Source organism: Calonectris borealis, chromosome 11 (genome assembly GCF_964195595.1).
Source record: "Calonectris borealis chromosome 11, bCalBor7.hap1.2, whole genome shotgun sequence".
NCBI lineage: Eukaryota > Metazoa > Chordata > Aves > Procellariiformes > Procellariidae > Calonectris > Calonectris borealis.
In genome coordinates this window covers 21538092-21814877 of record NC_134322.1, presented here as the reverse complement: position 1 = coordinate 21814877, position 276786 = coordinate 21538092, and the positions used below count along the sequence as shown (strand labels likewise).

General features: G+C 57.6%; 5 protein-coding genes across 12 annotated transcripts in view; 2 read left to right on the top strand and 3 right to left on the bottom strand.

Annotated features, from left to right (window-relative positions):
- PTPN9 (protein tyrosine phosphatase non-receptor type 9) overlaps positions 1-4308 on the bottom strand; it is a 12722-nt gene extending 8414 nt beyond the window's left edge. Inside the window, exon 1 of the mRNA XM_075160471.1 lies at positions 3833-4308. Within this exon, the coding sequence (XP_075016572.1) occupies positions 3833-3865 (33 nt within the window). The 5' untranslated portion in view covers positions 3866-4308. The remainder of the gene's footprint in view (positions 1-3832) is intronic.
- SNUPN (snurportin 1) overlaps positions 1-16490 on the bottom strand; it is a 17405-nt gene extending 915 nt beyond the window's left edge. The window contains exons 1-9 of one of the 8 annotated variants that reach the window (XM_075160475.1): positions 16292-16461; positions 16003-16159; positions 15203-15307; positions 14978-15074; positions 14264-14361; positions 13872-13949; positions 11920-12000; positions 7572-7923; positions 5631-6125 (exon numbers count right to left, since the gene is read on the bottom strand). In XM_075160475.1, coding sequence (XP_075016576.1) covers positions 7594-7923; positions 11920-12000; positions 13872-13949; positions 14264-14361; positions 14978-15074; positions 15203-15307; positions 16003-16159; positions 16292-16443 — 1098 coding nt within the window. In that variant the 5' untranslated portion in view covers positions 16444-16461 and the 3' untranslated portion in view covers positions 5631-6125; positions 7572-7593. Of the gene's footprint in view, positions 1-5630; positions 11098-11711; positions 12001-13871; positions 13950-14263; positions 14362-14977; positions 15075-15202; positions 15308-16002; positions 16160-16291 lie in introns of those variants that run through there. The other 7 variants (XM_075160474.1, XR_012675264.1, XM_075160476.1 and 4 more) reach the window with 7 other exon arrangements.
- A 1804-nt stretch (positions 16491-18294) lies between these two features.
- SNX33 (sorting nexin 33) lies at positions 18295-22929 on the top strand. Its single transcript, XM_075160467.1, has 2 exons — positions 18295-19957; positions 22000-22929. Exons 1-2 carry the CDS (start codon positions 18517-18519, stop codon positions 22251-22253), a joined length of 1695 nt encoding a protein of 564 aa, XP_075016568.1. The 5' UTR covers positions 18295-18516; the 3' UTR covers positions 22254-22929.
- An 8792-nt stretch (positions 22930-31721) lies between these two features.
- Positions 31722-60369, bottom strand: CSPG4 (chondroitin sulfate proteoglycan 4). Its single transcript, XM_075160466.1, has 10 exons — positions 60279-60369; positions 46611-46774; positions 41913-45494; positions 41132-41611; positions 40502-40678; positions 36628-36826; positions 36294-36428; positions 35970-36124; positions 34936-35119; positions 31722-34571 (listed from the first exon to the last, which is right to left on the bottom strand). Exons 1-10 carry the CDS (start codon positions 60367-60369, stop codon positions 32659-32661), a joined length of 7080 nt encoding a protein of 2359 aa, XP_075016567.1. The 3' UTR covers positions 31722-32658.
- A 76776-nt stretch (positions 60370-137145) lies between these two features.
- On the top strand, positions 137146-273528 carry LINGO1 (leucine rich repeat and Ig domain containing 1). The gene is made up of 5 exons (XM_075160465.1): positions 137146-137264; positions 159680-159722; positions 202239-202409; positions 207661-207746; positions 271327-273528. Exon 5 carries the CDS (start codon positions 271339-271341, stop codon positions 273178-273180), a length of 1842 nt encoding a protein of 613 aa, XP_075016566.1. The 5' UTR covers positions 137146-137264; positions 159680-159722; positions 202239-202409; positions 207661-207746; positions 271327-271338; the 3' UTR covers positions 273181-273528.
- The last annotated feature ends 3258 nt before the right edge of the window (positions 273529-276786 follow it).

Here is a 276786-nt window from a genome sequence, read left to right as displayed (position 1 = left end):
AAATGTAGTACTTTTACCAGCTGTGTGGGCTCGGGGTTTCTGAAGGCCGTGCTAACGAAAGCAGCTTCGCTTTCTGCCGCGTATTGACCCCCTCTCCCGTACAGGCGCCCTGAGAGACGGGGCCGCCCGTCTCCCACCGCGTGCCGCTCAAAGGATGCGGGCAGGATGCAGGGGGACCCGAAACGCCCCGCTCCCACAGGCACACCCCAAAACGGAGGAGTTTCCATCCTCGCAAGAGTGGAGGATGACGATGACAGAGCGAGGAGGAGGAGGAGGGACGGCGAGCGCCGAAGGCCAGCTCCCGAGCAGGGAGCGCGGGAAGGCAGCGGTGTTGGATGTCACGGCGGAGTAACTGGGAGCTATTGAGCCAGAAAAGCTCGTCGGCGTTAATGACTTCCGACGGGAGGAAGCGAAGGGCCGGGGTTTATCGGCGGCACGAGGCTCGGCGGGGGCAGCGAGCCCTTCTCGTGGGACAAGCCGAAGGAGCCCGGCTCGTCCGAGGGTCTCTCTGCAGCCCGCCTGGCATCACAGCAGGCGTTTTTGGGAGGGGTACCGGCTCGCCCGGCTGCTGGGGGCCACTAAGGGCCAGCCCAGACCCCAGCACGTCGCAGCCAGAAACTCCCCACCTCGGTACCGGAGTCCCGCAGAGCGGCCGGGCGAGCACCAGCCGGGAGGGAACCCATGGAACTGGGCTGGATCTGCCGCCAACAGCGCCGGGAGGAATGCGAAAGCGGATTTCGATAGCCCAGCTCCAAGCCCTCGCAAAAATCCCCTTTAAGCACCACGAGCCCTCCCAGTGCGGCGGTGTGCCGGATCGGTCCCCCCATCTCTGCAATTGCTGGGGGCAAGGGACTGGGGGGGAGCGGGCAAAGGGGGGAGCAAAGGAGACGGGGCGTTATACACCCCCTGCCCCGCATTCCCGCCTCCCAGCCAGCAGCCGGCGGGAGCTTTTCCTGGGAGCTGTACTTACGGGATGCCTTTATCCCCACGGCTTCATCCCCAACAGCCTCCACTTTGCCAAAACACAAGCAACTCTTTCATGGCCCTAATACCTAACAATTTCTCCTCTATTGAAGAGGGACTGGAAAATCAATGGGGCAATACAGAAACCATCTTCAGCTTTAACACAACACACACATCCACATGTATGTATATAGAAATACATCCTATCCATAAGCTAAGATGGGGAACCTCAGCGGCCGTACCCCCTCCCTTCGCCAGGGAGTCCCCTGGGGCCCCCGGCCGCCCAAACGCTGGGGCTGGGCTGGAGGTGCAAACCCAAAAGAACGGCAGAGCTGCTCCTTCCCCAGCACCTGCAGGGTGGCCGGGGCCGGGGGCGAGCGCCAGGCACACACCCACCACCCTCGGACGGAGACCAGAGCCGCCGCTGCGACTGGAGAGGGGAAGGACGCCCCGCGGGGACGGGAAGGACGCCCCGCGGGGCACGGTGGCAGCGGGGAGAGGATGCAACGTGCGGTTCAGGTCTCCTTCCTCGACATCTACCCAACCACGCTTCACGCGATCCCAACCCCAGCACCCACCACGAGGGATGCTGGGTTTTTCTGCAAGGGAGAAGGCCCACGAGAACAAGCGCTGGCTTTGCAGGGCGGCTCAGCCCTGAATTCCAGCCTTCCCCTGCTTTCCTCGGGAGCAAAACGAAATCCCCAACTTACCAGTGCCGACACTCAACGGCAGGCGAGCCAGGAGTTACAGAGCTGAGCTTCAACACCAGCCGTAGCTCTGCCCCCCCTTGCACGCTCCACCGGGTCTCATCATCCTTTCTGGCCCCCATCCTACAGGGATTTATGCAGGTGTTGAGCCGAGCGCGGCAGGGATCGCTCCACGCGCTGAAAACGAAGCCCGTGACCCAGCAAGAAGCCCCGTTTCTGCAAGCAAAACGGTCGGCGGCCGGGCGCCTGGAACAATGCTGGTCTTTGGAGCGCTGGCGTCATCGAAGTCCCCGCTTCGCTGCGCCGGGGCAGGGTGGTGACAAAGCCACCGCTGCAGGAACACGGGGGCTCTTCGAGCCGTCCTCCCCCCCGGGCTGCGCAGGCAGCAAATCCACCCTCCTTCTTCAGCCCGGGCGGGGGGAATAAGTCCTGCGAAAATTGCAGCGGGGCTGAAAACCCCCGAGGAAAATCGGTTTGGCTCCTCTGGTCCCTCTGGGATAGGCTGGGGAGGGAACTGCGGAGATCCTACGGAGCGGGAGAGGAGTGAATTCCGCCCCCGGGCTTGCTGTCGGTAACGGGGGAGAGCGGAGCGAGCGGAGGAAATCCTGATGGTCCCAGGGAGGACAAAGGGGTGGCAGGAAGGGGATGTCCCAGCCCCACCAGCACTTACGCATGAAAAGAGAGAAACTTCCACTATTTTGGCATCCAGGGCAGCACCGAGGGCAGCCTTCCCCCACCCCAGCCTGATGATCCAAACCTGGAGTCATTATTGCAAATATCCCTTCATCTTCCCCATCCGGTATTCCCGCATAAACCAAACATCTCGGATCCCTCTCCCGGGACGCCGGCTGGGGGAGCCCAGCCACGGCTCTCGCTGCAAACCAAGCCTCCTTGCCAGAGCAGGGTCTTCCAAAACCCTGGAAGCTGGAAGCTTTGCTGGAAGCTTTGCCCCCCTCCGCGACGCAGGGGAAACACAAATCACAGGCACCTGGGGGCACACGGGGCACGAACACCCCCCATTCCCTGAGATTTTATTACCCCGGAGATAGCAGCGCCGCTCCCAGGAACGGCGCCGATAAGAGGGAGGTGTGGTGGAGGAGAAAGCCTGGGAGCGCCGCATTTCCCGAGCACCGGCGTGGGCTGCGGGATGGACTCTTCCAGTTCCGGGCGAGCAATCCCTATGGGGCATGGGGGTTTTGGGAACCTGCTGTCTTCGTACCAACCCTCCCAAAACCCTCCTGTAGAAATGAAGGATGTTTTAAAAAAAGAAAACCCAACGACCAAACAGAAAACTGACCATCCGGTCCCTTTCGCCTTCGCATTGCAGCCCCCCAGGCCAGCAAGGTGGCGGATGCGATGCCGTGCCCTCGGCCAGCCCGAGCATCACCGCGGGGCAGAGGGGAGCCTGGCTTCCAGGCAGCGTCCGGCAGCGTGCCCGGCTGCCGGGATCCGCTTCCCCGTCCAGCGGGGAGCCCGGCGGACGTGGCTCAGGGTGCAGATGCAGAGCTGGGTGGGCATCCCCGGGGATGAGGACGAAGGAAGGGAGAGCCAGAGGTTGCTCTCGCCACCCGACGCGCCCCGGCTGGGTTCTCGGCCCCGCTCCCCGAGCCGAGCAACATCCTCCCGCGGTGACGCAAGGCCGGCGGAGGAAGCCGGGACGTCACGGGAGGCCTGGGGCGTGGGAAGCGCGTGCACACGCATCCCCACGCCAGCCTGCCCACGGGGGGGAGGCCTGCGAGGAGAGGCCGCCGGCGCTCGGGGGGACACACGCCAGTTTGGGGGAGCACGACCCCGACCCCACGCTGCAGCACCCCTGCTTGCCCTGGCGCCCACGGCGCAGGCCCTGCAAAGGCCTTTGGGGTGCTCGCTGTGCAGCCAGCTCCGTGGACGTGGGGGGCTGTGTGGGTGGGGAGGCTTTGCAGGTGGGGGGGCTGTGCGGGTGGGGGGGGCTGCCCAGATTTGGGGGGGGGGGGAGGGGGGCTGGGCTTTGCAGTTGGGGCTTTCCTTGGGGAGAACCGCCCCGCTGGGAAAAAACAGCGCTGCAACCGGGGGCAGCCAAAAAACGGGGAGGGGGGCAGCGCACGGGGCCCTGCCCAGCCCTGCCCGGGGACGGGGAGCGGCGCAGCCCGGCCGCGGGGAAGGGGCTCCCGGCGGGGACCTACCTGCTCCTCCTCGGCGCTGAGCTCCGCGGCCATGCTGCGCGGCCCCGCTGCCCCCCGCGGGCCGTGCCGGGCCGTGCCGGGCCGAGGCGGGCTAGGCGGCGGGCGCCCCGCCGGAGCCCATCCCCGGGGACCGGCGGCGCTGCGGGCACCGGCCCCTCCCGGCCGCCGCAGGCTCGGCGAGGGCGGCTCCGCCCCGGGGTCCGCGCCGAAAGTGCCGAAAAATTTAAAATAAATTGAAAAAAAAAAAAAAAAAATTAAATCTCTCTCTCTCTCTCTCTCTCGCAGCCCCCCGGGAAGTTTCGCTCGCCCCGGGGAAGCGCCGCTCGGCTGGGCCGGGCCGGGCTGAGCTCCCCGCCCCGCTCCGCTCCGCTCTGCCCCGGCGGGGGCGGCGGCAGGAAGCGCCCGCAGCCCCCTCCCCTCCCCTCGGCTCGGCCGGCCCCGCCGGGCGGCGGGAGGGAGGCGGGCAGGCGGCCAGCGGCGGGCGGGGGACAGGAAGCCCTCCCCGGCGGGGGGCGGGGGGCGCCGCCGCCTCTCGGGCCGGCAGCAGCGAGGGCAGCGGCCGCTGCCGGGGCGGAGGCGGCGGCGGCGGCGGCGGAGCCCTGCCTCTCCCCTCCCCGCCCCGGGCTGGCTCGGCTCTGCCGGGAGGGCGTCGCGTTCCCCGGCATCCCCCGGCTTCGGTTGCAGCCTCGGCAGGCGGTAGCACCGCTGCCGCCGCTAAAATGGTGGCAGGCAGCCCTGCCCGACGTCCAGCGCAAAGGAGAGCAGGGCAAGCCCGGAGGCGAGGAAGGGGCAGCGCTGGGAAAGGGCGCCTGAAGACCCCCGGGGCTCTGCCCTCCAGCCTGGGACACCTCCGCACCCAGGCTGAGGAGGGGCCTGGGGGAAACCCAAAGGCCGTGCTGTGTTTTCGTGCCAGCCCACCACCAAGCAAAGCTCCCCGGGGCCCAGAATCACTCTTTTTGGTTTTTTATTCTGGATGTGTGCTGTACCTCCAAACCGTGCGCGCAGCGACCCCGGACAGGAGCAGTCAGCTGCCCCGAGGCTCGGCTCCCCGGAGCAGCCCCGCTCCCGCGGCCTCGCCTCTCCCGCCGGCCCTTCCCGGCAGCTCCTTGCCGGTACTTCAGCCTCCGCCTCGCAGCCTTCCCCCGCGGGCCGGAGGCGCAGGCGGGCGGCGTTCCGCTGCGCAAACGGGAGCCCGGGATTTCCAGCCCTTTCTTTGCTCTCCCTCCTCTGCAGCCCCTCCTCAGCACTCCCCAGCTGGGCACAGGTGTCAGCGCCTGGATGGAGAACCCCGATGCTCCTCCGGAGGGGCCGCCGGCCAGGAGCGGGGACCCCGGGGAGCAGGACCCTGTGCCACAAAGCAGCGACCCCACCAAAAAGCCAGGCCCCGGGACAGGGGGACATTTTGTTCAGCCGAGGAGGACTGCGTTGGCAACGTGCCCACAGCCAGAGCCTTTGCACCTAAGAAAATGGAAGAAAGGGCAGAGGGAAGGCGCTGGGCCCCGCGCTGGATGCGGGCTCGAGGGCTGGCTGGCTGTCCTCCAGAGCCCCAGGCCACCTCTACAGGTTGAGCTGCCCGCTCAGCTCTCCTGCCCCAGACTAAAACTGAGCCCCCGGGGAATGACCCCTCCTCGGTCACCACCGAAGCTGCCGCCTGTTCCAGTTGGGAGCAGGGCAGGGAACAGCCGGGAGCGGGATCGCACCCAGCAAATAAAATAGTCACAGCAACAAACTGCGTTGGCCCTGGCGACTTCCGTTTAACACCCTCTCTCCAAACACAGCCTTTCGTTTCCAACAGGAATTGTAACGCAAATATTTATTTCTCCAGCCCAGCTCATGCTTTTGAAAGGGAAACTATGCGGCATCATCTGGAGCCGGCGGAAGCTGCAGTTGCTTCCCCCTTGGTCTCCTCCATCGATCAGAGCAAGCAGCTGAAGGCAGCCCCTCTTCGGCTGCATTTTCTCTCCTGCCCACTCCCTGGAGGACCCCGGAAGGTTGCTGTAGGGCAGCAGGGAGGCGGAAACCTGAGCTGCAGCTTTCTCTGCCCTGAGGGATGCACAAATCTTACATCCAGCTGCCCACCTCCGGGTTTAATTGCCTGACAGAAGGAAAACGACGCTGATAGGAGGCTGGATGCGGTCTCTCGGCCGGGGCTCTCCCTGCGGTCCTTTGCCAGCCGGTGAGGCCGACGCGTAGGGGGAACCCGCAGCCGGAGCAGCCCAGAGCCGTCGAGGGACGGGGAGGACAAGGCAGTCCAGGTGTTCGTCCTCTTCCCCCTGGCCAGTTGCTTCACATGCTAAAAAAAAATAAAAAAAAAACACAAACAAAAAGAAACCCCAAGCAGCCGTTTGAAAAAGCCTGCAGCACGCTCGACCACATCCGAATGTTGCGGAGCCGGGGTGCTGTTTCCTCCCCTCCCGGGGAGGGGGAGCCGAGGCCAGCCCCCTCCCGCAGCCAGCTCTGGCCGCGGTCAGGACAGTTCCTGCTGCCCGCTGGTATAATCAATAGCGGCTGCACAGTCAGATGATCGCACGCAGCCCACAGGCTTGGCACAGAAACAAGCGGTTTTCTGGGAAAAATGGGGGGTGCAAGGGCAGGATACACGTGCTCCCGCTATCTGCAGCCAGCCATCCCCGCTCTCGGTATCTCCTCCTGGATACGGGCCCTCCTCCGGGGGCATTTTCATAGACGGCCAGGAGGAAACTCCCCAGCGCCGTGTTTAACCTAATATTTCATCTCCCCCCTCCATGGTGAGAGCGGTCCCGCTCTGGCCCTTTGCTTTCCCTTTGGAAAACAACCTGGTGAGTACAATCGTTTCATCCCTGCTAAAACCGGGGAAGGGCAGCAGCCTTTGTGCTCGCAAAGCGGGCCTGGGCTGGGTAAGAGGGGCAGCGGCGGGGAGGGACTGAAGCACCTCGGTGTGCGGAGGAGAATCAAACCCCTACAAGCATTTCCTCCGCTCCAGTTAACGCTGTAACCGATTTTTCAATCCCTATTTGGGAGGCACAGCACGCATCCACCCTTAGGTAGCAGGAAGACGCTCAAGAATTTGTCCTTCTGAGAAACCTTTTATTTGGCACAATCAATGCTAGCGTTTTTCAGAGCGAAACCATTCCTTCCTCCCCCTACTGAGAAAAGCCTCGAGTACAGGCTTCTGCCGCGCTCGCGCCGCACAAAGCTGTGCTCGGAGGCAGGTCCCGCTGCGATGCGAGGAAATTTAGTTTTCCTCAGTTAACATGTGGGTGTGGAAAGCCCAGCCTTTGGATTTACAGCAGCCTGCTGCAAACTTTTTATTAGTAGAAGCGGACTGACCACAAAACTTTCATTGGGAAGGCCTCGGTAAACAGCTGGATCAAAGGCTGAAATGCCCCGATTTCCAGGGCCGGGGCTGGGGTTACGAGCAGCAGCTGCGCCTCGGAGGTCTGAGCGCCGTTCCTATGCTGGAGCTTTGCCAGAGGCTTTTACAGAAGCAGGGTCAGGAGCTGAACCAGGAACCCTGCAGTGTGGGGACAGATCATTTCGTTTCCCAACGCACGACTGCCTTAGCAAAGAACCAGACAATCCTGTTAAGGCCTCACAGAAGCCCTGGCAAAAAAAAAAAAAAAAAAAAAATCCAGCGGCACTTGGAGCAAGATATTCCACTTTCGTGCCCTTTAAACAAAACCATCCTATCATTCCCTTTGCCCCCCTCTCAGGGAGTGTGAGTGACTGAGAAGCAGGGATCCTTTTGCTTTCTCCTTACCCAGCCGCTCTGTCCCAGCAGCCTAATCCTCCATCTGGCTCACTGCTTCATCCCGGCCCTCCGGGGAGTTTGCTGGCCGAGGGGTAGACAAGTGTTCCAGCTCGTAATGTCCGTTCCTCGCAGCCGCTGCGCTGCTCGGGTGACCCTTTTCCGCTGCCAGCTTTTTACTCTTCTTGCTCTCAATGATCTGCTGGAGCTGACGCCCAGCATAGTCTGGTTTGGCAGTGAGCACGGTAGCGGGCACGGCGAGCCCGAGGATTTCGGGTACCATGTAGGGCCGGAGCCAGCCCACCAGCGGGGTGCTGCCGGGGGTATAGTGGGTTTGCTTGTGATAGAAGAGAAGTCCATCAACCTGTAAAAAGGAGAGAGAGGGAATGAAAGGCCAGAGCTGGAGGCTTTTGCAGGTGGATGACAGAGCGCCAGACAACAGCACCGCTCTCCATTTACAGGCCAAAACTACCAGCTGGATCATTTTTCCTCAAGCAGTGCAATAAATAGCGGAAGCGAAAGAAGAAACCTGCAGAGCTCCTGTCCTGAAAGACCAGTGCAAGCCCAGCAACTGCCGGATGGCTTTAAATCGTCACAGGGAAACGATTTCAGCCCGATGTCGGCACGGACCAGCACTTTTCCTCTGGTTGCTATGATCCCATTCCGCAGAAAAGCCATCAGGTTTCTGAATAAGGCAGCACACTTTACCGGATTAAGGTTATTTTAAATAATACATTTGGAGAGTAATTAGTCGGAGCGCATGACGCCAAGGAGCCCTGATTCGTAATGCTGCTACAGCTCTTTCAGCTGGCTTATGCAAAAGAAATTCTTCATGTTTCCCAAGAGAGAACTTCTCCAGCAATCAATGACAGTTAAGGGCACTCAGGACTTTGAAGGTTTAGGCCCTAACTCTTGTGCTCCTATTTCCACACTCTGCAATACTGCAGCTGGCTGACGTTTTCCCCGCTTCCCCGCCATGCTAAGGGATTTTCACCCCCCTCTTCCTGCGCTTCCCAGGGGTCTACTCTGCAAGGTTAGATCCCGCTGTCAGGCTGACTATCGCTGGAGGTGGTGCTCCTCTTAGCTGAGCCTCGCAAGCTCTTAAAAGGCCATTTGCCTGCAAGTAAGAGTGGCTGAGTGGGCAGCAGAGACAAGAAAAAGAGCCCACCTCGGGCTGAATTGCTCCCAGGCCCCTCCCTGAGCCTACAGCCCCCAGAATACGTACGGCAGAACGGCACCTATATCGGCAGTGAGTTGAGGCATGGGTGAGCCAAGCCTCAGAGATGGTATCTGCTACCATGCTGGACTGGGAGCCAGGCTGAGCAAAGAGCAGCATACATCCACCTCTGCTCCACGGACGCTAACCTCCAGCAGAGAGGGTAGAGCTTCTTGCACTACTCTGTCCATAATTTTCAGTCACTGTTAAAATCTTGCAAAATAATCCCAGAAAAAGGGGGATTCCTGTGCTAGGAAAACATAAAACCAGAACAGTAAACATCATGATGAGCTTGTGTAACCCTCTTGATATCTGAAGTGCAAAGCTTCTTCCTCCCCCTGCCTCCCGGGAAGACTTGGGAAGAGCCAGATTCTGCGGCACCCCAGCACCACGCCTGCACATCCAGCCCATTCCTGTGGGTGCGCAGCACTTGGTGAGCAACGGGGATTCTCCAGCACCCACAGGAATGTTTTGGTAAAGATCAGAGCCTGGAAAGGCCTCTGCCTTCCAGACCGCTCCAAAGATCTTCCCCGAGCTGGAGAATTCAAAGGAGTTCAGCCTGGTGGAGAGTTAGGTCACGTTCTTCCTTCCCCTGATTTCTCTGAAGTCACTGCAACTCCCATATTCCTTCCAGTTTATTTAATTTGTTGGCCGGGCCCCTACCCTGAGTCACCGCACTGACACCAGCCACATCAGAATAAGGGCTGACACCGTCCCTAAACGGCCGAACCTGATGAGAAACTGGCCTGGCAGGATTTCACGTTTCACGGCCATGCTTTCCAGATTTTAGGTGCTTAACAGTACGCCCATTCCTTCACACCAGGGTTTCTCAGAGACTTTGGCTCCCCCTGCCTTTGTGGAAACCTGAACGTTGTTTTACTCAGATCTGCGAGTAGGACAGTAGCTCCTAAGATCCGCTCCAAAAACCACTTCAAATTCAGCGCCAGTCAACTGATCCAAAGTCCACTGAATTCAGTGGAAAAAATTTCCGCTGAATACAGCGGATCAGGTCCTAACTCTAAGGTTACAGATTAACTCCGAAGGCCCAGATCTGAAAGCTCTGACCACATCTATTGCCACCACATGCACCAGATCCTTGTAAGGATCACAAGATGCTGGGCCCAGGCATAAGGAAACCTCTGTTATACTGCAGTATCTATAGCAAGGCTGGATTTTGCCTTCTGCAAAGTTTCTTTCTTTACGTGCTGTTGGTGGAAGCTATTCACGGGGATTTCTTGGGCTCCCTCTTGTGGCACATCACGAAGAGACCCACGGTTCCCTTCATTCCTGGAAGCGGCACCACGGTTTCTGTGGGGTTACTGGCTGCTTTGAGCCAAATTACATCACGTTTCACTTGTTGGGGTCGCACCCCAGTGTATCAACTGGAGAACCTGGGGGCAAATCACAGCTGGATTACAAGAGAGAGTCTGATCAACTCCACCTCCCTCCCCCGGCGTTTCGCAACAGTCTCCTTCGCAGAGCGAAACGTTTGCGCTCTGACCGCAGTGGGGCAATACTCCTCAGCCTTTTCTCCTGGGAGCAGATGCCTCAGGAAGGAATGAAGCTTTCTTCAGCAAAGACGGGAATGACTGTTTCTACAGAGGCACTCAGAACATTTGTAATTGAGCAAGTCAGCTGTAGGAAACCTGGGATGCTTTCCCAACACTCTCCGATCTGTGTTCAGAGCGGGCTCTGGCATTGACCAGCAAGGGGCTGGGACTTTCCGACTCTCTCTAATGACTGTCCTGGCTTTGACAAGCAGGAGGCAAAGTCAGCCCTGACAGCCAAATTAGCGTCCCTTAAATTTAAACCTGCACTTACATTAATCGCTAACTTGGGCTGAGAGAGCACAAGAAGCACAGTCAAATCAACGTGGCTTTTGGCTTAGCGGGACAAGCAACCTCTGCAGAGGCTGTTCCTGATCTAGGGCTGAGACCGGGCACTCCGCAGGAACTGCTGCAGCCACTGGAGGAGCTTCTGGCTCCCAGATGTCTGTCACTGACGCTGTGCCGGAATGCCACCACCTCCTCCACCCTCTTCCACTTCAGTGCCAAGTCAGCCAGGAGAGGCACCGAAAGCAGCCTGAGCTGTTTTCACAAGGGCCTCGGACTCGCTGCTCCCGACCACAGACAGCTGAACTGGGTGGCACGTCGAGTTGCCTGTCCTGCCCTTCTCCCACAGGTCAGCAGAGAGGCCTGAACAGCACCCGCTTGGAAAGCTGCTGAAGCAAATGCTGGTGTCCCGTTCAGCCACTCTTGCTGGGAGAACAGCCGCCTCGGAGAGCCAAGGGCGGCAGCAGCCAAAGGCGGGAAGCCGCCGGTTCTGTACCAAAGCAAAAAGCAGAGCTCGCACCGTCCCCTCCACAAGATCCAGTGGCAGCAGGAGGGCAGACTCAGCTGAACCCTCCCACCCGTTTCTGCTACAACCATTTGCCCCCAGCTCCGGTACGTCTCAGGCGCCCATCACTAACACCTCAGAAACCGTCAGGAGCTTACCACCACCCTTCTCTTTCCTCCCCACAAGACACAGGGTAGCTGGGTGCCTTGCACACAGACAGATGGAAGTAGCTAGACTAAGGAAACACAGAGCCTGTGACAGAGGTCAGAGAAAGACACCACCCTGCCCACCTCACCGACCTCTGGAGAAACACCTCCGCAAAAGGGAGCACACTGCAGAGATCCTCATGCCTGTACCCACGCAAACCCACCCGGGGCAGCAGGCAGTACCAGCTTTAGCCCTAAAGCGGTCAGCTGTCTATCCCACTGCCACGTGAATGTGAGCTATGCTGCTTCTGGAGGCAGTCTGGGTGTCTGCATCAACCCTTTCCTCCCCAAGGGCTCTTTCAGACAACAGTCAACGCCAGTCAAGGCAGCCCAAAGACAGGGAACGCTACGGTTTAACTCTTGCTGATTAGTGTGGTTGGATGCAGCCTGTACCTGGGGACAGGGTAACAGAGCAGCCACGTGCATAAAAGGCATCCATCCCCCATACACGGAAACAACAGCACAGCTCAGCAGGCTTCCCGCAGGCCTCAGGAGAGCTCAGTTCCCAAGGGAAGGGGATGCGCCTCTCTCCAAGCGCCGGCAGATGCGCAGCGGGGCTGTCTCTAAGGCTGAGGTCCAGGCCCCGCCTGCGCGTTCTCACCTCGAAGGGGAAGTCCATAGCCAGCACCTCACACAGGCTGTCCGAGGAGCAGGGGAAGTTCTGCAGGCCCACAAATTTGTACTGAAAGAGTAAAAGAGAGTTAGAAGAGACAACTGCATGGCCTAAAGCAGAACAAGTCACTGAATAGAGCCCTGGTGTGGAGGTAGCTAAGAAGGAAGGATTTCCCCCAGAGATCCAGCATGAGAGAGACAGGGACAGGCATCAGACGAAGTAACCAGAGAGATCTCAAGCAGGGACCACATCATTAAATTGCTGGCCTTCCTGCCACAGGGTACGGGGGGCCCAAAAGCAAAAATAGGTTCAGAAGAGGATTAGACCAGCTCCTGAAAGGCAGGTCCCCTGGTGGCCATTAACTCCATGGTCTCGGTACCACCGCTGGCTGGTGAAGTCGGAGGGAACGTGACAGGTATCCCCAATACCTTACTCTTTCCATAGCGACTGGTCTCTGTGACTGCTATGGGTTATTGGGACAGGCAGACCTCTGACGCGATTCAGAACAGCAATTCGTAAGCAAACCCCAGATCTAGAGACAAAACGACAGGACCAAGCTGTCCATCGGTGCCGATCATATCCCACTAAAGTAACTGGAAGTGCCTGCATGAGAACCTGCAACACTCACCCTACCCACCAGAGAGGATGGGTGGGAAAAGTCTTTAGAGATAATGCCCGCCATCTCTCCAGCACTGCTGGGTAAAGCACGTACGTTGCTGCAACTTTACAAATCTCATTGCAATAACAGAAGATGACCTTTAAAAGACGACTGGGGGATTGCCACCATGATGTACAGACAGCATGAAATCCAGAGTCCCCAGAAAGATCTATTTCAGGTATTTTATCGTCCCAGTTCCAGATGACCCCCTCTCTGGCATTTAATGAGAGGTGCGGATGGCGGAGACTCAGCACAGAGCTCCCACATGCTCCTGATACCTTTTTTCCAAGCATCTAAGGCTGCAGGAAGGACTTTTCAGGAGAGCTGACCCCGAGATGCTCTTTTAACCAAAATAGAAAATGATGACCTCTGGGCAGGATGCAAAGCAGACAGACGTCTGCTCCAGGCTGCTGGCTCAGCCAAGCAAATCTTTCCACCCAGGAAATGAAAGCTGAAACGACTCCCCCTTCGTTAGGTAGCTGTCTTCTGGATATTCCCGTTAGAGTCAGAACAGGATGTTCTTCAAATACAGATACCTTCGCTGCTGGCAGAGGAGCGGTCATCCCCGTTTATGACCGATCTGCTCAACCCCCAAGAGCTGCTCCGCTGAGCGGTGTCTGAGCACGCACGCGGGCCGCACAGCAATCAGGTCCTGCTTTGCAAACCGTGCTCCGTAAGCCAGGCTGCCGGATCTCTTATGTCTGTCCCCAAAAATCACTTTCCAAGCTGCTGTGGGTTCTAGGTCTGACCTCCATCTGTAAGTCTTCAAAGGAAGACTTTTTATCATTGCTCAGCAGGGACTCCGGGTGGCAATCCGGCATCTATCCTGACAACTTCAATGGTTAGTTTAAGCAGGAGGGAAGGCTAAAGCTTTACGAGCATTTCCCCTTGCCTTGCGAGCCCACAAGGCTACGCAAGAATAAATCCCATTGTAGTCAGGCTGCCGACCAACGCTGCCCCTGTAGAAACCACACTGGTTTTCCATTACGTTTCAAGGGAAAGCTAAAAACGGCATGGAAGTTAGCTGACACCCTGCAGTCTGATCTCCCTCAGCACTTTGGCTGGGAAAAAAAACCCCCACACTCATTTACAATACTCAGTGGTTCTATTTACATCCTGAACGCGGCATCCCATTTCCTCAGAAGTACATTTTGAAGCCTGATCTGTGAGGGGCGGGGGGGGAAAGCAAAAAGCTTTCACTTGTGAAAGAAAGTGCTGAAGCCTGCTGAACAGGAGAGCTTACCCCCCATCCTCCTTCTCCTCCCAGTACAAAAGAACTTACTGGATTAATCCTGCTTTTCTCTCCCAGCCCTTCCTCCTCTTGGATCTTTGAGAAAAGCCAGAAGAATCTGAAGTCGGTCTGTGAAAGGAGGCAGAGACTTAATGACTATCCACCACACATCACCGACCGGCACCGGCCAAGCACCTCCATTCCTCTGCACTTGCCTTACAAACTCAGCTTCACCTGCAGAACCGGCCAGCACCCCAAACTCTGCTATTTCCCCCAATGCCCCCCAAAGATGTACCCGATTATTCCAGTCGCCAGCAGCCCGCAAGCTGTAAAGATGCTGGCGCTTAGATGAAATATCCATCCTACTGCACAGTGGGCTATGTCCAACGCTGGCTGCAAAGCAGCTCACAGAACAGGGAACAAAAGGGAGGGCAGGGCAGTACCTGGCAGTCATAAACAGGGTGTCCTCTCCAGCACATCACATCGAGGATATAGTACGTCTGCTTTGCCTCGTTATAGATGCAGTCCAAGATGCAGTACACTGCGCACACAAACACAGGGAGGTTCCGACGTGCTCCAGGGACTGCCCAACCCAACAGGCAAACGCCAGATCAAATCTCTCCTGCATTAAGCCTGCCCTGACGTAAGGCCGAGAGGTGCAGAGGGACCCTCGTCTGCTAACAGAAGCTGCGACCACCGAAAGCCTTTAGCTTGGAGTCCAACAAGGCTACAAAGGTACGAGCCAGAGGCACAGCAAGCAAAGGCATGTTTCAGACAAAGGCATTTACTCAACAGTAGCCCCTCCTCAGGACAAGCAAAGCAACTGCAAGACGTGTAAAGAAAGACTGCACTGTACGCTGCTCTCTGGTGGAAGACAGAGAGGATGTTGAGGTTTAAGAGAGTCAGTTAAGCAGGCAGCTAATTAAAATATGTTCTTATCTAGCATAGAAGTATCTGAGATTGTCTAGATAACGTCTAGTTATCCCCAGAGATACAGGAACAGGCCCGAAGCTAACTTCCCCCTGGCACCAGAAAAGGGCACAGCTTCAGGACCCGGGGAGCTGGAGGAGCAGCACCGAGCCTGCCAGCGCACACACTCACAGGGAGAAGCAGGCGGTTCCCCCCCCTCTACCCCAAAAGCCTCCTCATACCGATACCTTTCTCGCTCGTTGAATTGTGCCGGTTCCCCCCTGGCAGCAGGGATGGGAACTTGTTGACGCAGAAGCCGCTCTTGGTGTAAGCTGCTGTTGTGCCCTGTGAGGAAATGGGAGAGGCAAAAAAAAAAAAAGTCAAGCAAAACACACGGGCCAGTCTTATGTCGGCTGGGAAACAGGTACAGGGCCTTTACCAAATGGTGAGACATCACCACTGCTGCCGCTTACCCTGGACGCCACGACTAGCGCCCTTTTCCCAACGGGACACACCACTACAACCCACTCCTGCTCCAGATCCAAAGGGACATCGACCAGCCATTCAGACAGCATCAGCTATGGAGAAATCCAGAAAAAAAAAAAGAAGTTAGCAACAACTCTCCTGAAGTTATGGAAAACTCATCATCTTGCTTCCCAGCTGCTGACTAAGCTTCAGACTACAGCACGGGGCTCACAGTCCTCGCTTGGGCACCTCTGTACCTTGGTCCCCACTCCAGCACTTTAAATTTATTTATTTATAAATGCATGGCAGAGCTTAGAGATTCCTAACTACTAGGAGTAAGGAGCCCGGACAAGCTTACCTCTTCAGAGACTGTCTAGCTGTGATCACCTGAAAGGCTGTATGTCTTTTAGGACCAATATGGCAGCCAAGGATGGTAAAACCCATCAGCTGAGGTTTCCCTTCCTTCCTGGTGTCCCAGACATGTGGAGAGATGGAAGTCTTTAACCAACTGCTGCACAATGGGATACAAACGCTGCTAGCTGAGCTGAAATCTCCCAAAGCACACAGGCAACCCCTCTCTGCCTGTCCGCCATTTGAACGCCGCATGTTTCAGGGGCAGAACTGAGGCACGGTTCCCCACTGAGCACCAAGCCAGGCAGAACACGTTAGTCTCAGCCCCGCTGCAGCCATCACCATGGCTGCTCACCATGCCCGGCCCAGCCTCAACCACCCCACATCCCTCACCCTGCCCGGTGTTCACGCCCGCCCCCCGTCGCGGGGAGGGAGGCCGAGGCAGGCAGCTCCTCACCTGATTGGCATAGCGCTTGGGCAGCTTCTTGCCAGCATCCACGTCCATCTCCTCTTCCTCCGCATCTTCCCCCTCCTTCTCCTCGCCCTCGCTCTCCGCCCCTGCCCAGTCGTCCTCTGCCAGTCTCCTGGCATGGTTCACGTAGTCCAGCCGCCTCCTGGGGGGGGAGGAAACAGCCCGGCTTGCCCTCTGCGGGAGGCAGGCCACCCCCCCGCTCCCCACACCCAGGGCCCCGGGCCGCGTCTCCACAGCCCAGGCCGCCCGAGGCCCCAGCCCCAGCGGAGCTCACTCTCTCTGGAGGCGGAGGAGGCGCTGGCGGCGCTCGGCCTGCCCCGGGCCGCCGCGGGCCTTGTAGGCGGCCAGGCGGGGGTGCGGGGCCGCCGGGCTGTTGGGGGCCGCCAGGGCCACGCCGGCCGCCAGCGCCGCGCTCAGCTCCTCCATGGCAACGCCCGCCCGCCGGCCGCGCGCCATGACGCACTTCCGCCCGACCGGGAGGGGTGGTGCCGCGGACGCCCCGCGGCGCCCCCTGACGGCGCGGAGGCCCCGTGCCCTCCCGGCTAGCGGCAGCCCCCCCCGTGACTCAGTTTCCCCTCCCGGCGGGAGCGGGGCGGGGACCGGGAAGCGGGCGGGGACACTCGGGGTACAGACGTGGGGGACATACTGGGCAGGGACGCGGGGACCACCGCGGGCAGGGATGGAGGGGACGCGGTGGACAGGGATGGAGGGGCCAGCCCGGGCAGGGCTGGAGGGGACACCCCGGGCAGGGATGGAGGGGACACTGCAGGCAGGGTTGGAGAGGACGTTCAGGGAAGGGAGGGAGGGGACATCCGAGGCAGGGACGGAGAGTACAACCCAGGAGGGGATGGAGGGGACACCCCGGGCACGGATGGAGGGGACATCCGAGGCAGGGATGGAGGGGACAGCCCGGGCACGGACGGAGGGGACATACGGGGCAGGGATGAGGGGACACTGCAGGCAGGGATGGAGGGGACATACGGGGCAGGGATGAGGGGACACTGCAGGCAGGGATGGAGGGGACAGCCCGGGCAGGGATCGAGGGGACATACGGGGCAGGGATGAGGGGACACTGCAGGCAGGGATGGAGGGGACATACGGGGCAGGGATGAGGGGACACTGCAGGCAGGGATGGAGGGGACATACGGGGCAGGGATGAGGGGACACTGCAGGCAGGGATGGAGGGGACATACGGGGCAGGGATGAGGGGACACTGCAGGCAGGGATGGAGGGATGTGGGCGGGGAGGGCTGTGGGGGGCCGCCCCGTGCAGGGCTGCAGAGGACCCGGGCAGGGATACCCGGGACGATTCCCGGTCAGGGACGGGGGAGCAGCCGGTGCCAGGAGCCGTGCCCCCGCGGGCCGTGGCCGTGGGCGGGACCCGTGCCCCCCGGCCGGCTGCCTGCAGAGGGCAGCGTGCGACCCGCCGCGCCGCTCCCGCGGCTCCCCAGCTGCGAACCGGGGAGCTCGGCGCTGCCGTGCGTCACGGGAGGCTGGCGGCCAGCCCCGCCACCGCCACCGGCACCGGCACCGCCACCGCCACCGCCACCGGGCAGCAGCACCGACGTCGCGCAGCGGCAGCGGGCGCCGACACCGGAACCGGACGGCGGTACCGAGAGCGGCCCCCCGGCCCCCTGCCCGGCCATGCGGTGAGGGCGGCCCGCCGGGTCCGCGGAGGGACGGGAGGCGCCGTCCCGGCCGGGCCGCGGCTGCGCTCGGTTCCCCGGCCCCGGTAGCGGCGGCGCGGCGGGCCGGGCTCCCTCCTCCCGCCGCCGCCTGCACCGGCACCGGCAGCCGCCGGCCCCCCCCCTCGTTGCGGCGGGGGCTGCCGCCGGTACCGGCCCCGGTGCTGCCCTGCCTGCGGGGCCCTTCCCCTCCGTCCTGCGTGAGATTTGCTGATTTCTGGGGGGGGAAAAAACCAAAACAACAACAAAAAAAACCTCCACCAAATCCCGGGAAAGTCGGCCCGGAAAGGAATTGCAAAATCCCCGGGCCGGGATCACCGGGAGGTTGGGCTGGGTTTGGGGTCGGTTCCCGGCGCTTTCCCGACTGGCCGCCGCTGGCGCGAGGAAATTGGGGTGTTTTATCCACAGGAACCCCGAGAAAAGTCGTTTTGGATTTATTTCCTCGCTGGCAGCCGGATCTTTTCCTCCCGGAAAGTGAAACCGTGGGATCAGCGTCCCAGCGAGAGAAAACCTGCGTGGACATGGCAGAGCCCGGCTCTTGGCCCGGCCGCGGTCTATATCCCGTAGGAGCAAGGGAAATGCCACTCGCTTGACCAGGGAATGTTGTTTTTAGCCGGGGCGCTGGAATCGGGGGGGTTACTTGGACATACGGACCTCGGCGTCACCTCGTAGGGGATTTCTTCTCCACCTTTTTTTATTTCCCTGAGAAACCGGCCAAGCCTTTCCCCGCAGCGGGGAGCTTGCGGTATCGCTGGGGGTTTTTTTTTGGCTGCGGGGATTGCGTTACGCCGTCTGTCCCCCTCCCGGGACCGGCCATGGCGTTGAAAGCCAGAGCGCTTTACAACTTCCAGAGCGAAAACAAAGAGGAGATCAGCATCCAGGAGAACGAGGAGCTCGTCATCTTCAGCGAGAACTCCCTGGACGGGTGGTTACAGGGCCAAAACAGCCGCGGGGAGACCGGCCTCTTCCCTGCCTCCTACGTCGAAATCCTCCGCTCCCGCTCGGGCTCCAACTACACGGACTACTCCGGCAGCCCGGCCGGCTCCCCCGGGCACGACTCCTCCTTCTACACAGCCCCCCCCAACCCCGGCATCTCCTACCAGGGCAGTTTTGAGGACGACGATGATGATGACTGGGATGACTGGGATGATGCTTGCACGGTGGTGGAGGAGCCCCGGAGCGCGCCGGGCACCAACGGGCACCCTTCGCCCAGCCTGCAGTACCCGGCGGCATACGGCCACCACCAGCACGCCGGTTACCGTCCCAAGCCGGCGCTGGAGAGGCAGGACAGCATGAGCTCCTCCAAGAGGGGCAGTGTGGTGGGGAGGAACCTCAATCGCTTCTCCTGCTTCGTCCGCTCGGGGGTGGAAGCCTTCATCCTGGGCGACGTGCCCCTGATGTCCAAGATCGCCGAGGCGTACTGCATCGAGATGGGCTCCAAAGGTCCCCAGTGGAGGGCGAACCCCCACCCCTTTATTTGCTCCGTGGAGGACCCGACCAAGCAAACCAAGTTCAAGGGCATCAAGAGCTACATCTCCTACAAGCTGACCCCCAGCAACATCAACTCACCCGTCTACCGGCGGTACAAGCACTTTGACTGGCTCTACAACCGCCTCCTGCACAAGTTCACGGTCATCTCGGTGCCCCACCTGCCCGAGAAGCAGGCCACCGGGCGCTTCGAGGAGGACTTCATCGAGAAGCGCAAGCGGCGGCTGATCCTCTGGATGGACCATATGACCAGCCACCCCGTCCTCTCCCAGTACGAGGGCTTCCAGCACTTCCTCTGCTGCCGCGATGAGAAGCAGTGGAAGCTGGGCAAACGCCGGGCGGAGAAGGACGAGATGGTGGGCGCCAGCTTCCTCCTCACCATCCAGATCCCCACGGAGCACCAGGACCTGCAGGACGTGGAGGACCGTGTGGACGCTTTCAAGGCCTTCAGCAAGAAGATGGACGACAGCGTCCTGCAGCTGACCAACGTGGCCTCGGAGCTGGTGCGCAAGCACGTGGGGGGCTTCCGGAAGGAGTTCCAGAAGCTGGGCAATGCTTTCCAAGCCATCAGCCACTCCTTCCACATGGACCCCCCCTACAGCTCGGACGCGCTCAACAACGCCATCTCCCACACGGGCAAGACATACGAGACCGTGGGGGAGATGTTCGCTGAGCAGCCCAAGAACGACCTGTTCCTCATGCTGGACACTCTCTCTTTGTACCAAGGGCTCCTCTCCAACTTCCCAGACATCATCCACCTCCAGAAAGGTAAGGGTGGCTTCTTGTCCCCTGGTGGTGACCTCTCTTGTGTGATGGCCCCACATGGGTGGGAGCGGCATGGGAAGCGGGATGGGGATGCAATGAGGACATCCTGTGCAATGAGTGGTGGGGATGAGGATGGGGATGAGGATGGGGACCATTGCCTGTGGCTCCCAGCGTGGTCCCTGCTGGCACGGCTCCCTGGTCACCCCAGCCCTGGAGTGGCTGTTGGCTCCAGGATCAGGTGATGCCATGAACTCCGTAACTGCTGCCCAAAGCGCTGGCGGGGGGGTCAGCGCAGGCGTTGCTCCCCCAAGCCGTGAGCAGGAGCCGGCACCATTGCTGTTGGCTCCAGGACGGCCTGCCCAGCACCTTGTGAGCGAGGGGCCGCGTCGCATCCCCACCCACCACCACCTGTCCCTCCTCATCCTCCCTCCCCGTGGCCAACGGGGATGCTCGAGCTTGCTCCCCGGGGCTGGGACACGGCTGGGACGTGGCCTTGGGTCGGTCGGAGGGGCCGGGGGGGCGTGCAGGGCAGGGGTATGGACGTGTCCCTTCTTCCCACCAGTCTCGCTGCGTCCTCTGGCCAGGGGGGACACGCTGGACCTTCTGGGGACAACCAGGGTCAAACTCTTTTCAAGAGCACGTCCCTGCCCCTCCAAGCCCAGGACGGGTGGGTTTAGCACCCGCGGGCATCGGGGCTCCCCGCTTCCCCTTATCCCCTTGTGCTTGCAGGTCCCCTGGGTCTTTGGGGGGGCCAGGAAGGGGAGGGGGGGCGAGAGGTGTCTGCTCTGCCCTTTCCGGGGAGCGCGGCGGGCCGGCAGGGCTCGGTGTCCCTTTGCGCCCAGGCAGCGGGGAGGGACGCAGACGGGGAGCCGGGTGTGGGAGCGGGGCCGAAGTCCACGCACTCCTCCCGGCCCGGAGAGGGGATACCCTCGCCGGTGTCCCTGGATTTTGGGGGACAGGGAGTTTTCCCCCGGGTGAAGCCAGGGCTGTCCGTGTCCAAGCATCCAGGGGTGTCCGTGCGTCGCTCCGCATCCCTGGGGGAGGCTGGGAAGGCGAAGGGGGAAGGGGAGGATGCGATCCAGCCCTGGCCGCTTCCTCGCCGTTCCCTCCCCGCGTTGTTTACCGCGGCGGGTGAAGCGGGGCTGGATCCCGTCCGGAAGCGAGGCCGCGTGGGCAGAGCGGAAAGCAGGATTTGGCCTCCAACCTTTGCTTCCTCCTCCTCCTCCTCTCCGCTGGGAGCAGGGCTGGCGCGGCGGGAGCACCATAACCCCGGGTCCGGTGCTCCCGACGAGGGGCAGGGAGAAGGGAAAAAAGCCCGGCAAGCTGCGGGCCAGATCCTGTTTTCAAGCAAACAGCCTCTGTGCTAATGAGGGGGGAGGAATGCAGGGCTGGAGCCAGGCAGGATTCTTTCGAAACCGAGCTGTAAAAATAAATGGAAGGAGGGGGAAAAACTGGTGTCACAGCATCAGCCGCCTCTGGGAGAGGGAGATGCTTTCCCAGCCGAGCTCCAGCTGGCACTGCACGCCCTTCCCGCACCCCGATTCACCGCCTCCCGGGCTGGGGGCTCCCAGGGCCGCTCCTGACCCCCATCCACGGGGTGACATCGAACATTTGCAGGGCAGGCTTGGCCGGGGCGCTTGGCTATGACGGCACACGCTGCCCCACGTTAGCTTCGCGCCCCGAGCCTTGAGTCACAGCCCTCCAGCAGCCCAGACCCCCAAACCCTCTAAATATGAGGCTGAGTGCCCAGGGATGGGGCGGAAAAGGAGTTGGGGAGGTCAGAGTCCAGAGGGAAAAGGCTCCTGCTCTTTCCCTGCCTGGAGGAGAGGGATGGGGATTGATGGGCACGGGGAGATGACAGCCCGGGAGCACGCGGATCCCTCCCTTATTAACGTGGGGCAGCTCCGCACCTCCGGCGGCGGGGCTGCGCTGGTGCCCCGGCACGGAGGGCGATGGGACCCGCCGGGCGATGCCTGTGGCAGGGGCATGGGGACGCAGGGACGCACAGCTCCGTCAGCCTCTCACCCTTCCCCCTGCCCTGCCAGGCGCCTTCGCGAAGGTGAAGGAGAGCCAGCGGATGAGCGACGAGGGCCGGATGGACCAGGAGGAGGCGGACGGGATCCGCAAGCGCTGCCGCGTGGTGGGCTTCGCCCTACAAGCCGAGATGAACCACTTCCACGAGCGGCGCGTGGCCGACTTCAAGAGGATGATGCAGTCCTACTTAAAGCAGCAGATTGTCTTCTACCAGCGCGTCAGCCAGCAGCTGGAGAAGACGTTACGCATGTACGACAACCTCTAACGCCTCCGCTTGCTGCTCTGCCGAAATCACGCACTTCTCTATCCGCAGCCTTGCAGACCTCCTCTGTTTGTGATGGGCTGAGAACGAACGGGAACTCATGACGCTAGTGACCAAATACCTTCGGGCTTTCTTCCCCCTTCCCGGGCGGGCAGGCTGCGGTCCTGTGGGGAAGGGCTCGCCCACGGGCTGGCCAGGCCACCTCTTTCCCTGGGGACCTCCCACCCTGCCGCGGGTCTGGTGGGGACGCGGGGGGGGTCACGAGAGACGGACGTGGAGGTAACGGTGCCGGTATCTCTGCCCAGTGATTTTTAGCTTTCTGAAAACCCGTCCTCCTGGAGCAGAGAGGTGGGTGCATCCCAGCCCGCTGGGAGAAGAAATCAAAGCGGTCGACATTTTGCACACTAAAAGCTTTTCTGATGGAAAAAAGAGAAGAAAAAGATCTTTATTTGGAAGAGAATGAATTTCTTTTTTGTCACAAGATATTTTCAATATTTTCCATTTTTCGCAAACGTTTCTGCAGCATTTTTACCAATCAATTTTTAAATAGACACACAGAGACGAAGGGAAATCTCTTTCTCGAGCATGGCTGTTGACTGGGAAAAGGGAGAAAAAAAAAAAAAAGGCAAAAAGTAAAGCGCCCCACAGCGTTTTCAATAAAAATGTCAGTAGAAAAAAACACCCACCTCCTTCCCAGAGATGTCTGTGGAAAACGGAGCGGCTCCAGGATCCCGGGGAAGGCTCTGCATCCGAGCATCCCCCGGCTTCCAGCCAGCTTCCGAAAAAAACCCATGCCGTGGGCGGCGGGGGGCCGAGCACCCCGCTCTCCAAACAACCCGCCGAGGGGCAAATCCTGCCCCGCTTTGCCCTGCCCAGTGGGGCAGGACCCATGGCAGCGTGCCGCTGCCTGGGGAGACAGCGGGGCTGGCACGGGGGCCTTGTTTTCGAAGGGAAATGGCTGGGATAAATCACGGCGAGGAAAGTTAGGGCCGGCTTGGCGTGGCTCCAGGGTTAAAATTAGCCCTGGCATGCAGGCCAGCGGGGTATTGTTAAAATAACAGCGGCGCTGGGAATGCGGCGGGCTGCGCTCCGTCCTCCCAGAGCCCTCCCCGGCCCTAGCCCGCGGGGATGAGCATGCCGAAATACACCCGGAGGCGTCGCGCGGCCTCCGTCCAGGCAGGACGCGTTTCCTCCTGCATCCCGCAGCCAGGGTGCTGCCGTCACCACGGCCCCATCCCACTCCGGCCCCATCCCAGCCCCATCCCGTCCCAACCCCATCCCAGCCCGGCCCCATCCTATCTCAGCCCCATCGTACCCCAGTCCCATCCTACTCTGGCTGCATCCTACCTTGGCCTCATCCCACCCCAGCCCCATCCCAGCCCCATCGCACCCTCGCCCCATCCTACCTTGGTTCCATCCCACCCTGGCCCCATCTCATCCCAACCCCATCCCACCCTCACCCCATCCCATCCCATCCCATGCCACCCAGCTCCATCCCACCCGTCCCATCCTACCTTGGCCTCATCCCACCCAGCCCCATCCCAGCCCCATCGCACCCTGGCCCCATCCTACGTTGGTTCCATCCCACCTTGGCCCCATCTCATCCCAACTCCAGCCCCATCCCACCCTGGCCCCATCCCATCTCATCCCACCCAGCCCCATCCCACCCCAGCCTCATCCTACCTTGGTATCATCCCACCCCATTCCCATCCCATCCCACCCCAGCCCCATCCTACCTTGGCACCATCCCACCCCATTCCCATCCCATCCCACCCCAGCCCCATTCCTCCCTTGCCCCATCCCACCCAGCCTCATCCCACCCAGCCCCATCCTACCTTGGCATCATCCCACCCCATTCCCACCCCATCCCACCCCAGCCCCATCCCTCCCTCGCCCCATCCCATCCCACCCAGCCTCATCCCACCCAGCCCCATCCTACCTTGGCACCATCCCACCCCATTCCCATCCCATCCCACCCTAGCCCCATTCCTCCCTCGCCCCCATCCCACCCAGCCTCATCCCACCCAGCCCCATCCTACCTTGGCATCATCCCATCCCATTCCCATCCCATCCCACCCCAGCCCCATCCCATCCCATCCCATCCCATCCCATCCCATCCCATCCCATCCCATCCCATCTCATCCCACTCAGCCCCATCCCACCCAGCCCCATCCTACCTTGGCATCATCCCCCCATTCCCACCCCACCCCATCCCACCCCAGCCCCACCCCTCCCTGGCCCCATCCCGCCGCAGTCCCTCCAGCAGCAGCAGCCGCGGGAGTGGGTGCCGATCCCCCCTGCTCACCCTGCGGGGGTTAACGCCCCGGCCCCGGCCCCGTGGCCCACGTTGAGGCCAGATGCCACGCAGGACGGCACGTCCCTTCCCCCCGCCAGCCCCCTGCCGCCTGCCCTCCCCCGGCAGCACAATGGGCACGGGGTTCGAGCCTGCCACCACCGTCCCCGGGCGGGCAGCCAGCCTCCGGCACCGCACGCAGCCTCCGGAGCCGTGCCGGCACCCGGCTGCGGCATCCCGGATCCCCTAGAGCCGGCTCGGCGGGGAGATGCCCTGCCCGGGATCCCCCATCGCAGCACGGTCCCTGCGATGTCCCGGAGACGCATTTTGGAGGGTCTGGACGTGGGGTGGGGGACAAGGACCTGGGAGGGTGGGAGAGGCGATAGCGGTGTCGGGAGGGTGCGTGCGGCCCCAGCGAAGGAGTTAATCCTCCTCGGAGCCACCCTGATAAACGCTTGCAGATTTGGGCCCCAAAACCGGGCTGGTCACACCCTTGGCGAAGGCCGAGGGCTGCGAAGAGCCGCCTCCGCTCGCAGGGGGTGCAGCCGGAGCAGGGAGATGTCCCAGCGCCCCGGGAGCTCATCCCCCGCTCCGGTGTCCTGGCATGGGGACGGGCCAGGACGGGGTCCCTGCAGGCTGCATGCACCCCCTCTGAAGGCTGTGCCTCAGTTTCCCCAGGTGTGGACCTGTGCTCTCTGCGGTCCTTTGGCACCCACAAAGGTCTCCCTGCCCCACCAGCCACCCCCCTCCCTACCCCCATGTCTGGACCACGCTCCCAGGCCTGGTGCGGCACGGCAAACCCATTGGCTGGGAAAACCTGCTTCCCATTAACATTCCTGCCTTTTCCCTCCGCCGCCTGGCAGCGGGTGCCTGGGGCCCTCCCTGCCCATGAGTGGGCATTTCGGGGTCTGCCTCGGCCGGGCGGGGGGCTCGAGCATCCTCCTGCTGCCCCCCGCACCTCCGATCCCGTGAAAGCGCCGAGGTGTGGATGATGGAACCAGCTCCGGGCATCCCGGCGGCTCCCCAGTGCTCCCGCCGGTGTGCGGGCACCCCTGGGGTGCAGGGTGGCAGTGAGGAGGGGGGCTGGGGGTGCAGGCAGTGCTCCCCGTGCCCCAGTGGTTTCGGTTGCTGCCCTTATCCGGGACACAGGCTGATCCCTGCTCCTGCTCGGGGTCGCAGCAAGGAAAAAAACAAACACGGGGGCGCGTGGGGCCGAGAGGAAACTGCGGGAACAGGGGGCAGGTCCGCTTCCTCCTCCCGCTTCCCAAGGCTGCTCTCGCGTGGGAAAGCCAAGGCCAAGGCACCGCCGGCACGACGGCCGGGCGGGGAGGTGGCAGCGGGAGGCTTCCAGGCGACCTTGTCTTGCTTCCTCCCTTTGGGCTTCTCCCCGGCATGGAAAGAAAATCCAGCATCCTTGGGAGACGGGGGTTTCTGGGGGGGCTGGGCCAGCAGGCAGGAGGGGGAACCCTGATCCCCCCCCATCCCCAGACCAGCAAGGCTCAGCTCGGTGGGGTGAGCCACCTCCACAGCCAGACCAGTCCTCTGCCACCCGAGACGGTGTCCCCCCTCAGCGTGCCCCCCAAGTGCAGCCTGGGGCGGGATGCTCTGGGGTGGGAAGACCCCTTCCTGGGTGCAGAAGCTGCCAGGGTCCCGCGGGGACCCGCCGAGTGGCTGGAGGCTGGGGACATGCCGGGTGCCTCCCGCCCCGGCGGCTGGGACAAGCGGAGCTGCCGATGGGAGCCTCGTCAGCCGCACGGATACCCCCACCAGCCCCAAGTGCTCAATAATTCGGGATCCGACACCGAAGCAGCCCAGCGGCCTGAGCCGGCTCCTCCCCATGGCAAAGGGGAGCGTGGGGTGCAGCTCCTGGCAGCGCGGCCGGGCAGGATCAGGCCTGCCGGGCACGCTCCGCTGCCGGCGCGCTTAGCGAGCGTGTTGGAGAGGCACGGCTGCCGACGGGGAGCGGGGAGCGGGGTCATGCCTGCTCCTCAGGGCTGGCAGCAGCTCCGGGGCTGCTCGCGCAGGGGATGGAGCCGAGTGGGATTTTGCTGCCCGAAATGGCTGGGAGGTCCCATCCAGACACAGCGCTGCTGCGCTGGGAGGTGGATGAGCCTGTGCCTGCGTGGAGGCAGCAGGACCAGGCACGTGGGAGGGCACCGGCGCGGGGTGGCAACGAACCAGGGAGACAGCTCAGCCTGCCAGCTCAAATCTTTTAATCACTGCACTTCTCAAATATTTCCGAAGCGTGACCCTGACTCGGCTCCTCCAGGCAAGGCAATGAACACCAGCTGGTTCCCTTGGCTCTGGCTATAAATGCTCCCTCCTGCTCCCAGCCCAGGGCAATTATGGGGGCGAGCAGTGCCTGTGCCAGGGGAATGAGCTGGGAGCCACCTTTAATTGCCGCCGGGGTTTGCCAGCCCTCCTCGTTCCCCCGCTGCTGAACGCTGCGGCCCTGGAGCTCTGCAAAGCGCTGGTCCCCCCCCAGAGCCCGGGCGATGCTCGGGGCAGACCCTGTCCCAGCTCTCCGTGCCAGGATGGATAATCTCTGTGGTCCTGGGAAGGTGCTGAGCCCGGGGAGGTAGGTGCTGCGCTGCCGGGGAGCTGTGTCTCTGGGCGTGTTGTTTTTGCAGGAGGGGTGGAGAGCCCAGGCCCTGGGATGTGGTTGTCCTGCCGTCATTGTCTGCCTTGGAGTTGCTGGGTGTGGAAATGGAGGTTAGGCTCAATCTGGCTCCAATTTAAATCAGCAGCCGGGCTGGCGAGCCGGGGCAGGCAGCAGCTGCCCGGGGGATGCTTTCTGGTATCCAGGTCCTCATCTCTCCACCCTTTCCTCTGCTTGCCAGGGCCTGGGAAGCTTTATCGTAGGTGGGCAAGGTGGTGGGGGGATGCCAGGCTGCTGGGGACAGCCCTGTCCCCGCATGGGCTCCTTGTCCCCATGAGGTGCTCCCCGGGTGACGTGCCTGCAGCCTGCTCTTCCCCCCAGGCTCTGTCCTGTCCTGCCGGGCTCGCTGCCAGCCGAGCCTGTTCTGCAGGCCCTGGGCACGTAGCAGGCAGGGAGGGCTCCCGGCATCCCGGGGCGCTGGGCTTGGCTCGAAGCTGAGCGGCGGTGCTGAGCCTCGTCACACTACGCAGCAGTCAGCCTGAGGTCTGGCTCCGAGTTGCCCACGTGGGGCAGCTCCTAGGAGGACCTGGTCACCCTGCTCAGGTCCCTCACCTGCCTTGGGAGGAATAGGTGTCCTCCTGCTCTCCCAGGGAGGGTCTCCTGGAGACCTCTCCTCATCGCCTGCCGTCAGGGAGCGTGACCTGTGCCCCCTGAGGGGACCCTGCCATGCTCCTCCTGGCTCCCAGTGAAATCCAGAGCATCTCCTGGGGATGTTGAGAGCTGCCAGGGAGGTTTTGGGATGGGGGCAGGGAGGCAGAAGCCTCCCCAAAACAAAGGGGGGGCTGCCTGCATGAGCTCAGGGGCTTCATGCACTTGCTGTGCCTCTGTCCCCAGGAGCAATGTGGACAATGTTGTCACAGGGTCCTGCAGCCTGTGGTGGTCCACCGCAGCGGAGGAGTTTGGAGGCTGGGGACACGATGCTTGCATGGGTCCCAGTCTCGTGTGCTGGCCTGACGCCTGGCTGGGAATAAAGTCCCCCATTTGTTGAACCCCTTCATTTACATGGCTAAAGCTTGCAGAGAAGTTTTCAAAGCCAAATGATCCTGGGTGGGTGCTGCAAGAAACCTGTTTGGCCAATTATTTGTTTGCACTTGAATAGGTGCCTAGAAACTGGTTCATGTCACCGGAGCTGTGGCAGACTCCCGTCCTGCTCTGTGTCCACCCCCCAGTAAGCCCTGGTGTCTCCGGCTCCTGCCGAGCGCTGGCCCTCCCTGAGCCGGTACCACGGTGCTGGCATCGTTATTAACCCAGGAGAGGTGTCGGATCCAGCCTGCTGCAGGTGCGATGCCTGGGATTACAACCCTGGGGTTATGGTCCCCTCCTCTCTTCCCGAGGCAGCTACGCGTGGCCGGGGGAAGCTTTGCCTTGCCGCAGCGCTTGGACCCATGGCCAGGACAGGGCCAGGCTGCGGGGGGCGTTGGGGATCTCAAGAGGAGGTTTCCTGGCTGCTTTTAAAAGCAATGTGGGTCTGCCAAGGAAAATGGCAGGGGGAAATTGCTCGTATTCCCTTCTCCCTCCTGCTTCCAGGCTGGACCCTGCAGCAGGACATCACTGAAACATGTCCCCTCCCTGCAGCCGGGGACAGCCCGGCCCTGCCGTGCCTTCTCCCTGGGCCATGCCAGGGCGCTGCTGCCGCTGCCTCGGCTGGTCTGAGCTCAAATCGGGACGCTTACCCCAGCGCCAGGCTGAAATCCCGGCAGGGCTGCAGGCACTTCCCGACGGATCCAGCCCAGGCCACATCCTGCCTGGGATCTGGCTGCGGGGGCTTCCCAGCGGAGGAGGAGAAACTCCCTGCTTCTGGAAAGCAGGGGTGACTTCTTAATTAAGAACAAAATGGGAGTGAAACTCGTTGGCATTTTTGCCACTTGTGAGCCCCCGTGTGACTGCTCGGGCAGTCCGGTGGTCGGGCGCTGAGATGCTTTTACCCAGGTGGTCACCTCGGGGTGTCTGGAGGTGGCACAGAGGGCAAGTGACACCAGCTATCGAGTCCTCCTCGCACCTCCTGGGTGGCTCTGCGTGGCGATGTCCCTGCTTTTGACATGCCCCTTCCTACCGTTTAGGAGGTGGTGGCAGGTATGGTCTGTCATCTCCATCCTGTCACACCTCTGTGAGTCACCCCAACTTGCCCGCTGTCCTTTGGCTCTGTATCTGGGTGTCTTCTGGCTCCTGCTCTGCTCCCTGCCACCCCATGGTTTCCCTTGGTGACCTGAGGCTTTGCTTTAGCTGGCCGTGGGCTGGCTCCCCTCTTGGCCTGCCTTTTATTCCCTGATCCGGGTGTCCTCAGAAGCTGCACATAGAGGTATGGGGGTCTTGATGACCTGTTGATCCAGGTGCCCTCAGCACCTTGTTACAGCCCCTCTTCGGCCCTTCCTGGTGCCCCCACGCCTGATGTCCCCACTCCACCCCAGCCCTGCATTTCAGCAGGGACATTTCACAACAATGCCTCCCTGGCACCGGGAGCAGGGACATCTCCCTCCTGGGCAGCACCCACCCGTGACCCCCTCTTCCACAGCAGGACTGGAGGAGATGTGCACCCCAGCATGGGTGCAGGTTCCCTGCCCGCAGCTCGGGGTTGGGGTGAGCCGGGGGGTCGGCTGGTGGTGCTGCAGAAGAAATGGCTGTGGCCACGTCCTGGGGACAGCAGTCTCGCCCTGGGTGGCTTTTCTTGCTGTAAAACCCTGGATGGAAGGCGGAGAAGGGATGGAGGTTTGAGATGCCCAGGGAAACCCCGGCGGCTGCAAGTGCAGGAGGAGGTGGGGAGGTGCTGGGGGGAGACCTGGTAGCAGCTCCCCGGGAATAGGGCATGCGAGTTCATGGGCCCGTCTGTGCACATCTGGCCTGCCTTGGGGGGGGGGAACAGCACATCTGGCAGAGCAGCTGTAAGCATCTTCCCTAAACCTCTGCAAGCTTTATAACCAGCTCGGTGGGGAGGATGCAGCCCAGCTCCTCTCACCCCCAAAACCTCCCAGATCAGAGTGGTCCTGGCCCAAACTGGGGTGAGGCGGGGGGGCTGCACCTCTGCGTGAGCAGGCAGCTTCAGTGCTGTGCCCGGCTGGGCGCAGAGCCTGTGAGGCTCCGGGGAAGGCAGAGATGCTGCACCAGCTCCCGATGCAGGGAAGCCAAAGGGCCTGGCCAGGAAAAACTTTTGAGCTTGTCTAGGCTGTGGTTTAAGTCTGCTCTGCGGCTGGGCAGGAGCCCCCCGCACCCTCAGCCCTTCCCCGGGTGGGCAGCACTGAGGCTGGGCCTGATCCTGCCCCAGCCGTCCCGCTGCAAACCCTGAATAACCCAAGCGGAGCCAGCAGCTTTGTTCAGGATTTAAACCCTGCCAGCGGAGCTTGGCCCTGGAGAACCACGATCCGTGCTGCCGTTTTCCAGGTTACTGCCTGTCCTCCCCTGACCCTGGGAAGTGGATGTTTCCCAGCAGCGGGAATACAACCGCAAGCCTTAAAAATAACCTGCTTCGCTTTCAATGCTTCTAACAAAATAGGCCACGTTCCTTCTATTTAATCTCTGGGTGCGAGGCAAAAATCATTGGAAAGGAAAACACGGCGGATGCTTCCAAGGGGGCCCTCGGTGGATGCCACCGGCTTCCCTGCAAACCTCCATCCTGTGCCGAGGGTACGTACTTCGCAAAGGTGATAATAAATGTGCGTGTTTGAATGCGATGGGAAGGCACAGAGCTGGGGTTAATCTGGAGGAGGGAGGGAGGCAGGCAATGGCACTCCCTCTGCTCTGCGGGGAGAGGTTGTCCTGACCTTTCGGGAGCAGCACCGCCCCGGCAAGACCTTCCACGGCAAGCTCTGAGCCGTGGTGTGGGCAGCCCGGTCACACCGTCCCCGTTTTAGAGGGCAGAGGATGTGACTTGCCTCTGAGCAGAAGGAAACATCATTTTTCCCTCTCCAGATGGGGCCGGAGGAGGGTTTTGGAGGCGAGGAGGTTGCAGCAGGGAAGGAGGCAGCAGCGCACAGGCTTGGCACCCATCGGCACGGGCTGCCTTGGGCCAAGAGGGCTCCGAGGTGCTGGGGCTGCCTCCGCCGTGCCCCGTCTCGCCCGCGCCGTGGGGCAGGTCGGGGCTGGGGCAGACACAGCGGGGAGGGGGGGGGGCTGCCTGCCTGCACCCCGATGGCTGTGGGTGCCTGGCGGGACGTGCCGGCACCCGCCAGCTGGAGCAGGGCAGGTGTGATTTACCGCTCGGCAAACATTTGGCACCGTAAACGCAGCCAGGAAAACTGCTGGCGTGGTCCAAGCAAACATCCCGGCTCTGCCGGAGCCTTGGAGTGGGACTGCCCCAGGGTGCCGGTTTAGGGAGGGATTGTGCCTTGACACCGGGGATGGATTTTACCCTGGGTGAGAGGGGTGACGCATCCCCTGTGGTCCCTCAACACCAGTGTTGAGAGTGGGATGTGCCCGTGATGAGCTTCCCAGCTGTAGCAACGCAGGGTATTATTGTTGGGTCCCACCCCGAGCTCAGCGCTCAGTTTTTCCTCTGCTCTTCCTCAGATAATTTCTATTTAAGTTTTTAGGACTCCAGGCTGGGGAACATTTGAGCAAGAGCCCAGAATTTGGTCCATTACCTCCAAATGTCGCTCGGCAGCTCCCTGGGCTTAAAACAGGCCTGGCAAGGAGCGGCGACACGAGGGAGATGGCTTACGAAAACCATGATGCACCTCGGAAAAGGCACTTTATTCTGTTTACTTCTGCCGTACTGGAGTATACAGTGGAAAACCGCGCTGGCTCCGGTTCTCCGCTCTCCTCTCCGGTTTCCCGCTGCCCAGGTGAGCGCCTGCCGTCCCTCCCCGCCGAGGGCACCCTACCTGTTGTGCAACCCCCCCGGGGCTCGGTGCAATCTGCTTTATGAAACACACGGCAAGCACGCAGAGAAAGCGCGAGGCGGGTTTTTTCCAAGTGGGTGGGGACTCCTTAAATTCCCCTGGCATTGGCCACAGAGTTTTTTCCAAGCCTCTGCTCCAGTGTCTCAGCCCGCCTAGCCCTGGGGGATTTGGGCAGCTTCATCCCCAGCCTGACTCAGCGCGAGCCGCTCCTCATCCTCCCTCGTGTGCCGAGAGCTGTGGCAAACACCCCCGTGGTGGTCGGTGCTGCCCATGGAGGAGCCATCGATGGCTCGGTGGGGACTGGTGCCATCAGGTCCCCTCCAGCACTGTGGCCACCGTTGGGTGGCCCAAATGAGCACCCGAAGTCAGTGATCCCCAGGGATGCTCAGGCGTTCTGCCTGCCCCCACTTGCCTATGCGGTGTCCCCCTCCCCTGCCCAAAGCCACCTGGAGATTTGGGGCTCCCGGGTGGGCCGGACCAGCAGCCCCCATATCCCCAGGGTCCTCCTGCATCTGCGGGATGCCAGCTCCCAGGGAGGAGGAGGAGAGCTGGGAGGAGGTGGCCGGCAGTGCTCCGGGAGGGTCTGGACCCCCAGGTGGTCTCGTGCCCCCGCGCCTGAGCCCTTCACACCCAGTACTGGTTGTTTTTCAAGGGGGGGTTGGAAGTCCGGCAGTACTGGAGGAGCTCGGGGTCCGGCGGTGCCCCAGGACCCGTGCCCTGGGGCTGGGGACCTGTACCCTTGCCCTCCAGGGAGTTGACAGTCGTTAGGGGGATGCCTTGGTTGGGGTCCGTCCTCCGGAAGGTCTCCTGGTCCGGCACGGCCCCGTTCTTGGCCTTGGAGGAGGGGGTGCCCTGGACATGGTGCTTCCCTGTCTTGTTGCGCTTGTGCAGGTAGAAAAGCAGGGGCAGGATGAGGGCCAGCAGGAGGAAGATGAGGCAGACGGGGATGATGATGCTGAACATGTTGGCCTCGATGAAGCTGAGGAAGGTGCCCCCCTCCATGGGGCTGGAGCTGGTGGTAGCACTGTGGGCTGGCCAGGCGGTGGGGGGCATGCCCAGCTCACTGGCGTTGGGGCTGCTCCGTGCCGTGCCCTGGGGCTGGGGCACCGGGGGCGAGGGTGCCAGGGGGACTGCGAGCAGGGTGACGCTGTAGGCTTTCGAGGCGTTGTAGGGCTCAATGCTGTACCCCAGGGATGCCAGCGCTGGCGGCACACCGGCAGCCGCCAGCTCAAAGACGAAGCTGTCACTCTGCAGGGGCTGGTCAGTCTCCTCAGCGTCCAGCACCTCCAGCCCGACCAGCCCTTGCTCCAGCTCGCTCTGGCTGAAGGTCTCGATCGGGGTGGGGGGTTGTCCTGGGTCCCTGGAGATCCTCACGAGACGGCTGCCACGAGGCGCCCTGCGGATCTTGAAGACTGGGATGCTCTTGGTGCGGTTGGCCAGCTCGCTGGCATCGAGGACGCTGGTGTCCAGGAGGGCTGTGGTGCCCCTGGGCCACACACTGCCCGGCTGAGCCTTCACCAAGGCGCGGACGGTCACGTTCACCACCCCGGTTCTGTTGGCTGCCCGTGACATGGCAAGGAACTGGAAGTTGTCCTCAGGAGAGGTGAGGTCAGTGAAGGTGAACATCACCTCCCCCCGGTCCAGTTGCTTCTGCGAGAAGCCCCGTGCCGGCTTTTGGTTGACCTGCACTTGGCCAAACCTCGGCTCCCTGGTGACCCTGTACAGGGCATTGCGTGCCCCCAGCTGTGCGGCTCCCAGGAGGTGATCGTGGGACATCAAGGCCCTGTTCAGGTCTTGGGGCACCTCCAGCAGCACTGGGCTGGCAGCGGTGCTCACTGCAGGCAGCACCTCGATCTCCAAAGAGGTCAAGGTAGGCGGGTGGTTGCCATCGGAGAGGCTCAGGGCTAAGGACCCTGGGGCACGGCTCCCAGTGGCAACAAACACCACGTGGCCTGCGTTGACATCTGCTTGGGTGAAGCGGCTGATGGGCTCCTGTGGGTTGCGTGCATTGGCCAGGTGGCCAGCGAGAGGTCTCTGGAGGACACTGTACACCATCTCCTCTGGGGACCCCCATGGGTCTGCCACGTCCAGGTACTCCTGGGACAAGGTCACCACGGAGCCTGGTGGGACCCGCAGCACTTCTTGCTGCTTCACCACCTGCGGTGGCTTGCTGCTGCTGCTGGTCACTGTTATATTGAAAGCTTCGGAGATGACCACCCCTTCCTGCGGAGGACGGACGGATTGCTGCACCTGGGGCCGAAGCCAAGCCTTAAACCTGAAACGGTCATCAGAAACACCATCTCCACCATGGGCATATGCCAGGCGCCCCGTGGCCAGGTCTGACTGCAGGAAGAATGGCCGCGATTGCTCCAGGGGCACACCAGCCACCGAAAGCTGCCCGTGAGCTGGCAGCCCCGTCACCAGGAAGACAACATCATGTGCAGCCCTCTCGGGGACCGGGATTTGGCTTAGGAGGTTGGAGGCATCCAGCACCGAGGTGTTGATTTCGGCCCGTTGAGCCCTTGCGAGGTGGAGACCTGGGGGGGAAAGGGAAAACGCAAAGGTCTGTTATCCCTAGGAAGAGCCAGGATCTGCTGGAGAGGGAAGTGAGATACAGCAGAAAAAGGATTGCAAAGAATGGAGAGGGATGAGAAGGCAACTGGGACTTATTAGTTTGGTAAGATGATGGAGGAAGGAATTGCATGAAGAGGCAGCAGAAGGATGGATGCAATTTTAGATGTTGCTTGAGACAGTATTCAAGGTTGTGCTTGGGTGGCCAAGGGAAATTGCACGGTGTGTCTTCTTCAGACAAACAAGCCCTCCTGAAGTTTGCACAATCCCCCCTGTTCCGCAAACTTCAGGAGAGCTTGTTTGTCCCCTGCTTCTCCCTTCCTCCTTTACCTGCATTTCTCCATAGCTGAGTCGAGCGCTGGGGACACCTGGCCTCGAAGGAGATCAGCACGAGGAGGATGAAGGAATCTGAGATGGTTGTGGGAGCGACCACACGGAAGCGGATGGCATCTTGGGCGAGCCAGAAGGGCTTCTCTGGCATCTCGTGCTGGTAGAAAATCAACCCGCTGTCCACCTAAAATAAAAAAAAAAACCTCCATGAGCTCTGCTAAATAGCAAAATAAATAGGCAGAGTGGGTGATACCATGTGGGAGATGGGTGCATTTGTCTCATCTCTGGTGTGATGGGCCCTGTAGCACCAGAGGGGACCTTGATGCTGTGTTTAGGGCCAATGTGTGCACCCGGAGCTCTTGTCTTGGCAGCCCTAATTAGATAAGAAATGGGGATCATCACCAGCCATGGCGTGGTAGCCACCATCAAGAGCTCACCGTGCCTCTCTGCCGGGATGTTCCTGTCCAACAATTGGGGAAACTGAGGCTCAAAGCAAGGGCTGAGCTTGCTCAGCATCCTCCAAGACTCAGGCCAGGCTGCCTCCCAGGGTGAGCGCAGCACGGGGGAGCTTGCAGGGTGGGCAAACCTGCGTGCTTCTGAGGGAGGGTTAGAAATAAGCCCTTCGCCGTGCTCTCCAAAAGCCTGGCTGCGTAGGAGAAGCATGGCAGCAAGGACCGGCTTGGAGCTGGGGTGAAAGCGTCACGCTTGGCTCCTGCCTTAGGCGGCAGCCAGGATGGCTGGGTCTGCAGCAGGGAGGTAACCTAAGAAAAGGGGATTACAGCTCCCTGAGCCTCCCCCAGCACTAAAGCCGAGGCTGGTGGCTGGAGTAAAGCCGGCGCTGGGGCGGCAGCTCTTAATCCCTCTTAGCAGCCGTTGGGAGAGCTGGGAGAGTCCCGGCGTGGCTGCAGCCTTGCTCTGCCTCCTGCCAGGGATCAGGGGCCTCCGCTCGTGGTGGCAGCGGGGTCGGGCTGGGACCCCCGGGCTGCAGTGGGGGTGATGGAGGGCTTGGGGGGCTGGGGGAGGTGAAAGCTCACCTGGGCTTGGGTGAAGTTCCTGATTTCCTCCCCCCGGGAGGTGCTCAGCCTGCCCAGGCGCGGGGCTTGCTCGATGCTGTAGTACAGAGCGGTGGAGCCGGCGGGGCTGTTGCTCACTGCCTGCAGGTTCTGGCTGGTGATGGGCTGCAGGGCACCTGGAAGACACGTCCAGTATGGTCTTCAACCTGTCGCCTGGCCACCCGCCTGCAGCCTCTGCCACGGGCATCTCTTGACAGCACCCAGGCTCGGGCACGGGGTGGTGGAAGGGTCCAAAGGCCCCGTTTGCCATCGAACTGGGAGGATGGGGAACGCGCCCGTACCCACCTGGGCAGACGGTGAGGCTCTGCTTCTTGGCCAGGCTGATGAGGTGCTCTCTCTGGGCCCTGACGAGGAAGAAGTGCCCAGGAGACAGGTTCTCACCGTCCCACAGGTCGAAGGCGAAGCCCCCATCCAGGGACCCTGCGGAAAGCACAGAGCTGGGCATTCATGGGGGGCAGGGGGACTGCAGCCCCCCATTAACCTGGCACAGTTTGGACCGGGGTGCTGCGTGATGGGGTTAGCATCCGCCTTGGTGGCACAGTGCTCCCCTCCGGTGGCGTCCCCTCCCTTGGGCCAGGGGTGACGCTGGGGGGGCCGGGGCACCTCAACCCTGCCCTACCTTGGTGGACGAAGAGGATGAGGCCGTTGTTTATCTGGGCCTGGGTGAACCGCCGGACCTCAGCGCTGGGCGCCGACCTCAGCACAACCTTCCCGTTGGCCGGGGGCTGGATGGAGTAGGTCACCTCCTCCGCCGGGGAGTCCTCGTCCTCGGCGCTCAGGACGTGGGGGCCGATGGCAGCCGTGGTGCCTTCCCGCAGCTGGGGGATAGGGAGAGGCTGTAATCCCCCTGGGATGCTCCCAGCACCTCTGTCCTCTTCCCTAGCCTGCTCCGGATCCCGTCCCAGCTCAGACGGCTTCGCTGGGTGCCTGAGCACATCCCAGCCCAACAAGGGCGCTTTGTCCGTGTGCTGGGTGATGCCCCATCGTCTGGCCCCTTCCCAGCCCCGCGTCATCCTGCACCGCTGCCGTGTTTGCCGGCACGTGCCGTGCCGCTGGGTCCATGCATCTGCATGGTGTGTGCAGGACAGAGGTGAGGGTTTGCCCCTCTGTGCCTCAGTTTCCCCAAGCGCTGGAAATGGAAGAAGGCACGGCGCTGGCGCGGCTCACGGGGCTGGGGCAGAGGCTGTGCCTTTGACGTGTCTCTCCCCATTGCCCTGCAGGAGAAGGGCTTGTTGTGGGGTCCCTGAGCCCTGGACTCGCTCCCTGAGCTGCTGCTGTGTACGTGATGACCACAGCCCCATCTCTCCCGGCTGGGTGTTGCTCCCGGCAAAGCACCCGTCCCACCGCCCCCTCACAAGGCTGCAGCGAGGCCACGAGCCGGCCCAGCAAACCCTCCAGGAATGACAAGTATGCGGCCGAGCTCAGGGCCACCCCGCAGCTTCCCAGGGCCGCTTCCCCTGGCCAGCAATGCCCACCCGCCCCCCGGGGGCACTGCCACCCCAAAGCCCTGGCATCTCCCCTCTCCAGCTGGAGGCAACAATTTTTCCCGCTCCTAATCCTGTGCCGTATCTCGGTCTCGGCAGACCACAGGGATGAACCCTGCACTGCCAGACAGGTTCTGCCCACGCTTCCCAGAACTGCCTTTCACCCTCAGGATGCCCTGAAATTGTGGGGCGCGTGGACCGAGCCTTCCCGCAGCTCGTGCGGGGCGGAGGGGCAGGGTGCGCTGCATCCCATGGGATGGCAAGCCTGGCCTGCATCCTGCAAACCCGCGAGACAACACCGGGTGCTGGAGGAGCTGCTCAGCTGGCGTGCTGGGTCAGATGAGCTCTTTTCTGCTGCTTTCAGCTGCCCTAGCCCAAAGCATTTCTTGAGTGGGTGTGGGTGCCGACAGTGAAATTAAATCCTTCGGCAGTCCCTGCGGGATGACGGGAGGCAGGCTCGAAAACAGCTTTGGAGAGACGGGATGGGGGAAGCGCTGCCGGCCACATGGCCGGTGTGGGAGCTGAAGCCCTCGCAGCAGGAGCTGCTGCTCCACCACATACAGGCACCGTGGGTTTTGGGCTGCTCCCCCTCCCCAGCACCCACAGTCAGGTCACTGCAGCGCCTGGTGAAATTGCAATCACTCCCAGGGCTCGGTGCCAAGGAAAACTCCCCATGGTCAAAGCCCGGAGAGGCATTCGCAGGCAGGGGGGACCGGCAGCCCCGGGGCATCACTGCCCACTGGGGACGGGCACACGCGGTGGCTGGAGCAGCTTTGCTCACCACCGAGAGCCCACGCTGCCGGAGCTGACCTGCTTTGCCATGCTCCCCGTCCTCTCTGAATTATTAAAGCCTTCCGCCTGGCTCCTGCTCTCGCTTACTTGGCTCATTATGTTTGCTCAGCCTCCGTGTCGCCTCTGCTCTCCGGGAGAGCGCGCGGGGAGGCAGCGAAACAGCGCCGGGAGCGTGGCCGCCTGTTTTGGTGCAGCAGTGGAAGCCTTTCTCTTGGTGGCATCCAGCCATCCTTTCTCTTGATGCAACCCAAAGAGCTGCTCGGGTCCTTTCCAGGGGGCTCGGCTTCAGGGTCTGAACCCTGCCCGTTGTCTCCCCAGCCCTGCGTGGACTCTGCACCCGCGGCGCTGGCAGGCGCAGGCAGCAGAGGAAGGCTTTGTGCAATCTCTCTCCTGGACCTGACCTTTAAACGCTGAAGTCATCTCTCGTCAGAGCACAAACACAGCAGGGCCGGGCCCCTCCTCAGCCCTGCGTTGCTTTAGCCTTGCTCCTGCTCGGAGCAGGGAGCTTTTCCCAGCTCCAGGGCCCCTCCTGCGGGCAGCCGGGCTGCTGTGATTCCCCCTCCCAGGGCCAGGGAGGAATCCCAATGGAAAGGCGGATGGACCGCTGCCTCGGAGTTTATTTTGGGAACAACTTCTTTCTTTTCACCCTTTTTTTTAGCATGGTGGCTGGGAGGGAAGGACATGCTTTCCCTAAGTGCCTCGCCATCACTGGGCTAATGGGCTGGCTAAAAATAGGGCAGGGAGGGAGCCTCCCCCTCCCCTTGCACAGGGCCGGCTCTGTGCATCTGCCCGTGCCCCGGGCAGGAGTGCACGGCTCCGGGGACAGGGCTGCCTGCTCTGCCCGCTTCCCCTGCCTCGGGCCCACCCTGGAGAGCCAGCCCTGAGCAGCCCTTTCGGGATGCGCGGCTCCTCAGCAAGCAGAGAGGGGCTTTTGTGCCCCTGGAGTGGGGACGAGGGGCTGCCGTGGGCCCAGGGGCTGAGGGGTTAACATACCTCTGTCGGGAGTGGGGGGATTTCGGCGCAGCTGGGGCAGATCTTGGAGGCACCACTATAAAAGGGGTTTGCTGGGAGGGGGCTGAGTTTCCTGGGCTGGGGCTGTGACTGAGGGCAGCACAGGCAGGCACAGAGCCAGGGCTGGCTGTGGATGGGGGCACTCCCCCAAACTTTGCTGGCAGCCTAGACCCCTCTCCCTGCTTCTGGGTGGTGCCTGGCCCTGGGCAGGGCAGCCCGTACCCCTCCCTTTGGGCATCTCCTCCAGAGCGCAGGCTCCCGGACACCTTCCCAAAGCCACTGCGATGATCCTGATGGAGGGAGCTCCTTTCCCTGCTGCCAGCCCAGGAAGGGTGAGGATAGCCTGGGGGGAATGATCCTGATGGAGGGAGCTGCTTTCCCTGCTGCCAGCCTGGAAGACCCTGGGATGGGTGAGGATAGGCTGGGGGGAGTGACCTTGCTGGGCTGGCACTCCTGCATGGCTTCTAATAATTTCACTGCTGCAATTTTGCATTAATGATCCTGAACGGGGCAGGGAGGTGTCTGAAACAGAAAGTGGAACTTCCAGCAGCAGGTGAGACCTATCTGCTTCTGACTTTGCTGATAGGGGCATTAGTTACCTCATGCAATGCACGCTGCTGCAGAGGGGATAGGAAACCTGGGTAGAAGGAGAGGTGTGAAGGCTGCCTAAATAATTATTTCTAATCTGATGAAACTTGGGCAAGCTGCTCTTCGTGCTCCCAGGAATTATTCCGGGACCTGGGGAAGGGCGAGCAGGGTGCCCGTCCTCAGAAGGGGGGAGGCGAGGAGCCGCCTCCTGCCTGCCCGCCTGCCAGCAGGCAGCTGCCTGCCGCCGTGGCAGCCCGGCTCCGCCGAGCGCATCGTGCGAGAGGGACCGAGCGCTGCTGCGGGGCGATGCTCCCATCTTGCGGACGGTTTCAGCATCGGCGGCGGGGAGGGACGGGGTGAGGGGGTGGAACAGCCCGGTCTCCGCCTCCTGCAAAGCCTCGCCCCGCCGGGAAACCGCCCCCCTTCCCCGGAGCCCATCGCCCGCCTCTGATCTGCACCCCGGCTCTGCTGTGCCCGAATTCCCGGGGATGCGTGACCAGGCACGGAGTGGGTCCCGTGGAGTCCCCACGCTGGGCTGGCCAGCCCTGGGGTGTCCTAGCGCCGAGTACCCAGGGCCCGCTGGGGTGGCTGCCCATCCCCGTGGTGTCCCGCTCTTACCTGCAGCCCGGCGTTGACCCTCAGCCGGGGCCCCTTGGAGCTGCGGGGCAGGATGGTGACGAAGAGGGTCCTGGGCTGGCTCTGGCGGTCCATCTCGGAGGCGTTGGCCAGGAGGGTGAAGCTGTCGGCCTGGGCCCGGGGGCCGTCCTGCCTGTACTGGATCTGCTGGTTCTCCACCTGAGGGGCAGGGGCTGGGTGACCCTCCTGGGAGGACACGGGCCACCAGCCCCGCTGGGGAAGGGGACCTGTGCACCAGCCTGGGAGGAGGGAGGGAGCCGGGCACCTACTGCTTGCTCTGGGGCATCCCTGTGGGATGGATCCAGCACAAGGACAGGGAGTGGGATCCCCATGGGAAGCAGGCCTGGAGCCCGGCATGGGTCTGCGTTCCCACCCTGTATCCCCAGGGACATTTAAACACACTTTGGGGGTTGATGTGTTCCCTGTCCACAGGGCAAACCCGCCACCCCAAACCCCTCCATCCCGACGGCAAATATCTCTGATGGGGAGAGGAGCCCCGCAGCCCTCCCCAGCCTCCCAGTGCTGCTGGGGGCTGGAGCCCACCCCCGGGCTCTTCCCAACCCCCCCGGGAAAGCAGTGTGGTGGGCAAGCGGGCACCCTTGGCTACTCTACCTCGCTCCAGGTGAAGCTGTGCAGCCCGCTGTCCTCAGGCCGCTTGCTGTTCAGGAGGGTGCCAAACCGGGGGGGCTCGAGCACCCTGAACTCCATGCCGAGAGCCGTGAAGTAGGCGTTGGGGATATTGAGGATGCCTGTGGAGAGAGTGACGGAGCCACCTCCCGGCACTGTGAAGTTGCGGACGTCCAGGGGGACAGCGATGGGGAGCACGGCCAGGCTCACCACCACCCCCTCCAGCGGGTCTGCACCGCTGGCAGTGATGTCCACGACAAACTGGTCATGTTCCTCCTCCGGCTTGGAGTGGAGGTAGAGGACTCTGCCGTTGTTGATGTCCTCCTGGGTGAAGGACTGGATGGCGTCCAGGCTGGGCTGCTCATTCAAGTCTTGGCCGTGCTGAAGCATCGCCAGGAAGCCGGAGGCTGGGGGGCTGCTCACCAGGTAGACTATGTCTTGGGGAGGGATCTCTTCGTGGGTCACCTGGGGGTGTGGGGGAGACAAGGCATGAGTGGGGGGCTGGTGCCTGCGAGGCTGGGCTGCCCCCACAGCCCACCGCTGTGCAATCCCCCAAGGCTTTGCTGTGGGATGAGCTGCAAGAGTCACCTTCTTGCTGGGGCCATGCCTGAACCGCCCCCTCTGCCCCTGGGGAAAGCCTGACATGGGGACAGGTCCTTTGCTCTGGGCAGGTGGGAGTAAAATGGAGTCCCACTGGTGGCTGTGCTGGTTTGGTGGCCAGGGAAGTGATGCAGGCTTGGGAATGACTAGAGAAGAGAATACTCACCAGTAAGTACTCCTCCTTGATCGCAGCCGCTTCCCCCTGGAAGACGTGGATCTCCTTGTGGTTGACTATGTGCAGGGGGCTGGGATGGGTGTCCAAGAACACACTGATGGCCAGCGTGTCCTCCACTGCCACCTCATTTGCTTCTACAGTGAACTGGAGCTCATCCCGGGTGTTCCTGCTCCCGTTGTGGAGGTAGGAGATCTCTCCTGCTAGCAGGTCCCTCTGAGAGAAGGCCATGACCGGCTGCCCCCCTCTCAGCACGGTCCCCCACCTCGGGGGCGTTGTTATCAGGAACCGTATCTCTTCATCTGACCTGATGTCCATGTTGGTCTCCAGGCTGAGGACAGAGGAGTCAATGCTCCCTCGGCTGCCTTGGTGGATGACTAGACCGGTGTTGTTGACTATTTTGATGTAGGGGTCTGACGCCTGTACTTCCAGGAGGGCCGTGGTTTGGTGGAGGCCATCTGAGACCTGTAGCTGGATCCAGCCCCGGTCAGCCCCTGAATGGACAAAGAGGATTTTCTTCTTCCTCAAGTCATCCTGGGTGAACCGATAGACCTGGTGGCTTCTGTCATCAACAGACACGATGCTGCCAAACAAAATGTCCTTCCTCGCCAGCACCAGCTGTGTGTCGGAGAAGCCAGAGTCCTTGTCAGTGAAGGCAATGTCATCTGTTGTCAGCAGGTGCTGCCCATTGCGCACCACATTGAAGACCTTGTTCACCACCTGGACCGGGGTATGGTCATTGACGGGTTGGATGGAGACCCTGAAAACACCTCTAACCTCCTCTGCATCGGACTCAGCGCTGCCCTCGCCCTGCCTGATCGCTACGAAGGGGATGTCGTCCTCCAGTGTCTCAGAGTCATCATGCTGGTACAGCAGCCGGCGCTGGAGGATGTCATCGTTGGTGAACTCTGTGATCTCCTCTCTGGAGGCCCAGCCATGGGACGCAGCCCAGGCCAGCCTCCCGTGTGCTGGCCCCTCAATCACTTCATAGAGGTAGTCCATGCTGTTCATGCTCTGTACAAACAAGTGGTCCTTGGAGATAACAGCTTGCCCCCCTTCCGGCACAGTCAGGAGGACGTTGGTCAGGGCTGGTGCATCAGGGTCCCCACCAATGCCGATCGTGTAAGTATAGACAGGAGAGTGCTGCTCGCCAGCACGGACGCGAAACTGGAAGGTGTCCTCAGCTTGCTGAGAGTTCCTGATGGTTGCGCTGTAGCTCAGGTGGTTTCTTTGCAGGTCATCTTGAGTAAATCCAAAGCCTTCGGTCAGCCTGTTGCCGAGCAGCTCCAGGTTTCCCTTTTTGGGAGCCTGGATTATCACATACTGGAAGGGAACTGGGGCAGAGTTTGGATCTTCCAACATTGCCTCCAGCTCCTTACTGGTGATATTTCTGTACCGCTTGTTCTTCATCTGGAGGGGGACCATGGTCCTCATCTTAATGGTGGCTCTTTTAATCCTTATGAGAAAGGTGTTGTTTTGCAAGACCTTCTGCCCCACCTGGACTTCGAATCTCAGCTTCTCCACAACATCTTCCAGCCGGTGCTCTGGGTCTGTGCTAAAATACTGGATGCGCCCTTGCTCCAAGTCTTGCTGGTGGAAGGACTCGACTTTTTTCCATTCCCCTCCCATGCTCCCTTGCTTCTGGACCTCACCATACCTTAGGGGCTCTGTGAGGACATACAGGGTGGTGACCCGTTGTTTCACGGCGTTTGTCTCCACTGACAGGTTGGCTGTGGTAATGCGTGCAGCCCCTCCTTGGGAGATGGAGAGGCCGGTGTTGTTGCGCAGGCGGATGTCAGGGTCAATGGCGAGGATGCTCAGGGTGGCAATGGGGCTTGGGACTGTGCCGTCGCTCACCTGCAAGGTGAGCTGTAAGTTTGTCCCACTCTGGTGCACGTAGGCTATGTTGCCTGCTTCCAGGTCCCTGCAGGAGAACTCTTCGATGGGCACTCCAGGGTGAAAGTCATACTCCACATAACCCTCCTCCATCTGCTGGCCACCATGCAGCTGGAATTCGAGGTCATCACAGGATGTGTCATCATCTAGGACCTGCAGGATGTCCGTGGTCAGGTGTTTCCGTGTGTGCTTCAGGATTGTCATGTGGTTCCCTTGGGGAAAGATCACCTGTGGGGCATCATTGATGGGGTTGACCATGATGGGCAGCAGGTACATCTGCCCCTGCCGCAAGCACTCTGGGACCCCTTGCTGGGCAGTCACTGTCACCTCCAGCATCAGCTGGTCCATGGGCCCCTCGGAGCCATCGTGGACATATCTGACTTTCCGATTCACAATGTCCAACAAGGTGAACTTTCTTCTGCTCCTGGACCCAGGAATGTCCAGCTCCAGCTGGCCATGCCTAGGGTCGTTGGTGATGCTGAAGAGGACTTGGGACTGCCGGATGTTTGCAAGGCTCAAGTCTACCGTTGGCTGGGCGTGTTTCCACTCCAGGTAGGCCGTGCCCCCTTCAGAGACGATGAGGGGGCTGACGTGCAGCAGCCTGCTGATGTTGGCGAAGGCGGGCGGGAAGCTGTTGTCTGGCCGGCATGGTTCCACCACCAGGCCCGGTGCTCCTGACCAGACATCTGGAGGTGGGGAGGTGGGTGCCTCATCCTGCTCGTACACCTCGTCATAGTCCCAGTAGTGCTCCTGCTTTCCACAGCCTGATGTGATGTCCTTCGTGATCACGGCGTCTTGCAGACTCCTCCTCTGCAAGTTTATCCGCAGGTCCTCCAAGCAGCCAGCAAATGAGTTGTTGGTCATGGTCCACACCGAGATAAAAGCAAGATGGTGCTCCCTCAGCCTTTGCAAAGCTTTTTCATTCATACCTCCGATGAAGAGGTTTCCTTGAAGGTCCAGGTAGTTGTTGATGCCCCGGTTGGACGTGGATGAGGCGTAGTAATCAATCAGGATCTCAAACTTGTGGATGTCTGTGTAGACTTTGACATAGTGCTGCTGCTCATCGCTGATGAAGACATTGTTGTGCAGGACGATGATGCCGTTCCCCTTCTCAACAAACCCTCTCAGGCGCCCGTTGGAGATCTCCAGGTAGAAGAAGTCATTCTCCAGCCCTGAGTGGTAGATAAGGGGTGCCTGGGTGATGCTCGTCGTTATCACAAATTCGATGGTCGCTTCCTCCCTCGCATCCCATGTGGGAAACGCGATGTAGGAGTGTGGCCCCAGGAACCCGAAGGGTTCCTCGGGCTCTGCAGAGAACTGTGTGCTGCACCCTTCCTGGACCCGGTGGAAGGTCTTGGAGCTGCCATCAGAGGACAGTGGGGAGAGGACATCCAGGCCGTTGAATGTCACTAAGTGGAGGCAACCTCTGAAGGGTGAGCTGGCCTCGGCAAGGTACGGCAGGTCAAGGCTGCCTGTCCCACCGGCATAGAGACCGTACTGGATGTCCAGCTCCCGTACGGGTCCTGCGATGTCCACGGAGCTGTTGAAGAGACCGTCAATGGTCAGCGTCATCCTGCCATCTTCCACCAGCAGCTCCACATCATGCACCGCCAGGTTATTGAGCTGCAGCTCTGCTGGGGACTGCAGAGTCACCTCCTCCGAGCCCAGCTGCAGCCTGGCCTGCAGGGAAGGACATGGAAAGTGCTCAGCTCAAGCAGCACAGGAGACACCTCTCCGCTTGCCAGGAACGCCTACTGAAGCGTGGTCTGTTCCTGGGGGTTCACAAGTGTTTTGGCCCCTCTGTTCACTACTGTTTGTCCTGCCCTCTGGGCGTGTTCCTCACTCCCCTGTGGGCATGCCTTCTCTGTCCTGCTCTCGGAATTTCTCTCCTTTTTCACTCTTTCTCAGCAAACCCTGGTCTCGGGGCTATTTCCTTGGGGTCCTCCACCTCCCAGTCCCACTGCCCCACCGCTGGGCTTTCCCTCTCCCCCATGGAGGAACCCTGCCAGATGCTGGCTCCTCTTTCCCGGCTCCATCCTGCCCGCTGCCCTTCATCCCTGCAGCCTGGGCTGCTTCCAGCCCTTGCCCTGGGAACCGGTGGGGGAAATAGCAGGTTTGGTCCCCACAGGCAGCAGCCTGGAGCCTGCCTAAGTAGAGGGTTAGCTGATGGACCCTGGGACACACAGTCTGCATTAGGGAGACCTCCGGCCAGCTGCTCGCTTGCTCTCCTGCTTGGGTTTAGATGTGGTTGGTGGCCCAGCCCAGGCTGCAGGAGAGGCGGGACGTGCATCTCAGGCGCTCCCTGCTCTTTTCCTTCATGGTGGATGCCAACACCACAACCACAAGAGGGAATTTTATTCTTCTGTCCCTTCCCATGCCCCAGTTGGGTTTGGCCCATGGTGGGATGGGGGAGTCTGCTGATGGAGACCTCTCCTTTCTCTGGATCCTCTCGGCTCATCCCTTCTCTTCACTAACCCCTTGCACCCTGAGGGTGCTGTGCACCAAGTCTGACCGTGCAATGTCTGGGTGTCTCCATGATCTCCCCAGCATCACCCTAGGCAGTGGGTGAGGGGCTTCCCAGCTGGAGCCTCTTTCTCTGGATTTAGCTGATTCTCCCAAGATTGTGTCCCCTCTCAAACTGTTAACGTCCCCTGGCAGGGGTCTTGCCAGCTTGGCTGTCCATGCTTGGTCTGGCCCCGTGGGCTGCTGCCTTCAGGTGCTGCCCCTTCATCCTTGCACTGGATGACCCCAGCCCCATAGACCCCAGCCTGCGGGGGGGGGTGTCGGGGTGCTGACCTGCAGGGTGCCGGCTCGCAGCTGGAGCAGGAGGTGGTCGGGCTGGCCGGCGGCCAGGAAGAGCAGCCCGCTCCCCTGGCTGGTGTACAGCTGCAGGCGGAGCCGCACCGTCCGCGAGGCGTCCGCCAGCGGCATCTCCACGAAGCCGTCCCCGAAGAAAGAAGCTGGGGAGAAAAGGGAGAGGGTCAGGGAGGGAAGGACAACCCCCCCACAAGTCCTGACTGTGGGGGTGTGGTGAAGCTGGAGCCCCCCCCGAGCCTGTCCATCAGTCCTTCCCCTCCTGGGCCCCCCCTTTGCCCTGGGATGGGGTGCTGGAGCCCGGCAGCCTGGGAAGACCCTCAGGGGAGTCTGTTGTCTGATTTTCCTTGGGGAAGGGGTTTCTGGGGGCTGGGTGTGTGGAGGCAGGGGTTGTGTTTCTCCTTGCCCGTACAGCATTTAGAGGAACCTTCCTCCTCGTTACGTGGCTAGGGCAGATGCGGTAGCACGTCTCATCGGGCCGAGTTCCCGAGCACCGGGAGGCAAGCCGTTACCCTAATGAGCCTTTCCCACTTCTGCCACAGCCGTCTCCCTTTGGAGCAACACGAACCCTTCCCGTGGTGGCTGCGCTGTGCCTTGGCTGGATGCCGCGGCTGGTGCCAATGGCTGCTGAACAGAAAGATGCTGCGCGGGAGCCCTGGGGACGCCACTGGGTCAGCCAACACCGTGCTCTGCTCCTCTCCCTGTTTTACACCGCTTTCTAACTGCTCTCCATAACATCCAAACATTGCTGACGTTCACACCGAAGGTGGCTGCTCCGTCAGTGCCGGAGGAATAAATGCGTGTGCCTGCGATCCATATGTGGATGTGAGGCCGTACGGAAACCTCGGCTCAAACAGGGCGCCTGAAGCTGCAGCTGGAACGTGTTCAACGCCCAGTATACATCAGCCTTACAGGAACTCAGCGCAATGGCACGCGGTCATGAAATGAAAGACTGTGTCACAGGGCACATGCGGGAGAGGGCAGAATTAAAAGCACAGGGAGTGGCAAGGCTTGGTTTTACAGTGCTTGTTCTTTTTTCCTGGCTCAATGCACGCATGTGCATTGCACGCACATTAAATGCGTGTGTCTGCAATGCACTGCCACCCGTCCTGGTTAGCTCCAGAGCAACCCCTGGCAAAGTTAACCCTGTGCTTGCAGGACGAGGCATAAAGACTCAGAAAACCTGTAAGTTGTAAATATTTGGGGAGGATATGTCGGGGCGGGGGGGGCGAACATGCACGTTTTCAATCCGTAGGTAGTCACAGTCTGTAAAGCCTGCTATGCTCGAGTTTATACGTGACTTTTTGTCACCAGACCCACACTTGGGTTTGGGGTCCCACATGCAGTTTGCGGAGGTGCCATGGGGCAACGAGGATGAGGCTTTGCCTTCTCCCAGGGTCCCAGCCCAGCCCCGCTCTCTTCTGGAGGAGGCAGGGATGGAGCCTTCTGCATGGTGAGGGCTGGGTGGAAACACCCATGTGTGCTCTTACAGCTGCTTTTTTCCTATTGCCCAAATTTCTGTGGGGCTGACCAGGGTGGGAACGGGCGGGAATCGGGCAGGCTCCCCCTGCGCCGGCAGGCAGGCTTTGCTCATGGGGTGGAGCAGCAAGTGGAAACCCAACAAGAAGCAGCCACAGACATGGAGGGTTTGAAACAAGCCCATCGTTAGAGGTGACGGCGAGGGTTTGTCCGGCGTGGGCAGAGTTGGAGCACTCTGCTTTGGCTTTTTGCATTTTCTTCTGAGCAGAGCTCTGCGGTGTCCCACGTAGGGGATGCTCTTCTGAGCCCTTCAGGAACAGAGAGACCTCCTTGCCCAGAGCCCACGAAAAATCGTTTCCTGCCGCTGGCAGCAGAGAAAGTGCCTTGGCTTTCTCCTGGGGTCTGGGAGAACAAGGCGGGTGTTGCAAGGACCGTCACCCCACCCGCCCCGGGCAGGGAAGAAATGGCAGCACGGAAATATCTAGCGCTTGCTTTAATACCAAGCCCTTTGCTCAGCCCCGGGCAGGGCTGCCAGCGCGCCTTGCTCAAGCCCGCTCATTTCCTGGCCCTCGTGCCTGCCGTTGGCACGGGGCACTTTGGCTTCCCTGTCCTCTTCGGCCTAGCCAGTGACTCAGAGGAGCTTCGCAGGGCCGTGAAGGGCTCTGTCCTCTCCTGATCTGCTCCCTCCTTCCAGTGGTCCTTGCAAAACCAGCCAGCCCCGGTGTGCCTTGCTCGGTGGCCAGGGGTGGTGGGTGCCCCGCTGGGTGCTGCCTGGGGCCTCTCGGCACCACCTTGTCCCGGCATTTGGTGAGCGGGAACACCATGGCACATTGCAAAAGGGAATTTTCCTCTTCCTCCTTACACAGGCGGCCGTGCTCGGGCCCCAGCAAGGTGTGCACACATGCGTGCAATATATTGTGCTTCCCGGAGACGTCGCATGCACGTTATGTACTGGCTCCGGCTGAGGTTCCCCCTCGCATGCACGCTCTGTGCTCCAGCTCCCACTGGATTTTGCTACGTTTCTGTTTTGTGGCTTTCCCTAATCCCAAAAACATGCTCTTCAATGGGCACCGAGAGGCTCTTTCTCATGGGGAGGGAAAGCTTTGCCCGGGGCCAGACCCACCAGCAGCTCCTCTGCCAGCCCAGGGGCTGGGCAGCACCTCCCATGGGTGCTGGGGATCACGTTTTGGGGCTGGAGGAGCCGGGCCAGCACAGCCAGCCTGTTTTCCAGTGTGACAAGGGGCAGCAGCTCCTGCAGCCAGCACATTTTGTCCCGCCTCGGTTCTCCCAAAGCTGCCAGAGATGCTTTTCTTCTCTTTCTCTCATAGAATACTACTAATAAAAAGTTACTGAAAGCGCGGATGCCCAGGGGAGCGGTGCTGTTTGCTGGGGGAGGGAGGAGGGACCCTTGCCCGGCTCCAGGAGGCGCTGGGATTTTTCTCCGGCAGCAGAGCAGTGTGAGTTACTGCTGTTTGTCTTCCCAAATTCCTGCTTTACTTCAGGGCTGCTCTCCTCCTCTGCTCTGCAGCCCGGCCAGGGGTGAACGTCTCGACCTGTGGCATTTCTCTTTCACAAGGGTCTCACAGCTTTTCACCTCTTTCTCCCCTCTTCCTTTGCCCTCCACATTGCAAAAGACGCAGAAAATATGGCTTGCTGGATTTTTTGGGTTTTTTTCAAATGCATTTTGCCCTGGAGGAGCCTTCGTGGCACAGGGTGCACCACCCCAACTGATCACTTGGGCGGCAGCTCTGCTTTGGGCATGCACGGAGAGGGAACCCGGGTACCCAGACACATCCGTGGGCTGGCTGCGGCAGAGCATCCCGGCATCACCCCACTCAGATGCACTCCCGTGACCCAAAAGCACCTTTCCCAGGTGACCTAAGGGTGCCACCATCGTGCCATGGGCATGTCGTGACCCGAGCTGAGCCTCATCCCTGGATGGGGATGCCCAAGCTGGCCCTTCCTCCCCTGTCATGGGGAGCAGTGGGTCTCCATGTCCCGGCCGTGCGTCAGGGTGGGCATCCCGGCTGTCCTGCTTGTCCTGGCTAAAAATAATTCCAGCTCGCCATGTCCCGCAGGAAATCGCTGCCCCTGCCTTGCCAGGCCGATGGAAAGGCGTTGCCGAGGCGAGAGGGGCCTCCGTCACAGTTTCCGAGCAGCCGGCCAGCAGCCAGCAGATTATAGGCTGCAGTGTCATTTGGGGTTTTTTTTTTTTTTTTTTTGCATTGAAAAAAACAACGAGATGAGCCAAAAGCTCTGAGCAAGGGGCTGGGAGCGAGGCCCCGGGTGTGCTTGGCTCCTCCTGGGGCCGGCGAACAAGCGAGGGCTCTGTGCGAGCCGGTGCTGCCCCGGCACCCGTCCCGGCACCCGCCCCAGCCGCCGGCCACGCGCCGGGTCCGGGACGCCTTGGCCCTCTCCCCCTGCTCCTCCAGTTGAAAACACGGCGGGTTTGGCCTCTCCAACTGCTGTTTTTTGGTGTTCAGGGACTTTTTTGGCACCCCAGCCCCCGAGCGAGCTGGCTCCGGCAGCCTGGGGAGCAGAGCGCGGTGCTGGGCAGCACCGCGGAGGGGAAGGGATCCCCGTGCGCCCGGAGGGCTCCGGGCTGGGGGGCTCCCGGAGTGCTCTGGGGCTCAGCACGGCCGGTTTGGGCTCTCCTCTGTGTTTTAACATCTCGGCACACAAACTTCTTCCACCTCCTCCCCAGCACGTAGGAGGATGGAAGAGCCAACTCCCGGCCCAGACAAGGGAAAGCGCTCGCAAAGCTCGGTGCGAGGGTTTGCAGAGCGAACCGACGCGGGACGCGAGGGTTTTTCGGAGCGGGGAATCGTCTCCTGGGTGTGCAGGGGGACACATGAGTGGCTGGATGGACGCCTTCCCTGCCCGCAGGCTCCTACCCCAGCTTGGGGCATCCCCAGCCCTGCCCGCGGGACAGCTGGGTGCGTGCTGGGGTGTGCACGAGGAGGTGCCTCCGTGCGTCCCCGAGGGGCTGCAGGGACTCCCGTCGCTCTGCCCCGAGGAGGACGGTGAGGCCGAGGAGGATGGTGAGGCCGAGGAGGAAGGAGCGGAGCAAACCCTGCCTGGGGAGAGGGGGCCCGGCGCCGGGGAGGGGCCGGCCGCTCAACAAGGCTTCATTCAGGCTGTGGTGGGGGGCAGGTGGGGGCCAGGGCCCATGTGTGTTTGCAGGGAGGGGACTGGAATTCATTAAAGCAGCTCTTTAATTACCGGAGCGGGTGCCAGGAGAGCCCCATGCGCACACACGCGTCCCCTGAAAGGCTCTCTGTGTTTGCAGCCGCTTCCCGCCCCAGCCACACCGGTTTTCTGACGGTGGAAAAACAGCTCCAAGGAGTGAAGGCTCCTTGTTGCCCGAACAGCCCCGGGCTTGTGTGGCCACCGCTGCTGCCCAGCCTGCCGGCTGCCCTCTTTCCTGCCCGCCGGCCGATGCCAACAAGCGGCCCCTGTGTCGGCAGCGTGCCCGGTGCTGCTAAGCCCCCATCACCGGCATGGGGTGCTGCCGGGGCGCCCCACGGCCAGCCTGGTGCATTCCTCCTCTGCAGTGTCAGGAGCTTGTTTCGAGGCCCTCTGAGTTGTTTGGGGTTGTTTTTTTTATTTTAATGACTTTATAAGGTAGCGAGCTCGCCCGTCGCTAGCCGTGCTGCGCTGCACCCACCCACTGTGCAAACACTGGAGGAGCTGGGGGGATGCAAACACCAGAGGGGCTCGGGGGGATGCAAACACCAGAGGGGCTCGGGGGAAGCTGCCCAGCCCTGGGGATGCTGCTCGGCAGCTTGAACCCCTCCTGGTCCCCCCGCAGCATGTGCATGAGCTCCCGTCCCCGCTCCCAGCGCAGCGGGGTGGGCAGGACCAGCCCTCCTGCCTCCGCCGTGGGTGGCCCCGGGCTTCACCCTCCCTAATCCCGAGCCCGGCTCTGCGATGCCTGACGGGACCCGCAGCCCCCGCACCCCGGCTGCATCCCGGGCGGTGGCAGGGCTGGGCTGTGCCCCGTCCCTGCGCGGGGCGGAGGGGCCGGGGAAGGAAGGGGTCTGATGGGCTTTCTGAGAAAGGCTTCATTATGTTACACATTCCCTTCGTTTTACGGCGTGGTTTTATTTATGGCCGGGGAAGGAAATGAGCAGCTTGCGAGGCAGGCTAAGGCAAACACAGCCGCTGCGGAGTGGCCCTCGGGTTTGGCTGGGGCTTTGCTGGGAGGTGCCATGGGGGGGACTGGGGGGCTGCTGACTTCAGGGATGCCCAGAGACCAGAGCGGGTGCCTGGGTGCACCCGTCCGGGTCTCCGCAGCAAGGAAATCCCAGTGCAATGGAGACGGGTCACACGTGAGCCGGTCTTGGGATGCAGCGATGGCATCTGAGCCCCGCGGGGACCTGGGGGATGTCCCAGGGTCCCCCTCATGCTGGCAGGACGCTCCTCCGCAGGCAGCGCGCGGCTGCCCCAGGATAGGCTCTGGCATTTGGGACGGGGCAGAGCCAGCCCAGCAAACAGCCCCTGCACTGGGAAAAGCTTCTCCCCACTCTCCTGCTCCTGGGGTTCAGCCTCGAGATTTGTGGGGTGGGGTGGCATCCATCCCTATTGTGATAGCTCCCCGCGGAGGGGGGCTTTTTCTCTTTATCCCCAATTCCACAAGGTTTTATCCTCTGTGACTCCAGCCGGCAATTGCGGCTCCCACACCCCGAGCCAGGGCTGCGCGTGCTTTTCAAACCCCGGCAATGGGAACGAGAGCTCCAGTTCTCGCCTCCCACCCTCCACCTGGCCCTCCCTCGCAGCGGGGCTCCTCGGGGCCGGCGCTTTCCAGGAGTGCCGGCCAGCAGAGATTGCTGGAAAGCAGCGCCCGGGAAACCACCAGCAAAGCCGCGGCCGATCACCTCGGGGCTGCCGACAGCCAAGCGCTTGCCAGAAGGGGCTGTCACCCTTGTTTCGGGCACGGGAGGAGAGCCCCTGGGCTGGGGTGCTCTGCTTTGCCCCCATTCCGTCCCGCTGGCCCCTGCCTCCCGAGGCAGACCATCCGCCCCTACCTCTGGCTGCACTGCACCGCTTTGAAAACCTCCGCCTGTGTTTATTCATTCAGTTCCTCTCCCCGTTCCCCTGCCAGCTGCTCTCCCGCTCGCCTTCCCCTGGCTCCTGCCTGACAGCTTCAGGGAAAAAGAAAAAAAAAAAGCCTTTTTGCACAAGCCCACGGACGTTGGGGTCAGGGGAAAACATGCGCCCTGCTAATTCTGCGCTGCCTGGGAGGGGGGCTTGCCCTATCGTCCCATCCCCTGCCAGCCCTCGACCCCCTGCCCCAGGCGTGTGCCTGCCCCTGCCTGCCTCCCCCAGCCCTACGAAGCGGCACGAAGAAGCTGCTCTAGCCGGAGGCCATAAAGCGGGGTCCAGGAGGCTTGGCTGGAGCTCTGGAGCTCCAGCCCTCGCTTATCCAGCGTGGTTTTACGATGATTCAAGCAGCCCTAAAGCTGATGGTATTTCCTGCGCTCCCCTGCTCGGCCAGATGCAGAGCCACGGAGGGGAGGGCAAGGAGCTGATAGCTGGCACTGCCACGGCCCCGGCCCCACGCCGGCTGCGTCCCCCTTACAGAGGTGACGGTGCTCTGAGGAAGAGCTGGGGGGATGCATCCCCAGGGCGAGCACCCCCGAAGCCTGATGCAATGGGAGCAGGGACGGAGAGCTTTTAATGACATGAGGCTAAAGGGCTCCGGGGGGACTGAAGGAATAAGCCTGAGCTGGAAGTGGTGGTTGGAGTTTTTGCCCTGGGAAGCGAAGCGGGGGGAGAAAGTGGGAGGATTTGGGGAAGCGGGAGGCTCAATGGGGCTTTTGTGCCGTCCCCTGCAGCGTGACTCAGGCTCGCTCAGGCTCCCGCTGCCAGGAGAAGTTGGCCTGGAAATATTGTATCAGCCCCAGAGGACGTGGTTTCCAAACCATCCCAAGTCGGGTTTTGTTCTATTTTTTCCCCTTCTCTTTCTTTCTTTTTCTTTCTCCCAAGCCGTCTCCTTCTCTCGCTGCCTGGCAGGTTTTCCAGCTCCACCCTGCACATCCCGGTCCCCGCTCCCACAGTTTTCCCTACCCCGGCTCCGTGCCGGCTGCTTCCTACCCGGCAAGGGAAGGGCTTGCAGAGCTGCAGGGGGCAGGCGGTGGCAAAGGAGGGGACAATCGCAGCCAGCCCAGCGCTGGCGGAGCAGGGGGACCTTGGAGGAAGCCGGGGCTGGAGGCTGGGTTACGGGGGAGTGGGGCACCCAGGGCGCACATCCCACCTGCAGATCCCCAAATCCCATCCCTGCCCACCCGACAGAGCCGGTGCCCGTTCCTGAGCCGGTCCCCAGCCCTGGCAGAGGGAAGGTGCCCCTTCCCAGGAGCCGGCGGGGGGAGCGGCAGAGCCTGGCGGAGGGATGCTCACAGGCAGCCCTGGAACGGCTGGACGTTACCGGAGAGATCTCGCCTGCCGTCAACAAACAGCACGGCCACCTCTGGAGAGGGGCCCGTCTCCAGCCGCCCGGGCTCAGACGTTTCCCAGCCTCGCTCGTGTCAAACGGCTCTTGGAACGCCAAAATGGGGGGTTATCGGCCAAAGTCAAGGCGAGACGGCGAAGGGCGGGCACGAGAGGAGCGCACAGCCCAGCGCACGCAGGGAGGTGCTGAAGCTCTGCCAGGAGCTACCTGCCGGCTTTAATTTCAGCATCCAGGGGCAGGGAAGGAGCTTTTAAAACGTCCAGCTCAGGGTGACCTGGCCATAGCCGTGCTGGCAGGGCAGCACCCACAGCACCCACAGCACCCACAGCACCCACAGCACCCACAGCACCCGCAGCACCCGCAGCACCCACAGCACCCTGTGCCCTGCGGGGCTACAAGGACCACGGCCCAGTCAGGCTTTCGGTGATGCTGGGTGCTGCGAAGGGCAGAGAAAAGTGTCTCCACGGACAGGGAGGGGTGTTTGCAGCATAGAAGGGGAAGGAGAGGATATTTCTTGCTCATCTGGGGTTGACATGCTAAATGGCCTGCCTTGCAGTTCTAACTGCAAAGAAAATGAGTATTTTCTTTTTTTTCCCCTTTCTAGAGCTGAAATCTCTTCTCTTCTCTTCTCTTCTCTTCTCTTCTCCTCTCCCTCTTCCCATCATTTCGGAGGTCCCCCTCCCCATCTGCCTCCTCCTCCTCACCCCTGGTATCCCCCCGGCTTTTCCATCTATGAGAAACAAGCGGCAGGGTGATGTTTATAGAGAAAATAAAAGCCTGCTCTATTTCGAGCGCGGGGGGGACGTGGAGCTGGCCGCGTGGGGCTGTGGGGGTGTGGAAGCGGGCGCGCACATCCCCTCCCAGGGCTGCGGGGCGGCACAGGAGGCTTTTCTCAGCCACAACTACCTCGGGCCAAAACTTCCCTCTCTCCTCCCCGGCTCCCAGAGGAAATGACCCCGGTGGGCCCAGAAATTTCTGTGGGAGGGGATGCACGAAAACCTTGAAGCCCATCTGAAGCCCAGCTGGAGGCTGGGAAAGGGAACGGGAAATTCCTCCTGACCCCCCCCTCGCTTTCTGCCTGCGCACTGGGGAGCACCGGGGGGGCTTACGGCCTGATAACAGAGGGGGAGCATCCATAACACGCCTGGGGATGGCACCGCCAGCAGCCGGGGGCTCTGACCCCAACCCCCCCCGCCCACCTTCCCCCCGCCCGCCCGCAGCAGGGAGGAAAAACAACCTCCAGAAAGCCAAGCCTTGGGCCAAAGAAGCAGCAGGGATTCACGGGGGCCATCCCGGGCTGACTCACGGCCCGTGAGTCACCGTGATGGATGAATGTTACTTTTCTCTCTCCTTGGCTTGGGGGCACGTGTTGGGACCGGCCACCTCCAAACCGTGCTGTTTGCCCCGTGACTTTCTCCACTCCTGTCAATTTTTAGCAGCACCCTCCCTTCCCCGGGATGCTTTCTGTCTGCTACTGTCTGTCTGTCCGGCTGTCAGGCAGCCAAGAGCAGCCGTTGGGCGCAGGGCAGCTCCCAGCGGAGCTGCACGACTGGCGCGGGCGACACACCCGGGCGGAAGGATGGAAAATGGGAATTTATCACCCTCTTGGATCCAGGGCATGGGGCATAAATATCTTTCACCCCACCTCGCTGCCGGTTGGCAGGAGGATGCTTGGAGGCCCTATTTGGTCTGTCCTGAGGATGAGCGATGGCTGACGAGCGACAAACCGGGCGGCAAACCTGCATCCTCCCCATCCCAGGCTTGGGGAGAGCTGCAGCACTCCCGCTCCTCTGGTTTTAAGCCCGGCTTTGCAGAATGCAGAGCTGCCCTGACCCTGGGCTCTGCTTTGCAAAGCAGCTCTTGGCTTTGCAACGGGGCAAAGTGGGTTCTCTGGCTGTGGCACGTTAACAAAAAGCCTCGGATCCGTTTGCAAACTTCATGAGTAAGATGAGCATCGTGCAGGCATGTCCACTCCCACCACAGCAGCTCAGGGAGAAAGATCATAACACATTTCTCTTGACCTCAGTTTTTCTGTTATATTTACTCTAGAAAAACTCGACGGGGCATCCCATCCACGTGCAGCATGGCAACGGGCAACCAAGCACTGGGCACGATGGAGACGGCTCGGGGAAGGGCTGGTTTGGGACTGAGGGGTCTCCGACGGGCAGCCTCCTCGCTCCGCGTCTCCAAGAGGTTTGGAGGTACGGGGTGGTGAAGGGGCTGGTTGCAAACCAGGCTGCGCTGCGTGCAGCGTACCTGCTGGGGTGACTTGGGCACGTGGACATGGCGTGGGGTGCCCGGGCAAGACCCGGGAAGTGTACAAATAGGAGCCGGGGAGTTTCTAGGACTTTCCCGGCTGAAGGCTGTGGGGGTGATGCTAACGCTCGGGGAGGCTGGATTCCCAAAAAGGAGACAAGCCGGAGCCCGGCTCCTCCAGGCACCTGGAAAGGGCCGAGGGAGCAGCCCCTGGGAGCCGAGGCTGGGCTGAGCCAACGCCTGTTGCGAACAGTCTGTGCTTTGAGCTTTATTTAGGCACACAGACAGCATTAGCCTACCGCCTCCAAAGCCCTGGTACTGTCCAACCTTCAACCTGACGTTAGTTCCTCCGGGTGAGCTTAACCCTGTCCTGTGATCTTGGAGGAATGCGCTTATTATATATTTGCCCGCGGCCCTCTGTTGCTAAATATAAGGGTGAGACGAGAATATTCCTTCCCGATTCCCACGATACCAGTTTGCATTCTCCCCCCTTTTCAGCCTTTTTCCTGTTCTTTCCCATCAGCTGGAAGCTTTTCCAGCTGCTTGGAGCTATGACCTCAAAACATGTGGCGCATTCACAAAAAAGAAAGTTTGAATAAATCGGTCGGATTTCCAAAAGTGGAGGAGAGGACTAGCCGAGGCGGCTCCCTGGAGCGGTAACCCCGGAGAAGGCAGGAGGGGTCCTGGCCGGGCACCCTGGGGCAGACACCGCTCCCTGCCCCTGTACTCCGCACGGGGCGGCCGTGGACAAGCCAGGGTCACTCTCGCCTACCCGGGACCCCCGTCGCCGCTGCTGGGGGTCCACCCGAGCTTTGGGGGGACCCCTGTCGCTGCTGCTGGGGGTCCACCCGAGGTTTGGGGGTTGCCTTTTGCTGGAAGCTCGAGGTGAACACTGCTGACAGGGACCCTACGCATCCAATTCCTTCTTCCCCCCGCACCCCTCCTCTTTACAAACCCCCGGCGAGAAGGTTTTTGGGGAAGGGGGGGCTCAGCCTGCGGGTGACCTCCCTGGGAACCGGAGGAGAGCCGGACTGACTAAAAACAATTTACTAAAGCTTCACGCTCAGATGTCAAGAGGACAACTTTTACAAGAGTTTTTTCTTTTTGACATAATCTTCTATTTGCTGATGTGCACCGTGACCCCTTCCATTTGGGGCTGGGCAGGATGCCCGGGCCCCTGAACCTGGGCTTGCAGGCAACACAAACCACAGGCTGCGCCCCTAAATCGGAGCCTGCCCCAGCCCCGCGCCCGCACGCTGCCGGTGGCTGCCGTGGCTCTCCCTGACGGGGATGAGGGATGTCCCAGGGCAGGCAGCCCGTGGGAACGCCTGGCACCCGCGCTGGTGGTCTCAGCAGGGATGCTCCCGCGGGGCTGGGGCTGGTGGGAGGCCGGTGCCCAGACCCGGGGTCGCGGCTGGCACGTCTGCCTCGGCCGGGCACAGAAATAATCCCCAGCATCAGAAAATGGGTGTAAAGCCCCTTTCCTTTCCCAGCCCTGAGGGTCCGTGCCAGGCGGATGCCCATTGATCCCTGGAGCTGTGCCCCGGCCGCGGGTGGTGTTACCTGGGGGGAATGTGGGGGGGTTGGCAGGTGCCAGTGAAAGCCACGTGCTGGTTTTTGGGGTTGCTCCAGCCCATTCACCATGCAAGAGCTCGGGAGTGCCAGGGCAGCCCCGGGAGCCATCCTGGACACCCGAGCGGGAGCAGCTCCGCGTGGTGAAATCCCTGGCTGGGATGGAAAGGTCAGGGCTGGAAGGAAGAAGACCACTCTGTTCATTAACAAAAGGGATTTTTTTCCACTCGGCTTGCCAGGCATCGTCATATTTTGGTGCATGGAAAAAAAAGAAGGAACAAGGAGGGAGGGAAGGAGAGGAGCGTGTCCCTGGAGGCCACCTGCTCGCCGGGGAGGGAATGGGGACAACAAGGGACCTTCAGGGATCTTACAGGTGCTGAGGGCCACAGGGCTGGGCCCTGGGATCCTCCTCCTCCTCCTCGCACCAACACAGGATGCAGAGGGTGGTTGGGGAGCAAAAGACCAGAGGTGGTCAGTAATCCCTTTGCAAACTGCTTGGACAAAGCAAGCTCCTGCCCCACCGCTGGTCGGAGCCCCGGCACCCGGGGGAGGGTTGGGGAAGAGAAACTGCTCGGTGAGATGTTATATTATTTTGGGGGTGAGTTAGGAAAAAAAAATTCTTTTTAAATCCCCTCCACTTCTGAAGCTGTGGGTGCCACTGACCCTGTGCAAATGGTCGGTTAGACCCCGAGCGCAGCTTGGAGGGTCGGGCTAAGGCGCAGATCTGTCCTGAGCAGGATGAGACCCATGTCCAGACCCCGCAGATCCTGCCGAGGCTCGGACCATCGCAGGTACATGCGTCCCGTAGCGGGGGAGGGAGCAGGAGGCAGAAGGCACAGGGAGGAGGCGCAGGGTGGGAGCGGGGCTGCGGGATGGCCGTTGGGATGCTGAGGCAGGGAACACCGCCATGCCAAGAGCCGTGTGGTCAAACCTGGCCACTTCTTGGGGAAAAACTGGATATAAATTACCCGCTCTGCTCCGCGCCCAGCCCGTGCCCTGCAATAACCCCTCTGCCCGGCTCTGTCCCTGGCAGCCGCCAGCGTCCCCTGCCCTCCCCGCTGCCTGGGGCCAGCCTGTCCTGCGGCACCGTGGCTCCTTCTCCTGGGGGAGACCCTCAGCCCCGGACAGACCCTGTGCCCCATCACCCGAGGGCTGATCCCGCACCCCTCTGGGGCTGTGCTGGCAGCAGAGGCAAGCCCCTCGCCCCATGCGCCCCGCCACGCCGGGCGCACAGGACAGACGGACGGAGCAGAGCCGGGAGGTGACACACACCCCGGCAAAGGCTGCCCAGCTCCCTCCTTCCCACGGGCACCGTCCAAGCCCCCGCTCCTGGGATGAGAGGGGCTGCTCTCGCAGGCAGCTACTGTGGCAAGGCCAAACATGGGCAGGGAGGGCTGGCTCTCCCTGCCGGGGCTGCGGGACGCGCCCGAGCTCCGTCCCCACGGCGCAGGGCTTTGGCAGAGCGGGAAGGTGCCCTTCTCCCGCGGGCTGCCCACGGCGCAGACCAAAGCCCTGCGGCTCCTGCGTGCACGCGGGGAGCGAGCCCCATCCCACCCAGCACCGTGTTTGTGGGTGCCTCTGGGGGAAGCATCAGAGCCAGCCGGGGTACACAGCACCCTGAGAGCCACGCTGGGCGAGCAGCCCCGCTCCCTCGGCTTTCCCCGCAGGGCAACCTGGCCCGAAAACAGGCAGCTGCCTCTCCTTGCTCCTGCCGGCTTGGCAACAGGCCCCCCATACCTTGGGGAGGGACAGCCTGCACCCATGGGTGCCTGCACTGCTCCCCGCTGGGTCCCCATTCCCCCCAGCCCACCCCGCGCACCCAAAACCGAGCCTTGTCCCCCCGGGTTTCTCACCGCTCCACGCCTCGGGTGGGCTGGCGGGACGGGGCTTACCTCCGGCCGGGGGTCCCGCGCGGAGGGGCAGCGGCTGGCAGGCCAGCAGCAGCAGCAGCAGCAGCGTGGCAATGCCACCTCGGGCACCCATGGTGTCCCCGGGGCTGGAGCAGCGGCTCGGGCTCCACCAGCGCCTGCTTGCAGGCGAGGGCTGCTGCTACTACTATATTTAATAAAGCGGAGCGAGGGAGGGACCCGTAACTTCTCCCGCCTGTCAGAAAGGAGGAATTCACTCGGATTACAAAGTCAATTTTCTCTCTTAAAGGGCTAGAGGCCCCCGCCCGCCCGCCCGCCGCTGCTCAAAGCACCCTTGTTCCCGCCGGGGCGAGGCGAGGGAGGAGCGGCCGCCGCCGCCGAGGGGGGAAGGAGCCCGATGTGGGGTGCGACGGGTGGCTCCGGAGGCACCGCCTGCTCCGGCCGAAGCGGGGCATCCATGGTTCTCCCCGGCACTGGGCATTTTTGGGGTGTCCTGGTCTCTGTGCAGACCCAGTTGGGCGGCTCAGTCCCAAAGCCGTGTTACCCACCCCTGGCGTATCCCCCGGCGAGCCGGCCTGCCTGCCACCGTGCCGCCTTCCCCGCCGCCTGCCGAAGCAGCCATCCGAAGCTCGCACCTCTCCCAGCAGGACTCAAGGCAATCGGGCTGATCCTCAGCCCTTGGGGTTCATAATGGTCCAACCGTGCTGGCTGGCACTGGGAAAAGAGCTTTCCAGCTTCTCCCCCCGGCGCAAAGCCAGTGCCACACGTGTTAAGGACAAGGTCACAATCTTTCGGAGACGCAGCACCCCACCCAGCGCCCTGCAGAGCCCCAGCGGGTTTTGGGGCTCTCCTTGCTCACGGGGTAGCTCGTCTCCCATCTCTCCGTCCCCCTCCAAACCGGCTCCCGGCCTCCTGCTTGGATCTTGCGCAGCACCCCCCTCCTTTTCTTGGATGCCTATATTTCAGGTCCTTTTTCCCCCGCGCCGTGTTTCACTGATGGATTACGTGCCACTTCTTTCCTGCTGGTTTATTTCTAACCTCTTTAGGGCCCTTGGTGTGACTTTGCTGTCTTCGGCAGCGTTTGCAACACCTTCCAGCTTACAGTCATCTGCAAACATAATTAATTTGTTGTTTACTCTTGCTTTCAGATCATTAATAAAGACATTAAATAAACCTGGGATGTGCCGTTTTCTCAGTAACTTTTTATGAGTAATTGTCAGGGGCTCGGTAAGTTCATTAGCTAATTCTATTTAGTCTGGGGGTTACATATTATCCAGACTTGCTGATTTGTTCAGATTCAATTTTGCCAAGTATTCCCTTCCCTGCTCTTTATCTCGAGGTCCACCGAGGACCTCTGCGTCCCTTCGCTTTCTGTCCGTCGCAGCGGTCCCCCTCTCTTTGCCTTGTTAAGGGCTGATGGAGGGGTAGAGGCGTGCAGGGCTTGGCCCCTCGGGTGGGTGTTTGGTCTCGACTGTCTCCGTCATTGTTCATGGGCAACAGGCAGGCTGAAGGCGTCCGCTCCTCTCCTGTCCACTTGGCACAGGAGGCCCCACTCCCCTCTCTGGAAGGATGCACCAGGACCACCTCCAACCCATCAGGACCACCTCCAACCCACCAGGACCACCTCCAACCCACCAGCAAGCACCCCTGGGTTTGCTGCTGGCTCCCCATCCCCAGGCTTGCTTTGCTCCCTGCGGCACCAGGGACGAGCCACCATTTGCCAGGGGAACATCGGCCTCGGGCAAGGGCAGCAGGTACGGCTTGAGCAAGGAGAAGATGGCTCCAAGCACCCTGAGCACCCTCCACCTCGGGGATGCTGGCTGGCCCGCTCCTGCCTCTGCAGGTGGGCTTTTCCCTGCTCCAGCAGCAGGACACCCGCCTCGGCAGCAGGGGTTGCCGCTTGCTGGCCACGCTGGCTTCAGCGTCACCCGGCACTGAATGGGAGGAGGCTGGTGGGAAAATATCAGAGACAAACCCGGCCGCAGCGAGTTCAGCGTAAAACCTTCACTGCTTTTTTTATTATTATTATTTTTTCCCCTCCAATAAGGAAATGACAACCTCTGGTTGAAACCTCATGTGTTATCCAGAGAACTGTCCCCACCAAGTCCCCGCGGCGGCCCGGGCGCTCCTGCCGCAGGCTGCTTCGGCCACCCCCTCGCTGGAGCCCCCGAGCGCAGCCCCGTGCCCCGCATCTGGCCAGCACATTTGCATCCCTCAGCCAGGGCCTGGCGGCGGCTGGGGATCTGTTTTTCCCTTTCCGAGCCAACATCTGGCCGAGCGGCGGAGGGGCAGAGCCAGCGTGGAGCGGTGCCTTCACTCTCCGGGCGCTCGGCAGGGCTGGCAGCTTGGCTCTGCACCGAAACCCGCTCCGGCGCTGGGGAGGGACCAGCATGCTTCCCCCCACAAAAGGCAGCTCCAGCCGGGGCTTGCCCACTGCCGGCACAGGGAGCTGACGCCTGGGTGCCCCCACCTCCATTTGCAGCCAGCGGGGAGCTGCCCTTGCACCTTTGGTGAGTGCCCACTGCGGGGAAACCCGGCTGCCGGGGCGGGCAGGGGGCTGCGGGCTCGGGGAGCCTGCCGGGGGGTGCTTTGAGGAGGGCTGGGGGAAAAATAAGAAAAGTTAAATTCTTCCCTTCCCCTGCAGCCCAGCGGCTGGTGTTTGAGGCGGCCGCGGTCTCCGTCCCTCCGCCCAGGCGCAGGGCTGCTCCCCCGCCTCCTCTCGCTGCTGGCCGGCTCGCCTCCAGACACATTTATTTATCCAAGCCCAGCTTTTATTTAGGACGTGTTTCCAGGGTAGCCGGTGCAGAGGGAGGTGCGGAGGGCTGCCGGGCACCTCTCGGCCACCCCATCTCTCGTGGGAGCCCCACTTTGTCCGCTGCATCCGGACCCAGTGTGGGCTGGCCAAGCCGGGAGCCCTTTCCCTGGGTAGCAATGCGCCCTGCTTGCTTAGCGCGGGCAAAGCTGTCCGTGGCATCTATTTCATGGGCTGCCTTCCACTGTCTCCTGAATAACCCAGGCCAAGATAAACCTCCGGAGAGCCCTTCCAACCCCACTGCTTGCTCTGTTTGAGACTCAAGCGACTGAGAGCAGTGGGATGCTGGCCTTCACCTGCGGGGAAGGGACGCCCCGTGCACCCTTCGATAAGCAGAGCTCAGCTTCTGTGCTTGGCTTTTCCCCCCGATGCAATGTCCCGTGCCTTGGCTGGGCTTCGCACCGGCCCTGGGCCCCACCCCGCCACCCACCGCCGGCGGAGGAGGGGGTTGGCCGCCCGTGGAGCAAGGCTGAGGGTTCCCGATGGCTGTGAGGGGCTGCAGCTGGGGAAGCGAGTCCGTCCGAAGGAGGAGAGCAGCAAGCGTGCTTGGAGCGCGCCGTGAGCGTCTGGAAGGAATATCCCATCCGGTGCTGGCAGGAGGGAGCGCATTCATGAATGCTGCTGGGATTTAGCTTCTCAGCATCTGCCTTCCCAAGCGCTGGAGGGATTTTAATAGAAAACAAAGCAAAGCCTTTGGATCCGACCTGGCCAAGGCAATGCCCCGGCTGGAGGTGCCGGACAGATCTGGCCTGAGGTGGGGGGTCCCCAGCCTTGGCCATCTGCCCGTTCCCCCGGGAGCGGGACATCAGCTGGGTGCTGTTTCAGCCAGACTGGAGCCTGCTCCTGCCTCGACACGTACGTGCCGGGCAGAGCGCGGTCACCTCGGGGGGGTTTTCCCTCCACTTGCTCAGGGAGAAAGCGACGTGAACCTTGTGGCTGTGGTTCAAAACAGCTGGGCAGATGTGCAATATCTCTGTGGTTGGGCTCACCCAGGGGAGTAGAGAGGGACGTCACTGGGTTTGTTCGGTACGTCCGGCGTGCCCTGTCTCAGGGTGAGGGAACGGGCTCGAGGAAGAGGATGCTGCAGGGATTGGGGCTGCTGCCTGCTGCAGTAGGCAGGAGAAGCGCAGCCCCGCATCCTCCCGAGACTTTCTCTCGTCTGTTTGCAACCACCAACAAAACAGTCTTTGTCTGGCAGAGACTTGTGATGCTGTTAATTTAAGGAGACAAACAGCTCTTCACAGAGTTTTGAGGCCCTGAGCGCTAATTGCCCTGACGAGCCCCATCTGGGCTCTCACCCACAGCCTCCGCCCCCCCTCCCCCGGGCTGCATTTAAGCTCAGGTGCCTTCAGCCCTTGCTCCTCTTCACCAGGGATGTGCTGTGGCGCTGGGCTGGTGCTGGCCCTGCCCCTGCCCTCAGCCCCGTGCCCCTGGGCGGGGGGGCTGCATCCCTTACCTGGCTGGCGGCTTTCCCAGCACAGGAGCTCCCCTCTCCCACGGTGGCTTCCCCTCTGACGACCAGGACAGGGATCAGGATGTGTCCGCAGCACGGTGAGCAAACATCTCCTCTCTGTTGACTTGGTGCTACTTTGGGGTGTTCCCACCTGGGCACGTCACATGCAGCCTCTGCACGGGGTCCCCAAAAAGCAACCTGCGGGGCGGCTGCCTCTGCCCTGGGGCCTTGCAGCCGTGCTGACCGTGGAATAACCCCTGTGGGCCAGACCCACAGCTCTCCTGCTGCTGTCCCCAGGCCTTGTGCAAGGGGCTTGGTGTGAGATGGGCTTTATTTGCACCCCTGGGGGGTTCAGAGCACTGTGACTGTACTTCCCTGTGACTAATATGCTTTGCTCTTCCTTGAGCACTGAACACATCACTCACCAGCGTTAGTTTAAAAAAGGAAATCAATAAAGCCCATTTATTTTTAGCCTGGATTTAGGGTGTTTTGGAAGAGGAACTGAGCTGTGATTTGGAGCCAGCAGGCTCACTGGCTTCTCCAGGGCTTGTCAGATAGAGGAACCGGCTTTTAACACTAGATAAATATTGACCGATGTATTTTCAAGGAGTGAGTTCCTTGCTTGTGTGAGCGGGGAACCCTCTGAGGGCACGGGGAGGGCTGCAGCAAGCCCTTGGAGCATCTCGGGAGCCGTGGTGAGCTGTGCTGGCTGCTCAGGCTGACTTCGGGTGTCCAGCAAGGTCTCAGGGTCTAACTGGGCTGTGACAGAGCTGGGCTTGGACTCGGAGCTGCAGGCTGGTGATAGTGCCTGCTTGAAGAAATGCTCTTTCTCACCACGCACCAGCTAGACCTAAAGCCCTCTAAAACCAGCCCAGGACCACAGCAGGCTCTGGCCTGGCGTAGTTCGGGCTGGCAGGGCTCTGCCTGGCTGGCGCTGGGAGCAGGGCGAACTTCAGGGCAGGGTGGGAGGGTGAGGAAGATGCCAGCAGTGCCGGTGCGGGAGGAAGGCTGGAGCAGCCCGGCTCGGCTGGGTACGACACCGAGCACAGGTTCGTGCCGCCCCGGTCCTCGCTCGCCCCGGGCAGGGGTGCGGGCAGGGCCCGAGGAGCCGCTGCCAGCGGCTCCAGCCCAGGAGATGGCACCAGCGCACCGCGCTGGCCGGCCCCGGCCGGGGGAGGGAGGGAGGGGTGCTCCGGGCCGAGGGTGCTCGTCCCGAGCCGGGCACCCCTCGCCAGCCTGGGAAGGAGTCCTGCCCTTGCTGCAGGGGGCTTTGGGACGGGCCGGGGACGGGCAGGGCTCTGCTGCCAGGCTGTGCCGTTGGCCCTCTTGGGGTTAAGCAGAGGTGGGGACCCTGGGGGCTGACCCCCCCCGCTGCTGCTCTGACACCCGTGCTGATTTGGAAGGGGTCTTCCCTCCAAGCTAGGGTGAATGTAGGGCCTGGAGCCCCTCCGGTGCTGCCTGGCTGGTGCCCTGCAGCAAAACCCCGCTGGGAAACGGGGAGGGGATTGGGAACAGCGCTGGCAGATACAGCCCGCTCTAGAGAGGGTCCAGCCAGGCTCGCGGTGGAGATGACACCTGACCAGGGACCCAATTCCTCACACCCCCTTTTCTTTTCCTTCCTCCACACACACCCTCCAAAGCTTTAATGGGCTGGGTGAGAATAAATAAGCAGAGGAAGATGCAATGACCCCCCCCTCCCATCACCCCAGCTCCCGGTGCTGTGGTTTCCCTCCCGGTCAGGCTTCACCAGGGGATTTCTCTCCCTGCGGCGGGACCCATCTCTTTTGGAGCAGGTTAGAAAGGTGTCACTTTGCAGGCACAGTCATTTATCAGGGTGGCTGGGGAAATTAGCAGAGGCTGGGCAGGAAGGAGGGAAATTGGGCTTGTGCTGGTGGTGTAGGTAAAGGTTGCAGAGACTTCTAGACTATTTCTAGCTTGGCATTAGTTTTGTCCTGAGAAGGAAACCCAGCAGGAAACCAGTGTCTGGGATTTCCAGCTTTGGGTCCTGATGGGGCTGAGAGCAATAAATTCTGTCAAAACGTATGGGGCAGAGTAGCTGGGATCTCTCAAGCACTGGGGCTACAAATCCCCAGCTTTTAACCAAAAGCTAATATTCCCCTTCCAGCTGTTAATTCCAGAAGCCGGTGTATAAACTAAGCCTTCAGCCTTGCCATAATAATCACAAGGGTGGGACAAAACCACATCTCACCCTGCTGCAATTTGCAGGGTTACCTGCACCTTGCTCTGTGTGCACAGGAGCAGCTGAGCCGGCCTTGGTGCTTTGCCCAGGGGACAGTGATGGGATAAGGGGCCTGGATCAAGAGCTGCCAGCTGGAAACACGACAAAACTTGCAAAAGGGGGGGGGGAAAATGTTGCAGCTGTGGAGAGACAGTGCTGCAAACAAACGAAGAGTAAAACGCAAATTAAACCCGATAAAAATTCCTTGGCAGCGTCCCCTTTAAGCATCATATATTTTTATCTTACTCTGGTTTTATTTGCTGGAAAGGGAAATGTAAAGGGAGAAACATTCAATTAAACCTGCCCATCAGCTGGAGCCTCCGAGCCGTGTCACTGGAGGAGGGATGCTGCCGGAGGTCTCCTCTGCACCGTCCCCATCGGGGTGGCTCGGGGCGGTTGGGACCATTGATATTGTCTCTTGTCTGTCTGCTCGCCCACCGGTGTCACAGCCATCTTGTAGCACACGATCGCATTTGCGAGGCAATGTTAATCACCATAGTAACGAGGGCCTTATTTCTGGCAGGATCTGTCCCCTGGGCTGTGTGGCAGAGCGGGGCCGACTCCTCCCTGGGCTCCACGGATTGTGGAGCTTGTGTTTCCACCCTTTTCCCCTCTGTGCCACCATCCCCACCTTGCCCATCACCTGCTGGCTTCCCTCCTGGCTTCTCTCCGTCACCACCTCCTTCTCCCCAGTGCAGCGCTCACAGAGGACACGTGGGGCATGTGGACCGGTGCTAGAGGGACCCAAGTCCTGCAGTAAGGAGGCCCCGTACATCCAGGGTCAAACTGGGACTTCTGGGGCAGCAACTGCCTCTTCAGTAGCATCTGGTGGGCTCTTTGGTGGCCGCACTCAACTAGTACAAGAGGGAGATGGTCACTGGCTGGTTTCTGCTCAGACCACTGACTTTTCCTTCTGGAGGGTGTCATGTTGGAGTTTCCATGAGCTGTATTGGTCTACAAAGATGCACACCAGTTTCTAGACAGCAGAAATGAAGGATGACTATCAACTGTGAAGCCCAGCACATGCTCATGGTCAGGCTTCTTAAACATCTAAATGTGAGAGCTGGAAACATCACTGCAAACCTTGAAGTCTGAATATTTCTGATCTTGTTCCAAGGCCACGTTTTGGTGGGGTTTGACATTTTTCCATGAATATAGCATCAGTGGAAAGAGCCAGGGCGATATGTTTCTCCCCAAAACAGGCAAGGCTTCTCTGAACACCCCCTGCCCCAGCCAGGGTTGATTCCCAGCAGAACCTGGTGATGTGGAGGATCCTGGTCATGTTGTGGGACCCCCAGCACTGACTTGAAGGAAACCAGCTGCTGGCTTTGTCCTGTTGAAGGCACAAGGTGGTGGAGAAGATGCTCCCAGAAGTACTCGCACCTGTGGCACTTGGATTTTTCTTCATGGCAAGGAAATCTTCTCCCCTTGGTGGGGCTGCTGGTTAGCAATGGTTGCGACAGGAACGGCTGTGGTGTGGACATCTGTCTCCTCTTAACTAGACTGAGACCAATGCCTTGTTCCCTGGCAAGCATTCATCAGTCGGCAATGACTTTCTGTCTCTATTGACCCAGGGCTGGAGCTGAGCCAGTGGCACGGACGTAAAAGGGTCTATTTACCCATGAAAAATACTCCTGAGACATCTGGAGCCTCTTCAAACTTCAAATACTGGTGAAACCAAAGATATGCTGTGCATGGGGAGACACAGGAGCTGGTGGGACTGGAGCACCCAGCAAGTGTGCATGGAGCCTTGCTGAAACCAGCGGTGTCGGTGCAGGTGATGCTCATGAGAGGTGGAAGAGCTGCTCCCTGGCTGTGGGTAGATGCTGCAGTGATGGCAGCAATTTTCGGAAGGTGCCTCTTGTGCCCCCCTTCCCTCTTAGCTCCCCACTGGGCAGAGGGGAAAAAAACAAGCAGCCGTGAGGAATACAGCCATAATAAAGCCAGACCCCTGACGGGAAGGGCGTAATGCGCTGGAGAAGCAGTTCAGCAGGCGGCGGGCGGTGGGTGCGTTACAGAGCTGGGGATAATAAGAACAATATAAAAAATGTCAGGGATAGTGGCAGCTCGGCAGCTCGGGGTCAGGCTCATGTCCCGCTGGGATCCTGCCACCCACCGGCAGCGCTGCCGAGCCCTGGGAAAACTGTCAGCTGCTGACACGGCACAAATAGAGCCGTTTCCCAAAAAAAGGGCCTCTGTTGTGCGTTTCCACTCGAGGTGTTGCTGCTGCTGCTTGGTGAAACCCCTCGCCGAGCGCACTCGGGCGTACGCCTGGGCTGCTTGGGTCTGATTGGGGGCGGAGCGGGATGGAGAGGGGGAAATAGAGATGATAGAAAAGGGACAATATTTTTTTAAAAAAGAGCAAAGCCAGGAAAGATTGACTGGTTGGAGAAGGAAATGGGGGGGGAGAAGCGTTTTGGATTAGAGAACAAGAGCCCCTGTCCCTGAGGCATGGGCTGACTTCAGCCCCTCCATCACCTCCTCAGCCTTCTCCAGCCAATGTCCCCGAACCCCTCCATCTCTCCAGCTGATCTTGCACCCATGGGTCCACCTCCCCACGCATGGTCCCCATCCTCTCCTACCCCCCAGATCTGGAGCTGTGCCTGCTTCCCACAGCCCTGCTGGGACGCACACAACCATGCATCCCCTTCCCATGCTGTTTCTTTAAACAGATGAAAATTCCCCATCCTTGCTGATTTTGCTCATTCCACATGCTGTTAGGGAGATGCATCAAACTTAATTTTTGCACAGATAATCACTATTTGTATTTTCTAGCTTGCTACAAGAGCCAGGCGCATCCCAGAAGACTTTCCTGCGTAAGCCAAGGCTGCCGGGATGTGTGCAGAGAGAGGACCAAGAAATCAGGTCTTCTGCTGGACATGGATGGTCCCCATCCAGCCCAGCCCCGGGGGGGTTAACCACAGAGGAGTTAGGCAGGAGGAGGAAAGGATGAGCTGGCTGGCAGTGGTGTTGAAAGGAGGAGAGCGGGCTGGGACTCAGCTGTGAGGATGAGGATGGATTTTAGGAGTAGCCTTGGAGGGGTTTTTTTGTTGTTGTTGTTGGAAACCGCTCCTTTGTCAAATGGAAAGTGCTTGTGGGGAAGGTCAGACCTGATAAACCTCCCCAGTTTGAAAGCAGGCATTCAGAAATGGTCAGGAATGTCCCATTTTAATGATTTGTAAGCAGACAAAATGGGGGAGAGTTGGTTCAAAAGACTTTTTGCCTGGGAAATGTGAGTTTGCAGTACAACACCTAATGACAAAAAATGAAGCAAGCCCCAATGACCCAACCCAATGACCGAACCCACTCGGTGCTTTCTGGTGTGATGGGCTTGACTCCCACCCTCTCCTCCCAGCCCTTCCTGGCCACCTCTGTGTCCTTGCATCGCAGCCCCAGGAGGACGACAAAACCCTTTCATACCAGCTCTAGCAAGAACGTGGCTGAAAGCCAGTCCAGAAGCCCAAGAGGGGGATTCGGGGGACTGGGAATTTAAACGTGTCTAAAGCTCAAGAGCTCTGGTTGTGCGGGTGCTGTTACGGACTCCCTGCCCCTGATTTTCCAGTGTGGCTCCAGCCCTGGGGCAGAGGGAGCGGGAGCTCTGCAGCAGCATCCGCTGGCAATCACGCAAAGTCACTGAATTGGGGGAATCTTCTTTAAATAGTCTGTGCTGGAGTGACTTCTGAATGCTGCGTGGTTAATAGGGATTAATGGAAATTAAATAAGAATCGGAGAGAAGTGCTGGGAGGACTGAACTGCCTTGCGTTGCGTGGGGGGAAGTGTTACCTGGAAAGTATCTAGGGACATGGTTGCTGGTATGGGATGGCTGGAAACTGGGATCCTTTGGACGATGGTTTTCACACAGCCTCAGGGCAGGGGGATGCTGCGGCTGTACCCCGAGATGCGGGGCAGGGTTTGGGGGTACCACGAAGGACTGGCAGGGGCAGGCAAGGTCTGCTCAGAGCCAGCCAGGGCTACTTATTTCTAGACCTTGCACGCAGAGTGTTTTGCAGCCACTGAAGTAGGATTTGAAAGTCACATACAATCCTGGGGGAGGTCAGGGGGCTGCTGGCTCCCCCGAGGGCTTTGAGGGTGTGCAAGGCTCCCCGACCCTCCTCGCCCTCGTTCACGACATGCCGGACCCGCGCTACCCAACGCGACAGCGAACCGGCGTGAAAGGGAGGTAACGGCTGGAAAAAGAGCTGGATATTGATCTGTACGTAGCTCCGTGAAATCAGAGCAGAGCCCTGGTGAGAGGCTGCCCAGGACAGCGTGGACTGGGGTGTCGTGGTGTCAGGATCCCCCCGAGCCAAGGGCTGTCCTGGCTCCCGATGACAGCGGCTCCTCTGGGAGCTGTCCCAGCCGCTGGCCCGAGCGCTGTGCAAGCTGGTTACACGTCGTTAGCGGCTCCGGCTATTAGAAAGCTCCTAAGTGCTGACATGTGTCATGTTGGCGCATCCTTGCCTGGGCTGTGAGGGAGTCGGGTACAGGGATGCGTGGCGAGTGGAGCTGGGTCGTGGTGTGAGAGGACCTGCTGAAAACACCCTGCCAGAGCTCCGGGAGCGGGGCAGGGATGCGGGAGCAGCGCTGCCTGCAGCCCCGCAGCCGGCTTCCCCGAGTGCCAGCCGGCTCGGCTCGGCTCGGCTCACCTCCGAATCTGGCTTTTGTGGTTTTTTTTTTTTTTTTTCATGTGGGCAAGTCTCATGGGGGCAGCTCTTGAGAGGCAAAGAAGCTGAATTGGATTTTTGTGCCCGCACGAAGTAGGCTCTAGTTATAGAGCCGGAGAGAATAGGATCCTAAATTGGATTTTGCTGCTCACTTGGAATGGGCTCCGGTCGTGTGGGATTATTGGGGATTTAAAGCTAACATATAGGAAATGATAATGAAATCATCCCCCAGCCAAAAAGCTGGGGAGCTCTGCTAACGAATGCGGAGGAACCTCGCAGCTGACATCCGAGCTGTGACCAGAGCATCGCTGGCGATGCCGACGTGGTAATGAAAGTTTGCAGGATCGCAGTGTGGTTATTATCTCCTCCTCTGTTTGCGAAACAAAGGCACGTGTGCCGACACAGCCGGCTCCTTCCTTCTCGCTGCCCCGTGGGCTCCGTGTCCCCTCCTTGCCTCTCCTGACCTGGGTGACCCTCGCGGGGGGCTCAAGGGGACACAGCAAATGCTCTGGCGCTGGGATGGCTGGCACCCGTCCGCAGATCTGCAAAAGCATCATGTTCTCTAGTACGATCAATGATGGATTTTTTTTAAAAAAGAATGAAATTTGGGATGCTTAATTGGATTTGCCTGGTGCTGAGATTTAGTGTCTGTGATTTGTTTCCCACTCCTCCGCCTCCCCCTCGTTTTGGCCCCGGAAATGTCAAGGCTAATTGCCAGCATTATTTCTCCTCTTGTTTCAGCCTCGCGTACCTGAGCGCTGGCAAATGAGGTGGCGTGCGCGAGCATCATCGCCCGGGGCTGGTGTGGGCAGCCCCGGGGGCTGGGGGGAGACAGCTGAATTTGGGGTGCAGCGCTCCTGCAAGCTGCTTAGCTGGAGAGCGTGGCTGAGAGAGTCCTGAAACGGCAACTGCTTTTTGTGGCAAGGTTAGCTGAAGTGGAGCTGCGGGAGCTGGAGTGGCAAGGGGGGGGCATCGGAGCCTGCCTGCAGCTGGGCAGGCTGGTTTTTGGGGTGCGGTGGGGGTCTGAGGCTGGCGGGGTGCCTGCAGAGGGGTCCTGTTCTGGGGGACCTGCACGCCGACTGGTTTTGGGGGGACCTTGGTGGGGTGGGGAGCAGGGCCGGGTGCCAGCAGATGGCACTCCTGGATGCACCACGCAGCCCCTTGCTTTGCAGAAGCTGCTTCGAAATGGCTTCCCCGGCTTCTCCGTGCAGCCGCCCGGGCTGGGGCTGGCCGCCGTGGCCCAGCTCGCCCTCCTCGCTGCCAGCATCTCCAGCCTGCAGACCCCCTGCCCCGCATCTCTCCCCACCCAGCTGCTTTCCCAGCCCCTGCTTTGCTCTCCCACCGTGTGCTGGGTGCAAGGACGTGGGGTCTGCCCAGGAACCCCAGCCCGGGTTTTCGTGCTCAGTTGGAAACGTGAGCGTCACCAAGAGCGAGGAGGAGGGCTGGGAGCAGAAGTGTGCGGAGGCTGTTTATTTTCTGTCCCTTGGGTGGTAGGCTCTCACCTCTGCCTCGAATTACAAGTCATGTCACATCTTGGGAGGCTTGAAATTGTGTTTCTCAGCAATGTTCCCAAAGAGATTAGAAGCACTGAAATGGCTGAAATACCCTCTGAGCTTGGAGCGGAACAAGGCACTGAACACGGCGGAGGGGATGGGGAAAGAGCCGTGGCATCCTCACCAGGGTGGAGGGAAGGGCTGAGGGCAGCTCATCCCTTGCCCCCTCCCCTCACTCCTCATGGTTTGGGGTTGTTTTTTCAGTGCCAGTTCATACTGGTGCAAATGGGATGTGGGAAGAGCTGGGGTGGGCACCCTCCCTCTGGCATGGGATGGAGGGACCCAACCCCCATCCCAAATACAAGGTGTCTTTAAAGGGATACCTAAGTGCTCACCCACAGAGCTGGGTTTTGCTCCCCAAATTTACAGATGGAGAGCAAGGAGCTGTGATTTAAGGGGATTAAGAAGGGCCAAGCAGCCAGGCAGAAGCTGACCCCCAGTTGGAAGGGGTTGATTTCCAGGGCTGATTTAGAGGAGGCAGAGATTCAAAATTTCTTAACGCAAGGCAGAAGCCGCACGCCTTTCTGAAGCTCGGCTGCTTGTTTCCAGCTGGCATATTGCTAACACCAGCCAAAACTGCCCAGCTCCGATTCTTCGCAGTCTCTTTTCTCCTGCTGGAGCCCCTGCAACGAGATGCAGCTGCAGAGAGCTGCGCTGGCTGCGGGGCTGCGTCCCGGTCCTCACCGCCCCCTCCCTCCCGGGCGCGTCCCTGTTCCCGGGACCATGCAGAGCTCTCCAAGATGTCACCAAAGTGAATTGGTCCCCAGGTGCCGCTCGGAGGGCCTGGCTGACAGAGTGATTGGTGATCAGCCGGCTGAACCAAACATCATACCACAATTAGACACCTCCTGGAAAGAGAGAGATTCAACCCGGGCAAAGACCGAGCTGGTTACAAATACTGAAGGAGCCGTTAAAGATGCAAAATCATTATCTCCCAAGCAATCGAGCGACTCTCACGAGGACATTAGTGCCAGAGCGGCACATAGGAATGATGAATGTATACATACGCGTGGGTCTCGCGTTATGGAGTGGACAGAAAGATGAGCTTGATGACAAACACGTCCACAAACATGGCCGTTGTCCCAATTACAGCCTGGAAAGCAATGCAGAGCATTTTGCTCCGAGGAATGGATGAAAAAGGCATCAGTGAAGTGGGGCAAGGTCTGGTCTGCTGCAAGGAGAGGTGACCTTGGGTGCTGAAAAGCCAGAGCATCGGTGAAGGAGGAGCTCACATGGATGGGTCTGTTTGGGGAAGAGCTGCCTCCCGTTGGGATTCACCTCTCCGATCTCCGCTGGCTAATTACGTTGCCATGTTCTTTGTGACTTGTGAGACTCAGCAAAAGCCTTGGCGAGCGTTGCCTCGGAGGTCAACACAGCTAATTGAATTGAATTTCCAGCGAGAGTATTTATGTGGCTATTTTCAGAGCACGCTTTTCCATACCTCTGGAAAAATGCGAACCGAAAGGGTAACTACCTGCTCTTCCCCAGCCCGGTGGGACCTGCTGCTCCGGTCCTGCCTGCAGCCGTGCCGGTGGGGAAGATGGCCACGGTCACATCCGTGGCGGAAGAAGTGCAGGGCAGCGGGGTGCTGCTTCAGAGCCCTTTATTTATCTGGGGTATTTAAATCCTCCTGCTCTGGTGAGAGAGAAGCCCAAACCGATTTGGCTGTGCGGCTTTATCTCTGCAATAAAAATGTGCTTAGTGCACCGGGTGAAATTAATACAGAGCCAAATTTACCTTGGGAATATTTGAGCAAGTTTTTAAATGAATATTCATTGGAATTTTCATGCTCTTACGTCTTGCTTGGCCCATCATGGCTTTAACCGGGCAGCTGGGTCAGCTCTTTTCGGGGCATCACTTGCCGTGTCAGAAATGCTGGAAATGTCCCAAAAGAAAATATCCACCTCTCATTTTCTCTGCAGCTTGCAAAATCACGGACATGATGCACATCCTGCCCTCGACATCCATGCTGTGATGTGGGGCTATGAGAAAAGAGGAGCTCTGCCCGGGGTGCAGCTCCTCTCTCCCATCTCAACGGCGCCGGCCGGCCGGAGCAGAGGGATGCGGGAGGCCCCGGGGGTTTGCAGCCCTGAACGGGAAGGTGTCTGGCAGCCGGGAGCCGGGTCAGAGCTGCAGGCCACGGGTGGACTCGGCAATTGTAACAGAAGTATGTGAGCTGCCCTGTGGCCAGCGATAGAGGGCTCTCAGTGCTGCACCTAAATGAGCTGGTGGCAGATTGAGGCAAGACTAAAATTAAAACAGGTCAGGTACAGGCAGTATCGCCGAGCTGGGAGCCGGGGTTTCAAAGCACGCTCTCTCCGAGAGAGGGAGAGCAGGGAAAAAAAACCTTCCTGCATATGCAAAGGGCATTTCCAGAGCTCTAATCCTTTGATTATAACAGATCTTAAGAGAAACCGTGCTGCTCCTTGAAGATGGGGAAAAAAACCCATAACTGCTCTAAACTGATTGAAACCGAGCTGCTAATCAGCAGAGAATAATGATCAATTTATTGGATGTGATACATTTAACGATGAAATACCAACTGTCTTTCCTAATTCCTGTGACTAATGGAGAAGGACATTGGAAAAAGTATCAGCGTCTACTGGTAGAGTAAGTGCTGGAAGACATACCGAGATGGGGCAGCAGGTATTTATGTGAGTGCAAAAGGACAAGGAGCAAAACAGGGAGCTAAGGGCTGCCGGCAGCCCCGGGGGGGCCGGGGCTCGCAGGCTGTGTGTCAGGAGAGAGGCTGCCTTAGTCGGGAATAAAACACAGCCGTGGAGACAACTTCCCTTTCTCACTGCTTTCTCAAGACGCTATAGGCTGCAGAGATTCACGCCGGCGTGTTATAGATGTGCGGGTATTAAAATAAAGGCTAGCCACGCCAGCCCCCACGCTCAGTTAGGTGCCACCCCAGCGCGCCCGTGTCCCTTCGCAGCCGTCCTGCTCCGACAGCCCGTCCTCTCGCAGCTGGCTGCTCCGGCGCCAAGGGCGCTTCTTAACAAGTCGAGAAAAATTAAGACCGGAGAAAGTTTGGGTTTTTTTCCCCCCCTTTACTGCTGACAAACACAATCCAGTCCTGCGACGAGGCTTGCCTGGGTTAACCAGCCAGGGGAGCAGCAAGGTGGGACGGGTGCTGTTGGAGGGGAGCGTGGTGGGATGCGGCAGGAGGAGCCTCGGCTGCTCGCACAGAGACTGCAGCAGCCCAGGGTGCTGGCAGAGGGACCCTGCTGACGTCCCCTCCCTTGGTGGCCTCTGTCCTGGCTGCGCTCCCCAGCACTGCAGGGACCCCGCGTCGGTCTCCCTGCTCTCCTGGATGATGGTATGGCATGCCTGCCAGCTTGCTGGGCATGGCTTTGGCGGGCTCTGCCGCTCTCCAGTTCTGCAGAAGGCTTTGCTGAGCAAAGACCCTGCCTCTGAATGAACCAGGGAGGCACGGCTCCAGCAGAGAGATGGTGTTACTGCTCCAGGGGGTGAGAAAAGCCCAGAAGGACGTACAGCCCTTCAGTGGGCCTGATGCTCAGTTGCCCAGTCTGTCCTGGATGGCCGCTCACCCCGACCCTGCACGAGGCAGGGGGTTGCTGGCGTTTCCCACGGTGCGGTGGGACCGGCCCTGGGGTGGGAGATGCCTTCGCAGAAGAGCAGCGTGCCGCCCGCCGCCTCGGCTCGCCAGGCTCCTGGTCCCCGCGCGCTGCCCGGCGTGAAGGCGACTGCCTGCCCTTGCACGCCAACGCTGCTCTCCTTGCCTTCATGTCTCACGTTGCCATTTTTCCTTATTTTTTTCATCCGCTTGCAACCTGCGAGGTGGAAGAGGGGTTGTGGGAAGAGCAGAAGCCGAGGGAGCCCACGAGCCACCGGCGAGCATCCCTGGATGCGGGGCCGTACTGGGCTCGTCTCCCAGCCTTCCAGTGGGCGCAGGAGGGATGGGTCCCAGCCGCCGGGCAGGCGAGGGATGGCGACTCGGCTCGGCTCGGCTCCTGGAGCCGCACGTGCCGCCGCCGGTGCAATAGCAGAGCCCGTAGCTAGATGCCACTCAGTACTAAGGTGCCATTATTTTTTACGAACTAAGAGAACATTCCCTAATGCGCCTTGGAACATTATCGTAAATAATTAAATCTGAACTGCAGTTGTCACAGTAAATGAACAAAAGATTGTTCCGCTTCCCATGTGCAAAGTACAAATCACAGACTTTTAGTCTCCCTGCATTTTTACTGCCAATTTAAGGAAAGCAGTGAAGAAAGAACCAATATAAAGCCTCCAGGTTGGGAGCGGATCCAAAACCCCTCCTAAAAACTCAGCCTTTGGGCAGATCGAAGCCGTTTCCCTCTCTGCGAGGGCCCAGGCGGTGCTTGGGAAGCAGGACGGCAGCAGCTCCTTGCGATGGCTCAGATGCTGAATGTCTGCGGGCACGAGGGTGTTGGGGCCGAACATCCACCTTTCCCCTGTGGGATCAAGGACCATCTGAAAGCAGATCAGAATTAGCGAGCTAACGGGCACATCGTGAGCTCCAGGTATTTGCCAAAAGCAGGGACAAGCCCCAGGCCATCTCACCAGCCAAACTGTGGGAAAACCCAACACGCAGGATTTGCAAGTCCTGCCTTAAATTTAAAGCTCAAATCCCTCCTAGATGAAACGCTTCCATGCGTGCTTAAGTCTAAGGAATGTATCAGGGCACAAGTAGGGGTTTATTTACGTAATTAAGGTTTTGTTTAGCTCTTGGTCCATCACACAGCAGCATCTCGGTCAGGTCCTAAAGCAGCTGCCAGAGCCGAGCAGGCAAACGATGTCCCTGAAGGGTGGGAGCCAACGGCCTGCTGTGGCCGGGACTTCAGGGGAGCAAAACACAGCCCGTGGCTGGGAAGATCGCTCCTGTGGATCAGAGGGACCCCCTGGCCACCTGGGCTGGGCTTTGGAGAGCATCTCCTGCCCCTCCGGTTGCCTTGATTTAAGGCTGTCGGCGTTGAGGACAGAGTGATTTGACGATGGATCCTGACGGCTGGGATGCACGTCTGAGGTCCACAGCTCACCTCCTAAACCCTCCCACGCGGCTCTTAGCTCAGCGCAAAGTGGGGACGTGTCGCTCCCGCCGTCTGAGCGAGCTTTGCCCTTCATCTTCCTCGTGGCTGTGGGGGGAAGGCAGGGAGGGCGGTGGAGGGGGAGGAAGGCTGCTGCTTGCCCAGGGCTCGGCGTTTGTGCAGATGAAGGTGTGATCTCGCCTGATGAAGATTGCATGGTGGAGGGGATAAGAGCCTGCAAGTGGCAACTCGGGGGTCCTGGTTCTGATCGGACCCCCAAACTCTCACTGCTGGGCCCGGCAAACACGCCTCTGGCCTCCAGCAAGAGGAGAGCAGAATAATCACCTTCCTCCGTTCCATCCCAGGTTTATGATGCAAAACGTTTTAAAAGGGTGAATAATTAAGTGCTGCTCATAAAAGAGTCGGTCAGCACCACTGCCGGGCTCCTCCAGCTCCAGGAACCGGGACCCGGCGGGGGCTGTGCTGTGGGGGGGGACGAGAGCTGAGACCTCATCCTGTGCCGGGCGCTGGGCCCGTCCCGCAGGCGGAGGGACCTGGGGGGAAAATCAACAGCTGGGTTTGCTCTGACGAGCAAGACGGAGGCTTTTCGTTCGCTGCATAGGTCCCCACGGCTGACTCCCTTTGCAGACTGTCCGGTACAGGGGGTGTTTCTCTTGGCGAGATCCAGCCGCGGTAAATAATCCAGAATTTGTGCTTGACGGATGTTCGCTCCCCGCCAGCCTGTCTCCTGAGAGTTGTATAATTCCCTTTCCCGCAGCTCGGCTGTAAATTCAGCGTGATTCACGGCGGGTCCCTCCACCCGAGGCTTTTACAGCCCTGCCACCTGCGAGCGGGCAAGGACGGGGCAGAGGGCACGGGGTGCTGCTGGCCGGGGCGTCGGGTCTCCCAGGGCTAAAGCTCTTGTGTGGGGTGGGCAGGGCCGTGGGGACGCAGCGGGATTTGATTTTTGGAGGGAGCCATCCCTTATTCTATAATCTCCTGCCTGGCCATAAACCCGGCTGGGGTGCTGGGAGCCCGGACAAGGGGTGGGGGGGAGTCCCCGGCGTTGGGCTGGCCCCTGCCCACTCCGGCACTGCCGGGGGAGGCTGTGGCACCCCAGGCATTGGGAAATGAAGAAGCAACTCTGCAAACGGCCTTTGAGTCCCTGGAGCTAAGGGACGGGGCACTCCCACCCCTGATGTCTGCCACAGGTTTGATCCTGCAAACCATCGGGGTGCTGCTTTTGGGCGCTCCCCTGGTGGCATCTCCCCTTGCAATGGGGGGGGTGGGAGGACGCTGGGTCGGGTCCCGAACGTCCTGTCCCAGCAAAGGGACCCTTGTTCGTGCCGTTCGCCAGGCTGGTCCCCTGCCCCTCGCAGCCTGCCCACCAGCTCCCGTGGCAATTCGGTCGGTGCTCAGGGGCGATATCCTGTCTGCAATATTAAGACACCTGTAACGGAGTATATAGGTATCCCCCCTTAAATCAGATAGACCCCGTGGTGGAGGCAGCTGATAAATCCCCCGGGCACTTACAAAGCCAGAGGAAAGGCAAGCAAATTTAATTAATTCTTATCATCTCTGGCAGAGGCAGCGAGCAGCGGGCAGGGAGAGGGATCTTTTCAGCCTCTTTTCCCCGCCGAGGAGCAGGAGGGGAGGGCAGGGGAGGCTGCAGCCCCCTGCCCGGCATCAGGGCTCTGCGGCCGCATCCTGGTGGCACAGAGCGGGGCTGGGGCTCGTGCCTGAGCACGGGTGTCTGCGGGGAGGAGAGGAAACAGCAAGCTGCCAGCCTGCTGCTCGTGGGCTTGATCCATCAAAATCCAGGCACCTAAACGCGTCAAAACACTGAGACTGTATAAATATCTATTTCCAGGTACTGGAAGTATGTCTGAATAAAACAAACCAGGCTCGACTGCGCGTCCCGGACAATAAACACCTGTAAATTGTGAGGTTTCTGTGACGCACTGCTGGAGCACACCCATTTCTGCTCGGAAAAATACCTTTGAGCCCAGCTGGTGGTATTTCTCTCTTGGTGGCTGGCTCTGTAGCTGGGAAAGCAAAGCAGGGCTGGATGCTGCGGTGCGGGGCAGGTCGGACGCAGAGTACGGAGCAGGGCACCCGTGGTGCTGGGGAAAGGCAGGAGAAGGGGGCACGGGCCTGCCTGTGGGATGGAGACCCACTGGAGGGTCCTGCTGCCAGCATCTTCTGCAGCTGCTCCAAAAGCTTCAAAGCACCTTGGAGTGAGATTTTTGAGCAGAGCTGGTGTTAGGGGTGAGACGGGTGCCGTGCTGCAAGGGGAGAGCTGCTCCGAGCACCCCGGGTCTCCACCAGCTGCTGACCTGCCCCAGATGTGCCGGGCGCGGGCTCCGGCGGGGCAGCTGCCCCTCCGCAGGCTGCCGTTGCGGGTGCAGCCCACCTTCCCTGGGGCTCCCTTTAAGGCAGCAGCCTGAGCTTGGCCTGAGCCCCCCCCGAGCCCTCCCCATGCAGCCCTGCTTGTCGGCCCCGCTCGGGGCAGGGCACGGAGCATGCGGCAACGGCAATCCCGGCTGGCAGATGGGCTGGGCTCAGACAGCCGAGGATGCGGTGCTGGGAGCGGCAACGGCTCCCCGAGACCTGCATTCCTGTGCCAGGAGAGGGGAGCTGTATTTCCACGTGCGGATGGCTTAGTGTCCCCTGAATGAACGTGTCCCCATCCCGGGGGCAGGGCTGCGCTCACGTGCCCCCCGCCTGCCGAGCACCCGAGGCTGGGCGCAGAGCTGGGATACCGGCACGATAACCAACACGGCAAGGTCCGATGTGGCGGCCAGGGCTGCTGTGGGGTGTCCCCCCCAGGGTGGCTGTCCCCTCATCAGGACGGGCCGAGGCTCCCAGCGTGGCCCTCCTCCATCCCGCCGGCGCGGCAGGAGGGGACGGCCCCTGCCTTGCACGGGGCGTTCAAACGCCAGCCAACTTCACGCTGATCAATTACTCAGTTTTTAATGTTCCTGTCCTCCCGAGAAGCTTCGTTGTCTTTTTTCTTCTCCTTTTCTCCCTATCACTGGCCATTGCATTTTCATCTTAATCTGCCGATAGTTCATTTTCATTTGACATATTAATCTATGCTTCTTTCTGTAAAGATAACTCATCCCTGCTTGATGGCAGGAGTGCATAACCAGCGCCATGCCAGGAATATTTTACTCGCTTTGAAAAGACGGCGGAATAACAAGCAACCAGATCTGAGCTGGTATCACCCATCCATTTCACGGAGCCCGAGGTCCCTGGCAGAGACGCGCTGGGCAATGCTGTGCGAGAGCTTTGCTCTGGCTTGCAGGCGGGTGAGGCTTTGAAGCAGGAGCTGGGGGTCACGATGCCAAGGTGGGGCTGGATGCTGGGACCCCCCCACACACACACGTTGGCACTGGAATATTCGGCTGTTGGCACCGAGTTAATTTATTTGCTGCTGTTTATTAATTTATTTGCGGCTGGCTGGCATTTTTAGTGCTGTTTGTATATGGAACAGCATCAGTGTACGGTGACAGTGAATGCTGTCGGCTGCCCCCGATGGGCCCTGGGGTGGGAACTGAGCTGATGCCACCACCTCGTCCCCGAAGGTGGCGGTGGGGACATGGGAGGTACCGCACAGGGTGGCAAATGTCACCAAAAGGAAGATTTGACAGCAAAAACTGTCTGGCTTCCCCTGCGCCCCTCCGCCGAAACCACACCGCTCCAGGGATGCTCCCGGTGCTGTTCCCTTAAACACATAAAAGGGCTCCATCTGGTTTTAATTATTCAAATGAGCTGACAGGGTAATCAATATAAATGGTTAAACGTGGCCAGGATTAGTGTCGGCTCTGCTGCAGCACTGGGTAAAAGCTCTCAGGATGGGGGGTTAGCTGCTGCCCCGGTGCTGGGGCTCCCTTGCTCGTGGGGACGGGGTGGCACCACAGCCTGGGCTGGGGCCGCGGGGGGAGCACATGTCCGCGGCCGCTCCGGCAGACGCAGGATTTAAAACAATAACCTGCGGTACTTCTGGCTCTGGCTGCTTTTTTATTGCTAATACACTGCTAATTGTGTGCTGCTGTGCGGTAATACTAATAAAGGAAGATTTAGAAAGCGGGAGGCTTAAGAGAGTAAATCAAGGGCACAGCACAGCCTCAGCAATCTGCATCGCAATTACCCGCAGCTCCCCAGCTCCGGGGAAGGACGAGGGACCCCGCCGCGAGGGCCCACATGCGGGGTCCCCGTCGCACCCCAAGGTGCCAGGGCAGAGGGATTTTGTGGGTGCTGCACCCTGGGGTGGGAACCCCGATACCTCCCTGATGCTGGAGGACCTGTGTCCCTGTGCCCTCCCCGGCAGCAAAGTTTCTCCTGACCCGCTTCGCCTATTGGGGCTGCTGCCACGCTGCTTTTTTGCGGTGTTGCCATGGCAATCCTGCCCGCATCCATCCCTGGTCCTGCCCGCATCCATCCCTGGTCCTGCCCGCATCCATCCCTGGTCCCGCAGCTGGTGAGTGCCACCAGCCTCCTCCCTGGGGGACCGCCGGGGGGGGTTGGTGGGTTTGCTTGGGCCACAGCTCCCAGCTCTCCAAACACTGGATAAAACGATATTAAAAGACAAAAAGAGAAGCGAGGGAGACGGCCCCTCCCCGGGTTATTCAATCCATCTCTCATGGAAGCCGCCGGTGCCCGTGCCCCTCCGCATGCCTCGGCGTAGCTGTGCTTCATCGCCCGCCCCAGGGCAGGGTCACGCAGAGACGACCACCGCCACGAGAAGAGCCCCAAGTGACGGGAGAGCCGAGGCGAGGCCGCTCCTGTTCCCTCTCCTCCCAAACCCTCATTTTCATCTCAGGTTACGGCATGGAAATGTTTGACTTTACAGCCTGAGTTTATATTGCCGGGAAGTAACTTAACCGCGCTCTCTAAGTGTTGAAGCTGCATTTCTTTTTGATGATTTCAAAGATTTATTAAGTTCTCCCAGGGAGAAGGAGAAAAAAAAAAAAAACACAAACCACCAAACCACGCCAGCAAATAAGATTCAGTGGTAGGCCCAGCAAATAAACCGAAAATATATCTGCAGTGTTTAGAGATTTTGCTGGAGCGTTTGCTTTCTGCCGGCTCCTATCTACAGACGTAGACGCAATGCTCGGCGTTATCCTTGGCTACAGAAGCTTCGATGCCCAGGGGTGCTGCTCTGCAAACCGCTGCTTTCAAGGTTCCCCTTCTATTTTGGGGTTCGGATACAGGAGCCGAGTAGGGGATAATTAAGGGTTCGCTGTTTGCTAATAGCCTATGCACCGGAAAGTGTTCATCCAAAGCACTCAGCCGAAATTAAAACACAGTAAGTGCCCTCTGAGCAGGAACCTGGAGCAGTTCCTGGGCAGTTTGTGAGCACGAGAGATGGGTCCAGTTCACCGCGCGAGTTAGTTGCCATTAATTAATGGACTGGGTCGATTAATTTACTCGCAAATCCAATCACTGGGGGATGAAGTCACAGCTGGCAGAGAATGCAGACTTTTCTGCAAAGTAAATTAGCAGCATTTAATTTCACAAGAGTCCAGAAAAATACGTGTTAAGAAGCGACGGAGAGCTGGGAATCGGCTGGGGCTGGAGCCGGGAGAGGCACGGCCAGCTGTGAGGTGGGCGAGAGCCGGAGCCAAACTCAGATCCGAGGATTTGGGTTCTTTCCCTTTCTGTTGGCACTTTGCGGAAAAATAAGCGGTGCAATCTGGTGGGGTGGTGCTGGCGTGGGAGCCCGGGCCTGGCATTGCTCCTCCGGCTGCTGCCCGAGCCCGGGTGAGCAGGGGCCGTCCCCAGCCTCTCGTTACCTTCCCGTGATGCCGGCTTAACGAGTCTCTGCCTGCGGCACCACAGGTGAAGAGCCCTGAAAACTCCCATCTGCCAAGGAGCGGGCGATTGCCAAAGAAATCAGCCATCCCCTTTTACTGCAAATGCTCCTGGTATTAAAAAAAAAAAAAAGAGGGGGGGAAATGCTAAGAAACTGCAATGTCAGCAGAATTTGGGGCCAACGAGGGGCTGCATTGAAGAGAGGCTGCTGCCCGCAGCTTGGCGGGGCTGGCAAGGGCAGCCCCTTCCCCGCGAGGCTCCCCGGGTTGTGCCACGTTAACCAGCGCCTCTCTTCTAGGGGCAGACATTCAGCTGTAAGCGTGCTGCTTTGCAACAGCCAAGGGGAAATCTTTGCCTGGGGAGGAGAGCCCGGGGAAGGGCGGAGGTCAGAGCCGGGTCTTTTCCCACGGCTTTTAATTTCACCTTTGAGAAAACTTTAGCTCAGGGTATTCGTGTGTCTCAGTTTTACCAGTACAGCCCCAGTTTCCCCAGCGCTGTGTATTAAAAGAACGTTCTTTTGTCGCTGGCACTTCTTTTCAGCCCCTTTGAAATGCCCTTTGCAGAGATGACCGAGTGGAAGACACGGCGGTGGGGTGCTGGGTGCTCCCCGGGAGGAGCCGGGGCTGAGCCCGGCACAGGCACAAACACGGCCAAAGCCGCTCTCTTGCCCCCAAACCACACTAACGATGCTCGGCTGCCTTTTCTGAAAGGCTTGCCCGACGCGCTGCATTACTAGAAGATCCTCTGCTCCGAGGAATAACCTCGTCTTGCCGAGAGGAGTCGGCGGTGGTGCCGTCAGTCATTAAAAACAGAGGCTGGACTTCTACCAAGTGCCCAGCTCTTACTCTGCCTCTTCACGTGCTTGAAAACCCGCCGTCCCTTCTGCCCCGGGAAGCAAGAAAATGCAGGAGGATCCTGTCTGGCTTGGGTTTATTTTCGCACGAGCCTCTGTCTTTGGCAAATGCTGAGAAAAAGCTTAAAGATGCTGAAGAGGAGCGGGAGAGGGGCTTAAGTGCTGGAAGAGGGAAAAAACCATCCACACGCTGTCCCTTACGGGTTTCAGACATCTCAAGCGAGCTTTCTCTTTTTTATTTTTCTAATTGGTACCCACTTCTGGCGCTGGCAGTGCTGCTTAATGGTGTTTTTCAGACAGGTGCTAAGCTGGCTTCTGGTTTTTACCAAAAAGGACCATTTTCTCCCCGTTTATTCTGCAGGGAGATTTCTCTTCCCTCCCTCCCAATTGAAGTCAAATTGGGGCTCTCAGGGGGGGTCGCCCGGCCATGCGCTGGCACAGGAATGCTCAGCGGAGGTGGCAGAGCCCGGCGGGACCCGGGGGAATTTGGGGCCCCCCTCGGGGGGTGCAGCAGGCTGCTCTGCTCCATCAACCTGCCACTCGCGGGGTTGAGCCGCACGCATTCGGGAAGAGAAATCCCCGGGGGAAGCCGGTCTAAATTACCATCTCCCCAAATAGACGTGATTTGAAATAATTTCCTTAAGTGTGAGATTATTACAGGTAGATTATTTATTGATTTTGAAGGCTTTCAGAGGAGCAGAAACACTCTCCCCTCATCACAGAAAAGACTGAAGGGTTGGAGTTGGTTTTTTTTCCTTTCATGCCAAAATAAGGCAGCGGTGAGGCATGGGGAGGCAGCAACAGGTCCAAGGTCTCCGAAAGAGCTCTAACTGCTGAATTATCCTCAAAGAAAGGTGAGAGCCAAGGAATCGTGGTTCCCAAAGCCCCACGGGTGTTTTCCCCCCCAGCCCTCGCTCCCTTTCCCCAGCACCCAGCATCCCTCCAGTCCCTTCCCGAGGGAAGCCCCTGAGATAAATGGCTGTCCCCGGGCTCACTGTACGTGAAGGGTAATAGCTCTGCAGGTTGTTCGCCCGCCTGTTTGATGAGCCGATGGAAAATGAAGTAACGTTCCTCCTCGCTGCCCCCGCCGCTCCTGTCCCTGCTCTGACAGAGGCCAAGCCGCCGTGTTTGGGGGTGTGATGCTTCGGGGAGCGGTGGGCTGATGTCCCCTATGCCGGCAGATATCCCGGCGTAATTATCCAAAGCATACCAGTAATCCATCTGCCCTGGAAACTGGTCTTCTAGTTGTAGCTGCAAAAAAGGCAGCTTTCCGCATTAAAAACTCCCCATTGCTGGGTAATCAACTCAAGCCATGCATTAGGACTCAGATGGGAGCTGGGAGGTCTAGGTCCCCCCCCTCAACGCTGCTGGAAAGGGGTTTCCTAACATCTAACCCGCCCCTTTCCCTCCTCCCCACGCTGGATGCAGAGAACAGGTTTTCTTTTCTACTTTGCAGCCATCGTCTTCTGTATTTGCAGACCCAGTTTTGCCCTTGACCGTCTCTTCTCGGGGTTAAGCAACTCAAATTCATTCAACCTTTTGTATTCCCCGCATCTGGATTGACTTCACCAAATCCATTAGCTTGGGCCCAGGCTCCCCACTGGAGGCAAGCGTTCCTCCTCTGCCCTGACGCTGCGGGGGCTTTGGAAGCGCGCGGGGGATGGTTCCAGCCGTTTAGGGGGCTTTTTCGCCCGTGCCTCTCCTCCAGGGGTGCCAACAGCCTTGTGCCAGCCGAGAAATCAGCTCTCAGCATCTTTATCTTTATCTAGCCCATCAGTTTGGCTTTTCCTGAACACACTACTGCACAAGCACCTCACTGGTTGTCCCCCCACGTATATATTTAGGTATTTTCCCATAGCCAATTAATTCAGCCCTCGCCACCGAAGCGTCGTGCCGTCTCAATCCATCTGCCTTTCATCCTCCTGCAATAAAGGCATCTTTTGCTAGCGGCTCGCTGCTGGGCTGTGTTTCTCCACCAGGCTTGTGTAAAACACCCCCAGAAATGTAGACAGAGAGGTTCATTACCCTCTTCTGCAAACCTTGGCGGCGGTGAGTGGAAGGGAAGAGATTCATCATATTCTGTGGAGGTATCTGAGCCTGAGACCCCCGGAGGAGAGGCAGCCGGAGGGAAGGAGAACTCAAGTGATGCTATGATTAGTCGGAAAAAAGTTGGGGCTGTAACCCCGGGAGCTGCGACAGAGCTCGCCAGAGCATCGTAGTGGGTTTTTTTTCCCTTTTCCCCACCACAAAACCTTTGAGGTAATGGAAATTTTTTCCACTGACGACGTGTTTCACTTCCATCCTCTCTCCTCCTTTCCCCTCCCAGTCCAGGGATCATAAACCCAGCGGGGCTGGATGGTCCAGGTGCCTGCAGGGGAGGGGGCTACGCTGGAGGCTTCATCCTGCACCCGGCAGGGCTGGGGCTGGGGCTGTCCCGCCAGCGGGGTCTTGCTCTCAGGGGTTCGGGGAGATGCAGCCCTTGCCCGGCTCCACATCCCCTCGCCAGCAGCACAGAGGCATTTACTGGGAAAGGTCCAACTGGGATTGCAGCCGCCGAGCCGGGCATCACCTTCCCTCTGCCCCGTTTGAGACAGGCTGCACGGAGCAGGGAAATTTCGGGGCAGCGGGAGATGCCTTCTCATCTTCGTGTTTCCGATGCTTCGTCCCCAGCTCAGCTTTTCCACTGTGAAACCAATGTCCCTTGTCGGGGCGCTGGTTGAGGGGGGCTGAGAGGTTTCGGTGGGGAGACCTGCCAGCCATCAGCACCCCCAGGGTCCCCAGCCCGCCCTGCCCCGCCGGGGAGCAATCGCAATCAATCCCTGTAATTAGGCAAGCCAATTTGCACGAAGCGCCTGGCAGTAACACCAGCCGCAAAGCGGCGCAGCCACGGCGGGGCTGGGGTCGAGGCGATCCAGCCTTCCCGAGCAAAGACAAAATGAAACTGGTGGCACGGGGGGAGTCACCGCGGGCAGAGCTAAGGTGACTCAGTGCAGGACCAGCTCCTGCTTCGCCTGCCCGAGGCGGGTTTTTGCAGACGTGAGCAGGGGTGACTTCTCCAAAGCCCTGAGGGATGCGACCCTTCTCCTCGCCCCTTTCCCAGCAGGGGTTTGCGAGCAGGTCGTCGCCATCCCTCTCCTTTCCCTCCTGATGAATGCTCTGCTGTTCCAAGTTAGGTCAGTGGGTCTGTCAGAAAAATTCATTTTTTAATTAAAAACATTTTTTTTTGGTGGTGCTTTAATGTCTGGGTCTGGAGTAATTATTAGTAGCTCCAGGGAGATTGTGCTTTAGAAAAAATGTTGGTGCTACTGCAAAGGAATATATCTGATTAACGTCAGCCTTCACACGTGGCTGTCGGGGGGGGATGGACAAGGAGGGGAGTCCTGCTGCTCTCAGGCAAACTGATTAATCATGGCAAACGAGGCAGGGCTCTGCAGGTGCTGATTTTCCACCTCGGAGGTGGGCTGGGAGAGGAGGAGGGGTTGGGAGCAGCAGCACGGGGCTCCCTTGCTGTCCCCTACCCCGCACACGGGTCCCGGGATGTGGCTTGAGAGATTGAAGAGGTGAGGAGTGATGGTTTTGTCCCTTGCTGGAATAAGGAGGCAGAAAAACATCCAAAGAGAGCGTGAACAAAGCCTTGGGTCATTCTCGTCTCCACGCAGCCGTCCTGGGTGGGAGTGGAGGGGCTGCTGCCGGCCGTGGGGCTGGGGATGCTCAGCGACAGCCCCGGCCAGGCCATCCCCCCGCTGCAGCTGCCCGCACGGGGGGTTTAGGCTCGCACGTAGCCGAATCCCTCTCTCAGCAAAAGGGCAAAGCTTCCCTGAAGGAAGCAGCTTTTCCCCCTGTTCTTCCCTCCCGACTTCTTATTAGAGGCTTATTCCTGTCCTGAAGGGTAAGGGTTTAAATCCCCCCCAAACCCCCTGGCTCCCGAGGTTTTTGCTGTGCTGCTCTAATCCCCGTAGCCCCGGCTGTGCCGGCTTTGGGCTGGTGGGGGAGGTTACCGGGGCGTTGGCATGAGCTGAGCAGAGCAGCATCATTGGCAGGCGGAGAAAGCGGCGCGAAGGCACCCGTTTGCTCCTGCATCCCTCGCTCGGCAAGAACCTCCCGGTGATGGGTCCCCTGGGAGGCCCAGGGGAGGCAGGGAGGGAGGGATGGAGCAGGAGGTCCTGGGCTGCTTGGGGGCAGGAGGGGCCAAATGCTGCACCGCTCAGGATCACCTTCCCCTCGCAGCACCCATTTACCCGATTTCATCGTAACGTTATTGGCCGCTTCTCTAATGGGTTCTGCAGGCTCCAGGCGATTCCTGCCCTTTGTGCTCAATTAACAGGCTACACCTTGGAGAGCAGGAGTAATATAAATATTTTCTCCGTAGTAATAGGACTTTTTTTTAATTTCCTTTCTCTTTTTTTTGCTGTGGTGCTGTCATTATAATATTGATTTGACATCCAGGTGTCAGGAACAGCTGGATGGCAGAAAAAACGGCAACTTTAATTCATTTTGCAGGCAAGGGATGGAGGGGAAGACTTTCCTCCAGGCTTTCCCCCCCCCACCTTCCCCCTGCGATGCTCCATGTTCCGCCCTGACAGGAACATTTATAAACTGCCACTGTAGGGAGTTTTATTAACAGCTCGATTCCTTAAAGATGCAATTAATTATTCACCTGCTTCCAAATCAGTTTAAGCAGCTTCTAAGCTGCAGTGTAAATAAAACCTTCCCCACTCGCCGCTCCTGTTTCTCACGCGTACACACACACGTATCCCTGCTACTCATAAAGCCGAGCTATTTAAATTGAGCCAAACGAGCAGTTATTGTAAATTACTGCAGCTCCATTGGCTTCCCGGGCTCTCTGCTGAGTTACACCAGCCAGGATTTTAACTCATCCTTGTGGGGATGGCAACTGTCGCTATTTTCTCATTTGCTGTATTTTTAGGCTATTTTTGCCTTGTTGCTAAATCCCTCCTGTTTTGTCGTGCCTCCCCCCTCGGCCCCATCTCCCTTTTACCTGTTTGCTATTTAATAAATCATCCCCTAAATGATCCCCTGACTTGAGCATCAGGTACCACGTCGTTTCTGGAGGTTTTTTGGGGGTTTTTTCCCTTTTTGGAAAGATGTTGATTAGGTCTCAGCTGACGCCTGCTTTCAAAGGGAAAATACCGGCTGTGCTCCTGCGGGTCCGCATTTGGGGACCCGGAGGGGACCCGGAGGGGACCTGGAGGGGACAGGCTGTGTTTGCTCTCCTCTCGCTTCCCTGGGTTTGGGTTTGGATGGCCAAAGCAGGTTGAAATGGCTTTAGGGTCACGGTGTTGGGTCCCTTATGGCCCTGCTGGGTTTCATTTATTGTGGTTAAGCTTCTGGGCTGAAGTTTAGGTTTGGCAAATGGCAGATATTTGGGGAGAAAACGTTTCAGGAGGAGGTTTGGGCTTTTTTCTCTGATGGAAAGCTGAGACCTGTGGTGGATTTTAGTGGGAGAGGGCAGCACTCCTGAAGCACCTCGCCATCTCCACCCCAGAAATGCCGAGCACCCAGGGCTGAAGGGCAGCGGAGGGGCCGTGGCCAGCACCCCCGCTGCGGCTCTGTCTGGCCCGGGGTGCTGGGGACCCTCCCACCGCCCGCTTGCTCCCCTACGGCAGAGCCCCGCTCCCGAGGTGCCGGGGGCTGGAGGAACCTCCACCGAAGCCATTCAGCATCTCGCCCCGTGAGCTCCCGTGGTCCTAACCAGGGAAAATCTGCCGACCCTGTGACGAGGGAGTGAGCACGAATGCCAGAGGATGCTCGTCTCCATAAATAGACTCCAAAAAGCAAAAAAATAAAATAAATTTAAAAGAAAATTAAATTGATAAAAATCCCCTTTCCCGTTGCAGGGTCCGTCTCCAGCACGAACACAGCCGCTGCCTCGCCCGCTTCAAACAGCCAGGCCAAATCTTTGCATAGATTAGTCATTAACAATGGACTTAATAACGATAATGGCACAAATGTCCTGTGCCTGCGTGAGAGACACTTAGAAAAATCTACTAGCACCAGGTAATCACCGCGTTTCACACCGTCAAAGAGATCAATCATGTCGAGAGCCCATTCATCAGTCAGCTGTGCCGGGGGCTTAGCAGGCGGGGAGGGAACGCAGGCAGCTCGCAGCGCCCCAAAAAGCTGCTCCTGGGGGGAAAGGGGGGGGGTCCCCTGGGATCGGAGCAGGGCTGGGAAGCGGGATGCCAAGGGGCTCGTTTGGGGAGGTGTCAGAGCCCTTGGTGGGCTCCAAACCCAGCCGGGCTCCTGGCAAAGGCTCCGCTCCCCTCCACTCTCAGGGACGCCCCCTCGGCTCCCCTCGGCGGCTGGGGCTGACGGGGCTTCCTCTGCCGGAGACAGATTGTTTGTTGCTGTTTCTCCATCTGGCTGGAATCACGCCTGTCTTCCACCGCGTTATTTGTTGCCCGATTGCCACTTGGAACCCATCCTTCCTCCTCTGCTTTCCACCGAGGAGATGTCCTCAGCTGCGTGGTCCCAGAGCCGCCCTCAGGACCCAGTGCCCCCCGTGGGATCCTGCTCCATTAGTGCTGGAAATCCTGCCCCGGGGGACTTTCTGCTCTGAAAAATACGATCTTGCTCCAAAGAGCATCCATAAACCCGCAGTCCTGGCAGCAGTGAGCCAGCCGGCAGGGAACGGGCAGCCGTCCCGCGGCAGCTCTGCTCCAGCGAGCAGCGGGAGGGGACGGAGAGCCCGTCCCCATCTGCGGTGAGTCCGGGGCCGGAGCCTGCCCGAGGGGAGTCAGCTGGCAGCCGCAGGGGCCAAGCATCGCCTTGGAGAAGGGATAACAAGAGGCTGCCAGCGGCATGTCACGGGGCAGCTTGGGGTCTGCAAATCCCGCTGGACAACCCTTTATTGCTTATTTACAGAGGGCTAGTGTGCTGGCAAGGGGAGAGACCTTGCAGGAGGTCCTCCAGCCTCCCAGCTCCTCCTGCCACCGAACCCCGTGGGAGCAAGGCACCCCAGCGAGTGGTGGTCCCGGGGCGGACAGCCACCACCCTGCCCACCTTGTGCCTGTGTCCTCCTCCCTGCTAAGCAGCGGGCGAGCAGATTGGGAGCTGGGAAAGGGCTGCAGGTGCTGCCGGCTCTGAGCTGCAGGGCTGCCACTCCTGGTCTGCATAAATCAGCCAGCTGAAGGCACGGGGAGACAGAGGGGGCACAGCCCTGCCTGTCCCTCCGCTGGCTTCTCCGTCCAGCGCCGGACCATCCCTCCACTGCCGCTCTGCCTGCCTAGACCTGCTGGGCCCCAGCCTCTATGCTAGAAGATGATGCAGCCCGGGGACCCCCTCGGCCAAGCGGGGCTTCAGCTCCCTGCCAGGGCAGGATTTTGGGCAGAGAACCGTACCCCTTATTCTGGGTGTCACGGCCACATGCTGCAAACCTCCCAGTGAAAAGGGAGCAAACCATCCAACCTATCTCACCGTTCTGCCACGTAAGGGGAACTTGAAAACCCACCGCAAGCGCGGGCGATGCCCGCCTGCAGGCAGCCAAGACGGTGGCTCCAAGGGTTGGGCACTTGCTGGTGAGTTTTAACTCTGATACCTGCACGGAGCCCTCCGTTGTATGGCATTTTTGTAATTCATGAGGCGGATACTGCAGAGTACAGCCCGTTGCCCCGGGCTCAGTGATGCGCTCTCCAGAGGTTGACCTGAACTTTCTCAAAAGCAGTAAGCCTTCCTCGCAGCGCCGTGGCCAGCATCCTCAGCGTGGTACCCGGCTACCTCGACGCCTCTGCCAAGGATGCTGCAGATGTTGCCCAACAGGTAACAGCATCATTGCCCGCACAGCCGCTCCAGGAAGGGATGCAGGGCAGAGCAGACCCCAGGAGCCCCCCATCTGGCTCTCCCTTCCCTTCTCCCAACCCTGCCTGGCCCATTCCCTTCTTTCTCCTGGCAGCAACCCTCTCTTCCTCCCCTCTCCTCCTTTTCCCCACTTCTGGGATGTTGCTTGATTGCCTGGCTCCCTTCATTAGCGTGATACCTCCTGGAAAATTGGTAAACAGAGGCGTATGAATGAGGTGTTGATTGCAATCAGCAGGGGAGAAGGGGGGCTGAGAGCGCTGGAGAGGCCGACGATGCTTCCCAATCACCCGGTGGCCCGGGGCGGCTGCTGGAGAGGATCCGCTCCCCAGCACGAGCAGATCACCAGCTGCCCCGCACGGCTCGTACCGGGGAGCGGATCCTCTCCAGCAGCCTCCCGAGCATCTCTCCACAGAAGGGATGCTCGCCCTTCCCTCTTGGGAGAGCTGGGTGCGGTCTGGGGGAGCCCCTCCTCGCTGCTGGCGGGGTGGGATGAGGAGGGGATGGGTGCCAGGACACCCTGTCCCAGGCTGATGCCAGGGCGCAGCAGGGTGAGAGCACCCTGGGGCTCTTGGAAAACAAGAGCTTAAAGGGATAAGCATGATCTAAAGCACATCCTATTATTAATCTGGGCAGACTGCAATGGAGCTGATCCCTTGCCTGTTCGTTCCCCTGGCACCACTGGAGGTGTCACAGGGGCGGGCGGGTGGTCCTCCAGCACCCTGCAGCATCACCGGCAGAGTGGGGAGCATAGGGACCCCTCCATGGGGACCTCCCCCCTGGGCGAGGGGTCCCCGGGGGGCAAAGTGAAGACGGACAGCGTGATGCCCATCGCACAGCCCAACCCCGCGCTGCGGCAGTGTCTGATTCACCCTGCTCCCGGCCCTGGGCTGCTGCCAACACGCTCACCCAGAAGTGTCTGTCATTAAGCATCTATTTAGGCGTGCAGAAGTTGCCTAATTTTTCAAGGGTGCCGCAAACCCCAGATGCCCTTGAAGCCGGGAGTTGCTGAAAGTACCTGATACCTCCAAAAACGGGTCATGGGAGACTTGCGTCTGATGCCCAGCAGAAATAGGTGGGCAAAGGGCCAGCCCGCATGACGGGATGGCCATATCCCTATTAACAAAAGGGGGTGTCGGGGGATATCAGAACCCCCCTGGGTGTCAGGGAGCGATGCCCTGACCTCATGCCGGGGCAGGCTGCAGCCCTGCACCGCTGGGGAAACCCCAAGAGCGGTGGGGAAACCCCTCGGGGAAGCGCCTTTCCCTGCGGGGCATCCCTGTTGCCATCCAGGCCAGGTGTCTGGTCCCCGTCCCCAGCCCTGCCGCCCCGCAAAGGTGGCCTTCGCTCGCAGGCGCCGAACTTCTTGCAAAGCCCTGCCTAGAAAAGGCAGCCGAAATAGGATCCCAGAGGATTATACCCCAGCGGGAAACACGACCGCAAAGGATAAAGGCAGGAATTAGAGGAGGGCACCTGAAGCCCGGGGCTCAGGCTGGGAGAGGTATCCCTGCAGAAGGAGGCAAAACACTGGCAGTATTTTTCGCTATGGCACATCTGTTATTTGACCTTATAAAACTGTATTTGTGGAGGTGGTTGTTATTTTTCGTTAAATCTTTTAATCTAAAATCCCATTAGGCTCAGCAGCGTGTTCATTCGCGAGCAGAAGCAAAACAGTTCGGTGTTTGCTCATTCCTGTATCTTCCTCACTTCAAACAGATGTAATAAAGTATTTGCTCTTTCCTTCTTGTTTCCCATTGTGGTTTAGCTTTTTTAGGAGCCTTCGAGGCAGTTCAGCCTGGTTTTCCCCCCTCCCAGCACCGCACGCTGCTTCTAGCTCTGCTGCCTTCTGGTCTGTTGAAATCAAATAGCATTCACAGGACGTCCTCCGGAGCGGGGGTTTTTCTTTGCCTGGCTCTCTGCCCGCCTGCGCCGGTGGGGTTAAACCAGCCCCGCCGTTTCCAGACCACGATGTCTGGCCTTAGAATAAAACAGCATAAAAAGATACATTGAGGGGGTGTTTTTTGGGGGGGATATTTTTATAAAACCCTGAGTGTGCCGAGCAAAGCTTGCAGCCCCCGTCTCTGCCGGGCAGCAGCAGCCCACAGCGGGGACAGCCGGGTCCCCGCACCCGGGGAGGCATCGCGGTGGCCCTTTGCAGTAGTTTTCCTCCCTCCCCGGTCTCCGTCATCTTTATTTCAGGAATCACTTAAAATCAGGCTTTGAATAATTCACCGGGAGCATACGGCAGTCCACCCTAACTGATTCGTCACAACTTCCCTCGACTTCAATAATTCACTTTCCTGGTAGGAGCTGATGTGCTTTCCTCGTACATGGGTTTGCCGCCGAGCACGGCCGGCTCCCAGACCAAATCTGTTCACGAGGAGGAGAAAAAGGGGATTTAAGGCCACACGCCTTTGTTTTAAGAAACGCTAACTTTCAAGCGGGGCAGAGGGTTTGCCGGGCAGCTTGCCCAGCTGTGGGAAAGGCAATAACAAGGCGATCTGAAAATGGTCTTGGCTTGCTGCCGGAGATGCTCGGCTTGCTGCCGGCATCGGTCCGAGGTCCCCAGGGCAGCAGCGCGTGGTGGTCCCGCAGCCCCCTCCCCGAGGGGGAGCTCCGGTCAGCAGCCACCCCCCAAGAGCATCCCACCTCAGCCTTCCTAACCAGGTGCCTGCGCTTGTGCTTTCCCCCAGCAAATTAAATCAGCATGGGTTAATTAGCCGGCGATGGCCCGTAACAGCTCATAAGAGTGAGAACCCTCTCCACCCAGGCCCTGCTTATCTGGGTGAATTAGGGTTTAATTTAAAGGAAGTACAAAGGCTCCTATTGCAGTACAACACACATGGGTGAAAGGCTAAAATATATAATGTACAAGCTCTGTACAACGGTGTTTCTGCTGCGGATCTCTTTTCCTGCCACCTCGGGAGCGCGGCGGCAAGGCTGGCGAGTGATGTGCAACAAGGAGCCACGGCCACGAATAACCAGCAAACCCCAGGGAGGAGAGCGGGGGGCCCTGCCGGGTCCCGATCCTGCCAACGCCGGGGAACGTGTCTCTGCTGCGAGGCAGCGCGAGGTAGGTGACGGTGAAGATGCTCGGGTGCCCGCGTAAGAGCGTGGCTTGTGGGAAAGGGTTTGCGCTTATGCTAAGTGCGGTGAATTTAATTTCCTTGCAATAGCACTTCAATATCACAAGGCGCTCCAGAAAAATCAGAGAGGGCCTGAAGCAAAATGCAGCCGAGTCAATTGAAGTTAACTTCCCCGGGCACGGGGCCAGGCCTCTCTTTAGAGCCTATTTTTCCAGAAAGGCGCTGGATTGCCTGCAAAAATGTATTTTCAGTTGCTTTTGATTCAGCTGCCGTGAGCCTGCCCGAGCCCAAGCGAGCTGTGTGCGGAAAGGCCCCTGCAAGCCGGTGTTGGCAGGAGCGGGCGCAGGCTGCGGGGAGCCGGCCTGATTTTCCCCCCCCGGGATCCCCTGTGCTATAGGGGCACTATAGGGGCCCCCAGCCCTGCCCTCCTCCAGCATCACCCGAGGGGACCGGGGTGGCTGGAGGAAGGTGGGGGATATCTTGCAGCCCCTATGGCGTGGGGAAGGGCTTGCAATCGGGTAAGGCAAAGCCCCCCGATGCCCGCCGCTGCCCAGGGCGGCAGAGGGGTCCCCAACACTGAGGGGTGGCGTGGCCAGGAAGGGAGGCACCGAGCAAGCCTGGCTTTAGGGCCGGAGGTCGGGGGACCCCGCGGTGCCCGGGGCGGCTCGCAGCTCCGTGCCCTGGGGCCGATGAGGCAGAGCATCGCCTAGCTCCGCTTGCGGGGTTTCTCTCCCCCGAGGCTGTGCTTCCCGCACCGCGGCGGGGGGCAGGAGAGGTTTACGCAGCTTTTCTCCCCCCTTCCCACTCCTCCCAGTCTGGTGCTGCTGCTCCCGCTAGCTGCTGTCTGTCTGATCACATTATAGCCGATGGGGGAAGGAAACCACTGCTTTGCCTTCAAACAGAAGATGCCCTAAACCAACTAATTAGCCACCTGACTTGCTCCCCAACCTCCCGTGACACTCCCGTATTTTTCATGCCGTTTCAGCACTGCTAACGAGCAGAGCTGCCGGGGCTGTGGCCGGTGGCTCCCCCAGCACCGGACCCGGGCTCTGGCAGTGAGCTTGTGTCCAGCATCCCGAGGGGATGCTCTGCCTCTTCTGCCTTGTTCGCCCTTCTCTTTGCCGTCATCCTTCTTATTCACAGGCACTTCTTCTGGCCTACTTGCATCCAGTTCATTTTCCTTTTCTTAAATAAAACCTGACTCCAGGCCTTATTTGGTAAATAGAGCTGGGAGAAGCTGGGCTCGCTCTTTCTTCTCCTGACAAGCCTTTCAGGGTGGGGGAGATGAGATGGAAAGAGAGGCAGATGAATAGGATGCAAAAGCGGTGAAGAAAAATAAACATGAGATAAAGGGAGCATGGGAGAGAAAGAAAAATGAGGCAGGTCCGTAGCTGGGATGGGGAAGCAGAGTAAAGGCAAGGGGGGACCTGCTAAACCCCAACCACCCCAGCCCCTGCACGTGAAGTGAGGGACCGAGGGGAGCAAACTGGGAACACTGGTATAACACGGGCAGCACTTAGCATCCCTCCCCAGCTCCTCCTGGCCATGCCCACGTGGGGATTTGGGGAGAGAGACCCGGTCTGGTGAAGAGACGGCCACGCTCTCATCCAGGAGCTCTCCTCCCCTCTCCTCCCGCGTCCCCTAACAAATTTTCGCCCGAGGTGCAGGTCGCTCACGGAAGCAGCCGGGCACTTTAACCCGGCTCTGTCTCCAGCTGTCAAACGCTGTAAATATCTGGGAGGCGGTTAATGCTGGGAAACAACGGAGGAGCTTTAAACGCGGCCCAGAGCCAAACCCACCGCTGGTAGGGCTCATAAATATCCCCTTTGTGTTTCTTCTCTGTCAGAAGGCAGCAATAAAAAAGAACAAAAGCCAAAGCCATCATGGGGCGGCTTCAGCATCTCTGGTGCCTCCTTACCCCTTCTAGGGCAGGTCTAATAGCGATGGGGAGTAAAACCCAATTAGCTGGGGGGAGCTGGTGGCACAGGGGTGTTCGCTGGACGTGGGGAGCCCGGCACTGAGATGGCGAGGTCGGGAGCTGGCTCCTGAAGGGCTCAGCGTGGAACTCATTGTTTTTCCTATTATTTCCCCATTGTCAGCAGGCTGAGTAGCACTGAACATCTGCCCGAAGGCAAGTAACCTGGCCCAGCTCTTGAAACAACCAGCTTCACTGGCAGCAAATGAAGTCCTCGGTTGAAGAGATAAAGTGAGGGCTAGAGCGCTAAAATTATCTGTGCTGAAACCGGGTGAGAGCGAACGCTGTCAAACAGGGCGTGCGATGGGGAAACGGGTAATTGCTGGCACCGAGCAAACCCTGGGCATCGCTGGGGCAGCTGAGGAAATTTCTCTCCTTTATCATGGGTCCCCCCACCCCATCAGCCCTAAAAGCAAAGGACCCTGGGGCGGCAGGACCCACGCTCGGGGAAGGTGGAAGCCCCATCTGGAGGCAGGCATCGGTGGTGTAGCTCTGCCCCAGCTGTGATTTTTTTAATAAGCTGAATTCTCAGCTGGACCCAGCAGAGAAATCAATAGCGGGGCTTGAGAAAGCAGTGAAAATACATGGAGCTAAACTGGCCACCCCGCAGGCAGCCGTGTGGCTTCTCGGGTGATGTGATGTGCGGCCGGATCGAAAGGGGGAAAAATATGAGAGTTTCAAAAATCCTTTGAAATAATCGCCTAAGATTATTGAAGTCTCTTAGAGTACCAGGGGAAGATCCAGAAATGCTTTTTAAAAAGTTGGTGGTGGATGTTGGAGGAGCGAGGGAAGCCACCTTCCCACTGCTGAAGGCATCTGGGGAGGGTTGGGGGGCTTTTTCCCTTTTCCAATTAGACCTGAAGGGTGGCCTGCCACTCCACCTGCAGAAGCCTTATCTGCCAAGCCACACATCCGCGTTAGCAGAAAGCCTCTCTTTCTCCAAAGTCTCTTTAATTCCACCCTTTTAGATCTGCCTTTTCAAGCCCAGCCACAGCGACGTCCATCTGCCCTTACAATAGAGACGGTGTCCTGAATCATTTTATTTTTGGCAGCTTTGCCTTCAGCTCCTCGGTGGCAGGGAGATGCGAGCCCGCTCCCCTGCTCCGGTCCTCCCGCAGCTGCTGAGGATGCTGCGATGCCGTTGGGTTCGGGGACGGCTATTTCGGTCCTCTGTGCCTCACCCGCCGGCGGCTGCAGGACAGACGGACGCTTCTGGGCAGCGGCTGTAGGCACCTCCCAAGGCTGTGCAAGCTGTGCATGAGTTACTACCGGCATGTGGCTTTTGCTGGTTCGTACCCGGCTGCCTGTAGGGGCAATCCTGTATCCCACCCTGCATCCGCCCCGTGGCACACCCAGGACCAGGCTGGCCTTGTCACATTTGCCGCTTGGGGCTGGGGGGGGCACGGCAGCCTAGCCCTGCGTTTTTAATGGCTAGCAAGCTCTTCTGCAGCTAGAGGAGAAAAGACAGAGGAGGAAAGCGGGGGAAAAATATAAAGAAACAATTTTCTTCTAATATTTCTCTCTTCCTTTTCAGCATGAGCCCTTCCAGGAGAAGGTCTTTAAAATTAATAATGTTCTTTCTTTTTCTCTTTCTATTCCCAAGACTCCTGGTTCAAACTAATGAAATATCAAATACTATTAAGTTCCGATCATGTGTTTGTGATAACGAAGGGACTGATTTCCAGCCAGTTTACAACTCTGATCCGCTCTCCCCCTCCCCCCTCTCTTTTTTTTTATTTTTTTGCCCTGATTAAAACTCCCTTTATTAGATTTACTCTTTCATCGGCTCCCTCTGATTTCCATCCTTTGTGGCCCAAGGCTGGGGAAAGCCTTTTCGTTGAGCAGAAGATTTTAAGGCTTTTTAGCATTCTAGTATTTTCCTCCAATATCTGCTCAGACCAGGGGTGACAGCCCCTGCCATGATGCTCTGCCAGGAGCCGATGGGTGCTCCCAAGGGCTTCACGGCCCCTACTCCTAAGACCCCAACACCCATCACTTCTTTTCTCTCTTCCTTCCTTCCTTCCTTTCTGTACTTGGGAACTGATTATGTTAATGAGTATAAAAGGCCACATAACCATAGAATCATACAGGTTGGAAAAGACCTCTAAGATCATCGCGTCCAACCGTCAACCCAACACCCCCATACCCACTACACCATGTCCCTAAGTGCCTCATCTACACGTCTTTTAAATACCTCCAGGGATGGTGACTCCACCACTTCCCTGGGCAGCCTGTTCCAAGGCCTGACCACTCCTTCAGTAAAGAAATTTCTCCTAATGTCCAGTCTAAACCTCCCTTGGCGCAACTTGAGGCCATTTCCTCTTGTCCTATCGCTTGTTACTTGGGAGAAGAGACCAACCCCCACCTCGCTACAACCTCCTTTCAGGTAGTTGTAGAGCGCGATGAGGTCTCCCCTCAGCCTCCTCTTCTCCAGGCTGAACAGCCCCAGTTCCTCAGCCGCTCCTCGTAACAGTTTACCACTTGCGGAAGAAGGGGCAGGCAACTCAAGAAGAGTACAGGGATCCAACGCACCATAGTCAGCAACCTTGCAAGGAAAGAAGAGCTTCGTTATCTTCCCGAGTGCTGTTTCTCGGTGAGGGAGTGATGGGGACAAGTACAACTAACACAAACAGCAGCGTGGGTCGGGCAGAGGATGGCCGGTCCCTGCCAGCAGCGCCCGGCGGGCTGCAGGGCACGGCACGCATGGGGTGCCGAGGCAGCAGGGATGGCAAGCTGGGTTTTTCCAATGGTGATTTTACCGGGATACCAAAGAAAAAAGTCCTCTGATGGCCACAAACTGCCTTTGGAAAGATCAGCCGGGAGTCTCCCCCAAATGCCTGAACCGCCCGGCTAGGAATCAAGGCAGCCCTTGCTTCGCTCGACAAGGTCGTACGGCGAGGGCTCTACAGCCAGCTGTGTTCCTAGAGGATGATTTAGGGAAGGACGAACGGATGGACTCGCATGTAGGCAGCTAGATGGGCCCATCCCCTAACGGCTGGGCAATGAGGCGACAAGGTGCTCCTGCTGATGGCTTCATCAATCACCCCTCCGGCTGGGATCTCCAGCAAACTGGAAGAGCTCAAAGGGTTAATCTGTAATTTAGGACTCAACACCAAAGATACAGTCGTTGGGAGAGAAGAAAGCCCTGTCGAAGGCTTTAGGAAATAATTTGCCTTGGCACTTTCTTATAAGGGTGAATTGATTTTTGCTGGGCTGTGTCAGGCTGAATTATGAATGGGGGAAAGCAGGGCTGGCGCTCCCAGAGGTGAAGGTGGATAATTAGAGGCGTGTGCGGAGGGGGCCTGGGGGCTCCCAGTGGTTCCCAAGCAAACGTGGGGCCACAGCATCTTTGTCCCCAGAGCCCTTGGAGAGGTGGGGTTGCTCCAGCCTGGGCACAGAGGTGGCCCCCCATGTTGTGCTCCCCAGGTCAGGCCAGGAGAAGCCCTTCCTGGACCATCCAGGACCATCTCCTCTCCCTGCCCAGCCAGCGGAGCAGATGATGGTGGTTGCTGAAGGGTGAAGCGAAGAATCGCGATGGCCCTGGGAGGAGGTGGGAGAGTGCAAGTGTGCAAGATGTGATCCCACCACCCTGCCCTTGGTCCTGCCCTGCCCACCGCGTCCCGTGCCCCTCGCCGCGCTCCTGCCCTTCGCCCCGGCCTTAAACGCTCCTGGCGCTGCCTCGCTGCCTGCATCCATCTCCATCAGCCCAGCGCTGAGCTCGCTGCCTGCATCCATCTCCATCAGCCCAGCGCTGAGCTCGCTGCCTGGCCGGCGAGGCGGCTCTGCCCCCCAAATGCTTTATCGATCGTGCCCCGCTCGCTGCCGCTTTCCGAGGCAAAGACCTCCTACAGGCTGCTGGGAACTGTAGTGCAGTAAAGCCGGCGGTCAGGAATGGAGACAAAGGCAGGCTCTCAGCTCGCCGCCGGCCTGACCCCTCCGGCTCCGCTTGGCAGAGCCAGTCCAGACCGAGCCCCTGGCCCGAAGAGCCCCCGGGGAACGCGCCGTCTGCCTCTGGCACGAGCCGCTTCTCCATAGCTCGGGCTGCGCATCCTGCCGTGCAGCTTGGCTTTCGTTTGCCTGCTTGAGGGGAGGCAGTGGGAAGAAAATGATGTCTAGGCTTTCCCCCCCGCCCCAGCTCTTTCATTTATCATCTATTACGAACCAGCTCCAGCTCCTCAGTAAGACCTGGGAGCAGCAATTCCTGAATAAGAGAGACCCTGTAGAAAAGCCTCGCCTAATTGCAGAGACTTCCCAAACAAAGGGGCTCAGACTATCCGCTTCCCCCCCTGCCCCTTTTCCCAGTAAATCTGTCCCAAAGAACAGCTCGTTCATTAAGCCGTCCGCTCCGTAATCACAGCTAACCCGGTAATAAGCACTGGGTTCGTCCAGCTCGGCACAGCGTTCCCCGGTTCCTGGGAGGATGGAAATGCCCCGCTCCCCAGGGAGAGAGGCAGGCACGGAGAGGAGGAGGCTATCGCACGCACATCCAGCACTTGGGGAGGGGACGGGGGGACCCGGCCCTGTCGCCTCCTGGAGCTGTGGCTCAGCCCCCCCCAGGTAATTGCGCACGGAAATGGATTCCCATTTCTCTGCTCAATCGTCCTGTTTGCTGTCACAGCTGAACGTTTTGCATGTGCAATTACCCGTCCCGGCATATATCTGCGGGCACGCTCAGGTGTCGACTGCCAGCCTTCGGCGACCGCTGCGCAGCCACGTCGCTCTGCGTTTGAGCTTTAATAGCAGTCAAGCAGAGGCCATTTTCCATATGAAGCTGCAGGACCTATGGGGTAAATAAATGGGTTTGAAAGCCTAGCAGCGTAATGAGTTAATTTAAAACCTGCCTTCTTTTCTTGTATATTAATTTACTTGGTATTATGTTTAATCTATCGCTTACTGGGGTTTTATCAGCTTCTTTCTCCCCTTCCCCCTCCAGCGGCTCCCTGGGATGCTCTGCCTTCGGCAGGAGCAGGAGGAAGCCAAGCCAGGGCTGGAGAGTGGGGACCAGACCCGGGCCAGGAGGAGCTGCCGGGTCCCACAGGAGCCCAGGGTGGCCCCTTGCAGTCTTCTGCTCTCGTGGGTGCCTGGCAGGCAGGCGCGGACCGATTCCCCTGCAATCAGGGGAAGACCACTCCCCGGTTTCCCTGGTGCCATTCGCCAAGGTGCTAATCACTTTAACCAAGTGGGAGGGAGGCCGGGGGAATTAATCAGCTCTAATCAGGACAATGGTAGCTGACAAGGCAGCCGGGAGTGGAAGTGAAGGGCTGGGTTGTGCTCAGCTCCCGGTGCCTGCTTTAACTGCCTGCCTGTCCCCGGGGGGTGCTGAGCTCCAGAGCCCCCCAGGCACAGTGCTGAGCCAGGGGACCTCGAGCCACTGGTCCCCATGCCCCCCACCCAGCTGCGGCTCCAGCCCCTGCTTTGCTGACTTCCCACAGTTGGCCCCGTGTGGAGGGGCTGAAATTTGGCTGCCTGGGGACGATCCTGCCAGAGGATCCGTCACGCTGCTCCCGTCCTCCTGCCAGCAGCCGTGAAGCCTCGGGTGCGAGTGGATGGCACTTCACATGAGCACCTCTCCGAAGGGGCACGGGAGGCCAGTGCCGTGAATAAAAGGCTGGCGCAGCCAAGGAAAGCAGGGCAGAGGCGGCAGCAGCAGCTCCTTGCTGCTCCGAGGACACGCTCGTGCCGAGGCGGTACGAGCCGAATCGGACAAGTGAGACACGGGTCCCTGTTGCACGGCGCAGCTTTGCACCCCCGGTCTCACCGCAGGCAGCGTGAGCCGGGCTTTGTGTCACCCCGTTAATGAGGCTGCGATGCAGCCGTGTGCCCATGGCTGGCCCGGATCCCCACCGGATTGCCCGCTGGTCCAGTCGAAGAGAAACCAGAGGGTGCGATATTGCCGGCAGTGCACGGGAAGTGGGGAGGGAGGGAGGCAGCAGGCAGGGCTTGGCAGGGCTCACCAGCAACCCAGTGACGATGCACTGGGTGCCAGAAAGTGTGGCAGGCATGTCTGACAGCATCAGGAGACCTCGCCCGGAGCATCCCTTGCCATTTCCATCACCTGTCTCCGAGGAGGAGGATTGGCCTAAACTGTCTCGGAGAAGGACTGGTGGATGATCTGGAAGAGAGAGAGACCATTGTGGGGCTTATTTCAGCCAGGCTGACCTGAGAAACTGTCCCCGAGGCCATCGTGGCAGGGAGGGCTAACGCCAGGGAGAGGAAGACGGGAAACTGGAGGGCAAAGTGTGGGGGTCAGGGCCCCGGGGCCACATTCAGCCCATGCAGGACAGGGTCATGGGCAGGAGGTTCAGTCTGCGCCCGGCTGCCTCTTCGGTGCCAGGGGACCATCGGCAGCAGCTGCTGCTGGGAACATCCCCCTCCCTCCCCTCTCGCTAATGAACATAGGTGAAACTTGCTGTGCCATGACTTTAATCAGCAAAGAAAACTGCAAAGCCTTTTTTTTTCTTTCCCCACCTGCTGAATTCAGTGCCGAATGCGAATTAGGCGGCATTTGGGCTTGGCTGCGTGCCCGCTTCCCGTGCTAACGCGGGGAGCCAGCCTCTCCTGCACATCAAGCCTTCCAGGCTAATCCACGGTGTGCCTGGAGCAGCCCCTCGCATTTCACACTGTGCGCAATAACCCCCGGAGCTTAAAGACTGCTCGCCGCAGGCTCAGCCTGCACGACTCCTCCGAGCACCCGGCTGACAAGCTCAGCCCGTGCTGGGGAGCAGGACTGGCCCGTGGCACCCATGGGTGGCCAGGCAGGGGGGTTCCGGCTGCAGCGTTGGGCTGGAGGGCAAGTACATGCCGCAGCACCTTGGGAGCCAAGCCTGCAGCAAGCGCTGCCGCGTACACGCCGTGCTCGCAGCTCCAGGGAGCTTGTGGTTGCATTAGCCCGTGGCCGGCGTGCAGGCAGCGCGCTCGGCAGTGACGGGCAGCCTGGGGAAGGGATGCAGCGGTAGGCGTCCCAGAGCCCCGCGTGTTGGGGGGGGCTGGCGCGGTACCCCCGGGCTCACACCTATGGGTCCGTCAGCGTGGCAGGAGTAATTTGCAGCTCCATTAGCACTTGGAGTCGGCACAGTGGCCTCGCAATGTGTCCGTTTGATAAGAGGCAAGTTCCACTGAATAATGAGCAGTAATTGGATTTCAGGGTTAACCAGCTTGCAGCAAAAATAGAAAAGAACGGAGAGCCATTGGATATTTCTGTTCTGGCTCATCAGACACTGGAGGTTTATCTCTGCTGAGAATAGCACAGGAGAGGTAAAGTTATTAGTGACCATCAGAGCATGGTGATACCATCTCCCTCTTGTGTTTAGTGGGATGAGTCTGTGCGTCCTCTGTGAGTTTCATTTAAGGCTACGGGAGTTTATAACCCCCCACGGGAGAGCTCCGCACATACACCATTGCAGCGCAGCGGAGAGGAGAGAAATCAGCCCTCTTTAGTATGCAGGAGCACCCAACCTCTCTGCTGTCGGCCGGAGGGGAAGGCAGGAGCCAGTAGCCCGGGGAGCGGGCTGGGACGGCTGCTGGCTGGGTGGATGCATTTGGGAGGCACAAGGCAAGGTCTCCCACTGGTGTCACCTCATTCAGGTGACAATCTGGCACGGGGAAGGCCAGCACACGCGCGGCACCGCCCTGCTTGGACCTGTGGTCACCTGCTTTGGGGTGGCATCAGTGCAGGTAGAGCGGGCACTGGTGGCTGTGCCAGGCACTGGGAGATGCTATTTGAAGCACCGCACACAACTGCGATGGCCCGTCTTCCAGCAAGATTAATTCCTGCTGGAAGCGGTGCGGAGAAGGACTATTAGCACGGTGGGGGGAATGGAGAGCCTGTCTTATACGACGAGACTGAAAGCACTTGGCTTGTTTAGCCCAGCAAAGGGAAGGCAAAGCAGGGATATGATTACTCTCCATAAATATATCAAGCAAGTAAACACCAGGTACAGAAAGGAACCATTTAAGCTAAAAGACTGTGCTGGCACAAGAACAAATAGGTTTAAACTGGCTAATGTAGGCTGGAAATTAGGAGTCAGTTTTTAACCATGGGAGTTGTGAGACAGTTTTTAGCCATGGGAAGCAGCGGAGGAAAAATACCTCATTGCTTTCCAAATGGAGCTGGACCAGCATGCAAAGGGAGCAGAAAGCCGGCTGCCTGCGACTGCAGGGGCCTGAAGTGGGAGCTGGCAGGGCCCTACCTGCTCCAGGCTCCTTCCAGGACGTGCTGGGCACATCAGGCGCTGCCTGCTTCCCCTGAGGTCCCCAATTTCATAGGGCAGGGAGCATCGTTCCCGCAGGCGGGGACAGCCGACGCCAGCCTCCCTCTGCTCGGGGGCTGGCAGGTCCCCAGCGCTTGGGACAGCCCCCCAAAGTGCTCGGGAGTGGAAGGGGCGGCGAGCCAGAGGCAGCCAGTGTTGGCCACTGGCAGGGAAGGTACCACAGGAACTGAAGCATGCGCCAACCTGAGCAGGGCAGTCTGCAGCACCCAGATTGGGGCTGGCAACCTGCTGCCGTCACTGCTTTTTCTGGATTTTCTCTGGAAATGACACACAGCTGGGCCACCAACTCCAGATTTTACCTCCTGCATGAAATTATTCTGAATTCTCTGTATATTCTAGGGTCTGCCTAAAGGATGGGTGAAGAATCTGCTGATGAGGACTCTAATCAGTTTTGAGAGCAGGTAATTTCTCAGCTAGAGATCATCTCCAAACAGGAAATCAGATTTAGGAAATAGCTGCTTTATGCAGCACATCATGGTGGACTAGAGCAAAGCTTGTTGTAATAATAAGCAGAGCTGGAATAAGAAGATCATTACTAATGTTATGCATTAATTACTTCGTGATCCTCCTACCAGGTGGATTTTCCTATCTCGCTTATCTCTAGCGTGAATGGAATAGGAATAATTCTAGACCCAATCCTGGCACCTGGGCATCTGTACCTCCTTCCTGAAACCGGAGGAAAGGCATTCCCTGCCTTCAGCGCATTTTGAGTCTGGCACCATGCCTGGGATCATAGTAAGACACAAAAGCATCTGATGGAAGCCACCACTGGATGGAGCCTCAAAGGTCATAACAATACCCGGTTCTGGTACAGATGGTGTTCACTGATGAAAAATGCCAAGTGCGAAAGCAGTGAGCATCGGTACTGCAGCGTTAAGGTAAGGAGGGATGCTGCCTGCGCTCCTGCTGCAGAGCCAGGGCTGGGCAGCGGTGCCCGAGCACACCGCCCTGCTCCCGGCTCCGTACCCCTGCGTGAGCTGCCTGCATCTCTGCCTGCTCCTGCCCCCAGCTCCAGCCTGCCCCTGCGGTGGCGGCTGTAATTTCCTCGGGGCAGGGAGCACCGGGGTCCCTCCCGGTGGGTGGGCAGCGCCGAGCACCGCTGGCACCCCTGCCAGCTGCAGCTGCTGCGGGCTGCTGCAGCCCAGCCGATAGCCCATGGCCAGGGGTGCATTCGCACCCCGGGCTGCACAGGCTGGGATGCTCTGTAAAACCTCACCAAACACTTTGTTTCATTCCGGCAAGACAAACAGAGATAACGTGACTCTGTGAAGAGAATTCCAGTTTTGATTAAAAGCCACAGACCTGCAAGCCTCGGCTGCTGCTTGAATAAGGATGAGGACAATATTGGCAGGAGAAAAGGAAAACATCTGACGATATCTGAAGCAAGAGTGTGGCAGGGTGGCAGGTTTGGGAAGGGGGCTCGCAGCTTGGCTTGTGGAAGGGAACCCAGTGCCTTTTCCCCAGGCAGGGTCCTGTGTGCTGAGGCCTCAGCGGCTCCTCTCCCCCCAGCCCTGGGAAGGGGTAAGGCAAACCCGGCCAGGGGGATAAGATTAGATCTGGGAACAGAACAATGCACAATTCAATCATCTTGCAAACTTGCAACAGAGCACCCCGAACACTGCGTAGTGATGGGTTTTACGGATGAGTGCGTGAACGTATTCACAAAAACAGGACCTGTGGAGAGAGTGAGGGCTGCTCGGGGAGTGGGCTCTGCCATAGCTCCGTATGCCTTTCCGCAAGGATTAGTGTCTCCTGCACCATGCCCCGTGCCAGCTGTACAGCCACGAGCGCCGCACGTGCTCAGGACATGGTGCAAGTTGGTCTTGCAGGACAATGGCTGAGGATGCTCCTGCAAGGCCAGGGGGGCTGTTTTGACATGGGGTGCAGTGGGGAGCGAGGAGAGGGTTTTCCTCCACGGGCAGTCAGGCTGCCAGGCCCTGCAGAGCTGGCAGATTGGGCCCATAGTCTCCAGAATTTTCAGCATTGCTGCTGAATGCACTGAGCACCAAGGAAGGCTACGGCTTCCCTTCAGACCCTGCTGAGATGTCATACGGATAAAATCTTCCTTGGAAAGCCCCTCCGGCAAGGCGCAGGCTGCTGGTGGTGCTGTGCACCTGGGGACAGCTTGGCCCAAGGTCCCCCGACGGCAGCGGGACTGGGCTTCACTGGGAAGGTGCAGGGCAGCGGATAACATGCTCCAACCACGGCCAGCTCTTCACTCCCCAGGGATCCAGGAGCATTTCCCCCCACCGAGCTGGACCACTGCCAGCTTGCTGGGGGTCTCTCACTGGCCCAAAATAACAGAGGTGGGTTGCTTTGTGTCCTGCTTGCTGGGGCTCAGCATCAGGGCTGCCTGTGCCCTGCACCGGGCGATGCGGCTGAGCCCCGGCAGCTCGACACACTGATGGCTGCAAAGGCACCTGCCTGATGCCTTTGCAGCCATCAGTGTGTCGAGCTGCCGGGGCTCAGCCGCATTGCATGTGGGGGCACCCAAGGGAGGCTGGGGGGTGATGGACAGTCCCGGGGCGTGCCGTGCATCCCGGGGGGGGGGTATCAAGCAGGCCCCCTCCCCGGGCTGACTATGCGGGCGCTCTCTCTTTAAAGCAATCCCGGCCGCGATTTGTCACCGGAGGGGAGCGGGGAGGCGGGGGCGGGCGGGGGGCGCGGCGCCTCGGTACGGCGGCGGCGGCTGCTGCGGGAGGTGCCCGGCGCCGCGGCGGCGAGCGGAGCCTTGAGCCGCGTTGCGCGGGGGCCGGCAGCAGCCGCAAGCCCCGGGGTATGCGCTCGCCCCCGCCGCTGCCGCTGGAGCGGAGTGTGGGTAAGCGGGCGCGGAGGAGCGCGGAGTCGAGCGGAGAGCGGCGGGGAGCGGGGCGTAGGAGCCCGGCCGAGCTCCGAGCGGCGGAGGATGCGCCGAGCCCCGCGGAGCCGAGCCCAGCTGCAGCGCGGCGCGTCTCGCCCGGCCGCCGCCCGAGCCCTCGGAGGTAACGGCGGCGGAGGGGAGCGGGGAGCGGGGCAGGCGCACCGGGATGGGGCTGGGGGGAGCGGTATCCATTCCCCGGGGGGTGGCAGCCCTGCCCCAGTCTCCGTGCTGCTCCCTGGAGACCTGCGGCTCCTCGGAGCATCGCTCAGCAAGTGCTGCCCGGCCCCCTCGCAGCGGGGCTGGGATGAAGGAAGGGACCCCCGGCGCGAAGGGCTCCTTGGGGCAGGCAGGTGGGGGTGACCGTGCTCTCGGCCCCCCCCCCGGCCATCGGCCCACTGCCCGAGCTGCTGGAGGCCCAGCCTGGAGCAATGGCAGATGCTCAGCCCCAACCTCAAAACCGCCGCGATCGAAGCTCGGCTTTGAGGTTCGATGCATCCAGTAACCTCAGGCAGCGCTCACGGGAGACGGGCAGAGACCGGCACGGGGCTGCCTGCTGCCAGCAGGCCAGCTGCCTGCCCGCCTTGCCACCCGCTCCCCGAAACCGGCCAGCTTCGGGCTGACTCCATGGGGCATCTGGTAGCCAGTGCTGACGGCAGTGTTACGTGCAATGGGAGCCAGTCCCTGCCCTGGGCAGCTCAGGCTAGCGCTAGAGGAGATGAGAAGTGTGCCTGGACCATCAAGGCTGGACCTCTGGGGACCAAAGGCTCAATGATGGATGATACCCCAGCTTTAGCAACTGGGGGGATTCAATTCGATCCCAGACATTTGATTTCCAGCACGCCACTCACCATATGATCCGCCCTGCTAGGGAAGCTGCCTGCATGCATCTTACATCTTGCTCAGCTCCCCTGCCAAATTAGGGCAAATTGCAAAGCTGTCCCCCTGCCCCCCGTCCATGTCTCTGTTGCGAAACTGAGCCTCTTCTCATGTTCCTCAACTTGTACAGGAGCAACGCACCGCAACAGCAACTGGAGGGCCCCAGGGCTCTCCTTTTATCTGCTGCGCTGCTAACAGAGGAGAGAGAGAGGGGGGTTTAATTATCCTCAAGTGTCAGTTCAAGATAAATCTGCTGGGACACAGCTCTTGGCAGGTGCGAAATAACAGGACGTTTTCATGCATGGGAGGCTGAGCTGAGAACAGTTCAGTGGTTTAATTGGCAGCTCCTAGAAAGGGTTCATATCAGGGTACAGAAAATGGGACGGTGCAGGCTCCAGCAGCGATCCTGGTGCTACAGCTGTGGCAGAGGGAAGATGGATGCTGAAGGCTGAGAGCTTTCTTTGGTGTGTTGCTTTGGGGGCTTGGTGCAGAGCGGGTGCTCTGGGCTGGTAGCACAACCTCAGGTTGATGCTGTCCTCCAAGGCGCTGATGCTTTTCCAGCATCGCTTCATTTCTGCTGATCTTTTCAGTTGGTTCCCGAGGGATTCCTTGTGGAGCCATCAGGAGATGTGTCCTGTTTTATGGGGTTCCCAGGGAGCTGAGAATGAGGGAATTACCTCCAGAACCAGGGCATTCCGGAGCTATCTTCTAGGCATGTAAAGTGGGGTGGCCTCAAGGTTTATTGAGCAGCTTCTCTTCCCGACTGCCAAAATCCCTGAAATGCTTTTCAGGAGCTCTCGAGATAAACATTTGAAGAGTTTTGATTCTCTGACTCCATGGGGAAAAGTCTCTTCCCTCTCCAAATGGCTGCGACAGGGGGGCTTGGTGCCCATGGGGGATGTCCCCGCCCTGCCAGGGCTGCAGTGCTGGGATACACGGAGCATCTGTCTCCTCGTCTCCCGTCCTGCCCGTGCCGTGCTCATTGGTCCCTGGATTCAGATCACAGAGCTGATGAACCTCCATTCAGTCCTCCAGCTTCGGCATCCCACCGTGGCTGTATCACTACCACGAAACGAGGCCTCTCTGTGGCCAGACCCCATAATGTGTTGGTCTAGGACACACCAGCAGGAGGAAGGACATAACATGCTATTTTATTGTTCATCCAGATGTGCTGAGCTCTTCTCTGTCCTTAGCCTTCCCAGATGTGGCGTGGGACAGATGTTTTAAAGAAACAGTGCCCCCCATCCCTGCTGACTTGTTGGAAGGGATGTCGATATGAGGAGCTGGTGCCGCTGCTTTTCTGAATTAAGTTGTGGCACTGTGTTGTTATTGTAGTTACGTTCCTTGTTTTAGGGTCCAAAATGATGACTTAGTCGTACTTCATTTCGGTGCTGGGTGGAACAAGCCAGCCCTCATGCAGCTCCCACCAGCACGTAACAGCAGCTGGCGTTAGAGGTCTGGGGTTGGTCCTGTCTCATCCGTACTGATCACTGTCAGTTCTGGCTCCTCTTGCTAATCGCTGGCGTCTGTTGCTGACGCTGGTAGGAGATGTTCAGTAAATGTTCTTGTAAGACGGTGAGTTTTGTAGATGCGTATGTGGTGTATTCAAGAAGACCCTGTTATTAGACGTCATCTCAGCACCGTCGTCTTTCCATTTGTGCTTAGGGAATGTCGCCGTTTGCTTGCAGCCGTGCTCCAGCCCTGCCAGAGTCGCATCCCCCCTTTGCAAATCCACATTCGTGAAACTTGCAGGTTGTTGTTTGGGTGCAAACCTCGTTGATGCTCCTGGTGCTGATCCCTGTGGCCTGCATGCTGCTGATGTGGGATGTTGGGTATCTGGCCAGGGGTCACTTGGCTGAGGACAGCTCTGAGAAGAGGCTTTCTGTCCCTCGCTGTCGTTATCCGTGCCTGAGACTCTGACAAAGGCATTGTGGAGGTGTGATTGAGGGCCAGAGACCCCTCCTCACTTCTCCTTGGAGGTCAAGCTGCCATGAGATGGGCTGAGTCAAGTGAGAGCAGAACCCATGATCATTTCAACAGCAACAAGGTTTTGATGCCACCGTGACAAGAGCATATTTAGACTTGATGTATATCCCCCGCCTAGATTTTGGGCTTTGGATCAAGGCGTAAGAGCTTTTAATGCATGCACGCACAATAAGAGGGAAAAAAAAAAAAAAATTAAAACCACAATCCTCAAAATGTTTGCAAATCCAAGAGCTTATCCTCAGCCCGGGTAGGCAAAATTAACCCAGGGTAGGATCAGTAAATCATAGAATCAGCCACTTTCATCATCGAACATGAGGCGGCTGGGAGCGCAGCTGGCACAACGCAACGTAACCACACCGGGTCTTTGTGGGGATGCTCAGGATCTGGCGCCGCAGGTTTCTTTCTTTAATACCATTGCAGTGAGTGGCTTGGGAACCAGCGATACATGGTCAGGACTGGGCCTAAGATGGGTGTGATTAAGAAAAAGATGCTGCCTGAGGTACCAAGGACACCCACTGAACGAACCCCTTGCCAGCTTTGGTGGAAGGGACAGTGGCTGGTTTGGGACCAAATGGGCTGAGCTAACGCAAGCCCGCACCTTTGTCAAAGGGGTCTGATAACTTCTCCCTCCTCAGCGCTTCGGATTTTGGTTGAACTCCCACAATTTTAGCCCAGGGAGGAGATTTAAACCATCCCTGCAAAGCTGAGAACATCCCATATGGAGATCAGCACATCAATGCCAACAATAATAACCATAAAGGGGCTGGTTGTCCAGCATTCCACCACTTCAGCGACTCTCCTACCTCCACTCGCCATCAAAACCCATCTCCAGCGAGGCTGGGCTCTGCTGCTGAGCAGTGGCCATCATCTCTCAGTACTTGCGGGAGCAGCGGGGAGGTGGAGCGGAGCCGTACGACGAGGTGGGAAGGGATCAGGCTGCCCTGGCGTATCAGCATCAGTGGTGCACGACACCTCGAGGCAGCCTCCGCAGCAGCTGCCCATATGTGGGGCACGTGCCGGCAGCAGCGGGGAGAAGACAAGCTGGCATCTGGCCTTCAAATCTGTCCTTCTGCCACGCCGAGAGCAAACTCAGAGCAGGCAGAAGTAAGGCAGGTGGCATCTCCCTCGCCTGCGCTTGTGTTGAGCTGGGCTGGTGTGTGCTCTGCGGGCAGCAGCGAGCCCGGGCTGCCCTGGGGCAAGGTGCGAGTGGGGGAGGACAGCACAGGTCTCATTACAGTCAGCGGGGGCTCAGAAACCCAGTACGCAGGGAGCATTGCAAGCGTCTGAAGGTTTTTTTCGGCATGTTTGGATCTGGGACGTCGGCCGGAGCAGCGGCAGCTCCTGAGTACCCCGGTGGTATCGGAGGCTGGGGTCAGGCCAGTCCATCTGGAGTTTCATGGCATTATCTCTTAAATGCCTTTAACTGCAATAGGATGGCCTGACTGATTGGATTGTGCTCTGTAATTAATTAGCTGGGTGCACTGTACGAGAAGCAGCTACAGTGGGAAGAGAGGGGGGAACCTGCCAGCGACAGCTGTTAAGCTTCAAATGGCCGTTTCTCATTAAACCAGCCTCGTGCAGCATCAGTCACCGGGCACAGGGGGTTAGTTCCAGTGTCCTGGCCCTTTTCCAGGTGAGGAATTGTGGTTTTGCTGCCCGACCGTTCCCCCAGAGCTCGGCGTGCTGCACCCCACTGCTGCCATGGCAGCCACCAGCCCGCCCGGCCTCGGGGACCTGCTGGGCGGAGAGAGTCAGTTTGGGCTGGGGTGTGTAGAGGGGTGGCGGGGGGGGTGCCCGCTCTCCTCAGGAACCCTTGCCGGGGTGACAGACCCTGCAAGGGGTGTCGGCTTGTGCAGCCTGAGCTGCCCCGTGGGTCCCCGTCCCGTGCCGGTGATGGCTCCCGTGTGTTAGAGGCTCCCGGCTGGCAGGAGCCCCGCTGCTTTTCCCTCCCTTGCCCGGGCCCGTGGGCTGCTCCCCGCTCCTTCTGCCATGCCTTTGCTCCGGCTCCTTTGTCTGCTTTTAGCATCCATTTGTATCTTTCAACAGAAAGCATCCCTCTTAGGTTAATTGTTTTGTTTTTTTTTTTTTTTCCCTTTGTGTTTACTGTGGGGATTAATAAGGAACTGCAGCGTAAGGGAAATCTGCAACGGCTCCTTGTTTATTGTTCCGTTTAGGGCTGGGCTCAGCCTGCCTGCTGCGGGGCCAGGGGCAGGGCGGGGAGGGCAGGGCGAGCACCCGCACGCCCGGGGGGCTGGGAGCCGGGGGGCTGGGAGCCGGGGGGCAGGTCGCCGCTCAGCTGGCCCCGGCAAGAACCATGCCTTGCTCCCGCAGCCGCTGCTCCCTGCTGCTCCGGCCCGCGGAGGGCGGCCGGGGCAGGCCCCGGGCGGGAGCGGAGGGAACGGCGGGCACCTGTGTAACCGCCCGCACCTGAGTAACGGCCCGCAGGCCATGAGGGCCCCGGGGAGGGGCCGAGGCCTGCGGGGGTGAGGGAGCCGGGGCAGCCGCCCTCCTGGCCTGCGGCAGGGTGAGTCTCGCGGCTCTGGCTTGCTCAAGCGTTTCAGGTCTTTGCTGTTTTTTAAGGGGGTCTTTTTTGGGTGTGCGTAAAGCCCGGCGGCTTGCTTGTTTGTAGCTCTAGGCCCAGCGGCGCAGCGCTCCTTCCCGGACCCTCCCCTGGCGCTGGCTGATGGCGGGAAGGGCTTTGGCAGCCCTAAGCGCAGTGTGAGGGCCGGAGGGGGCCTCGCGGGGTGCGTCGCGGGAGGAGGGGTGTCCCCTGAGCCCTGAGGGCACCCAGGGCACCGCTCAGGCCCGCAGCCTCTCCCTTCTCTTGCTGGGTGCTGGTGTGGGTGGAGGAGAGAGGGCTCTTCTCTGGGTGCCTCCGCCGGGTGTGGGATGTGTCCCCTGTAAGGTGAAACCTGCTTTCTGGCATCCTGGCCCCCGGTGCAGGGACAGCAGGCTCGCCTTGTGGTGCTGGACCCGTCTGACTGATCCATCCAACAGCCACGGCTCCGTCTTCAGCTCCCGGGTTCCTCTGGTGCCCGTTTGGAAAGTGGCGAGCTGGGGTGTTCTCTGCTAATGGGCTGCTTTCGTAAAATTTCAAGCTGGCTTGTGGCAGGGCAACTGATGCTCTGCCCGCAGGTGCCTGCTGGCATCAAAATGGTCCCTCTGCCTGTTTTGCCCGTGTTTGCCTTTCCCCTCCTGCAAGCGCTGGGAGGCTTTGCCCTGCAACCCCGGGTGCAGCTGGGGAGCACAGCCCTGTCCCCCGGGGCGTGCTCGACCTCAGAGCCGCCCGTGAGCACCCCTTATCAAGCAGCCTGTCGGGGGGTCTGGGGTGGGCTCTCCCCGGGCTGCTGAGGGCCAGGGGCTTCCCGATGGTGCAAGGAGGCTGGAGTGGGGAAGGGCAGTGTAAAACTCCGGGGGGGTCGGCATCGCCGCCAAGCCGGAGAAGAGTGGTAGTGCCCTCTGCACCAAAGGCTGATAAATCTTGGAGGAAAAAAACAAAGAAAAACCATCAAAAAAAGGCATGTGCCAGCTCAGCTTAACCCACAAAGGAAAACCACGTCATTTAAAAAAGAAAAGCTTTTAAAAATAGATTTTTTTTTAGCAGAGAATGCCACTCAGGAGAGTCAATGAGCTCTGTTTCAAGAGTTGGGAAACAAAACGCTCCAGGATCTGTGAAATGAAACCTCTCATTTTCAAACTCTTCAAGTGTCAGGTGTGGCTCCTCGAGCTCTCTGTTTTTCCAGCCGGCTGTGCCGGATCCAGCCTGGCTGTGTGCTGGTTGCTGGCTGCTCCTGGCTGCTGCCGCTTGCTGGAAACGAGGAATTCACCATCTTGGTGAAGGGGAGAAGCTGTGACTCAGGTCTGTGTTACATCTTGCTCTGGTTTTATCACTCACCGCCGGGGCCGAAGGGGAGGCGGTGAGCCCCACGGAGCATCCCTAATTTTTTTTTTTTTTTTTTAATTGGGTAAGGAGCCCTCTCATTTGCTTCGGCCCTGATTAATGAGACATGTCTCACTTTGACAATGTGACACAAGCAATAAATTTCACAGGAGCTGCTAGGCTGCAGGGATGCCCTCGTGCTCCTGCCTGGGCTCGCCCTCCTCCTCATCACCCTGTGCCACTGGGCACCCCAGGCCGGCCCTTGAGCATCCTCCCAAAGAAGAAGAGGAGGGTTGGGATGAAAAAGCCTGTGTGTGAAAGATCCTATGGAAGACATTTTTCCCATCAAAAATGCATTTTTATTGGAAGATTCTGCAGGAACAGGTCTCCTTTGGTGAGAAAGGGTAGGTCTCCAGTAGGAAAATCTAGATGGATCCATGATTTTCAAGGCATTCCCCATTGGAAGGCAATTCTGGCTTTATCATAAGTGCCCCGGTCACTCCAGGGGTTGCAGAGACTAAATTCTCCTTCCCTCCCCATCCTGCGGCCGCTGGGCCACAGAGCGCAGCGACAGAGGCCAGAGCAGCCGTGCCAGGATCCTGGCTCTGGAGGGTGGCATCCTTGTGTGTAGTAAGAGCGTGTGGTATAGGTATCATATGGTATAAGTATCGTATGGTGCTCATATAGGTGAGGAGAAGGCTTGTGGGTGAGCTGGGGACTGCCACCCTGGGGCAGAGATGCTCAGCCACTTCTGACCGCGAAGGAAGGGGTCAGATGCTGCTCTGTCTGAAGGTGCGGACACCTTTGTGCTGTTTGTCACCTCTGGCTGGGTGACACTAACCTGTGCTCTCCCGGCATCGTTAAGGGACTGCCCAAGGTTCTAATCATTGATGGGAAGCACCAACTATTAACACCGCTCCTCTTTGTATTCTTGATGGATTCTCTTTAAGCGTTTCTCTTAGTGGCTCTCCACTGTTAGCTTTTGTTTTCTCCTCAATAGCTTGTCTAATAAACGCCATTATCTTGGGCACAAATCTACTTCATGTCTCAATTCCACTTGGCAAGAGTTGGTAATAACAGCGGAACAGCATCCTTTGAAAAGGGGCTCTGTCACCAGCAGCCGCGGGTGCCACTTCTCCGCTTTCCACACCTGTCCCCAGAGCAGATAAAGACGAGGGGACGGTGCGTGGCCAGAAAGCAAAAGGGCCATCTGCCTGATAAATTGGATGTCTGAGCAGTGCCGGCAGCAGTCGGTGCAGCAGCTCCGGGGATCAGGGCAGCTTGGCCCCTGCCACCTTGGTAATTAGAGAAGATGTGCTTATGGCCTGGGATCCTTCCTAATTCCAGCAGATTAGAGGCGAAAAATGGTGGTGAAGGGTGATGGCTTGTCGGGGAAGGAGATCAGAAGTATTTCTTATAGCTTGACGGAGCTTCTCATCTATGGCCAAATAAAGCTGTTGCCTCCCAGTCTAAATCTGGGCCTGGAAAGGCTTTAACTGGTAGGTGCTGGGGTGCTTACTGGGTTTTGGGTCAGCCTGCAGGTCCACAAGTGGAAGTATTAAGGTGGCTCCATCTTTCATCTGAGGGCAGCATGCTCCTGAGGGTGTTTAAGCCCACCGAGACCTGACCCTGATGCCGGCGCTGCAGCAGCTCTTGCTTAGTCCTGTCCCTCCTGCGCGAGCGGAGGGCGAATGGTGTTTTAATTAAGGCAAACCCTATTTCTGCCGGGCCAGGCAGAGCTCAGCTGCTCTGTTGTCAGAGCTTCCCAAGGAGGATTTCCCATGCTCAGGGGGAAGGGGACCATCAGTGGGAGTGCGCTGCCCAGGCTCCTCTTCTGAGCTCGCAGTTGTCCCATTGCTGGGATGTCTGGCAGCCTCCAAGATCCATCCCCTCCCCGAGTTATAAATATTTTATCCATTCAGTACCTACTGCATCAAATAATTTTTTTAAAAGGCATTTTCTTTTTGTATTTTTTCCCTTACTCGGTTCTTGCATTTTAAAACGCACCCGCCATGTGTGCAGCACTCAGACATGCTCTCGGCTTCCCCCCAAACGTAATTGCTTTAAAACTGCAGATAGTTGGCGAAAGCAATTTCCTCTACATTACGGAAGACTCCAGCTCCTCTCATCCTTCACGCAAGTTGCTCTCCTGCAGTCCTGCCTTCCCTCTGCCGCTCTGCGATGCTCAGTGCCTGGGCTTGCGGTACCTCTGCTTTCCGGGGTGATGCTCCCGCTTTTCCAGGGCTGTGGGAAAAGACTCGAGTGGGCGCGTGGTGAGGGACCTCTCTGGGGGGGCTAACTAGCTTCTATTGCAGCTTCTGCTGAGCAAGGGTGATGCCCGCTGGCACCAAAGCCCTTCCCTTGGCCGTGCTGCTGGCAGGGTGCCTGCTGGTGCCATGTCTCCCTGGCTGGCTGGGTACCTGTGCCAGGCATGTGCTCATCTCCATTTTGCAGCTTCATCGCCCACACGTTTAACATGCTCTTTCTGTTTGCAGGACGTGTTGGGTTTTCAAAAGCGTTAATGATGGAAAATAAATTGGAATCTGAGAGAAATAATCTTTAGGCATTCTCTGTAGGCCTTGTCTTGCCTTGCCTTCCTCAGCCATGTTGAAGGCTGAGGCTGGAGGGGAATATAAATGAGGAGGAGCCCCGGGTCCCTCTGATCTGTTGTGATGCCTCTGGCTCAGTGGATCTCACCGCAGGGAGCCTGCCCGCTCGCTGGTGCTGATAAACCCGAGGAGGTCTGGAGAGGGTGGAAGTGATAAGGTGTTGCTGGACCTTCTCGGAGGGCTTGCAGTCCTGAGTCAAAGAAGGTCGGAGAGCTTGGGGCATGAAGGCTTCTGAGGGTCTGTGCCCTGCTTGGGTGGCTTTAGTTGCATCCTGGCATGGGGCAGCGTTTCTCTGTGCCATGCTCTTTGGTTCTGCACCAACCTGTCCTGGGCAACCAGGACCTCGTGTCAGGGACCCACCTTGCAGATGGAGTTAGGTCGCAGGTAAATGCGCCTAAACGTGCTCCGTGCATGCTCCAGCTGCAGCATTCCCTGCCCTGTGCTGAGGCCCCATCAGGTGTCAGTCTCGTGCTTGGAGGGGAAGATGGGATCCTCCCCAGGACCACTGCCCTCACAAGCATCAGGGCAGTGGTAGGTGATGGGTGCAGGATGTTTCCTGCCTGAAGCTCAGTTTGAGCCTAAAAAGGATGAAATTTGCTGTGTGCCTAAAAGCCAAGGGTTTTGGCAGGAGCAGATTCGGACACATGGAGGAGTGTCTGCCTCTCTGTTGCAAACGGTCCCTGCCTGAAACGTGACTTCCCACGACTGGATAATTAATGGCACGGCGAGTTGTTCAGATGGGAACATGGTAAAGAAAATCCTACCAAGTTCTCAGAGCTGACATTTTCACGCAGCCTTTGGAGGTTCCCTCTCCTTTCCCTGTGCTTCCCATGCTGGAGGGAGGGTGCTGGTCACCCTTGGGATGTCCTTGCCAAGGCCAGCAGCATCTCTGGAGGCACCCAAAGGTCTCGGCTGAGCACCCTCACAGCAGGAAAGGGTGAAGTGGCTTTGTCAGCATCAAAACATTTGGTTCCTGGAGGAGAGCCAATGTGCCAGAAAACCTGCTCATTTCTCCTGCCCCTGCTCCTGCAAAACAAATGCGGAGCTGGCATGGACTATGAGTCCACGGAGAGCCGTACCTCACGCCGGCCTCCAGCAAGAGGCTGTTCAGGCACCGTTTCCTATCTTAGCCTGGCCCCTGGGCTACTCTTGGACACAAACCAGCCTTGTAATGAAAGCTTTTTCCTCGTCTGTTTGTTTTCTCAGCATCAGTTTAATGTCTGGAAAATCCTGTTGCGGCAGAGCCCAGAGCACTTCAAAGATGCTCGGGGAGGGGACAGATGCTCTGTAGGGACCCTGCATATGCCAGGCGGGGCGAGAAACCCAGCCGCAGGCAGCTGCCCGATCTGGGGGTCGACCCTCGTGCTTGCGGCGGGAAGGGCTGAGGTCTGGTGGCTCTGAGGTCTGGAGGCTGTATTGCTGAACAGGATTTTCCTTGAAGGACGGAAATTGTAGGGTTTTGGTGATTCTAGCTCTCCATTGTTCATGTGTGCATGCATCTGTGCGCACACCTAGGGCGGATTGTCTCCTCCTCTCTCCTTTTGAATGGGAAGAAACCCAGATGTCTCCCACTCAAAACCTACTGAACTGAGATTTTCTGCCCATTTCCAGGGGATTGGGCTTGGTGAGGCGAGGGGAACGCCAAAGTTTGCTCCCACAGCATGGGTGCCCATCACTGGGAGAGCCTGGCGTGGTACGTACCATGTCCTCCCAGCCTTGGACCTTTGGAGATGTCTAGATGAGGAGCTGGGGGTTTGGGCAGGGAGGATTCAAGGGTCTGAAACCTGCTGCAATCCTCACGTTAGCATGTTGAGTGGTGCTTGTACATCCCTCTCTTCAGGGGCTGGATGGTGCTGGTGGCTTTCAGCTCCCACCAAAGCCGGAGTCGGGGCCATCTGGCTGCTCCAAGGTGCTCCGTACCTCCCCAAAGTGGGACTTTTTGCAGCGGTATCCTCCCAGTCACATAGTTATGTGCTGTCTTAATGGTGTCAAGCTCTGAATGAGCTCGGGCAATTTGCTTTATAAAGCAATGCACTAAATATGTCAACACTCGGTGCGTGTTTTTAATATAATATTTCAGATTGTTTTGAAAGAAGAAAGATCCTTCTTTCCCTCTTCATTAGCAACATTTTATGTGAAAGAGATGAACAATAGAGAGAGTTTGCCAGAGAGAAAGCTTTCCCAAGTATTTGTTGCTGCTGAGAAATCAGCTGCTTTTTACAAAAAAACCCTCAATGCCTAACTATCAGAGCAATTAAGCAGCGTGTAAGCTGCCAAGGAAGGTTGTAGGATTGGCTTTGCTGGAGATGTTGAAGGCCAGGCTTGACCGTAGCCATCGGGCATGCTTTAGATACAGTGAATCCCCATTCCCAAAGGGGGAATGGACTAAATGACCCACCAGCAGCTCCCGGCCACCCGGGATTTTCAGAAATATGGTCTGAGCTGCTCTGGCATGAGCACTTCCAGGCTGGGGGGTGAGCAGGTTTGTGAATCTTGCACTGTTTCAGCCCAGAAATGATGGCTTTGGCTTTAACTTGTTTCTCGGAAGGACCAGGGGTGGGTTCTGTCCTGGTCTCCAGCTGGGAGACTTGGTCTCCTGCCATGGAGAGGGTAAGACCTTCGGCCTGGCTGATTGCAATACTCTGTTCTGGTTGCTGCTCAGAAGAAAAAGAAAAAAAAGAAACCCAAAAAACCAAACCAGAAATCCCACTGCAATACTTTCATCAGGGAAACTGGGTTCCTGTCTGTTCTCCAAAGAGTTTCTCTTTCATCACAAGTTGGAGGAAGCTTTCAGGGAACCCCAAACCTTCCTCTTCAACGAGGACAAACCTGGAGAGATGGTGGGAGGGAGCCATTCCCCAAAGCCCCTGCCAGCCCTGGCTGTCCTTCCATCAGGCCTCTCCAGCCGTGGCCCCACGGAGGTGGTCTGAGATGATTTCCTCACAAAACAGAGAGCAGCCAAGAGCCTGGAGCCTTCCCATCATGGAAAAGCCTGTCTGAAAGCCAGGCAGCCCCAGCCTCATTAGCTGGGGTGGGTGGCACCAGGGCAGCGGACCCAGGAGAGGGATTTGAGCGAAGAGGGTGATTTCGCTGCCAGGATTGGTCTCGGAGAAATGCTCCAGGCAGGAGAGCGTGCGGATGTTGGCATGACAGCAGGCTGTGCCGGGATGCAGGCTGTGCCGGGATGCAGGCTGTGCCGGGACGCTCTGACCCGGAGCTGGGCTGTCCTTGTGCCGGTGTGGCAGGAGGGAACAGGCGACGTGGCTCCGAGGTGGGACCTGGCACGCTGCGTGTGTGCTCGCTGCAGGATGCTGCTGGGGATGAGGGGAGGCCCGGTGAGAAGCTCCCTGGGGATGCTGCTGCCCCGCTGCAGCACCATTCCCTCCTGCACCCAGGACAGGCAGGATATTTGGTTTTTCTTCACTTCCCGGTAATCCTGCTGCTCAAATATTCTTCCTGTAGATCCGTTTGGTTTTTTTTTTACCACTCCTAAATGGAGTGTTTAAGCTTATTCTTTTCTTTTCTGTGAAAGAGGCAGTAAATCCTTTATCCTGCCTGGCTATTTCTGTGCGTGTATTTTCTCATTGTGCTCCAGCTTGTCAGCTGTGTCAAAGCCCGGAAACCTTGGCCTCTGTTGGACTCCAGACTTGGATTTCTCTGTATTTAACAACACAGGCTCCCTTGGACTAACAGTTCTTTTCTCTCTCCTTGGTGTCTTTTTTTTTTTTTTTAAAAAAAATACCTGGTTAAAAAAAGCTCCCTGACAAAAGGGAGCGAGCAGAGAGGTAATGGTCTGTTGGGTTTGTCCTCGGCACAGCCTGTCAGCACCAGCAAGGAGTCACAACCGGGGTGTCCTCCTGCCCCCCCGTGCCTCTGGGGTACCAGGGCTGCCCTGGGGAAGGGGAACCCCCCTGCTGCCCCCCCCGCCCCCCTGGGCGAGGGAACTTTCCAGAGATTAGCTTGGGATCAGAGGTGCCTAATGCTCGGGCAGTGAATCCGGCAAGCACAAAGGCAGGATTTCGGCACGCGGGGGGATTAGCTGGGGAGAGGCGGACGGCTGCCTGTGCGCCGGGGCCGTGTGCCAGCCCCGGCTGTGGTGCCCGCTCCTGGGAGCAAGCGTGGGGTGTCTCCCTGGGGGGGGATCTGATGGAGGGACAGACAGACAGCCATTCCCATAGCTGGGGAGAGGAAGACTGGGCTGTGGTGCTGGTGGCCACAGGTAGGACTTGGGATGGTGGCACATGTGCTCCAGCCCACTCCGTGCCCCTGTGGTGGTGGCAGCAGCCTTGGGCGGTCAGTGCCCCCCATTCCCCGGGGCCAGCTCCACCAGCTTTGCTTTGCAGCCGCGCTGGCACTTCGGGAACGCCATGGCAGCTTACCACGCCGGGCAGCGCGGGTGTTTGTGCAAGAACAAAAGAATAAACAATGGAAACTGTGATTAATTAGCGCAGCTAATTAGCAGCATGCTTGGTCTGGGCTGGAGCTTGGTAAGGTGCCAAGATCAGAGGAGAAGCCGGGGGAGGGACTCTGGTGGGAACCTCTTTGAGGAGTGAGCCGGGGGAGCGGGGAAGGGGAGAGGATGCTTTCCCACCACCCCTTTGCAACATGCCCACGCAGGGAGCTGGGATTGGGGAAATCGCCGCCCATAAACCTCGGAGGTGCTGCCGACTCGCAGCTATTCCCATCCCCAGCAGCATCCTTCCATTCCCAGTGCTGCCTGTGCTGAGAGACCACTTCCCTCGGCCACAACCAGCATCAGGAGCTGGGCGTTAGTCCCCCCTGCGCTCCAGTGCTGCAGGTGTTAATTACCGAGCCCTCGTTGTCTTCCCCATGGAATAGGATCCTCCTCGCTCGCCTTCCCCTATGCGGTACGGCCGTCTTATTCTTTGCTCTCCATTTGCAAATGAGCACAAGGACCACGATCAGCAAACAAATTTGCAGCAAGTGCATGGTGGGCTTGGAGATTTGGAAGAATCCTTGGCAAATATTTGCCAGCTTCTGCCACGAGCCTCATGAATACTTTTCATGACCGAGAGATGCTGAGCGTAACTGGCAACTTGGGATAGGATGCCAGACCTCAGGTTGGGGATACCTTAGGCTACCTTTACCTACCTTAGGTAAAAAATACCTAAGCTAACAGCACTTGCTTCCATCACTCCTGCTCCCTGCCCTCTCACTGTGCAGCGCGGGGATATCTTAAGATGTGATACGCTTGACTGGATCTATTGCAGGATCACGTCATTTCCATTAAAAGGTGGCTGCGGCTAAATACCATTTGCTCAGCAAGTTCTAAAGCAGTGCCCTTTGGAGTAATTGGGAGATGCGGCCCCTTTTCTGAGGACGGGACAGTCTATTTTTCAAGGCGCCATCACTTTATTATTAATTTGTTAAACACTGACTGCTCAAAACTGTTTGAGATGCAAAAAAGGATGTGAGCTCTGCCTTGGGGACCTCACTGCTAAATAAATGTATGAAATCAAACCCATGCTGGAGAGGATAGTGCTGCGCACGAAGGTGAAGCTGGTTAGAGGAGGGGTGAAGGTGCCACCTCCTCCGTCAGGAAAGGGTCTTGCTTCTCTTTCAGCATTGAAGTCGGGAGGAGCGCTCGCAGATCAGCAGGTCAAGGACCTGCTTTCTCTTAGAATTTCTGAGGTGGCAGTGGGACCCCTTGACTTGGGAGCAGAGAGGACAGCTCCCCCAGCCTCATGAGACCCCCAGCTGGGCCCATTGAGCTGGGGGGCCCTTCCCTTGCATGTTCTTGGCTGTGTGCATCAACGTGGGCAGGGGGGCTGCTTGCCCAGGCAAGCTTGTGCTTTCTCTCCCTCCCCACCAGTAGTGCTGGAAGTACAGTACAGCTCTCTGGGAACGGCTCCCAGATACCGCCCTAAGCCTGGTGGGAGCCCCTCAAGTGTCCAGAGCTGTGTGAGACCAACGAGGTTCCCACCTGATTCTTCTTGTTTCCTTCATGATGGGGAGGGGGGAAATAAAAGCAATATAGAAAAAAGTCAATATTTAAAGTTTTTCACCTTCCTAACTTTCAAGTCAAACTTGCTGTGGGGGTTGGGTTTGCTCGGTGGACGCTCAAGGCCGTGCGTTCCCAGCCTGACGTCTCCTGTGCCTTCTCACCCACAGCCCCCTGCGCCCGGGAGCCATGAGCCGCCCGCAGAGCCGCTGGAGCAGCCCCCCGGCCGCAGCCCCCCGGCGCTGCTAGGCTTCCCCGCTCCCCCAGGAAGGTGCCCGTCGCTGGCGGGGAGAACCGGCTGCGCCCGCACCCAGCCTCTTGCCTCCCTCTCAAGGTAAGGACCGCATCCTTTCTGTCTGTGAAAAGCAAGGGGTTTGCAAATGCAAGCAAAAGCCAGGTTATTTCTTGGGTCGTTGCATCTCCTGCCTTGCCTGGGTGGGCACCGTTCCTGCCTGCCTGCAGTTTGCCCCTCTCCACCTGGGCTTGCCAGGAGGGCAAGGTGCTGGGTCAGGGGCGAGAACTGCCCTTGTCTTTCAATTAAAAGGTGATTTTGAGTAGCTCCTGATGTAACCCATTGCTTGCAGACCGAATCCTATCTCTGAATTTGCTCATAGCTTTAGAATTGCTGCTGGGATGTAGCCTGGGCTGCTGCAAGGAGCTGGGCTTGGGTGGGACCGGCGCCTTGCAACTGCCTCGGCTTCCCTGATGTACTTCCGAGGATAATTGTCTATAATTTGCCTCTTAACAATGCTCTGGAGGCTTCCCAAGCACGCGCTGCCTTTCCTCCCACTGTAAAAGGCCTTTGGGGTTTGTTGGAGGCTTCCTGCAGCAGGGGAGTGAGGGATGGCTGCGGGGGGTTGTTTGGGAGGAGGCTGAGCCCCTGTCCCAGTGAAACACCCTCGTCTGCCCTTTGCACTTTGGAGTAGGGTTTTTTTAAGGTAAAAGAAGTAGAGCTTGGCTTGTGGGGAGTGAGCCGGGGCTGAGGCTGATGCGGGGCTAACCACCCTCCCGATGGGTGCAAAATCGGTATTCACGGCTGAGGAGTGGAGATCAAGTTTAGGAACCGAAAACTCGATTTCTGGGATTGTTTTGGGTTTTTAGATTTTTGGTCCTCTTGTTTTCAAGCTTCTCCTTGCAAACAGAAGCATCAGCTGTGCGCGGGAACATATGGGAATCATGATTTCTCCATGCGTGTAATCCCCTGTGCAGGGGAGCTGAGACCCGGAGGAAGATGGGGATGTCACCAGCCTATCGCAGGGTGGGCATGGGCACAAGACTCCTGTTTCGGGAGGTCTGCGAGAGGGTTGCAGTGGCCCCAGTGAGCTAAAAACATAAATCAGAGCTGCGGTTTGGCTTGTCCTGATTCCCTTTGGGAGCTCCCTGCCCGCACCTCTGGAGCTGGGATCAGCTGGGATGCTCCAGCTCTCCAGCCAGGGAGGCAGGGGCTGGCTAGCACTGCTGGGGCTGACATCCTCGGCTGTAAATATCCAGCCCTCTCTAATCCTCCTGGTAGCTCCAGCACTGCTCTTTTCCTAAGAGTTATTTGACTCTTTGTGTTGCACTTCTCAGACAAATGGCTTTTAAATAAAACCCTCTGCTAACTCGTTAGGCCTCCTGTCCAGGTCACTTCCTGCATGGGTGATTTATAGGGCTGCTTTTAACATTTTATTAACTTTAAATCGCTGGGAGTCTATCCCATTAGCCGTGGTGAGTGGCAGCCCGGGGCATCAGGCTCTCCTGCAGCCTCCCTCACTTCTGGGGAGGCCTTCGATGCTCTGAGAGTGACCATGGGCGAGAGATGAGAAAGAACAGGAGAGGATTCAGATAAGGAGGAATAGATCTGGGATGGATAAGTGAATCGCATAAGGGCTAAGGAGATAATGGGGCTTGTGATCATATCTGGGGAGCTGGCTTATCTCCTGCCGTTGGTCCGTGTTTTCTCGGCTGCATCCTCTGCAGCGTGTGCTGGACTGTGCAGCGATGGGAGAGGAGCATCGGGGCTTGGTGAGGAGGTGGCAGCTCCAGAACGATCCCGGCAGGGCATCGCTGCCGGAGCATCCCTGAGCTCCCACTCTGGGTAGGATGTGTCTGTATTAAACCCCTCCTGTAGCAATGCCAGAGACAGAGCCTTCCTCCTTGCCTCGTGCATGCACGAGCCCCTTTAGCTCCTGGCATCCCATCCGATCCAGTGGGCTGCTCCCAGGGAGCCTTGAGTCCGCTTCCCTGCCATCTCAAACCCTCCTCTGCAGCTCCTTCCTCCTTTGAGCAGAGCCAGCTCTGGACAAGTCCTTCAGTCCCCGGCAGTGGGGTGGACGGAGCCGGGCGCAGCCCCGGCACGCCGGGGGCTGCCGGGTGCTGCTGGGGACTGAGCGAGCGGAGACCGCTCCAGCTGGGAAATCCAAACGAGACAGAGATCGCAAGTGATGTGAGGCTGCAGCAGCAGCTTTGATTATCTCTGGTTTTGTTGCTGCTCTCCCCCCGTGCCCTGTCTTTGTTCCACCTGTGCTCAGAGATGTTATTCAGTGGAGTTTTCCAGCTCTTGGTAACAGGGGAAAAAAAACCCGAACTCCTGCACAACCAGAGCTAATGAGCTCTCTCTGGAAATAAAAGCATTCTGAGGACAGCCTTGCCATACAAAACAGCCCGTTCTCTGTGGCTGCTCCGGCCGCTGCCTCCGAGTGATGGCCCAGCACAGGGCTGTTGGGAGCCGAGCGGAGCTGTCACCTCCCATCCTTCCCCACAGCCATCGCTCATGTGAGGCATCGAGAAAGCTGAGCCATGGTTTGCTCCTTTGGCAGAGCTCTGCTGCGAGGACGGGGATTTGGGAGCACCCCTGTGCTGTCCAACGCCCTGATGCAGACTCCATTGTCTTCTGCGTTGTCCTGGTTTTGCTGGGATAGAGTTAAATTTCTTCCTAGTGCTGTGTTTTGGATTTAGTATGAGAAGAATGTTGTCCATGCGTGCTCGCAGGACAGGGGGGACACGCCCCCTCCACAGGCCAGGGCCAGCTTTAACTGGCTTGGAAAGGGATTTGGGTAACATCCTGGCTCTCATCACCCATTCCCCCAGGGTGGATGGGTGTACGGAGATGGGCCAGCCGGGGCTCGCTGCAGCCCCACGTGTCTGCAGGGAGAGCAGACCTGCAGTCCCTGAGGGCTGTTGGGGTTGTCAGGCATACAGCCAGGAGGGAATTTATCTTGCAGCAAAGCCGGCATCTGAAACCCGTCGCTTCTGATGCGCCCATGATTTGCTGAAACCTGCGTCTCCTTTGTCATATTTCTGTCTGTCTCTGCTTCAAATCCCAGAGCAAAGACTGAGAACTTGCTCGCAGAGAGGAGCAGGGTTTTCTTCCCTCCACCTTTAAATATTTATTCTGAGCTCTAAAGATACGTGCGCCGTGATCTGGGGAGCCTGCCTGCGTGCTGGCGGTGTCGTCTGCACGGCAGAGGGAGCGCTGGCTGCCCTTCCCTCCGGGGAGCGCAGGCAGAGCCTTCCCCCTCCTCCTGCTGCTGCTCCTGTGCCAGAGCTGGGGCCGAGAGGAGTGACGTGGGGTGTTCACCTCTTCCCGGACATGTGCTCACGTGGGAACAAAACCCAAGGCCCACTGAAGTGCTGTGCAAACAAGGCCTGGGGTTGTGAGCGTTTTTGGGGAAGGGGCTGAGACAGAGGTAAAAGCAGCCTGGCCCATCCAGCGAGCTCCATCGCTGGGGTGGCACATCCCAAATGGCACCCACCCCTCCGAACCCTGCCTGACTCTCCCTGTCCGTGGCAGCACGCAAAGCTGCTGCTGGAGGCTTTCCCTCTCGTCTTTGCAGCTTGTCCCGGGCTCTCAAGGTCATGCGGGTAACCGGAGCGATGCCACCAGCCTTGGCTTTGCAGCCTGAGCTGCTGTGCTGTGCTCGGCTCTGGCCTCCCTCCCTTTTGCTTTTCTTGCTCTACTTTTCCAAACCTTCCCGCTGCTGCTGCTTGGGTACACGAATTGAATTCAGGGAGAGCGGCCCTGGGCCGTTGGGATGCACGTGCTGGCATGCCGATGAGGGGCAGGGCTGGTGCCGGGGAGCGGTGGCTCTGCCCTGGGATGTGCTGGGCACTGAGGGGCTGTGCCAGAGCACAGCCACACTGCAGACATGGTCCTGCGTGTCCCTGCAAAAGGGGAGCCCCAGCTGGCTGCAAACCAGCACCCTCCAGGCACTTCCCTGGAAGCTGGTTCTCCTGCAGAGCTGGCTCACCTCTGGCTCTGCCTCGGGGGTGCCTGGACCAAGGGAGGGGGGATTTTGCATCTTCTCCTTGCGGCTCAAGTACAGTGGAGTTAAAACTTCTAGGAGAAAAGCCAGGAACTGGTTTCTCAGCAGCTCTGCAAGGGACGGGAGGATGTCTGCCTTTCCAGGTGAGCACACAAATTGCTACCTCTGCCTCCAGCTGCTGCAGCCCAGGTGACCTGCTCAGCAGCTGGCACTCATCGGCAGAGCGGCTCGTCCCCGGTCCCTCCTGGCGATGCCAGCCGCGGGCTCCCCAGGACCTGTAAGCATGTGGGCACTGGTGCAGAAAATCCTCTGCGGAGGCCTGGGATTGGATGGCAGGTGCAGCTCTGCCGGGAGATGCCTCGGAACCAGCAGGTAGCCAAAGGCAAGAGGAGGCAGAGGAGACAATAGCTGATATAGTGGGATTTTTTTTTTTTTTTCTTTAAGGAGAAATAAATGCAAGCCAGCTCACTGGTACAGTGCTAGCGCTGGGAAGCTAAACTCCAGTAAGCTGCAAAGCGATGAGGTTGGGACCATGGCAGTGGTTTCCTGAGCTGCTTTTCCTATGCCTGCCTGCCCTCTGCCTGTACCGGCCACGAGCTGGCAGCAGGACCAGCCCTCTCAACTCTCACTGAATTTCAGACCAGAACAGCCTCATTAGCAGGAAAAGTTTCCCTGGGATACGTTACCGCTGCTGTAAGAAATGCAATTATCTCTCTCTTCTCCTATTGCAACTGTGGGCATTGAAGTTTGTTGCTCTTACACCGTGTCCTCACAGAGCTCTTGCGCCCAGGAGGGTGCTGCCAGGAGGAAAAAGTTAAATTATAGCAAAGACTTTTTTGGGAAAGAAGCTCTCGTTATGGGTTTGTTCCGGCTTGGTTGTCTCATTGTGTCGGAGCCGCTGCACCCATGCAGAGCAAGGCAGGCAGGGGCTGGCATCTTCCCTCCTGCCTGCCCTTTCTGGCACCTGCCTGCGTGTGGCTTGCTTGGGGTGGTGGCTGCGAGTGGTTTTTAAGGAAGGTAGAGGAGATGTGCTGTGTGTCGGGCTCCTGCTCTGCCCATGCCCCCTCTGCCTCGCGGTGTCACCCCTTGCCCAGGGCTGCAACACCCCGGGGTTCCCTGGCTCTGGCGGGATTATTCACCGAGCGACACGTCTGCAGGAACAGACAGTGCCAGAAGTGTCTCCTGAGAGTGAAAATGTGAGGTCTGAGACTTGTAGGAGGCATTTCCTTAAGACTCAAGCTTATTCAGTCATCAGTCATTTGACCTAACAAAATCCTATGGCACTCCATGAGCCGTGGGGAAAGCTCCCAGAGCACACGCAGGGGAAGTTTGCAGCTGGATGTTGCAATAACTTATTAGTGAATGGTTGGGATAAGTCATATTTCATAAAATCAGCCAGGAAAAAGTTTGCTGATTAATTCTGTTTAATAAACAATGGTGAGTGGTGTGTCTCGGTTCAAGCCAGACTGACTTTTACAGTGATTCATGGATTTTTCCGCAAGAAAAATCACTTTTGTGGGGATTGCTGATGCGCAGGGTGCCTGCTTGCCTTCGTGAATAATTTCCCTCCCCCCCCGCCCCGAAAGCACCGGGGTGTGGAAAAACAATGAACTTCTCTGCAGGAACTGCAGGGGGGACTTGAGAGGGAGGAAGGGTGAGCTTGGCTCTACCACCGCAGCCGATGACTGTATCCTTTTGAAGAGCACCGCAGGAGGTGGGGGAGTAGGAATTTCACTGCCAGAAATGCTGAAGGAGGCGAATCTTGGGGAAAAAAGAGCGGAGCCGAGATGTCTGTGCGTGCCGTCCTGCGCCCGCTAAGTGAGGTCAGTTGGGACCAGCTGATGCTCCCCCTTGCAACGTGCTGCAGCACTCCTCTGGCAAAGCAAACACCCGAGGAGAAGCGTGTCTCAGCATCCTTCATTTCTATTTAAATTTTTTTTTTTTGGTTTTTTTTTTTATTTCCAGCACCTTGGTTTTGTGCTGGAAGCCAGCCAGCCTCCGTGGTCCTCCGTGCCGCTGGGATCCGCGGGTCTGGGGCAGGAGCGTGCGCAGGAGGCGGCAGCGTGCGGCTGGAGGTGTAGCGTGCGTCTGTGTGATGCTGCTTTTTTAAAACAGCCGGGGTGGGATGGGAAAATGCCGGGCAAGGCACTAGTCATAGGTGTGAGCAGTGCCTGCGCCTCGGAGGCGGCACCGGGGGTGGCGGCGGCCCTTGCTGTGGCGTTGGGGGTTGTTTTTTAGTTTGGGGCTGGAAGCGAAAAAGAAGTAGTACTTCTGCTGAGCCTAAACTGGAAACTTAATTTGGTTTCTTGATGAGGTTTTTTTGACTGTTCTTGGTGAAAAATGCAGGTATTTGGTCAAAACCTTGAGTTTCCCGGCACGGGAAAGGAAAGGCGGCGGCATGGTGCGAGAGGCTTGTGCAGAGATGCAGCTGGGAAGGAGGGAGGAGGAGAAGTCAGCCTGGAGGTCGGTCCTGCCCCGCAAGCCACAGGCAGGCTGACACGTCCCTTGGTGCAGTAACGCCCCGCAGCAGCGTGGCCCTGCCCATCAAATACCCGCTGGGGTCCCCTGTCCCCGCAGCTGCCCTGTGGCACGGCAGGGGCTGCGTTCCCAGACCAGCGTGCCGCCTCCTCCTTCTCCAGCCCTCCCTCCACCGCGGTGCCCATCCCGTATTCATTACGATGCCCGTGTACTTCTCTAAGCCCAATATACTTTGAATTACTGCTCATCTATTCCTCTTGACATCCTCATGCTCATAACTAGGAAGCCTGCGTTACCCGTTTGCACATCTGTCAAACTGCGTGTTCCTTGGCCATTTCCAGAGATACATAAAATTGCCCGTGGTTATGACATTATTGACAACCCGCCCCGTCTCCTTCCCCCGCCCTGAGCCCAAATGGCTGCCTCGCTTTATGAGGATTGATATTTGGGCAGTAAATATTTTAGAGCCTCATCTGATGAGTGTGTCTGTGCGGGTGAATACATTTCTGGCTGAGGACAGATGTTGGAGCTATCTTCATTAGAAATGCGGGGCCTTGGCTTTCTCTCTCCAGCCTTTGCAGCATCTCTGTCATCTCTTTCCAGCCCCCCAGTGCTGCCTGTTCCCAGTGGTAAGAAAAGGAATCGGAGGGAAAAGCCAGGCAGAGGTTGCCAGGAAGGACTAGGGATGTTGGGCATCGATGGCCCATCGCTGCCGCAGTCCTGATTTTGAAAGAGTGGTCAGGCCTGGGAACAGGCTGCCCAGGGAAGTGGTGGAGTCCCCATCCCTGGAGGGATTTAAAAGAGGTGTAGATGAGGTGCTTAGGGACATGGTGTAGTGGGTATGGGGGTGTTGGGTTGACAGTTGGACTCGATGATCTTAGAGGTCTTTTCCAACTTTAATGATTCTATGATTCTATGATTCTGATGGTGGGACGTCAGCAGCGGAATTGAATTTCTGTGAGCAAGGTATTTTCCTTTCCCAAACCTGGGGAAACCACCAATTCCTGCTGTGTTGGACAAGTAGTTTCAGCCCTTTTGAAAACAAGACGACAAGCGTCAGGCTGGCTGTGGTTTCCAAGGGATATATTTTGACTCGGCTGTTCTGAAAAGCTGCTTCATCTCTAAAAGTTTCAAAACGCACTTTGGTAAATGCCTCTAAAGAGGAAACAACTTGGGAACAACGCAGCCTGGGTGACCCGAACAATATTTTTTATCTTGCTGAGAAAAGCAAAGGAGCCCATTTGCAGTTCCTCAAAACGATTTGCTCTCTTTTCCTTCAATCAGCAAAACAAAAAGTGTTGCCTGATTCCTGGGGAAGAGAAAAAGCAGATGCAGCTCCTGCAGAGCGAGCCGGTGCGGTGGGAGCAGCGCTGGGCTGGGCTGCAGCTGGCTGCGGTTCGGGGTGTCACACTTGGCTTGGGCTGGCCCTTCGCTGGGGGCATCAGGAGTTGGGGAGTTTTTGAAGTACCCCTGCACTCGGGCTCCCTGCAGGGAGGCGAGCTGCTCGGGGGTCTGGCACAAGCCCTCTCCCCCGCAGCGGAGTTGAAGCACGTGCAAGGCAAGTCAGCCCATGGGTCCCCCTGCTCCGTGCCTTCTTGTTGCCATTTTGCTGCGTTTTTCCTCTCCGAGCCTGGAGTGAGTGCATTGAAATGTGTAAAAAATCAGCTGCCTGGGGGCAGCTTTGCAACTGCTCCTCGCAATTCCTTGGAGCCTTCGTTGTGAGGGCCGGAGTTTCGGGGCTCCGAAGCAGGGTGCTGCATGCTGGGCTGGGACCCGCCGCCGGGGGGGCCAGGGCAAGGTGATGTGGGGGTGCTGGGCTGGCATCCCTGCCGGCATGTCACCTAAACGCCGGCTGTTCCCAGGGTGTGGGTGTCCTTTCCCCACCCTCTTCGCTTGCCAACGGGGGAGCAATGTGCAAAGGGACTCGGCAGCATCGCTGGATGTTTAGGGGCAGGGAATAGGATGGAGCATTTCTGGGTCCTGCTGCTTGGGCTTTGAAGCTGTTGCATAGGCAAGGGAGGTGCCCAAGGGAGTACGTGGATTTCCAGGGGTGCCTTTTGGGCCACAGCCCGTCAGCCACCTTCTTGGGGGCCGCTGTGCTGGTGAGCGCAAGGTGGTTGCTGGTAGCATGGTGCCGGTGTTTGGTACCATGGAGTCCATTGCAGCTCTCACATCCAGTTTGGTCATGCAAGGACAGATCTGCAGCATCGAGAAGCTAATCTGTGTGAGACAGATCTGCAAAGATGCTGGGGAGAAGAGACGGTGTCCAACTCTGCTTGCAAAGGTTTGTGTCTCCGTCTCCAAAAAGCCTTGCTGGGAGCCGCACACTGAGGTGAGGAGTTCAGTGGCCTCGTTTACTTGCCGATGAAGGATGCTGCCGTGGCCCTGGCCAGTCTGCTCTTTAATGGCAATATAGTATCTATTTATTTATGATTTCCGTGGGTGGTGTTTTGGATGATCTATTGAGCCAGAGTGAGTATTTTGAGGCACAGTGAGATATTTTAAAAACATCTCATCACTCTGGAAATATCCATGGTGCGATAGCTGCGTATTAGTCATTCGGAAAGCGAGTGATTTCAATGAAAGAAAAAACATTTCATCTTGTCAGAGCATTTTCACTCACTGTCTGCCAGGCAGCTGCTATCAGCCTTCAGTCTCTGTGGCTGGTTTTACTCTTCTCAGGCTCTGCCTTTTTATTTTATTTTATTTTCTAACAAGAAATAAAATAAACCCTCTAATGGATATTGGTACCTACGAACTCATCAATTGTCAGTAAGAAAGAGCCTTTAAAAAGATGCAATAAACCCTCTTTGCACTGGATTATTTCCAGTGGGATTATTTCTCCCAGGGACTATCTCCATTTGGAAGGAGAAACTCCTCCTGCAGGTACTGGACCTTGAACAAAAGCCCCTGCGTCCGACATGATTTATCCCCCTGGAAAGTGGGAGTAACTCCGATACTCTCACACACCAGCTGGGGATGCAGAATTAGGCTCACAGAGAACAGGAGGAGAGATGGTTTTCTCCTTGGAGAAAAAAAAATCTGTAAGAAAACACAAATGATGAGGCCCCATCCTGTAAGGGAAAACAGCACAAAGCCGTTCAGCAAATCAAAAGCCAAATGAGCTGTAAAAAAAACCACCACCATGGTAGGAGAGATTTTCACTTGGAGGGAATCCACCATAAATCACCTAATATTCAGCTTTGCACTGCCATTTGGGAAAAGGTTCATCATATTCTACTGGTCTCTGCTCTACTTTATGTGTCTCTAGAGCTGGGGTTTCTATAGCACAGCCCACGCGCCCCGGGGAGGAGGCGATTCGGCCGAGACGCTCCCATCTAGTTCGGTCATTCTCCGTAATCGGGCTAAGAGTAATTACACTGTAGTTACGCTGTGAGTACTGTGCACTGTCGCTTTGTGGGACGCAATTGCCACTGCCTTATGCAACCAGCAGGTTACTGCTTGAATGACTAAAAATTATCCCTTCGTGGTTAAATGCTTGGTTGATTTTATACCCAGAGTTTTCCCGGGGTGCAGGATGCTCGAGCACCTCTAAGGGCACCTCCAGGGAAGCCTGGTGGGGATGTTTTGAGCTGTTCGGGGGATGTTTGTCTGCTGCTGCGGCTCCCCTTCGGCCATCTCCTTTGAGTTCGGGAGTCCTGGCTGGGTTTCCTTCGCACCCGCGGCCGAAGCCCCGTGTGCACGGGCAGCTGCCTTCGCTGGGGCTTGCCTGCTCCTCCCGGCGTGCTGCCGTGGTGCTGAGCTCTGGCTGCGTCCCCGTGCATGCCCACCCCACCTCCCACCGCTGCGGTCAGAGCGACTCCAGCCAGGGGTTTAAAATAGAAGCTATTAACTAAAGAGCAGGAGACGGCAGGGGGGAGGCAGCTGGGTCCCTCCGGGAGGATGCCAGTGCTGTCTCGGGGTTTAGTGAGCCCGGGTGTCTTGGAGCCTTCTCCCCAGCTCCCCTGGGATGAAAGGGGCATTGCTCCCCGTGAAGGCAGGAATCAGGGGGCTCAGGGGGGTGGCTGCCCGGGACCAAGTGCCCATAAACCCCATCTCTTGCTAAAAGCTGGGCTCGGCAGTGGGGACTTGTAAGCTTTACAACTGTTGCCTTTTATTTCTGGCAAAGTGAAATGAAAATGGCAAACCAGAGCCATTTCTTCCCTTTAACCTTTTCCCTTTCTCTCCCATGCTTAACCCAAAATATTCTTCTTTCGGTTTGCACTTGGAGCTCCCTTGCCAGATGCTCTTAATTCAATTAACACAAGCCAAACTCTTGCATTTCTTGGCCAGAGGCAGGAGTTATCACCCGCGTGGTGAATCGTCTGCTCTCTTGCTCTTTCGGTGAGGCATCCTCTGCATCCCTTTGCTGAAGGCGAGTGTCCCCGTCCCGCGCCCCTGAGTCAGCAGTATGCTGCTGCTGCCGGCGTGCTATTTCGGCTTAAAAAAAAAAAAGAAAGTTTCAGTATTTAAAGTATTTAAGCAGATGGGAAGCCACAAACTACAGTCGGTGGAGGGAGCGTGTTTCATGACTAACAAAATATGCCAGGTAGGCCGTTCCACTTGAGATATTTTCAGGAATATAATCACTTTCACACATCTTCATAAATTTGCCAAAGTGTTAGTTTTCCCCCATATGGATCGGGGAGGATGCAGCATGTCATGACTGTTGCACAGCATCTTGAATGCTGTGTCTTCGTGGTGGTTTTTTTTTTCTTTCTTCCCTCCACCCAGGCTGTAATTGAAATAAAAGTTTGATTCCCCCTTCCCTGTATTTAGCATGGGCAGAGGGTCATCCTCGAGCGTTTCGGTGGGGGAGCTCCTTGGCCTCCTTCCAAGGCAGGCCAGAGGAGGCAGCATTTAAATCTCTAATAATTCCCCCAAAAAGGGCTGGGGTTGGGCTGGAGCGGTGCCGGGGGTGCTGTCCCCAGTGGGGTACCAGCAGGTGAGAGGGGGATGCTCTAAGGGAGCCCCCCTTCCATTGAGCTCCTTTGAATAGATGCTCCAGCATCGCCATGGGGTAAACAAATGCAAAATATTTTGAAGTCATTCAGTCTCAGCATTGGATTCTTTCTTTTCTTTTTGGTATCGTGGCAAAATTAAATAAAAGGACCCATTTTCTGCATGTTATTGATCTTTCACTCAAAATCTGGGCCTTTTTCCAGGAAAAATGAGCCCTTTTGTGAACAAAGAGACAGGCACCTTCCCAACAAAAGTCAGCTTTCAAACCCGATGTTCTGTGTGTTTGAAATTTCATGTTTCTGATAGGAAAATATCAATTTCACTCAAATTTGCAGAGAAGTGATGCTGGGGGGGAGCGTGGGAGAGACTGCCCTGAATGGATTGATGAGCACGTGAAGGCCAGACTGCGGGAGGGATTTAAAAGCAAAGGGAAAAGCAACCTTGTCACTGATTTTGAACAGCTTGTGTTGTGAATCCAGAGCCAGGCTGTTGGGCTGGAGATGGCTCTGCTGTCTTCGTCCCTCGGGGACCTGGAGCCTTCATCGTACACCCTGCACATGGCAGGAGGGCTCAGCCTGGCTCTCCTGACCAGATCTCAGCCTCAGTGGTTTATATTCCCTTTTTTTTTGTAACATGGTGGCTGCCAGGGCCAGGTACTGAGCTGGTGTAAGTTGGTGTTGCTTTGTTACCTTGGTTGGGTGCCCCACCGAGAACTGCTTGCTAGTGTCTTAGACAAGCTGGGCTTCGCCAGCAGTGTTTTACAGGTTAAGTCGTTAAATCTCTGTAGCTCGTTTATTTGTTGGTAAAGCACTTGGGAATTGCTTGGGAGGAGATGCGTTATGCTCCCTTGGACCGCGCTACCACATTGGATGCTCAGCTGTCGGGCAGGGCTGTCGAGCTCGGTATCCTAAACACGTGTTTATAGCGCAGCCCATCGCTGCGACACCCTCATTATAACGAGGAGGGCGGCGTTCACCTCCCAGTCCTGCTGCCGCATCCTTTGATAGCAAGTAAATTGGTTTTCTGCATCTGTTTTCTACCTGTGCAGCGGTGATGCTCTTTCCTCACTGTAATGCGGCGGGGATGGAGGCAGCGCTGGCTCAAGGGCATCGTTCCCACGGCTGTCCGTCCGGCACCCTGCTCATTCACCGCTGCTACGTAAAAAGTTTGCCTGTGACTCTGAGCAGAGAATTTTCTGCCCCCACCCCGACGGGGTTGCTCCCAGCGCTTTGATCCCCGGCTGCGTGTGTAAGCTTGCTTATCTTTGGAAAGGCATGGCGGCGCTGACAAGCGGTGCAGGAGATGGGGGCTGTAGGTGGATCGTTTTTAGCAGCGCGCACGCACGGAGCAGACAGCTTGGGCATGTTCCAAAACACTTCCCACGCCCCCAGGCTGAATTTTAAGAAGCTGGGGCATCTGCACATTCAAAACGCTCCGGGGTGTGGGGGGGAAAGAAGGAAAAAAATCCTAAAGGCAGGCAGAGCAGCCAGCGCGTGGAAGGGGCGAGCAGCACCCACAGGCTGATGTCTTGCTGCGGAGGGGAGTTTGTTGCAAAGGCTGAGCAGCTCCAAGCCGCTCTCCGGAGGGGCAGAGCACAGGTGAGCGTGGAGCAGCGGTCGCTGGCTTGCCTTGCGGCTGCTTGCAGGCTGGTCTTGCTCTTGGTTGAGTGGGGGGAATGGGAAGAGGAGCTTGAGTTATCCAGGAACGGTGTCCGGGTGAGTGCCTGTTCCTCCCGTCCAGCCGGGGTGGAGCAGCCTCTGAGCAGCTCCCTACGTTTGGGGGCCCCAGAGCCTTGCAGGAAGAGGGGGGGTAGTGGGGGGCAGAGCTGTCCTCCTTACGGTGATGGGGAGATGGGAATGAGCCCTGCGCTCGTCCCACCTTGGGCGCATCTGGGGCTGCCCGGGATCCTGCCCGTTAATGGCAGGAGGTGCCCCACGACTTCTTTCTGTGGGGCTGCAAGGCTGAGGGCACCCTGGTACGCAGGACCAGCGTCATCCCCTTCTGCGTCTCCTAGGGGAGCTGGAACAAGCAGGCAGTGGGCAGGGGTTGCTGTTGGGAACGCGCAAGCCCTGGGCTTGCACCGGCTGGCTGAGGGCTCTTTCAGCCCTGCCCTGGCCTCACTGGGGCAGAGTGGGACGTACAGCTGGAGAGGGGAACCTCTGGGGGACGGAGGGCAGAGGACAGGCTGTGTAAGGTCCAGTGAAGTCTTGGAGCCCCTGGAGTGATGATCTGGGGCTTCCTCTCTGAGTCCTGCTATAGCTTTGGATAAGTAGCTTCAGGCTGTGAAGGTTGGGAGGCTTTCTGTGCCGGGTGCCCAGCTTAAAGATCTCAAACACAGAGCCTGGAAGTGCTGAGCATAGCCCCAGTTCTTGCTGTTGCTGCTCCCTTGAGATCCAAGGTCCCTGCTCCTGGCAACGTGGGGCCTCGGAGGTCTCGGACTGGAGCATCAGGAAGGGATGGGTGTAAATCTGGAGAGCCTGAGCTGTCTTCTGAATTCCTCAGCTTACCGAGCTGGTCTGCACTCTGAGATCTGAGGATGGAGAGCACATCCATCTGCGTAGTCCGCTGAGATCCTATTCCTGCTGCCGGCAAGGAGGACGACCGTGTGACGTCCTGGCAGCCCTAAGCCATCCTCGTAGGGGTGTCTGAGCTCCGACAGCTCCCTCCTGTCTCGCAAAGCGCGTGTCTGCTGGGCCAGGCACTGGGGGATGCTCCTCCCGGCACATCACGTGCAAGAGGGGCATCTTCCCGGCGCTCCCCCGTGGTTGCCTTCCGTGCTGCTCAGCAGATGGTCACCCTGGCGTCTGGGCGACTCGCGCTGTGCCCTTCTGCAAACAAAGCGGGTGGCTTATTTAAATGTGACTTTTGCCTGGTTGCAGCAGCTGGCGGTGAGGAGACAGGGAAGCTTGTGGGGAGCAAAAAGGAGAGAAGCCCAGGTGTGGAAAGCAGCCCTGCCTCTCCTGTGAGCTAAATGCCCCCAAGCTCAGGATGTTTTTCCTTTCCTTTTAGGAAGAGGAGACTTCTTGGGAAGCCTCCGCTTCCTAAGCATCACTCCCAGAAGAGGCTGAAGCAGATTCTAAATTATGAACTTTGTAAGTCTCTTGGTACCCGCCGAAGTAGTGCTCTCCATTGTGAACTCGTCCCCCAGGTAGCTTCATGACAAGGAGCAACCTCTTGGCAATGGATAAGTTTCTGGGGTCCTTCTGTCCTCTGTCCCTCGTCCCTTGGATGGGCAGGGGAATGTTTGCACCTCTGGCATACAAGGGAGGAGGACAAGGCCCTCCCGGCTGCGGTGCTAGACACTAGATGCAATTCTGCTGTGCACCCCGGGGTGAGGAGGAGGAGGAAGGCGGAGAGGGATGGGGATGGACCCAGGGTGCCCTGGGGGACTGGCTCGTTCCTGCTAATTAGCGGTGTAACCAGCCATCGCACAGCCGGGCTCCTGGCAGATAATTACCTTGCTGGGTGCAGGGAAGGGAGCAGAAAGACTCGCCGTCCACGGGGACTTTAAAACCTCCCCATTCTTGAACTCATTTGGGAAAGGCAACCAAAAAAAAAAAAAAGTATATATATTTTAATAGAGCTATTTCTGCCAGGCAGGCAGGCCAATTTGTTACCGAAGTGACACATTTGATTTTAACTGTAAGAATCAAGTTTTTTTGGCTTTTCTCCTTTTCCAGTCCTTGGGCCAGGGGGTAGCTCAGCCGCTGGGGCGAGCCGGGGGGCTGCTGGGGGTTGGGCTGGGGGCTCTGGCTTCCTCCCAAGCCGAGCATTGCTAAGCTCGTGGGTGTTTTAGAGAGGGGGGAGAAAAATAAATCTGGGGGCAATTCCCAGTCTGCTCGCTGCTGCGTGGTCAGGTTTCCACGGGGCCAGGGTATCCTGCCATCCCTTTGCTAATGTGACCGTGTGGATGCTGCCTAAGGACTGCCGGGGGCTCTGGCCCTGAGGCTGGCAGCTCCGCCGCCCTGGGGACGGCTCCCGGGAGCTGCCCCACGGGTCCCTGCCGGCCGTGCCGGGGCTGTGCCGGGCAGCACCGTCCCTTGTGAGCTCCTTGTGCCCAGCGGGTGGGATCGCTGCCGGCCAGAGCAGCATCTGTGCTCACCTCGCACCTCGCGCCGGGGCCAGGGACCTCATTAGCTGCCTCCATCTCCCCTCTGTTTATCTCCAGTTTTTCAACTGCTTGTCTAATTTTTTTTTTTTTTTTAATTTTTTTTCTGGCTTGAAGGGAGAAATGACTGCGTGAGTCATGATGGGGCCTGACAGCTCCCTGCACGCCCTGCTGGGCTCTACCGAAGTTGAGGCCGGGGGGGCTGCAGCAACGGCTGCCCGCGCGGGCCCCGTCGGGGAGTACGGGGGAGACCGGGCATCCCAGCCTTTTCTCCCCATCACCCATTAACCCTTTGTTCTGCGGTGCTTGGCACAGGGTCTGGCAAAGCTCAGGTGTCCAAGGAGCAGGGATTGGGGGCAGATTTGTGATTCTCCTTGGGAGAGCGGTGGGGACATCATGGCATGGTGACAGGAGGGCAGCAGGGTGGGAACAGCTTGTTCAGCCCAGTGCAGCTCTGCCTCTCTCCGTTGGCTGTAGTGGATTTGGGGCCGTGCCGAGCTAAAGGAAAGGCTCTTGGCCACATGAATGTGCCTTGTCCAGGAATAGGCTCGCAGGGATGACAGGCTCATCGGGTCGGTGGCCTTGTCCCCGTTCCAGTGTACCTGGGATGTTTGGTCCCACGCAGAGTGGGGTCCTGGGCTGGTGCTCCCCGCGGCACCTCCCTGCCGAAGGAGCACTGCCGCTTGGTGCCACGCACCGGCGGGGTGCAGGGGATGGCGATTCCTCCTCCACGGCATGGGGCTGCGGGTGCCAAACCACGTCTCTCCTGCTGCCGACCCTGCCGTGTCGGCAATCCGAGTCCCCCTTCCTCCACACCCTGTCTCCCTTTGGAAAACCAGCAGTAACTCTTAGTGCTGTCTTACGGATCGTTACTTTGGAAATCCCAGGGAAAAGGGCGCTTGCCCGCAGTCCCTCGAGGCTGGTGCCGTCCTCTGCAGCCCATCGCCACCCTGGCACCCCTCGCTTAGAGGGCAGGGCCACCCCAACCTCTTCCTTGCAGCTCTAGGATGCTCCCAGCATCTCACCTGTGCTTTTTATAGCCCGATCCCGCTCTTCCCGGCAGGCTCGCCAGCTGACCTGAATACGGCCGCTGCCCCGTTTGGGCTGAGCTCGCTCGCGTCTCCCCTGCTCCCTCCTCGTGTCGTGGTGGGCTGGAGCGCGCTTGCTGGCTTGCCGGTGCCGAGGAGACGGCCTGGTGCTCTGCCTGCTACACCCCAGCTCTTCTCGCGAAGACGGCAGCGTCTGCCGGCTCTTGGGTAGAACGTTTTCAGTCTGGGCTGAGTAACAGAGAGGGATTTCTGCGAGCACACACCATCGGATCTCTGCGCCGGGGGGGTCCCTTCTCTGCAGCAGGTGCTTTTTCTCCCAGATGCTGTTCTGCAGAGAGGGAATGGGGACAAATTAGCATCCCGGGCATTTCTGGCTCTCCCCCCTTCCTTGCCTGCCTGCCTCCCCTCCCTCCTCTCTTTAAAGAGATTCAGGTCATGCCTGGAATTAGGACTCCCTGAACTGCGGAGAAACAGTGTTTAAACTGCTTACCATCGATTAGATGGAGCGATTTGGGTTTGGTTTGTCACCCCACCCCTGCCCCCAGCTTCGGATGGGTGTTTGCAGCACCGCACGTTAATCCTCGCTTCAATGCCTTTGCCATCGTGGGCTGCTCTTCACTGCGCAGGTGGGTCTGGGGTCCCTGGGGGCTGCTCCCCCCTTTGCACCCCACTAGTAGCCAGTTGCTCTCGACACAGAGACCTTGCAGGAAGGCATTTTATTTAGCCGGCTTCATTTATCGAGGCGCTCCGGCTGGGATTAGACACAGATAAGACGATCAATAAATCCTCCTCTTGGCTGAGATGTGCCGTGAATTTTTCGGGGAAGGGTAGGGGAAGGAGGGTGCCCATTCAAAGGCGGCGAGCCGGAGGCAAGGGAGGGGACAGCCAATGCTGTGAGGTGACAGGGAGGGGGCCCTGGCCAGCCCCGCCGCGATCTCACTGCTGGTTTATAAGAAGACATCTGTACGTGTTAGAGGGGACAAGAAACCCCGCGCCGCTGCTGCGGCTGGCGAGGCTGTGCCGCCAGAGAAAGTAGGTCAGGCTGCGCTGCAGAGCCCGGCGTGAAGGCAAAGACCCCAGACCACCACGCGCTTCCCCCGCACAGCTGGGCACCCATCTCTCCCCAAATCCCCCCCGGACTGCTCCGCTCACAGCTGGGGGCAGCCTGCCCCCCGCCAAAGGCAGCCGCTGCAGGGCTGGGTTGGCGTCAGCCCCTCACCCTGGCGTCGGGGCGTATTTGGCTGCAGGAGGGATGCCCAAGGGATGCAACTCCAGCATCACAAGGGAGCAGCCGCTCCTCTGGGGTCCCCTGTTAGCTGGGGGTGGGCAAAGCGCAGGGTCAGCCCCCCCTTCAGGAAGCGTTTTCTGCATCAACAGGGAGATTTGGGGGGGAAGGAAAAAAAGGGTTAAAGGCAGAGTTTAACACCTAAATCTGCAGCGATTGCAGGTGCCTCGAGGGGCTCTCAAAGCCCCCCTTGAAGGGGAAGGGGGGGCGGGACAGGACGAGTGACGGGGGTCCATGGGTCGGGCTCAGGCGGGGCTGGAGGATGCCCCAGCTTGGCTCAGGAGGATGGCTTGGTCCATCATCACTTCCAGGAAGGTTTTGTGGCTGCTGGGGTGAGGGGAAAATTAAGATGTGCTTTCAAGACAGAGGTGTTTCAAGTGCAAATCAGGAGCATTTCCCCGGCGGAGTCCAGCGCGGCACTTTGCTATAGGCACCTATTGTGAGATGGAAGAAAACTCTGAAATTGCCTTTGCCGTGCAATGGTACAGCTGGGCTCCCGCTCCCGGCCACGCCGTGGGGAGGGACGCTGCGGGCGGGGAGCCCTGTGGGCACGGGATCGCAGCCGCAGGAGCACCTGGGTCCTTGGGGGCTGGGAAGAGCCCCCAGCCCGGGACTGCCAGGCTCAGGGAGGTGACAATCCCACGCTAACGGTGCCATGACCCAGTGGGCATGGGCACTGCATCCTCCAGCGAGGAGACCTGGACTGATCCGAGAGGGCTGGTGGTGAAGATGCAGCAAGCCAGGAGGGGAATAAATTGAGTGTGTATATCACAGGCCGGTCTGGGCTTTATTGATTTTCAATGAAAGGCTGTGTCATGAATTTTTCTCTCCCACTGTATTTGCTGCAAAGTTGCATCTTGACTCCAAGCATTAACCACTAACTAGAGAGCTCATTTCCGCACCCAGGAGATGCCGGGAGGGGAGGCAAGTTTGCACATGGTCTTTCTAAGCGCATGATGGATGCAGCAGCTTTACTAATCCAACACCAGAAGAGAAAGCCGGTATTAACAGCGGAAAATGTTATGTCCAGCACTTCAAGTGACTTATCGCTAAGGGGCTGCATGTGGGATGCGTCTGATTTGATGGGCTGCCTTATGCATCCCTCGCTGCTCCAGGATCCACCCAGGAAAGGGGATCCTGGTCCCTGCTGTCCCCAAGAGGGACGGTACGTCAGCTGGGGGCCTGGGGGTTGTCACTGCTCTTGCTGGTTTTTCTTTCCTCCTGACGAGGGGGAGACTCTAAAAGAGAGGGGTCATAGTCCCTGTGTCAAAACTTTTTTGGAAGCTGCTGAGACATCTTGTTGCATCCCGCTTTTAAGCTGGTATTTGGAATTTGGAGCATCTCTTTAATCTTGAAGTCGTTGTTTTTAAACATTAAAGAACATTTGGAAATGAGTATAGCATGAAATGTTTTAGAAGACATTTCTCCCCATCTTCAGAAACTCTTAAAAGTCTTTTTTGCTTCTCTGATGAACGTGTTGAGAATCTGGGGGAAAGCATTGCAACCAGCTGAGGGCTTTAAAAATAGACGACCAATGTTTGAAGGGCTTCGGATGGGTTTGTCTGGAAAAGCGGCGATGGAGAGAAGATATTTGACCTGGGTTTGGGTAGCACCATGCAGTGAGATGCGCGGCCGCAGCAGCTCGTGGCCTCGTGGGGAGAGGCTGGGAAGTCTTGCGGAGGGTTGGGAGTGTCCTGGAAGGGTTAACTCTGGTGCTTGGATATAGCTGGATGCACTGAAGCTGAAGTGGAGCAGTATGCAAATCTATCCACTTTCATAAACTGCTTAATTAGGCGAATGTTAATGAGACGTTAATTACTGTTGTGCCGGCGAATCCCACGGAACGGAGATTATGTTTCTCTTCAAACATCCAGTCTTAATTATAACTTGCACTTAATTCCACTGTCTTGCCTGGGACGGAGCTGGGTAGGGAGGACGAGGCGCCAGCTCCCGCGGTGCCCGCAGTGCGTCCTCCGTCCCCGCCCACGCTGCAGCAGTGGCTGCGGGCACATGGAGATGGAGCTGTGGCGACGGCTTGGGGACAATGGCTGCGAACCCCTCCCTTGCAGCCAGCTCCTTGCGCTCGGCTCCAGCCCAGCAGTGGCGGGTCAGGGTGGAAAATCCCATGTCATACGTAAAGGCTCCCATCCTTTTCCTTCGTGGGCTTGGGAAGCCCTCGGGAGGTCCCTGTTCGTGCCCCGTGTACTCCAGGGAAGCCGCATTGCTCTGCTCTGGAGGACCCTGCCCCAAACTGGTCAGACTGGGGCAGGGGAGCCTCCGGGGGTGGGAGCATCCATCCTGCGCCCGGTCCTCTCCTTCCTCGCTTTCTGTTTCTACCTGCCTTGGCCTTTCCAGCCAGACTGCGAACGCTTTCTGCTGCCTGCGGTTCCCGGTTCCTATATGGATTTTTAATTGGTGGAAGTGCGAATCGCTGGAGGTCCTGCTTCCGCAGCGCCTGACGTGCGCATGTGGATATTTTTAAAGTATGGCTTCAACTTGGAGATCAGCAAGAGATCACTGCGACGATGAGCAGAGAAACGGCATCCCCTTTCCAATTTTAACACCTGTTTGGTTTTTTGTTTGGTTTTTTTACATGGCTTACGTTAATGTTCAGGATAACGTAATGCTTTCAAATGAGGTATTAGCGAGCCATGAAATCTGCATCCTCAGGGTTTTTTGGTCTGTTTTTCATCCGTGCGTAGTTGGTGGCTGCTCTGGGCGAACTGCGAGGTTTTCCTGGTCTTTGCTTGTCACAACCAGCCGGGTGGCAAAGCACGCTGGGGCTTTAGAGGGCTGGAGGGGATGGCATCATAAGGCAGAAACATGAGGTTTGGGTTCCATCGGGGCTTTTTTGGTACCTGCGGGGAAGATTTTTTCCAGCGGTGGGGCTCTTTTTATGCAAGGAGTTGTTCACCTCGCCGCTGCTGCTGAGGGGAAAGCCCAGGGGCTGCCTGCACCGATGTCCTTCACGTCCCCAGCAAACGGGCTTTTTAGTTATGCGCGCCGCATCTGCACGCCTCGGAGCTTGTCGCCAGCAATCTGCAGCCGGAGAGCGGTGGCCATCATCGTCTCAGGCCCTCTCTGATGGCCGGCGGTGGCTGGGGAAGCTGCTCCGGGGTCAGAGTCACTTTGGATTTCCATCACACGCCGCTGCAGCCTCGAGGGGCGATGAGAAAGTGTGTCGTCCCCCGAGCGACCCGCACCGGGGGTGACGATCCTCGGTATTGGATGTTTTCAATTACAAAGGCTGTCAGCTTCGGTTTCGTTTTCCCGTCGTTTCTTTCTTTTATTCCCTCTGTTCCGATTCTGCTGTTTGATTTCCACACAGGTTTGATATTTCCTCTCCCAGCAAGCTGGCAAGCCCTGGGGACTTTTGCGGCGGCTCGCTCCGGCGCAGCTCCTTTGATCGCAGGCAATGTCCCTCCCGTGATGGGCAGGCTGGGCTGGAGGACCACGCGCGGGCAGGCTGGAGGCTGCACCCACGGGGGGTGGCACCGCTCGGGCTGCCCCGCCGGGCTCCAGCCAGCTCTGCCTGCTTCTCGCTGCCTTCTTCCAAAATCATCTGAACCTGATTTTTTTGATCTCTTGAAAGGCTTTTCTACCAGAAGAAACGTGTCCAACAACCAGGGATTTTTGCCTTTTTTTCTTCTCCTCTGCATTCTGTATCTCTTAACGTTGAAGTCCCTGTTAATTAATTAAGAATTATTTCCAATTCCTTTAATTTTTTAAATAATGGCAGGATCTGGCCGCGTATCTCTCGCAGACCCGCCCGCCACTCCCTCCTCCCCTCCTTGCAAGAGCAAATCTCGAACAAACAGAGCCCTGCTGCAAAATCAACAGCTGCGTGGGAGGCAGAGGCAGCGTTTTGCATGCAATTTCAATAAAATACAGCGTGTTTGGGAAACATGAGGGATGGCAAAGCCAACATGGGGGGGACCAAGAGAGGCTATCGCTTGGGTCGAGACCCCGCCACCAAGATGCCCCCGCATGTCGGTGTCGCTTTTTGTAGCCCCAAAATGCCGCGAGCAGGCGCCAGCAGGACTGGGTGCTCCGGTGCAGCCGCCCCGGGTGCCAGCACCCGGGGTAGGTACCCTAGGGGAGCCACTCCGGCCCGGCATCGCGGGCAGAGGAGCAGGCAGGAGGGGAGAAGCCTTCACCCCAACCCACAATGTTCTGCCTGCAGCCGCCTGTCGCTTCTGATTGCCGAGCCCAGCATCTGCTGGCTTTAAAATAAAATAAAAGGAGGAGAGAGGAGAAAGAAGGGTTTGGCTCAATGACTTGTCTAAATTAGCCTTATTGTGCTGGGAGTCGGGTGTCGGGGTAAATCCATTTCCACAGTAACGTATATCTTTACTGAGTGGGAAGTTGGGGGATAAATGAATGTTCTTCATATATTATCATGGCCTGACAGCGGTGAGGCAGAGGCGATGCAAAGGTGATTAATGAGAAAGTTTGAGTTAACGAAGTGTAGTCGTCTCTCATGAGGGGGAAATGAGTTCCCTTTACCACCAGCCATTGGGCTTGTGAAATTGGGAGCGGTCTCACCTTTCTGTTTTTTTAAAATGCCAGATAATTTGTTTCTTATTTACCTTCGCTCACCAGGTTGATGGTACGATATCGCTGGCCCTGTCTGGAGCGGCTGTGCTGGACTTGGGGCTTTCTTGCTACCCGCCGACAGCAGCGCCGAGGGCGTGGAGGGGGATACCGATGGGGGACAGAGATGCTCCTGGGGACACCAAGGCAGGGACACGGTGTGCAGAAGGGGATGCTTAGTGCTGGGGAAGCGAAGACCCTCTCTGCTGGGCAAGGGAGGGGGGAGAAGTGGCTCTCCAGCAATCAGCCAGAGCCGGGAAAGCAGGTCTGCAGCAGGAACCTGCAATATTAACGAGTCTTTTAATGAAAAATACATCTGCTATTCAGCTGCCTCATGGCCCAAGACGCAGGCGTGCTTTTTGGTTCAGCGATGGTTGCTGCAGGACCTTTTATTTTACAATAGTTGAAACAAAACTGGAATCTATTTTTAATCCTTTCCCCTTTGCTGCCTTCCCTTGTCGCCCCGCTGTTGTGCTAACCCCGCAAAAGCTCTGTCGAGGTTTGGGAGAGGCCAAGGGCTGAGCTGGGTGCCCTGGTTCACAGCAGGAGGACAACCCATCCCTGTACGGTCCCTTTGCCCTGCAACCCTGGCTGAGGCTGTCCTGGTCAGGACTGCTTTGCAAAGAAGGAAAGAGCTGTGGCTGGCCGCCATGTAGCAGCTTTAGCTTTTCAAGGGGGGAGGATTTTTCTTCCCTGCCAGATTTGGGGCAGGCTGGGCAGGGATCTCCTCAGCCTGGATTTCAAATTGTCTTATGGCAATCATGCCCAGAGGCAAAGGCTGGGTCACGACAGTTCGCTCTTCGCTGGTGCTTTTCATGCTGACGTTTCTTAGCAATTCCCAGAGAAGCCAGCCATTGCGAAGCCCATCCTGCCAGCGAGAAGCAGAAGGGGAGGTGGGCTGAGGCCCCATGCAGCCTATTTGCTGTCAGACCCTGCTGCTTGGTATGTTTGAGCATCCCCAGAGCTGGCGTACGTGTGTTCAGGCAGCACCTGGCCCTGCCGGGGCTGCGGGCAGCCGGGGCTGCAGCCCCCGAGAGCTGCCTTGCCTTCCCTGCCGCCGCTGCCTGCAGCCACGGAGGCACCGTTTATCTAGAGCAAAGAGAGACCTCAGAAAAATAACAATAAAGAAAAGGTATGTGAGAAGCATCTGTGAAATAATAACAAGATCCTGGGGATGGAGCTGCTTTCATCTGGGAGCTCTTTGCTAACCGCGGGTTGCTCCTGTCCCTCGTTAGAGAGGGAGCCGAGCGGCGATGCGCCTGCTCAGATCTTCCTTTCCTTTCAAGATCCCCCCGTGGCGTCCCACAGGCTGGCGAGCCTGGCCTCTGCCAGCGCATCCCTCCTGCCGCCAGCTGCTGAGCTGGTTTTTAATCCCTCTAATCAGCCCCGCATCCAACCCCAGCGGCAGTGGGAGAGCTGGGCTCGCCCGGGGCCGTCGCGCCTCCCTGCCGCGTTACATCCCAAATGAGAGACGCGGCAGGGCTGTTCCTGTGCTGGGAGCTACGGAGTATGGAAACCCCACGTCTTCCTCGGCATGGCTTTGTAAGGCTGAACTGCCAGCTTTGCAGCCGGTCACCTCCCAGCCAGGGTAGATGCTGGTTTACGCTTGTGACCGGATCTGGTCCAGAGCTCCGGGGAACACCTGAGCAGTGCAAGTGCTGGCAGGCGCCGTGCTCCTTTGCAGCTGGCTGGAAAATGTCCATCAAAACTTGCTTTGCTGGGAGAAAGGCGGTTCAGCCAAGCTAAAACACTTGTGGGACTCTGTTTTGAAACCTGGGGAGGTTTTTGATGCTCCCATATGGGTGCAGAGGAGTGTGGGCTCCCAGGGAGAGAGCTGCCCCTGCGAACGGCCCCAGAGCGGGGTAAAACGTGAAGGGACCCCCCAGCAGATGCTGGGGAGCAGAGAGGAGGATGGGGGGCTCCGGGCACATGGAGAGCCCCGTGCTGCCCATGCCTTGGGCAGAGCTGATGTTTCCAGTTGAAGCCCGCATTGCTCTGCCCTGCTCTGCTGCCTGCCCATGAGAGGGGTTTGCTGGCTGCTAGCGTATGGTTATTTGCACATGGCTTGGGAAGGGCTTTCAGCATGGTCCCTGGTCGGACTTTTCCTATAATAAAATAATTTTGCTACTCTGGAAAGAGATTCTTCTGCGAGTGAGGATTAAGGCGTATTTCAGAGCATTTGCTTCTTGGTTTGTGGCATGAAGGGAGGCGTGGGGGAAAGGTGCAGCATCTTATTTCGAGGCTCGGGAGTTGAAATGTCTCGTGTGAGCTCAGGAGAGGAGGGATTTCTGCAGAGCTCGAGAGCTACAGACCTCTGCAGGTTGCTGGAGCTAAAAAGTGGGTTTGTGGAGGAGGAACTGTGTCAGACCCAGGTTACATCGGCGAGGTGGGCTGGGGGTCTTGGAGGCTCGTTGTCACTTCGGAGGTGAAGGGAGCGATGCGCTGGTGAGCATCTGAGAGCACGCTCGGACACCGGTGTAATACCCAGCACCGTGCTTTCAGCTGTGGATAAACACATTTACACTGCTGTGCATGAGAGCAGGATCTGGCCCGGGGCCTCCAGCAGCTGTGGAGACGCAGGAGGCCAGCAGCAGAGTGTTTAAAGGCTAATGAAGATGCACTAGAAAATGATTAGCTTTGCAAGCAGCATTCCTGTGTGCTGGAAACGGGGGCATTATGAAGTTCGCACTAAGCCCTTGGAGATCTCTTGAGCAAGAGTGATCTGCATGCCGCGCAGTGCTATTATTGGAAAGGGTGGCTTCGCTGCCTATCATCTGGCTTTGCTGAGTTAGCTCCGTGGACTGTCGCCAAACATAAAGCATCTTTTCCTCGGCCGTTGCCAACCCACCTACTTGGAGTGGGTGATGACTTGTTTGTTCCTCAGCTCAGCTGGAAAAAGTGAGTGTCCCTGTGGGAGGGTGGGAAGAGGGAGCGTTGCAGGGTGGTATCTCCCGAGGAAAGAAGCGGATGGCTGGGCTCGGGTGTTCAGCCAGAGGGATGTTTGGTATCCCACTGTGATCTCAAGGTGGTCATGCTTGGCTCCTGCAGACGCCCTTCGCTGCGTGTTGGGCTGGGGCATCGCTGCCTGTCGGGCTGGGTCGACTGATCCCTCCTGGGCTCCCAAGGGAGCTGCATGCGGTGGCAGGGCCCCCCTGCTTTCACTTCTTGGGGGACAAAGGGAAGCTCTTGTTTGGCCTGAACCCGGCCCAGAGCAGCCAGACTCCCCCCAGCACTGCTGCTGCGGCGAGGCTCAGCCCAGCCCGGCTTTCCCGGCGCTTTCAGACGCAGGCGCGGCACAGGATGAGACGCAGTTCCCCTCTTGGCTCCTGCTGCTTTCAAGGTGAGGAGCGCTTGCTGCGCTCCTGATCAGGGTGGGAAGCATCCTTTGGACTTGGCACTGGATCCGCGCATCCCTGCGGAGACGTGCTCCTCGGGGGATCGCTTCCCGGGGCTCCGACAGCAGCCAAGCTCCAATGCCTGCTGCTGCCAGTCCTCCCACTGCCGCTCCAGCCACGGATTCCCCTCTGTGCCGCCGCTAACATAAATTCCCAAGTCCCTTCCATGTCAGACATGAAGTGGTTGCTTTGCAATGAATTGGGTTGTTGGGTTTTTTTAAAGAAAAGAGCTGGAAAGCATCCCTTTGGCCCCAGAGCCACTGCCCAAAGGGCAGGAGCGGGAAGGAGGTGGAAGGTGCCGTGCAGGAGGAGAGGAGATACCAAAAGGAGATGAGCGATGCCCAGGTGATTGCCAACACAAACAGGAATGAGAGGAGAGACCCCAGGAAAGGGCAAAGGGCTGGGACACGGGCGCGCAGCCATGTGGCCAAAGGCCTTAAATCTGGCTGGCGAGTGCAAGTGCTGGGGGAGCGTGTCTCTGCACCCCCTCGCCCAGGACGCGGGAGGGGAAGATTGACCCGGCTGCCTCCCCGGCAGCGACCATCCCTCCTCCTGTGCCCGCAGCCCTACTGCTGCCGAGGCCGAGAGGGAGTTTGCGGATGAGCCGTGCCGCACCAGGGGTGCGATGCTGCCGGGGCTGCCGGCCCCCCTGGCCGCGTTTCCCTGGCAGGAAAGCTGGGGAGGAACCGGGAGTCTGATTCTCCAGGGACCTCTGGGAGGGCAGCATCACTCGGGGTCAAGGATTAAATCCATTACAGAGAAGCACTTGGGGGAAAGCCCTGGACGCGATGCACATGGAGGCTGATGCATTAAAACCGCTTCCTGCGGAGATCTCCTCCCGCTCGTGAGGCAGGGAGAGGGGTCGGGCACGAAACCACCACCCCTAATGGCTTGCATTTGCCGGCGAGCTGGGAGCAGCCTGGTTACCAGCCTGGCGCCGGCTGGTGAAAGAAGCCCTTCAAACCCCAGCCCCCTGCGAGCCAGAGCTGAGTGCCGGAGGCGGCTGGGACCCTTCCCCTTGCCGTGCTGGTTGGGTCCCGCCGGTGCCGCAGCTGCCAGGCAGAGCTGCAGCCCGGGGACGCGGCTGTGCCTTTGCTCTGCCGGAAGGTTATCAAAGCCGACGTGTTTTTTCCAATCATTTCAGATCCAGCCATAAGCGTTGCGCAAGGAGAAAACCCGTTTAGTCAGAGGGTTCCCAACCAGCTCTAATTATAACTGATACCTGGGTTCCCTGGAAGGTCGCGTTGCCTTGCCTGCACGTGAGGGTACAGGCAGGTGTAGGCAGGCGTGCCTGGGCCCATTTCTTCCCAGGCATCGCCTAACAAATGACAGGATGCAACGAGCCTTCCAAAACTTGCCAAATTAGTAGACCCTTCCCCAGAACGAGTGCTGGAGTTGAAGCAACCGGCCATTCCTGAGTTGCTTTTAAAAACATGTATTTTCACTCTTCTTGTATTTTTCCCTTTTCTCCCCGTCCATTTTGCATCCCCACACATTTCCTTTTATCCCCCCTCCTTCCTCCTCCTTTTCATGAGCTATTTTCAAATGCCAGGAAGGGCGAGATCCGAGGGGAGGAGGAGTAACTGAAAGAAAAAAAAGGGTGGTAAAATTATTTCACACATTTACGGGAGAAAAAAAAAGGTGTGGGTGTGGAGAAAGAGAACGGCTCCAATTCCCACATGACAAAAAGCAACTTCATTCATTTCCCGACGTAATTTTATCAGGTAGAAAGGTTTGGTTACATTTACACAGCCCTACAGCTCCTGGTGGGGGTCCCCGAGGGGCAGTTGTCCCTCCTGCTTCCCTGCCAAACTTTTATCCAGCTTGGCCCCGGGAAGGGTAGGAGAGATGTTGCAAATATCGCCAGCTTCATGGGAAGCGTTTCCTCACACGAGGACAGTATGTTGGCTGATTTCCCGTGTTTAATAAATAGGATTAAACCCAGCAACAACAGTGCTCACTGAGAACTAGGAGTTCAGGTTGTGATAAATTCTTTAGATGGCAAAATCTTCTTATGCTCAATTGTTTTTCCATTTAACTGGGAAAACTGGAAATAACTGTTTTGGTTTGATCCGAACCAATCTTTAAATGTGATTTGTTTGGTTCACTGGCCACACTGACAAATCTTACAGCCACTGGGAAAGGGAAGAAAAATCCCTTGAATCCCAAAGGCAGCTTTTCTGAGCCGCTCGCTGCTGTGAGGCTGATAAGATAATGATAAGATAATGATAAGATAATGCTGGAGAACTGATGCTCTGGCTGTCCCACATGGAAGACCCGTCCCCTTTGCGCCGTTGCCTTCGGTGAGCTTTGGAGAAGACCTCCGACGGGAGGAGACTGGGGACCCGGCCACAGGCATTAGCCTGCCCGTCTCCCCGTGGGTGAGCCCGGGCACTTGCAGCAGCCTGGCATTTCACACCTCGGGGAGGGTGACATTTTCTTTGCGGCATTTCCACGTTCGAAAGCTGGCATTTCACCCCAAGAGGAAGCTGGTATTTATAAGGCAGGGCACTGGCATTTCATTCATTGTTACCATCCAGTGATTCAGACAAGGTCTCTTAGCCAGAAAGGTCAGCTGGGTCTCTGCTGTTCTTTGCTGCTTTTCTTTCTTTTTTTTTTTAGCCCTAAGGGAAGGAGGGAAAAATAAAGCCAAGCCGCACACCAGAACTGCTGATTGCCATTTTTCTTGCTTTGAAAATGAAGGTCTGCTATGCTACATAAAAGCTAAGACTTTCCAAAGTCTGTCTTGCAAGAGTGTCTTTTGTAAGGTCCTTATTTTATTTTGCTTTGAGTTCCAAAGATGCAACCCAGAGCCTGGTGCCGGGGTGGTGTGAGTGGCACCAGCACTGCCTCACTGCTGTGCCGGTGCTCACCATTGCTTTGGGAATCCTGCACCATCCTCTTTCTTGGCCTGAAGAGCTGAGCTGAAGCCCACAAGAACCTTAATATGTTTCAAGGAGCCCAAAACTGCATCTTTGCTGGCCAAACACCAGATTTTGTCCCCAGAGTTGCCCTGAGGCAAAGGATTTCGTATTGCCCCTTCCAGCGTGGGCGAGGGATGAGGAGCAGGAAGGGAAAAGCAAGTGCAGGTCCCCGTTGTGACTGTGGGGCTCTTGTTGGACTGGGGCAATATAGACACTGCCAGGGCCTGGGGAACATAAATAAAATCAATAAGAAGCTGTTAAATTGTGCCTGAACCTCACAAGGAACAGCGTGGGGAGTGCTGGCTGCAGAGACGTATCTGCTGCCACTCCGCAGGCTGTGGCACATTCATTAAGTATCTTTAAGATGGATACACCCCCCAGTTCACCTCCTGCAAAAGCTTGGGAATTTATTTCCTCCTGAACCGTGCCATCAATCACTGGTGACAGCACCGCCTCGGCACCGCACGGCTCAGCCGCCCAACAGCCGGCGAGGCACGGGGCCGGCCGCCCTGCCTCCTTGGAAGGGGGCTGCCTCGGCCCCCCGCGCCCTGGCCGGGGAGGGGGGGACTCCCGGTGCCACCGGGAGGAAGGCTTCTTGCCTGACAAATGCCTTCCTGCACTTTTTTGCGCTGCTCAGGACCCTGCTGCCTTGCAGCCGGGCTCTGCATCCCTTCGCCGTCCAGCACTGCGTGCATCCATCTCTAATGCCCATGGGCTGGTGGTGTGGAGAGGAGTTGATGGTTCCTCCTCTTCTCTCCCCTCTGCACAGCGCCCTGCGGTCCTGGCCCCCTCCTCGGCACCTTGGCTCCGCTCCAGGCAGCGCGTTCGGTGCTTGCCGGGCAGCTGCTGGGAGCTCCCAAGGCCCCGCACTGCGCATGTAAATGCGAGAGCCCAAAGTCTTTGCAGAAAAATTTTGCCGTGCCTGACTTGATGCTTGTAGCTTTTATCAGAGCAGCCAGACAGGAGCAGGACGAATCCAGCGACCCGGGGCAGTACAGGAGACGCCGCTCGACGTCTGAGCTGCTTTGCTTTCCCTCCCTCCTCTGCCTGCTGTCTCAGTGATGCCTTGGACTGGAAAGATGTGACAGGTCCACTTAGCAGGAGAAAAGACCAGCTCCAGGGGGCTGAGTGACCCTCCTGCCCTGCACCCAGCACCCTCTGCACAGCCCTTCCCAGACCCTGCGGCTGCCCCTTTCCTTCCCCGCGCTGACATTTCACCCTCCGGTGCCTTCAGCTGCCAGCCAAGGTGCACGTTACTTCAATTTATGCAGAGACCTGGGTTTTACTTCTTCCTGTAATTTCTTCTGATGCTTTTAATTTTTCCCCCCATATCAGCTGGGAACCTACAGATTATCCCCTAAGAGCAGAATAAAGACTTGTCAACCTTTCTTACATGCTCCTTGAGATGAAAATAACTTCGTGAACCCCTTATAATGCTTTATTTTCTGCCGCTTCTGCTACTCTTGAGTATAATTTGACTGACTAAAGAATCTTGAAGCTAAGGAAAAAAAAAAAGATAAAGTAGACTAATAATAATAATGATAAAAACTGCTCCCGAGAGGGCGATAAGGGCCTGGAGACTCACAGCCCTGCACCGCCTGCCGGGGCAGGTGTGAGCCCAGCTTTTGTTCCCCAGCTCTGTAAGCCGGTGCTAGGAGTGGGGATGGCCGGTCTCTGCAAAAATGGGACGTTTTTCAAGAGAAGAAAGGTATTGTGTCCCCTGTGATATGGAAATGAGCGGGGAGGTAAGGGCAGGGAGAGAGGATTTCTGATGGTAATGAGGCTTTACGCTGGCTTTTTTGCCTTGCCTCCATCCCTCCCTTTCAAATGTAAGATGGGGTTTCAAGGGCTGTTGTATTCTTTTCCTTGGATTGTTTGTCATGGTTTTTTTAACTCTGCCTGTTGTGGTTTTTAAAGATAAAATGTGGGAGCTGCAATTAAAGGGAGTTTGAGGAGGGCAGGGAGGTGCTGCAGGGGTTATGGTTACCGAGCCGGGGGTGATGCTACGACGTATGAGCTCTCGTAGGCAGGTTAGGTGGGCTTGGGAAGGCTTTTCCTCTCCCGTCCCACAAGCCTCACGCTGCCAGAGATGGATGGGACCTGCTGAGCTGGAGCAAAGGCTGGTGGAGAAGGTCGGTGCCATAGTTGAGACCACGGTGGCCGTGCCATCCCCGAGCATCCTCTCCCAGCTCTGCCATCCCCCTCCGCAGCGCTGGTGGAAATCAGCCCCTCCACTGCTGGTGTCCCCAGGCTCTTATGGGGACACTTGGAACTCTGGGACGTTGCTTGTGAGCAACCTTATAGCATCTCTTCTGGAGAAACAGCCTCTCTTCCCCTCGAGATACCTGAAGACAGAGTATTCCTCTTGCTCCTAACTTAGCAGCTGCAATAGTACTTGTGACTGTCCAACAATTGTGTCTTATTTTTAGTCTGAGCTTGTCTAGATTCAGCCTCCAGCCACTAACTCTGGTCCGACATTTATCTGCTGTCTTGAGGAATGCTCCGCTATTCCAAAACCCTTCCTCATGTAGGAAGCTGTGCCACTTGATGGAAAGGGCTGGACACAAATTTCGTGGGCAAACAGTTTCTGATGGAAAACTGAGGTTTGGGCTGAGCTCAATTTGTCATGTAAAATATGTGCTCTCTGCTGAAGAGGTGAACTTTCTCCTCTGAAAAGCCAGGGCTGCAACCCCGCGGACTTAGTTCCTGGGAGAACGAGGTGGGGAGCGGGTGACTTGGGCCTCGCTGGAGGAACGAGGGGGCATTGAATGAGCAGGAGCTGTTTCTCGGGCAGTTTCAGGGTTGCTGTTGCCCCTGCGTCATGGACGGCTGCTGAATGCCTGTGCGGCCAGCAGTGCAGCGAGCCGCCTCAGCCGGGAGGGCAGCCCGGGACGGGCGGCCAGGGCTCACCCTGTGCTCGACTGGCTCTGGTTTTCATCCGTTGTTGATGTGAGGAACTTCACTGAACCTCGTGGGGCAGCTCGTCTGCCCACGCTGGGCAGCACCCGTGGGCATAGGAGCTGCCTACCCCTCCTGCCCTGCCTGCCCTGCCTGCACTGCAGCGAAGGACCGCTGAAATCTGGCTGATTTCAGAAAGTGCTGATTCAAAACCCAGCCGATGCTCTGCCGGGCTGCCGCGGGTCAGGAGGGCTCGCAGGTCAAATTCGCTATTCAGGCAGGAGCTGTAAGCAAAGATGCCTCATGGTGAGCTTCGCTGGTGTTTATTCTGGAGCTCCCTTTTTAGCCAAAGCCCTTGAACCGCGCTGGTGGTTGCTCCCCCGCTGCCCAGCAGATATTGCTGCTCAGCTGTTTGATTTTATCCCTCCTAATTTTACAAGAAGTGACAGTAAATCTATCCCGTATGCACAGGACCGTGTGGGGTGTTTAAAGAATCATTCGCATCCAGATGTTTTGATAGCTTTGGGGTATCTCCTGACAACGTGGGTTGGTGCTGGATATATTACGCCGTAAAAGTTAATGTTCGGAGTCTGACATTAAATCCGCAAGAGCAAGCGAGCGTTTGGCAATGAGCTCTGCTGCATGGGGCGGCCCCATCACCCATGGGTGCTGGGAGGGTGTCCGAGGGGTGCTGCGGATGTCTCCCATCAGACCTCCCCGCAGACACCGCCGCACTGCCATTTAAGGGCTCCCAAGCACAGCCAAGGGTACTTATACAGCTGTCTCCACGTCCAAAAAGCCCATTAGCCTGGGAGGAGGAGGAGGGGGAGCGAGGGGACGTGGCAGAGGAAGATAAGGCCGTGGAGCGGAGGATTTGCGGGGAGTTAATGGGCAGTGAATTGGCATTAAGCCCCGGCAGGTTCTCATTTCCCTGGCTCTGTGCAGGCTCATCCGCGCCCCAGCACGGGGAGGGAGCATCTCCCTGAGCATCCCCACCTGCCACGGCTGGACCGCGCAGCGCGGGGCAGCGCAGGCGGGCGCTGCCGGTGTCAGGGGTACACGGGGAGGGGAACGCGGCCAGAGCTGGGGCTGCCCCAGCTCATCGTGGCCACGAGCCCCCGGAGCGCAAAGAGACGGGGTTTGCAGCTCCGGCGCGCTGCCCTGGGACCTCTGGCACACGGCGGGTGGCAAAAGGGACAAAGCAGAGGAAAAGGAGGTTACTTCGCTGCTGTCCCACTGGTGATGCAGAGGGAGATGCTCCATTTTAAATCAAACCCAGATCAAAGTGGCGATGACTCCTCTGCTGCTTGGGGATATATAAAGCTGTGTCTGAGCTCATAACATAAGGGCAGCTTTTACTACTTAAAGCCATCTCCTTGCCCTGCTTCGCTCATATATGCTTGCAGAACAACCTTGTATCTGCTCTGCTTCATGTTACATCGGCTTGGAAGAGCTGGAGCTCGCTCGCTGTGGCTTCCCCCCTGGGCAGGAGCGATGTCTGGGCTGTGCCCGCTCTGGACCGGGGAAGGGTATTGACTCCACAGGAGGGTTATTTTTGAGGCTTTCTTGGACGTGAGGGCTGCAAAGCGGTGGTTTGCTACCCTGCTTCTAGGCGCTGGGGCAGGGTGTCCCCCCGCCGGCTCAGCCTGCACCCCTAGGGCAAGTCCCCGCCGGGGAGCTGGGGTGCAACGGGGCTGGGGGCTGGCAGCGAAGGCCGGCCCCGCAGGCATGCAGGCGTTGTGGCTTTCCACTCCGTGGGGCAGACAGAGGCCATCGCCTCGGCCAAAGCAGAAGTTTTCTGGCGTGGTTATTAACTCTCCAGCTTGGAGGTAATGGCTCTTCTCCTGGTGCCTGGAGAGCACTCTCAGCAGCAGCACTGTGATCGCTTAAGTCCTTCACCATGGCCACCGTGTCCCCGGCACGCCGCACTGGGGAGGACTGGGCACTCCAGCACTCCAAGAACGTGACAGCGGTGCTTGGCATAGGGTCGGGAGCATCCCGGATGGCGCATGCTGGGATTGGGAGCCGCCGGCGAGGGGCGAGCCCTGGGGCTGTGGCTGCAGTTGCTTTGGCCGCAAGCAGCTCTGGTTGCCCTCGTCCCCGTACCCCTGTGCAGAGCCGAGAGCCGCCTGGGAGGGGTCCCCAGCAGCAAGGGGACGTCGTGGGACGGTCGCCTGCAGGCCAGACCCTGCTCGGTCCGGGGGCTTCTGTGAGACCTTTTCCCTGTTCATATTCCCTTGCACGGGCCTGGATGGATGAAATGGACTTTGCAGCCCAAAATCCCTTAATCTCCAGTATACTTAACAGTATTAGCCAGATTACAGGAGTCATATACACAGTAATTGCACTCAGCGGAGGACACGCTCAGAATTTCATGCTGGAAGGAAACGTATTATTCATTTTCTCCTGTCTCCCACCCGTCTGCACAGAAGTACATGGAAGTCATGATAAGGATACATTAAAACACGCAAAGAAATGTCATAGCTGAAATACAACATGCTCTCCTGGCAATTAACCTGAGCAGCCTTGCAGGAGCTGCTTGGGGTGAAATCTGCTGAACGTGGGGTCTAGCAGCGAGGCAGATTTTCAGTTTTAATTTATTTATTTTTTCTGAAGAAGCATGGCAATGCTGGGCACCGGTCCCCAAGCTGCGGGCTGTCCCTTGGCGACCTGGACCTCTGGGTCTAGCCTGTCCCCCCCTCCCCAAGAAGCCACCGTGGTCCCCTGTGTGCAGAAGGGGCTGCGGACATTGGTGCTGCCCAGGGCCTGCTACGGCCCCGAGTGAACACATTGCTGTTCATCATCAGCAATCAGCATCACTGTTGCTAATTGTGCCTCATTTAAAGCATCCTCCCCAGGAGCTGGTGACGTACGGAGCCAGTCCCTCATCTTTACGGCTGGGTGTTTGCACGCCCTGTGCCCGGCGCTGCTCCTGTTTGCAGAGCCAATAACTGGTGGCGAAGAAGACTTTATTGTCTGAGGAATACTTATGCAAACGAGCACAATGGCTTAATAGGGAACACCTGGAGAAATCTCCAAAGAAAGCACCGTAAATTCCCCTTCCCTTGGATTTATGGGGAGATTTTTCACGGATATTTATGGTTTCCCAGGCGCGTTGTTGTGACTTCTTAGCATAGATTTGCATGGCGTGCTCCAGGAGCTGATGAGGCACGGGGAGAGGGGAGCGGTGGCGGGGCAGCCCTGTGTTCATACCGGGACGGGAGTGGCAAATGGCTCTTCAATCCCTTGGCGAATTCCCACCGTGTGCTGTGGCTTGCAGCCCTGCCGGCGCTGGCTGAGCGCGCTGGGTGGGAGGGACACAGGCAGGGAAGTTTCATTTTCTTGCTCTTAGGGTTTGGCACCATTAGGCTGCTTTGTGGGAGGCCGTTGGGTGCTGGGACACCCCGGCCAGCTCCAGAGGCAGCATGCGTGCGCCTGGATGCTGTGGCTGAGAGCACAGCCAGGAGGGTCCGTATCGGAGCAACTCTGGTGATGTCCAGGACATTAACTGGTGCTAATTAAGTAGGACGTGTACGACTCCATCAAACTCTATTGCATCGCAAGGCTGTGGCTTGGGTTGGCTGGGGGTTGTGGAGCAGTTTTGTGTCCTGTGGGGCTGGGCTTAGCGCTGCTGCGGAGGAACATGCCCCGTCCCACCCACGCGGGGCTGGTGCAATGCCAGCACTCCCCTGTCACCCTCTTAAAATGCCCGCCGCTGTCAACAGCCAACCCGCTGAACCGCATCTCTCTCTCCTTTCCAGGTTCCTCGCCTCGCCAGCAGGTCCTTGCAAGATTTCAGCTCTGGTAAGTGCAATAGCTTTTTCTCCTTGCTGAGAGTGTGCTAAAGCATCGCGTGGTGCTGGAGGAGCACCGGGGCCAGGCACCATCACTGCTCCCCAGGCAGGGGTAAGAGCCCGAGCGCGCCTCTGCCGAGGAGCCAGCTCCCGGCGCGCTTCACCCCGGCACGAACAGAGGCCGGCGTGCTAGCGCAATTACTTCCCCGCCGTGTGAAAACTGGCTGAGATATATTTATTGCTACCTTTCTGTAATCCGCAAAGGGAAACTGTGTGGGCATCATCAATCCTTCCTGGGTAAACTTTGACGGATGGGAACTGAAAACTTCAATTGAGTAATTGGTGTGATGATTCCATTAAAAGCCAGGATGGCTCTGCCACTGCTGCCACAGCAGCTCTGGGGTGGGACTTGGGGACCTTTGGAAAGACAAAAAGGCGAAGCGATGGGTGGGAGTGGAGCAAAACCTCCCTGGGTACCTTGCAGAGGGGCCAGGCTTAGAGGAGCATTTAGGACCTGGAAGAAACGTGAAAGTCAGAGGTTGCAATCCTGGCTGCAAGCTAGCGTCGTCACCTGTAACCTTTCCAGCGATGGGCTCCTCTCCACCCGCCCTGCCACCAGGCTCCCTGTTTGCTTTCTCCCGGGGAGAAACCCTCCGCAGGACCCAGCAGGGAGAAGCATAAAATTTCCCCATTCCCCATTGCTGTTTTCCCCCAGCAGTCCCTGCGCCACTGTGTTTGACGTTTTCACACTTCCATAGCACCCGCGGGTTTTCTAACCATACACTTAACCCGGCGGAAAGGGTCCTGCTTCTGTGCTGGGATAAATTAGCAGGACTGTCTTGCAAGCAGCGGGGCTGCCGTGTATTGTGTCGTCTTTGCCTTTGCCCTCTTGACATGTTTTCTTTAAAAAAAGACGTATTTATCAAAAAAGCAGCTTCTCTGTTTGATGCTACCTGTTGGGTTGATAATTGAGTCCCACCGAAGGCGTTGACACCGGCCGTGTGCCCAAGGATTTGTCACTGTTGTCCAAACTTGCGTGGCCCTGTTGAACTTGAGGGTTTTTCTTTTCTTTAGCAGAAAATGGTTCACTGGTTGGGGCCTAAAAATGTCGAAGGGAGGGTGTTGTGGTGGTCTCAGGGTTTTGGGTGCTGCTGGCGTGACCTTGCTCTGGGACAGAGCTGCTCTGGGATGGGGACAGCACTGCCCGGGGCATATCTGACCACGGCAAGGGGCAAACAATGGCAAACAGATGCCTGCAATGGCGGTTGCTTCTTGCCATCGCTGACCACGCATGGTTTTCCCTGGTCCGGTTCATCCCCATGATTTCCCAGCTATGTTGTTTGACGGCTGCCCGGGCTGTTGTCCACACAGGAGCGTTGGGATGCAAGCTGCCGCGCCGGCTGTGCGCTGCCTGCCTCGTCCCCTCCCCGGCTGGCGCCGCTGGCACGGGCGGTTGTAAATCCTGGTGCTCGAGGGACTGGCCTGATGCCCTCCCTGCGCATCCATCTCACCAGAGGGCATCTGGCATGGCACTGGCTCACCCCAGAAACCACTCCTCACCCCAAAACTGTGCAGAGACTCCTGATCCGCTGATGTTTTGCTCGTGACGTTGGCAGCCTCAGCTGGGTGCCGCTCAGGTCCCTTCCCTGGCGCCGCTCGTCCCCGAGAGCCCTTCCTGCCCAGCCAGGACGGGTGGGCTGGTGGGAGAGGTGGGCTGCCGTGTGTCATCCTCTCTGGTTGTGTTTGCTCCGGGAGCCCCCGCTGCCTCGGCTATCGCGCCCGCTGTGCGTGTGCAATTGCTTGAGCCAGTGATTCCCATGGAGGACAGGCGCAGCCCGAAGGCGGCAGCTCGTGCCTAACTCCGGGTGACACTCTGAACGAGATGTCTGCTAGCGAAAGGTGTCGCCAGCCAGGAGAGGAGGAGGAGTAGTGCTGGTGCTGCCGGCAGGACGGACCCTGACCCAGGGCATGTGCCAGCGCAGGGTACAATGTCACGGTGGAAATCAAGAGACGGGCTGTCCCAGCCGCTGCTAAAACTCTCGCACGCTGCTCTGCACCAGCACGTCGGGCTGCCTCGGCCCTCGGGAGAGCTGCTCTGTGTCGTGCAAGCAGCATCGCCGCGTTGGGCGCTGCTCCAGCGCGTGGAGAAGCTCCAGTCAAGGGATGGGTGAACCAACCGGCTGATTTTTCCGTGTCAGAGCCATGTTACATTGGGAAGCGAACATACAGCTCTGCTTCCTAGGCAATTCCCCCAGGAGCAGCTCTGGCCAGCAGCGAGGAGCAAGTGTCTCTGGCTGCGGAGTGGGGACAGGCAGGACAGAACCTACTAGTCCCTAGAAAAGAGAAGAAGGTGGAAAATGGCCTGGAGGAGGGGGCAGCGGGGAGAGAAGTGGCGGCGGTGATGGAATTGCCTCTTCTGAAGCATGGTAATCGGCTCACGGCTTCTTCTCCCCGATCCTTTTACACCCCTCCCATTGCACATCTCTCCCCAGACGCAGCCATGTGTGTTAGCAGAGATAAAAGCTCTCTTCCCACACGGGGCTCTTCTCCCCCAGCGTACTTAATCGCAAGCCAACGTGGCAAACAGCCTTCCTGGGAGATGCCCCGGGCTCAGCTCCTCGCTCTCCCTCCCTGCCTCCTGCCTTTTGCCTCCGCTCCCGCTTTCCCCTGCGCCCCGGGGCTCCCCGCACGCCCCTGCAGCCCGCGCGGCCGTCACGTGCCTCTGATAAATGAGCTTCATCTGCGCCCAGAATTAATCACATTGTCATGCCGGCAGAGGATGAGGCAGCTGTATGAAATGCCTGAATCTCTGGCTAATTCATCACAGGGGCCGGATGCGGAGCCAGATGCAGTTCCTGCCGCGTGGGGACACGCTCCGGAGAGGCAGCCGGTGCCGGGGAGCTGCAAGGGCTGGGGGCAGACGCCTTGGGAGGAGGTCTTCTCCTCCTTCCCGGAGCTCAGCCGTTGATTTTCAACCAGGAGAACCTGGCAGGTGGTTGCTCGCATCCAGGAGGGCTGGTGCTGCTAGGGAGAGCCCGGCTCCTCTGAGCCGCCTTGGACCTGGGAGCTGATGTCTCCTCCTGCGCTGGAGGATGCTCAGGAACCCAAAGCAGGAGACTAACGAGGAAAATGGACGTGAAGAAGTTATTCCAGGACTTCCAAAATCGCGGTGGTTGCGGACGGTGGAAGCGAGAGGTGCCCGGCCGGGCTGACGTGTCCTATTCGCTTAATTACTACAGCGCTGCTAGTGAGAAGCGAAGCTTTCGTCGGCGGCGTGCCCACAGCATGCAATGGGCTGGTATCGATGCGGAGGACCAGCTCCAGGGCTGGGGGCACTCGGCTGTGCCAGCTCCTGATACAAGACATTTGGGATGGGAGCCAGTCGTGGTGTTCACTCCTGGTGCTGCACAGGGGATGCACGTCTTTTCGGGATCCAGATCATCCTGCTTGCTCGTTACCAGCTGCTCCTCTCCATTTCAGTATGGGTTTGGCTGGGCAGACCCTCTTTTCTTAGGTCCATCCCTAAGACAGACGCGGGTTCCTCCAATATATTCACTCTCACTTGTCTTGTGGCAATTAATTACTGATTCCAGACCAGACTCAGCTCTGGAGTGCTCGTTAACTAATTGGATGCCTTCCAGCAAGTCCCAGCAGTCCCTCCGTTACGGGAAAGTCGCGCGTTCGTTGTCTGCTCCCTGATTGCTTTGTCCCCCCGTAGTCGATGGGAGCACCTTGGAAGAGGTCTGCTGGGGCTGCTCTCCTGGAGCTCGCAGGGGGGCTGCTGACAACACGGCGGTGAGCAGATGCTTGGCTTTGGGATGCAAAATAACAGAGAGCCAAGCAAAACACCTTGTAGATGCCCCGTATGGTGGCTGATGGCATGCTTCAGTGGGCTCCGAGCTGGTGGAAGAGGCTGGAAACCTGCTGTGCCCTCTGGTCCCTGAGGGTTTCACAACAACTCTCTTTGCAGACGTCGTCAGATGTGCATTTTTTCCTCGTGGCCCAGCAGAAATGTAGGGAAAGAGTTGTACTTTGTGATCTGAGGTTCTGCGTTGTCCTCATTTTGCTGTCATGGGGAGAACCGGTCCCATGTTTTTAGAGAAAAGAGGCTTTTATCAATAAAAATTGAGCTGCTGGTGCTCCCAGCAGCTCGCCCAGACAAAACAGTGAACTGCTTTTGTTAAAACTTTAAATCTTACCTCCTAAGAACATGGGCTCCCTTACACCTGCAGTAAGCTGGCTTTCCCCAGACGTTCTGGGGAGGGGGAAAGGGTGCTCTGGGTCTCCTTCCAACACGTGCCCGCGACGGCCCCGTGGGGTCTCTGGCCAACAGGCACCAGCAGTCATGGGCAGCGGAGCAAGAGGAAAGCTCAGTCTGAGCATCTCTGGGCCTCGTCCTCAGACCTTGCAGCTTCTGGACCGACCGTGGGGTTTTCCTCCCTCCTTGTCCGCATGCTTTAGAGCGGTTTTTGGGGCTGTGCTTGTGACTGGACTTCCAAGCTCTTGGGAGAACCAGATGTGTGCGTGGCTGTGAGCGGGAGACACGTCTGACCTGATGTTCATCCTTATTTTGACTCCCCTGGGGTATGATGCAGCCTTCGGTCAAGGCAGAGGAAGAATTACTGCTCTCTTGGCTTGGCCGCGTGCTCAGAGCAAGCCACCGCTGTGGGGGAAAGTGCTCCCAGGGGTGCCACCGCTCACCCTGGTGCCGTTGGTGATGGGTGCTGGCGGTCGGTGCTCAGTCTTCCTGAGGCTGCCTGCTTCATCAGGCTGCCTTATTCTATTCATAGTCTCGTATTTTTTTAAGTCAGGGCTGCAGCCAAGGCTTTGTAGGCACCCCTTTGCCGAAATACGAGAGAGACTGGCTTGTGCCCCCGGTTGAGCGGAGATGCTGGGGAGCAGCCGGGGAGCAGCTGAGACGTTCCGTGGGGAGTCGGAGGCGTGTGGTGAAGCCTGTGTGAGAAATGATTCAACAGCCTGGGAAATAACAGCTTGGGTTGCCAAAGCGCGTGTTGAGAGGGTGGCAGGCAGCGCTCCTCGGGAGTCTGACAGCAGAGAACAGTGATGTTGGGCGACTCCGAGAGATGCCTTTGGCTTGGGTTGGTCTGAGATGGAAGAGTGAGGATCAGTCCCAGCTCTGGCCGACGCGGCTTGGCGGCTGCTGGTGCCGGGATGGGGCAGGATCTGCTGCTGGAGCCCGGCCGGGGCAGCCGCCGCTGGCTCTGCTCAGTGCTTGCCGTCCCCTTGGCCGGGAGGGAGCCCGGGCGCTGCTCGGGGCGCAGCAGAGCGAGGCATCCCTGGGAGCACACAGGATGCTCCGGGGATGCTGAGCCACCTCCGCAGATGGAAGCACTCATCTGCCCGGAGAAAAGGCTTTTCCAGTCTCCGGCTGCTGCCAGAGCTTGGGGAAAGCCAACTGTGGCTATTTTGAAGTGCTTTGCCACACTCTGCAGTGATTGCTGCGGAGGTGCCCAGGCCTTTTAGGGCCCAGAGTTCAGTTTCTGAAAGGACCTGCTCCCTAGAAATGTCAATGAACTGTCTCTGCAGATCCCCGTGTACCAGCAGCCGGGGCAATGCTTAAGGACCTGACACGAATTTGCCGCCTGTCTTTTCCTAGGTGCAAATAACTGTGCCACAAATTGCATCAGGCTTAACTATCTGTTAACAGTCCTCTGTTTTCTGCTCCTTCAATCTTTTATTGGTGCCAAGGAACTGGAAGTGTTTCTTTGGGTCCAGTCCAGCCCCACGGTAGTAAATCGGAGTGGTGGCGGAGGCTGCGGATGGGCAGGGAGTGCCAGGGAAGTGCTGCCCTGCAGAGCCTGGGGCTGCTGGCCGTGCCCTGCCCCGTGGCTCGGAGGAGCAGGCGACACCACCACGTCGCTGTCGGCACAGGGAGATGATGCTGAGCCGTTCCCCACCGGGCTTTGCAAAACAGCTCCAAGGCAGGTTCATGGCATCTCCTGTCTCTCTGTCTCGTGTAGGATCCGTGTGGATGCCATGGATTTCAGTGGCATCTTGCATTTTCCTCTGGCCAGGCACAAATAACAGCGTTCTGCCTTTACACCCAGCGATGCAAACCTCCTCACCTGTCTTCTGGAGAGGGCTCTGCTGTGAAGCGCCTGCCCGGGCTCCTCTGAGCTCTGCCTTTGGGGGTTCAGCATGGTTTGTGTTTCCTCGAGCCTCCACAATTTTGGGCAGAGCTGGAAACACCAGCCTCCCGGGGGGTCCAGCCCTGGCACGCTCTGAAGCCAGCGCGAGGGAGCTGGAATAACCTGATAGGACTCTGCGGAGCCTGATTTCTAGTTCCTGTAATTAAACACCCAGCTGTTGAGATCTTTTATGTGTATTGAAATTGAAACTTGGCAGACTTACGGGTAGCAGGGAGCTGGATTCGGTGACCAGGAAGATCTGTTGCGCTCTTAAAGCAAACTCCATTATAGCCCGGCCAGGATGGGCAGGGATCTGAGCCTGCCAGGGATGCTTTTGTGGGCCGAGCTGTTGAGATTGGGTGGGAAGCTTTGCTGTGTTATTGCTGATACCTGGCCCACGGGTGGGGGTGAGTGGGGCCTTCCTTAGAGATGGGGTCTCCAGAAGCCATAAAGGAGTCCCCAGAGCCCCCTAAGGCACAGAGGGGCCACACGTTAGGCTGTGGTCTCAGAGGGAGAAGAGGGCTCAGCCGCTGGAGATCTTCCAGGCAGTGCCTGAGCTGAGCCTGAGCAACAGCCGTCTCATCCCGGCGGAGCTGGCAGGAGAAGATGTCTGCTCCTCTGAACCAAAACCCTAAGCTTGCAATTTGTCCATCACTAGCAATAATGCACCGAGAAGTAAATGTCGCTTACAGAATTTATGGGAGAGATGCTTCGCTAGTCACCTTTTTAAGGTTATACTAAAAATCAAACCATATTTTCCCCCAAGGGGGAGTGGCAGGCTGTCACCGTAAAAAGAGTCCCCGTGTGTCACGGAGCGGCACGCATGTGCGTGCACAAAGCATACGCAGGGATCGAAAGGCAGGGCAGCACAAAAGGCACCGCTCACATGGCTGTTTCGCTATCGTTATTTTCGTACATGTATTTTTATATCGTAATTTCCTGGCTGCATAAAAAAAAATCAGAGTTACACAAGCTCAGAACGGAGTTCCCAGTATAAAAACCTGGCGTGTGACTTATTTATGCAACTGAAGCATAAACTCATCGGGGACGCAGGCAAGTGTGCTTGGCATGGCCTCCCGTTCCTGCTCAAGCAGAGCAAGAGACCATGCCATCCTGGTAGGACCCGTGATTCCAGAGCCACATGGCGTAGGCACCTTCAGCTCGCAGGAAATGTTCGTTTGCGGTTAAGCAAGGGATGAGCTTGGCGTTGACCGATGTTTTCCCTTCCCACCCCGACCGGTGGGACAGCAGCTCAGGGTCCGGCTCTCCCCAGCCACTCGTCTGCCACGTGGCGGGACGGGGCTCCGCGGCCTGGGGATGTTCATCAGCTCTGGCAGCGGAGCTAATGCGTTTAAGGGCTTTTCTTGCCCTCCACTCAGTGCTCATTAACATTTCCCTTCTAAGGCGTTTATGAGCATCGCTTCATCTTGCTGCAGCTTTGGCTTGCGCGGAGAGGAGCACGCGGGCCGGCTGCAGGGGGAAGGCTCCCCGAAGGCCGTGGGTGCTGCCCGGCCAGCGATGGGGTGGCAGAGGGAGGGGATGTGGCTGGGAGAGCTGCCGTGCCACGCCGTGCAATGCCGCCAACCCCAACGCTTCCAGCAAGGAGTCCTATTTATACTGGGGATTGGGAGCTCGGGGAAGGCAGATGCCCTGGATGAGGAGGGCGAGGCTGCCGATCTGGTAGCCTGCGAACAGAGACCTACAAACAGCTTCTCCGTGGTGCCACAACCCCATCCTCTGCGCAGGCAGGGAGAGACCCAATTTTGGAACCCTCCTTCCCAGCTCTCTCGATCCAGGGCCAGGAAAGGTATTTTTATTTGGTCTTACAAGTAGGTCTTGAGACACCTCTAAGTGGGTGCTTCATAGCCTGCATGCAAAGAAAACCCTTAAGCCTTCACAGCTTTGCTCTGTTGTCTCTGCCCCGTGCTCTCCTTTTGCTCCGTGTCCCCGTCCCAGCTCGAGTCCTCTCTCCGGGGACGCTGCAGCAGGCTGCCATGGGGCTGACCCATGTCCAGCGGAGGTTGCTTGCAGGAGATGCTTCTGAGCTTTCCATGGTTGCTCCCAGACGGATGGGGTTGGTGGGGCCTTTTCATTCTGGGCGAAAACTGCGCAACAGAAAAGTAAAAATGTTTTTTAAAAACACAGCATTTCAAGAGAAACATCCAACTGATGCAAAAGGGGACGTTTGGGTTGTGTCCCGCTGCTTGGCTGTGGTCCCTCGTGCGCTCAGGGCACACATGGAGTCCTTCTTCAGCCCAGGGAGGTGAGGGCAGGGGGAAAATGTGGAGCAGGGACATGGTTGAAGGTTTAGTTGAGTTGGAGCCAAACTTTGTTGTCTTTTTCAGTCACCTGAAATGTGTCGGTCTGTGTTGAGCCAAGGTAGAAAAGCGTGTTTGATTTTTTTCCTGCATATTTTGATTCTTCCACCAAGAAAAACTGAATTTCCCATGGAAATTGCATTTCCTGTTTGGAAACAGGTTGTTAATGCGCCCATCAGCACTACAGAAGGCTGCTTTTCCAGGGGCTAATACCTGAAGATTGACTGATTTCAATATCTAGCAAGATGCATCCTCTGATTCAGCCTTTTCCCTGCATCTTCAGGGCTTTTGTGCTTTTCCTTTCTCCCGTGTGGCTCCTCCGGAGCCTCGCAAGACCCAGGCTCCTGCTGCAGCCTGGCTCAGCTGAGCCGAGGAGGCCTCTCCTCTTTATCCGCCTGCCTATTTTCATGAAACCTCCAGGAATTTAATATCTTTGAGATTTCCAGCTGTCACTCACATGCTGTTGAATTCGACTGCTGAGTCGGAGAGTAATTAGGGGAGACAGACAACACGTGGAGCACGTGATTGCACAAACCTTGTTTTCTTAAGGAAACCATGCCAAAAAAGAAAAAACCCCATAAAAATCCCTCTTTTGAAATTTTTTGCCTTGTTCTACCTGCAGGTAGCTGTTGACTGTGGCAGCTGAGGAGCGCGGGCTGGCCCCAGGGTGGTGACGCCCAGCACTGGGTGCTGCGGTGGGCAGGATGGGTGCTCTCATCCCCGCAGTCCACGGGGACATGGTGCTGAGTGCTTGGCGCGATGACTTCGGTCCTTCTGCTGTGACATTGGGTCTGCATTAAAGACATGGCACGAGCATCTCCAGTGGTGCTGTGCAGTTTCAGGGCAGACCCATCAACTCAGAGCCATCCTTTATAAACAGAGGGGATTTTAATTAAAAGCACTAATTGTTAACAGTCGATTATACTGCAGGTTAAGGTGAGTTGTTAACAAAATAGCAGAACATCCGTTAAAATACCTGTTAAAATACTGAATGGTGCTGCCGTTAAAGGGACTTTGGCTGGTTGCTGAAGGTGTTGCCTTCAGCCCTAGGTCAGTGTCCTGCTCCAGGACGTGTTGGTGGGACGAGATGTCTTGGTTAAAGCAGCCAACGGTGGGTTTGGAGGTGACGCCTGATTGCTTTGTGTAGCATGTGTGCCCCATCTTGCCATGGGCGTGGGACATGCCATGGGAGCTACCGAGCCTGTTACGTCGGGAGGAGGCAGCAGCAGGCAGGAGGAGGAGGAGGAGGAGGAGGAGGAGGAGGGCTGCCGATGGGGGCTGCAGCTCCTGGCCGGCTGGCTGCCCTCTGGGGTCCCACTTGGCACTGGGATGCTCAGAGAAGTCCGGACCCACACAGCTGCCTGCCCGCGCCTGCTTTTATTCCCCTTCCCCGCTCCTTTCTCTCCCTGCTGGCAGGCGGCCCGGAGCCAGGCTTTTTATGCTTTTTGTCTTTTTCAACGAGAAGAAATCTTTTATCTGCTGACTGTGAGACCGTGCTGGAAACAAAGTCCTACAAATCTTGTGGGTTTTTTATAGCCATCTCCATCTCCCAGGCTGCCTGTCTGCAGCTTGGTCTGTGCCCGGAGTTGTACCGCTGGCTAGGGGAGAGGTTAACCACGACTGGTCTGTGCTGGAGGCAGGGATGCAGGGATGGGGACGTGGGGAGCCCTGCCACCCCCATGGCACGATGCTGTCTCCGCTCGCCTTGCAGGGAGTGTGATAGGAACGGGGAAGCGTGTGGATGGGAGGAGGGAGACGTACAGCAAGGAAAACCAGCTCATTTTGCTTAATTATGACTGACTGTGACAGCCCGCATCTTTAGTTTGAAAAGTATCTGTGAGGTGCGGGCTGCTTCTCTCAAACAGGATAATTATGTTAATTAAAATGCTTTCTTTATAGCAGTTCTGATTAATAAAAACAGTTCCAGTGCTCTCTTTAAACACGCTAACCTTCTGTTGTGCAGGAAAACTGGCTTTTCTCAGCAATTTATGACTTTTAAAACAGATTACGGCGGGACAGCCTGCTGCTTTCACGCAGTAACGCTTCCTACCCGGGGGAGAGAAAGGCAGCCCACCACCGCAGCGCCCCGCTCCCGGCAAACAGACGGAGGAGAGCGCTCGGGCAGCAGCGCCGGAGCAGGCAGCAACATGTGCCCGTGTGGGAGCCGCGGATGGGAGGCGTCAGGGAGCTCTGCGAGAGTGCCAGGGAATAAAAATACCACTTATTTCTCTAATTGCTGTTTATTTCCTCTGCAAAGTATTGGGATAATTAACAAGCTCCCAATTAAGAAAAAATTGTGTGTAGGGGAAAAACAGGTACGGGTGCCAAGAGAGCTGGGTTTGTGCCAGAGCACGGCGAGGGGCAGGAGCGGTGGTCCCTCTTGCTGACCGCTGGTGGGACGGGGCCCTTCGGGGACTCCAGGACTCTGGAGGACACAGCGGTTCCCCAGCTCCTCGCTGGAGACCTTTACCAAGGCAATGGTTGTGCTTCTAGAGATTTTAAGGGTTAGGAGCTCGCGTGACCGTTGGCGTTCGGCTGGTTGACGTTTCGTCTCTTGGCTGGTTTGTTGGCTCTTGAAGAGGCTTATTTCTTGCACGTGGAGGTTCAAACCCCCTGAGCATAGTCTGATGTGGGTTTGGAGAGTGGGTGAGCATCTACCACTCTCCTGTGAAGTAGTGGCAAGCCAGGAGGGCTTGGTATCTCTGCCAGTAGCTCTGAAAATACTGTAAGCAGGCAGCACAGTCCATCACTTGGTGCTCGTAAGGAGGGTAGGATTGCCACAGACTTGTCCCCAAATGCCAGCTGTATATCCCCACCATGGCAAGGAGGTTTTGTGTCCTCCCCTCCCTCCCTTTTCCTTCCTCCACATCTTTGCCCCGGCTTGCTGTCCCTGCTGGCAGACGGTGCCTTACGCTGGGCCAGATGCTGGAGCAGCACATGAAGCAGTTCTCAGCTCCCACTTATACCTCCCGGGCCCAGCAAAGGGCTCTTACGCCGGGGGTAGGGATTTCCCTCAGGTCCCTTCCCTCCTCCATGCCCAGGAAGGGACCAGCACCTCCAGCAGCCCATCCCCAGGCTGGAGCGTTGCCATCGGCCAGGCTGGAGCCGTTCCGCAGCTCCTCTCCTTCGGCTGCTGCTTTGGGAGGGGTGGAAGCATCCATCTGCCCCGTAGGCAAAGGGCCGGAGGGACTTGGAGGAGTTTGGGTCTGTTCTGCCTTGCTCCTGTAAAAGAGGAGGAAAGGGAGAGCTTGTCTCTGGTTCTATGAAATACTGCATGTGAAAAGCCACCCTTGCCCGAAGAGATGACGGCATTAGTTTGCCATCCAGCTGTGACCCCTGACGTAGAGCGGGGCGGCTGGGTGACTTCACTGGGGTCGCTCGACCCGGGTGAACTGCTGGCAGGCGTGGGGAGAGGGGCTGCACAAGAGCTCCCGAGTCACCACCCCGTGACACACGCACACTCGGAGGCAGCCGTGCGATGGGATTTTCATGCCCTAAACGCACCGCGAGCCCCCCGGTTTTGAAACCTGACATGGGCATGCAGCGAGGCTTGGCAGAGCCCACCCCCCGGGCTGGGAAGGCTCTGCCAGCCCCGTGGCTGAGGGACTTTGATTCCCTGCTTGTCTCCTGTTGTCACCACTTCTGTCCCCTCCATCCCCTCTCTCCTTCCAGGCCCCGCTCTCCCTCTCTTGTTTGAAGTCTTTTGGGAAAGATTGGTGGGGAGAAGGGGAGGCCCTGGGTATGAAGCCCTACAGGCTTCAGGGTACCGTATATAGGGCAGGGGAGGGAGGCGAGGGGCTGTGGCGGGGAGGCTCCCACACACGTGCAGCAAGGCATCTCTCCCCTCTGGCACATTTGCATCCCATAGAGCTGGGCGAACGGAGCAGTCGCGTGGTGAAGCCATCCAGAGCTTCCCCGCAGGTTGTCCGCCCAGCCTGGGGGCCACAGCTGCCCCAGCCCACCCCAGCGTGGCTCCAGCCCCCCAGCGCAGCCCTTTCCCTGCCCCGCAGCTCAGCTGGGGCTGGCTCCGCTCCACTCCTCTCCTTGCTGCCCTGTTTACCTCTGCTATATTTACATGTCTATTTTACGATTTCAATTTTTAATGCTTCTGCTCTTTGAAGATGCTTAATGCTTTGGAGTGGAACATTTTCTTCTAAGTCCCCAGTGCCAATTGAGGACAGACCAATAAATCAACTAATAACTGGAACCTCATTTTCAGCTCCCACGGCTGCGAGTTAACCCTCCTTGTGCTGCCCAGGCTCCCCCGGTGCTTCCCCAGCTCCCCAGGCAGGACTTGGCTCCCGCCGCCGGGCTGGGCTCTGTCGCTGTGCCTGCGGTGGCCAGGCAGGCATTGCCTGCACTGGGGTGCTTTGAGGGCATCCCACGCTCTGGGTGTAAGCACAGCAAGCATTTGCATGCTGCCTGTGCTGGCTCGGAACGTCCCTCGGCTGGGTGGTGTCAGGCTTCTGGGATTCCCGTGCTGGGCTGTATCTTAAATGATGGTTTCCAGCTGCCACCTTCTTTCTTCTGCCATCACCACTGGCCCTAAAGCCCCATTGCTGGATGGTCAGCAGAGCTGGAGATTCGCAAGGCTGCCTGCGGAGAAAGAAGGAACACGGTGGATGGGTCTGGCAGGTCACCTAGTGACACCCAGGCTGTCCCCTCGGCAGCTCCTCAGCCAAGCGCCAGCTTCGTGGCTTTGCGATGCCGCAGAATTCAGGACCCCTAACTGCGCTCTGCAGGAATGACATCCAGAGAAAGCCTCTTCCCTGCTGCTTGCACAGGTGCTCCGGTGCCCGGCAACTTGTGGCAGAACTGGAGGAATCCCTCAGGAAGGCATCCCATCTCCGTTTCACTGGCAGCTGGAGCAGATGAACCTCCGGCGCAGGAGAACGTGCTCTGCACTACGAGTCTAACAGAAAGTGGCAGATCTTAGGTAAATCTTCTTTCCGGCTAGTCACCCTAGCCCATAAGGGCTGAGGACTTTCCACACTGCTGCCTTCATTTGTCCAACTCTATTTACTGTTCTCATTCATACCAATACCATCTAATCCTTTAAAGAAGCACCTGCTTTTACCACCTCCTGTAGCAGCGAGTTCTGCAGGTTGCTCGCAGCGCGTCCGTGCTTCCCCTCTGCTCCGCCTGCACACACAAGCCTGCGTGCTTGAGGATTCAGGTGCTACCCCTGCTCTCAAGATACCTTCCCCGAGACAGGCTGCCAGGCTTACCTTGCTGTAGTACTTTATTGCCTGTTGAATTATGAAAGCGCTGCTTGCATCACCTGGCAGACAGCCACGGAGCTGCCTCTCAGCTGCTCTTTAACTTCTGACTCGAAGGCGTTGCACGCATTAGCCTCTGCTCCTCTACATCTGGAGCCAGGCTGTGTCCGTGGGCTGTGCTAACGTGGTGTGGCCGGGGCCCTGGGGAAGCCCTGGCCGTGCAGAAATCAGCCAGCCCTGGTCTCCGCTCCCTGCAGGCAGCTGCGGTACCGTGCTGCTGTACGGGCAGGGGTGCAGGCAGGCCAGGCAGGTGCCCCCCCATGCCCTGGTGCCCCGGCAGTGGCAGCAGCGGCACCCCCGGTGCTCTGCACCCCGGCACCGGCCCGCTGCCTTTGGCACTGCTGCCCCGGAGGGGAGAGTGGGGCTTCGCGAGGCTCCACGGCTGCCTGATGAAGTGCTGAAGCTTCATTAAATGGTCCCTGAGACAGGCACGTCTCCGCGGTACCCCTCCACTGCCGCAGAAATGCAGGGCAGTGCAAGAAGAGGCCATGGCTATGCTATTCCCCCCACCTTTTAAACAGGCTTCTCTTCAATGCTGTGGTTTTGCTCCCAGGGGTGGGGCCCTCCAAATACATCTGCATGGCTCCCTGCAGGGGCGGGCGCTGGGCTGCAAGTGCCTGGTGGCAGCAGGGGACCGGGCTCAGCCAGGGTTTGATTCCCACTTTTGCTGTCAGAAGTGATTTGTCCCCAGGGAGCCCTCCCGGTGTTTGGCTCGGAGCAGCCTGGCCCCTGGCCAGCTCGTTTTTGGCAAGGCAGGAGTGCCCAGGGCTGGTTGGCAGAGCTGCTCCAGTGCGCGGCTGATGGCTCAGGCTGCCCATCGCCATCTCCATCGTTCCCAGTGAGCACTGGAGAGGGGATGGGGAAGGGAACAGGGCCCTTCTCCTTCCAGCCTCGTGCTCTATTGCGCTCCGATGGCCCACATTGTGTTTATCCGTAATTATAATGGGGTGACACAGTTACAGTTTCCAAACCCATACACAAATGCTTAATAACCCAGGGGAATGCTTTCCCGCTCATTAAGTGGCGCAGGCAGAGCGGCTCCGCCGCTGCCCCTTCCCGTGGTCCTGCGCAAGCCGAGTGTGGGGAAGCATCTCAAGGCTGCAGCCCGGTCCCCTCTCTGCTGGGGACCTGCCGCCGGAGGGACACCACCTCCCTCCCCTGCGCCCGCGGTCAGGCAGATCTGTGCACCCGCGCTCTGGAAATGGAGGCAGGGGGTATCAGGGATAAAATTTTCCATTGGAAAATGCATTTTTTATCAGGCTGCATTATCTGAATCGGCGTGTAGCCATGAAGCAAACATTCAGGTGGGAGAGTGTCAAAGCAAATCATTCTGACTTCCGTCTGTTGACAATGTCCAGGAAATTCAAATGTATCTCTTTGATTTGACGTGTTTTGACTTTTATGTTTTAATTTAATATCCAGGTTTTATTTAACATTTTGTTGTGGTTCATGTTTGAGAAATGAAATACTTTTTCCCTTACTGCAGCAAAATGCCTGAATGTTTCCCAGTGAAATGCGAGGGTTTTTCCTGAGCCCTGTTCTGCAGCTGATTTTGGGTCATTGAATTCAGTACAAAACAAAACTTTTAATTTAGGAACCTCGCACGGACCAGAAATTGCGGTTTCTGACAAATGCGCGGCTTTTCGGTTACGTGCGCCCTGCAAAGGGGCACCTGAGCCCCGGAGCAGGTTCGGGGGGGCTGGGGGAACAGCACATGTCCCAGTCTGGTGTTTGGAGGTGCTGCTGAGATAATGTAGAGGAAGATTTACGGCTTTGACCTGACCAGCTGGGGATGGAGTGTCTGTGGAGGACCGTGTCCTGTGCTGGTGTGGGTACATTGCTGAGGAGGGTGCCTGGGAGGTGGCACGTCCCTCTGGTAGGATGCCATGCAGGGCATCCCTCTTCCCTGCCCTGGGGCAATCGGACCGCTCTGTACCCGCTGCGACCCTCACAGGTCTCAGGGTGCCACAGATCGAAGCCGCCTTTGCACCCGCAGCGAACCCCCACTTGAGCAAAAGGGGAGCGGAGCTGCAGCAGAGCTCAGGGCGCCCGAAACGCTGCTGCCGGTGCCCGTTGGCTGCTCGCTTGTGTGCACACGTGAGCGCGTGCGTGTGTGTTTGTGCATGCATATAGGGAGAAAGCTGCTTTCCAGGCAGCTTTTTTAAAAAACAGATGACAGCTTGTTTGCTGCTAGGATTGCAGAGCTGCCTGGCAGAGGCTGCACACCAGAACTTTGTTTGGAACGTGCCGCCAGCAAATAGCCAAACGCATTTGTACGGTGTCAGTTGACAGCATGTTCCAGCCTCCAACCCTGTCGGGGGGGAAAAATCGTCTCACTGATATACGTGTTTCAACACCAATTATCCAAGCCTCATTTGCTCTAGACTCACAAGACCACGTCCCATGACATCTATTAATTGCATTAAAAATCTCTTATTATCCTAAATCTCCAGGATGCAGAGCTGGAGTTGCTCGGGCCCGGGTTTTCGGGAGGGCGCGCGTGTGTGACAGCTCGGGGTGGAGGATGCATCGCCTCTACGGCAGGCAGGGCCCGCACAGCCACCGCTGTCAGCAGGGCCTGAGCCCTTTCAGGTTGGCAGCAGTCGTGTGTTTCTCCCAAGCCCCTACCCCCATTTATTCGTAGTTGGGTTGTACTTTTTACGTGGCTGATCCATCAGGCAGGATGTGACAGTTCGGCTTGGGGTGGCTCGGCGGTGCCGTTCCCTGTGGCCCCTCGCGGCGCTGGGCAGCGCGATGTGAGCGACGCTGCCAGCGCTCCGCACCATACGCCGCCAAGCACGAGCTGCTTGCCTCCTCCTTGCCAAATACTTATTGTTCCTGCTTTGAACTTCTGCAAAGCGAGGTTTGCCAAGGCTCCAACATGAATCATTAATTAATTCCTGGAGGGAGGTTTTTTTGTGTTGTTTTGCTTTGATAATTGAAAACAGGGAGCGGGAGGCACTGTAGGTGCAGGAGAGCAGAGGTGCGTTCAGGGCCATTTCACCGTTCCCGGTCAGGAGGGTGCTGTGGGTGCCCCGCTTGTCCCGGCTCCTCGGGCCGGGCTGTAATTGCTGCCAGGCGTTGTTGGCACCCGGACCCCTGCCCTCAGCCTCTGCCCTCATCCTGCCTGCTGGGCTCCGTGCGAGAAAACGTACCTGCCTCTGGCTGTGAGCATCCCTCTCCCCTCATCGTCCTCCTCCTGCGCCCTGTGGCACGGTGGGGTCTCCTCCGGCATCCACGGTGCCGGGGGTGTTTGCCGAGACCCTTGCTCGACACGGGAGCCCCGAGGCTGAGCGATGGTGGGGAATTGCTTTGCTTCCTTTGGAAACGTCGCTCCCTGAGGGGGTCTCTGGCAGTGCTGGTGGAGGCAGAAAGCTCAGCAGGGCACCAAGAAAAGGCTTGGAAAGGAAAAGGCAAGTAAAAAGGACTGAAAAGCCTCATTAAAAGAGAAAAATACAATTACTGGGGCAGCCTTGGGATTGTGGGGAGTGGAGGAGGGCAGTAAGATCTTGCCTGGAGGCTGAAAACCCAACTTCTCCTCGTATGCCACGTGCTCCAGTCCCAGCCATCCCGATGGCTCCCTGCCGGACTCGCTCCAGTATTTCAGTGCCTTGTTGGACTGGGGAGCCCCAGACGGGTTAGTCTTACGGTGCTGGAGAGAGGGAGTGGCCTCAGCCGTGGCCACGGCCGCAAGCCTTGTCCCCACGCCCCAGGGACAGCAGGAACGGGCAGTTTGCAGTAATGCCTGGGCCCCTGAGCCTCCGGGAGCTCTTGCCATTTCCAATCTCTTGCTGGTTTAATAACTTGTTCCTTATTGACATTTTTATTCCGAACACAGGGAAAATGCCAGCATGGTAATTGCAGTACATGTAAAGCAAGGCACCATGCCATATCCTCCAGATCATCTCCTCCCCCCTTTCCCCAGCTCGTAAGGCCCAAGTGGAAACGAGCAGTGGCTTGGCTGGAGGGTGGGATACAGGGACCCACGCGTGGCGTGGGGCTGCCACCGATGGATGGGTGGGACATGGGCGCTGGCTCTTCCTCCACGGTGACTCGCAGGGCAGCGGCAGGGCTGGGAGTAACACCAGGTCTAACTGCTCTGCTAACAGCTAGACCCGCTGCCTCCAGGAACACTTACATCTGCAGGTATCTTGTGGTTTCTAACACCATCAGAAATCCCTCTTGCTCTCATGTTTACCAGCATGCAATCGCAACCCCTTGATGTCTGCATAACAGCCTTCCATCTCCCCGTTCCCTGCAAAGAGTGACAGAGCTATAACAATCTGGAAAGAGGCAAACAAGAAGCAAAAACCCACTGGGATCCAGGGAAAAATCTGTGTCCTGCAGGATGTAAATCAAAAATAGAAATGCTCTTCCCTCCCTCCACCCCAAAAGTATTCAATAAACAGATAATGTAGGAAATGTATAATTTTGCAAAGCCACGGTAGCCACCTTTTTTCATGCAATAAGCCAGAAAACGTTTACTGCATGAGCAGAGCAGAAGCTGTAATGTTGTAAAATGATAGTGCTGGGGAGCCATCTGCTTATTGACTGAAGCCTGGAGCACGGGCTTTCTGCTACAGTGTCTTACATAGATGTGTGCGTGCGTATGTGCCAGGGATACATACTGAATGCATACTGACTACATGATTCCTTATGCCCAGGGGCTGTTTGTTCACGCCTGCACACACGAGCGCCTGCGCCGCGGCGCACATGCAAGCTTGCAGGTAGGGCTGTCCCGTGTGCCGGGGCACATCCCGCTCAGCAGGGGCAACGATGTGCTTCGGCAGCCGGTCCGTGCCCTGCGTGCACTGGCAGCCTCCCCATCTCAGCTTGGCTCTTTCTTTTTTCGTCCTGACACATTTCTCCTCCCGCTTTCATCAACCAGCCAAGCCTCTGAGCCCTACCAGCGTTCACCGTCACCTTCTGCGATTTGATTGTTAACATGAAACCACTGTGGTTTTCCTAAATTGCACTGTCACTCACGGCGAGCGAGGGACCCCATCCGCGCCTGGCGCTGGGACCGGCGTGGAGTTGCGGGCTCTGGGCGAGCTGCTTTCCCTGGCATTGTGCGGGCGGGCTGCACTTCACCAGGGCTCCCTATTTAACTCGGAGAAACGGCGGGGTGTTGTTGGGTTCCGTCGGGACGGGCTGTGGGGTGGTGGCTGGGGAGGAGGGGGGGCTGGCGAGGGCAGCAGGCAGAGGGGATGCAGCGGGAGGGTCTCCTCCCCTCGCCCCCTGCGACTCACAGCTATGGTTTTCAAAGCGGCGTGATAGAAGAGCAAACGTGAAGCAAACAAGCAGACCCATAAGCTTAGGGGCTCTCAGGATGGCTTTGCACTAGCGTACAGTGAGAGGGGGATTTCCCTGGCACAGCACCGGCGAGGGGCGCGTCGGAGGGCTCAGTGAGACCTTTCATGGATTTGCATCCGATGAGAGCCGCGTGTGTCCCGGGCTCCCCCCGCTAAAGCCTCTGAGCCACGCCAGCACATGGTCACCTGTAGTTAAGCGGGGGATTATGCATGTACGAATGGTTGGCATTGAGCTCCTAAACTCTCGAAATCAAATTCTGCCCTGCAGAACGGCAGCACTGCTCCTGCTGAGGTCAGGGGCATTTGTGGCTGCTTCTAAGAGAGCCAAATCTGTCTTTTCTTCCCCCGCTGAAGGTCGTGCCATGGTGCCCTCAGCACGTGGCTAATCCAGCCGGGGCCCTTCACCCATACGCAGACCCACGCGTCGCCGGTGCCTGCCGGGGCCATGCTGCGCCCCGCGCTGGTGTCCCAGCTCACACCACGGGAGCAGCAGGGACCTGGGCTGCCACACGCGTCCGTGCACCCATCAGCACGACAGCCTGGCTGCCAGAAATCAGTCTGCAAGTCTCCGACGCAGCGAATTTGGTCTGCAGCGTTGCATGCCTTTGTTTTGATGGCAGGAGTGGTGAAATAACACCCATGGGACAGAAGGGATACCAAAATTATGATAGTGCCCTTTGGAATTATTTCACAGTCAATGTAGCTTTCCTGTCCTCTCGGTGATATTTTACACAGACGTTGCTCAAAGGATCACTGTCTTCTATTAATCCATTTGTGTTGATGCACCGAATCAAATGCTATATTCCCCCCAGCACTCCTGCTGTCCATTTTGTTTCCGAGCAGCAAGCTGCCACCGTTCGCGGGCAGCGGTGTTTGTCTGCTGCTGTGAATTATGATCAGCTCCTGCAGAACAGGAACGGGGTACAGATTCATTCAGTCTTCTGCTCTCTCACAAGCTGCTCTTGTATTATTGATAACCCAGGGCTGAGTGATTATTACATATATAAATTTATTTTAATTTCTTATGATTGCTGCTGTGATTAAATTATGTGCCAGGTTGTACTTATCCTGGCAGTGATTAGGTGCTACAAGCCGTGGCAGAGTTTACGTTAGTGAGACTGATAGATGAGACAGGACTGGTTTTCCCCACGCAGGGCTTTGGCCCGGACCCGCAGAGGGATTTCGGTGCGTGGATTTGCTTGATTTCAGTTTTGGTGCGTCTGGGTCCTGGCCTCGAGCTCGGTGCAGTGCAGTCGTTCTGGACGTGTGAACTTCACACATTTCCCAGGAGAGCAGTCAGTAGCACGTCAGACTCCTGCCGTGGATTTTCTCGGCTCGGTTCCCTTTTGCAGAGCCGGCAGGGTTGTCCCCGGGCCCTGGGAGTGTTTGGTCCAAGCCGGGCAGGAGCGAGTGGCTTTGCCTGGGCGGCCAGAACCAAATCCAAACTGTATTGTTGCTTTTTTTTTCCAACCTGTCCCATTTTCTATAGAATTACAAACTTTGGGATGGAGTTATAAAGGTACTTAGGCACCTAAAGATGGAGGGAGGAGCTGAGAAAGATTAGGTGTCTACACCCTCTTCACTTGCCCCGTAGACACCCATCTGCATTTTAAATGTCTTTCAATATCTGGCTGTCAGGGCCAGGTAAAGCTGATTGTATGAGTAATTCTGTTGACTTAGTTATTCCTGTAAACATTGACAGACTCAGCCCCCCCTGGTACTCAATAGAAAACACTTCCCAGCGGAAAATACAAACAAATCGCTCTTCATATCATAACATTTTAAAATAAAAATATCAATGAGGAGCTAAGTCAAAACTGCATTTTAGATTCAACAGATTATTCAGCAGAAAACGCGAAAACAATGAAGCTCCTCCGAGTATGACAATAAGCACACACAGACGTATTGCTTTTTCAGATCACAAAATCTCAATACCCAAGATCAGTAGAAAACTAAGTAGAAAATGCTTTTTATAGGATTCAAATTCCAATTAAATTAGAGCAGATTATTCAAAAAGAAAGCCTACAAAATGAAGTCTCAGTTTATGTATTGGAAAGCAAAATGCAAATATGTTGCTTTCCGGCTCGCAGGTTTTCAAACGAAAAGACAAACTTACTTTAAGTAAAAATGATTTCATTCAAATGCTGGGGGAATCGATTCAAGTAACTGATCCTCAACTGAATTATTCAGCTTTTTTATCAACAGACTTATTTCTTCCCTCTTTATTCTTAATTTGCCTATTCATAAATTCCACCGCTTTGTCAGTCATAAGAAATACTTTCCAGTAGCTTTGACAAAGCAAAAATTAGCAGGGAAGAGAACTGGCACATAAACGCTTCGCTGCAAAATACTTCCTTGCAACGTAAGATATTTTTCTCTTCCTGGAGCTTTAATGCCAGCAGAAATCAATGCGATCATCTCAGCTAGCCCTCCTGCGCGGTGCTCGCCGCGGGGCTTCCACCTGGGCTTTGGGGACAGTCCCCAGGCTGGCCTGCAGCGGCCGTTTTGGACCCGCAGTCTTCAGTGGCCACGGGAAAGGCGGGTGGGGGGGTTCCGGTGCGGCTGCTCGACCCCGGGTCCCTGCTGAGCCGTGGGGCGGCCTCGGGCATCCCCCGGGGAGCAGCTTTGCTGTTAGAAACTCTGCTTTGGGCTGAAAGGTCCCGCGGGGCAGAAGAACGCGCTCTTCGGTGGTCGGATCTGTTACTCCATTTCCTTTGCCCTTAAACAGTATCTTCTTTCCAGCTTGCCGTTGCCTGGCTTTGACTTCAAGCCGTTGGATCTCATTACAGGAGCTGGTGTGGGTCGTGGGTGTTTCTAGGGGAAATACCGGTGATCATAAATCTTTCCTTTTGATCTACAAATATCAATCTCTGCTGATCTAAAGAAGACTCAAAGGTTAGAGTAAGAGTTTGAGTCAGAGGGGTAGAACTAGATGAAAATCTTAGTTCCATAATTTTATTAAGAACTGGGAAATATTTTAACAGGGGGATTAAATGTTTCTTTAAATATCGAACTTAAAAAGAAGGAAGGGATTTGTTCAACTGACACACCAGAGGAATTGTAGGACCTTAGAAACAATTTGTAAAACCTCATTAAATAGGAGAAGGCTCTGCGAACCCATCCCGCTTTCCCAAAGAACTCTGAACCTTCCTCTTGCTCCAGCCTGCCGCTATTTGCTGCTGCGGCTGCAGAGCAGTGACCTGCTGCAGGCACCACGAGCCACCGAGCCGCATCCCGGGACTCTGGGGCTGCGATGCGGGATAGTAAATGCAGTCAGGGTTCTTCCTTGTAATCGCTTCTGATTCTCCCAGTTTCTCCAGGCAATGGCTCTCCGTGAGGCTCGCGTTAGCACAAGGAGTGGAAGGGGCAGTGGAAGCCTTGGGTCGGAGGTGGGACTTTGGGGGCGAGATGTGGTCTTCCTTCTGCTCTGGAAACGTTACCTCTTGTCTCCGCTGCAAGGTGTCTCCTTGTTTGGAGGCACCGCAGAAGAGAAACCAGTGATGCTGTTGCCATTTTTCCCTCTCTGGAGAGCAGGCTGGGAGAGGACACAGAGGGGCCGTGGGGATCAGAGGTAGTTGCCAGAGAAGCACTAATGGGGTGACAGCTTGGACCTGGCACCCTTGCACCTTGCTGCGGCGTGCTACTGTCAGGGCACGTTGTGCCGGTGGCTCGGGGGGACGTGCCACCCAGCCCTGTCCAGCCCTGCTGTGAACACCCCACGTGCTGCGGATTTTTGCCTCCTGGGATGTGAGAGGAACGCTGGAGATTTTGGCAGCAGCACAGAGAGCAGCTGGGGTTTCTGGCACCCGGGAAGCTATTGAAGATGGCTTACGTGTTTGAGAGACACTTGGATATGTTGGTGCTGAGGAAGGAATGTCCCTCCACCCTTATTCTCCCTTGTTTCTTGCGTGGGGGTGAGGGTTCCCCACCCTTTGGTGCTCCAGCTGCGAGTAAGACTCCCTTGCAAGGAGCCTTGGGAGTGTCACCCCTTTGGCACAGCTCCAGGGCTCTCCTAGCAGCCTGGTGACGATGCTTCCCAATGTGCTGGCAAAGCGGCCGTGGCTGCTGCTGCCCTGCTGGGCGGTGGGGACCTCAGGGTGCGTGGTGGGGGACAGAGCCGGCAGTGATGCTCCTCTCGTGGAGAAGGCAAGCCCTTCAGCCACTGCTGCTGTTTAACACTGCCTTCATGCTGCCCAAGCCCTGGTCTGTCTGGTGGCAGAGATGCACGGGAGCATCAAAGACTAACAAGTGCCCCGGGGAGAGGAATGTGGATTTGGGGGAGAAGGGATCTCATCACCCTCCTTCCAGATTTTAATGGCCAGCTGATATGTAGAGGCTGGCAGCTGAATGAAACGCCAGCCTATATCCTCTTCCCCCTGTGATCTGTGCTTTGTGCCCACGGGGGGGGAGCCGGCACGGGTGCTGCAGAGCAGAGGGGCCGGGATTCCCCCAGGATGTGGCTCAGCGATGCTTTATCAAACCCTCAGCGCTGACGGAGCCGGTGGCTTTTAGGTCCTGCCTTGGACACAGCAAGGGCACAACTCAAGCTTTGCTGGAAGGAAGGGACAAAACGCAGAGCAGGGGCTGGCTGTGCTCCAGGGGAGCTGGGGAGGGAGAGGCAGAGAGGGAGGGAGAAGGAGAGGGAGGGGAGATCAAAGGAGGGGGACGCAGGGTGGCAGAGGGCTGCTCCCTCCATCTCATTTCCCATTAGGGTGGCTTGAACAGCTCACGGCGTCCCCTCCTTGCGGAGGGTAATGGGCTTTCTGCAGAGCACTCTGCTCTACCGGGAGGGAATGAGAAAGCAATGTCAAATATATGTTTGAAATGTCAACAGAAGGGCCCCGCAAGATTGACTGCAGTCTCGTGAAATATTTAATTCTTTCTCTCCTTATGAAAAGAGACGTTATTCTGGATGAAAGATTTATGCAGGGGGAGGAGGGCAAGGGAGGAGGGGAGAGAGAGGGGGAAGAAGCGTGCAGGGAGAGGGAGGGGACCGGCTGGCTCCCTCTCTCACTGCTACCCCTAACAAGGTGCCTGTTTGATCTGCCTGCCTATTACTCATCGCTGGAAATGGTGGCTGTTGCTTCATTATCTCAGCCTCGTTTATTTCTATCAGCATATTTTCCCTTTCTGCTGCCTTCATCTTTGCACAGATGTCTATCACAAAGCGCGTGCCCACCTGCACGCCAGCCACCGAGCCCCAGACAGCCCCGGCACAGGGTACCAGGAGCTGGGGACACTGGTGGTGGCGTGGGGTCCTTGATGGGACGGTCACAAGGAAGCTGTCCACCCCAAATGATGGCAGAGGCATGTCATATTGAACAGGATAACCCTTTTCCAGGCCTGCAGGTTTTATGCTGCCCGAGGGAGAGGTCTTGCTTTCCCACGTGGGGTACCAGTGTCTGATGCTGCAGATCTGGGGGGACACAACTGCGTCTCACCAGGCTGAGGGGCGCGGGGAGGGCAGGGAAAGCATTCCCCTCATCTGCCTCCCGCGCAGCGCTGTCATCTGCTCTGCGTTCAAGGGCTCACTGCCTGTCCATCTGTTTGGGGTCTGCTGAAGGGGGAGCCTGTGAACAGCCAGACACCTCCGGGCTCCCCAGGGACCCCATCCTCCCGGCAGCTTGCAGCGCGGCTGTAACCTGCACCCTGCCCTGCCTTGGGCCATCAGCTCTCGGGGCTGACAGCTGATCCGATGGGTCTTCCTCGCTCACACCCCGCGGCAGGGCTGGCACTCGGAGGGGGAGAGGGATGGATGCAGACAGGCTCACCTGGAGCCTCCTGGGCGGTGGAGCTTAGCGGAGGCCGCTGGCATCTGTTGTAACGTCGGTAACAGCAATAATCCATCTGAGGTCGTGTTTGCGAGACCAGAACTGGCTGAGGAAGCATCTCCCCACCCCTGCAATTCTTGAGATAGAAAAGAAATGAGTTCCCACCAGCAACAGGAACAGAGATGTAAAAATCCAATAGCAGTAAAAGAAAAAAAAAATCTTGAAAAAAACCCCTTTTGATTCCACCGAATAGGGTTTTTTTAAAATAATTTCAAAACATTTTGATAGTTGCTTTTCATTTCTAGTTCTTTTTGCAAAACTATAAATTACCCTAGATTTATTAACCTAAAATTTGATTTTCTTTCATTTTGAATGTGTCAAAAATGGGACATTTTGACCTTCTGAGCCTTTTTCCAGAATTTTTGCGAAATGGGTAATTTGTCACAATTGATCCTTTTTCGGAAGGCTTTGCATCTCAACAAACTGGTATTTACTGATGAAAACACATTTAGTTGACAAATTCCCAAACCAGCTCTATTGAGGCAGTAGCTGTGATTTCAGGTTTCCAGGGCGGAGCGGAGAAAGGTTTTGGTACATGATTAGGAGCTTTCACGTCCCGGGTGGGGACGCATCCCGAGAGCCGGCACCTCTCAGACAGTCACAGCTCTCTGCTGTAGCTCAGATTGAAAGCAGAGACCTGGAGCTGAAAAGGGCAGTAGTGTCCCCTCTCCAGTCCCCTGGGCCACCCGTGTCCCCACCGTGCTCTATGCAGCTCAGAAACCCATGGCTGCCCTTGCACCTCCCCGCTGAAACCACACGCACTGGCATCACTGGCATCCGAGCTGTTACACTCACTGCAGCATTAAACGTTGATAAATGCCTTTAATATTTAATTGGTCTTTAAAAAACATAAATAGGCAGGATATTAAATGCAATTCCTCAGGCAGAATAAGGCGAGTAATGTACGTTACCCAGCGACTGGTGGCATCTTGCAAAATGCACTTAGTGTGGTTTGAAACCAAGGGCTTGGGAAATGTTTCCTTTTCTTCTGTATACCGAGAGGAGCGGGAGGCTGGCGGTGCCAGGGAAAGCCCCGTTCCTTCCACCCCGTGCCCCGCTGCCCGGCCCCGCTGCAGCCGTGCGGAGCGCTCGACCACCGTGCCCCAGTGCGCGGTGAGGGAGAGCTGGTTGGAGAAGCCAGGCCAGGCTGATGCTCGCTCCCAACAGCAGAGGCATCGCATCTGCGGCGCAGACCCGCCTCGCGCCGCCTGGCCCCGAATCGGGGAGAGGCCGTGCGAGTCGGTGCACGGCTTGTTCCTCAGCGTGGAGCTCACAGGTCCTCAAACGTGGGACTTCGCTGCCCCCAGACGTGAGACGCGCCCCTTCGTTAGGCACCCTCTGTGGTGCCTCCGAGGCCGCGGGGCCCGCTAAGGAGATCACCGGGGGCCCTCCTGCTCCAGCCTCCGCCCGCTGCCTCGGCCAAGCGGGAGCTGGTAGTTCCAGCCATTAAAAACTCTTTCCTGAGGGTCCAGCAGTTGTTGTGCAATTTGCAGTAGTAGATAGGGGCAAAAAGCACCAGAATTCAGATGGGAATAAGGCCACGGAGCCAAACTAGGGGTCTGAGTCCCAGGGCTGTGTCCTCTGCGGGTGGCAGCAGCTCCAGCCGCAGCGCAGCAGTGCGAAGTTCGCGCCCGCTTAGGATTTTGCAGGATTTGCCTGCAAATTCCCCCCTCCAGCTGTGCCAGGCTTTCAGAGGACTTCAACTCCAGCCCCACACCTCCTGCTGTGAGTCCCTCCCTTGGGAAGTCGATTCCACGGCCCCACTGAGACGCGAGATCACGATCCAAAGCTTGGGCCTGGCTGTTGCTAAGGGCAAGTTATGGATGGTAAAGCGGACGTATGGGCAGATAACCCTTGGAAAACTAAAACAAACAAAACAGCCCCTACTCAAACGTCTTTTGAAGTTCACAGGAGGTTCAACTGATGTGCTGAGGGAAAATTGAGGTTTATTAGGGGAGCTGGGGTTCGGTCATTCCGCCCTAACCGCCGGAGCCAGCAATCCTCGCAGAGGAGGTGGGAGTAATGCAGAGAGCATCCTCCCCTGCCACCCCCAGCACGCTCGTCCGGCTCCTTCACCATTGCCAGCACAAGTGGTGGGTGAACCTCCACGCATCTAAAGGCTGATTTTTCAATCAGACGAGCACTTAAACCTCTCAGCGTTCAGGTACTTGTCTCTCCGCTGCCACTCCTGCCTCTTCAGAGCACACAAGTGGGCTGGAGATCCCAAGAGAACAAGCTTTGCTATGAAGTTGCTAACGCCTGGGGCTCGCGGGTTGGGGGTGGCACGAAAATAGCCGCTCTGTGAGCTCGGCTCCCTGTTGTTCACCCACAGCAGTGTCTCAGCCACCATCAGCTTCTTCTAAATATGGAGAAATGCTGCAGGCCTTCGGCAGCAGCGCCGGGGAGCTGCCACTAAACGCACGGGAATAATGATCCCGCACGGGAATAATGATCCCGTTGCTGGGCGGCCCTGGCAGAGCAGAGACGTCTGGAGGGAGCGGAAGCAGCAGCAGCACTAATAATAAAGAAGGAGCGATCCGGCGGGGAAAGGCTTGATCTGAGGGCTGGGTGACAGGTCTGCCGAGGCTGAGGAGGGACCTGGGACCTGTTGGAGGGAAATAAGAGGCAGGAGCAGCTTACACCTCACCCGCACGGCATTCAGCCCACCGCAACTGTCTTTGTGCGCAGCGGGGAGATCCCTGCGCGGGCAAAGCCTTTTGCTCTTCCCCTCTCCAGATGGAGCGGGCGGGGGTGGCGTGCAAGTCTGGTTCAGCCAGATCTCGCAACCGTGCCGTGTCACGCAGGCAGTCCCTGCCTGCCCTCTCCCTGCTGCCTGCCCGGGACCGAGCCGGCTGCCACCCTGCACCGACTGGCAGAGCGGCGTTTCCCACCCAGAGCAGAAACGCTGTGCTGTGGGACCCGCTACACACACGCTGGTCCTTCTTCTCTCATGAAGCTCCTCAAAACCCACCCAAAGCAACATGGAAGAAGCCACCATAGTTCTGCAGGAGCTGGCAGCATCCTAGACTCCGCCTTTTCCTTTCTCTCTTCCCTCCTTCCTCCACTTTTATTCTCCCTCTTCTGCAGAACCAAAACATTTTGGAGACTCTGCACTCTGTGCTAGCCTATTACTCACAGAACCTCCTATCTCCCTGCTTCAGGATGCTGCCTGGATCCGACCAATTACCAGCTCCCTTGATGTATAACACCATAAAACCCTTAACCTCATTATAGAAAATTTCTTTTGAATGGCCTTTAAAAACCATCTCATTACACAGGAAGAACTGTAATTACCTTTAACAAGACAGAGATATCGTGCGAGTGAGTGTGTTTGGGCTGTCAAAACAGCAGCGGTGGGAGTTCATCTCCAGCCGGTTTCACCACAAGGGCAGACACTTTGTAATTCCCTCCCCTGCCCCGCTCTTCATCCCGGCCCTCCTCCTGCCTCTCATTCCTCCCTTTTCCACGTCTTTGCCGGGCAAACACAACTCCTCGCTTGGCTCCGCTTCCCACGATAAAGCCCGTCTTCCCCAGGTCTTGTCTCTCTAACGCTCCCGGTCTCTGCGGCCTGAGCAAAGCTCTGGCAAAGCCCGTCCCTGCTGAGGTAACGCCTGGTCGATGCTGCCCAAGGGCCGCTGGGGTTCCTGGACTGGGGCTTGGGCTTGGCCAAGTGGAGCCAAGAAGGAGGTGACGATGTGGCTCCCGGGACCTGCCGTTGCCACGGCCCAGCGGCGCCCGGGCTGAAGGGATGACACAGTCTTTCCTGAGCAAGGCCACCTGGGTTTAACAGGGAGGGCTGCGTGCCGGTTTGCCTGCGCTGCCTTGCACGGAAGAAGAAAAATGCTTTTTTGTAGGGCAAAAATCCTGTCTCTGCGCCTTCCAGCTTTGGCCCTTATTGACCTGAAGGGCAGAGGTCCGTCCCTGCAGCCTGGTGGGATTCAGCTCTTTGCTGCCATGTTACAGCTCACCCTCGGAGGGGGACCGGAGGGGTTAAGTTGTTTTCCTTTCTGCATGCATGTGACTCAAAAGAAGATATTTTTTCCAAACAAAAATTTTTCCATCCCATCTGTCACTAATGTCAATGCACTCCTTTGCCCAGATCCATTTTTTTAAAAAAAAACCACCCTAAAAATCTAAGATTATTTTAGAAAAATCTGAGTACATGTTGCCAGAGCTGTGATATTTTCCATTTCTCAGAAAGGAGCTGTTGCAGTTTTTAACCCTTGGTGTTCATCCCGAGGGGCTTCACTGCCCTCGTCCCCACCGGTCGGCTCTGCCCCGTCCTCCCTGCTCTCTCCTGGGATGTTTCTGGCTGTTACTTCTTTATTTCTGTCCTTTATTATTTCTACCTCCAGACTGGGGTTTTTGGGGGTTTCATATTGTTTTGGGTTTCATACTGTTTTGGGTTTCATACTGTTTTGGGTTTCGTCTTGTTTTGTGGGTTTCATCTTGTTTTCGTATTGACAAAAGGAGAGGGTGGACATTTGAGAGCCCAGCTGCCGTGAGGCAAGCTAATTGCATAAGGGCCTTAATTGCCCTAAGCAGCCCCACCTGGAGCCTCCACCTGACCCTCTCCAGCCACTCTCTGGGAGCCATATTTAAGCTCAAGGCTGGGCTCCTCACTCCTTTCCTGAGCTGCAGTGTGGGTGGATGTGTCTCCAGCCCTGTCTCCTTTTGCTCCAGCCTGGGCTGCCCGTGGGGCCCCTAGACCCCGTTTGTTGCTGTTGGTGGACCTGGCTGCAGCACCCACCTCCGCCAGCTGTGTTTGGAGCCATGGGCCCATGTCCCATCGGGGGGGCACCCTCTGCTCCTGGCTCACCTTCCCTGAAAGTCAGCCCTCGCTGCACCTCGTGCTCCAGGGACACGTTTCTGAAGCCACCCGGTGAGTTTTGACCCCACAGTAGAGGGTTGATAGCTGAGCTCTGGAAAGGCCCCGTCTTTCCTACCACCTCCCCATTAGCAGCTCCCTTGTTGAGGTTCCCGGTGTGCGTCTTCGGAGCTGGGCTTTCTCAGTGTACTGTGCTTGTGACTCCAGTGTTGAGGGCCAGCATGGAGAGCCAGGCTGGGTTTACATGTGTCACCCACCCCTGGTCCTGCTTGGGATCTGCAGCCTGGCTGAGGGCATGGCTCGTGTTGCCCTCCTGGGGCTGGAGCCTGTCTCTGGGAGGAAGGTGAACTCCTGCCTTCTCCTCTCTGGAGCCGGCAGAGGCTGTGCCAAGTCTTCAGGGAGAGGGTGTCATGCTCTTATTTCATGTAAGGTGGCTGGGCTGGATTGTGGCTGATCAAAAGGCTGTGAGTGAAGCTCCTGTGCTGTCCCTGCCTGGTGACATGCTGTGTTTGCCTGCCTGGCTTGCAGCCTGCTGGCAGGGCTGAGTTTTCCTTTCACTCCCCTGGGTGCCTCAGGGGAGGCCTGGGCTCCATGACAGTCTCCTCTTACATCTACTAAAGATGGGTGGTAATCACCTTGGGTAATTGCTGCCAGTGTGCCAGAGGCTCTGGGAGATGTTCTTGGTCCTCTCCCTGCTGGTAGCGCCTGAGTAGGAGCTTCGGGGCTCTCTGTCACACCAGTTGTGACCACTTCTGCAGCCTCGCCCTGTGCTGGGCTCAGTGGTGTAGGAGCGCAGCCCTGGCCTGTGCTCTCCTGTGTTGTGGAGTGTTTATTGCAAGTACCGGTAGCGAGCCCATTGCAGGGTGCTTTCATGGGCAGGTCCTCTTGCAGCAACAGCTGGTCTGGTTGGGAGCAGGCATGCTTGTGGTGCAGGTCCCTGCCACCCCAGGGCCACTGTGGCAGGAGCCCTGCCTTGGGAGGGTCCCTGGGAAACAGGACTTGGACTGCAGCTTGTGTTGGCTCAGGAGTGTTCCTATCCTGCCATAACCGCCCTCCCGAGAGCAGCTTTGCTCAGCCTCAATGTCTCTGACCTTTTCAGTGTTGTGCAGCGGCATTGGCTGCCGGAGCTGCCTTCGGTTCTGCTTGATGTCTAATGAGCCTGTGGGGATTGAGGGGAAATGGGCAGCCAATAAAAATACAGAATATTGAAAAGGTCAGAGCTGTTCGGTGTGACACAATAACTCACAGAACTTCTGAGGCATTGCATCTCCTCTCACTGCCAGCCCCTGGGTGTGTGCCCAGGTGCGGGGGCTGTGGGGCTTGCAGCTTGGCTGTGGCTGGCTTGTGTGGCCCTTCCCAGAGCGTGGGGTGAAGGCTCACGGCTGTGCTCTTGAGGCAGTGCTGAGCTTTGCAGGCATGCCGGTACCTCTGTGATTTTGCACATTGGTTGCACCTCTGCAAGCTGTATTGGAGAAATCCTCTTCCAGAAGGAGTCTTCAAAAAGTGGGCTTTGCTTTCAGCCCCTTTGTGGAGGGAGAGGTGCCTCTGTGGTTGGGTGTTCGCTGACTTTTGCTAGCAGGTTCCTGCCACGATCCCAACAGCAGGGAGCTGGACAGAAAGTACCTGGTTGAGACTTTTTCAGTGTTGTGCTCTGGACCTGTGCCCCAGGTGTTGCAGCAGTGGCAGGCAGGGACCGCAGACCTCCTGGAGAGTGCTTGGTCCTGCTGGGTGCAAGGGGCTCCTGCTCATCCCTGATTGCCAGCAGCTGAGAGGGCATTTAGAGTCAGATGTGCACCTGGCTTTTCAGTGCCCCCCTGGCAGCTCACCTACGAGGGGGGAGCTGAGCCTCTCCTGCTTGCCGATAAGGGCAAAGCTCTCTGCAAAGCTGTGCTGATTGAGCAAATCTGTCCTTTCTGAGGGCAGGGGGGAAACATGCATCCAGAAGTTCTCTAACTGTCTCCACTTCTCCAGCATTAGCACAGGGGAGAGTCCCCCTCCCTGCATCTGACCCCTTCTAGTTCTCCACCTCTGTCCCAGTACATCTGTCAGCTTGTCCTCTGCCACGGGCCACCGGCTGGTAGGGACCTCGCCTCTCCAGCCAAGGTACATTTCATGGTCCTTTGTGGTGGTGGAGCAGGGCCAGTGATCTTGCCATATGCCTGGCTATGGAAACATGCGGTAGCCCTGCCAGGTGCTGGGAGGAGAGGGAGAAAAAGATCTTTTAAAAACTACTTATTTCATCCCACCAAGACTGTGATGACAGTTTATCACTGAAGGCTCCATATCAGCCCTGTGCCACAATGACAGTTACTGGAAAATACCAAACAACACTTCGTGCAGTTCCCTTTCCTGTGGGCAAGAGGCATTTGGAAATGACAATTCATTGAGCTTAGGAGTGAAAATTTTTAAGTGCTGGAAGTGAAAACAAAGGAGCAGGGGGAAATCGTGAGCTGTTGCCAGGCAGGCAGCACCAGGGCTGTGCACTGCACAGCAGCAGGTCTCGCCCTGGACGCCGCATTCCTCGTCTGGATGCTGGTTTCTCTGCACACTCGATGCCCAATGGTTGGGGCTTGCCCAAGTTTCTGGCAGAGGAGACCGAGTGTTTTATGCCACTTCCTTTGGTTAAATGCGATTATCCCGTCAGCTCCCCGCAGCCGTGCTCCTGCGTGCCCAGCTCTCGCGTGCACCCGAACCCCGGCCGTGGGCACTGTGGATGTCTGCCCAGCCTGCTGCTTTTAACAGCCCTTGGCTTTCCTATTTCAAGAACTCATGTGGTGTCCTGGGGACAGTCTTGTGTGTGACGTGTAGTTCAGTAAATGTAATGTGTTGGTTTAGGGCTTTGTTGCTTTTATGCAGCACTAACGTAATGCTGTTCCGAGAGCTCTAGCATGCCTATTAGCAGCTGAAGTGGAGCAAAGGAAGGATGTTCTTCCTCTCTAAGCCCATCATCTTCCCCTCTTGATGCTCTCAGCCATGATATAGAGGCCTAAAGGAGACAACTTGTCTCTGTTAGCACTCAGTGAAAAACAGTCAATGGGGTCGTTAGAAGTGACTATGGATCGGCCTTGTTTTTAAAAGGGATCTAGAATATTTGGCCAAAGTCCCATTGGAGCATTTTTGACTTTTGCAAAAACCTGCTAGACAACTTGTTTCTAGAGTTCCTACCAGAATCATGCTCTCAGGTTTGCGGTGACCTCCAGGAGGGATTGCAGGTGCTCGTAAGGGCTTTAGCCAGTCTAGGAGGTGTCATTAGCACCCTGCCCTGGCCATGTGTCACGTCAGGCCTTAGCTGTGTGTTGGATGGGCTTGGAAACACTTTCCTCCCTGGGATTCCCCTGATTCAGGGTAGGACTTTGCTCATGTTCCTAGCTGCACCCAAATCGGCTTCTTCCAGGCTGTTCCTGGGCAGGGGTGTTACCCTGAGAGCAGAGCCTGCTCTGTGGGGAGCCTTGTGCCCCTGTCCCAGACCGCTGCACCGAGGTGTGCATGGGTGCTCCCAGCTGTTGTTAAGCTGCTGTTATTCTGGATTGGCTCTTCAGCACCCTGCTGGTTTGGGCCCCTAGCAGTTAATAATTGTAATACCTAATTTTAGTGTAATGGCACGCATTCAATCTGCAGTTCCCAGAACGTGTAAGTGACATAGATTAATATTACACAGAAAGAGTCAAGCTTCTGGTGAGAGATCAATAGATCATAACTTGGTGACATTTGAAAATACATCTTATTAGCAGTTCATATTTTGGCACTTTCCATATATTCCCATGAACCCCCTCCCTGCTGTCCCGGGGAGTTGCTGTGCATGTGGTTGCTGATGGCATCAGAAGTCCTGTGAAATAACATTGCCTGTGCTGGATGCCACGTTGTGGCTTTTATCTTGTGGAAAATAAATACCCTGATGGAGAGAGGTGAAAGTGCTGTCGGTCACTGTGGTGCAGCGACCAGGAGCCGTTAGCGTCTTGCAGCTGTAATGCCTAGGGCTCTCTTCTGAGCTGGCTCAGGGCGTCTGAACCCCCAGCAGGCACCTTGCTGCTGACATTGTGTGGTGCTGTTGTGACCAGCCTTAAGGGAAAGGTGGGACTGGGAGGGCAAAGGGAGCCCATGGCTGTCCTGTCCTAGGTGAGGATAGAGGTTCCATTGGAAGGACAACCCAGGTCCTGTGCGACCTGGGCTGTGCTGTTGCGTAGGTGAACAGAGGCTTTGTGCTTTCGGGGCACAAACCAGCGCCTTTTACCAGCATCAGTGAGGAAGGGTAATGCGGGGCCCCCCACAGCAGGGCATGTCCTTGCCTCGCAGTGATCCTTCTCAGCCCCAGCATATGGGGATCTTTGCACAGAGGCCCTTGTTTGACAGCTTAAAGTGACTTGCTCAAGGTAAAGACTTGCTCAAGTCTATTTTGACTCTGGTCTCCTGTAACTCCTGTGCTTATCTCCTCCTTTTCCCATGTGTGGCGGATGGTGCTGGACTGATTTGTCTGCATGAGTCAGGCTCTTTGGCAGTGAGTTCAGAGCTGAGTTTTGCAGCCAGCTGTAATCATACCTCTTCAGGGCACGCACACGCATGCGCACGCACCTCTCCCCTCACGTGTCTTGCTCGGCTTTCTCCTCCTTGGGAGGAAGCTAATCTCCTCCACAGCCCTCGCCCATCAGAGCGGATTAGAGCAGCTCTTGGCTCCTGCGCTGTGGAGGAATTGCCAGGATCAGAGGTTTGGATCATAGCTGCGGGGGATGATCCCTCTTTCGGTAAGCCCGGATGAGAAAGGTGCTGTGCAGTTGTTCTGCATCAGTGGAGTATGCTAGAGAAGATGCACTTTCCTCTGGTCCCCAGAGTCAACAGGAGCTGTGCTGAGTTTTGCTCAAATGGAAGATGCTTGTGTACACTTCTGTAAGCAATGAAGTGACTCAGGTTGCCCACTCAGTCTTCGTTCCACAGACTGTTCCCAAGTCCCTCCGGATGTGTCTGAAGCATCCTAAATAAGACCTGTGCATGCTGTGCTCCGAGGTGGAGGCTGTACTGAGCTGCTCAGAAAAAAATAGGCCATTGCTTTTCTCACGCAGGCAGGCATTTAAAGAGCCTGTGCGGGAGGAGTGTGGGCATGTGGCTAAATCAGAAGTGAGGAGCTGTCCCCTCCTTTGGCACCTCACCTGCCTTGCATGAAATGGGGACATTGGGAAGCCAGGCTGGCTGGCTTTTTTTGGTAGCTTTCTTGGTGGCATTAGCTTTGTGCAGTGCTCCTGCCACCCAGCAGAAATCATTAGGGATAAAATCATTAGGGACAAGCAGCACACTTTTTGCTTTGCCTTTCTGGGTAGGATTTCCAAAACTGCTTTTTTTTTTTTACCTCTCCTTTCAGAAAAGTGAATGGCAAAACTTGTTTGCCTGCAGTGGGATTAGGTCATCAGCCTTGCAGGAATGCCTGCCTTGCTCCCCCAATCACTTCTCCAGCCAGGTGCCCAGGCAAAGTGTCTATCTGTCTTCCAACCTGAGATGCTGTCTCTTCACTAATTAAATAAGGAATATCATCTCTTTATATTTCTGTCAGCTGATTTCAAATTAAAAAGGGACCTATAGGACCAAGGAGAACCTTATCTTCCCTTTGGGGATTGCCTTCCTTTTTATTTAAGTTTTTCTGCGGACTGGTAATTCCATCTGAAGGTCTCCTGTGATACTGCAGTAACCCTTGGATGCTATTCAAGTGCATCCTGGCCCCCGGCGTGTGCTCATTGCCTCCTAATTGCTCTAAATAAGTTGGGAATGATGAAATTAAAGTGCCATTGATATCAGGCAGCCCTGGCACACTGCAGTTACAGGCATGTGAGGGAAGTGGACAGATGGGGAGATGTTAGAATAATAGGTATTAAATGCAGATTTTATCCTGTTTGGGATCCCCATCTAAGCACAGTTCAACTTCTTGGTTGCAGCAAGTTTGGCAGCTTCCATGCTGGTGCCCCAGCTGAGCATTCGGCATGAGTTGGTGACGTACAGGACATAAAACTGAATGACCTCCCTCGATTCCCCAGAGATCCCTGGATGTTGTGCTCTCCGGGGGCAAGGACATGCAAAATAACCCCGAGGCCACACAATGTCCCCAGTCTGTAAATCCTCGGTTGCCAGTCCTTGGGGCAACGTGGTCAAACTGAAGCAAGTAGGTGCGGGCTGCTGGGGCTGTGCTGGTTCATCAAAGAGGCAGGGCTTGCCCTTATGTTCACTCCCTTAATCTGTACTGGACTGACAGCTGAGTTTCGGGTTCTGGCATTGAACCCAGAAGGGGGAGAGTGGGGTGTCCTCCTGCCCTGGTGTGCAGGAAAGCTGGCCTGAGATTCCGATGTGCCTGGGAGTGGCAACTCCTGCTCTTCCTGCCCTGCTGGGAAAGCAGCCCTTGTCCCAGTGCGGGACAGCGCTGGCGGGGACGATGGAGCGGTGGGGAGGACGTGGGGGATGGTGGGCTGGGAGCTGCCCTGGGGAGAGGCTGGCATCTGGTCGGTGTTATTCAGTAGCTGCTCTCGTGCTCTGCTCACCTGGAAATGCTGCTGCCTTTAGTTTCCTTTGCTCTGAAAGAAAAGAAACTTGATTTTTAGTGTATGTAGTCGAAGGGGAAGAACGCTACCTTGTTCTTGGCTGGCAGTGTTACTGTGTCCCGTAGGAGCAGAGTGGCCTGGATAGGACCTGAATCTGGATCCTAAGCACAGGCAGTTTTGTGACAATCTGTTCCCAGCCAGAATAGACTCATGTAGCCCACGGGCTGAAATTCATCCAAATCACGGGGCATGCAGACCAGCAATGGAAGACTCATCCCCATGACTGAGTACCCCATCCCTGATCCTGCAGTGAGAGCTGCCCAGGCGTGGTAACACAATGCTCAAGAGGAGCATCTTGGCCAAAGCACCCCATTTTTGGAGCCTGCAGGGGGTGGCTGGTCCCAGGGCTGCAGGTGAGGATGAGCTTCACCAGTCTGCAAGCATTTGTGTGCTTGTGTAGCCTTACAGGTGTGTCCAGTTTTGTGATTGTGCAGTTAATAGTTTTCCAAAGATGGATGGCAGGTACAGCACAGCAGTTTTCTTTCCAAAAAAATGCCAATCATTTTAATCACTTGCCTAAGACTTGGGTGAAGTCCAGCCCCTGGCCTTGGATAATAACTGTCCCAAGCCTTCTTGAGCTAGTCTTGTGAAGCATCGGTGTTATCAGGACACTTGAAATGGATGGGAGGCGCACCGACATGGCAGCCAGCTGGCCGGCAGGATGGATGGATGATTGCAAAGGGATGGAAAGTTACATTTGCTCAGTCTGAGCCAATTCTATTCCTGTAACTGGCCTTGGCTGTGACTTTGGCTTCCCCATGGCTCATCGGATGCTCACCCTATGACATGCTCACCTGGGGGCCTATTGCACAGGCTTTGGATTGAGACAGCAGGATCCCTTGCTCTGGGCAGCCCTCCAGGCTCAGGACTGATCTTTCAGAGGAGTTCAAGCCTTCTGAATTCCACCTCTCGCACATTTAAAGGCTGAAGGAGACAATTCATGACCCACTGCTCTGACCTGCTCTGCAACAGAAGCCAGAAATCATCCCCTGCTGATTCCTTTGTCAAGTGCCGTAACTCTGGGTGCACTCAAGCACGCAGTTCCCAAAGACATGGGAGCTGCAGGGTCTTGGCTCTGCTGGCAGGCAGGAGAGGTCTTCCTGAAGCTGCAGAGGAGCAGCCATCTGTTCCTAGCTGGGGCATTTGGAGCAATCCTTCGAGTAAGGGTGCTCCCGGAGCGCCCGGGCTGGCCGGTGCTGCTGGCACCCTGCTCTGGCCGGGGGCTGCACGGGGCGAAGCAGCCTGTTTGCGTGAGGGGTCATGGACACTGCCCTGGGCCGGTCTCAGTGACTGAGTGTTCAAATCTCTCTAACACATGGTACCTCCAAGCAAACTGCAGGAGGTGGTTACGCTGGCTGTAAGTTCCTACAGGCAGGAAACACCCTGGGTTTGGAGAGGTTTGGGTGTTAATTCATTGACTTAACTTTCTCAAAAGGATCTGCAAGCTGCAGGGATGTGAGCATGATGCCCTTTGTGCTTTCCAGTGAGTGGGCCAGCTCCCTGGTGCCCAGCACCCTGCAGTGCTGCAGTCTGTTCAGGGGTGCCCTCCCGCCCATCGCTGCTGTTCCCTCTGCTCGGGTGGAAATGCCCCCTCTGGTTGCGGCCCCTCTGCAGTTGCGCTCGTGACCCAACACGTTGAATTATTGACAGAAGCTGATGCATGTGCTGGTCGGCACAGCGCGCTGTGACCTTGAGATCCCCTCTCAGTGCACCCTCCTGCCTTTGTGTTGGCTGGAGCAGAGTGAATCCCTTTTTGTCTCGCGTGCATGTCGGCTCTTCTCATTGCCTTGTCTTCCTCCGCTGCCCCTCGGCCACTTCCAGGAGGTGACTGCCTCTGGGCTCGGTGCCTTCGGCTGGGATAGGTCTATGCCAGCTCCCACCAAGAGCCATCCCCTTCTCTGCATGGCTGAATGCAGCATGGGAAAGGTCCTGGTGCCACTCACCAGCAAATGAGCTGGGCACTGGGGAAGAGGGGGAGCGCAGGGCACGGCTGGCTCATCCGTGCAGGCACGCTGGGTTTTGGCCAGTGCTGAAGTTGGCTGTTCCTGCCGGGCGAGGAGGAGGAAGGAGTGGTGCTGGGTGGAAAGCCCTGGTAAGCTGGGCTTGGCATGGCTGTGGGAGGAGGAAGGGAGCGGTGCTGGCCACTACCAGGAGGAGCCATGGGAGCTGTCACCCTGTACGATCCCCGTTTTGGCAGCTGCAGCCAGCTTGGCCATCATGGGCAGTGAAAAAGGCCTAGCAGATATCAGGGCTAGTTTTGCCACCAGGAACTGCTTGATGCTCTAGACAGCTGCCTTGCTGGTCTGGGCTGTGGGTAGCCCTGGCAAGGCTTGGTCTGGGGGAGCTTCATTTCTGGGGAGCGCGTCCTTTGGGTTTGCTCCAGCTGAGTGCTGTCCTAGTGCTGGGGGTGCAGTTTGTCACACTGGGACTCTGCTAATTGGACCAAACTTCAATATCCCGTGGGCTTTGCATCCCCTCCAAACAGGGCAGGTCTCAACCCTGCCTGGCACTGAGCAGAGCAGGTTGTTACTGGTGCCCAGAGATGTCCTGGCCCTGCCCTGCAGGGCAGTAGGTGGAAGGAAGGACTTGTTTTCCCATTTTGATCCCTCATGGCTGAGCCTTTGTGGAGCCTTTCACCCAGAGGAGAAGTCGTTCACCGTGACCACCTTTAGCAGCTGCTTCTCTGCATTGTGGGTTGTAAATGTCCCCTTAATTTAGTGCCTGCAGTGCACTAAAGCAGCAACCTTAGCACAGCCTCTGCATAATAACTGAAGAGGCTCCAGATCCTTTGCTCTGACACAAGGCTGCTCTCCTTGACTGCTATAGCCCCCGTGGCTGATGTCTCCCTTACCCCTGGGTGCCTCACCCCTGCCATGTGCCGCGGCCGGGCCTGCTCCTGGAGATGCCAGGAGGGGCTGGTGCCTCTGCCAGCTCTGTGCCGGGGCTGAGGGCAGGAGCGGACCAGGAGTGGCAGCAGGATCCTGCCCCTGGGGTCAGAGATGCAGCAGGGCTCCCTGCGTGGCTCGGGGGTCCTGCCCCATCCCATCTGAGCGGGCACCAAGCTGGTCGCTGAAGCACTGTGCTGCTCCTCGCTTGCACCGGGCTGTCCCTCCGCCCCAACACTGAGCCTCCCCACAACTCCCTTTTGGAAGGTGACTCCGTTAGAGATACCGAGCCTAATCCTGCCAGGCAGGGCAGCCCCGGCAGCACCGCACTTGCTTCCCGATTGTTTCATTTGCGTTGGCTAAACTTACCAGTGCAAGGTGTTCTTTCCTCCCTCACAGCTCTGACCTTGAGGGGAGAAATGATGAGGGTTCAGAGTTTTCTCTCCTTTTTTGTTGCTATTTTTCTTGCAAAATATTCAAGTTGAGAGGGAATTTTGCTTAAACAATTTATGCACAGTGGATAGATTTATTCTGTTCAGCTGCCAGCCACAAGAAAGCCCTGTTATTCCCTGTGGCATGGCTTTTTTTTTCTCAATACCATAAATACTCTTTGCTAAATCTGAGTTTCTACCCCTTGCAAACATGTGGGACCAGGTACTCCTGCCCTGTTCCGGATGCTGGATGTGCCTCCTTGTAGCCACCTCGCCTTTGCTGGCCTGGCCCTGGGTACCCTGAGTGGTGCTCAGGACCTGCTCCTAGATCTCCCCCCTTGTTATTTCTGTCTCTCAGGGACAAAGGCTGTGTAAAAATTGCTTTTTTTTTTAATGTCCTGGCATCAAGAGGTGCTTTGTAGGCAGCACTTCCAAATCCCACCTGGCTGCTACCTCCCACGCCTCTGCTCCCAGCCAACAGCCCGCTGTCCTGGCTTTTAGCGGGAACCAGGCAAAAAATGGATTTCCAAGCTGGCTGGGTGGTTTAGCATCATTCCTTCAAGGGAGAAGGAGAAAACGTGCAGGTTTGGTTTGGTTCTGAATGATTTATCTGAATGAATGTGGCATAAATGCAAAGTGAGTGTTTGGGCTTGACAGCGGAGTTTGTTTGGATTGAGGGTAGAAAAAAAATGAGGAGATTCTTAAAATGAAAAGTGGGCTCAGAGGGAGGAAAAAAGGGAAATGTTTCCTTTTAAACACATCAAAACTGGCTGTTTTTAATGCTGATTGATCACTTAATATTCTTTTCTGAAACACCATTCCACATGACAAGGCACGTTTGCTGGGGCTGGGATCGCTGCAGCTGCGTGGCTCACTGGCGAGTTTGGCTGTGGTAGCTCCAGAGCTGGCGTGGCACCGCCTGCGGGCCAGCCCCTCGCACCACTGGTGCCTGCCTCAGTTTCCCTGCCCTCACCTGCACCCCATGCAGCTCATCCATGAGGTTTGGGGAGCCCTGACTGCCTTATCTCATCCCTACTGGGGGTGGGCTAATGTAGGGGATCTACATGCTGCTGCTGCTCCCTTGCTCAAGAGATGGAATTGAGGTCTGGACTGAGATCTCCAAACTCATTGCAGAAGTGAGCCCGAGATGTAGCATCCCCTCCCTGACGGGCAGCTCGCTGGCTCTGTCTTAGTGCTTTTGATTTCTTTAGAGCTCAGATTTTCAGCCTCCTCACCTCTCTGCTAGCGCAATGTCTTAGGAACAGATGGGCTTAATTTCCGATTGCCACCCCCTGAACTAGGGAGGAGGCTTGAGTTTGGAGCAAGTCTGCCTCTTATTCCATGTGACTCCATCCTGCAGACTCCTGCCTGCGGGCAGCCAGGCCTGCCCTGCCCCTGCGGACACACCGGACCCGGCAAATACCCCTCTTTGTGCTGAGGAGGGCTCTCTGAAGTAAGATTTTCTCTCTTAGAAGATAAATCTGTCTCTGTGTTACCTTAGCAGTAGCAACGGCTGAGCATCATCTTATGACTTGATACTGTTGAGATGCTTAGTCTAAGCTTCATCTAATCCTCTTTCATCTAGCAATCGGGCTAGTGATCTCGCAAAAACAGGTTTTCTGACACCAGCCTCGGCATATTGTGGTGTGTGCTCATGCTGGAAGGGTAATGCTCCTGCAGCATCTGGGTGCCGCTGCCCCTGAACGGAGCCAGAGGCAAAACGGAAAAGAAAATGAACCGAAGTTTCTAACCTGAACTCTGTGGATTTGGGGTTTAGGTGTCAGCTCTGGATCTTGTGGCATGTGATTTCCTGACCTGGCTTCTTGTGGAACATAAACCATGTTTTTATAACCATGACTTTGGGTTGGATTAAAGGTTTGGGGGGGTTTTTTGAGAACGAGCTCCCAAATCTGACCCATTTTGCTTCCCTGCTGCACACTGCCAGTGCACCCCAGGACTCCTGCAGCTCTTTGGGGAGTGATAGGAGTCACAGTGCTTGGTGAGGAAATGCAGGGTCTTGGGTCAGCACCGAGGGGGAATTTGGGAGAGGAACAGAAGGAAGGGTTAAAGCAAATTTAAAATATTTCTATTCCCTTCCTGTGTGTTGAGGCCCTGAATTCAAGGCAGAATTGGGGGCTGCTGGACTTTGCTTATGCTTGAAAACGCGTGGACTGTGGACTTTGCAATCACAACCTGATTCCTGCTTGCTGAAGGTGGGAGCCGTGTGTGTGTGGTTTGATGGGCTCGTTGCCCTCCAGCATCGCAGTGTCACCTAGACACCCAGCTGGGGGACAGGGATGGAGTGACCTGGCTGTGGTCCTGGCACAAGGCGGTGGCAGGGACTAGCACCCAGGACCACCCTGCCATGGCCTCAGGGCATGGGAGAGGGGTCATGGGGTTTGCTGCCAGTAAGATCTGATCAGCCCTGAGCTGTTACCAGCTGGTGGTTAGAGCTCACCCCTGGGATGAACATCACCCCTCCTTGAGCAAGAGAAGTCAGGTGGGCAAAGCCTCCCTTGATGACTGCCGGTGCTGCTGTGGTGTGGGCTAGCTGCAAGGATCAATGGTGGGGGGGGGGGGGGGGGAGGGAGCAACCCCTCCTGGACGTGCTCTCCAGCAGGGCAGGTCCCTCGGCTTGGGTTTGCTGCTAGTGTGATACTTCAGGAGTTGTCCTGCTTATCTCGTGTGCGGCCACTGGCCCAGAAAGCCCTGTGCTAGCGAGCAGATGGGCGAGTGCACCTTGAGAGCAGAGCAAGAGGAGATGAACGCTGTTGCATGGGGCAGAGCTGCTTGCTGCCACCACCTTTCCTAATAATCCCTCAACTGCGCTTGGCCTCAGCCCCCAAAACCTCCTCCTTGTCTTGGATATTTCTCCCTTCAGCATCTTCTCACGCTCTCCCCATCCTCCTGTCTTGCAGGGCTGCGCGTCCAGGGCTGAGCGAGGTGCCCCGCTGCTCCGCGTTGGGTCCCATGAGACGGGCAGGACCACCCTGTCCTTCCCGCCCGGGGCTGCAGCAGCCCCCTCTCCCTCCGCTGCACAGGAAGCCCCTCCAGCACCTGAAACGAAGCCGCAGAGGTCTGCTGCCACGGTAAGCCCCCCGGCTTTTGCCTTCCTTTCCTGTGCCGCTTCTCTGGAGGAGGACGTGCTACAGGGGTCACTCTCCCGTTTGCTCCACGTGCATCTCCCCGCTGCAGCAGGATGCACAGCGTGGGGTGTGTACGCAGGCCTGCAAAAAAGGCTTTGAGTGAAGAGCTTAAGCACCGAATAATTCGGGTTTCAGTCAACAGAAACAGCTCACCAAATTCAGGTTGTGTTTAGCAAGTGGTTTTGGCTGGGAAAAAAAAGTGAAACACTGAAAAGTTTCATTTTGACATTTTCAAAATGAAACCTTTCAGCCATCTGTTTCGAGATGACATTTCATTTTGAATTTTTTCTAGGGTTTTTTTCCCAGTGTTGGGGGGGCAAGCCACCTACAAACAAAATGAAAGCTTCACTTCAGACCAAACAAAATGTTTCATTCAGCCCCAGATTATTACTGGGGTTTTAAAATCTGGCAAAGAAAAAAAAATTACTTCAATCAACCTGAATTACTTTCTTTTCTCAATTTGGCCACCAAAACAAAAACCAAGCAAACACCCACCCCCTATCCCCCGTTTTCCCAGCCCAAATCCTCAGAATATGTTGCTGTCGGGGATGAAAGCTGGAGAAATGGGTGTTATACTGGGGTTGCTGGGCTGGGGGGCAGCCTGAGGGAGCTTGGGCAGCCCTGGCAGGCAGGAGGAGGGAGCCTTGCCGGCAGCGCAGAGAGCGGGGAGGTGGTGGCTGCAAAACCTGCGGGGTGATTCGCTTTGTGCGTGCGAGGGAGTCGGAGCTGCGAGGCATGTACTATGCATCGTTGGGGTTTTTTTGAGTGAGAGCCTGGGAAGAGCCTGTGGTGGCAGAACATGTTGTACCAATGACTTCAGGGATGGCAGGAGAGACTCTGTGGGAGCTAATTTTAGCTACGGCAGAAAGCTTGTGCCTGCGAGGAGATGCACGCTGTGCTGAGCCCACCTGGGAGCCGGCATCCCCCTGGGAATGGGATGGAGCCCCGAGGCTGTGGTGGTGGCCACTGGCAGTGGTGCCCAGACCTGTGCCGGCTGCTGCTGGGTGCCACGGGTGCATGGCAGGTCTCACCCAGCCCCGTTTGCTCCCCACAGCATCTGTGCCTGTTATCTCATGCTTTCCCTGTCCAGTGTTTGAGAAAGTCCGGTTTAGGGGGGTCGATGTGACACTGAAGGGACCTTCTGGTCTGCCTGGAAAGTGTTTGCAGCTGGGCTCGTCCTGCACAGGAGGGGAAGGAGCTGGCTGGGCTGGGGAGGGAGGAGAGCTGGAAGGGGCTGGGGACGCAGCAAAGAGGGAAGGGAGACAGGTAGCTGGTTTGCGTGGAGGTGAAGGGTTCAAACATGTCAGCTTGGTTTGGGGTCAGAAGAGGTAGCAAAGTCATGGGAATGAGGGAGAAACCCCATCTCCCAACAGCACCCTGGCTTGCAGAAGAGCAGCAGTTGGGCACTGTGAGAGCCACCAGCTGCCGATGCAAAGCAGAGGGACAGCGCCTTGCGGTGAACAAGACCCTACCCGTGGGGCTGCAGGAGAAGCCTGCATGAGCTCCTCTTGGGCCCTTAATGACAAGGAGGAGGTGGTCTGACCATACTTGCCAAATCCCATCATGGTGAGCACCTAAGTAGCCCTTCCACCATGCTCTCAGAGAGAAAGAGGCTGCACTTTTCATTTACTACACCCTTGCCACCCCCAGTTTATCCCAAATGTGACCTTCTCAACAGTCCCATTGCAGAGGCATGTGCTGGAAGGGAGATGGCTGTGCGTGGTGGGGGCTGCCGGGCTCCTCCCTGGTGTGGGGCTGTACCTGCCCCGCGATGGCTCATGCCCTTCATCAGGAACGAGGAATGGAGGGCTGAATCGTAGTGGGAGAGTAGGAGACACCCAAAATTGTGCCATAAACAAAATCTGTGCAGCAGTGGGGGGGGGGCTGCAGGAATGCATCCTCCGCTGATTTCCTAGGAGGAGCGTGCTGCTGGCGTGTCCCCGGCTCCCAGCAGCCTGGGCGCACAGGACTCCCACTCTAGCAGAAAGGCTTAAAATAAAGAGTGCCAGGCAGGTGTCTCGGTATGTGGTGGGACGGCAGGTGTTTGATATCCATTCTCGTGTGCTCCCCATGCTTTTGTCAGCGCCGGCTCCCTGCTGAAGTGTGACAGGGTTGCTGCCTTTGTCGCAGAGACAAAAATTGGCTCTTCAGAGCTATGCGAGATCAGAAGGGATCAAGGGTGGTTGCAGATCTGAAATCAGTGTCTGCTCTTATTTGGAGGGGAGCCGGTTGTGTTGTCTGCTGTTTTGCAGGTGGCCGTGCTGGGGAGGGTGGTAGGACCCTCGTCCCTGCGGCCTCCGTGCCGAGGGGTCCTCGCGGTGTGCCCGTGCTTCTGGGTGCTTGGAGCAGGGACCAGCCTCTGGGATGTGGGGTGGCTGCTCAGAGGCAGAGCTCGTGGGGCTCTACGTGCTGCACGTGATATGGGCCTGGAAGATGGTGGTTGTCCCTGGGCAGGAGGAAGGGGGTTTATCCCACAGGGAATCCCTCCAGCCTGGTTTGGGAGGGGTGGAAGGGTCTTTCCCCAGGCCCTTACTGGAAGCTCCTGAAACCTGCTGAATCATTTACCTCTGTTTTTGCATTTATTATTCCCACCTTCCATTCTCTTTCTCCGTTTTCATCTCTCCCTCTTTTCCCCCCTCTTCATCTTTATCAGTAGCTAATGAAACAGGCAGGGAGAAACCCAATTCGTATAGTAATTAAATTTACTTAGTGGGTATTCAGCTGGAGTAATGAGAAGTTTAATTCAATGATTAGTTTTTTCTTTCATTAATTAAAAATGGAACAACGGTGCAGTTACAGTGGGCTGCATTGATCCTCCTTGTGGAAAGCTGCTGATGGAGGAGGAGGAAGGAAGGCTTCTCATTTTTTCTATCCTATCCTCCCTGGATGCTCTCCCCACACACAGATGCCTTTATTGTCCCCTGTCTCTTGGTTGATGCCTCTGCCAGGGGTCCCTGACCCTTTGGGTAGGGGGTACTTGGGTCAGTGATGGAGGAGAGTGTGGAACAGCCCCCCCCAGGTCCTCTCCCTGATCTGTCCCCTTCAGCTTAAAAAGGGAATGGAAATATTTGCTGTGGGTGGAAGATTGAAAAGCAGGTCCCAGCCCACAAGAAGTTTGGGGTGGGAGAGTTGTTTTCCTTCCTAGCTAAACAGATTTTGGCCCATTTAAATATGTTAAATTCATAAACATGTTTTTAGTCTTTTAAAATAAATGATGTGTGAAAGCAAAAATAAATAAATAACCAAATAAGTTGTTTCCCATTTTTCAATGGTGCCTGCAGGCTCTTGAGCAATGTTAGGACCTCAGATGTCCTCTGAAGTGTGTTGGACAGGTTGTGTTCCCTTAAAGCAGAGGCATTGGCTTGCTCCTGGTTTTTACATGGAAGGTTTATTTTGGTAGCTTTTGGGATCGTTGTAAGATCTGCTAAGTATGAGTAGGCGTAGTCAATAATGGGAATAAAAAACCCCACCACAAACAATGAACCATTAATTGTTGTTATAGACCAGTCTGTGCAGGAGCGATGTGCGTAAGGGGGCTGGCGCAGGCGGCTGGGCAGAGGAAGCGCTGCATCCCCCGTGCCCGCGCCGTCTCTGCCCCACGCGTCTGCCGGGTCACCTGCTCCTCTGCTGCTGCTGTGGAGGCCATGTGATGGTGAGAATTAGCCGGGGGCTGGGGGCAATGAGCACCCGGGTTTGAAGCCAGTAAGTGCCAAGAGCACTCAACACCTCTGGAAGTGAGATGGTTTTGCTTTCCTTGGGTTATCTCAGATGATAACTGCTTCGGAAGAGCTAGCGGGCAGGTGAGAGGCTCCTGGCCAGCCCGGCGCTGTGTCCCTATGCTGGGAAGGGCAGGCAGAGTCCCGCGGTGGGGCCGGAGCCCCTCTGGCACTGCTCGTGTCTCCTGAGGCTCCCCTGAGCCACCCTGCTTGTGGAGCTACTCAGGATCCGGAGAAAGATTTTTTTTTTTAATTCCAAAAAAGGAGGAATACGTCCCCCTGCCTTGACCTCATCCCTTGAAACAGTGAAAATTGTGATGGGGAATGGTTTCTGGCAGGAGAAAAGGTGAATGTGGGACACTGCTCTTTCCACACATGGCAGGAGTGTCGGAGCGGCGGTACCTGCGCTGCCCTCGCCAGCCCGTACCCCGGCTGTGGCGGCAGCGGGGAGGGGAGCCTGGGGCTGGGACACAGTGGATTTGGGCACTCCGGTGCTGGCAGCCTGACCGGGCTGTGGGATGGGGCGGGCGGAGGGGTCACTTGCCCAGCTGGGTTTAGGGAGCATCCCCTACCTGCGGGGGGGCAGGGTGGGACAGGCCACTGTCCCTGTGCGCTCCTTGGCTGGACTGGAGCTCCTGGCATCCTGGGGACCTGTTGTCCCCAGAGAGGGGCGATGGTGCTTTGCTCTGGGTGGTGTTTTGGGCTGTCCCTGGCTGTAACACAGCATCTCCAAAGCCCATCTATGGGGGGGACCCCCAAACACCCCGGGTCTGTGGGATGCAGTGTCCCCCAGCCAGAGCCTCGTGCCCCATCGCTGCGGTCCTGAGCTGTGAGACCCGTTTGCAGCTCTGGGCTTTAGTGGGGTTTTGTAATTCTTGTCCTGTGTGAAGCATTTTATTGCTCTGCACGACCTGGAGCCACCAAGGCCGGGGTACAGGGGTGCAGCTGGGAGCAAGGCCTGGGTCTGAGCTGCCCTGGCAGTGCTGCCGGCCTGGGGGGGCTTACTGAGGGCAGGGCGAGCCCATGCTGGCCAGCAAGTGCTATCTGGCCTTGCAGACAGCTGCAGCACTGTTTTACAGCAGTGTTTTTCAGAGGGCTTTTGCATGCATGTGTTCCTTGAGAGATCACTGCAAATGATTCCCAAGTGCTCTGGCCCAAATCTGTCCCAGTAGCTGTCAGTAGATCAATGCCCTGCTAAGTACAGGCCTGCTCTATTTCCACGGGAAAATGGCTTCTATTAAGCAGTTCATTTTGGTCCTTTCAGCAGCGGGTCCACTAAATTTTGGTAGTTGTGTTTTTCTGTCTGTTGCAGCCTGATTTATAGCTTTTAAATATCAGCTCAGATGAAGATTAAGCTCAGCTGAGCTCTGGTTTTGGGAGGGAGAGGGGAAAAGCATTCACAGCTTTTTAATTTCTCTCCTGTGTGCCTCTCAAATGCCAGGTTTAAAGCCCTAATTGCGATATCGTTTTGCCCACAGTGCATGAGTGGAAAGCAGAGGAGAGGCCAAAGCCCAGCGCGCCCCTGGCATCTGATCCCCCAGCATCCTGCCTTCATCTGACCCGGGTAGGTGGCACACGAGCTCGGGCGCTGTTGTGTTGCTGAGCATATGGCACTCGCATGCCTCGGTCGTGCCGAGTCCAGGACTGGACTGGTTTCTGCTGCCATAAGTGGTAGAAATGCCTTCTCCCCTCTGGTCTGGGGCTGCCACCCAGCCCTCCTGGGTGTAAGGCAATGCAGCTTTCAACCAGGATCTGGGGCAGGTGCTGCCTGCGTGTCTGGAACAGGTAGGAAATGTTCAATCCATCATGCCTGCGCAGGGGAGGGTTTTACCGGGGTGGCAGGGGAGGCATCCAAAATGAATATTCAGATGGTGGCACTGTTGAGAAAGGAGGGCTTTGTCGTGGGGCGGTATGGCTCTGCTTAGGCAGGTGGGTTTGCTCCAACTCGTATTGCGTCGGCGAGGGGCAAACGCTGCCTGCGCGGAGTGAACAGCGCGGACAGCCGAACACTGCAGCCTGGGGGATGCTGGCCAGAAATAGTTTCATCTTCCAGGAGAGGGCAGGCGAGAGGGTCCTCAAAAGGCAGTGTTTTCCGAGATGTCTTTATTACCGTTGCACGGCGCCTGCGCACTCTCTGCTGACTCAGCCCCCTTCCAGCGCTCTTGTCGGGACAGTTAAAAGAGATGGGAGCAGGTTTCAGCTTGTACTGTACGTACAAATCCCCAGCTGAAAGCTGTGAACTGTCAGTTTGATGCAGGCAACGTGTGAGACAGCAAACATCAGAGCTGGCTGGGCTGAGGCAATTTCCCAGGATGTCAGTCCCTGGGAGAGAACAAAGGGATCTCTCCGTGAAGAGCGGAATTTAGTTTCCTAATGAAAAAAAAATTACGATGATTCAAGCATCTTTCATATGACAGAGCTGGGGAGGAGAATTGTTCAAATTGGATGTTGTCCAAGGGGGTAGGAGATGGCGGGGTGTGCTGGGATCTTGGTGCCGCGGGTGCCACCGGGAGGGATACCTCTGCTTGGGGCAGAGTGCAGGGGCTCTCTTGGGACTGCCCATGTTGGGCTCAAAGAAAAGGGAATCAAAACAGCGAGGCAGAACTGGCTTACACATGCACACAGATATATAATTTCCCCTTTACATCATGTTCTTTGCTCAAAGCAAAGAGCAGGCTGCATAGGCTCAACCTGATGCATGCAAAAAAGGGGCCCGTGTCCTCACCTTGCCTCACGTTCCTGCGCGAGAGGGGCCGTCGGAGAGGTATTTCTAGCTTCTTGTTGCCGTTTCCCATTTTATGGTAAGCAGGAATGAACCCAGGCACCTGTCCCTCCTGCTCCCGTGGGCACTCCTTGCAGGTTGGGGTGCGGGGAGAGCTGCGTGCGAAGGATGCTTGGTCAGAGGAGTTCCCACCATGTCAGGGCTGGCAGAGCAAGGGGAGGGACCATGGAAATAGCGGTTTTCTGTCAAAACACCTTCTCAGCAGCAAGCCCTGAAACACATTTATTCTTAGCAATCTTCTATCAAAACAAAATTCTGCTGGGAAATGGTCGTGCTGGTTTAAGTCCTCCCTGAAAAAAACAAGCACTGAGAGCCATCTAATTTTGGTTTCGATCTGAATATTTTCTTCCAGAGTGTCATTTGCAAAAGTTGAAGATTTTTCCTAAGAACAGTATTTGGAAAACAAGGTGGTTTTGTTTTTCCTTTGAGAAAGGAAAAAAAAGTTATTTCCTAGGAAATTTGGGATAATGGAGGGGGGGTGTAGTCTGTTTCTCAGCCCAGTCTCTCCAGTAGCTAGTGCAAGACCAGGGCAGCCAGGCGCTACATGGCGTAATGGTGGGCAGCAGCCACATCTCGGGTCCTGAACACCCCGGGGTCAGCGTGCAGCCCCTCGCCCTCCCCAAAGGACCCGGCACTGGGAGGGGGCATCTCAGCCTGAGCCTCGAGCGGATGCGTAAGCCCTCTCCTCAAGGAGACCATGAACCTTGGGGCTGGATGATGTGGTCAGAGGTTTTATTTAGTTCTGAGGCAGGGCTGAACCTGAGTGGATTTTTAATGCATGAATTTTTAGTGTTTAAACTGAGCAAATCTTTGAATCTATGTGGTTTCTGAGGGATATTTCTCTTCCTCTCTGAATGCGTGTGCCATAAATGCTCCCAAAAAATCCTCCCTCTCCCCTCTGCTGTTGCTAGCTCTGGTGACGCAGTTGCAGACTTGCGATAGGTCAAGCTTTCCACTAAGCCCCTGTGTCCCAGGAGCATCTTGGATTTTCGCTTTTTAAAAGCAAGTTCTCAGCATCAGGGTTATGTCAAAAGCCTATAAATGTGAACGGGGCCCCCCAGGCTCCCCATCTCATGCTGCAATGGGCCAGAAGCCCCTTGTGAGGGTGGCCAGGAGCAGGGAGGAGGATGTGGGGGGGACCTGGGGGTGCAAGAAGAATGAGAGGAGAAGGGGCTGGGTGCCAGCACCTGGCATGGCAGGCGCTGGTGAGGGGAGGAGAGGGATGGCAGCTCATTTACCAGAGGGTGGCTATCCTGGGAGTGTGCCACACTCTGCAGGTCAGCACTTGTTTGAAAAGAGCAATACAAGTTCTCAGGTGAAAAACGTTACCTCCCTGGTAACTTCATTTTGCTGAACAATCTCCTAGCTCAGAGCAAGGAAAATCAATGCAGCAGAGCCTGGCTGCCCATGCAGCAGGAGCCCCTGCCTGGGACCCCCTGCCACTCCATGCTGTCCCCAAAGGGGGCCAGCTGGTGCCTCCAGAAGCGGGGGGGGGGGGGGGGGGGTCTTATGCAGGAGTAGCAGCAGTGTTGGGGCTGTCCCCAGGAAAGTTGCATGGGACAGTGGGGACACTAGGGATGCTCTTGTCTTCAGCTGGTCCAAAAGCTGTGGTTGAACAGGGTGGCTGGAAAGAGCTGAGAGAGAGAACAAGGCTGGAGGGAAGGAATGCAACAGAGGGAGAGGTGTCTGTAGCCTGTTCTGGTAGGTGCTCTTCTGGAAGGTCTGCTCCTTCACCCCAGCAGGGCCAAGAAAAGCCCTGAATTTCTTTTCCTCACCGTACCTGGTTCCCACCTGGCTCTCTAGATTAAATCAGATTTCTCTCCAAGCATCTTGCTCTGAGGGCTAACAAAGCCATTAACATAGAGATTTTTGTTGTTTAACATTTTTTGGTAGCACAGTTGCAAAAATAAATATTAATTGGGCAAAATGCTAATAAGCTAGGCAGGGAGCCAGGCTGTGCAGCCCAAGGATGGCACCATGCAGGCAGCTGCTGGCCCTTGGTGCAAACCTGGATGCCACCACTGCAGTCCAGTGGCTCTGGAGAGGTTTGCGGTGTTGGGATTTCACGCGGGGTGCCTGATGCTTAGGGCTTTGCAGTGCCTGTGAGCCCTGGCAGGACCATCGGGGACTATTTGTGGTAGGAGTCTGGGCGCCGTGTTAGCGAGGCTGGGAGGCACTTGAGGTTTTCTAGCAGTCGAACAGCTATTCCCTGTCTCGGGGTGGGAGGTAGTATTGTGCACACGCAGCTTGGGATGTCACGTTGATGTTAAACGCAGGGAAGAAGCGGGAGCAAGCGAGAGCAGGAGCTGGGTGTGCATGGCAGTTTCTTTGGGTTTATGTGCTGATACTTTCTGCTTAATTGCACCCTGACATTGCACAAAGCTGGGGGGGGGGGGAGGTTTTTAAAGCTTTAAAAAAAATTACCTTCCATGAAATATTCAGGACAGGCTGGTTTCTTTTTAAAAACTGGCATAATGACTCCTGCAAGGCTTCCAGTTCGCCTGGTTTCATTGCATTTGGAGAGAGGCAGGAGGAGTGTTTGCTCTCATTAGCATGGAGAGGGGCCGGGCTGGTTTGTATTCGTTGGAGGGAGGCGATCGCTGTATTGATACTTGGAGATGGGCGAGTTGGGGGTCAGTGGGTTGGTTTGTTCCCACAAATATTTCCCGGTGACAGACTGAAGACTTGGAAGGGAAGGGAGGCGATTTAGTGGCATATTGGGGTGTACTAGGAAGAAGAAAAATGTCCCTTGTGCTCCGGGTGTGCTGGGCTGTGCACCGGCGTGCATCCCAGCGCTGCCTCCTCGCTGTGCCCTGCCTCCCGCAGACGTGGGGGGACGGCGGTGGGTCGGGGCCCTGGGGAGCACATCGCCTGCCTGCAGGGAGGGGGGCTGCTCCAGGAACCGCCCTCCTGACGCTGTTAGGTGTGATCCAAAATTAGCATCCCATTCACTCGCTCTTAGCTGCGTTAGCTCCGTGAGGCTCATAGGGCTTAAAAAAAAAAGTCTGTTGTCACCGAAATCAGCAGCTCTGACTCAGAATACACGGAGGGAGCAGACTTGCTGAATAAGGCAACGTTGCTGTGGCAAGCGCTCGCCGGGCTGCAGCAGCGCTGGGGGACTTGCCCAAGGTCAGCCCGAGAGCCAGGGTCACAGCCTGGGAGGGGTCCTCGGTTCCCATCTTGGTGGCTAAACCACTGGGTGAGGAGGATGAAGGCGTGAGCGTCAAACCCCGCCAAATGGTGGAGCGTTCCCAGTGCTGTGCTGTGTTCCACAATTAATCGCTTCCACCCACGTTACACCTTCCCCCTCCCCTAAATTCTCCCTCGCCTGGTACCGGAGTGGGGAATGGAGGCAGCTCCAGTTTTATGAATCAATCAAAGACAATGCCTGCTTTTGAGAGCTGCTGATTTAGAGAGCCCTTTGCAGGCATGTGTGCAGTATGATTTCTTATCAGAGCACGGCTCTGGATGAGCCTGCCAAGAGGAGCTGTTCCAGCTCCCGGCCACATCCTGGGGAGACGGGCTGAGTGGTCTTTTCATCTACAAATAAAACAAACAGGAACAAAGAAGGCAATAATATTGACTTTCATCATTGATATTCCCATTTATCTCTGTAATAATTAGTATTTCTATTGCTGCAAGGGTATAGCTCATAATCTCACTGTTTCAGGGGAGCTTATTAATGTCATCACCAAAAACAGCGAGGCTTAAAGTGCTGGGCAGGTGCCGAGGAGGGTGAGCGGGGCGGAGGGCTGGGCGTGGAGGAAAGAGGCCAGAGGCTGCAGAGGGGCACGGGGATGCAGAAGGGAGCGGTGGAGCAGCAGAGCTGGGGAGGGTGGGAGAGGTGATCTTGGGCATCTGGGCAGGGCCCGGGTCAGTGCTGACCTGACAGTCCCGCTGTGCCTGGGGTGAGGTGGGGGAGCTGTACAGGCCTGCTGAGGGCAGCTGGGGTTCTCGGGGTCCCCACCACCCAGCCCCTCGCTGCGTCCTCCAGCACAGCCAGAGCAAATCCCGCTTGTCTGCGTTCCGGAGGGAAGGGCAGGACTGGTGCTTCATCGCGGTGGCCTGGGGGTGGAGGATGCGCTGTGAGATGCAGTCACAGCACCTTCCCCGTGGTGTGACATGCCTCCACGCTGTAACGGCAGCCCCCCCCCGTCACTGGCACACCAGGCAACATTGGACATCTGTCCCCGTCCGCCCCCAGGGCGCCTGTGCCATTCACGCACAAACTTCCCGCAGCATCCACAGCGCTTGTTATTTGCTGGTAATTCATTAGTCATTCCCTGTCCTCTTTTAAAACCCCTCACAGTGCTGTCTGCAGGTGCCTTGTTCTGTCAGAGCCACGTACGTGGCCTGATCCTCCTCTGGGATCCCAGAGGAGGTGGGACACTGAGGTTTCAGCACTGCTGTGACAGCTTTGGCACCCGACCGCTCCGTGCATCATCCTGAATCAGTCTTGGAGGTCCATTTCCTGCATTTATTTTTTTAATAGTCCTATTACGTGCACGTCCCGACCCTGCCTGTGAGGGATGGTTTCCGGTATGCAGCGTCCCGAGCATTATCAGTTCCACAGGAACCGCTGTCACAGCAGCCACAGGGACCAGCGAGCAGCGAATGCAAATGCAGCGCGGTGTTTTTATTAGGATTTAAATGAATTTAAGGCTGTTCAGAATCACAATGTGATTTGAGCCAGGAGGGGCTTATAAAACTGGTACGAGTTCATATATTATACAGTATACGCGCCAAACCCCATGACTGCTGAGCACCTTCCTCACTGAGGTGGGGAAGGGAGCAGGGCAGCTGCCAGGGCTCAGCCCTGTTGCCCCATCATGTAGGTGCCCATAGGGCAAAGGGCTGTTTGAGGCACAAGGAGGGCTAAAGAGCTCCGCCGTGGAGGTTGCTGGGCAGGGGAGCAGTCCCTGTTAACAAACCCAAGCCCGTGGTGCAGTTCAGGCTGGCAGGTGGTCTCTGGCTGGGAGGTAGGGGTGCAGGGGGAGGCTTGTGGACATGTTTTGGGGCAGGGTGCACTTCACCCGTGCATCCTTCCCTCTCTGTATAGCTCCACTGGGGGAGGGTGGCAGCGGGTGCTAGCGATGCTCCAGCGCTGGCCATGCTGGAGGAGGCTGTGCACCAGGGAAGCAGCACGGCTGCGCCTCCTTCCTCCCTGAGCAGCCAGCCGTGGCTTCTCTGGGTGCTGGTGCAGCACATGGGGACCCTTCCTTGGGCCAGACCCTGATCCAGGTTTCTGGGAGCAGGGAGCTTTCTCCAGTTGGTCCAGGATGTGCCGGCCCCAGCTTGCACCTCTCTGGAAACCCCATGGCACCCAGATCACCTGCCTGTTGCACAGACATTGCTCGTAAAGGCTTTACTGGCCATTATCGTAATCTATGGCTGTGCGGGGCTTTGTGCAGAGCTGGGTGGTGTGGCAGGGCTGTACCTGTGTGCGCAGGTGCCCTGGGTCTGTGACACCTGGGAGCCACCGCGGTGGGGGTGACAGATTCCTCCGTCTGCTCCCTCAGCCAGGAGAAGAATGAAAGGGGAGTTCGAGCTATTGGCTAGGGATGTTTCTGCCTCACCTCGTTTCAGTGCGGTGCTTTTGATCTCGAAGGAAACAGCTGAATATTTGAATGAGAAATATGTGGTTGTATTGAAATCCTTGACAAAATGCCTTTTGTGCCTCCCTGCATGTTTATTTGTGTAAGAGTGTTTTGCTGGAGAAACACGGGAAGAAGGAGCTCGAGGGAGAGGAGCGAAGGGTAGGGGTGAAAGCACTGGGGAGCGTGCAGTTACAATTTCGGGACACTTAAGAGCCTCTTATTGTCCATGGCAAGACAGCAACATTGGAGGCAGCTCAGGCAATTGTCTGAGACAAATTGCTTTGTTTGATGGGTTTGCCGGTATCTCACTGGTTAAGTTTCTGGGTTATATATATACAAAGCACAGGAGAAATCAGAAATACACATATATCTGCATATATACATGTCTCTGTATCCGCAGTTATCTTCCATGCACCACGAAATAATGCCATCAGCCTGCCTGGTGCTCCTGAGCAGCCGGATGTTTGCTCCGTAGAAGTGGGGGGCAAGGCAGCCAGGCCACCTCTCGGCTCCTGCCGCGAAGCCACCAAGGCGCTCGCTCTCGTGCCAGGGAGCTGGCAGTGTTTGCCGCAGGAAGGAGCATCTCCCCTCCTCCCCCAAAAGAAGGGGTTTACTCGCTTCAGGAGGTGCTGAGGGAAGAGCCTTTGCTGACAGGTAACATGCTGCTAAACAAAGCTGCTTTCCCCAGAGAGGGAAAATCGTTGCTGGTGCCTGCGGGAGAGGTGAAGGTGGAGATGTGTCTGATGGCAGCCCCGCTGTTTTGTCCTACTTGGAGGAGAGATGGCAGCCGGGGATGCAAAGGCACCCTGACGTAAGGGCCCTGGACCCTGGTGGCATTTGGATAGCGGTGGGGGACAAGCAGTCGCTCGGCTCTCCCCTCCCCGTGTGTCTGAAGCAGTGCGGAGCCCCCCGCTTCGGGAGCCCTGCCCATGCCACAGCTCCCGTTGCACCGTCCCCATGGTGAGGGTGCAGGAGGAGCGCAGGGGGGCGGCGCTGGCTGGGGGGTGTGTGCTGCATCCAGCAGCCCAGACCAAAGGGACCTCAGCCAGCCACAGCCACCAGGAGCCTTTAAAGCCTAGCAGGGAGGTTAACTCAAGGGACTCCTTTCCTTTCCTGAATATAAACGTGTCAACTTGACATTCAGGAAACTTTATTTAATGCCTGTTTAACAGTTTAGCTAATTGCTATGCTTTTCTGTTATTTTTATATACTTTTTTGATTCATTCTGACTTTTTCCTCATAGACTCTTTGTTCTTTAAATGCCATTTCATTACGGGTAGTTATTGCCTGTGCCGGTTCTCCGGGAGGATGGGGGAAGGAGGAGGGGTGCCCTGGCTGCACCCATGTGCCGAAGCTTTCGGTAGCTCAGCTGACGCTGGCCGGTCTCAGCAGATTGAGACAAGATATTGCAGAAGCTGATGCTTGTTCTTGTGGTGGTTGTTGTTGAGAAAAATGCATCTTCAGCAGCACTGGAAGTTTGCAGACATGGCTATTTTGCTGAATTGTTTGTTTGGGGCAGAAAAACAAACAAACAAAAATGTCCCAGGGTTTCATTCTGCAGTTTTCTCTATGAACTGATTGCCATTTTCCTTCAGAAAGAAAATTTTGGTTGTAAAGTTCCTCAACTTTTCTTGTAAAGAAATGGGTAAATCCTTAGAAATGTCCAGATGTAAAGTGAAACGCTATTGCACTTCTCTACATTTTAGATTCACCGGCATTTAACAGAAGAAGTTTTCTTCTGTTAAGCTAATTCTTACTGAATTGTCAAAAATACGGAAAAAAAGGAATTGCAATAATAATTACACTAATGGTAATGTGCTTTCACAGCCTTGGCTTTTACCACAGCTAATTGTGCTCTTTCCTTCCTCCTGCCCTGTGTCTCAGCTGTCCCCTCTTCACTCAGACGTTTCCTCAGGCCCGGCGGGTCCCACACAGCCCCCCAGTACGTGACCTCCCTGCGCCCAAGCTCACAGCAGCCCCGGCCCTGTTACGTACTGAAGTGACCAAGTCTCGCTGGAGCCGCCCCTGCCTGGGATTAGCTGGATAGATGAGCTCGAGTTTAAGCTGTGCCTGCCTCCAGCCTTGCCCCTTGGTGCTGGGGTGCCCTATGGCATCCATACCCCACAGCCCTGGCCTGCCTAGCACCAGGTCCAAACCCCCTCGGGCTGCTCGGCGTGCTCCCCCAGGGGTGCCACCCCACAGCCCAAACCCACGCTTTCGAGGGCAGGAACAGTTTGCAGCTCCCTTCCCCGGCCTGGGGCGATCCCGGCTCGCCCCCCGCCTCACGCACACGAGGACCAGCAAGGAGCAGAGCTGGGGAAAGATGTCAAGAGCTGTTCCAGCGTTTGCGGGAGCTTATATAAAAGGATCCGGTTTCATTCTCCTGCTTGTCTGCTTCAGTCAAAATACAATGCCGCAGCTACCAATGTTTTGTGTCATAGCAGACCACAGCGAGCTAATGCACGGGCTGCTGCGGTAGGCGCTCCATCTCCCTGTACCGCAGCTGTCCTGAGCCCCCACCGCAGCCCCCGGGGCTGCCTTCACCCCGGGAGCCCGCAGCTCGCCCTGCTGTGAATCATGTCTCCCACTGAATTGTAGCTCCTTGTGGGCTCCGCAGCTCCCGGGTTGCAAACCACAGCCCTGCTAGGCTGGTCTCCCAGCTGGAGGAGCGGCTCCCTGGTGCCTCTGCCTTCTCAGTGCGAGGCAGAGCGGACCCCCGTGTGCTCGCTGCAGCCCAGCTGAGCCCGCTGCAGGAGCGGGTGGGGGTCTCCAGCCCCGCGGGGGCCCCGGGAGCAGCACTTGGTCCTGTTGCTGATCTCTTTCTGTTCGGTAGACACGTGTGTGTGTACACATGCACACACACATACCGGAGTGCCCTGAGGTGTCTGACTCCTGGTGTCTTCATCCTCGTTATTTAGAGGTTGTAAAGAACATCTCTGTTTGCCTGTTGCTCCGTGGGCATGTGGCAGGGCCGCTGGGGATGGCTGGAAACGGCAGGGACCTGGAGATGGTGCCTGAGGCAAAGCGGGGGACAGCGGAGGTTTGCGTGCTCGACCCACCAACCAGCCTGCCTTAGCCAGGGCAGGGTGATGGCCGTGGAGCAGGGCCTGTGCCGAGAGTCCTTAGGGATGAGGGCAGTGTGTAGGGACCTGTGTTTCCTTTCATCTTCTCCAGCGTACCTTTGCCCATTCCTTGGCAGGGCTGATCTTGCCTGGACACCTCCTCCTGTTGGGCTGCACCCTCCATTTTGGGGACATTTGGCTCTCCTCTGCCGCTGTGTTGGGTAGCAGTTGGGCGCTCTGCGTGGCACGGAGCAGGCAGTGTGTGTGTGCCAAGCCTGGTCTGTGCACAACTGCTTGGACCTGGCATAGGCTCACAGATGCTTTGGGCGAGCCTTTGCTATTGTATTTCCCCCCCCTTCTCCCTTAAAAGTCAGCGGTGCATCTCCTTTGGCAATCCGAGGTGAGGCTGCGTGGTTGGGAGCTGTGGCGGTGCGGCTGCGGGCGTAAGTGGCCGCCCTGACTTACAGCAGGCTGGAGGGGGTGTTTGTCGGGGAGGTGGATGCGGACGGCTCTGCCCTCCAGCAGCACTGCTCCGTGATCACGCAGCATCAGGGACCGTCCTCTGGACGAGGCACCGTGTCTTTGTTCAATATCTGCAAATTGCTCATTACCGAGGACTCTGCTCCATGAGCAGGGCCTGGGTACAGGAGCAGACAATATGAATCGTGAAACCTCAATGCACCGAGCAATTTTCATCAGAGGTTTTCACACCTTTGCTTTCTCCTTTCTTTTCTTTCTCTCATTTCTCCTCGGTTAGAAGGACGTGGAAACAGGTCTCCTGAGCTTTGATCGTGAGCTCGCCACCACCCCTTGCCTCTCATTGGCATGGGCAGAGCAGCTGGTGGGGCTGTGGGGATGCGGTGCGGCAGCAGCGGAGCTCCAAAACTCTTCCCAGTGCCGGCTGGACCGAGGCAGAGGGCACCAGCCATCTCCCATCCCATCCCCCTGAAATGTCACTTGCTTTTAAATGCACTGGTAGTTTAAAATAAGAATAACCTGCTCCAGGGCTTCTTAAACCGTGGAATTAAATATGGTTCTGGTCTCTAGGCAGAGTCTGACTCTTCAATTCTAAATCTGCTCAGCCAAGCGAAATATTGCAGGGGGGAAAGAAATCAATATTTCTGAGGCCCGGCATGGGGAGGAAGCTGTCTGCGTGTGGCTACAGGCGTGCAAGTGCAGATGTGCACACAAGCGCGCGAGGCTGGGGCGGGAGCGTGCGTGGCACGGGAGCGCGGCAGGGAGGAGCGCGCGGAGTGGCAGGGGGTGGGGGGGAGGACGTGGTGCTCGCAGTGCCGGAGAGCTGCGTGCGCCGCTCGGGGAGAGGCGGGGTGCGAGTCCCTCACGCTCGGGTGTGTGTCTGGGGACACAGCTGGGTTTCTCTCCATGTGGTTCCCAGCACAGGCTTCCAGACAAGGAAACACAGCTTTCTCAGTTTCAGACACGTAATTTAGTGGCCAGCGAGAGGCTGCGAGCTTGTGCAGGTGCGCTGTGGCTGTCCTGGTTTCTGGTACCTGGTACAGAAGCTGAGCTGCACAGGAGATGGCAGTGATCAGGGCTAATCAGGGTTTCTAGCTGAGCGAAGGACTTTCCCCCGTGACCTGCAGGCCCCATCGTTTGGAGGATGGTAGCGTTTCAGATAACGGATGGGATGCCCCTGCTCCCGCTGTAGGTCCTGTGTGTAATCTGTCACGTGGAGGCGTTTCTGTTTGGTGGCGGGACCCCCTCCCCAAGGACTGCTCTGGATGCACCATGTGCTGCGTCGCGTGGCCTGTGGCAGCGTGCCCCAGTGCCAGGCAGCCTGGGCATGGCTGTCCTTGCCCACGGGCTGCCTCTTGCCCAGAGGATGTGGGCTTGGTGGGGAATGGCTCCTGGTATCTGCTCAGGGAGCTTTGCTGAAAGTTCCTGTTCTTCCCTGTAAAACAGGGCTCGAGCTATAGCTAGGGGCTACAGTTCGGGGAAGATGAAGCTGATTTTGCCAAAGTTCTCAAGGTGGTTCCTGTCCAACCCCTCTCCCCACCATCACTGTCTTGCAGAGTCCTGATGTTCTCCCTCTCTGCCGCCGCGTGTCCTCCACAGCGCGTGGTGGTGGGAGGAGGGAGCTGTGCGGCCGCGTTGGGATCGGGAGCAGAGGAGGATCTCCATCTGCAGCGGAGAGGGGAAGGACAAATGTTATTGACCTGCTCTGGCGTCTGACCAAACCACAGACACTCGCCCCTCCCAAAAAGCCTCTCTGATAGCTTAATTTCTTAATTGCTGTCTGTGATCAGGATGTCAGCTCTGGCTCTCCTCCAAGATATGTCACTTCCAGCAGCCCGGGGCTCTCTACCACCTTGCGTGGACACTACTTTCAGCTCACCCACTCGACCGAATGGAGAATCTCCCATCTCCCTGCAGGCCACCTCTGCTGTCCTGAGGGCATCATGGCAAATGCTGAGGGTGCCCAAAGCGTTGAGTGCCAAGGCCAGGCCCCAGCTCCAGCGCTGGTTTGTGCCTTGGCCAGAGAGGCAGGGGTTGGAGCCAGACCATGTGCTTTGAGGTCCCAGCTAGAGTCCAGCACAGTGCCTGGAGGAGATGAGCTCCTCGGATGCTTGGTGCTGGGCTTGGGATGGAGGGATGGAGAGCAGGCATGGCAAGGTGCCTGGAGGTGAGGCACCAGGAAGGGAGCCGAATGAGATCTGCCCTCTTGCGGGGTCTAGAACTGGGCTGGTGGGAATTCCCAGCTCCAGACATCCAGATGAGTCAGTGCCGTGAACACATGGAGCAGGAGCTTACAAGCTGCCGCGCAGCAAGGCTCTATATCTCAATAAGCAGCGCTCCGAGGCAGACCTGAAAATAAATATTTGAAGAGGAAATAGTACTCTGTCTTCTATTGTCTCTCATCCTTTCCTCTCTCTCTTTCTCTCCCCCTTCTCCTGTCTTTTACGTCTGACTGAACATGAGAATTCATTGTTAAAGGGATTTTGTTTTCTTGTATTTTTCCCTTTCTCTACTCCCCCAATGAGGAAGCTAAAGGAGCTGTACTATTAACAATTCAGACCTGTGCAGCAGCAAGGGCTGTCTTCATGCCAAGCCTGTCCATGCCCAGGTTGCTGGGTGCTTGTTTTTCTTCTCTGTTGCTTAGTTTGTTTGCTATGATAAAACACGACTAGGCGGCTGTTTCTTTGCAGGGAGCAGAGAGATGATGGGATCAAGCTGTCTGAAAAAAGTCTGCAAGTGAGGTTCAGCCCAACACTCCAGTAGTTCTCCTCATTCTTACTAGCTTTGGCTTTGGGCAGGGCAAAGCGAGCAGGTCAGTGGTGCCGTGAGCGATGCTGCTCCCGGTCCCCGTTGGCCTTCGTGGGAAAGGTTAAAACTAAAAGGCCAGAGGAGGCATCTGGCCTTGTGCCTTCCTGGAAAAAGAGGAGCAAGGGACTGTTAAGCTGCAGATGGATGTGAAGGTCAGGGCTTGTGGCACTGCATGTACTCCAAGTCAGAGGGTAGGTTGCTGAGACAGTGGGTTTTCACACCGGAGTGGGAAAATCAGCTTCTCGCCTGCCACCGGCTGCTAGCTGGGTAACCGAAGAAAGGGGAGCCCCATAAAGAAACGGTGCACACCCCATGCAAGTTGGGATGGGACTGTCAGCAGGGCCCTCCATGGACAAGAGCTGGTGAAAGTAGGGATGTTGTGTGCAGAGGTTGGTCCTGGAGTGGAGAAGTGAGTGCAGAGTCAGGGGTTTTTGATCTCCCCTTCTGTATTTGAGGATCCGTGGGCTGGGAAAGGAGCATTGGCATCATCTAGAGCCCTCCTCTGAGCGTGAAGGGAAGTGTTAGGAGAAATCAAATGTAAAAGTAGAGGTGAAGAGTGGTAGTGAGAAGGGAACAGGGAAGAGAGGGGAAGGGAAAGACTCCAAAGAGGAAATGGGACTGAAAAATGCAGAGGTGTTTAAGGATATCCGAGACGTCACAGGCAAGGGACATAGTCTGGGGAAGATACAACTTTGAGAGAAGTTGTCTCAGTCTGGCTGCAAATGTTTGCTAGGCTTCTCCGCTATATTTAGCGGCCTCCGTGCCCTTTGGAGAGTTCTCCACGCAGATGGCGGAGGAGCGGCTTGCCAAATGGTGGATGCCGTGCTGTGTTGGAAAGGGGTGCCCGGTGTTCAGGGAGAGAAGTTTAATGTCGGCTCTGCCCTTTCAGCAGCGAAGCCAAATGGTTCGCTTTGCTGCCCAGTGGACGGGGCTGCCAGATGGCTAAATATTTGCTTGTAAATTAGCAATGGGAAACACGAGATGTAAAGCCCTAAATTGAAGAAACACAGGGCCTGGACTGGACTCTTCCTCCTGCAGAGGATGGTCTCTGCAGAGCAGGGTTGGGTGGATCCATTACGGGAGCAGCACAAGGAGATCTCAAAGCAAACGAGCACGGGTGCTGCGCTGCCATCTCTCCCCTGTTCATTGGCACAGTCATGGGCCATTACTCAAGCGGGCGCAGCCTCTGGCTGTGTTTGCTTTAAACCAATATGCAGAGAAACACAGCTTTTCTCTCTAGGAAAAAAATGCTGCTTATTCTGCATCTGTGCAGTATCTCACTGAATGGGATATGACTGGAATGAAATTTCCAGGCATTAATGCAATATAAGTACTCGTAATTTGTGTGTGTGCATGTGTGGGGGTAGGCAATGTAACGACCCCGTGCTGCGCAGCCCTGAGCAGCATCCCATACGGTCCTGCCCTTCTTGAGCACGAGCCTGCCTGCGAAACGGCTTTGTGGCTCGCTTGGGGTGTCTCTGCTTCGCGCCTGATCTGAGGCTCCGTGCTGGGGTGGAAGATGGGGAAGCAAAGCTTGAGACATGCCAAAAGATTGGGGTGGGAGGTGGGGGGGAGACCACAGGGATATTCATAGAGAATCTCACCAAGGCAGTGTTAACGCTGCCTCCTGTGAGTCCTCCCAAACCACGGGGCTGCCCAACTCCCTGCTCTCTGCACACCTCCACTCCAGAGGCATAAGATAATTTTAAAAACAAGTAAATATTAAAATATTGGCTTCCTTTTATTTGCCATCTGGAGTTGGAGCCTAGTGTTTTCACGTGCTCCGGTGTTTCTGCACAGCCAGGAGGGCTGGCCCCTCTCCTCTCCCCTTGCTTTCTAATGAAAGCCAAGCTTCCTGCATCTTAACTTGACTCCAGGGGCTGGGGCTTTGAGAAGCTCTGCCTCTGTAATACTGGCAATAAAATCATAAGAGCTGGCTACGCTGCTGTAAAACTTTTATTGCTGTGTGAAGAGGAACAGCGAATCCTCCTTCCCTTCTCCCCGTCCCTGCGGCTCCCCAGCTCTCGCCTTGCTCCCCCCCTGGGGCTCGGAGCCTTTGTGCCAGGCAGCACAGACTGCATCCCGTTTCCCTCTGCTCCTGCTCCCCTCGATCCCCTCCCCGTCCTGCTTCCCTGGGGCGGCTCTGCCACCTCTCCATGCCCTGCCGGCAGGTCTGCTCCTGCCCCCCGTGCTTGTCCTTGCCAATGTCGTGTGGCTGCTTGGCTGCATGTCAGCTCTCTGTTTGCAGCGTGATCGAAAGGAGAAGAGCTGTAATAGCTCCCCGCGTGGTTAGGCCGTCCGTGCATTTTGTTTCATGGCGACTAAGAGCGTTGTCTGCCTTCCCACACCATCCCCTACCGTATTTATAGATCACAGCGGCATTATCCGTGTGGATGCAGATTGTGCATGACGGTTTTCTATAAATACAAATGCTCTGTAATTATCGTTAGAACTATTTAGCCCAATTCAAAGGTAGATTAAATAATGAATGTGTGTGTGATATGCCTGTCGACATCAACAAATGGAAAGAGACATCTCTGGATGCGTATCTGGAGGTTTCCCCGGTGAAGAAGTTGGGGGAGGAGAGCGGGGAGGGAGCTGAGCAGCCGTATTGCTGTAAATGCCTCTTTCACAGGGGTTCGGGCGGCGCGGTGCGGCCCAACGGGCACTCTCTGCTCCCTGGTGGGATCTTGGGGCTGGACAAATAGGTGGTCTGGGAGACACCGTGCCAAGGGATGGACAAGGAGGATCGGCACATGCAGAAGCCACTTGGTATTCACGGCTGCCCATGGCTGTGCATCTTCCCTCTGTGCCTTGGGAGCAGCGGGAGGTAATTTCAGGCTAGGCTGCTGATGGAGAGCAATGGAAGGCATATGATAGGGCTCCCCAAAGCCTCTCAGCCCCTTGTTTCGTACGCTAATTGATTTTCTCCGAGGCCATGCGTGCCCCTGTGTGTTTCCCTTCCTGCTGGTCTCTCCCTGGCTGCGAGCTGGTCCACAGCAGAGCCCTTTGGGGACACTGGCGCTCTCCCCTGTTCGGGCTGTGCTCCTGCCCCAGCCCTCCCTGTGAGAAAGGAAGAGGGGAGCTTCAGAAACACGAGCCCAGGGACAGTCCCTGGTGGGTCCTTGCTGAGGACGGAGGTGGCTTTCCCAGCATCCCGGAGGGGTGCAGCGAGGGGACGACGCACAGCAAGGCAGGACTGGCACGCTTGGGAAGAGCAGTGGCACTGGCATTTTGGGGAGAGGATGCAGATGTGTGCCCCCGGAGGGGAGTTTGCCAAGCTGATGGAAGGACGAGGTAGATGTCACCGCTGCTTTTAACACCGGAACCGATGTCTCTCCCCCCTTTGCCCTCTCCCCAGGCGCAGTGAGGCCCTGCCACTGCTCGCCGGCAATAGCTCCATTAGCTCGTGTGTGGCTGCTAGGTCTTGGCTCTTCCCTGGCTCCGTCTCACATCAGGGGCTGCTCCCCTGCCCCAGGGACAGCAGCGAGGGACTGGCGAGGGAAGCGGGGCTGGGAGGAAGGGCTCCATCACAGTAACTAATAACGGTGTGCTGACAAATTGAATTATACCTTTTCCAGTTGGCTGCACTATTGATCAGAGAAAAGGTTTGTGTTTTTGTTAGGCTTTTTTTTTCTTTTTCCTTTTAAGTTACAGTTGCAATGTCCTGGGGGCTTATAATGAACTAAATAAGGTCAGGTTAGCAGAAGAATCAAATATGCTCTGGCAGCAGAAGCATGGGCTTTTCCTTGTGACTCTGAGCGGAGGAGAAAGCAGTGGAGGGAGGAGCAGCGGCTCCTGCTCCTCGGTGCCCTGGTGCACGGGAGCATCCCGCCGCAGCCTCCTGCTCCCCGGGGAGGGCAGCGCTGAAACGGAGGGTGGGCTTGCGAGATCAGCAGTGCGAGACCAAGCAGGCAGCTGATAAAGGATAAGCAGTGCAGGGTGAAAGCAGACCCTGCCGCGCCAGGCAGCGTACGGAGGGCTGCTTGGAAATGGGGTGATGTGGGTGGGCTGTGGGGGAGAGGCGACGCAAGAGTAATTGTGCTTGGCCTGATCCTAAGCAGCGTGGCAGGGGCTGGGGTTCACCAGGGTCTATCTGCCGCCTGCCCCAGCTCGTGCCAAACGGCACTGCCTGGGCTGCTCGAGTGGCTCCCACCCAGCCTGGGAGGCTGCCGAGGTGGCAGGAGATGCGCGATGGGGTGCAAGGAGCCAGGATTTGGCCAGGCGCAGCACTTGCCCTGTGCTCCCTGTGGGGTCCCTGCCTGGGGAAGCTGATGGTGTTTGGTTCTTTGCTCCGGTGCCAGGATCCTGCTGTGAACTCAATTAAAGCTGTGTTGGGGAAGAGGGAATAAATTACCCAGATGAAAAGGATGAGTAAAAAACGTGTGCAGAGAAATGCCAGACCACCTTTGAAAGGCTTTATCAAACTCGGACACGTGTCACCTTGGTAGCAGCGAAGCTGCAGGGAAGGGGGAGCACTCCCTGGTGTCTCCCTCCATGTCCCCGCTCCTGGGCTGGGACCGGGGACCAAGCAAGGCAGGGCTGTTGCAGGAGAAGCAGAGGGTTGAGGTAACGCGTCGGTGCCAGCCTCGGGACGGAGGTGAGGGGTTGGAAAACTAGCTTGAAGCTGGCTGAGGTGCAGGTTTGCAGTGGTAGCAATGTCCACCTGAGAGAGGAGGGCGGCTGCAGGTTCAGCAAGTGTCTCCAGCGGCTCTTGTGTCCCATTCTGTTTGTCCAGATACCCAGCCATCTGCCCTGCTTGCCCCAGCCCCTTGAGTCCCCGCTCTGTGGCCTGAGTTGCTCTCTTGTGTTGCAGGAAGAGGCTGGCAGCTCTGGGTAAAGGCTGGATTTGCTGCTCAGGGCCATAAACATTATTAAGGGAGCAGCTGCCATATGGGAGCAAGCCCTACTGCCACCAGCCCCGACACCCAGCTACCGGTCAGCCAGGGCTGGCAGATAAACCCTGTGGTGGTGGAAGATCACTGTGAGAGGCCAGGACTAGCGCAGGCTGGGTCCGGCCCCGGGCTGCTAGCTGGACAGACTTGCTCCTCGGAAGGGGAATCCAAGGGCAGTGGAATGCAGTGGCCCTGGGGCCATGCTGGGAGGGGTGACCTGAGGGCAAGCCTCAGTGAGCAGTAAAGAAGGGACATTCACAACTTGGTTTTGTGTAGCTCTGTTCACAAAGACCTAGACTGAAGTCTCGGCTGCCTCGGGGTGGATCTGGACGGTCTCCAGAGCTGTCTGTGCGCTGGCAGAGCTGCTGCGCTCCACACCGCGGATTTTCCCACTTTGCACACAAGTCCTGTCCCTGGTGACCCAGGAGCCCCAGGCTTTGGAAGCAAAGCCTCTGCCAGGGCCAGTTTGCAGCCTGCCCCTGTCCCCCCGCACTGCGTCGGGGTCTGTTTCTGTCCTGGACTTCACTGTACAAAATTCACTGATCACAGGCAAGGACTGACAAACTCTGCTCTGTCATCACCTGTCTTAGCACATTGGGTCTTGGTGGAGAAACAGAGGCTCGTCTCCCGCACGGTTGTCTGTCTGACCTGCTCCTTTCTGCACGACTTTGTGCAATATGATAATCCCTCCCAGTAGCAGGCTGTGCCCCCCTCGCCCCCCCACCACGCTGGAGCCGGCGGGCTGGTGCGGGGCTCAGAGGTGTACGTGAGGTGCTGTGCGTGCTTGGCGGTCTGCAGGCGGGCTTGCATTTCCATCGTGTCACCGGGAAGTGTCATCCAGCACCTTACCCTGGCTGCTCTACGCCCAGCCCTGAAAGCCAGGGTCATGGCAGGAGAACTGGGTCCCATCCTGCTCGGTGTCCCCTGGGGCCTGCCAAGGTGTGACCGGCAGCCAGGGGACACTGTCTGGGTACAGACCTGACATCTCTGCTCGTAAGTGCAACCGTCCTCCTCCCGCACTGCCCTGCTTGAGAGTCCAGCCACATCGGGTACTGGATTAACATTCCCAGCACAGCGTCACTCCATCACCATTTCTATTAAACTCATTTGCTATCTAAAGGAATTCATTTTCCACTTTGTTTGCCCATGATAAAGAAAACCAAGTCCTCTGAGCTGAGGCCCTCATGGTTGAGGGGGGAGCACCTGAGCAGGGAGCTGGGTGCCAGTGTCCCCTCCTTCAGGCCATGTGGTGGGAGAAGGGAGGGCATTCCCACCATCCGTGCAACAAGATGCCCTGTCTCTGTATGCTTCCACCATGCTCCTGGAAGGAGGAGCTGCCAGCTGCAGGCACCAAGGCTAGCGCTTGCTTTCTTTCTCAAGCAAACGACAGTTTCACCCTGGGATGAGGCTTTGCAAAATCAAATTGTCCCCTTTTCGCTGGGGATATCCCTGGACTTCAGGAAACTCTACCCTCTTCCAAAAATCGGGTTTTCTTGGGAGTCTACAGGAAGTCCAGGGAAGGTGGAGACAAGCTGGGTTCTCTCTGCCTTCTCCCCCATCTCCTTGGGTGACATGTCCTTCAGTCAGTCGCTTTGCAGTAGGCTCGAGAGCTGGATTCCTGCCCCTGCCTGGGTGTGTGTGTTTGGGTGCACGAGGGAGGGGGAAAACAGGGGTACAGGGGGTGCCGGAGGGAGAAAAAGTGTGTGTGTGTGTATGCATGCGAGCAAACCCCCTTGAGTGTGCGTGCATCCCCTCCAGGGACTGCGGGGCTACTGTTGACAGCCCCCCCCCTGCAGCTTGTCACCGAGCCTCCTGGCGCGGGCACCTCCTGCCGGAAAAAAGGAGCGAGATGCTCTGCAGCCCTCTGCGCCGCTGCTTTCAAGGTCGGAGGCTGCTGGTAATTGATCTACAGCCTTGCTATAAATCTCGTGCCGAGGGGAGCCTTCCCCGCTGGCTCTCAACAGCAGCATCCATCCTGCATTGCTCGGCCAGCAAGGGAGGCTTTAATCACTCCCTGCCTCTGCCGGACGGCATTCAGGTCTGCAGCTGGCCTTGCTGGCTCCCGGCGCTCCCACGCGCCCTGTGCTTACTTGTGGCTGCATTTACAGGCGGTTCCTTCTGGGGTCAGCTAACCCCTGCCGTGGTCTGCAGCCACAGGGCAGGAGAGCATGAGTGACCGGCATGAGCTGCTGGGGCCGAGTGGTTGATCTAGTGGGTTTGGGGTCTCCAGCATGGCCCTGGGTGCCCCACGGGACCCAGTGTTTAGGGTAATCTCCCAACAGATGGGAAATCTGGCTTTGAGGCAGGCAGAGGAGGAGTTGGAGTTGGCATCCACCTTCCTATGGAGCCGTGTGTTATGGGGGAAAAGGAGCTGGGGGCAGAAGAAGGGCGGTGATGGTGGCCATCGGTTGTGGAGCACTGGGGCTCAGCGCTGGGCCACCCTCCTCGCCTGGTGTCCACCAAGTCCCAGACCCGAGCAGTTGGATGCCAGGCTGGGCCCTGGCTGCGATTCCTCTGCCTGATCGACTGCTGTGGTCAGAGCGATCGAGTCTGTTGTTGTCAGCTTGCTGGGTGTAGTTCACAACTTGAATTGGAGCCCCTGCGAAATGACAGCCCCTGGTAAATGCAAAATGTTTCCCTTCATAATAATAATTTGCAACTAAACAGCAGCTCTGTTAGTGATCACGGCAGCTTTCAGCCCCGGAGCAAGTGCTGACTTCAAGCCCTCCTCACCCGCGCAGTGAGCAAAGCTCGGCTCTCCCGGTCCCTTCCCGTGGGATCAGCCCAGCTGCCCGCCCTGTTCCCACAGAGCAAAGGCAGATCCTGCTCCATCTGGAGAGAAACCAGTTTCCCTCCCACAAATCCTTTCTCAGAGTCGCTGGTACTAATGGAGAAGAGAAGTAATCAAGCCAATTTAACCCCCCTGCTACCTGTGACTCTCACTGCAAAGCCTGCTAATGAGGGAGCTCAGGTTGTGCTAATTACTCTAACCCTGGCAGGCCAGATGAGAGCACCAGGAGTTAACTAATACTCAATTAACCCCTGGTTGCTTGTGCTGATTTCCCCTGTTTCCAGCAGCCGTCGGAAAGTCAAGATGTAAATAGTGAGAGGCGGGAGGCAGATAACCCCCCGTGCAGCTGGGGGGCTGATCACCTCCCCTGTGTGGCACGGGAACCGTGCAGCCCGCCCACACAAGGGCCCCAAGCCCACCCTGCTGAGCTCTTTTGGCACTCTTGCCCAGTGGCTTGGGGCGCCTTGGAGCCCCTCTTTGAGTCAGCAGCGTCAGGTCCCGGCTGCCTCTCCATCCCTTGATGTCCCCATCCCTGGAAGCACCAGTGCAGCCGGACGGGTGGATGCAGGGAGCTCCCAGCCCTGTGCAAGGGGCCAGAGCGGGCTGGAAGGAGAAACCAGGAGGGGTTGAGGCGGTCGGGAGGGTCCTCCACCAGGAGCACAGCCCGCATCCTGTGAGTCTCGGGGAGCGTTCGACCGTGTTGTTTCTCACGCCTGCAAAGCTGCTGGCTCCTGAGACGCCTTGGCTGTGGAGCTGGGACGCCCGGGAGCCGGCGCCGTCCCGGCCCCTCTGCATCCCGCGGTGTGCAGAGGGGCTGGGGCGGCCCCGGCTCCCGCCGATGCGCTGAGCTGCTGCCCAGAATTTGCCCTGCCGTTGCTATGGTGACATTGCCGTTTCTTACCTCGCCGGGGGAAAAAAAAAAGCCTCCAAACATTTAATTCTGCAGCCCACCTGGGAGCCTTTTAAACTCCCCGTTCGGTGTTTGACATGTAATAATTTTTCTGCTTTTAAGATTATCCTAAAATGCTTATTCTCCTTCTCTCTCTTGAAATCTCAGCAGTGGAGCCTCAGAAAGAAATCAGCATAAAAAATACCGGTACAAGTTTCAAATGCCAATTTGTCACCGTCACCGGGAACAGGCAGTGACAGGCACCGGGGAAGGGCTGGCCGCTGGCAGCACAGGCACGGTGCAGCCACCGCCGGCCGGCTCCCGTGGGAGCTGCCACGATGGAGGGCTGGGCCCAGGGGTGAGATACTGGGGCCGAGTGAGAGAGGAGGAGGAGGCGACGGGCTGGACGGTGGTTCAGGGAAAATAGTGAGGAAGCGAGGAATTTGGGGAGGAGAGCTCGTCCTGGTTGGTAGCAGGGAGGGCTTTGATCTGCTGCCCCATATACGCAGTGGTGCCATTGCTCACGAGAAGAGGCTCATCGGTGGTGTAGGCATCAATGCAAAAATTAAAATAAGATAAAATGTCCCTAAAGAAACTGAATTAAGGCTTGGCTCAATTCCCCAGATCTGCCTCGGGCTCCCCAGGTGACCTGGGCTCCCCCATCCATCCCTCCCCGGGTTTTCCTGGGGGTGCAGGGGAGCAGAGCCCAGCTCCGCATCACAGCCTTGATGTGCGAATAAATATAGTCAAAACTGTCAGGTGCCAGGTACTGCGGTGACAAGAGGCGCTTGGGTACCAGCAGTGGGACACCATCATCTGGCTGTTTATGCTTGGGTATCTGCACTCCTTACCAAGCAGATGGTCTGCTCCAGAGCACTGGGATCCAACAAGCCTGTGGAGCAATTTAATCTCCAGAAATAATTTAATATGGCTTCCTCCAGAGTATGGTGGTTTGATTTTTTTTTCTGGTCAGCCATAGAATAATTTAATCCTGCCTTCTGTGTGAAGGTCTATTTTGAGCTTGCCACCTGCAGAGTGTTTTAATCCCACGACTCACAAAGTAATTCAATCCTCTCCCTTGGTGAGTAATTTAATCCCCTCCCTGGGGAATAATGGAATAATTTGATCCTCCATTTCCAGAGTAATACGATCCTCTACCTGAGAAGCTCAATACTTTAAACCAGCCGCTTGCGAAGCTGCGCGCATGCCTGTCTGCAGGTACTGCCCTCGCTGCAGAACGGTCCCTGCCCGGGGGGATTCGGCCGTTCGCCGAGTAAATCCATCCCCGCGCTGGCTGGGGTAATCCAGGCAGGTTCCGAATGGGCAAAACTGTTCGTCACTGCTTGACCTTGGGGCTTTGGAGCCTGGATGTGTGTGATTGCTTCATTTAAATTCTTCCTCAACCGATTAATCCATTTGCTCATGAATTAGTTTTAATCTGGCCGGTGCCATGGTTGTTAAAGTAGGGCAGCCTTCACCCCCCTCCGTGGGGCTGCTGGCGTGAGGGAGGTCTCCTGCGGGCTCATTGTGGCCCTAGTACGGGGCGGCTCAGTTCTACCTATAGATAGATAGATAAATATATATATATTTATAGGGATTGTTTTCCCATTTATCTGGAAGGGCAGTGTCCCCTCACCTAGCGTCGCCTCCAGCAGGACTCGCTGATGGGGAACTGGCTATTGAAATAGCTGAACCCTGGGTGCCATTCAGCCAGGACCCCCTTCACTTGGGGTCTACGAGCAAGGTCCCAGCATCCAAATCTCCCGATGAGGAGCTGGGAGCACAGCGGGGCTGCGGAGACCACCTGCTCATGGAGCTGAGCATCCCTGCCCTGCCACAGCATCCGGCACGCGTGCATTGCCTCTGCCACCCTCTCCTGGGGTCTCTGGGCATGTCACACACCTTCTCCCAGCACAGAAATCCACCTTGAAAGCAACAGAGACTCCGTATTGGGCTGCATGAAAGAGATTTGCAGTGGGAGTCTGGCTGTTTTACACCTCTTCGCCCTCATTTCTGCTATAGCAAAGGCTTGCGGTTAATAGGAGAGAGAGTGTTCCTTAGCTGAGATGTTAAAAAGAGAGAGAGGCATACCACTAATGATGGTGTCCGTTTCCATGCAGAGGAGGATCTGTGGAGTATTCAGAACAGAAATACCTCCCTGCTCCTCTGAAGACTGCAGCAGTTTGTACTCAGGAGAGGGATTAGCACACTGAAAAGGAAATAACACCCTAAAAAAACCCTGTGGAAGAGGAGAAGGAGGGAGAGGCGAGGCAGCGGGGCAGGAGGAGAGACCTGGCGAAGAGGGGGAAGCACTGAAGGACTGTGTTGGCCCCAGGTTTCGGTTGCCAAAGCATAGATGGGAAGATGCCCCCCCAAGGCAAGGCAGAGGGGGACGGGGTCGGAGCCTACCCACTGCCCCCGGGAGCCCCCATGCCGGGCAGTCCTGCCCACACCCCGTGGGACCCTTTCGCACAAGGGCGTCTGCCCTGCGTCACCCGTCACATCCCCAGGGAAAAATTATGAGGTTGAGGCAATTATTATTATTACTGTTTAATCCCACTGTCAAGTTAGTGCTTAAGTCTTCGGAAGCCAAAGGAGAGGCAAGTGGTTTGGAGGACCAGAGCCAACTTTCATCGCTCCCTGTCTGCAGCACCCGTCTGCACGGTGTTGGAAATAACTCCCTGTTCCCCCCAGCCTGCTGCAGCCCCCCGGGACTACCCCGTTGCCTGCCGCGGCTCTCGGCAGCCTCCAGCCGGCAGCCCAGCACTGGGCTGAGAGGTGCCAGAGGTGCCAACGATAATTGTCTTTCCTAGGGACAGAGAATCAGACAAAAATCCTTGCCTAGGCTAAACAGAAATCATTGCTACTTCCACCACATGCTTTACATGCCCCAGTCCCTCCTGGGACTGCTAAAATTCTGCTTTTAAAGCTCTGCTTTATACAAAAGTCTGCCCTGGATATGTCATCTCACATTCTAACGTGATATATTAGACAAATAATTCTTTATGTGCAAAGTGTTCCCAAGTACCTGCAGGCCAGAGGGAAGAGAGGGGCCTGAATATCTTTAAAAAACCCATTCTAAATATCTCCACTTCAAAGTCTCTTCTGCAAATTCTGCTCTGCATCTCTTGCCCAAAAGTCAGCTCCGCCAGCAGTTTCTGGGTCGCGCTGAACCAGCCGCACGCCTGGTTCGGGTGGCCGTGCCCTACCTTTGGCCAGGGAAATGGTGGGCTTGCGCTGGCCATGGTGTGTCTCCCAGACGTTGTAGCCTTGTATCGGGGGCGGGGGGAGAGAGCAGGAGAGAAATATCTCCCTTTACTCCTTGAAATGTGAGCTGCTCTGTTTAACTAGTCTGGGTGTTCACTCACCTCTCTTCCCCTCTAATGAGTCGGTTTTTGTTCTCCCATATCACGTCTGAATGCACATTGTGGGTAATTGATGGACAGGACCCGGCCTCTGAAAGCTACCAACGTAGCGACTGTGAAATCACACGTCCAAATATGTTTATCTTCTCGGCTTTTTGGGCCCGGTGCTCTTCGGACACGGATTTCCGTACTTCAAGGAGGAGAGCAAATTTCCTTCAAAATGTCAGCATAGAAATGAGAGATAAAAGGGAAGACACAGGGGCTGCTTAAACTTTGCGTTCACGACAAAACAGGGCGGCTTGGCTCGGAGGGAAGAAACCAGAGCTCAGCCGTAGCCGGGCCTTATTTCGGGGGGGGGGAGGGTGGTGGTACCTCAGGGGTCTGCATGCAGCAGCGGTGGGGTGAGAAGGCTGGTGCCACCCCTGGGCACTGCCCTGTGGTGGGTGCACCTCCCACTGGGTTGGGTGGTGTACCACCCACTCTTCTCAGCTTGTTTTCCCTGGGAGGAGACATCTCAACAGGTTGGGGTCTGGGTGTCTTCTCCTGTTGTGAGCTGACCCCCAGGTGTTCGGCACGGGTGAGTCCCTGGGGTCACACCGCCGTGTCTGCCCCAGCATTGGGGAAGGTCTCTGTGCACCCCACGTTGCTGCAGCAATGCGGGGAAGCAGCCGTGGCTGCTGCTGAGCCGCTTTTCTCTGCCAGCACCAGGACAAGGCTGTCCTGTGGGCTGCAGCCCGCCAGGGCCGAGTCGCAGCAGTGCACGGCGAAGGGCTCAGGTCGTGCCGGTACACCCTGCCTGCTCATGGGATGGCTCTCGAGTGCGCTGCGAGTAATTCTCGAGTGCAGGAATTACTTTCCACACAAGCACCTTCCCAAGACTCGCGCAGCGGCAGCAGATGTTAGCTGTTTCTCCTCGGTCCCTCCCCGCGCGCTGGGCATGGGAGGACAGCGGGTGAGCTGCGGTGAGGGAAGCGGGAGGATTTCCCCAACCGGTGAGAAGGATGGAGCGCGTTCCCACCGCGTGGGCACAGCCGTCCTCTTCCCCTGGCCAGACCCTGGTGGGGCTGTCCACAACCACCATGGAGTAATTTCAGTGAAACCATGAGCCCTCCTCCGTTGCAGACGGAGACGGAGCAGCCGCAGCGCGCTCCCTGCGCGCCGCTGATTGACGGCAAAGACGCGTGACCGCACGTCTTGTTTTCAGCAATCTCGGTATTTGGGTTGGCAGAGCCTGGCGCACGCTAACGACAGGAGCTGCCTCTCACTGTCAGCAGCAGCTCCACCGTTGCTGAGCCTTTGCACGCCCCCCTCTTCCCCGGAGCCCGCGGCGGCTCTGCCAGCCTCTGCTCCTGGCACCGCTCCCGCGTCCGCCTGCAGCCACGGTGCTGGCGGGCGCCCGCTCTCTGCCCTCTTGCAAGCACGCGTTTTGCCCCTCTTTTGATGTAGCCCTGTTGCTCACCATCCCCCGGCCGTCATCCCTCTCCCGCTGTCCTGGGGGACCGGGGAGGCTCCTCGCGCACCAGCGCCAAAGCTTAGTCTGCTTCAAAACTGCACTCTTGAAGTCAGAGCTCTGCGTCTGTCTTAAATACCGACGGTGGGTTGAGTGAGAAATCCTTGTGGGTTTGATGCCGGAGCTCCTGGGGGATGATGTGGTTTGTGCTAAGCAGAAGCTGGGAGTATAGGCTGAGAGTGGTCCCTCCGGACGCTCGGTCTCCAGTCTCCTTTTCCTGAGGAGCTCTGCGGGATGGGGACGAGCCGCAGGAGGGGACCGCAGGTCCATGGCGGGATGTGGGTGGAAGCAGGGTCGGCGTGCCAGGGCCCAGGGTGCTGGGGCCTGGGGAGCCCTGCTCAGAGCAGTGCTGCTCAGCCCATCGGTTGCAGCCTCGCTCACGCTCTCAGAAACTCTCCAGGAGCTCTGTGGCTGCAACCCCTGGGACGGGGCTTCCTGGCCAGGCTCCCGCTGCATTTCCACCTGGGCCCCATTTGATCCATTTCCAGTGTGGAACGTGGGTGCTGGATATGAGCTGGACCTCCTGAGCTGCAGCCACTGTCCCACCCCGTGTGAAGAGCACAGGTCCCCAGAGTCCTGCCTTGGCTCCTGGCTATGCAGCTGCGATGTCCGTCCCTCGCAGTGCCCTGTCCTCCTGTTGCGGTGTCACCCGGAGGCTCCCATCGTGGGGCCGGCGAGCCCGCTGCCTGCCAGCAGGACTCGGGCTTTGCCCACTGCTGCCGTGCAGGGACCTGACAGCGGCACGGTGCGAGAGGCTTGTGCCTCTGCCTCGGGATGGCAGGTGCTGCCGTGCCACTGCGAAGCTTTCAGGCTCAGCCTGAGAGCGGTCGGGAGCGTAAGAAGCTCTGGCATTGCCAGAGAAGGGAGGTGAGGAGAACGAGGAGGACAAGCCAGAGCACGGGTGCATGCAGGGACGCGGGCTTGGGAGCAGGGCTGCGGGGAGGGGAAAGCGCAGGAGTGCGTGCGGGCTGTGTAGGAGAGAAGCCTGGACTCTGTGTGTGTGTGCACGTGCAAAGGCCGTGTGTTCATTGCATTTGACTGACAACGCGTCGATAGAACAAAATCACTGCTGAGGGTCCCCACCCAGGGACAGCAAGTAATAATGAGGCATCTGTAGATGCTTCATGACTCAAGTGAGAGCTTGGTTGCCAACCCACTCCTCTTCTTTCCTACACGCACTAAAAAAATGAGAAAAGAGTTTTGCAGCCCCAAATCCAGCTCCTGGCCCGTCCTCAGCCTGCTGGCACGGTGTTAGATTGGGGCACTTGTCTCCAAAGGCTGGGGCTGCGGGAGGAAACCTTGAGCCACCTGAGACCTCTCAGTAGCCCTGGTGCACCTTTTGGTTCTGTCACCAGAAATGCACCTTTTCAGTGGAAAAATGTAAACGTTTTGGATACCAAGAAATAGACTTTTGGAAGTGTTTCTGCAGAAGTGAGGACAAGCCACGTTCCGTCCCACTCCCACCCTCCCTGGAGCCCAGGAAGCCCCTTTTGCTGCCAGAGCAGCTCTTGCACATGTAGCCTGCCCCAGGTCGCGTGTACCCTCCTCTCTAGCAAATGCGTTTACCACACTGTGAAGCACAAACTTGTCTTCTCCGTGTGTGACTTCAGGCTGTATTGTAGATTAAAAGATTTGTCTTTCTCCTTTATCCAGCAGGTGGGTCTCTGGTGGCTATTTCAATACCATTCCTCACATGGGCTCTGGGACATCGGTGCTGAGGTTCTCAGTAAACTCAATTACACCGTGGTAATAGCATGGTATTGACTCAGGAGCCTCAGCAGCACAGGACTCTTGCCGTTTATTAGTTGTTTAATTATATGGCACATCAGGCCAAAATAATGTCATTAGCTAATTAGCCCATGTTGGGGTTTTTTGTAATTTTTCTTAAATGAATGTTAACATCAGTGAAAGGTGCCAGCTGGTAGCCCGGGAGACTGGGCTCCTTTTATGTACAGAGCAGGTCGAGATTGGCCCCAGCCCAGATGCTCCTCCACACCGTCCCATGGGCACTGTCCCCTGCCACCTTCGGGAGCCGTGCCAGGGGACAAGACATCCCCCCGCAGCCCCTTCGCAGGGTTTAGGTGAGCTACCTGTAACGGCACCTTCTCATTACAGGCCAGTTCCAGTCCCAGCAAGACTGGGACCCCCAGCACGCTCCAAAGAGCTTCCCATGGGCACGGCTGAACCAAGCCCTCGTCCAGGGTCCTGGGCTTGTGCAGGGTTTATCCAATAGCAGTGCTTTTAGGATTTTAGGAATTTAAGTATTAGAAAGGCACAGCTCTCCAGGACTGTCACGCAGCTCACCCCGGACAGTGACCACGCGCTGCTGGAGCCCGCCTGTGAGTCACTGCCCCCTTGTTCGACACCGGCGCGATTACGCATGGCTGAATACGCAGCAAAATGAAAATAAGTGTTCAGATGGCAATGGCATGTACTACATTTATAACCCACCAGAGGGGGTGACAGCAGCACAACTATAGGTCTAAACCTTTTATTACACACCCGGCGCCGCTCACGCTGCCCGGCTTGTCCAGGAGTTACTCAGCAATGCTTTGCTTCTCTTCTACCTGACGGGCTGAGCGTGGGTGTGCGTGCGTGGGGCCGGGGAGGCAGAGCCCGGGCGTCCCGTGCAGGAGACACCGCCAGCACTGCCGTGACTGCCTGCACACGCAGCATCCCCGTGCGTCCGCCAAGACCCGCGCCTGCGTGCAGGCGGAGCTGCCTGCCTTCCCGCACCGCAGAATGGGAGCTGCTGGACCGGGACCGTGTGCTAGGGATCAGTCTGCGTCGGGATCCGCTCCCCGTTTCACCCTAGGGTGCACAAAGGAGCAGCATCCCAGTGGTTCACCCGGAGGTGGGCGCAGGCTGCCGACATGGAGATGGCGTGTATAAATCCTGTGGGATTAGGGGATCTACAAGACAGCTTTAGCTATCTCGCTGTGGTTTCTGTGGCTTTTCTCGGGAGGAGGAAGCGTTGCCATGTGGGAGCCGCGCCGGGCAGGACGCTGCAGGACTTCCATCAGTGATGTTTTTATAATTAGTATGTCTTGGCCGCTTTATCACAACAGTAGCAAAGATTTTCAGCGTGATGGCTGCTGACTTATGGAGGTCCTTCAACTGGCTACTTCAGGCCTGCAATTCCCAAGGTGTTCGTGTTGCCCCTGCAACCATTATTTAACCCAAACAGATTGGCTCTGGGCTTTACAAAAGGCATTTGCTGCTCCTGAAGATTTCCTAACATCTTTCGACCTGGCTGGGTCTGTTCCAAACCCTGAAAAATTGCAGGCCCCTGCAGATGCTTTCATGTCCTTGAAGACAAGTGCTGCAGACTTGAGAAACTCCCCGGGGAACCCACACACTTTTGAGAGGTTCAAGAGTCCATAGCAAATAACTCCAAAATTAACCACGCAGTCCTCCCCCAAGACCTCAAAGGCGCTAGTTCAGATGAATAAAATAAACTTGGAGTTAATAGATCACACTGAATTTAAAATATGACATTCCAAAAAGGGGGGGGGGGGAATAAAAGAGACTTTTCCAATAGTAAGAAACTTTGCATTTTTCAAACCTTCTTATCTCCCCAATGCCTTAGCTGATTAATGGGAGACTCTCTCAAATAATTATTTTTCAGAATAGAGAACTCTTTGGAGGACAGACAGATTTTTTTTTTTTTTTTTTTTTAAGAAACACTAGGGAGAAACAAAATTAGGCTTGTAAGGAGACTGAGTTACATCCTTACGCTGGACATTGCTCGTGTGGTTCCACAGTTCTGCTGTGAGATAATCACCCTTTCTCCCATGCTCTGCCACTCACCTTAATGACTCTCCCAGGATTTGATGTAATGGCTTACATAACCCTTCTGAAGCATCCTGACATCTGATGCATCCAGCGCTGAAACGTGACGTTGAGTTAACTCCGAAGTGCTTTACAGCTGGGTGACGCTGCTTGGGGCTCTCTGATACAGTGAATGAAAAGTTTCACTTGCCGAGCTGAAGCGGTCTTAACTTTTTAACAGCTGAGCCGTGTGCCTGGAACAAATATCTCAGGTTCTCAAACCCCGAGCCAGGAGGGTGTGTTTGCCTCCCTGTGCCGCCCGCGGATGTGCGTAGCACCAGGGTTGATCCAGAGCAGCAGCTATGGGCTTGGATTCACTTCACCTGACTGCACGTGGCCCCTCGGTTGGTGCCTGCCTCCGAGCCCGCTGGCTGGATGACATTTATCGTCAGCGGGGAGAAAAAAGGCACGTCCAGGCACAATTCATCTGACCTTTCTCAGGCAGCCACCTTAGAATGTGATGAATCCTGCCCCTGAGAGGCCTTTTCTCTCCAGTAGCGATACGGCAGTTCATCTGGCTTGTTCGCGGATGCGGCTGCGTCGGGGCACGTGGATCCCCTCGGGCTCCCTCTCGTCTGTAGGAGTCAGGTCCCTGCCCGCCTGCGCGTGGCTCTTGGCTTGCGTGCCAGGGAGGAGGCTTTGCTGCTTGCCAGGGCACAGTGCAGAGTGCGTGTGTGGGAGATGGGCAGCGCCGCCTCCCCAGCACGCTCCCAGCACCCATCCTGCCTCCCCAGCACCCTCCCAGCCCCCGTCCTGCCTCCCCAGCACCCTCCCAGCATCCTCCCCAGCTGGGGCTCTGGCACGTGGCATTCGCCAGCCTAACCAAAGGCACAAGCTGAGAGGGTAGAGATAAAGATAGCCATTTTCTGGTATCTGGGGCTTATTCTGCTGTCTTAAAAATCCTGCAGTAATTTCTGGTGTTGATTATATATGTAAATCTGTATCTATAATAGTCTCTCTCATATATGTCTGTGTATATATATACGCACACACACGTAGATGTGTGTATATCTAACATATGTACTCTCAACCCACACAACATATGTGGCTCTGAAAGCCACTGGAGCGTGCGCATTTCTCAACCCCAGCCTGCGTGGCACCCGCAGAGCGGAGCGGGGTGACGCGCCTGCCTGCGCCAGCCTCGCCGCTCGCCCCGACGTGGCATTGCCCTCCCCGTCCTTCCAGCCCGGATTTTTGCCCTGCACAGCCCCGGCGTAGGCCTGGCTGTGACCACTGTCCCCCCAAAAGGCATGTGGGGTGGTGGCACCCTCCTGCGCTCCCCAGGGTCCTCGGGGCTCGTGCTTTTGCTGGGAAGGACAAGGCTTGTCAGGAGCCTTGCAAGGCTCAGTTAGCCCAGTGCAGGTTGGTGCTATGGGATGTACTGGGCTCCCGGTGCTTCTCTGTGGCTCATTCATTAGTTTGTGTGTCTTAATAAATCAGGCTGGCCTTCTGCCAGCAGGCATTAGCTCAGGCTGGATTTGGGAGGGAGAAGTACCTCGGGGGTGGGAGGGAGCCGGTGCCCCTGGAAAGCATGTCTGTGTCCGGGGCACACGCAGGACCTCACCCCACAGCCCTTGGGGCTTGTGCTACTCCAGATTCTGGGCCAAAGTCGCTTGGAGAAGGGGCTTTCGGGCAGCAGCATTGTCCCTTTTGCCGTGGTGCGAGACCCATGTGGCTGCAGGGCGTCCCCAGGCCAGTGTCCAGCACCAGCACAAGTGTCCATGACGTTGAAGGTGGCAGCGGGGGAGGCTAGAGTTGCCCGAGCACGGTGCTCCAGGGTCTGCAGGGACAGCGGGGTCTCTGGGGTGCCAGTGGCTGTGCAACGTTCAAATCCCACAGCAGTCAGAGGCGCAGCCTGATCCTTTTCCCCATCTCTAGAAAGGGCATCGTGTCTCCCAGCTTCTTCCCTTCGCCAGGCTGGGTACGTACATCAGACAGCTGAGCGCGGCCCCGGTGCTGTAATGCAGCTAGCGGTAGCATGGCTAATTGCAGTTAAGCAACATGATTCAACTTTGTAATTTCCAGCCCTAGCATATTCAGAAATAGTCTGGAGGAGCAGATCTGACGGGGGGATGCATTGGTGGGAGCCGCGGGGATGGGGAGGGAGAGTGCGCGCATCTGGTAAGTTGGTCTCTCGGCTGGCCGTGAGCTGAGCACGTCCTGCAAAAGAGCAAGAGCAAAGCAGGGAGGGGAGGAAAGGGCAGGTCTAAGAAAATCTCAGGTGCGCAGCTGAGAAAGAGCCTTTGCTTAAGAGAGCTGTTGGTGTTGACGACATTAGTAGTGTCACTGATGGAGAAATTCAATCACTTCCAATGAGGGAAAAATAATTGTCTTTCGAGGTACAGTAGGTTGTTGTCATTTTCCTATGACACACTCCATCAACTTTCAATTTCTAGCACAAAAGCCCTTCGTTCTTGCTCGGGCCTCTCTAATCTGTTGCGGTGAGCGCTCGTGGCAGACCTGGCATGGGCTGGGTGAGTCATCTGGGAACAGAAACCCCCAAACTGTACCAAAGTGAGAGCATCACCCAGACCCCGCTGGGGTGGGCAGGGTGCCAGAGGGGGAAACCAGCTCGGGTCAGCAGTTGGTGAAATACCTCCCTGAGCCTCGGTTTCTGTAAAAACAGTATGGTGAGGGGCTCATATAGTTTGGGCGGAGTTTGGGGGGGGGTGACCCCTGGCACCGGCGTCTCGGGCAGGCTGGGCGCAGGGAGGCTCAAGCCCTCCGGGGCTGGAGGATGCAGGTTCGGCTCTGTCGTCCCCTCCGGCGTCGGTGGCGGTAGGGAGGGCAGCGGCGAGGAGAGGAAGGGGAGAGGTGCACAGCGGTGCCTCAGAGCACACCTCAGAGGTGTGCGTGCAGGAGAGCCAGAGCTCGGCACAAAATGCTTCCCTGCCACTGGGTGAAATAAGAGGTGATTAGCAACATATCCTGGCGTCCCAGCCACGGAGCCTTCTCCTCAGGCATTTAAAGAGGAAATATATATTTAAAAATACTGCTCTAACAGAGAGAGGTAATGATGTGTTTCGAGGCAGAGATGGTATCATTCATAAAGCCCGTGCTGCTTAATTACATCAGCACCATTTAGGAGAAGAATGATTTCCCAGTGAGTTTCTGGTTTGTTTTCCCTCTGTCCCGCTGTATCTCGCCATGGCTCCGGCCGTTTGTCAGGCTCTTCGGTATCTCTGTCTCCAGCCACAGCTTGAGGCCGGCTACCAGCCCCGGGGTCTGGCGGACTGTCACCGCCACCAAGTGTCAGCCCCCAGAGAGGCCCCAGCGGCTCAGGATGGGTGGCACCGTGGCACTGAGGTGATGCCATCCTATTCTGACCCAGGGTGGGGTAACAGGGGTGAGCAGGGGGTTGATGCCCCTTGTGCTTTTGGGGCAATAGTCAAGACGAGTTGACCCTACTTCCCTGCTGTCCTGGGCCACTAACTCTACGCCCAGTATTCTGGGGGAAGATCTGCTGAGGAAGATCTGCTGCCGTGCGAGATGAAGGGCACCGTCTCCATTAGGCACATAGCTGTACTGTCCTTCCTGGGGGCTCCTCGGGGACCCCAGTATTTTCCTAGCAGGCTGTCCTTGTGCAGACGTGTGCTGGCTTGCCCCTGCGCCTGCTGCCGGCCCCGCTGCCCTCCGGCCCCGCAAACCGGGGCTCTTCCTTCCAGAGGAGAAGAGCGTTTCACGCTGCTTTTAACCAGCCGTACCCTGTGGTGCTTTCTTTCGCCTGTCAGATCTAGCCTGACGTTATTTGGGTAGGAGCAGAAGGGTGGGAGTTTAGAGAGGCAAAATGGTGCTTTTTTTTCTTGCATTCATAAGACATTTCAAGTGACACACACAGACAATAATGTATCACTCAGCCTGAGTACAGCTTGAATGGTTTAAAAATACGCTCCTGAACTTTCCACCCCTATTCATGCACAGGCACCATCCCTTTGGGGTCTGCACTTTGGCAAGAACAAGCAAGGAGTTAAGCAGCTCAGCAAGGCGAGCTATTTATGGATGTTGCAAGCTCCCTGCTCTTCTCCGACACCCCATTCAATCCTTTAATTATCTGCAGTTGTTTCATGCTGTGTCTCACCGCATGCTCTCTGGGGGAAACTGCTGGGGCTTTGCCAGTTGATGGGGAGGGGGGTGGGAAGGGGGAAGACTCTGCCACACGTGCCAACACAGCCCAGGAAAAAAAGGGATGCTGTGAGGTTGCTCATCTGAGGGCTGTGAGGGCCACCGGGAGACCTGGGCATGGCCGTGGGACCTTCTGGGACAAGGAAGCAGAGCTTGTCGGAGCGACATCCCCCGTGGGAGTTGCCTGCGGGAAGGAGGACGTAGGAACAGAAGGTGGGAAGAGACTTCCCACATCGCTGGGTTCAGTCCCCCGCATCCCCAAGCCCTCCCCGTGAAATGTAGCCCAGAAGCTGCAAAGCGTAACATGTGAGAGGGAAGAAGGCAGGAGGGACCGTGAGGCTTGCCAGCCTCTGATGTTGCTGCCCTCCAGACAGCACTGTTTCTCCACAACACTGCCAGTTTTGGAAAAGAGAGCGACTGTTGCCAGGACTCTGCGCCTCTTGTTGCTCCCCTGGCAAGCCTGCCCAGCTGCAGACTTGCTCCAGGGTAACGTGAAATCTACCCCTTCCACCTCCCTAACCCCCCTGTGAAGATGCTGCTCCGGCATCAGAAGAATTTTTGTTAATCCACTAATAGTCTTTGAGTAAGTCAGCCAAAGAAGAAAAGAGACGAGAATAATCTCCAGCGCCTGGAGCTGCGTAGCTGTTAATGAAAACGGCTCTTCGAGTATCCTCCATACAACAGCCTGTACCCCACCTCCCCGGGCGTTTCGCACTCCCGAGACCCACTCTCAGCACCTTTTCTGGCCCTTAGGCACTGTGACAAGATGGTCTGGGGGAGGCCAGCCAGGACCAGCGCCCTGTGTCCCCTCCAGGCTGCAGGGAAAATGGGCACTGGGAGTGTTGGAGGGGACAAGTGCACCCCTGCCCACCCAGAGGCCGGCCAGCAGCCAGGCCAGGGGACCATCCCCTGGAGACCTGTGCAGATCCGTTTGAGCTCAGGATCCGGTAGACCCCAGGGTTGGCGTCTGCAGTCAGTGCTGTCGGACTGGTAAGAGCTGGGGGCAGTTGCTGGTTACACTGGTCTCAGATAAGTTGCTCATGGGAACTGGAGATTCCCAGATTCAGATTTTTGTATGGGTCTAGTACCAGGCATGGGGGACTATCTTCCCAGCCTATATCCACCCGCGTCTCTCCTCCTGCCTCCAATCCACTGCCTTGCACTTCCCTTCGGGCTTATCCGGGCCAGCACCAGTGACCCTGGGAGACTCCTGGGTCCCTCTTGCCATGCAAGCCCTGGCCCAGCTCTGCGCGGGGATGGCAGGGATGGCTTCTGGGCTCCTCACCGCCTCCCCACGCTCTCCCCAAGCTGGGCCAAGGGGCCATCTGCCCTGGGGGTACCCCACACATTGAACCCCTGGGAACTGGGCTCAGACCGAAGAGCTTTTACGGGCACGCGCACGTCCACGTGGGTGAATTACCTGGCCTGTGCCTCTCCTGGCATCGGGGCTCTTCCAGCCATCCGCCCTGCTCCCAGCCTGCTCCCGAGCCCATCAGCAGGGCAGGGAGGCCGCGGCCAAGCCCCTGCGTGGTCCCAGCAGGCAGCACAGGCAGCACACATCCACCTCCATCTGCCACAGCAGCCGGAGGCACGGGCAGCCTGCGCCACACACCCGGGCTCGGGGAGCAAGCCCGCGTGCCTCCGTCTGCGGGGAGCGGGGCCAAGCCGCCGGTGCCCCTCCAGCAGCTCGGGCTGCGCAGGAGCTTTGCAGGACCGTGCAGTTTCGTAGGAAATGTCTGTGCGTTTGAAGTGCTCTTTCAGGTGGAGACATCACTTTTTAAAAATGGCTGGGTACTGCAGATGGCGGGGGGGTTGTCTTAAGAATCGTAACAAGATGTGGAGGGGTTCTTCCCTCCCTCTCTCTGCTTTCTTCATGGCACCTGTGCTCCGGTCGGCCCTGGGTGAAGGCAGGGCCCCGGCAGCCCCTGCACGAGGAGGGTTAGATGCTGGAAGGGCCCCTCTGTACGGACCCCATGCGGCAGGAATTTGGGGCTCAGTCCCCACGAGAGCGGGGGGGTCCCTTCCCCTGGAAGCCCAATGCTGGTGGGTGCTGATGGGGCACCGGAGGCCATTGCCTTGAAGCCCCCTCCAGCCCCCGTGGGGACCTGGCTGTGGAGTGGGGAGCGCTGCCAGGAGCCGGAGGCTCCCCCTCCTTCCCCAGCTCCGCTCTGCATGAGTTTGCTGTATTCTCACCTGATTAGCGGATTTGAAATACAGCCTTTGGCTTTGAGACCCAAAATAGATGTTAGGTTGTCTTTACTCCGCTGGAGGCTCCTTAGTATGTAAATCCCTCCTCAACACGGTCGGTGCCGCACCGCGCCTTCCGAGGGGATGGCACCACCGGGATCCCGGCTTTGTGGGAGATCCCAGCCCTGGCTCCGGATCAGCAGTGTGGCGCTGAGCAAGGACAGCCACGCTTTCCTCCACCGGGCTTCCCTGGGCCCTGCTTGCAGCCGTGGCACAGGGCTGCCCCGCGCTGCCCGAGCAGGGCTCCTGGCACAGCTCCCCTGTGCCACCGCTTGCCCCTGTGGTGGGCACGCAGGGGGCCCCTGCAGCGGCGTTAGGGATGGTGCTTTGCTGGGGGGAGCAGCATCCCCCCCGCCACCACCACCCCCTTCCTCCCCCTGTGCGCCACGGGACCCGGCAGGTTTCCAGGGAGGCATCAGGGCCAGCGGGCAGTGACATTTGTTTTGTCACTTATGCTGTCATCACCAAAAAAAGGAAAAAATAGCTGCCTCTAGGGGAGAGCTGGGCCCTGTGACATTTGCTTCATCTTATGGCAACTAATGCATCCGGCAGCATCCCCAGAAACGGCACGCTCTGCCAGGATAAACGAGCTCCGTGCTGCCAGCAAAGCCGCGGCAGCAGAGCTGCCTCCCGGGCCATCCCGGTGCTGGTGGGCCACCGCGCTGGGGACAACCGGGCGCAGGGCAGGACCTCTCCTGGGGGTCAGGGGTGCCCCATGCCAAAACAGCCTCCTGCTCTCCACGAACCGTCAGCTCTGCAGAGAGCAGGGAGCGGGTGTTCGTTAAGTGACACTAATTGCTCGATACTTTTGCAGTGTTTCCTACCTCGTAAAGATTGAGTCAAAAACGAGCGCCCTGAGGAACCGCCTCTATTAAACTGATGTTCATTAGAGCTGACTTTGCGCTACCTCATTAGGCTTCTGTAATTGAAGGAGTTAATTGATTATCAATAGTTTCAGTTCCCTCTTCCCATGCCCGCAAGGCCCTGCTGGGTCTTCTTCGGGGTCCACCATTCATCATGTGGCTCAAACGCGCCTCGCTGCTGGCAGTCGCGGGCCGAAGCGGCTTGGGTTGCTCCATGTGTCCCCATCTCTGTGCCGTGCCCGGCGGGATGCGGCACTGCCGGCTTCACTGCAGCAACGTTTTCCATGTGGGTCCTTTGCGTTGCAGCATATTCACTCTCATTTGGCACTAGCTGCTCTAAACTCTGCTTAAAGCACTTTTGATGGCTCCCCTTTCCGTATCTGTTTTTAATGCATATGTATTATATTTGGAGAGGGTGCGTGTGGGGGTTCATCTCTTCGGTGACTCTCTCATGGGTGTGAAAGCGGAGCCTCCGAACCAGCTGCTCCCCGAGCGCAGACTTGCTCTGCCTCGGCGGCGTGCGTTCGCTGTGCCCCGTCCCGCAGCGCAGAGGTGGGGGGCACAGCCTGCGCGGGGGGGCCCGGCCGGCCGGCGGAGGCTGCGTGGGTGTGCTTGCACGCCGGTTTTCCTGGGCGCAGGTGCTCTGGCTGACTCCCTCGCGCAGACACGTGCTGCCTGACTCAGTCACACGTCTGCTGTTTTTAGAGGCGGCCTTCTAACACCCTGCCTCGCTCAGCAAAAAAATCAGGGAGGTGCTGTGCTTCCCCCAGCCAGCCTGAAACCCAATCCCCTGCGCTCAGGAGCCGCCCTCAGGCTTCGCACCCTGGCCCTGGTCTGCTGGAAACAGGACAGAGGTGGCTTTTGCGGTGAGAGGACCCCCAGGCAGGGAGACGTCTGTGCTCAGCCCTCCTGCCACAGAGATCTCTGCCTCCTGCCACCGGGGTCCACCTTTCGTGTTTCCCCTCCCTCCGGGAGCAGAGCATCCAGAGCACCCTCGGGTACCCCCAGGAGCTAACACCCCATCGCTGCGTCCAAGCAGAGGACCGCAGGGGACGTTCTGTGACGATGGTGACACTGCAGCAGGCGAGCTGGGGATGGAGTTGGGGATCCTCTCCGCCCCTCCATCCTCACCGCCTCCCCAGCCTCCACCGAGAGCACACGCAGGTCTCAGAAGGACAGAGGTTAGGGGTGCCACAGGCCATTTCTCTGCAGCCAGTGCTTCGGATTTTCCCTGGGACTTTGTTTTTTTGGGCAAATGCCACTGTTCTGCCCCAGCTCAGGGTCTGCGCTGCATCGCAGATGACAGCAGAGACAGCGAGAGGGGAGACAGGCAAGGCAAGAGGAAACTGTTGCTCCCCACCTTCGTTAGTTTTAACTAACGAGCTGTTTGTAGGAGCGACATGACACCTGCTTTCCTCTTTATAAATTCAATAATTTATGAAAGGTATTAAAGGCAAAACAGCCTCCCGGATAAAGCCTGTGATGCGTGCACTCTGGGTATTAGCCAAACGGGACAATGAGCTACACTTGAATAACACACGAAGATATTTACCCTCTCCCTCTATAAATTATTAAGGGACTTTTTGCACATAATTACACGAGCTTTTATGTTTCTCACTCCCTGCTTTTAATCCTTTTTGGAAAGGCGCCAGTCACTTATGACAGGAGCTGAGCAAACAGCAAACGTTATAGCTGGGTTTAGGGTCGCTGCAGATGAAGGCGTTGCAGGAGAGGGCACCGGCACGAGCCCACTCCGCTCGGCGTGCGCCGAGGCCGGGGCTCTCCCCGCACACCGCTGCAGGGGCGGGAAATCAAAAGGCGCAAGGCGTAGGGGACCGGGCCAGGCTTTGGCCCCGGCGCGAGGTGCTCTTCCTCCTCGGCGTGGGTTCACGGAGGTGGCCGTGGGAAAGTGCAAAGCAGGCTCCAGTGTTTTAATTCCTTTCCAACTGTGCATGTAAATCAATGATATGCAGGTGTAATTGGGCGTGCAAATGTCACTAGGCGGCTGTTTACATGTGCAGTGTACATTAGGGGAGCGTGTATGTGTGCAAAGAAACACCAAGGATATTAGTAATAATTACACTTCCGAGGGTGTCCGGGTCCTGGGTCTGCTGCCTGTGCTTCTCCAGCTGTGGCCTTCGGCGAGCAGAGCTCCCTCCTCGCCCTGCCCCGTGCCAGACGCCCCTTCCCTGGCCGCCGTGTTTGCTCCCCCATCTCTGCCCAGCCTCCAGTGCGGCTCAGCTGCCTCCCCCGCTCCCCCAGCTCCCCTTTTCCTGCGCCGCTTGCCACGCTGGCTGAGGCATGCCCATCTCTCTGCCTGGCACACCAGGCAGGGGCCAAACCTCTTTTAAACATTAAGGTGAGGAGCCCGTTTCATCCCCTCCAGGCACCCTGACCCCTTTCTGTTAGTTGCCAAGCATTTGTGAATCAGCCCCAGCGGAACGTTTCCCACACCGCCTTCCCGTCCTCCTTGTCCAACGCAGCCTTTTCTTTTTCTGCATGGGCATTTGACACGACTCTCATGTCCTCCACGCTCACCGCGGTCTCCAGGCCCTCTCTCCTTTGTGAAGAGATCTTTAATCATTGCTCTTTGTCCCATTGTGCGGCTCCTGTTCTTACGCCAAGCTGGTAAAAAGCTGTCACTGTCATAACTTCCTTGTCCCAGAAATTATCTTTTATCTCCTGGATGTGGGCTACAAGCGACACCGAGATGCTTGATATTATTAATACCTTCTGTATACGTGTCAATGAGCTTAAGAATTTAATGGAGCCTTTTCCCGCAGCCCTTCACGCGGCGTGTTTGGGCTGCTTGACAGGGCAGTCGAGCTGTCAGCCGCTGGAGTCAGGCTGACATTAGGACATGTGGCCGCTCTCTGCGGCAGAGCATTTCATAGCAAGGCCCGATTTCCGCACCCTGAGCTCGAAGAGGTCGGGGTGGTGGCGGTGCCCTGCAGAGACCTGGGTGAGCTGAGCACCAGGAGCTCATCTCCCCTTCAGCAGCACCCGCCTGAGGGGGGCTACGGGAAGGCTTTTTTCCCCTCTTTCTACCTCTTCTCTGGAGCATCACAGAAGTCGTGTCATGACTTGAGATGGGCAAGGCGTGAGCACGGCATCTCCTACCTCTCACCTCGCTTCAGCTGAGCAGAGATGCCTGGAGATGGGCTCGGCCGCGTGTCTGCTGCCGGAGGGGCGGCAGCCTCCCGGCGAGTGAGGCTGTGCGTGGGCACGGCGCTGGGATTGCCCTCAGCGGCCTGCACCGCCCCAGCCCATGCCAACGGTGACGTTGCATGGCTCCTGCCGCCGCTGTCCCAAGTGGGCGGCTGGTGGTCGAAGGCTTTTTGCTACATTTCCTCCTTCTGCTCCAAATCAATCAGCTGACCAGGGCGAGGAGCAGTACAAGACGGAACAGAGAGAAACCATTATGATGATACTTGATAACGATCCTCAATTTCGCTCAGGAGCAGCCGTACAATGCAGAGTTTGGACTCCCTCCAGCTGATAATGAGAAGCCACTGGACTGACTCAGCCTGCTGTGAGGAGGCATCAGCACACATCCAGATGGCTGTGGGGACGGGGGAGCAGGAATATCCTGCGTCGCCCCTTCGTCCCGCTCCCCCACACACACCCTGAAATGTCACCACCTCCGAGGCGGCAAGCACGCAGCTCTGAGCGCACGTTCCTCCCCTGACTGCATCCGCAGGGGCCGGCTGCTCTCAGCTGTCCTCGGGAACAGGTCCTGCGTCGGCCCCGAGGTGGGCAGAGGAGGTCTGCGCGCATGTGTGCTGCAAGGCAATCACGAGACATCCGGGTCGCCTTTCCATCCCCGTCCTGAGCAGCCAGGAGGTTATGGCTGCCTGCTCCAGGGACTGGTTAGTACTGGGCAGGATCACGGAGCCAGCTGTGGGAAATGAAAGGCACCCTCCTCCCCGGGTGCGCAGGGGCAGATGGGGCGCAGACCCTCCCTCTGTCGCTGCTGACAAAGGGAGGAGGCTGGAGGGGCAGGCAGCCGATCTGGCGTTCCCAGAGCTGGTGCTGGCAGTACTTCAAGGTGTGGTACATCTTATCTCAGCCTGGCATTTGCACGTATTTTCTCAGCTCAGCTTGTTACGACAAAAGTGTGAAAATCTGAAAGAAAAGGAACTATAATAATAATGGGAGTAATTAAAATCCATCTCCCTCTTGCCAGCTCAGCCCTTTCTGAACCTTTTGTGGGATTCCTGGACAATTCCTGCCAAAACCAAGAGAGATGCTGCTGGGGAACGTCAGAGCATGTCCCAGCTAGCCCTGCTGAGGGGCAGGTCCGCTCCCTGCTGCCCGGGCGGGAGGCTCGGTCCCTTGTGCGGTGTGCAGGTGCCACCTCGCAGGGAGGGAGCTCAGAGCAGGGATAACTCCTGCCTCCTGCCAACAGAAGGGAACCATCTGCCACAGCCCGTTATCGTCTGAGGATGGCAGTGGCAAAGAGCTGGAGCATCTGTCTGAGGGATGAGCCCCTGCAGATGGACAACCCAGATGTTCTTGCTGCTCCCTGCAGGTTTTAAAGAGGAAGAAGTTCGATGAGGGCTTTGCAAGCGGAGCTGTCCTCCATGGTGTCCTCTGCAGCCTGGGGCTAAACAGAGGTCAGGATGGGATAGTGACACCTGGTGGGCCAGGATGCACCTCGTTTTGAGTCGCTCCATGCTGCGAGAAGGAGGTTGACCCAGCTGAGGGGGTCTTTGTGGCGGGGTGAGGAGTAAAGGTGATAGGAGAGAGAAAAAAAGCATGTCTACTGCAAAGCTGGCAGCTGCAGATAGAATCACAGAATCATAGAATCGTTAAGGTTGGAAAAGACCTCTAAGATCATCCAGTCCAACCATCAACCCAACACACCATGCCCACTACACCATGTCCCTAAGCGCCTCATCTACACGTCTTTTAAATACCTCCAGGGATGGTGACTCCACCACTTCCCAGGGCAGCCTGTTCCAAGGCCTGACCACTCTTTCGGTAAAGAAGTTTCTCCTAATGTCCAATCTAAACCTCCCTTGGCGCAACTTGAGGCCACTTCCTCTCGTCCTATCGCTTGTTACTTGGGAGAAGAGACCAACACCCACCTCGCTACACCCTCCTTCCAGGTAGTTGTAGAGCGCGATGAGGTCTCCCCTCAGCCTCCTCTTCTCCAGGCTGAACACCCCCAGTTCCCTCAGCCGCTCCTCATCACACTTGTGCTCCAGGCCCTTCACCAGCTTCGTTGCCCTTCCCTGGACGCGCTCCAGCACCTCCATGTCCTTCTTGTGGTGAGGGGCCCAAAACTGAACACAATATTCGAGGTGCGGCCTCACCAGTGCCGAGTACAGGGGCACGATCACCTCCCTGCTCCTGCTGGCCACACTATTTCTGATACAGGCCAGGATGCCGTTGGCCTTCTTGGCCACCTGGGCACACTGCCGGCTCATGTTCAGCTGGCTGTCAACCAGCACCCCCAGGTCCTTTTCCTCCGGGCAGCTTTCCAGCCCCTCTTCCCCAAGCCTGTAGCGTTGCCTGGGGTTGTTGTGGCCGAAGTGGAGGACCCGGCACTTGGCCTTGTTGAACCTCATACAGTTGGCCTCGGCCCATCGATCCAGCCTGTCCAGGTCCCTCTGCAGAGCCTTCCTACCCTCCAGCAGATCAACACTCCCGCCCAGCTTGGTGTGGTCTGCAAATGGACTGAGGGAGCACGCGATCCCCTAAATAGACACAGGCTGTTAGTGGGGACAGGAGAGGGCAGGGCAGTACTTCCAGTGAGGTTTGGGTGCATGCTTCTGGCTGTCCCCAGCGCTCTGTCACCCGTGCTACAACACCTCGGGGACCTTAGCAGGAAGCTCACCCTTATGTGAGCTGAATGTCCCTCTACAAAAGCAGCCCCTTGCCAGGAATCGTAGCACCCAGTTATCTGTTCTTTTTCCTAATGTCCCATTGATGCCCTTCTCCCAGGTAACGTTACAAACTTATCCCTCGGAGCTGCATCGCTGCTCCTCTTCAAGCTCCTCTTCATGTCCAGCATGTGTTAAGGGTGGGCTGCCTTACTGTCTGCGTGCGGGACGGTCTCAGCCCTCGTGGTAGTTGTTTGTGGTGGCGAGGTGCTGGCCAGCGGTGGCCCGTGAAGAGCTGGGGACAACCTGACAGTCCCAGGTAGATGTGGGCCTCTGGTGCTGTGTGGGGTGAGCTGTGCTGCTCACCGGTCCCTGCGGGAAGGGGCCTTGGCCTCGCTCCCGGGCAGCTGTCCCGATCGCCCACGCCAGTCCCAGGAGCTCACTGCTGCACCAGGGCTGCACGACGGCAGCATTTCGGGGCAAGAAGGGTGCAAAGGGTCTGCCAGCACAGAGCTTACGATGACGGGTCGATAAATGCAGAAATGGGGGAGCCTTTGGGGCTTCTGTGCAGGGGCCAGCGCAGTTCCTCCTGCAGAGATGAAGGGGGTTTATTGCTGCTGGGACCTGCCTTTGCCCAAGACACCCTTGGGGCTGTTGGGGTAAGGAAGTGTCGCCCGTGAGAGTTTTTGGAGGAAGGGAAAAGGCCAAATAGCAGCGCTGCTCCTTGATGGGTGTAGCAGATCTTGGGGAGATTAGGCATAACAGCTCCTCGTAAACTCTGGTGCCATGGATAAGGGCCTTCGTGCTCCTGCGCCCAGCTAGGAGCGCGGTTATTAAGTGACACTCTCTTTTCACTGCGCTCTCCATCCTCCCCACTGCCTCGCCTCGCTGCAGGCCAAAACGCACCAGCGTAGCTGGCAGAGCAAACCAGGGCTCTGCTCCGCCGCCGCGCCTGGCGCACCCGCGCTGCCCTCGCCTCTCCTGATGCGCCGCTCCCTCTGCCCGCCCAAGTCAGAAATCACACGCAGAGGTTACAGAAAAGGCAGGTTTTGCACAGGACTTTTCTTTAGGAGAGGTGTGCACGGGTGCTATCTTAGCCCAAAAGCTCGTCTCTGCTTCTTCATGCCAAGTCCCTCGTCCTCTGCCATTCACCATGCCGCCGGGGTGGGGACGGCCGTCAGAGCCGAGGTGGGAAAGACGGTCTTGGAAGGCCCCCTGCTTCCAGGCAGCGTATAGCATCGCTCTCACACGGCCACCAGCGCCGCTTGCATGGCGTATTTGCCGTATCTTTGTGGAAGGGCTGTGGTGAAATTTCCCCCTCTCACACCAGACAATGCCAGGAATTATTCTGGAGTGTTATTATTGGATACATGGTGCCCTGCACTTTAGTGGGGCTTTAACCATGGGAGGGGAAACATTAAAAACAGCATTCAGAGCTCTTAGCCTATCTTTTGTCCTCTGTTTTTTCTGGCCACATTCAGATTGCCGGCTTTGTCTGTGTTTGTGAAGTGCTATTAACGTCGATGGCATCGCTGAAATAGCCATAATAATAAGAGGCATCGATCTGCGCTGAGTAAAGGTCTGAGGACCACTGAGAGGGGCCAGGCTGAATTTCCTTGATGTCAGGAGCAGAGCGCGTGTGCACGCAGACGTGCTCTCGCCCCCCCCGTGTTTCTTGCCACGAGGATCCTTTGCCCAAGCCCACGCAGAGCTGCACGCCTGACGGGCACCCACCCTCCCAGCCGAGCCGGGGACTGCGCGCGCGGGAGGAGAGGCGACAGCCTGGGAGTGGGCAGGAGTGCCGAGGGGGAGCGGAGAGCGGGGAGCGGGAGTGATTCAGCCCTCAGCTGGCGAGCTCGCGGTGCCTACCCTTTGTTTATTCCTGCTCCACTCAGAAGCTCGTGTGTGCCGAGCAGGAGGATAACGAGCTCTGCTGCAGGCGCCGGGGAGGCAGCAGCCTCTGTCGGAGTGCGGAGGGGGGCTCGTAGCCCGCTGCAGGGACATGAGCTCGGGACAGCCGCTGGGCTCCCATGCCCCATGGCAGGCATGCGTGGGCACTTGGCCCAGCTCTGGCACGCCGCATGGCTGGGGGGATGCCATCGCCCAGGAGAAGCCTGGGGCGAGCACGCAGCTCTGCTTTCGCAGGCGGGAGGAAGGGAGGCCTGCCCAGAGGGATGCTCTGCATGGGAATCTCCACCCCCGGGCTTGGTTAAATGGCTGGTGGAGGAAGGCCAAGCCATTGTGTTCCTCAAAAGGTCCCACCGGCTGAAGGAGCCGTCCAAGGGAAGGCTCCTGGGGCCCAGAGAAGGGACTCCCGCAGAGCCCCAGCCCGTGCCAACATGGAGGGCCCTGGTGCAGTCGCCTTGGGTCCGCCTTGGCCCGCGGCCAGGCACGCTGCGGGGACAGCCGGGTAGAAGCAGGACAGAGCGGGAAGCGCCTCAGGAGAGCCCTGCTGAGAGGAAGCAGGAGGGGAAAGTGCACATTAGAAGCAAAGTTTGTGTCCATTACTGCCGGAGAAATCAGCCTCCGCTGGAAGAGCCAGCGCTGGGCAAATCTGCTAATGCTGCTCGATAAATCAGTGCCCGTTATGGACGGGGGTGAAGCAGTGGGCAGCGCTCGGGAAGTCATGCACGTAGTCCCGAATGAGATACCACCAGCTCAGCATACGCCGAGCCTCCGAGGAGACCTTTGGGATCACCAGGTCCCAGATGAGTCCTCAGAGGCGTCCCCCCCACCCCTTGCAGCCCTTTTCCTCTCATGTGCTTGGGGGGGGCAGTGAAAAAAGAGGAGCAAAACGCTTTGCAGAGGTAGCTGCTGTAGGACGGACCACTCTGAAATCTCCAGGGTAGCCTGGCATCTTCCCTCAGCAGGCTCAAGCAGGGTTGGGCACTGAAGCAAGAGCGACCGGCAGCGCTCCTCTAGTCCGTCCTCTGCGAGCAACCAGGCTGCACCGGCGGCGGCGGAGCGGGGGCTGCCGGTGGCCCCCCCCCTCTCTGCAAGGGCTGCCGGGCGCGGCCAGCCACCGACTGTCCCCAGCCCCGGTTTGCCGCCGGATCGGGGGGGCAGCCGCTCGGTCGGCCGGTGCCACGGCACTCTCGCCCCTGCGAGGGAGACAGCGGCTCTTCCCCGAAAAGCACCGCTTCCCCTGCCCCGCTGCCCGCGGGGGACGGGGCGCCGCTCCCGCCCCGCAGCCCCGGCCCCGCGCCCCCCGCCTCTCGCCTCCCCTCGCCGCGCTGGAGCGGGGGCGGCGGCGGGAGGAGGGGACTGGCCGCCGCCGCCGCTCCCGTCCCCGCGCCGCTCCGCGCACCGCCCCGCGCCCGCCGGCGGCTCCTCCCGGAGGGGAGGCGGGGGCCGGCGCGGCGGCGGCTTCCAGCCCGGCCCCGCCGCGGCAGACCCGGCCGGCGGCAGCGGGCGTGCGGAGCCCGGGCCGTGCCAGCCCGCCCCGGTGGGGCGATGCCGCCGCCGCCCCGCAGCGCCGCCGCCGGCCGCCGCCCGGCGGGTGCGGAGCGGAGGCAGCCGGTGGCCGCGCGTCCCTAGGGCGGCTCCGGAGCGGCCCCGTGCCCGGCCCGGCCCTCCCCCGGGCTCGGGGCTGGGGGGGCGGCTCGGACCCGGGAGCGCCGCCGCCTCTCGAGCTGTCGCTGCGGAGAGGGGGAGCTGCGTTACTGCAGGTGGAGGTTTTGGCGGCGGGGGTGGGGGCCGGGGGAGATGCCATTTCTGACCGAAGGAGATCGCCGGCGAGAATGAGATGCAGGTGAGCGAGACGGGGATGCTGGAGCGGGGGGACCGGGGCTGGGGGAACCGGCGGGGCGGGGGAGCTGGGGGGCTCCGTCCCCCCGGGCTGGACCCGCGCCGGTGTTCGGAGGCACCGGGCTGGGAACTTCGTGCGTGCGCCGGGGGGGGCACGGGGGGTGCGGGGGTGTGTGTGTGCGTGCCGCGGGTGCCCGCCGGTGCTGGGTTTGCGCCGCGCCCCGGGGTGCGGGTCGGGGGGAGCTGTGCGGGCACCGCCGGGAGGGAGGGGAGGGAAGGGACAGCGGGGCCGGGGGCTGCCGGGGCTGCTCGGCGGGGGGGAACGTGTGCCCCGGGCCCTGCTGTTCTCCAGCCTCCACCGCCCTGCTCTGCCCGGGCGTCTTCCCTCTGCTGACCTCCCCCCCGGCACCCCTGCGCCTCTCCCCGCCCGTTCCCCGCAGCCCCGGCCCGGCCCCTGCGGGAAGGGCAGCTTCCAGCCAGGCGGGGCCGCGGTGCGGGGCTGGGGTCCCGGCCACCGAGGCTGACTCGCCCAGCAAAGGGCTGGGGCTCGGTGGTGCTGAGGGGAGCGCAGAGCTGCATCCTGATGTGGGAGCTCTCCTCCTTCCCCGGTAGTTAAGCAGATGAGTTAGCCGGTCTGGAGCAGATTACATATTCAGGTAGGGTATGGCCAGGACAGCGCTACCTGCCAGGGCTGGCTGGGGAGCAGGAGGATCCCGCAAGCAGGCTGTGCCCAGCTCCCCAGCCAGCAAGGGTTAATTCAAGAGGAGGAATTAGCCCTCTGCCTATCCTGAGGCAAAGACATGAAGGGTTACATACGGGCAGGGAGAGCTCACCAGCCCTGAGTGACCAGGTTGGAGGCAGGAGCCATGGGGGGTAATTTTTCAGGGCGGGGGCTCACCTCTCCATCACCAGCCCCCCAGCCTGGAGGTAGGTGAGTTGGGGCTGTGGGGAGTTGCTGCTGGATGGGATGATCCCTCAGGCTCCGGGGGGAGATGTGGGGGCACTGAAGGGTCCCCCCCGCCTGGGCTCAGTCTCACGCACAGGAGCCAGCCCAGAGAATTGGAGATGCTGGGGAGGGTCAGGCTGCCAGCGCGGGCTCAGCCCTCGGTTTGCGCCTGGCAGAAAAAAGAAGGGGTTAATGTTGAAGGGGTTTCGCAGAGCACCCAGGATTGTGAGGATGCCCAAGAGCCTGCTGGCCAGAAGGGCTTCGGGAGCCCTCCCGGGCAGTGCCATTGCTTGTTGCTCTCTGATACCGTGTGTAGGTTACCGGATTTTTCACCTTGCACCTTGGATGTATAAATAGCTCGGAGCGAAGGGCAGAGGCACGGTTCGCTCCAGGCACTGGAGGTGCCACCTCTGAGAGGAAATGGGAGTGTTGGTGCCGTGAAAGTGATTTGCACTAGGAGGGAGGGAGCAGGCACTGGTGGGATCAGGTCTCCTCGCCGCGGGTGCCTGCTGGCTGGTGAAGCTGAGGCTCTGCTGCCTCTCTCTGCCTGTCGCTAGCCCAGCTACCGCCCAAGCAGTCACCATCCACAGTCCTTCCCCAGCAAACGCCCTTTCCAGCAAGCGACTCTACCTGCTGGCCTGCAGCAGGGGACCAGTGTGACAACCCCACGCTCCCCCCCAGCCCACACTGTTCTCCAGGGTCTCAGCCCGTGGGGAAAGCATGGGGCAGAGCAGTTCAGGCATCCCTAGGAGCAGCCCCACTCCACAGATCTGCTCCTTCTCCCTTCATCTCCCCTTCCTCTGCACCACCTACCAGAGCCCCGCTCTGAAATGATATCCCTTCCACATCCCCACCCCAGCCCTCCCGCCAGCCTTAACCCTCTCCTCGCTGCTCTGCCACTTGCAGCAGCCCTGGCCTGACATTCACGCCTGCCAGAGACAGCCCTGGAGCAGCGGCGAGGCCGTGCCTCCAGCCAGCCCGCCGGCATGGGGCTGCGTGGACCTTACCAGGGCTGCCAGCACCACCCAACCCAGCCTCACCCCAAAGGCAGCTATCCCAGCCCCACGCCGGCACCACAGCCCAAACCTTTGTTCGACCCCCTTCCTCCGCGTCCGTTCCCCCGGTTTCAGGTGCACGCCTTGTCCCTCTCCTGGACCCCTTGCACAGGCAAATGGCCAGTAGCACCCCATGCCTGTCCCAGGTGCCACCGAGCCGAGGGGCAGCCTCGCTCTCCTGGTGCACGCTCAGCCCTCCGCCCATCCCAGCAGCGTGGGCTGGGGCTTGGTGGGAGGAGATGTCTGGGCTGGCCGTGCCTTCTTGCCTGCTGCTCCTGGCTCCCTCCTGGAGCACGTTGGCTCGGTAGCTTAATACCAGAGAGGAGAGGTGGTCTCTGAAGCTTTAGCCTAGCAAGGCCAAGAGAAATGCGTCCCTGGGCTAAAGCCTCCGCGTCTTCCTGCAGACACGGGGCAGTTTTCCCCGCAGCCAGGCCCTTCCGCTCCCTCCCCAGCGCTGCCGCTCTGGGGCAGGGACAGACGCTCCCGGGAGGCAGCAGTGTCCCTGCTGGGGACTTTGCAGGTTACCAGGTAGCAGGAGGGGGCTTCTCCTCCTCTCTCGGCTGTAAGCCCCCGGCCAGCAGCTCGGAGCTGGCAGGGCCGCGGGCAGTGGCACCTGCCTGCACCGGGCGCTCGGGCAGCCCCAGCTTTCAGTGAGGCTCTCGCGGGACGGGCAGGAGCGACGGGAGGAGGTAGTGGAGCTGAGTTCACAGCACCTGGGGAAGAGTCGGGTTTTCCAAACCCTTTTGCGGCGGGATTAATTACAAAACGAATGGTTATACTTCTGTAATACCGTACTGTGCTGCAGTTACTCTACACCTATAACGTAATTACTCTGTGATACCTCTAATTACCACTGTTTCATATCATCGGAAGGTTAACAGTGTGACTGAAGGACTTACTGTTCCTTTAGTTTCCTACTTAATACAGTCACTGTAATGATGCTGAAGTTTAGACTGCTTGATGTATGTAATACATAAAATCCTGTAACTTGAGGGTTTATTTCAGGGGTTGATAAATCACTTTATAATAACGCCACAATTATAGTGTAATTATAGTGTAATTACGGATGCTGAATTATAAAGCACAGCTGAACCTGTGTGGTTCGATGAGGATTAATACTCTCCATCAGGTGTTGCTTCATGTATGTGGTTGTCACTGGGCAGTGACGGGCCCGGGTGTGTTGGACGGTTGTTGGGTGTGGGCTGCTGTGACAGCTCTGGGGTGACGCCTGTGTCGGGGCTGGAGGTTGGACCCCGTCCCCGCGAGGCAGGGGAGGACGTGTTTGCAACGGGCACAGCTCTGTGAATGTCCTGGTGGAAAATGCAACTCCACCAACTCTTTTGCGAAGCTTCAGGTGTGGGAACTGCTGGAGAGATGCTTTGCCATGTCACCTCAGCTGAGTCCTGCCGGCCCTGGGGTCCCCCTTGGCTTGTGGCCCTTGGGCAGTTTCTTTGGGCAGTGCTGGTGCTGGGGTGGGTGTTAGCGGCACCGGTTGACTCTCCTTCCATGGTACAGGCTAACGTGAGCTCGGTGTGCCCAGGCTCACCCTTTATGCTCGACACCGGCCACCACAGCAGTGGTTTGGAGCCGGCGAGAGGAGGGCACAGCCGGCGGTGCAAGTCCTGGCACAGCTTGGCGAGGGAGGGTGTTTGCCCGGCTCTTGAACACATCCAATGCACTGAGTCAGCACCTCTCCTCCATTCTCTGCTAAACCCCGAGAAGGGAAGGGAGCAGGGCTTATCCTAGCATGAGCAGAAGTCGCTTTTGGTGGGAAAAGAGCCCGAAGAGCTTGTCAGGTAGGAGGGAAGGCTGGGATGAGGGAGCAGAGGGCTACAAATGCGTAACTCAAATCAAACAACCCAAGAAGAAAAAAGGGAGAAAGCAACTGAAGGCCATGGCCTCAATTTTCTTCCGAGTCAGTTTTTTCCCCCTTCTCTATCTCTATCCGGGGGAGTAAAGATTGGAGCTTGCAGAGGGGAATGGCTGCCTGGAGAGCGATCTCCGTGCCTCTGCCGCGTGTCCCAGCTCCCGGTGACCCTGGCTGGGGACATGTCTTACCAACAGCCAGTTTTGGTGGCTGTTTGGATCTGCAGCCTTTGGGACGGTGTCAGGGCGTGTGTGATGCAGAGCGGGAGAGGAGCGTCTGAGGTCGGGGCTGGCTTGGGAAGGGGAGAAACAGCAGCCGTAGCCCCCCCAGTGCTTCCCCAGCTCCGGGAGCGCTGTCAGCGCACAGCGTGGCCTCTGCCCCCCCTTGGCACGGCGAGCCAGGAGAAAGACAGATGACACAAAGGTGGCCGTGTCTGAGCGGGCAGCGTTAATTGTCACCTTGACCCGGGCAACTGAAGAAATGCTAATAAATGCCACGGAGAGCCTCGTCTCCTCTGTAGCCCGGGCAGGGAGCGTGAGGCTCCCTCCGTCCCCGAGAGCAGCAGGTCACGCCGGCCGGCTCGGGAAGGGCAGACAGCGGGGGGAGAGCGCCCAGCTTGAGCAGAGCCCCCCCCGCTGGAGTTAACGGCCGTGCTGGGGCAAGACCCCGGTGATTCCCACCTTGCGGGAGCAGCAGTTAGGAGTGACCAGCAGCCCACCCGGAGCGTGCCTTGCCCTGCCAGGAGGGTGCACATTGTAGCGATGCTTTGGCAGCAGCGTGGCCGTGTTGGGGGGAGCCCTGCCATGAGCCCCTCCATCAGCCCTCCCTCTGGCCTCGCCAACACCTCGGCCACCATCCCTTGCCCTCCGTGGCCCCGTGCCCCATGCAAACAGCATCTCCTAACTGAGGGTGGGACTGGGCTGGGCAGCAGGGCAGCACCCCTCTTGCGGGGGCCGGGGAGCTTGGCTTGGGTTTGCTCATTCTCCCGGTTAGGCACAGAAATGGCTTCTGTTCAGCCGTCCTGCATGTTTTCTTCCATGATTTTTTTCACGTGTCTCTATAAGCTGGTCAGCCGGCATCCTGCAGTGGACATGTGTCCACACGTGGACATGACTCTCCTGGGCTCCAGAGGAGGACCCAGGTGTCCCGGCCAGAGGCCAAAGGCTTTGCCCACTGAAGCTCTCATGTCCCTTGTCTCAGGGGTGGGGTCGGTGTCCAGAGCTGGGGACAGTCCTGCGGATGAGGGTCCCCGCAGGGACTGGGGACAGGGTGAGGAGGTGCAGGACTGGGCTGTGCCTCCCGGGACGCGGTTCCTGCAGCCCAACAGCATCCAAGTGACGCTCAAATGGCAAAATACCCACCGGGAGCCGTCAGGCTGGGCTGATCCCCTGCTTTTGGGGACAGGCTGGCCCCTGCTCCCTGAGGGACGTGTCCGTGAGCACCCAGCCCCTGCCCTTGCTGCTGTGGGGTCCCTGGGCCGGGCGCCCCTGGTGCAGCCCAGCCCCTGCCACCCTGCACAGCCCTTGCTCCCCTGGCAGCCCTTTCCCCCCCACCGCCCCACATTGCTCTTAGTTATCTCGGTAGGACCCACGTGGTGTTTTTTTTGTCATTTCCATTCCGTTCCTTCATCAGAATGCAAAACATTAAATATCGCTCTTGTAATTACGGTTAATTTCATAACCAGCACCTTAATTGGATTGGTCTCTGATGGGGAATTCTCGTAGGAGGGAGAAGCAGAAATATTTTGACGTGATCTATTCTTTCAGCTCTTTGTTTGGATTTGAGATGTCGAGTGTGAAATGGGAAACAACTGATTTAGACCTTGGAGGCAATCTGGGGGTGGCGAGGAACGTCTGAGCACTCACTCTTCTTACCTTCCGCACCGGCACGTGGACAAACCTCTCTCTCGCGTACCTGAACCCGGCCTTTCCCCAACACCCCTTTGGACTGGGGGCAGTCACAGAAAGCCAAATTGTTGTGGTCTAACCCAAAATGTGAGCCTGGGGAGCCAGGGAGGGCGTTTTGGGTGAGCATTACGGGCGAGCACTGGCCTGGCGGCTTGCTTCTGCCCCAGCTCCGCTGGCAAGCGGCTCGTGCGTTGTACCACGGAGCGGGGCACAGCAATGAGGATTAGGTAGAAAAAATAAATGTTAGCTGTAGCCGTGCTTTAAATGAACAGGCACTGCGGGAGCCAGAAGGAGGAAAGGAATTAGGGCCACGGTGGTGAGCAGCGTGAAAACCTCCTTGCCCGGCCCATGCTGGGGGAGCAGCCTGGCGCAGATCTGCAAGCTCCCGGTGGGTCCGAGTCTGCCGCCGGGAGCTCAGGGACGTGAGGGGCACCCAGTGGGACACCTCGTCTCTGCTGGGAATGGGGCAGGCGAGGGCCCACCGGACTCCCCAAGCCCGGAGAGGGACACCAGCCCCTCTTGCGCCCTGGTGAACCAGGTTATTTCAGCACTGCTGCCGAAGGCAGCAAGTCCTGCGGGGGCCCCGCGGGCCCCCCAATGCTCAGCTGGGGCCGTGCCGTGCCGTGGCCGTCCCACGGAGCTGGCGTCTGCGTCTCACGCTGCCGCTTTGGGCCTGAGCTACGATTTGCTCTGGGAAACATGGAATTGCGCTGCCATTAGGTGCTGCCATTAAACTGATTTGTGCTCAGCCTGTTTATCCTTTTCAATGGGAAACGATATAGAAGCTGAACCGAAATGGAAACCCTGGCCTTGTGTTTCCGATTTAATTTCTATGCACTGTATTTCCCCGTGATTACTTTTGTTCTCACATATAGCCCAGAGTGCAGGCTCTGTATTATTATCAACATCACTGGGGAGAAGGAGGAAGGGGTGGAAAGCATCTCTTTCAGCTCAAGCGGAACACAACAAAACCACCCCAAAGCAGCCCTCCGTCAAGGGCAGCGGGGGAACGGCTCCATCCCCACGGTCCCTCCTTTTTCTCCGTGCCCACGGGCTCAGCGCGATCGCCCGCTGGAAGACAGAAAAGGCCGGGGAACGGCCCGGCTCCCCGCGGTGCGGCTGAGGCTGACGGCGTGCTGACAGCCCTTACCCTAGGCATTAAACCAATTGTGCTTTTTGCCCCTGCTCCAGCTGCTTCGCAGCCCTGCGCCGAGCCCTTCCCCGGCACAACGCTGCGGGATGGTGCTGCACCTCCCGGGACGCGTTCCCAAAGCGCCTGGGGCTGACATTTGCTGGGGCACAGCACCCGCAGCCAGCGCCAGCTCAGCTTGGGGCACCCTCGCTAGTGAAATCAGTGTGTTGGTTTTCATGAAATTACCCCAAAAAATCCCAGAGTTTCCAATGCTTCGTTTTCTCCTCTCAACCAGCATTTCCCACCTTTTCCTTCTTGCTTGGGGGGGGTCTGAGGTTTGGGGGCAGTGCCGGGACCCCAGGAGCTCTGTGCGCAGCCCCCGTACCTGCAGGGGATGCATATCCCTGGGGCTGGCAGCACCTGGAGCCCGAATCCCGGGCAGGCCACATCCCGCAGCGCCTGCCCTGCGGGGATTTGGGCTGGGAAGGGCTGGTGAGGCGGTGACCCCCTGTCCCCGGCTGGCTGGCACTGCCCGGCTTCGTGGGTACGGCCGACTGCAGGACAGGCGGGCTCAGCCGTGGCTCAGCACAGTTTGTTTTTATCTAATCTATTTTATTGTTGAATGAAACAATAACAGCAAATACAGGCCCTGAAGACAAGCCATAAATAATGCAAAAATCAAACAAGCGAGAAAGGGGGAGAGAAAAAAGAATTATATATGTAAATCAGCACAGAGAAGGCCAGGCTGGCGAGAGGAATCTTCTCTCCGCGTTTGCCATCGCTCATGCTTTCTTTGGCTCCCTTTTTTCTCCACGTCTCTCTTCCTGGAAATTCCTGCGGCACTAAATTTGTTATTATGTGAATGAAACTTAATAATAACTGGAAGGGGGCGAAAGAGAGATCGGGCTTGCGGGAAGGAGTCGGGAAAGGAGGTGGACGGAGAGGACCGGGGCTTTTGTCTCTCACAGCGCCTTGAAACACAGCCGTGCCCCTGCCCGAGCCCGCCGCCCTGCTCTGCCCCCGTGTCCCCGCGGGAGACAGGGCAGGGACGGCTCTGCCGATGCCGCCCGGCACTGCCGGGGCCACTGGTCCGGCCAGCACGGCACATGCACTCTCATTGCCCCGTGCAGCTTGTCCCGCCGATGGGCGATCACAGAGCCATCTTCGCGGGGCTGGGCTGCGGTCAGCCTCTCCCGAAAGGCTTCTGAGGCCGCTTATTTTAGGCAGCAGTATAAAAATGTCAGGGCCGGTCCTACAGGGAGGTAAATCAGCAGGTTTCCCTGGAGTCAGCGAAGGTGCCGGGTTTATGTCCTCTGAAGTTCTCTTGCTGTTATCCCAGAGGTTTCCAGGGGAAGACGCAGCGCTCCAGAGCAGCTCTTGTACTTCTCTAGGTGTCCTGTGGCGGTTGTGGGGGTATTTAAGGGATGTGCCATGGGAACAAAAGTGGTGCCGTAAGTACGGTCTAAGCTTAAGTTAAACGTAAGGAACGTGACCGGTGCCTGGCAGCGGCGTTGCTCTGTAGCACCGCAGGCTCGGGACGCGCTCGCTGGCCCCCGCTTGCTGCGGCTGCGCAGCGTTTGGGACTTTGATCCCGGGTTTCTGCCTTCAAGCATTGTCAGGGACACAGTGGGGACCCAGCGGCTCGGACTCGTGGCTATTAGAGGGGTCACATCCCCAGGCCTCGGCGATGTCCCCTCGTGGCCCTGTGGGGCCAGGCTGCTCACAGGGCCGGGGGGTCGGGCTGGGCTGGCGTTCACTCTCCTGCCGAGCCAGCCCTGCGTAAGGGAGGGCAGAAGGCACCGGGGTGCCCCCTCAGCTCTGCTTGTGGCCGTGCTCTGCCGCTGGAGCCGCTGGAGCTGCTGGGTGCCGCAGCCCCGTTGCGGGTGCTGAGCAGAGCCTTGGGACACCTTTTGGCAGAGGCTGGTGGCAGGAGGGGACGGGCTGTCCCCAGGCAGGGAGCAGCGGGGAGGGAGCAGCGTGTCTCCTGCCAGGCCCTTCGCGGTGCCCCCAGGAGCGGTTTGTGCTTCGGGACTGCCGGGGGCAGCGGCTCAGCCTGGCAGGGCCTGCCCGCCTCGCTGCTGGGGCGCGGGCGCGGGCACGGCACAGGGACCGTCCGCAGGGGCCGGTGCCTGGGTCTGGGGGAGCGGGAAGCCACCGGCCACCGGACCAACCATCGAGGCAAGCCCAGACAGAAATGCCATCTGCTCCCCATCTGGCAGCGGGGTGACTTTGCACCAGCCGCTTTTATGCCAGCTCAGGTGGTGTCCTGCCCCTGACGCAAACGCAGGGTTTAGCCCAGGCACCGAACAGCTGCGCTCCGGCTGATTCAGCAGCACCGCGGCAGCGCGCTGAGCCACGCAGAGCCGCCCCAGCAGCACCGGGGCCGTGGTGGGCAGCACGGCTGAGCCGCCCGGGCTGTCCCCCATCATCCAGCCCAAAATCTACCCCTGCTGCCCAGGGTGGGGCCCTTCGCAGGGCCCTCGCCGGTGCGGGGCTGCTGGGAGCGCTCCTGGGGCGCGCAGGGGAGCGCAGAAGGTGTTTGGGTACCGCTCAAGCCCATTCCCAGGAAAAAACAATCCTCCCTCGAGTGCACCAAGAAAGGGCGGCTGCCAGCCCCGCGGCGCTGTGCCGGCAGGAGAAGGCAGTTTCCTCCCTGCAGGAGCAGGAGCAGGACGGTGGCCCAGGCTCTGGAGCTGCCGATGCCCTGCTCTCCCCAAAGGGCCTTGGCAGGCACCGCTGCGGGGACGGCCTCGTCCCCCGACGCCTTGCTGGCCACAGGCGCGCCGAGGCGGAGCGCAGGGGATGCCTTCGCAATGTCATCGTGACCCTGGCGGCTCTCCCGGAAGACACTCATTGGACAGACCTTTCTTTCACCTCTCCGGTGCAAATGTTTCCATAGCCCTAAGAGGAGCCCGAGTTTTTTCCATCCTCCTTTCACAGCTACCGACAGAGAAGAAAAAACATCTACAGAGACCCTCGTGCTATACTGAAGCCTCCTCCACCCAGCGTTCGCTCATCACTGAGTGCCTGCTGAGCTGGGTGTCTTCGGGTGAGCACCTAAAACATCCTGGTGACGCAGCCCACGGCCACGGAGACAGGAATCCCAAGGAGATTTGCTGAAATAAAGAAAGAAAAAAAGGAGAAGCCCCATTCAGCTAGCTGGTGCACGTCCTTCCCAGCACACACCATCCTCCTGCTCTGCTGCTGACCCAGCCCGAAACGTCTCCGGTGCTGGCGTCCCACGGCCAACCCTTGGGAGATATTGCCCCAGCAAACACAGCTCTCCTGCTCTTCGTCTCGCAAGCAGAAAAAAATCAGCCTCCTCCCGGTTTGCCCGACATGGGAAGCGTTGAACCACCAACCGGCAGCGGCTGCGGCAGCGGTGGGCCAGCCCGCGTCCCGGCCACCTCAGTCGATGAGTAGGGGAGCGTGGCTGGCTCCGAGCCCGAGCTCCACGGTGCGCTGCACCCTTACACTCCTCGTTTATCTCTTGCTAGCTCAGGGCTTTACACCCCTGGCATCCACAGCTGCCTTTGCAATTACTTATTGATCACTTGTCAGGATGTTTTCTTTGCTGATGGGGCAGCGAAGCATGTGCAGCCAAAGAGAGAGAAGAGACGTTAGAAGCAAAGGTGTGAGGCGGGTGAGCAGCTCTTGCACAGATGTGATCACAGCAAGAAACAGCCTCAGCAAAAACCGCTCAGAGCTTCAGCATCCTGCAGAGACAACCAGGATCTCCCTCCCATCGCCCTGCTCTGATAACCTGCCTGCCGAGCCTGAAAACCACTCTCCACCGGTTGCCCCTCCACCTCCACCGTTGTCCCTGCGTGGGGGTCAAGCAGATCCACAGCCTGGAGCTAAACCAGTGGACAGCTGGGCCAAAGCCTCCCCCTTCCAGCGTCCCGGCCCCTCAGCCCACTTCAGAGCTCTTCTCCTCCCCTGTGCATCCCCTTTTTTCTGCTCTCCTTCCCTTTGGCTTGGTGCTTCCCTGACTTAATCCCCTGCGGCGCTGGGGGCACCACGTTTTGGGTGGAAGAGCCCGTTGCCCCAAGGAAACGCCTTTGCAGGGCAGTCCGGCGGGCTGGCTGCTGTGGGCGTCTGGTGCCAGCCAGGCCCTGTCCCTGCCGGAAGGGGATTTGCATCTTAAATACTTCTTGGTGCTCTTTTACAGCCTCAGAGCAACTGCCAGAGCAGATCAGGTTGCGGCACACCTATTCCAGGCTCCCGCCTCGCAGCAGCTGAAAGCAGATACTTCAGAAGGCTGAGCAAAGGCTCCCGGCTGGAGAGTCCTGCCTTCACGTGGGTGAGCGGGAGCTGGTGCCCCGGGCAGCTGTGGGGCTGGGGGCGGGCTCCTCTCTGGCTGACCTGCCGTGCTTCATTGCCTTGCACGACGTGCTCCTGTGTCCCCCACCCTGAACAAGGCACAGCTGGAGGGGTCCTTCTCAGCTTCTGCCCATTTCTTCCCCACTTCTCACTCCCTCCTGTGCTGCTTCTGGAGGATTTGGGGCCAGGACGGGACACGGGGCAGCCCTTTGCACTGCGGCGGCCTGTTTTCATGCCCTTCGTTAACAGCCCGTCCATTAGTGAAGGCCCAGAGGAAGCGGCGGCAGCTTTCCATCACCCAGGCCAGCGCTGTGGCTCCAGCCGCCCACCAGCCAGCCCTGGCAGCGCTCGGGGCTCACTTTAGGCTCTCCCTCTTCGGTTTCTTTTTACCCGTGTGAAGCAGCGTGCTCCCGGGGGAAACCCCCTCTGCCCTGCGCGCCGGCCTCTGCTCCCAGCCACCCCCTGACCATCCCCGGGCACCGGGGAGGAGAGCAGCTACTGCCAGTGCCTGCGCTCCAGGGACTGGGTGGGGAGAGAGGAGGAGGAGGGAGCAGGTGGGGTGGGGAGGAAGGAGAGACAAAGCAAAAGGGCCCACCAGTGCGCGCGGGACGCAGGGGGAATGATGGAGAGAGGAGGAGATGGGCACGAACGTGTTTGGCACATTAAAGCTTCTCCCTTTGTTTTGCTGCTTTGCAGCTAGCTACAGGAACACTTAGTGCAGAGCCCGGGGTCTGGATAAGCAACTCTTTTAGCAGCAGGAAAGGTTGTTAAATATTTATTTGTAAACCTGGAGTCTTTATCTCTAAAATGTAGTCAAGTTCAATAAAATTTGATTTAGCGGGAGCAGCTTAGAGGAGACGAGAGCACTGGCTCCGAGAGCTGTGTCTCGGCAGCTTTGTGCGAAGCCAGCAGGCCAGAGATGGGGGTGAGCCCGTGGCTGATCCGCACCCATGCCCGCACCCACACCGCAGCCCAGTGTGGGTGCCCAGTGCTGCTGGGGTGAGGCTCGCTCCTGTGTGGCGCTGGGAGCACCAGCGGTGCTGCCGCGGCACCGCAGCAAGGTCGGCTCCTGCAGGGACGGACGGGGTGGGGACGCGTCCCCCCGCCCTGCTGAGCCCCCACAGCACTGTGGACCCCCCTCCCCGGGGATACGGCTCGCTTCATCCTAAATTGCCTGTTGTTGTTCGATGCTCTCAAAAGCATCTGGTTCAAGGGTGGACGTCTCCCACACGGTAATTTATGGCTGCCAGGTGGGGGTTATCGCTGACTCGGGGATTTTTGCCACTCACTCGCTGTCGGCGTGGCAGATCGCGCAGTGCTGAGGAGCACCGGCCCGGCCCCGACCGCTGGGCACCCCTGTGGGGCGGTGAGCAGGGGACAGCCCAGGGACGGAGGTGACAGCGGAGGGCACGGCCAGGCGTGCTGCCCACCCCTCGGGCAGGAGGGCAGCAGCCGCCTCGGGAGCAAACCCAGGTGCAGAGCCTGGGCTCCCTCCTGGGTCATCGCCTGGGTTTGGTTTCCCCCGAGCGGTTCCACCCGCGCCGGGGCAGCCTGTGCTTGTCACGACAGAGCGAACCCCACGCACGTCAGCACTCCAGCCCGGCCCCGGGCTGCGTTTCCAGGCACAGGCCCAGAATAGCATCTTCCCTCCCAGCACTAATCCCAGCCGGGGACACTCAGCAGGTCCTGCTGCATTTAGCACCAGTGCGCCCATCTGCGCCTCTTGGGCCAAGTCTAGCAGCTTCCCCAAGTCTAGCTTGTACTTTGGAGCCCTCGCCCCAGGCAGCAGGGTGGTGAGGACAGGGGTCAGAGGATGCCATGGCTCTGGGCATGATTTTTGCTTTGGTTTGCACTGGTTTGCTCATTGCCTAAAGGCAGCGAGTCCGACAGCTGCTCCTTTCTTCCTGATTCTTTTTTTTTAATGTGAGAAGTGAGAGCCACGTTCACGCTGGCCTGGCCTGTGCGTCACAGCCACGTGGCCTGATCCTGCCTGGCACCCCTGGAGGGGTGCTGGGGCTCGCTTCACGGTCCTCCTCAGAGCAGAGCGAGGAGAGCTTCAGTTTTTGGAAAGCCCTTGGTGGTGCTTTGTCTCAGTCACTTCCCAGTTCCCTGCAGGCAGCAATTGCTGAGAGCAGCCACCGCCGTCTCTCCCCCGGCGACACCAAGCCCTGTCCCCAGAGCCACCCCAGCCCATCCGAGGCGGCCGCAGCCCCGCGCCCGGCCGGCACCCGCAGCCCCGGCGCGGGGCACCGCGGCACCGTGTGGCGGCAGAGGCCAGCCCGGACTTTGGGCTGGGCTTTGCTGATGTGACGCGAGTCCAGCCGCTGCGGGGGTGTGCGACGGTCGCTGGAAAGCCATGCGCGGGTTGTTGACATCAGCTCACACAAAAAAAATCACAATTTGAGTCATTTTTAGAAGGGCACCTCTTAATATCCGCCTCACCTTGTGGCACAAATATTCCTCTCTGAAACAGCCAGAGGTAAATGGGAACTAGAAGTGATTTAAAGCTCATCTTAGCCCAGAATTTTTCAGCTTATTCATTGTCTTTCTCCCAAAGCTCTTCTGTGGCTCTGGCTATTAAGATTACAGATGTTTTTTGTCAGGAATTGTATTTATCACGGATTTAAATTTAGCTGAGAACTAATAACATGTGAGGTGTGTCTAGACTTTAATTCTACACAAGTGGGCTTGTCTCACCTTTAACGCCATGCAGCTTTTGCTTCATTCATCTATCACTTCTTTGCTTGTATTTTAGCCATCGACACCGCATCGCTCCCAGCAGCTCCGGCCGCTGGCCCTCTGCCGAGGGCCGGTGCGGGGACAACAGCACGGGACCAAACATGGTGCAGGCGCAATCCCCTTCCCGCTAGTAGAGAGGCAGAATTTGGCCCGAGGGGGGTCCGGGCTGACGCGGGAGCTGTGCGTGGGCCCTGCGGCAGGATTCGGCTCTCACCCCCACCCTGCAGGGACCAGCGCGCGGCTGCACGCGCGGGCAGAGCTGAAATTTCAGCACAGAACAGCCAAATAAGGCCGGCTGCCTGGCACGCTAATGAGCTGAAGTCTTTTCAGCCCTGCTATAATTAAGCCCCTTAGACCGTATGTTGTTTTGCATGCATTGTTTTGCTTTCTTTGATGGCTTTCTCAGCACGGCTGTGAGGAGCAGGAATTGGTTTCTGAGAAACACCGGCCGAGGGAGGCTGCGAGCGAGCCGGCGCGCGTTGGCAAGCGGGTCGTGGGAGCAGCAGAGCCGCCGGCACCTCGCGGGCGGGAGGAGGGGGCTTTCGCCGGCCACGTGCTGCCCGCGGGGAGAGACGGCGGCGTGGGGAGCAAATCCACGTGCAGCCCTTTGCCCGAGAGCTGCCAACTGGCGGTGCTTCCCGGTCTCGGGACGCTGGCACATCCCTCCAGCAGGTCCCGGCCCCAGCGGCATCGCAACAGTAGCGGCAGCCCTGCTCGTGTTTGTAAGGCTGCCCAGCACCGTCAGCACTAGGGAGGTGATGACATGGGAGGTGATGAATTGTAAATACGGCAAATGGCTCTTTGCAGCCTGGCCCACGCCCAAGCGAACCCACTGGAAATGTTTCCACCGGACTGGGACGTGCAGGAGGGAGCTCAGCACTGCTGCCAGGGAGCTGTGCGGGAGCAGGTCCTGGCACCGCACCCCTTCATTTTGGGGGTGACGTGCTTTGGGTGGTCCCCAGCGAGCAGCCGTGCTGCAGAGGTAGCAGGGAAAGGGGCTGGAGAAGGACAGCAAGCCGGGACAAAACCACGGGAGGATTTCTGTGGGGACTCCGGGACCTCACAGCCGGAGCGCCTGGTGTGCCAAGGCCTGGTGGTTTCCGAGATGGTGCTGGTGGAGGTTTTTATGGCCAGCCCATCATCTTTCATCCTCGCATCTTGCAAAGAAATTTTTGAATAATTTTTTGGGAACAAAAGCTATACTTGGGTCATATATCTGTATGAAATGATGAATATAAACAGACGCAATGGAAGTAATGCACAGAATGCGTACCAGACCCATAAATAGTGCCAGAGCAGGGAAAGTAATGCACAGGATATATAATGATGGATACAAACGGAGCCAATGGAAGTAATGTATTGAGTATATTCAGTGATAGCCATAAATAGCATTAGTGGAAGTAATGCAGGGCGTACACATAACAATAGATATAAACACGGTCTGGAGTAGCTGTACATCTAATATGCAATATTAATATGATTTGATCCCTCATAACAGCTTGAACAACAAGGAAATAAACGCAACAGAGGCAGCGCGACAGGGAGCGTTCGCTTCCGCCTGCCGATGGCCCGGGGCGGTTCTGGGCTGGGGCACAAGCCAGACCAGGACCCCCGAGGAGGTCTCCCAGCCCTCCCCAGGGAAGGCAGGAGGAGCCAGGCCTTTCCCAGCTGAGCCCAGGCAGACCCCCCGGCCCTCACGCCCGGCTGTGGCTCACTCCGCAGCTAGACTGACCGGTTGCTGTTTCTCAGAGGGGAGCGGCGCGGGTCTGCACCTCGCAGGCAGGCGTGGCGGGAGGCAAGGGACTAACCCGGGGGGACGCGCCGAGCCCGGACTGCCGCGGAGCCTGGGGGAGCACAGAGGAAGGGGGCTGGTTCCCACGGAGCTATTGCCGTCGCTCCCTGCTCGGACACCCCGCTGCCAGCCCACCCCAAGCGGGGTTCCCCCAGATGCTCGATCCCGCGCTCAGCTCCTCTGCAAAGCAGCGTTTATATTCAGGCTCCATCTACAGGGAAGGGAATAATTTCAAAAGCTTAAAATAGGATGTAGATAGATATGTTTAGTATTAATTTTTTTTTTTTTTAAGAAGCCGAGGAAGCGAGGTCTGTCTGACACAGATTCCTCAAGGCTTTCCACTCAAAGTCTGTACACGTTCAATCATCAAGTGGAACGTTGGGGGGTGGGGAGGCGAAATGGTCTTGGGCTGGATTTCAGCTGGGAAATGAGAACCTCCGCTCTGCCTCGGCGGTGCCTGCCTTTCGCCTTAACGTCAGCTCTACCAGGACGGTAAGCCTTTTGCCACGGTCATGCCCATCGTTTGCTCACGTCCACCTTGCTCTTTCTCTCCCCCGTGTTACCTGCAGGTGAGAGATAGGATGGTAGCTGGGGAGGCGAGTATGCGCAGCCCAATCCTGGCCTGCTGGCAGCCAATTCTCCTCCTGATGCTGGGATCCATCCTGTCCGGCTCCGCCACGGGCTGCCCGCCGCGCTGCGAGTGCTCTGCCCAGGAGCGCGCCGTCCTGTGCCACCGGAAGCGATTCATGGTCGTGCCAGAGGGGATCCCCACCGAGACCAAGCTGCTGGACTTGGGCAAGAACCGCATCAAGACACTCAACCAGGATGAATTTGCCAACTACCCTCACCTGGAGGAGCTGGAGCTAAATGAGAACATTATCAGTGCCATTGAACCTGGGGCTTTCAACAACCTCTTCAACCTCAGGACGCTGGGGCTCAGGAGTAACAGACTCAAGCTGATCCCCTTGGGGGTGTTTACCGGACTCAGCAACCTTACCAAGCTAGACATTAGTGAGAACAAAATTGTGATCCTCCTAGACTACATGTTCCAGGACTTGTACAACCTGAAGTCTTTGGAGGTGGGGGACAACGACCTTGTCTACATCTCCCACCGGGCCTTCAGTGGCCTCAACAGCCTGGAGCAGCTGACCCTGGAGAAATGCAACCTGACCTCCATCCCCACGGAGGCCCTGTCTCACCTTCACGGCTTGATCGTGCTGCGGCTGCGCCATCTGAACATCAACACCATCCGGGATTACTCATTCAAGAGGCTGTACCGGCTCAAGGTCCTCGAGATCTCACACTGGCCCTATCTGGACACTATGACGTCCAACTGCCTCTACGGGTTGAACCTGACCTCCTTGTCCATCACCCACTGCAACCTGACGTCCATCCCGTATGTGTCGGTGAGGCACTTGGTTTACCTCCGGTTCCTGAACCTGTCCTACAACCCCATTGTCACCATCGAGGGCTCCATGCTCCATGACCTGCTCAGGCTGCAGGAGATCCAGCTGGTGGGAGGGCAGCTCACCACGGTCGAGCCCTTTGCCTTCCGCGGCCTCAATTACCTGCGCATCCTGAACGTGTCGGGGAATTTGCTGACCACCCTGGAGGAGTCGGCCTTCCACTCGGTGGGCAACCTGGAGACGCTCATCCTCGACAACAACCCCTTAGCCTGCGACTGTCGGCTGCTCTGGGTTTTCCGGCGGCGATGGAGGTTGAACTTCAACAAGCAGCAGCCCACCTGCTCCACCCCCGAGTTCGTCCAGGGCAAGGAGTTCAAAGACTTCCCCGATGTCCTCCTGCCCAACTATTTCACCTGCCGCCGAGCACGGATACGGGACCGCAAACCTCAGCAGATCTTTGTGGACGAAGGCCACACGGTCCATTTTGTCTGCCGGGCAGATGGGGACCCGCCCCCCACCATCATGTGGCTCTCTCCCCGGAAGCACCTCATCTCTACCAAAACCAACGGGCGGCTCACTGTCTTCCCTGACGGCACACTGGAGGTGCGCTACGCCCAGATCCAGGACAATGGCACCTACCTATGCATCGCCAGCAACGCGGGTGGCAACGACACCATGCTGGCCCACCTGCACGTGCGCAGCTACTCCCCCGACTGGCCCCACCAGCCCAACAAGACCTTCGCGTTCATCTCCAACCAGCCCAACGAGAGCGATGCCAACAGCACGCGCGCCACCGTGCCTTTCCCCTTTGACATCAAGACTCTCATCATCGCCACCACCATGGGCTTCATTTCCTTCCTGGGCGTCGTCCTCTTCTGTCTGGTGCTCCTCTTCCTGTGGAGCCGGGGGAAAGGCAACACCAAGCACAACATCGAAATCGAGTACGTGCCACGCAAGTCCGACGCGGGCATCAGCTCTGCCGACGCGCCGCGCAAGTTCAACATGAAAATGATTTAACCAGGCAACAATTTGCAAATAATAATGGTGGTTTTTTTTTTAAAAAAAAAAAAAGAACAAATGAACAAATAAAAAATAATTAAAAAACAAACATTGCTACAAACATACCGACCTCTCTCCTTCCACCACGCCCTCCGCCCCTGTCTGAACCCACTGCGCCCGCACTGTCACCACCTCTTTCTCTTCCTCTTCTTCTTTGTACCAGGAAAACATTCAGCCGATGTCTTCAGGACTCCTGTGTTTGTAAGGACTTTGTCTGATGGACTCTGGTGTCAGATATAACTCTCAGAGGGAAAAACAACAGAGGGGGGAAAAAAAGAAAGAAAAAAGAAATAAAATCAATAAAAAGTTACGAACTTTCTTCTGTAACTTTGATTTCAATAATTATGGATTTTTATGAAAACTTGAAATAATAAAAAAACCCTATTTCCTATAGATAGTTGGAATGCAAAATCTTGACTTCTTGATCTGTCCAGTTCTGTATCTCTGGTGAGCGCTCGCTTTCTCGCCTCGGAGGCGTTTTCCAGCCGCCTCACTAAGAACAGCCCCAGGCCAGAGCGAGTCTCCCACTGACGCCAAAGCTTCGCGCTCCCCCAAAAGGCACTTCCCGCAGCGTCTTGGGCCCCGCACGGCACCGAGAGGAGTTTGACTTTTTTGCCCCCCAAGGACCGGCTGTGGTTTTGTAGCCAGTTCCCTCGAAGCCCGGGGGAGCGGGGCCGCAGGGCTGAGGCGCGTAAGCAGTGCCTGGCGGGGCTGCGTTGGCCGGCGCTCTGCGGTGAGGGGGACGCGAAGCCCCGCTGCAGGGCAGGCAGCAGGTCGCCCTGCCCGCCGCCCCCGGGCTGAGAGCCAGCGGGGCCAGGCTTTGCCCGGGCGGTGCTGGCGGCGGGACTGGGGGTACCTGGGGAGAGGACTTTCTGCCTGCCGTTGCCAGCAGCACAGTGGTGTCTCCTCACCCATGGGGGAGAAGCTGGCACTTGTGCTGTGGACATCTGTCCCTGCGGGCAGGGATGCTGCAATTCCGTTAGCGCCCGTGCTGGCCCTGCCCGCCCGGGCGTCCCCGGCCCCCGGCCCCCAGCGGCCTGCGCAGCTCCAGCGCTGCTCCCCACCTGCCTGTAATGACTCTCACGGTGGTTTTTGGACCTGACCGCTGGCAGCCAGACTAGCAAGCACCTCCAGGCACGTCCAAGGGAATTTAGCTTCCAGGCTTGCAGGAGACCTTGTCTGAAAAAAAGAAGAATTACATACATTTATGAACACACACAGCCTGCGCCAGAGGAGAACAGGCACAGGGCTGCAGCAGGGAGGTGGTGCAGGCTGTAACGTACTGGCTGCCCTGGTGCTAGCTCCAGCATGCCCATCACCATGGTGTCTGGTCACCAGGCAGCCACCTCCCTTTGCTCAGCTCTGGTGCTTGGGCTCAGGAGGTCTGGGAGGTTTGTATTGTCTCAACGAGGAAAAGGGGAGGAATGGGGCTTACATTGGCCCCTGGGCAGGGCTGCGCTGACCGGTGCATCCCTTGCGGGAGAGGTGTGACAGTGCCACCCACAGCAGCGAGACGTGGCACAGGCTACAGAAAGCATCAGCATAAAAGTGTCGTACAGCAAATGAATTAAAAGGAGCAAGTCAGGAGGGCAACCACAGAGGGAGAGAGTGAAATTAAGAGACAGAGACCTATGGGGAAAGAGATGTCTTAAGTCAAGCTTTGAAAATATGAGAAGCATCATCAGACCAGCTCAGCCCTTCCCCAGTGGGTTTGTGCCAACTTCCCAACCCGCAGAAGGTGCAGAGCAGGGCGAAGGCCATGGCCAGCCCTCCCATGGGGTCTGGGAGCAACAGGGCTGGTACCGTGGCTTGGGGACCCCAGCACAGCCTGATGGCTTTTGGCTGCGCTGGAAGCAGAGAACATCCCTGCAAACAGTGGTAATACGGGCACTAAAAGGTTTTTATAAGCGTTACTGAAGCAGTGGGTGCTTCCCGTCCTTCCCAGCTGCCACCAGGTCCGGTGGCATCGCACTGGCCAGCGGCTTCCTGGCCCGCCCAGCCTCGGCAGCATCTCCAAGGTGGATGAGCTGAGATTTGCGTGCTTGATTTGTAAAGCACTTAAGGAGTCTTCAGGGATCAAAGTCACTACAAGATGATAAAAAATAAGCGACAGGCACCTGGAGCGCCGACAAGGAAAAGAATGGATTTGCTTTTCTTCCAGCAATGTGCCAATCTAGAAGAACCAACCTGAAACATCTGTGCTCGTGGGGAAGGGGGATTTTTTGCTGGTTTCATCTTTCTATTCATCTTCAGACAAAACATTTTGTGTTTCTTTCTCCGCAGCGGGTTTCAGGAGCTTTGATTTGTTAGTTTCTCATCCCTAACCCATCTTTCCTTTATAACTTTGAAACCAAAAGTTTTTTTTAAAAGCCTTTTGCTTTTGTTTTGCGTATTAAAAGGGCCAAAGCAAAATGCTTCTTTGCGAGCTTCCCCTCCCACCAGTGTTTAACCAACATTTTCAGCGAGCTGAACACGAAACCACAAACAGCAACACACAAACCTGGGCCCGACGCTGAAGGCAGGTGCTCTCGGCTCCGGGAACCCTGAGCACTGGCTTGGAGCAGCGCTCCCCTGGGAGAGGCGGGGAGGCACCCGGGCCTCAGCCCTCCGGAGGAAGATGCCAAGCCGAGCGCAGCCGAGAAAGCCACGTACAGCGAAATGTTAGGTGCGGAAATCTCAGTTTGAGCCTTGTTGCCAGGACTGACAATAACTCAATCTGCGGTTCAGGAGACGGCAGAGAGGTGCAGGGGGGGTCTCCGTGTTCCTGGACAGCTATTAACACTGGCAATCCAAAAGAGCCTCTTAATTGACTCCAGTTATCCTTTTTTAATGCTGTAATTAAAAAAGCTAATTCAACACACAGAGATTAAAAAAAAAATACTAATAACCAAGTCCAACAAGGTATTTGCAGCACACTACAGTGTCCCAGCAATCAAAGGGAGGAATCAAGTCTTTCACTGTTAAAAAGAAGCTTTAAAAAAGGAAAAGAAGAGACAAAATTACTTCTTTTCTGTGTAACATCTCGGGCTGTGCTAGTGCAGGATTTTTCCCAGCCCAGGACCTGCCACCCAGACCCACACGTGCCCCCAGACCCACCGCCGCTGCTGCTCAAAACCCTCCTGGGTGCAAAGCCACGCTGCCTGCCCTGCATCCGAGCTGCGGCTCAAAGTCCCTCATTAGCGAGTTTGCCTGATGCTCTGTGGCACTGCTGCCTGCCACACAGTTTATTATCCACACTGATTTTTTAATCTTCGATGCTTTGTGAACTGGATAATTTTTTTTTTTCAGTCACCATATGATTAAAGCAGATGGATGGAGCAGAAGAAAAGCACCTCAAGAGTGGCCAGCATCTCAGCTCAGCAGTTTTCATGGCTGGTAAAAATGGGAAAAAAAAAAAAAACCCAAAGAATAAACTCTTTTTCTCCCCTTTGCTGAAATTTACAGTGTGTTTCTTCTGCAGTTTAATCGGGGATGAGAGAACAGGGGCTGGGTTCCAGCACTGCTCTTCAGGTAACCGTGGGCTATGTGTCAGAGCCAGACAGCTCTTCTCACTTGTTTTTTTTT

What these genes read in the sequence shown, in the direction of transcription:
- SNX33 (XM_075160467.1), top strand. Translation starts at nt 18,517, where the DNA reads ATGGCGTTGAAAGCCAGAGCGCTTTACAACTTCCAGAGCGAAAACAAA. An exon ending in CATCATCCACCTCCAGAAAG is followed by an intron (nt 19,958 to 21,999) that starts GTAAGGGTGGCT and finishes CTGCCCTGCCAG; the next exon opens with GCGCCTTCGCGAAGGTGAAG.
- CSPG4 (XM_075160466.1), bottom strand. Translation starts at nt 60,369, where the DNA reads ATGGGTGCCCGAGGTGGCATTGCCACGCTGCTGCTGCTGCTGCTGCTG. An exon ending in CGCGGGACCCCCGGCCGGAG is followed by an intron (nt 46,775 to 60,278) that starts GTAAGCCCCGTC and finishes TTTTCTCCCCAG; the next exon opens with CTTCTTTCTTCGGGGACGGC. An exon ending in GGGTCAACGCCGGGCTGCAG is followed by an intron (nt 36,827 to 40,501) that starts GTAAGAGCGGGA and finishes CCTATCCCCCAG; the next exon opens with CTGCGGGAAGGCACCACGGC.
- LINGO1 (XM_075160465.1), top strand. Translation starts at nt 271,339, where the DNA reads ATGGTAGCTGGGGAGGCGAGTATGCGCAGCCCAATCCTGGCCTGCTGG.